We start from the raw sequence: 270,065 nt of genomic DNA, 5'->3' as shown, positions 1-270,065 counted from the left end.
TTTCAGGGATACATGGGCTTAGATCCCAAGATCCCTGTTCCTTCATGCTGCTAAGAATAAACTGGAGCAGGGCCAATTTTGGAGGTGTTACACAGGATGTTTCAGAGTTTGAGTGAGGTTGTTTGCTGGTAAAGAAATGACTGGCAAGAGGGAAGCTTTTTAAAGTGTAATATCAAGGTCCAGGGGTTGTGTGGCAAGGCTGGAAAACTGAGGGACCCCTAGATGACAAGAAGTAGTCGGGGTCTGGTTATACCTTAGGTTTACGCAGTTGGAAAAAGGTGAATCCCTCAGCGATAAAAAGAAGTGTGGGAGTACACTTCAGAGAGAAAAGGTTAAGGAAAATTCCAGGAGATTCAACAGGTATGTTAAGAGCAAAAGGGAGGCTAGGGAGAGAATAGGTCTCCTTGAGGATCCTCATGGCTGTGTATGTGTGAACTGCAAGAAATGGACGAGATTTGTTAATGAATATTTATCATCAGTTTTTACTGTGGAGAAAATGGTGAGTGTGAAATAAATGAGAATATGAACGTTGACATCTTGGACCACAGTTGAATTATTGAGGAGTATGTATTGGAGTCTTTGGGGTGCTTTAAAATGGATAAACCCCAGAGCCTGACCAAGTGTATCCTTGGACCTTGTGGAAAGATTCAAATGAAATTGTGGAGGATCTTGTGGAGATGTTTGCTTCAGCTGTAGCCACAAGAAGATTGGAGGCTGGCTAACGTTCGACTGCAAAGACATGGCAAGAGTTATAGACAGGTCAGCATGACATCAGTAGTCAGTAAGGTACTTGATAGGATACTGAGGGACAAGATGCATTTGGATAGTCAATATCTAATTACGGATAGTCAATGAAACCTTGTGCATGGGAAGTAGTGTCTGACAAATGTCTTAGAGTTTTTCAAGTTAACCAAGAGGATAGATGAGGATAGGGCAATGAATATTATCTACATGCTCTTTAGCACAGCCTCTGACAAGGTCCCACAAGGCAGGCTAGTCTGGAAGGTTCGATTTCCATTTTTCACCAGCTGGCTATTAGTCATTAGTTAGATTAATTGAGATAGAATTTGAGAGGTTATGTTCCAGTCATACGAGATATTAACGAGACATTACTTGGAGTATTGTGTTCAGTTTCAGTCATTCTGTTACTGAAAAAAATACATAATTAAATCAGAAAGAATGCAAAAAGTTTGATAAGAATGCTGCCAAGGCTCAAGAGCCAAAGACAGAGTGAGAGGTTGTGTAGGCTAGAATGTTATTCCTCGGAATATAGAAAATTGAGAGGTGACTTTATAGAGGTTTATAAAATCATGAGTGGCATGGATAAGGTGAATGGTCACGGTCATTTTCCCAGGGAAGAGGAACTAAAACCTGGAGGGCACATTTAAACATGGAAAACCTACAGCACAATACAGGCCCTTCAGCCCACAATGCCAAACATGTACTTACTTTAGAAATTAGTAGGGTTACCCATAGCCCTGTATTTTTCTAAGCTCCGTGTACCTATCCAACAGTCTCTTAAAAGACCCTATTATATCTGTTAACAACACCATTGCTGGCAGCCCATTCCATGCACTCACCACTCTCTGTGTAAAAAACTTACTCATGACATCTCCTCTGTACCTACTTCCAAGCACCTTAAAACTGTGCCCTCTTGTGTTAGCTGTTTCAGCCCTGGGATAAAGTCTCTGACTATCCACATGATCAATGCCTCTGATCATCTTATACACATGTTTAAGTTGAGGGGTGAAAGATATAAATGGGACCTGAGGGGCAACTTCTTCACATAGAGAATGAAGCATTTATGAAAAATGCTACCTGCTAAAATGATTAGGGCAGGTATAACTATAACATTTGGAAGGTATTTGGATAAGTAAATGGTTAGGAAAGTTTTAGAAAGACAAAGGCCAAATGCCATCTTTGAAGTACTGTTTACAGTTTTGACACCTTGTTTCAGAATGACATGGTTAAATTGGAATGAATGCTAGTTGCTGCTAGCTATGAGGAGAGCTTGGCCAGGAGAGGTCGTTATTCCTTGGAATGTCGGAGAACGAGGAGTGACTTTGTAGAAAGGTTTTCATTTATGTGAGGCAAAGGTGATGTGGATGATAACAATCTTTCCCCTAGGGTTGTGGTGTCTAAAACTAATGGAGTCTAACACTGGGGTGAGAGGGAAAAGATCTGAAAGGACCCAAGGAGCAACTTATTCACATTGGAAGGTGGAAGGTTTGTATATGGAATGAGCTGCCAGAGGAAGTGGTTTGAAGTTACAACAGCATCGTTTAAGAAGCACTAACATGGAGGGAAATGGGCTGAATGCAAGAAATTGGGGCCAGCCGGTTCGAGAATGTGATTGGCATGGACTAGATGGGCTGAAGGGCCTGAATCCATGCTGTATTGCAGTGTCTCCATTGCCAAACTCTTCTTGTGTCTCCTCCTATCTCTCATAAATCCTTTATTGACCAATGTATAATTTTCAAAAACTCTGTCTAATTTTTATTTCATTTAAACTTTAAATATAATTCCTTCTTCCTGTTGACTAAATGTTCCAGCAGCCTTGTTCCTTTAGCTACCATCCTTTCCCTCTCTCTCAGTGGGACAGACCTATCTAGAAGCCAATGCAAGTGTTCCCTAAATAACCTCTACATTTCTACTGCACATATTTCTGAGAATTCCTGCTCCCAAGTTTCTGCCTATTGCCACTTGACCTGCCATTGCCCAGTTAAATACATGGGTCTTAACCTGAGACAGAGACTGTTTATGCATCTCCATAGATGCTGCCTGACCTGCTGAGTTCCTTCAGCACTATATGTCTGCAGCTGTAGATTTCCAGCATCTGTAGAATCTCATGTATTTGCAAAAGCGAAATGAATTTTACCTGAGCAAAACGCCTATATTACCACTTTCCTCAAAGATGCTATGTGATATCTTGTAATAAACAGTTTTATGTATTTCATAGTCTTGATTATTCCACAGCCATTTATTTGATAGTGGCACTTAAATCTGAGAAGGTATATGTAGTTGCATAACAAAAAGTGCAGAGAATCTTAAGTGTTGTTTTCAGAGCAATGTCTTCAAAAGCACTAAGTGGTAATTGGTTTTAATTAGTTGTAATTTATGTATCACATGCTGTTTTGGAATCAGTTAGTTGAATGTGCATCTCAATTCTTTGCAGTTACGTGCAGTTGTATAACAAAACTGCACATTCTGTTAACTAAATGAGGATATTAGACCAGAGCAAAAGCATACATTTCCACTTTCCTCAAAAATGCTATGTGATAACTTGTTGTAAATAACTTTCTCTTGTGCATCCTATGGTCCTGATTACTATACAATATATTTGATCATGACACTTATGCCTGAGATGTTATATCCAGCTGTCAAACAAAAAATTGCACAGAATCTAAAGTAGTATTCCCAGAAGTAAAAAGCATAAATTTCCAATTTCTTCAAAAATACTAACTTGGTTTAAACAGTTTTATTTTCTGTATCAGGAGTCTGATGGCTGTAGGGTAATACATTTTCCTGAACTGAATGGTGTGGGACTTAAGAATCGTTGCCTCCTGCCCAATGGTAGTAGTTACGCTGGATGGGAAGGATCTTTGAAGATTGATGCTGCTTTCTTATGGCTGCACATTACGTAAATTTACTCAATGATGCAGAAACCTTTGTCTGTGATGAACATGGCTGTATCAAAAATTTCCTACAGATTTTTTTTCCATTCCTGGGCATTGCTGTTCCCATACCATGCCGTGATGCAATTAATTAGAATACTGAACACTGCATTTACAATGATACTAGGAGGTTGTGAACCTTGTAGAATTTCTCTACTTCTGCATAAATATGACCTAAAATGTGACTAGATCTTCATGTAAGTCCTAAAACTAGATAAAGAGATCCAAATTAAATAAATAACACAAAATATTATACTTGCTCATTTATTTATTGAGAAAAATTATCTAATATCACATATATTTGTTGGAAAATGTATGTGAATGTTCACTTTCAATAACTGGTGTGTTACCCCTGTATACAGCAATAAATTCAACCAAACGTTTCTGGTAACTGTTCATCAGTCCTGCACATTGGCTTCGAGGAATTTTAGGCTATTCCTCCTTACAAAACAGCTTCAACTCTGGGATGTTGGTGGGCTTCCTTACATAAAGTGTTTGCTTCAGATCCTTCCACCTCGCTAGAGGATTTAAGGTCTGGAGTTCTACTTGGCCATTCCAAAACATGAATTTTCTTCTTTTTAAACGGTTCTGTTGTTGATTTACTCTTGTCTTTCAGATCATTATCTTGTTCCATTATCCAATTTCTATTAAGCTACCCTGACATTGTCCTGTAAAATGCCTTGATACAATTTTGAATTCATGGTTCCCTCAATGACTGCAAGCTTTCCAGACCATGAGGCAGCAAAGTAGCCCCAGACCATGAGCCTTCCACCAAGCTTCACACTTGGGATGAGGTTTTGGTGTTGGTGTGTATTACCCTTTTTCCTCCAAAAATAGCATTGTGCATTTCTGCCAAAAAGTTCAACTTTTGTATCAATTGTATACAGAACATTGGCCAGAAGTATTGTAGAGTATCCAGTTGGTCTTTTACAAACTTGAGACATGCAGCAATGTTTTTTTTTTGAAGAGCAGTAGTTTCCTCTCTAGTGTCCTTCCACGAACACCATTCTTGTTCAGTGTTTCACTTACAGTGAACACATGAACAGAGACTTCAGCAAGTTTTAGAGATTTCTGCAGGTTTTTTTCTGTTATCCTTGGATTCTTTCTCAATTCCTTCAACATTGCATGTTATACTCTTGGTGTGATCTTTGCAGGATGCCCACTCCTAGGGAGTGCACCAATAATACTGAGTTTCCTCCATTTGTAGACAATTTCTCTTCCTGTGGACTGATGAACACTCAGGTCTTTAGAAATGCTTTTGTAGCCTTTTCCAGCTTCAAGCATTTCTACAATTCCTCTTCTAAGGTCCTGTGAAAATTGTTTTGATCGAGGAAGGGTGCACATAAACAGATCTTTCTTGAGAAGAGCGGGATCTGTCAGTAACCTGACTTTGTGTGTCTTTTTTTATAGGGCAGGGCACCTCTGGAACCCACACCTCCAATCTCATCTCATTGATTGGAACACCTGACTCCAAATAGCTTTTGCAGAAGGCATTACCCCAGTGGTCACAATTTTTTTCCAACAAATACATGTAATATTGAATCAGTTATTGCAATAAATAAATGAACGACTGTAGTGTTTTGTGTAATTTATTTAATTTGGTTCCCTTTATCTAGTTTTAGGACTTATGTGAAGATCTGAACGCATTTTAAGTAATATTTATGCAGAAATAGAGAAAATTCTACAGGATTCACAAACTTTCTAGCACTATTGACTAGAGGTTTGTCAAAGTTTTTGGTGATATGCCAAATCTAAGCAAACTTCTTTGTGCTTATGCACTGGTCCCAGGAAAAATCCACTGATATGTTTACATCTCTAAAGGGCTGATCAGACCCAAACAATTTGAATATCCAGGAGCTGTTGTACTAAGCATAGAAGCACAACTGAGAAACAGTCGACATTTCAGGCTGACACCCTTCATCAGGACTGGAGAGAAAAAGATGAGAAGTCAGAGTAAAACAACGGGCAGAGGGGTGGAAGAAATACAAGGTAGTATGTATATGGCATCAGTTAGTCTTGTGAGACCATGGATCTGTGCCTGGTAAGTTTTCTCCAGGGCGCAGGCCTGGGCAAGGTTGTATGGAAGAGCGGCTGTTGCCCATGCAGTAAGTCTTTCCTCTTCATGCCACTGATGTTGTCCAAGGGAAGGGCAAGGGCCGATACAGCTTGGCATCAGTGTCGTCACAGGAATTGCCAGAACGAGGTTGAAGACAACGTCGGACGGCCTTAGGGACTCCAGCACCAGAATTGTCCTCAGGGTTTACTCCCAAAGCCTTTCCCATGAGAGGGTATGGCCGCAAGGCAGCTGAGGTTTGAAATCAGAGTTTTCCCTCTCTGCAAGGTAGTAGATGATATGTGAAACCAGGAGAGCAGGAGGGCTGGGGTAAAGAGCTAGGAAGTAGATTGGTGAAAGAGATACAGGGCTGGAGAAGGGGGAATCTGAGAGTACGGAAGAAAGGGAAAGAGCAGGAGCACCAGAGGGAGGTGATGGGCAGGGAAGGAGATAACGTGAGAGAGGGAAATGGGAATGGTGAAGGAAGGTGGAGGGGAGCAATTACTGGAAGTTCAAGAAATCGATGTTCATGCCATCAGGTTGGAGAATACCCAGACAGAATACAAGGTGTTGCTCCTCCAACCTGAGTGTGGCCTCATCATGGCAGGAGTCTGAAATGTTGGAATGGGAATGGGAAATGAAATTGAAATGGTTGGCCACTGGGAGATCCCGCTTTTACTGATCCTCAGTGGATTGGAAGATTGCCTGTTTGCAGACCAGAGAACCTGCTGTCTTCTCCAACACTGGCAGCCACGGATTTCCCCAGACCGCGATCCCTGCTGCCGACCTCAACGGTTCTAACAATCTCAAGCTGATTTAGAACCTGGACTCCACGACCCCAGACATCTTCAAAGTGCGTCCAACTCCAGCCTGGTCCTTGACCGAGAGCACCTCCAGGCTGGGACTTTACACGCTGCCACTGGAATCCCTCCACCCTCCCCCCCTCCACCACCACCACTCTGCAATCCCGTGTCTCTCAGGTCCCACCGCCAGCTCTTGGGGCCTCGGAGACTCCACCTTCCTCTCAACCCAATCCTCTCATCCTTAGCTCTTCCACCCTCTGGTCCCAGCTCTTAGTCATGCTGGGTCTTCACCATCTCCCTGACCTTTCCCTCTGTGAGGCAGAACATTCTGTCCACAGTGAAGACCTCACTTTTGTCCCCCTGTGCCCACACCTCAGGGAGTTCCGCGCCCTTCATGATTCTGAGCTCTTCTTGCACTGCCTTTGTCTCTGTGCCTACTTCTTTAGCAAGGACTCTCCAACACACACCGCCTACCCCTTCTTCCATCTACAACCCTCTTCCTCTTCCTGGAAACCCCACTCTGATCTTCTGCCTGCTCTGGATCTTTTCATTGGTAACTCCTGATGAAACATTAACTGTCTCAACTCCACCATTCCTCTCTCCAGTTCCAACCTCATTCCTTCCAAACACTCTTCTCTCCATACTAATCCTAACCTTACCATCAAGCCTGCAGATAAGGGGACACTGTAGTACTGACCTCTACCTTGCTGAGGCCAGGTGACAGCTCTCAGACACCTCCTCTTACTTACCCCTCGAACAGGACCTCACTAAACAGCAGCAGGTGATTGTCTCCCTCACCATCACCAACCTTATTAGCTCAAAAGATCTCCCATCCTCTGCCACAAACCTCATAGTACCCTCACCCCACACCTCCCGTTTCTACCTCTTACCCAAGATGCACAAACTTTCCTGTCCACGAGAGTGTACCTGCATGTTCCTGCCCCACCAAACTTATTTTTGCATACCTCAACTCAGTTTTATCCCTCCTGGTTCAGTCCCTTCCTGCCCACATCTATGAAATTCACATGCTCTTGAGTTTTTCAAAGATATCAAGTTCCCTGGCCCTGATCATTTTATTTTCACTATGGATGTCCAACCCTATACACCTCCATCCTTCATCAGGAAGGCCTCAAAGCTCTCTGTTTCTTTCTGGACACCAGACCCAACTAGTTCCTCTCCACCACCACTCTCCTCTGTCTAGCAGTACTGGTTCTCACTCTCATTAATTTCTCCTTCAGCACCTTCCACTTCCTTCAGACAAGTACAGCCATGGGCACTCGCATAGGTCCATGTCAGTCTACTGCCGTGATGAGGCCACATTCAAGTTAGAGGGCAGAAACACCTCGTCATTCCCCATTCCCATTTTCCTCTCACATTATCTCCTCACCTGCCCAACACCTTCCCCTGGTGATCTTCCTCCTTCCGGTTCTTCCATGGCCTTCTGCCCTCTCCTATCAGATTCCCTCTTCTCCAGCCCTTCATTGACTTCTCGGCTCTCTACTTCCCCCCTCCCCCTTCCCACTTCCACCTACTACCTTGTACTTCTTCCACCCCTTCCCCGACCTTCTTACTCTGACCTCATCATTTTCTCCAGTCCTGATGAAGGTCTCTGCCCAATCCATTGAATGCTTACTCTTTTCCATACATGCTGCCTGTGCAGCTGAGTTCCTCCAGCATTTTGTGTGTGCTGCTAAGCCTAATTTATTATCATAAAATAGAAAGCACAGATAAACCACACAAAATACTACGTAGTCAGTCACAATGATGCCAGGGCTCACGGATCTTGGTCTTGGTCACCACTTGATTGTTGCTGTCGTCAGGGGTATTCTGAATTCCAGCTCACTTGTGAAACCACAAGTTGGGTCCCAGGCACCGATCATGATTTCTAGTTTGGGCAAAGTCCGATGAACCCAGGGAAGGTACCCCAAAAATACAAGTTCCACATGTGAAGCTCTTTGTTCTTTTCTCCTCATTTTACTCAGCCTGGTTTCTTTCATTCAAACCACAGTTGCTGATTAACACAGTGAGTAGTTGCTTTCCACTTGGTACTGTGTTTTCCAAGCTCATTCCTACTGGGAATGTCGGTGTCCTTGGCGAGCTGAGAAAGCTTTAGGTAGTAAATAAAGTTCTGGGATTTCACATACTTTTGACCTTTAATACTGATGCTTGGCTTCAAGCCATTTTCACCATTGTGTAAAAAGGGAAGAAAAACTCCAAAGAAGCGTCTATTATAACTATCAGTTCTATATCAAGATTGGGCTGACATTTAGATAGAACATAAAGCACTTGAAAGATAGATGTACCATGGAGAGCATTCTGACAGCCTGCATCACTGTCTAGCATGGTGGGAGGGAGGGGTCTACTGCACAGGATCGAAAGAAGCTACAGAGAGTTGTAAAATTAGTCAGCTCCATCTTGGGTACTAACCTCCGTAATATCCAAAACATCTTCAAGGAGTGGTGCCTCAGAAAGGCAATGTCCATTATTAAGCACCCCATCGCCCAGGACATGTCCTCTTCTCATTGTTATTGTCAGGAAGGAAATACAGAAGCCTGAAGGCACACACTCAGTAATTCAGGAACAACTTCTTCCCCTCTGCCACCTGATTGGACATTGAACCCATGAACATTAACTTGATTTTTAAAAATATGTATAATTTCTGTTCTTGCAATATTTTTAAATATTTTTAATCTAACATACATATGCATACACACACTTACCGTAACTGATTTACTTATTTTTTTCTTTTTATATTATCATGTATTGCATTGTACTGCTGCTGCTAAGTTAACAAATTGCACAACACATGCCGGTGATAGTAAACCTGATTGTGAGTTCTGTGAACAGCACAGTGCAGGCCCTTTGGTCCACAATACGGCACCAACCTTTTAACCATCTCTAGGTTCAGTCTAATGCTTCCCTTCCACACAGCCAATCATTTTTATCTTTCATCCATGAGCCTAATATTGTCTCAAAAGTCCTAATGAATCTCCTTCTAACATCAGCGTCAGCAATGTGTTCCACTCACCCACCACTCTCAATGTAAAAAAAACTACCTCTGACATTCCCTCTGTATTCTCCTCCAATTACCAGAGAATTATGCCATCTCATATTAGCCATTTCTGCCCTGGGAGAACTGTATCAAAGCCTCTTTCTCCACAGGAACACAAACTGCCTTCAAAGGGAGGCACAGGTCCTAATGACTACCCCTCTTCCTCCACAAACCTTGCCTGGCCCACTGTTTTCTTTGCTTCAAAAGGACCAACTCCCACGCTCTGTTTGGTTCTGTTCTATGTTCACACATCTTTCTTACCACGTGACCTAAACTGCAGCTGGTTGCACTGAGCTTCACCTCTCTTCTTCTGCAGATTCCCCCATCCCTGAAACATCTGATATCTCTTTCCCCTCCTCCTCCCAGAATTTGTCACCTGCTTGTTAAATACACCACAGCAGAATTATCACAGTGAGCTGCCTCATTCTGTTTTTTCTTTGCCTGCTGCACACCCTGTCAAACGGGACGGTGTGAAGTACAACTCACCCACGGCTGCAGATGTCCGTGACTTGGAGTTACAACCATGCATCAGTGCATTGCAGGATGCATTTCTCATTTTAAAAAAAAACCTTTGCAAGTAAAACAGGAGCGGTAGGCCCCTCAAGATTGTCCTGCCTTTCAATCTGATCACTGCTGATCTGCTGCTCTGTGCCAGTTCCATCACCTTCGATTCCCCAATTTCAAAAAAAATTTAACTCCTCTTTAAAAACCTCTAATGATCAGGCTTCACAATTCAGAGTGGATAAAAACTGAGCAATTCAAGCTAAAGGTTAGTGCATGAAAAATATGACACTTGAACTGATAGCATACTGTCCTGGTGAGGAAGTTTAACCATGTCACTGCCCAAACTGAACTTAAGACTTCATTTTCCTTGTCGTAGTTTCACCATTCCAACTGGGCAATTTTTTTTTAAGTGAACAGTATGGCCACCAAAACCCCTACCCCCCTCAGCCTAGAAGAAGCAAGAGGGGTGTTATCCATTCCCACAACCCCAGTCATTGTCGTCTGCTGTCATCAGCCAGAACAAGTGGATCAACTCGTCTCCACTGAAGGACTGACCGAGGGTGCAACTTTCCACAACCACTGAAGAAGGCACAGCACGTCGGCAGCAGCTCTGAATTGGTGCCAATCTCCAGCTTGGTTTTTTTTTTGAACGAAAGAGTCCAAGTACATTTATTATCGAAGTATGTAAACCAAATAAAATGGTTAAGATGGTGCTGGTGATCGTGTGCAACAGCTTTCTGGTGTCAAAAAGCTAAAAAGTCTGACTAAAAACATTAAAGTACCTTTTTGGAGGTAAATTGTGTTAAATTATCACCACAAACAGTGAAGGGGCGGAGATGGCAAGGTGAGTTCCAGGGATGGGCAGAGATGGTGTGTTGCAGAAACGATGCCTGTACAGCTGGGCCGGGAGCGAGGTTGGATCAGCCTGGGCAGAGGAGATTCAGTGCCTGCACAACTGGCCCATGTACGGGGTTGGAGCGCTCTGGGCACTGAGCAGATTTGAAGAGCTTGAGAGCAGCTTCAGGCTGGGTGGCAAAATCTGGGCCCAGAGCAAGTTGCTGGGTGGCGTGATCTAGGCCCGGAGCCTTTCGCAGCAGTGGTGCCCTGGTCCTAGTGCGCTGTTCAGACAATTTAAACACCAGCCCATATCAGAGGCAAGAGCCAATTTCGCTCACTCTGTGCGGCGTTCACCCTTCCCCAGGGCACTGAAGCCTTTTGCTGTTCTGTTGATCAGTCAATTTCAACCCTGACTCAGACAGACTGAAAAGACAGGGCGTCGGTCAGGGTGACAGCAGATTTCACTTGTTCCTCCCGCTGGCCCTCTCCAAGGCGCTGAGACTATGAAGACCACCTCAGCTGCTGTGCTCTGTGCCCACTAATATGATATAATGAGAAGCGAGGCTTTGGGCCTACTCCAAGGTTCAGATCTGAGGCCTCAGTTTTGGTTTGGAACGCTATTGTTCGCTTCAATTGTTTGCACGATTTGTGTGTTTTTTTCTTTCTCTGTACATCGGGTGTTGGTGTTTTGGTTTCATTTTTATTTTTCTTTAATTGGGTTCTTTCAGGCTGTTTGCTTTGTGGCTACTTGTGAGCAAGCAAATCTTTGACAGTACATGTACTTGGATCTTGAGAATACAACTCTTGAGATTTGTCCTCCAGCAGGCAGCCACTAAACAAAGAAACACTATGGAACCCGTTCAAGAAAACATCAAACACCTAGTGAATGAAAAAACAGTAAGTTACACAGAAAGGAAATTCATCAAACTCTCTTGGAGACAGCAAAGTACCAGATCGCTCAATCGGCCTGAAAACACACTATCAAAATGTAACTCGCAGGTTCCAATCGCACACAGCTTACTGGTAGAATCATATTTCCAACGTGTGCAGAGAGCTTACGAAATAAGAGTTGGATGTTATGCTGCAACTTCACAAAAGGATGATTAGACTGAACAGGGAGCATTGAGTGCAGGTCCAGAAGGAGGTGGCTGTACAGGGATATCCCAGGGTATTGCTTGGGGTGGAGGATTCCAATTATAGAGAAAAATTGGATAGATCATATTTATTCCCTCTGGGGCAATGGAGGCTGAATTGTGACCTGATAGAAGTAGATAGAGTTATAAGATGCATAGTCAAATATTTTTTCCAATGTTGGGCATTGCAAAAGAAAAAGATGGCATGGGTTTGATGTAAAGTTTTAAAAGAGATGTGAGGAGTAATATATTTAACACAGAATATTTTAGCACATTGAAATTTGCAGATGATGCAAAGCCAGCTGGGATAGGGTGATGGAACATTCCAGAATATGGACAACTAAGAGCAGAAAGGAGGCAGATAGTTTCTTTTAGGAAATGGTTATTTCATTGTTTTTACCAAGTGTGGTCAATCTCTGGCATTCTCGGCCCTCGGGGATTGTGGTGATGAAATCACGAGGTACGTGAAGAGAAGGTTAGACAATTTTTTCCCCCCAGAGTTTAGAGAACTGAGGACTATTGATCACATTGAGTGGGGGAGAACCTACTCTTGCTCCTACGTTCATTTGTTTAAATGGTGGGCAACATTTTTCTAAAACATTGAGTACATATTGTTAGGGGGTGAGGTCTTGGGATGCACAGCAGGAAATAAGAATACAGATACACCAAGCAATGAGGAAAGAAAATGTTATGTAAGTCTTAATAAGGAAACCAGATGAATAAACTCTTCTTGGGCTTCTAGCCAGGTACAGGTATTGATTTTAACTGATGTTTCAATGATAAACTCTGCCATCTTCATCACGCATGTCTATATATACCCGTCATCTGACCCTCCTGATTGGTTAGTCCTCAACCAATCAGGTTTCTGCTGTCACAGCTTATTTACATTCGAATGCCAGTTCTGAATTAGAGCAAGACCTTCAACTTTGTTAAAATTCCTTTCCTCTAGTTTTATGTCAATGGCTTGCTTCACCAGGCAGTCCCGAAAGCCATTGGAGGCCATTGCAAAATGTAGTGTTGTGTTGCTACCAAAGAAGAACTGGAATTTGATTATAAACAAGGTGGGACAGCAGAAACCTGATTGGTTGAGGACTAACCAATCAGGAGGGAGGGATGACAGTGGTATAAATGCCACCGTACTAGTCGTGCACAGGCATCATCCCTGATGAAGGTGGCAGAGCTAGTCACTGAAACGTCAGTTAAAATTGATACCTGTACCCAGCTGGAAACCTGAGAAGAGTTTGCTCATCATAAATGTTGGGAAAGCACTCAATCCCTTTCCAGGGAAATTGGATTTTACATAAGGATTCCCTTCTAGAGCTTTCATGAGAAAGCTATTATTCACACTGCAGGTGTCCACAGACGAGGAATGGTACATATGTACTGGAGTCAGTGCAGTGTCTGAGTCCCAGGGAAGAGGATAGTTTCGTGAAAATGTACATCTACGCTGACTAGAGTTTAGTAGAAATGGGACTTTATCTGAAAGGAGAAGATAGATAATTGAGTTGTCCACTTGGACTGAAACAAAAGAATCCCAATGCTGAATGTAAAATTTTTAGCAGATGCTCTGTGGGACCGTGCTATCGAGGATCAGACCTGCAAATAAAGGGATAGAGGGATATAGGGATTGTGCTCAAGATATTATGAGCATGGCTCATCAGAACAAGCCTGAGGGGCTACAATATCTGATCCTCATGTTACCTTCTGTCCTACGTACCCCAGACATTGCCAACTTTACCCCTCCCTCTGTCCACCAGGCCACTGCCCACCTCCCCCCTCCCTCCATCTGTCCACTAACCCACTGTCCAGTTCCTCTCCTCTTATCCAAGCACCTCCCCCACCCCTTGGCTCACCACCCAGCTGCCCACCTCCCCTCCTTCATTCATCAGCACACTGCCCAGCTCCTCCTCCCCAACTCCCTTCCACCCACAAGCCCTCTCCCCACCTGGTCCATCAGCCCATCACCCCCCTGTTCAATCACTACACAGCAACAGAAAACAATGCTGAAATGGAAATCCACAAAGATGCTGGACTCTGGTCAAATTTCAAAAAATAACCAAATGGTAAACACTTTATTACAGCACATCAGGTTGATCGTAAATGTGGAAACCAAAGAAAATAGGTTGCCTGAATATAAAAGCTTTGCAAGAAAATAAACTGACTGCACATTGCCCCTGACACTCATCTCCTGAGATTAGACACACACACATAATTGTGTAGGCTCTCTTCAAGAATGATGTGATTCAACAAAAGTGCATCATAATGGCCACTTGCATAGAAGTTATTTTACAAGATTTCATTTTTAGCCATGCTAGAAGCTGAACATCTTTACACCATGGACTCCACAGGTTCCCTCCCCGTGAGCAAGTGAGATCTTGTAGTAGAGACAAGCTCACAAGATAGATTGCAGGGATAATGAAAGTTCCTTAGGCACTCCTACAGAGATAGGGAACACTAATGAAGAGATACGACAGCGGCTTCTGATACTGTGTCACACTTGCTCAGTCACTTCCAAGCTCAACCAGTGGGTTGTTGATATCGAGGATATAACAACAGATTTGCTTCAAGTACATTCTTTTGAACAATAGACAAACTGAAAGCAAACTACCTGTTCACCTTATGGTTCAAACACTGCTGAAAATTCTCTCCATCATCTTGTGTCGCTCGGTTTTTAGTGTTTCAGTCAGTGAGCAACAAGCTGGGCGTTGAAAATATACAGCACTGAGCAGGGATGCCCAGCCAGTGGGCAGGAACATGCACAGGAGTCTGCAGTCTTCTGGGAGCAGCCCAGCAAAATGACATGGGCCTTCAAGCTGCCAAGCTCTCCTGCACACCTTCCACCGCAAGCAGCAATTGAACACTAAAAGAAAACTCTTACAATTCTGTCTGGAGAGGCCGAGGGCAGGGTCTGCAATGCCGGGGGGGGGGGCGGGCATCAGGTTTGCACCATCAACTCCAGGGTAGCAGAACTGGGCTGAAAGGGAGCAGACCTAGTATAGACAATGCCATGGCACGTCTTAACCAGGCAACGCTGGGAGTTACGCTCATCACAGCCGGGGATTCACTTGCTACTTGTACGTCCTTGTCAGCAATTCATTGATTCAATAGCAGCCAAAGCACAACATTGAGGAGTGACCACATCATGTGAATGGAGTTAGAGATGGGAGTAGAATTAGAACAAGTTATTGCAACGTAACCCAGGCCATCTTTATTTTATTCTCATATTTATTAAACTCTGTCCCTTTTTACCATGGAATCTAGCCACATAAGCAAGTCACGCTGTAATGACACTGTCTTAGTAGTGGTGGCCCTGTACCAGGACAATACAATGGATCAGTACACTCCATAATCAACATTGGCAGAAGAATGTACAAAGGACAAAGTTGACAAAGTGAAGAGTGAGCTGAGATTTTTAATTGCACATAGAATGTCATTTCCAGTCACCCCACTGGAACAGGATTAGATGCACCAGCATTAGGTTGGAACCACTCTTTCTTTGGGTCTAGTGCTCACCTCACTGCATACAAATCTCCTCGGAACTAAGTGATTTTTAAAAATAATCAGTCAGCCTTAATGCCCGAGTGACTGGGTGGGCTACAGCTTCCCTCTACTCCTTCTCCCAGCCGAGATGAGTGGTTGGCATGGGTCCAAGTGCTGATGTATTTTTACTGGAGTTAGAGGAGGTGCAGTCCTGTGTACGACCAAGAGTGGGAATATACATAGTCCACGTTGAGCCAGTGGCCATAAAGCTCAACGTGAATCGGCACAAGCCAGTCCCAATAGTGTTACAACCACCAAGAAATTTGTGTTCACCCTCACATTCCTCCAGCCTCTGCAATGAAACTAATTTGCTCATCTCCCTCCAAAGGATCCAAAATCACAGGTGCATTTTAAATACTTCCTTTAAAGTGTTGGTGGGGAGGAGGTGGGTTTGAATTTGGAGTGCTCCTCGCCCGAAACTTTGGTGAGCATTAATACAACACTGGTAAAGGATGATTAAAGAAAAAGAAAGACTTGGGAATAATAGACACTGGCAACCAACAAGGCTCCAACTCTCTCCGCCACTGACTCCCAGCTATAGCGGATTCACTTAGATTTCCTCGTTCTTAAGTTGGTGTGTCCTGCCCATTGCTACCCCCTCCCTCCCCAGACGTACCAACTTGGCGATCACTCCCACAAACCAAAAAAAAAACCAAATCACAATCGCTCCGTGCAGTCTATATTATACAGCTAATTTAAATTTTTAAAACAACCACGTGGCGACCCGCTCAGTCCTTGCGGAGGTTTTTCAGCCGTTTCTCCAGGTCAGCATCTGCGTCTTCCAAGACAGCCGGCTCTGCCTTTTTCCCGGCAGCGACACTGAGTGATGCTCCAGTGCTTGGCAGATCTAGAAGGCGAAAGGAACATCCTGGGGTTAGCTGCCTGGGGAATGGGCCAGGACAGAGACCTCTGACTGCTACAGCTGGAGATGACCTTTCCACTGTGATCTCCAGAGACCAGAACTCTTACCCATCACACCCGCACTGGATACAATCCCAACAGCAGAGAGTTGACGCAACATTTAACCTGATATGCTGCTCTCCAAGAGAAATCCACGCTGCGATAGGTAATGGCTTTCAGATGAGACAACTGTCTGCTACCTCAGGTGGACATGGAAGACCCTGGGGCTGCACTCAGAGGCATGGTCAGCAATTACTTCTCACAACCTATCTCACATTTACCTGTCTGATTCGCACACCTGGTTATTGTTTTAGTTATATTATCAGACAGAGCTTAACAAATGTTCACCAAAAGCAACCACAAGAACTTAGACCTGCTATGCACTATTCAATAAGATCAAAGCTTATCTGCTGTTGGCCACGATACGTGCTGCTCATTATGCTTGTGGTATTTAGGGCAGCAATGAAGGATGCAGTCCATTTGGAAGGATTCTTCATTGCTGTTTCCATAACAATTGTTTTTGGGCCAGTCTGGGTCATTCGCCCTGAACCGAACCCACAAACCTGGCAGTGGACCACTCTTAGTCTAGCTTCTACCCTTTGACCTGTTTGGCATGGGTGACCCAACCAAGAGCCAAATCACAAGGTCCTGACTCTAGCCAACATAGCTCTCCAGGTCATTGAGGCACATAAGTCTCCAAACCCCACGATAAGGTTGTGGTCCTCTTGGAGGGTTGCCCACAATATTTTCCTACTGAGTCCCATAACCCTACATTCCTTTGACATCACTGGATATAAAGTGCTCAGGCATATCCAGCAGTCTTGAAAGGGTTACGGTTCAGGTGAGGGTTTTAATGCAGGTGCTCCCCCACACCCAAGGTCTCACTAATACACTGGACCTTCCTGCCTGTCAGGTAGACTTCACTGAACTGTGTATGGCTGTAGGGTATTCAAAAAGCAGGGAAGCAGGCCGTTTCACCCAACTCCATGCCAAAAGGGTTGCCTAGTGAGCCATCCCATCCCGAGTTTGTCCTACAGCCCTCCATAAGGAGACGATAAATTTCAAGAGCTTCCGATAGAGAGAAGAAAACGGGTACAGTCTGCTCATTAGCTCGCCGGTTCAATGCGTCGGCTGGATGCTACAACATTATTCAGCTGGCTGAACCCACCTTTCGCCCCTGTGATACTTACTAGACAGCTCATCAGTCAGGGTCAGTCCAAGTTCATCCAGGACCTGAGACACGATAGCGTCACTGAAATACAAGACAGATACACATGTACTAGTTTATTCTTGGTGTTCACTGTGGAGGGAGCAGAGATGTGGAGCCTGATGCCGGGATTTCTCTCTCTGCGGATTTGAGTTGAGAAACAACACTCAGTCCCTGAAAGTATGATGGTCATGCCCTCCTGCAGCTTCACCCAACTCCCCAGACTACAGGCATGCAGGCTGTTTAATCCCATCTGCACACAGGAACAGGAGATTCCATTCAGATCTCCAGCTTGTTCCCTCATCCCACTCAAATCCCTACGAAATGCTGGAGGAACTCAGCAGAGTCTATGGAAAAGAGTACACAGTCGACATCTTGTGTGTGTTGCTTTAGATTTCCAGCATCTGCCTGTGACAATCAAACCCCTTTCCTTTTACATTCCTCAGTACTCAAGAGCCAGCAACCAAATCCACTAACAACAGCCACCCATTACCAACCTGCACACTGCACTGGAATCCATGGATCCCGCACCGGCCTCCACAACCCCCTCGACTTGAGATATGGAACTCCTCATGACCAGTCTCCAGCCTCAGATTTTGAGGGGGAGGGGGTAGGAAAGAGTACTATGTTTTCCTCCATCCAGCCTGTGTGAAATGTTTCCAGAAATTGCCCAGCCTAATGTTAATGATTTGCCTTTTTTCTAAACTCCTCTCAATTACAATTCCCACTATCCGAAAGTAGAGTGTTCCTATGAAACTTTTCATAAGCCGAAATGGCATAAGGCGAAGAAGCAATTAACATTAATTTATATGGGAAAAATTTTTGAGCATTCCCAGACCCACAAAATACCCTACCAAATCATACCAAATAACACATAAAACCTAAAATAACACTAACATATAGTAAAAGCAGGAATGATATGCTGCTAGCAGAACCAATAGTAACATCGGCAGCTTTCAAGATTCTTTCTCTCAGTGTGTAAATAGTATGAATGGTGGACGCAGGCAAGTTCAACGCACGCACAATGTCTTTATTTTGTTCACTACGATTGAAACGCTTAATTACATCCAGTTTTACACTAGCGTAACACCCTTACAAGCTCTCTTAGGCTTTTCTGATACCTTAGGACACATCTTGTTAATGGATGCACAAAATAAGTTGAGATAAAGCACCCTCGCTGCTCAGGGTGCACGCTGCCTCTAAAACGGCTCGCTGCAAAACAAACGCTGAACGCTATTTTCGCTTTTTGTAGCACCCTTACAAGCTCTCTTAGGCTTTCCTGATACCCTAGGACACATCTTGCTTTCGTAAAAGCGAACATTCCTCTTCAGATTTCTTTTGGTTAGCGAAAACAGGTACTAATGTAGGTCTTTCGTAAAAGCGAAGTGGCGTAAAGCGAAGTTTCGAAAAGTGGAGGATACTTGTACTGTAAACACAGTAAGCCCAAAGTACACAACCTACACAAGCTTAACATCTTTTGATCTTTCTGTATTATTGAATTGACTCTGTGTCCAAGTCAAGGACAATACGTCCCTCTGATGCAACCACAGCCAAGTGCAGACTTAACTGAATTTCCACTGTTTTGGTTGCTGGTGATCTGGAGTTTCCTGTTTAACGAATTGCTGATGTCCAGCGTCTCACCCTGTTCCAGGAGGCAGTAGCACACTCTGCCTGTTCCACTACTTTGTGCTTGGGGCCTCAAAATAAAAGCTTTGTATTGATAGGTGAATGTCTTTGATGATTAAGATTCATCCGTCACTGTCAGTAAAGTGGTGACAAACTTTTCATGGCCCGAAGCCACCGCAGATCAATGCATGGTGCAACAGAGAAAGCCCTGCAGCTTGGAAGGAACACAGCGATATGCTACACACACAGCTTTTCTGTGGGCATGGACATGCTTAAATCACCTTTCACTTCCCTGGGTATCAGCAACCCAGTCAGCTCTTGTTTTCTCCAGGCAGCTGATAACCCAACACTGACTCTCCAGGGAGACTGAATTTGAGTCACAGTTGAAGGATAGAGGCATATTTCTGCCTCTATCACAAACAATCCCCTGCGTTCATGGATCCAGTGCTATTGCAGAGCACCAGATATTAGCAGAGTGACCGAGCTCCGAGCTTGCCTGCTGAGTACACGTGCACACAATGCCTTCTGTCAGTACTTTGACGAAGAAAAAAAAACAATTTCCAAGTCTGCTAACCAAGAGACAAGTTTAGCAGAATCCTTTCAAAGAAGGATGGATGCATGGAGAGTGAATCTCTGTTGAACTGCAGGAACAGGCAGAGTGGTATACTGTCCTCTGGAGCAGGGTGAAGCACTGGACATCAGTAGTTCTTAAAAAAGGGAACCAAAGTAGTGAACCACCACCACTGCTGGGAGTTTGACACATCTCACAGCTCAAGTCCTGGCCAAGAGTGAAAGTAATCCAACAGCCAAAATCACCAACCAGAGGACCATGGCTGGCAGCTGTGTGGGAGCACAGTTCCCCAAGAAACACCACCCCAATTTGGAAATACATCCACATTCTATCATTGTAAATCCTCACTGCCATACCCAAAATTGCTGTGGGAACAGTTGCAGTGGTTCTAAAAGGTAGGCTTACAACTGATTTCTCTATACCAGCTGTGGCAACATTACATCCAGAGATGAATAATAAAGAATCCAAAATTATGAAGCGGATTGCGCCTGCTCCCTGGACTCAAAAGTTACAACCCATGAGATACTCTACACTTACCTCTCTTCTTCGTCATCTTCATCACCCATGGCATCATCAATGGCGTCATTCATCATTTCCTCTTTCATGTCCATGATCTCTGTCTGCTTCTCAAACTCCATCATGATCTTCTGAATCTGAGGCAACTTCAGCTGCAAGAAGGAAAGGTCAGGACTTTGAGTACAAGAAGACTCTCACCACCAGCTACGATTAATCTAAACCTTCAACAACGTTTCTCTGCAGCAACACGGAGTTCAGGTTTGGATGAACAGGTCATTGAAACTGGAAGAGTTTTGATGATGATCGATCATAAAGAAAAAATTAAGAAGATGCCCGAGGATCAAAGAGAAGCTGGTGCTTAACGTGGGTGGAATTTGACAGCACCCAGATGCCAGTTATGGTCACTGTTGTAGGAAAGACATGGTCAAAATGGAAAGAATACAGAGAAGATTTACGAGGTTGTTGCCAAGACACGAGGACCTGAGATATAGGGAGAGGTTGGCCTGGCTGGGTCTTTATTCCTTGGAACGTAGCAGAATGAACTTTATGGAAATGTTAGAGTGATAGATAAGTGGATGATAAGTCTATCACAGGGTAGGAGTGTCAAAAACTAGGAGGCATAGATTTAGCTTGCGAGGGGAAAGATTTTAAAGTGTTCTGAGAGGCAACTTTTTCCATGCAGAGGGTGGCGAGGATATGGAATGAGCGCAGGAAGTGGTTGGGTCAGGTACAATAGAGTCACTACAGCAGCAGCTACATGGAGGATGGGACCTGGAAGAATGCAGAAATTGGGACTAGCTAGATAGGTATCATGATTCGGCACGTAGCGCTCTCCCTCTTCCAAAATAACTCGTCTCCTGCTCCTCACAGCTGTTGATGATTTATATTTTTAGCATTTTTTGAGGCTGTCAGGGGCTCAATGAACAGCCGCCAGTTAACTCTGCACTGCTACACTGTGCTACTTGTATGACTGAGCAACCACGAAAGCCCTGCTCTCTGCATTCCTTTCCTCACGTTCTTCATCCACCCCTCACGACTCTTGTTGTCTTCAGTCACCAAACCCATTCTTCAACACACCAAAGAAAACCAGGAAATAGGAGCAGGACCTCCAAGCTGAGCCACCATTCCATATGACACCCCCCCCCCCACCCCCACCCCCATTGACCTACCCAGGTCTCGGTTCCTTCTCTCTGCCTGGTCCCCAATGTCCTCGATTACCTGGTCTTTCAGAAGCTTGGCTGCTTCCTCTTTCAACAGGCCCAGTGATCCAGCCTCCACAGCCCAGCAGGGTAGATATTTCCAGAGATTCATCACTCTCCAAGATAAAATTCCAACTGTTTAAAATAACTGCCCCCTAATTTTGTAACCATGACCCCTCATTTGAGACACTCCCAGTTACAGAGACATCTTTGCATAATCCTGCTGTGCCACTCCCCCCACCCAGGAGCTAATGCACTTCAATAAAATCCTCATTTTTTCTAAAATCAGAAGAATATAGATCTAATTTCCCAAGCCACCCATGATAGGACAACCCTCTCATCCCAGGAAATGCCTGGTGAATTATTCATGGAACATCCCCAATGCCAGTTAATGCCTTCTTCAATAAGGAACTGATTCAGCTGTTTTCCTCGTCTTTATTACAGTATTTCACCACACACCCAACACTCTTCACAAGCAAAACCTTACCTGTTGATTCATGGTAGCCATGGCCTTGGTGACTCCTTTCATGGCCTGGGCCATGGTGTTGTTCGATTTCAGAGTCTGGATCTTCAGTGACACGGCCTGGATGTTTGCCTTCATCATAATGAACTTCTTCACATAGCGACGCGTCCGCACCAAGTCTTTTGCCATTATTTTCACTGCATCCTAGGGTTTGGCAAAAGAATACCATTCATGGGTACTGTCAAGATATTCAGTCCAGAAACAAGCTGCCATTTCTTTCCCCACAACAAGATTTTTTTTTTAAAAAAATACTGTTGAATTTTAAAGCTGCAAAGTGGATAAAAGTAAGGAAAAACTTAGAGCACAAAACGAGCCCCACAAAATCCAGCTCCTTCCTCCACTTTATTCGAGTCACTACTCCACAGCTCCAGTGACCCGCCCTTCAATCCCATACCGTTTGTAAGCTTTCCTTGTGACTCTGGCTTCCCCCACATCCCAAAGATTTAATTAAGTGGTAGAATGTGGGGAACACAAAATGGCATTGGCATTAATGTAATTGGGAGCTTGAAAGTCAGCATAGATTTGGTAGGCTGAAAGGCCTTGGTATGAGACTCCAAATCAAATCCCTTCACTGCATCCTGGTTTTCCTCAGTTATTCATTAAATCCCCTCTTACATGTTCCTCAGTTACTCATTCAACCCTCTCTTACATGTTCCTCAGTTACTCATTCAACCGCCTCTTACATGTTCCTCAGTTACTCATTCAACCCCCTCTTACATGTTCCTCTGCTACTTGTTTCAATTCTTCCCCAGTTCCACTTTGTCCATTCAGCAGAGGACTTTCTCCTGACCTTTAAGTCAGATCTCATGGTAGCTACTACACTTAACAGTCCTGGCTGTAGACTCCTCCATAGAACCACACCTCCATCAGCCTGCTGGGAGACCTAGCAAGGGTTTTACCACATCGTTCTTCAGCTCTCCCTTTTCCAGCCCGCATGGTCCACTACGCGCTTAGTGCACGGACTGCACACCATCAGTACTGGATTCATAGCCACACAGAATGGAAACAGGCTCTTCAGACCAACTGCTTCATGCTGACCACATTTCCAATCCAACCTAGACCCATTTGGCCCACATCCCACTGAACTTTTCTTATCCGTGTACTTATCCAAGTGACTTTTAAATGTTGTTAATGTACCTGCCTCAAACTCATTCCCTCTATAGAATACCCTCCCAGGTTCCTCTTAATTGCTCCCCTCTCACACTAAACCCATGCCCTCACTAGTCTGGGCGAGAACCAAGAGTGACATGAGCAAAAGGGTTTTTGTTTTACACACTGAGTGGTTCTGCTCGGTAAGGGAAGTTGTGGCAGTCAAAACAGAGTGAGGTACTACTCCATCTTAGTGGTCTCCAACCTGATTTCATCAATATTGATTTCTTTATCATCTGGTAACAATTCCTCTCTGTTCCTCCTATCCTTCTGACCCCTTTACCCCTTCATTTTCCACTCCCGCATCTTCAAGAACCGCCCGTCACCTTCACCTTCCTCTCTCTGGTTGTCCACCTCCTTCCCTTTATTCCAAAATCTACTAGAGCCATGGATTCCTTCTTCAGCCCTTCGCTGACACCAGGGCAGCATGGAGACGTAGTGGTTAGCTTTACAGTACCAGTAACCCAGGTTCAAAACCTGCCACTGCCTGTAAGGAGTTCGTACGTTCTCCCCTGTGACTCCATGGGTTTCCTCTGGGGGCTCCGGTTTCCTCCCATAGTCCAAAGACATACCAGTTAGTGGAAATCAGTCATTGTAAGTTGACCTGTGATTAGGCTGGAATTAAAATCAGGGCATTGCTAGACAGTGTGGTTCAAACGGCTGGAAGGGCCTATTCTGTGCTGTACCTCCATAAATAAAACTATCACCTCCCAGATTCACACAACACTCACCAGCTCATGCCCATCCCCCTCCTCCTACCCCTTTCATTCTGGCTTCTGCCCTCTTCCTTTCCAGACCTCATGAAGGGTCTCAGCTACTGTCTGACCTGCTGAGACCCTCCAACTGTGTTGCTCTTGATAACAAAGGATGCAATGTGTGGAAGAGTGAGGGAGAATGGGACCAGATGGTCTCCGTCACGATGGGTGAAGCTGAAAGCACAAGGACAGTCCTGCTGAAGGGTCTCGGCCTGAAACGCGACTGTACTCTATTCCATTGATGCTGCCCGGTCTGTTGAGTTCCTCCAACATTTTGTGTGCGTCTCTTGTTTGCACACTGAATACATTTTCAAACTTCAGCAAATGTTTTTTCTCACACTTCTCTTCCGTGTCACCGACCCTTTCACTGCTCATACAGGCCTAACTATGAAGCCAAGATATCAGCTTCATCGTTATCCAATGGTTATGTTCCCAAAGACTGGAAGGTCGCCAGTGCCTTTGCTTTGTTTAAGGAGAGTAGCAAGGACAAGCCAGGAAGCCACAGGCTGGCCAGCCTGCCATCAGTGGTGGGAAAGTCACTGGGGGGAATTCTGAGGGGCAGGATCTACTAGCATATGGATAGGCGGAGGCTGATTAGGAGTCAGCATGGCTTTGTGCGTGCAGTAAGTCGTGCTTGATAAAAAAAAATTTAATTTTTGAAGAGATAACCGAAAGGGTAAGGTAATGTATGTCATCCATTTGAACTTCAGTAAGGCCTTCGAGTAAGTCCTGCGTGCTAGGTTGGTCGGGAGGGTTAGGTTCCACGGAATCCTGGGTAAGCTAGTTAGAGGGATTCACAACTGGCTCGGAGGTAGGAAGGTGGTGGCACTGAAGGCTGTTTCACAGAATGGAGGCCAGTGACTAGTGTAATGACATAGGGAACCCTTGTTACTCATTATTTCAATGATTTTGGATGTGAATGCTCAAGGTTAGATCAGTAAGCTTATGTATAATACCAAGCTAGGTATTGTTGATAGTGGAGGCTATAATAGATTACAGCAGGGTCTTGATTTGTTAGGGAAGAGACTGAGGAGCAGCAAATGGATTTCAATACAGGCAAGTGTGAGTTAGTGCAAGTTAGAAAGTCAAACCATTGTAGGACTTAGACGATGAATGGCTGAGTACTAGAAATGTGAGCAATAGAGTGTAATGGAATAGAGGGACCTGGAGCACAAGTGCACAGTTTGTTGAAAGTGGTATCACAGGTAGACGGTGGTGAAAAAGGCATTTAGCACACTGGTTTTCATCAGTCAGAGCACTGAGTACAGGAGCTGGACATTACGTTGCTGGTGACGTTGCACTTGGGGAGGATTGTTTTCCTTAGTTTGTTATCGGAAAGACATGGTTAAACTGGAAAGGGTGCAGGAAAGATCTACCAGAGCGTTGCCAGGACTAGCACATCAGAGTTATGGGAAAGGTTAGCTGGGCTGGGTCCTTATTCCTCGGAGCATAGGGGGACGAGGGGTGACCTTATAGAAATGTTTACAATCACGAGAGACATCGATGAATAGCAGAATTCTTACCCTAGGGCAGGAGAGTCCAAAACTGGAGAAGGGGGCATAAGTTAATGATGAGAGAGAAAAGATTTTATAGGGTCCTTTTTCACATAAAGAATGGTGAGTACATGGAATGAGCTGCCAGAGGAAGAGAGTGAGACAGGTAGAACAGTATCATTTATAAGCATCTTGGATAAGTACATAGAGGGGCAAGGGTTGGGTCAAATCCAAGAAAATGGGGCTAGCTGGTTGGACACTGGGGTCATTATAGACTCACTGGGCCAAAGGGCCTGTATCACAGAGAGACACACGTAATTCATGAAAACATAGTGGACTGAATTCAAAACTGGCTTGGCCATTTAAGTCAGAGTGTAGTGCAGGTGTGCAGGCTGCTATTCTCACTGAGGACCTGTGACCACTCGTGTTCCACAAGGATGAACACTAGGAGATTTTTTGTTTGTGAATGACCGGGATGAAAATGAAAATGGAGATCTGTGACCACTCGTGTTCCACAAGGATCAATGCGTAGAGTTTTTTGTTTGTGAACCACCAGCGTGAAAATGATTAGTAAGTTAGCAGCGACACAAAAATTGGCAGAGTTGTGGATAGCAGTCAAAGGATACAGCAGCATATAGACCAGTTGGAAATGGCAGATGAGGTGTATTCTGATGGAGGTCAAATGCTGTAAATGACAGGACCCTGAGGCATAGGTGCAAGCAGATGCTCAGTTTAATTCATCATCTTGGTTGGAGCAGACACCATGGGCTGAAAGGCTTGTCCTTGTGCTTTTGTGTTTCTCTTACAGAGACATAGCTATTGATTACAACATCTGACAATATTAATGGCACCGTGGTTTAGTTACTGCGCTGGTAATGCAGAGGCTTGAACTCAAGTACTGTTGGGCCAAGAATCGTGATTTAAACCTGTGCATTGATGAAGCATTGCTGATGTTTCTCAATCGCGATGACTTGAAAGGGCACTATTATTAGTAGAGATCCCCAACACTCTCTGGATCTTACAGGGGTTCCCAAACTGGGGCCCACGGACACCTCAGTTAGTGGTAGGGGTCTATGGCATAAAAAGGATGGCAAGGTATGCGTCTTGAGAGTGAGCGTTTGACGGCTCTGGGCCTGTATTCACTGGAATTCCAAAGGATGAGAGGTGACCTATTGAATGGTGAAAGGCCCTGATAGAGTGGACATGAAGAGGATGTTTCTTATGGTGGGGGAGTCCAAGACCAGAAGGCACGGCCTCAGAGTAGTGGGATGTCCTTTTAGAATGGAGTTGAGGAGGAATTTCTTTAGCCAGAGAGTAGTGAATCTGTGGATTTCTTTGTCAAAGGCAGATTTGGAGGCCAAGCCTTTACGTATATTTAAGACAGAGGTTGATAGATTATTGATTGGTCTGGACATGAAGGGATACAGGGAGAAAGCAGGAGACTGGGGCTGAGAGGAAAATTGGATCAGCCATGATGAAATGGCAGAGCAGATTTGATGGGCCAAATGGCCTAATTCTGCTCCTGTATCTTATCAGATGTGTTCTTGATAGGTGTAGTGGGCAAACAATTACACTAGCTCGATTTTGCCCATTGTGTCCTCCCTTTTACCTCCAGATTTCACCACTGGTCCACACACCAGGTGCAATTTACAGTGACCCTCTGGACTGTGAGAGGAAACCCGAGCACCTGGAGGAAACTGACACAATTACAGGCAAATTCCACACACCCAGGTCACCAGGATAGAGTGGCTCTCCTAGACGCAGCACTGCGCCTTCTGTCAGGAAGAGGAACACGAATCTTTTTATTCTGATCTCTGTTCTAAGTGATCCAGCCCGTCAGTTTACTCTCCTCCGGAAGAATTAGCCCCTGAAAAGGCTTTGCGCGCACATACCATCTGCCCCTGTTTGGCCATTTTCTTGATGTCCGCAATGATCTTCTTCTCCTGCTGCTCCAGCTTCGTTCGCTCGCGGTCCAGCTCCCTCATGGCCCGGTTCAGCGCCCGCTGGTTCTGCCGGAGCATCTCCTCCGGGGTCTTTCTTCTTCCGAATATGGCATTCATGGTGCTTCACTGAACTCTGGCAGAGGAAAGCAAAGAATATCAGGCTTGGCGTAGCTTACAACTCTAATCCCTCTTTTTCCACCAACAACAGATTTCCAAGCCTGGTTACAAGTTTTCAAAGATAGCTACAAGTCCAGAAGCCCCAAAGGCTACCACCAGCCTTCCACAGAGCCCTGGAGGACCCCTACCACAGACTTCATTAAAATAGCAGCTGCAATACTACAAATCTTAAAAGCATCCATGTTGTTGATAATTATCTACCTTCCTTCACTTTATTTTTATTCCAGGATTATGCTTTATTTTTCCAGATTTTGAGCAGAATGAAGATATTATTAATACTTTAAGCTATGACCAGTCCTAAAGCAGCTGTTTTCTTTATCTTTCCAGGTGCATTTATTCTCAGCAAGTTCAAAGTAAATTTATTATCAAATAAACATACGTCACCATATACAATCCCAAGAGTCATTTTCAAAGTAAATTCAAGAACCATATCAGAATCAATGAAAGATCAAATCACACCCAAGAGGACAGAGAAACACCAATGTACAAGACAACAAACTGTGCAAATAGAGTTATTAAAAAAAACTTAAATAAACAATAAATATCAAGAACGTCATTTAAAGAGCTCTTGACAGTGAGCCCATAGGTTGTGGAAACAGTTCAGTGAAGGGGTGAGTGCAGTTATCCACTCTGATTCAGGAGCCTGATGGTTCAGGGGTAAAAACGATTCCTGAACCTGGTAGCTCCTGTACCTCCTTCCTGGTGATAGCAGTGAGAAGAGAGCATGACCTGGATGGTGGGCGCCCTTGATGATGATGTGCTTTCCTGCGACAGTGTTTCATGTAGATATGCTCAAAGGTGAGAAGGGTTGTACCTGTGATGGACTGGGCCAGATCCACTGCTTTTTGTAGGTTTTTCTATTCAAAAAGGCGTTGGTGTTTCCATACCAGGCCGTGACGCAGCCTGTTGAAATACTCTTCCCCACACATCTAGAGAAGTTTGTCAAAGTTTTAGATGACATGCCGAATCTTCGCAAACTTCTAAAAAACGTAGAGGCGCTGTTGCGCTTTCTTTGTAACGGCACTTGCATGCTGGACTCCGGAGAGATCCTCTGAAATGTTAACACTGAGGAGCTGCTGACCCTCTCCACCGTTCATCCCCCACGAGAGGTTAAAAATATCGGTGAACACTCCAGCCAATTGATCAGCGCAAGTCTTTAGTACTCGGCCATGTACCCTGTCTGGGCCGGATGCTTTCCATGGGTTCAGCCTCCTGAAGGATACACTCAAGTCGGATCGGAGACTGAAAGCACTGGCCTGTGGCAGGTCCACGATGACCCCATTTAGAAGTTTCACTAAGCCCGTTTGGAACATCAGTAGTGTACAGTTCCAAGGGTCGAGTGAGCCCCAAAGAAGTCCCAAAGTGCTGGTAGGTCTTGCATGCTCCATTATAACTGGATTCAAATGAATTTTATTTATCACGTGCACTTCAAAAAATACGGTGAAATTTGTCTTAAGCCTGCAAGCATTGCCAGACATCCTGTCACCAACACACAGCTTGCTGGCAATGCTCCGCAGAACACAAGTAAGAAACCAACAGCAGCGAAACAAGCCCTATTCCTCCCACCAACACGCGTACACAGTCCCCCAGCCCCATCTCTGCACTCCAGTCTCCAGCAGGTTTTCACAACAGATCTGCAGACATTGACAGGATTTACTATCTACTTCTACAGTCTGAAGAAGTATTCTCCAGACGCCTGTTCACTCCTATCAGGCCCCATGATCATTTAACCCAACGTTTCACACTGAAGACAGCCCCTCTGACTGTGTAGCAGACAGTTATAACTGCAGTGTGACTACTGGCCAGATTCTGGTGCCCGAGTGTCTGCAGTGGAAATTGAACTGAAAACGTTCAGCAAACGGTGCAAATACTGCCCACCAAGTCTCCTAGAGTCGGGGCTCCCAGGCCAAGGGCTCAGGCCCAGCCCTGGACACCGTGAGGCTACCAAAGGAAATTCCCAGCAGATAAACACTCCCCCTCCCACCCCTACCCACTCGCTGTCTGGCCGGCACTTCCTCACTCCCACCACCTCTCCCTCGCCCCTTCACTTGTCCCCGTGCCCGCCATCCCGGGCCTTCTGCCAACCTCCGGGTTCGCTGCCTTCCGTTCCCCCCGACCCCTGTCTCCACTCCACTGAGCAGCCCCGGAAAGCCTCAGTGCCTGTGGCGCCAACCGCGGCCCTGTGATCCCCCACCTTTCACTGGGGAAGCGGAGACCCCCGTCCGACTCACAGAACCGTTTCCTGTTGTTGCCGGCGACGTCAGAATAACGTCATCCAACAATAACAAATCACTTTCGTCCCACGGACGGCGCACCCGTCTCGAGACTCGCCCGGTCGTGACGCCGGCTGCGTAATGACGTCACCAAATGGGAGGAGCGACAGCCTCGTGTCGAGCGTTCGATTCCCTGTGGCGGAGCAAGTCTGGTCCGACCGTCTGTCCTCAAACTTGGCCCGGTGATATAGGGAATCAGAGCCGGGGAAAAGGGCGAGACTCCAAACAAGTACACGGCATGGAGCTCGGGGGCACGTTGATGTCAAGGAGGAGGAGGAGGTGTTGGGTATGTGCGTCTCAATATCACCAAGACCAAGGAGATGGTGGTGGACTTTAGGAGATCTAGGCCTCATATGGAGCCAGTGATCATTAATGGAGAATGTGTGGAGCAGGTTAAAACCTACAAGTATCTGGGAGTACAGTTAGACGAGAAGCTAGACTGGACTGCCAACACAGATGCCTTGTGCAGGAAGGCACAGAGTCGACTGTACTTCCTTAGAAGGTTGGCGTCATTCAATGTCTGTAGTGAGATGCTGAAGATGTTCTATAGGTCAGTTGTGGAGAGCGCCCTCTTCTTTGTGGTGGCGTGTTGGAGAGGAAGCATTAAGAAGAGGGACGCCTCACGTCTTAATAAGCTGGTAAGGAAGGCGGGCTCTGTCGTGGGCAAAGCCACTGGAGAGTTTAACATCGGTAGCTGAGCGAAGGGCGCTGAGTAGGCTACGGTCAGTTATGGATAACTCTGAACATCCTCTACATAGCACCATCCAGAGACAGAGAAGCAGTTTCAGCGACAGGTTACTATCGATGCAATGCTCCTCAGACAGGTTGAAGAGGTCAATACTCCCCAATGCCATTAGGCTTTACAATTCTACCGCCAGGACTTAAGAACTTTTTTTAAAGCTATTATTAATGCTTTTTGAGATAGTGATTTAGATGCATATCATATTTTTTACTGAGTTAAGTATTGTATGTAATTAGTTTTGCTACAACAAGTGTATGGGACATTGGAAAAAAAGTTGAATTTCCCCATGGGGATGAATAAAGTATCTATCTATCTATCTATCTATCTACTGAGGGCGGATAAGTGCCAAGGGCGTGGTGGGTTCTATCGCAGGTTATGGAGAGAGGCAAGAGAAAAGATTGTTGGAGCCTTTACCCTACATATCTGCTCGAGATAAATACCAAGTTCCGGATGATTGGAGAGTAGCTAAAGGGCAATAGGGACGAACTGGGAAATTTAGACCACCACTGGATGGCGTTCCTGGCCGAATACTAAAGACCTGTGCTGTGCTGAGTGTTCACTGAGATCTTTGGCAGTCTATCCGAGGTACCCACTTGCTTCAAGCAGGCTTCAGTTATACCAGTGCTTAAGAAGAACGTGGTAACCTGCTTTAATGACTTTTGTCCAGTAGCAATTACATCCACGGTGATTCAAGATTCAAAAACTTTATTGTCTTTCCAACCATACATCAGCTCTGCAGGGCAGAATGAGGCAGTGTTTCCCAGGGGCAAGTGCAGTCACTGAAGTGTTTTGAGAGGTTGGTAATAAAACATATTAACTCCTAACTGAGAAGCAAATCGGATCCGCTCCAGTTTCCCTACCAGCACAACAGGTCCACAGCAGATGCCATTTCATCGGCTCTTCACTCAACATCTGGTCAGCAAAGATGCACACATCGGGATGCTCTTTATCGACTACAGCTCAGCTTTCTGCCATCCCTTGAAAACTAATCAATGCCTCCTTGTGCAGTTGGATCCTCAATTTTCTCATGTGCAGACCCGTGTCAGTTCAGATTGGCAACAACATCTCCTCCAGAATTTTCCTCAGCATGGGTGCACCACAAGGCAGTGTGCTTAGCCCCCTGGCTCTGCTCACTTTACACTTGAGACTGTGAGGCTAAGCAGAGCTCCAATGCCGTATTTATGTTTGCTGATGACATCACCGCTGCAGGCCAAATTAAAGGTGGTGACAAATCAGCATGTAGGAGACAGATTGAAAATCTGGCTGAACAGGGCCACAACAAAAACCTCTTACTCAATGTCAGCAAGTCCAAGGAGCTGATTATTGAGTTCGGGAGGAGGAAACCAGAAGTCCATGAGCCAATCCTCATCGGAGGATCAAAGGCGGAGAGGGTCAGCAACTTCAAATTCCTTGGGGTTATCATTCAGAGGACCTGACCTGGACCCAGTAATTACAAAGAAAGCACAGCAGTGCCACTACTTCCTTAGCAGTTTGTGAAGATTTGCCATGATATCTGGAACTCTGACAAACTTCTGTAGATGTGTGGTGGAGAGTATATCGACTGGCTGAAGCACCAATGTGCTTGAAAGGAAAATTGCACAAAAGTAGTAGATACAGCCCAGTCCCTCATGGGTAAAGTCCTCCCCCACCACTGAGCATACCTACACGGTGTGTTATTGCAGGAAAGCAGCACCTGTCATCAGGGACCCCTGCCTCCCATGTCATGCTGTCTTCTCACTGCAGCCATCAGGTAGAAGATACAAGAATCTCAGGACCCACACCACCAGGTTCAGGAACAGTTATTACCAGTCAATCAGCAGGTTCTTGAATGAGAGAGGATAACTTCAGATGTCCCCATCACAGAACTCTTCCCACAACCTATGGGCTCACTTTTAAAGACTCTTCATCTCATGTTGTTGCTATTTATTGCTTATTTACTGTATATAATATTAATTATTTTTATTTTTTTCTCAGCTCAAGCTGGTAAAACCTGAGCTATGGGCATAACCAAGCACACTGTCTTTGCAATTGCTAAGAACTTTCGGATTATTCTGGTGATGTTTAGTATTGAAGCTTTCTGGAGATTGACATAAATATTGCGTGTAGGTCTACTTGCTTAATGCTATTGTGTTAGTGACTTTGGGATGATACCAGTGTAGATATTCCTATTGGAATAATGTACACCCTGTTCATGTTCCATAGTCTTTCAATTTCCTCTTTAATTCAGCATATTTCTGGTGGTTCTCACTAATTTATTTCTGTCTGTTCTGGGTTTGGAATATTTTAAAGCAAGATTTTGGTGAATGATCTTTGCCACTTGATTGTGCCTATGAAAGTAATCAGATTGAGTTACTTCATTACTTCTACCTGTAATGCGTTGGACTGTTTCTGGTTTTTCTTGGCAGTTTTTCCACATTTATCACCTTGAATTTGTTGGTCTTTTATTATGTATTTTTAATAACTTTTTGTGTTAGCCACCTGGCCCTATATTGTTGCAAGTCTGTTTCTGGGAAGCGGTCTCCAACTCTGAGCTAGGCGTCCCCTGCTTCCTTACCCACATCTAGTCTGCTCAGATCGTGGGCATATCTTCCATGAAGGGCCATGCTCTTCCACTGGTTTTCTTCAATAGTGATAATGTTTACATTTTTCGGGGTCTTTACCATCCCCTCCGACCTTCAACTCTCTGAGGCAGAACGCTCTGTCCTCAGTAAGGGCCTCACCTTTGTCCCCTTTCACCCACACCCGCGTGCACCATGATGCTGAACTCTTCTTCCGGCTCCGTCTTCGAGCATACTTCTTCAGCAAGGACTCTCCTACCCCCACCGATGACCCTTCTCCCATCTTCAATCCTCCTCCTTTTCATGGACACCCTGCTCTGGTCTTCTGCCTGTTCTGGATCTCTTTATTGCTAACTGCTGATGGGACATCAACCATCTCGACTTCATCACACCTTGTTCCAATTCTATCCTCACTCCTTCAGAACGCTCTCCTCTCCATTCCCTCAGCACCAATCCCAACCTCACTATAAAACCCGCTGATAAGTGGGACACTGTTGTAGTCTTGTGTACTGACCTCTACCTGGCCAAGGCACAGCGACAACTCGCTGATACCTCCTCTTATTTACCCCTCGATCATGACCCCACTAAGGAGCACTAGGCTATTGTTGCCTTATCAGCTCTGGGGATCTCCCATCCACTGCCGCCAACCTCATAGTTCCCACACCCCGCACTTCCGGTTTCTATCTCCTACCCAAGATCCACAAACCTGCCTGTCCAGGTAGACCCATTGTCTCAGCTTGCTCCTGCCCCACTGATCTCATTTCTGCATAGCTCGACACTGTTTTATCTCCCCTTGTTCAATCCCTTTGCACTTATGTTCGTATGGGGTATGGTGTCAGGGAGCGGTAGTACCTCTGATGGGGAACACGTCATACTCTTCTGAGTAGTTCATCCGCATTGGTCCTCACCTGACACTCAGCTCTCACCAGTGGTTCCTCGTAGCTGTTTGCATGCAACAGCGGCCACACCCCAGGCAACGGCTTCGACTGGCCGGCAAAACCTGGTGAAGGTAGCCGATGGGCCTCAAACCCTCGGTGAGTTAGGGCTCATCTACCTACGCATGCGAAGACTGAATTCAGCGGACTACGCGGAGGAGACCGCCACTTGTCGGTCCAACGAGTAGAAAGGCGGAGCCAGCAAAGCGTTGTGGAGCGCAATCAGGGCTCGGTGAGACACGTAGGACACTGCTGGCCATCCACTGCATCCTGACTTATCTCCAGCCGTCTCGACTCCGTCTTGCAACTGGATACAGATAGGTCGGGACGAGAGAGTGAGACTGACGATTTGTGCAACTCTCCCTCACTTTAATCCAAGTCAAGCGCAAGTCACGACTCCAAACCCATTCCTCTAAAAATCTTCAAGTCCTGTGGCGATGGGCGAGTGGCGAAGCAGCAGGTGTGGATACACTGGAAGCTGTAGTCACAAACCTGCACACAGACGGCCCAGGACATTGGGTCGTTCTCCGCTGGAATGAGGCAGCAGTGGAGCTCGGCAGCCCCCTGGGTGTCTGAGCAGTCCTCTTTAGGAATTGCTCTGCTCACCTCCATGGAGGAAGGGGCTAGAAAAGGTGCCTCAAACATAGCCTGCTTCATCTTACCCTGGTCAGCACACCGCGGCTGGCGGGGATCCCACTCAGCGGTCGAACTACAAAGAAGACGAAAGTGAAGGTGCTCATCCTTAGCTCGTGGAACATGCGAACTCTGCTTGACATCACCAAGGCTGTCAGACCAGAAAGAAGAACAGCACTGGTTGCCAAAGATCTAGCCCGCTATAACGTGGACATTGCAGCACTCAGCAAAACACGCCTAGCAGACAAGGGCCAGCTTACAGAACGTGGGTACACCTTTTTCTGGAGCGGTTGCAGCAGCACTGAACGACAAGAGGCTGGCGTTGGATTTGCCATCCGATCCCACCTCGCTCGTAAACTTGCCAAGCTTCCAGAGGGCATCAACAATCGCCTGATGATGCTTCGGCTCCCACTTGGCAATAAGAGGAGTGCAACGCTTTTCAGCGCATATGCCCCAACAATGATGACCAACCCAGATGACATCAAAGATAAGTTCTATGAAGAACTTGACGCCCTCATAGCAGCAGTCCCACAGTCAGAGAAGCTTATTGTCCTCGGGGAATTTAACGCCAGAGTGGGGACAGATTACCAGACCTGGGAAGGGATTCTTGGAAGACATGGTATTGGCAAGTGTAACAGCAATGGCCTGCTGCTCCTCAAGACATGCGCTACACATGACCTTGTCATCACCAACACCCTATTCCGCCTCCCTACCCGTAACAAGACATCTTGGATGCATCCACGCTCTAGGCACTGGCATCTGATTGACTATGTCATCACCAGAAAGAGGGACTGGCAAGACGTGGGAGTGACAAAGGCCATGTGTGGTGCCGACTGCTGGACGGATCACCGACTCATAGTGTCCAGGTTTAAACTTTGCATCCTGCCTGTGAGAAGACCCCAAGGTCAGAAGACTGCAAAGAGGCTCAATGTCTCCAAGCTGAAGAGCAGCATAGTTGCAGAAGAATTTCGTGAAGACCTAGATAGCAGGCTGCTTGACACACCCCAGGATGACCACACCAGCATTGAAGAACAGTGGACGGCTTTCAGAGATGCAGTCTACTCTACCGCTCTCGAACACCTCGCACCAGCAATCCATAGACATCAAGACTGGTTCGATGAGAACGACGAGGAGATACAGGCACTGTTGTCAGAAAAACACCAACTGTTCAGAGCGCACCAGAACGATCCCGCATCACAAGCAAAGATAGATGCCTTCGCCAGTGCAAGACGGAAAGTGCAGAAGAAACTCGGTGAGATGCAGGATGTCTGGTTCAGCAATAAGGCCGATGAGATCCAGGGCTACGCAGACAGTCACGACACCAAGCGCTTCTACGACGCGATAGTAATTGATCAGCCATGATCTCAAAATGGCGGTGCAGGCTCGAAGGGCCGAATGGTCTTCTTTGTCTATTGTCTAAGGCTATGTATGGACCTCAGTCCTCTGGCTCCTCCCCCCTCCTCAGTGCAGATGGGACTCGGCTGCTGACAGAGAAAAAGCAGATTTTGGAGAGAGGGTCTGAACACTTCAACCAGGTCCTCAACTGCCCTGCTGAAATCAATGATGAGGCCATTGCTCGCCTACCTCAGGTGGAGATCAACCTGGATCTTGACAACCTCCCCACAGAAGAAGAAGTCAGAAAAGCCATCAGGCAACTTTCTTGTAGCAAAGCACCAGGATCAGATGCAATCCCTGCTGAAGTCTACAAAGCAGGAGGCCCATTCATGATGCAGAAGCTGACTGAGCTCTTCCAGTCTATGTGGAATGAAGGAAAGGTCCCGCAACAGTTGAAAGATGCCAGCATAGTCCACATCTACTAGAGGAAAGGCAACCGCCAGTCTTGTGACAATCACCGAGGCATCTCCCTCCTGTCCATAGCTGGGAAGATCTTGGCTCGCATCCTGCTAAATTGCCTTCTCCAACACCTTGAGCAAGGTCTCCTCCCAGAAAGCCAGTGTGGCTTCCATGCAGAGTGTGGAACTGTTGACATGATATTTGCTGCACGCCAACTCCAGGAAAAATGTTAAGAGCAGTACAGCGACCTCTTTATGACCTTCGTCGATCTGACCAAGGCATTTAATACGGTCAGCAGAGATGGCTTATGGAAGATAATGGAGAAGTTTGGCTGCACTAGCAGGTTCATCACGATTGTTCGGCAGTCCCACGATGGCATGATGGTGAAAGTTTTGAATGATGGTGACGAGTCAGAAGCCTTCCCAGTGATGAACGGTGTGAAGCAAGGATGCGTTCTCGCCCCTACACTCTTTAACATGGTCATTTCTGCTATGCTGAATGATGCCTTCTGCGATTGTCAGGATGGTATACTCATCAGATACAGGACTGGCGGTGGGCTATTCAACCTCTGGCGTCTACAGGCTGTTACAAAGCTAAAGGAGACCGTCGTCAGAGACCTCTTATTCGCTGATGATTGTGCCCTCAACACCAGCACAGAGCAGAAGATGCAGCGAGAAATGAACTGCTTCTCATGAGCCTGTGACAACTTTGGTCGTACAATCAGCACTAAAAAGACTGAAGTTATGTACCAGCCCGCACCTGGAAAGCCCTACCAGGAACCACACATCACAGTAAAGGAGCAGAAGCTACTGGCAGTCGACAGCTTTTCTTATCTGGGTAGTACTCTATCACGAGCGGTGAACATAGATGCAAAGATCAGCAACAGAATTGCCAAAGCCAGTGCCGCCTTTGGGAGACTCCGTGAGAATGTATGGGAGCGGAGAGGACTCAGCCTTACCACCAAGCTGAAGGTCTACCAAGCTGTGGTTCTCACCACCCTCCTCTAAGCCAGCGAGACCTGGACTGTCTGCAGCAGACACGCTAAACAGCTCAACCACTTCCATTTGAGCTGCCTCCGCAGACTTCTCCACGTACGATGGCAGGACAAAGTCCCAGATGCGGAGGTCCTGGAGCAGGCTAGCACCCACAGCGTCTACACCCTCCTACAGAAAGCCCAAGCCAAATGGGCTGGCCATGTCATCAGAATGTCTGACAGTCGACTACCAAAACAGCTGCTGTATGGAGAGCTGAGCCAGGGCAAGCGCTCAGTCGGAGGGCAGAAGAAACGTTTCAAAGACTGCCTCAAAGTGTCCCTCAAAGACCTCAACATCAATCCCAGTATCTGGGAATCGCTTGCTCTGGACCGCCCAACCTGGTGGAGCAGGACCACCAAAGGAGCGTATGCAGCAGAAATCAGACACGCCACAGAGGCTCAGAGGAAACGCGCCACGCACAAGGCTCGAACTAACTCCACTTCCACTGCAGCACCTACCCTCATGTGTCCCACATGTGGGCGAACTTTCAGGGCTCGGATTGACCTCACCAGTCACCTCCAGACCCACAGTCACAAACGCTCCACCTGACAGAAGTCGTGGTCGTCTTCGACTCCGAAGGACGAACAACAACAACATGTTCATGACACTTCTCACACTTTGAATTTTTTCAATGATTTTAAGTTCCCTGGCTCCCACTGCCTTATTTTCACCATGGATGTCCAGTCCCTATATACCTCCATCCCCCACCAGGAAGGTCACAGCTCTCCGCTTCTTTTTGGATTCCAGACCTAACCAGTTCCCCTCTACCACCACTCTCCTCCGTCCAGCAGAATTAGTCCCTACTCTTAATAATTTCACCTTTGGCTCCACCCACTTTCTCCACACCAAAGGTGTAGCCATGGGCACCCGTGTGGGTCTCAGCTATGCCTGCCTTTTTGTTTGCTTTGTGGAACAGTCCATGTTCCAAGCCTATACTGGTATTCACCCTCCACTTTTCCTTCGCTACACTGATGACTGCATTGGTGCTGCCTCCTGAATATATGCTGAGCTCGTTGACTTCATTAACTTTCCCTCCAACTTTCACCCTGTCCTCAAATTTACCAGGTCCATTTCTGACACCTCCCTCCCCTTTCTTGATCTTTCTGTCTCCATCTCTGGAGACGGCTTATCTACTGATATCTACTATAAGCCTACAGACTCTCACAACTACCTGGACTATTCCTCTTTCCACCCTGTCTCTTGTAAAAATGCCATCCCTTTCTCGCATTTCCTCCGTCTCCGCGGCATCTGCTCTCAGGATGAGGCTTTCATTCCAGGATGAAGGAGATGTCTTCCTTTTTTAAAGAAAAGGGGCTTCCCTTCCTCCACCATCAACTCTGCTCTCAAACACATTTCTCCCATTTCACGCACATCTGCTGTCACCCCATCCTCCCGACACCCCACTAGGGATAGGGCTCACCTACCACCCCACCAGCCTCCACCAGGGACATTAAGGAAATTAGATGCTAAGCTACGCTGCGGGCTTCCTTGTCTTGCATGCAGGGTGTGGCAATCTAATTATACTCTGGAAATGCTGAACTAAGGCTAGAGGAACTAGCTAATCGCACACATTGTTCTCGAGTGGCTGGCCTTTACTTCTGCCTTTAGGTGATTAAGTGGTCTTTGTCAAGTACTATTGAGACGTTAAAGGATCAATTTGTCCTGACGACATGCAGGAATTTAGATACTAATCACACACATTGTCCCTGAGTGGATGACCTTTGCTTCCGCTTTAGGTGCTTCAGTATTCCTTGTCTCGTACTATCACTGTTGCCAGGCATGTGACTGTGGGGGTAGCTAAAAATTGTATCTTGCATACGTGACTGACCGTGGTGTGAAACTCTATAAAAAGGGAGGACTTTTCCCTTGTTCAGAGAGCATTGCTTGACAAGGCTCCGTAAGCACTGCGAAGTTCGTTAAGCGATCCTCCAAAAGCTTGTACTTGCTTAAATAAAGAATCATGGCTATCCACGGAAGTTGGCGTATCGCATTTGTATCAGGTGTGTAGGAATCTCACAAAAATGAACCGACTTTGGCGACGAGGATGGGATTCCAACATATCCGGAGCTCCAAGGCGGACTGAATAAGTGATCGCCTGCGTGACGGTGACGTGAGACGGATGGGGCCACAAGGTAAGATTTACCTCGATCTCCCTCATTAACCTATCACTCAGTTGACCCCTCATCCCCTAGAACTCTGTAGTGACGGAATCCCTGGGATACCTTACGCATTTGTAGCCCGACCGATTCATCTCGGGGAGGTTCGAGTCTCCCTGGAGTTCGGAGATTACAGTCCTCCGATAGTGGGGTCTGAGTCCCCGAAAATAAGGCTAATTACAGTGTCTGTCTCAACCACCCTGCCTTAGAGCGGGTGTTAAGAGGGGAAATCCCCCACGCGAAGGGCAGGACCCTGAAGTGGGTGTGGAGAGCAAAGACATTGGGCTAGTACATAGAGAAAAGTTAATAAGTTGATGCTTCAAGAATGGGACAGACGTTGGATAAGCCGGGTGTCGGAACCCCTTTGTATCGGTTATGTCCAAAGATGAGGAACGGTTCAGACGCATGTCGGCATGCCTAACTAAAAAATTGGGAAATGAAATTTGGCCAATAGGGGGAACTTGGGACGTAGATAAATGTATAAAAGCAGAAGAGGCAATTTGGAAACGTAATGGAAAACTTTAATATCCACGTGGAGGAAGACTGCTGATGAAATAACAAATAAATCTAAGCAGGCCAGCTAGGAGAATAACACCTGTCGGAGAGGGATTAGTTCATGTGATCATAAAGGAAACCCTAAGACTTGGGAGGTGTTGAAGCGGCAGTGTGAGGATTACGATATGAATAGAGAAAAACAGGAAAGATTGAAAAGGGAGAGACAAAATAAGGAATTAGGGTTGAAATGTCAAGCCGAACTACCGTACGTGAATAAAATGCAGGTACCACCTGACATGTCTGGTCTGCCATTGCTGTTCCAAAATAATGATACCGATGATCAGGAGGAGGATTGACAAAATCCGCCTAGTGCCCCACCCGCCCAACCATATCAACCCAAATACCCTAATCCACCTGCCAGTGCCCCGCTACCTCAGCCTCAGTCCAAGGACCAACCATTACCCCCACCCTATTCTCTACCACCACAGTCTGATCCAGGTCCCACTACACCTACCCAGCCAGTTCCCCCTGGAAATGTTACCCACCCTGCTGACCCGAACCAGACTTCGGAAAGTTTCAACGATCTGGTCGCTCTAAGAACCCGATCAGAAACCCAGAGAAGGCAAGAGACTAATCCTTTTGAGACACATAGGGGAGCGAACAATTTATCCTATAATAGTAACACAGACAGTAGCAGTGAACATGACGAGCCCCAACATTACGACCCTGAAGACGAAGAATGGTCAAGGGAAGTTATAGAGGGACCGGTCAATTCTCGTAATCCTTACCGAATAGGGAGGAGAAAGGGTTCCCATAAACGCAGAGACAGTTCCCTAATCGGACAGTCCCTAACCCAAACCCTGGACAGGCAGGCCTGGCCACTATGCAGGAAATCCCAAGAGATGTGCTTAATTATATCCCAAGCCCCCAACCGAAAAAAAAAGCCCGGAAGATTTTATTGATTACATTATAGAGACGATCCAAATGTATCAGGCCACGTCTCCTGATCTTTTTAGTTTGTGCTGTATGGCATTAACCCCAAGCGAAGGATCTAGATGGAAGACCCATTTGGGAGGACATGACTGGGTGGCCTTTGCTGGTGCAGTTCCCCTGCCACAGAACCAAATCCAGGCTCTTCAAAGGAACCTGCAACAACCGGTGGGTATAACCAAAATATTAGAATGCCGCCCAAAGGTGGGAGAGGATGGTTCAGATTTCTGGGATCGCTTCTGTTCCACACACGCCACCTATGCAGGTGACACCGCTTATACTGCAGGGAACCCCTCACCTCAATTTAATGCCCTGCCGTTACAGTGTATTCCAGAGGGTATTGCCACCGCTATTAGGATCAACAATATGATTGGCCGGATAACACCCGCCCGCGAATGAGAAGGGCGCTCACTTATTACTGGAATAGCATTAAAGAATCTAAGCCAACTAAGGTCAGACATGAGATGGTACAGTGTCCTTCTCGTCAGTCCCGTAACAGGGGCCCCGATGCTACTGTTAGAAACCCTGATGCCCTCAGAGGCTAGTAAATAGAACCCCAGTATTTTGTCCCGGGGTGGGCCGATAGATATGGCCCTAATGCGCCTCTTTATGGACCACCCTACGTCCCTTCTCCCCCTTATCGCAATCATAACAACTTCCCGCCCCGTTCGGCAACACCAAGTTCAAAACAGGGCTGTTTTGTAGTGGCAGGGATCATTGGCAACGGAACTGCCCACAGACACAGCAGCAAAATAGACCGCAGGGCAGGAGACAACCTTCTTTCCACAAGCAGCCCTTTCTCGTTCTGACTATCCTCCCTTCCGAACTTCCCCATTTTGACTAAGGACCCTGAGGATGAGCCGATAGTATGCTTGACTGCTGAGGGCAAGGAAATCTCCTTTACCGGGGCCACAGCTTCAACACTTGAAATCTGTGTGCGCCAGCACGGATTTAGGCTCTCATCCGCCTCCGTGAACATTAGCAGTCTAACCGGGCAGGAGAGACAATACCCCCCACCCCGGCAGAACCACTAACTGTCCAATTTGGCCTTCAGATCTGTACTGTCCAATTCGCCCAAATCCCTGATTTAGAGGTTAATCTAGCAGGAAGAGATTCATTGTGTTCCCTTCGAGCCGAAATTCTTTGCCTTAACGAGGGCATCACTATCAGAAACAGTCACTAAGAGGCAATTTTGGATCTATTGCTCCCCCCAGTGGTGAGCTGTCGACTTGAGGCCGAAGGATTTTACTCCTCCCCTGCAGGTCCCTGATCCCCATGTAACCCTTTGTTATGATTCCACTGGAGCTTCCGCTGAGCTGTTAGCCTTTGCTCCTTTCCTAGGGTCGACTGTCACTGTTACCAATATAGGAATTATTAAGGGTAAGGAGATATCAGCCCTCCGAGTGGACGTTCCCGTTCAGATCTTGTTCAGGTCTGTGAACAAGGGATACAAAGTAAAGGCCCTGGGATTCTTAGCACACCGCCTAAAGCAGCAGTCAGACCCCAGTGTCACTGATATATCCCAACAACTGACCGATGGGAGTTTAACCTATTCTGAACCTTTCACCGTAACGGGCCCACTTTGTCACCATCAACCCCAACACGACCCCTCAGAAGAACCCTTTCCCGATCTCTGGTTGGTTTCTACGCATGAAGTAGAAGGCACCACTGTAGAGCCTATAAAGATTCAGATTATACCAGGGACAAAACTGTCTTCAATACCTCAGTAACCTCTAAGAACAGAAGCAATAGAGGGGATACCAATCTTGATAGAATCATTCCTCCAACATGGCATCCTAGTTCCCTGCCAATCACCCTACAACACCCTGCCACACCCCCATTCTACCTATCCCAAAACCAGGATGCCCGGAATGGAGATTAGTGCAGGATCTCGGGAAGATCAACAAAATAGTCCAGCCTTTACACCCGGTTGTGCTGAACCCTGCGATGATTCTTAGCAGCATCCCCGCCAACGCCTGTGTTTTCACCCTGGTTGACTTACAGCATGCTTTCTTTGCTATCCCTCTGGCAGAAGAATCCCAATATTTGTTTGCCTTTACCTTCAAGGGCCAGCAGTACACTTGGACATGCATCCCTCAGAGATTTGTCCATTCGCCCACTTTAATCTCCCAGGTATTGCACCAGCAGCTTAGGGAGCTTCGGCTCTACCATCGTCCAATATGTTGATGACTTGCTCCTAGCTAGCCCTTAGGAACCCGCTAACATTCTCCTGAATGCTCTCCACTCTTGGGGGTATGTCATGCACCCAGCACCAAGTCAAATTCCTGGGAATTTTGCTTAGTGCTTCGGATAGACAGTTGATCCCAGAACGTATGGCACCCATTTTGGCGACCCCTTTGCCCGCAAGCCCCAAGCAAATGCATGCATTCTTAGGCTTAGTTAACTACTGCCAACAGTGGCTCCCTAACGTAACATTACTCACCAAACAGTTTGGTTCAAGCAAGGGCCTTTTTGCCTCAAGCAAGGCCCCAAAGACCTTCACCCTATCAGATGAGCAACAGTCAGCCTTCACTGAATTACAAACAGCCCTTGCCAGTGCCCCAGCACTCGGAAGACCTTTGTATGACTGTCCTTTCCAGTTGTATGCCAGTATCCTAGAGGACTGCGCAACTGCTGTTTGGACCCAAGCCCATGGGGATCACAAGAGACCAGTAGCCTACTACTCAACTCGCCTTGGCCCTGTAGCCATGGGCCTCCCACCCTGGTCACAAATTCTCCCCACTATCTACTCCCTTGTAACTGCCGCTTCTGATATTACTCTCCAAAAACCCCTGACTGTCTATTACTCACACGCTATTGTAGCCCTCTTGACTTCCCATCAGACCCAACATCTTACACAGGCACGCCTGAGTCGTTATGAGGTAGCTCTCCTCAATAACCCCCTTCTGACCTTCTCCTACTGTTCAATTGTAAACTCGGCGACCTTCCTGAGTAGCCCACCAGAAGAGCTCCTGGTACCCACCCGTGACAGCCTTTTACGCAATCACTTCTTAACCTCTCCTCGACCATACATACATCCTGCAAGGTCGCTGCTCATGTTGATAGGGTAGTTAAGAAGGCCTATGAGATGCTGGGCTTCATTAACAGGGGGATTGAGTTCAAGAGTAGAGAGGTCATGCTGCAACTCTACAAATCTCTGGTGAGACCGCACTTAGAGTATTGTGTTCAATTCTGGTCACCTCATTATAGGAAGGATGTGGAAACCATGGCGAGGGTGCAGAGGAGATTTACCAGGATGTTGCCTGGTTTGGAGAACAAGTCATATGAAGCAAGGTTAGCAGAGCTGGGACTTTTCTCTTTGGAGCGTAGAAGAATGAGAGGGGACTTGATAGAGGTCTACAAGATTATGAGAGGCATAGATGGGGTGGATAGTCAGTACCTGTTTCCCAGGACACCAATAGCAAACACCAGAGGGCATATGTACAAAATTAAGGGAGGGAAGTTTAGGGGAGACATCAGGGGTAAGTTTTTTCCACAGAGGGTTGTGAATGCCTGGAATGACTTGCCAGGGATGGTGGTGGAGGCTAAAACATTAGGGGTATTTAAGAGCCCCTTGGACAGGCACATGGATGAAAGAAAAATGGAAGGTTATGGGGTGGTGTGGGTTTAGTACCTTTTTTTAAGGATTATATGGGTCGGCACAATATGGAGGGCTGAAGGGCCTTACTGTGCTGTAGTGTTCTATGGTTCTATGGTTCATGTCCTCTTGTTTGAATCTCCCCTACTCTCAATGGAAAAAGCCTATCCACGTCAACTCTATCTATCCCCCTCATAATTTTAAATACCTCTATCAAGTCCCCCCTCAAGACCTAACTTGTTCAACCTTTCTCTGTAACTTAGGTGCTGAAATCCAGGTAACATTCTAGAAAATGTCCTCTGTACTCTCTCTATTTTGTTGACATCTTTCCTATAATTCAGTGACCAGAACTGGACACAATACTCCAAATATGTCAGCAAAATAACGCTGGCCAAGGAGTGTGGTGTGCAACAGGGAAAACTCCCTTGCCAAGTGGTCCATTTGAATGTATTCAGCTTGATTTTATTGAATCACCGCTTGTACATTTCTGTAAGTATTGTCTTGTTATTATTGATGTATTTAGCAGATGGGTTGAAGCCTTTCCAACCACCAATAATAAAGCCTCAACTGTGGTAAAATTACCACTGACAGAGATCATACCGAGGTTTGGAGTGCCTCGACAGATTAGTTCAGACAATGGTCCCCACTTTGAAGGGAAAATTAACATAGAATTATGTGAAGCATTGCATATTCAGCAACAATTCCATTGTGCCTACCACCCCCAGGCAGCAGGAATTGTAGAAACAGCCGTTGGAACTCTTAAGACCAAATTAATGTCCGAGACCTCTCTCAATTGGCTAAAGGTCCTGCCCTTAGCTCAATATCACATGGGAGTCACCCCCCCCCCCCATTCAACCACGGGATTATCGGCCACAGAAGTAATTTATGGCCGACACAGACCCACTTGCCCAAGTAGACCTAAATATTATGGGAGAGGAAATGCAAAGATACTGTACTTTCAGCAGCTAACCTCGTCTTTAAAGTTTCTCCATTCACAGGTAAAGTACGCCTTCGGACCACCACCATAAGCGACGGATCAAGATTCAGACGACCAGAATGAACCCCCCAAATGGGAGACCTCGTGCTAATCAAGAGCTGGGATCGCCCCAAGCTCGGACCCAGGTGCAAGGGGCCATTTAGATACTCCTTCAGACGCCAACTGCAGTCAAAGTCCAAGGACAAAGTCGCCGGATCCATCTGAGTGACTGAAAATGATGGGCCCGCAAGTAACTTAATGACTATCATTGGACTTTCTGTTATTATGGCCACCTTCATGGTTTCAGGCCTTAAGGACAATTTGTTTTATAAAACTCATATACATTTGCATTGTAATCAAACTGTGTGTTACCTGCTTGCCCAGTCAGTAGAGGCTTATTTGTAGCCATCCCTGGGTGGACCCCTCTCGACCTATACACCACAGATACTTCAGATGCCCTTTGCGTGGGTCAGAGTGCGAAGTTCAGAAGCGGAACATCAGTAGAGCTGATAAACAATAGATCTCAGTCCCCTAACTGCACAGGAACCCAGGGAAGAAATGGTAGGATTAGCTCTGATCCCATGAGATATCCACTCTGTTTCTCAGGACGGGGATGGGGATGCACTTATACTTTGGTCCCCACGAATGCCTCTTGTGCCCAAAGACAATGTGCCCACAGACATTGCCAGCTGAGCAATGGAATATTCTCCTGTACCTGTGATGAGGAAAGGTGATTAAATGTTACTGCCGGAAGGCAGCTCAACTGTGGGCACTGCAATGGAACACGTGTCAGCTCTCACTCCCGGTCATACCCCTTTACCGACTACCAATTCAAGGGATCGGGGTCGGGAGATAATTCCAGCCTGGACAGAAACTAGAAATCTAAGCAGTTTGCGAGTTCCAATTTCAAAGCGGTCAAATGAAAGAGGGTTTGTGTTTCTTCACAACGGGATTTTCACTATGGCCACCCCAACTTTCCCCGTCCTATTCGCTGTACAGACAATAGGACCACTTACTGTCCCATGCCCACAAAAAGCATTTACCCGCTGCAGAATAGTTACCTGAGCCGTTAGTGAGGAATTTTGTGCAGATTGGAAGGACCCAGTAACTCCGGGATCTTCCACTGGCTACAGGTTCCTGAGGGCTCTGTCCCTTGGAGGATTGGCGGGGGTAGTAGCAGCGAAGAACCGGAATTAGCTCATTTGAAACGGTACAATGAGGGGACTAGAAGCAATTAATCGGGAATTGGCAGAGTTAAGGCTCTGCGCACAACAGCCCAGATATGCAGTAGATTATCAATTGGCCCAACGGGGGTGGGGGGGGCGGATTATGCACAATAGTAGGAGACAAATGCATCACCCATGTTACAGACGAATCATTACATAACCCACGATATCCAGTCTATTAAGAAACATTGATGATTTCAGGCAAGGTCTTAAGAAAGGAGATGACTGGCTAGGGTGGCTACCGGGAGGATCCTGGGGTTCCTATCTACTGCATGGGCTAGTTATTCTTGTTATAATCATTGTATGTTGTGTATTAATAACTTGCTTAAATACTGGCTATAAGATTCTCACGAGTAAGCTGGCAGCACCCTTCTCAGGCCCCTATTTAGTTGGTTATCATGGAATGATAAAAGGAGGGAATGAGACAGAGAAAAAGCAGATTTTGGAGAGAGGGTCTGAACACTTCAACCAGGTCCTCAACTGCCCTGCTGAAATCAATGATGAGGCCATTGCTCGCCTACCTCAGGTGGAGATCAACCTGGATCTTGACAACCTCCCCACAGAAGAAGAAGTCAGAAAAGCCATCAGGCAACTTTCTTGTAGCAAAGCACCAGGATCAGATGCAATCCCTGCTGAAGTCTACAAAGCAGGAGGCCCATTCATGATGCAGAAGCTGACTGAGCTCTTCCAGTCTATGTGGAATGAAGGAAAGGTCCCGCAACAGTTGAAAGATGCCAGCATAGTCCACATCTACTAGAGGAAAGGCAACCGCCAGTCTTGTGACAATCACCGAGGCATCTCCCTCCTGTCCATAGCTGGGAAGATCTTGGCTCGCATCCTGCTAAATTGCCTTCTCCAACACCTTGAGCAAGGTCTCCTCCCAGAAAGCCAGTGTGGCTTCCATGCAGAGTGTGGAACTGTTGACATGATATTTGCTGCACGCCAACTCCAGGAAAAATGTTAAGAGCAGTACAGCGACCTCTTTATGACCTTCGTCGATCTGACCAAGGCATTTAATACGGTCAGCAGAGATGGCTTATGGAAGATAATGGAGAAGTTTGGCTGCACTAGCAGGTTCATCACGATTGTTCGGCAGTCCCACGATGGCATGATGGTGAAAGTTTTGAATGATGGTGACGAGTCAGAAGCCTTCCCAGTGATGAACGGTGTGAAGCAAGGATGCGTTCTCGCCCCTACACTCTTTAACATGGTCATTTCTGCTATGCTGAATGATGCCTTCTGCGATTGTCAGGATGGTATACTCATCAGATACAGGACTGGCGGTGGGCTATTCAACCTCTGGCGTCTACAGGCTGTTACAAAGCTAAAGGAGACCGTCGTCAGAGACCTCTTATTCGCTGATGATTGTGCCCTCAACACCAGCACAGAGCAGAAGATGCAGCGAGAAATGAACTGCTTCTCATGAGCCTGTGACAACTTTGGTCGTACAATCAGCACTAAAAAGACTGAAGTTATGTACCAGCCCGCACCTGGAAAGCCCTACCAGGAACCACACATCACAGTAAAGGAGCAGAAGCTACTGGCAGTCGACAGCTTTTCTTATCTGGGTAGTACTCTATCACGAGCGGTGAACATAGATGCAAAGATCAGCAACAGAATTGCCAAAGCCAGTGCCGCCTTTGGGAGACTCCGTGAGAATGTATGGGAGCGGAGAGGACTCAGCCTTACCACCAAGCTGAAGGTCTACCAAGCTGTGGTTCTCACCACCCTCCTCTAAGCCAGCGAGACCTGGACTGTCTGCAGCAGACACGCTAAACAGCTCAACCACTTCCATTTGAGCTGCCTCCGCAGACTTCTCCACGTACGATGGCAGGACAAAGTCCCAGATGCGGAGGTCCTGGAGCAGGCTAGCACCCACAGCGTCTACACCCTCCTACAGAAAGCCCAAGCCAAATGGGCTGGCCATGTCATCAGAATGTCTGACAGTCGACTACCAAAACAGCTGCTGTATGGAGAGCTGAGCCAGGGCAAGCGCTCAGTCGGAGGGCAGAAGAAACGTTTCAAAGACTGCCTCAAAGTGTCCCTCAAAGACCTCAACATCAATCCCAGTATCTGGGAATCGCTTGCTCTGGACCGCCCAACCTGGTGGAGCAGGACCACCAAAGGAGCGTATGCAGCAGAAATCAGACACGCCACAGAGGCTCAGAGGAAACGCGCCACGCACAAGGCTCGAACTAACTCCACTTCCACTGCAGCACCTACCCTCATGTGTCCCACATGTGGGCGAACTTTCAGGGCTCGGATTGACCTCACCAGTCACCTCCAGACCCACAGTCACAAACGCTCCACCTGACAGAAGTCGTGGTCGTCTTCGACTCCGAAGGACGAACAACAACAACATGTTCATGACACTTCTCACACTTTGAATTTTTTCAATGATTTTAAGTTCCCTGGCTCCCACTGCCTTATTTTCACCATGGATGTCCAGTCCCTATATACCTCCATCCCCCACCAGGAAGGTCACAGCTCTCCGCTTCTTTTTGGATTCCAGACCTAACCAGTTCCCCTCTACCACCACTCTCCTCCGTCCAGCAGAATTAGTCCCTACTCTTAATAATTTCACCTTTGGCTCCACCCACTTTCTCCACACCAAAGGTGTAGCCATGGGCACCCGTGTGGGTCTCAGCTATGCCTGCCTTTTTGTTTGCTTTGTGGAACAGTCCATGTTCCAAGCCTATACTGGTATTCACCCTCCACTTTTCCTTCGCTACACTGATGACTGCATTGGTGCTGCCTCCTGAATATATGCTGAGCTCGTTGACTTCATTAACTTTCCCTCCAACTTTCACCCTGTCCTCAAATTTACCAGGTCCATTTCTGACACCTCCCTCCCCTTTCTTGATCTTTCTGTCTCCATCTCTGGAGACGGCTTATCTACTGATATCTACTATAAGCCTACAGACTCTCACAACTACCTGGACTATTCCTCTTTCCACCCTGTCTCTTGTAAAAATGCCATCCCTTTCTCGCATTTCCTCCGTCTCCGCGGCATCTGCTCTCAGGATGAGGCTTTCATTCCAGGATGAAGGAGATGTCTTCCTTTTTTAAAGAAAAGGGGCTTCCCTTCCTCCACCATCAACTCTGCTCTCAAACACATTTCTCCCATTTCACGCACATCTGCTGTCACCCCATCCTCCCGACACCCCACTAGGGATAGGGCTCACCTACCACCCCACCAGCCTCCACCAGGGACATTAAGGAAATTAGATGCTAAGCTACGCTGCGGGCTTCCTTGTCTTGCATGCAGGGTGTGGCAATCTAATTATACTCTGGAAATGCTGAACTAAGGCTAGAGGAACTAGCTAATCGCACACATTGTTCTCGAGTGGCTGGCCTTTACTTCTGCCTTTAGGTGATTAAGTGGTCTTTGTCAAGTACTATTGAGACGTTAAAGGATCAATTTGTCCTGACGACATGCAGGAATTTAGATACTAATCACACACATTGTCCCTGAGTGGATGACCTTTGCTTCCGCTTTAGGTGCTTCAGTATTCCTTGTCTCGTACTATCACTGTTGCCAGGCATGTGACTGTGGGGGTAGCTAAAAATTGTATCTTGCATACGTGACTGACCGTGGTGTGAAACTCTATAAAAAGGGAGGACTTTTCCCTTGTTCAGAGAGCATTGCTTGACAAGGCTCCGTAAGCACTGCGAAGTTCGTTAAGCGATCCTCCAAAAGCTTGTACTTGCTTAAATAAAGAATCATGGCTATCCACGGAAGTTGGCGTATCGCATTTGTATCAGGTGTGTAGGAATCTCACAAAAATGAACCGACTTTGGCGACGAGGATGGGATTCCAACATATCCGGAGCTCCAAGGCGGACTGAATAAGTGATCGCCTGCGTGACGGTGACGTGAGACGGATGGGGCCACAAGGTAAGATTTACCTCGATCTCCCTCATTAACCTATCACTCAGTTGACCCCTCATCCCCTAGAACTCTGTAGTGACGGAATCCCTGGGATACCTTACGCATTTGTAGCCCGACCGATTCATCTCGGGGAGGTTCGAGTCTCCCTGGAGTTCGGAGATTACAGTCCTCCGATAGTGGGGTCTGAGTCCCCGAAAATAAGGCTAATTACAGTGTCTGTCTCAACCACCCTGCCTTAGAGCGGGTGTTAAGAGGGGAAATCCCCCACGCGAAGGGCAGGACCCTGAAGTGGGTGTGGAGAGCAAAGACATTGGGCTAGTACATAGAGAAAAGTTAATAAGTTGATGCTTCAAGAATGGGACAGACGTTGGATAAGCCGGGTGTCGGAACCCCTTTGTATCGGTTATGTCCAAAGATGAGGAACGGTTCAGACGCATGTCGGCATGCCTAACTAAAAAATTGGGAAATGAAATTTGGCCAATAGGGGGAACTTGGGACGTAGATAAATGTATAAAAGCAGAAGAGGCAATTTGGAAACGTAATGGAAAACTTTAATATCCACGTGGAGGAAGACTGCTGATGAAATAACAAATAAATCTAAGCAGGCCAGCTAGGAGAATAACACCTGTCGGAGAGGGATTAGTTCATGTGATCATAAAGGAAACCCTAAGACTTGGGAGGTGTTGAAGCGGCAGTGTGAGGATTACGATATGAATAGAGAAAAACAGGAAAGATTGAAAAGGGAGAGACAAAATAAGGAATTAGGGTTGAAATGTCAAGCCGAACTACCGTACGTGAATAAAATGCAGGTACCACCTGACATGTCTGGTCTGCCATTGCTGTTCCAAAATAATGATACCGATGATCAGGAGGAGGATTGACAAAATCCGCCTAGTGCCCCACCCGCCCAACCATATCAACCCAAATACCCTAATCCACCTGCCAGTGCCCCGCTACCTCAGCCTCAGTCCAAGGACCAACCATTACCCCCACCCTATTCTCTACCACCACAGTCTGATCCAGGTCCCACTACACCTACCCAGCCAGTTCCCCCTGGAAATGTTACCCACCCTGCTGACCCGAACCAGACTTCGGAAAGTTTCAACGATCTGGTCGCTCTAAGAACCCGATCAAAAACCCAGAGAAGGCAAGAGACTAATCCTTTTGAGACACATAGGGGAGCGAACAATTTATCCTATAATAGTAACACAGACAGTAGCAGTGAACATGACGAGCCCCAACATTACGACCCTGAAGACGAAGAATGGTCAAGGGAAGTTATAGAGGGACCGGTCAATTCTCGTAATCCTTACCGAATAGGGAGGAGAAAGGGTTCCCATAAACGCAGAGACAGTTCCCTAATCGGACAGTCCCTAACCCAAACCCTGGACAGGCAGGCCTGGCCACTATGCAGGAAATCCCAAGAGATGTGCTTAATTATATCCCAAGCCCCCAACCGAAAAAAAAAGCCCGGAAGATTTTATTGATTACATTATAGAGACGATCCAAATGTATCAGGCCACGTCTCCTGATCTTTTTAGTTTGTGCTGTATGGCATTAACCCCAAGCGAAGGATCTAGATGGAAGACCCATTTGGGAGGACATGACTGGGTGGCCTTTGCTGGTGCAGTTCCCCTGCCACAGAACCAAATCCAGGCTCTTCAAAGGAACCTGCAACAACCGGTGGGTATAACCAAAATATTAGAATGCCGCCCAAAGGTGGGAGAGGATGGTTCAGATTTCTGGGATCGCTTCTGTTCCACACACGCCACCTATGCAGGTGACACCGCTTATACTGCAGGGAACCCCTCACCTCAATTTAATGCCCTGCCGTTACAGTGTATTCCAGAGGGTATTGCCACCGCTATTAGGATCAACAATATGATTGGCCGGATAACACCCGCCCGCGAATGAGAAGGGCGCTCACTTATTACTGGAATAGCATTAAAGAATCTAAGCCAACTAAGGTCAGACATGAGATGGTACAGTGTCCTTCTCGTCAGTCCCGTAACAGGGGCCCCGATGCTACTGTTAGAAACCCTGATGCCCTCAGAGGCTAGTAAATAGAACCCCAGTATTTTGTCCCGGGGTGGGCCGATAGATATGGCCCTAATGCGCCTCTTTATGGACCACCCTACGTCCCTTCTCCCCCTTATCGCAATCATAACAACTTCCCGCCCCGTTCGGCAACACCAAGTTCAAAACAGGGCTGTTTTGTAGTGGCAGGGATCATTGGCAACGGAACTGCCCACAGACACAGCAGCAAAATAGACCGCAGGGCAGGAGACAACCTTCTTTCCACAAGCAGCCCTTTCTCGTTCTGACTATCCTCCCTTCCGAACTTCCCCATTTTGACTAAGGACCCTGAGGATGAGCCGATAGTATGCTTGACTGCTGAGGGCAAGGAAATCTCCTTTACCGGGGCCACAGCTTCAACACTTGAAATCTGTGTGCGCCAGCACGGATTTAGGCTCTCATCCGCCTCCGTGAACATTAGCAGTCTAACCGGGCAGGAGAGACAATACCCCCCACCCCGGCAGAACCACTAACTGTCCAATTTGGCCTTCAGATCTGTACTGTCCAATTCGCCCAAATCCCTGATTTAGAGGTTAATCTAGCAGGAAGAGATTCATTGTGTTCCCTTCGAGCCGAAATTCTTTGCCTTAACGAGGGCATCACTATCAGAAACAGTCACTAAGAGGCAATTTTGGATCTATTGCTCCCCCCAGTGGTGAGCTGTCGACTTGAGGCCGAAGGATTTTACTCCTCCCCTGCAGGTCCCTGATCCCCATGTAACCCTTTGTTATGATTCCACTGGAGCTTCCGCTGAGCTGTTAGCCTTTGCTCCTTTCCTAGGGTCGACTGTCACTGTTACCAATATAGGAATTATTAAGGGTAAGGAGATATCAGCCCTCCGAGTGGACGTTCCCGTTCAGATCTTGTTCAGGTCTGTGAACAAGGGATACAAAGTAAAGGCCCTGGGATTCTTAGCACACCGCCTAAAGCAGCAGTCAGACCCCAGTGTCACTGATATATCCCAACAACTGACCGATGGGAGTTTAACCTATTCTGAACCTTTCACCGTAACGGGCCCACTTTGTCACCATCAACCCCAACACGACCCCTCAGAAGAACCCTTTCCCGATCTCTGGTTGGTTTCTACGCATGAAGTAGAAGGCACCACTGTAGAGCCTATAAAGATTCAGATTATACCAGGGACAAAACTGTCTTCAATACCTCAGTAACCTCTAAGAACAGAAGCAATAGAGGGGATACCAATCTTGATAGAATCATTCCTCCAACATGGCATCCTAGTTCCCTGCCAATCACCCTACAACACCCTGCCACACCCCCATTCTACCTATCCCAAAACCAGGATGCCCGGAATGGAGATTAGTGCAGGATCTCGGGAAGATCAACAAAATAGTCCAGCCTTTACACCCGGTTGTGCTGAACCCTGCGATGATTCTTAGCAGCATCCCCGCCAACGCCTGTGTTTTCACCCTGGTTGACTTACAGCATGCTTTCTTTGCTATCCCTCTGGCAGAAGAATCCCAATATTTGTTTGCCTTTACCTTCAAGGGCCAGCAGTACACTTGGACATGCATCCCTCAGAGATTTGTCCATTCGCCCACTTTAATCTCCCAGGTATTGCACCAGCAGCTTAGGGAGCTTCGGCTCTACCATCGTCCAATATGTTGATGACTTGCTCCTAGCTAGCCCTTAGGAACCCGCTAACATTCTCCTGAATGCTCTCCACTCTTGGGGGTATGTCATGCACCCAGCACCGTCAAATTCCTGGGAATTTTGCTTAGTGCTTCGGATAGACAGTTGATCCCAGAACGTATGGCACCCATTTTGGCGACCCCTTTGCCCGCAAGCCCCAAGCAAATGCATGCATTCTTAGGCTTAGTTAACTACTGCCAACAGTGGCTCCCTAACGTAACATTACTCACCAAACAGTTTGGTTCAAGCAAGGGCCTTTTTGCCTCAAGCAAGGCCCCAAAGACCTTCACCCTATCAGATGAGCAACAGTCAGCCTTCACTGAATTACAAACAGCCCTTGCCAGTGCCCCAGCACTCGGAAGACCTTTGTATGACTGTCCTTTCCAGTTGTATGCCAGTATCCTAGAGGACTGCGCAACTGCTGTTTGGACCCAAGCCCATGGGGATCACAAGAGACCAGTAGCCTACTACTCAACTCGCCTTGGCCCTGTAGCCATGGGCCTCCCACCCTGGTCACAAATTCTCCCCACTATCTACTCCCTTGTAACTGCCGCTTCTGATATTACTCTCCAAAAACCCCTGACTGTCTATTACTCACACGCTATTGTAGCCCTCTTGACTTCCCATCAGACCCAACATCTTACACAGGCACGCCTGAGTCGTTATGAGGTAGCTCTCCTCAATAACCCCCTTCTGACCTTCTCCTACTGTTCAATTGTAAACTCGGCGACCTTCCTGAGTAGCCCACCAGAAGAGCTCCTGGTACCCACCCGTGACAGCCTTTTACGCAATCACTTCTTAACCTCTCCTCGACCATACATACATCCTGCAAGGTCGCTGCTCATGTTGATAGGGTAGTTAAGAAGGCCTATGAGATGCTGGGCTTCATTAACAGGGGGATTGAGTTCAAGAGTAGAGAGGTCATGCTGCAACTCTACAAATCTCTGGTGAGACCGCACTTAGAGTATTGTGTTCAATTCTGGTCACCTCATTATAGGAAGGATGTGGAAACCATGGCGAGGGTGCAGAGGAGATTTACCAGGATGTTGCCTGGTTTGGAGAACAAGTCATATGAAGCAAGGTTAGCAGAGCTGGGACTTTTCTCTTTGGAGCGTAGAAGAATGAGAGGGGACTTGATAGAGGTCTACAAGATTATGAGAGGCATAGATGGGGTGGATAGTCAGTACCTGTTTCCCAGGACACCAATAGCAAACACCAGAGGGCATATGTACAAAATTAAGGGAGGGAAGTTTAGGGGAGACATCAGGGGTAAGTTTTTTCCACAGAGGGTTGTGAATGCCTGGAATGACTTGCCAGGGATGGTGGTGGAGGCTAAAACATTAGGGGTATTTAAGAGCCCCTTGGACAGGCACATGGATGAAAGAAAAATGGAAGGTTATGGGGTGGTGTGGGTTTAGTACCTTTTTTTAAGGATTATATGGGTCGGCACAATATGGAGGGCTGAAGGGCCTTACTGTGCTGTAGTGTTCTATGGTTCTATGGTTCATGTCCTCTTGTTTGAATCTCCCCTACTCTCAATGGAAAAAGCCTATCCACGTCAACTCTATCTATCCCCCTCATAATTTTAAATACCTCTATCAAGTCCCCCCTCAAGACCTAACTTGTTCAACCTTTCTCTGTAACTTAGGTGCTGAAATCCAGGTAACATTCTAGAAAATGTCCTCTGTACTCTCTCTATTTTGTTGACATCTTTCCTATAATTCAGTGACCAGAACTGGACACAATACTCCAAATATGTCAGCAAAATAACGCTGGCCAAGGAGTGTGGTGTGCAACAGGGAAAACTCCCTTGCCAAGTGGTCCATTTGAATGTATTCAGCTTGATTTTATTGAATCACCGCTTGTACATTTCTGTAAGTATTGTCTTGTTATTATTGATGTATTTAGCAGATGGGTTGAAGCCTTTCCAACCACCAATAATAAAGCCTCAACTGTGGTAAAATTACCACTGACAGAGATCATACCGAGGTTTGGAGTGCCTCGACAGATTAGTTCAGACAATGGTCCCCACTTTGAAGGGAAAATTAACATAGAATTATGTGAAGCATTGCATATTCAGCAACAATTCCATTGTGCCTACCACCCCCAGGCAGCAGGAATTGTAGAAACAGCCGTTGGAACTCTTAAGACCAAATTAATGTCCGAGACCTCTCTCAATTGGCTAAAGGTCCTGCCCTTAGCTCAATATCACATGGGAGTCACCCCCCCCCCCCCATTCAACCACGGGATTATCGGCCACAGAAGTAATTTATGGCCGACACAGACCCACTTGCCCAAGTAGACCTAAATATTATGGGAGAGGAAATGCAAAGATACTGTACTTTCAGCAGCTAACCTCGTCTTTAAAGTTTCTCCATTCACAGGTAAAGTACGCCTTCGGACCACCACCATAAGCGACGGATCAAGATTCAGACGACCAGAATGAACCCCCCAAATGGGAGACCTCGTGCTAATCAAGAGCTGGGATCGCCCCAAGCTCGGACCCAGGTGCAAGGGGCCATTTAGATACTCCTTCAGACGCCAACTGCAGTCAAAGTCCAAGGACAAAGTCGCCGGATCCATCTGAGTGACTGAAAATGATGGGCCCGCAAGTAACTTAATGACTATCATTGGACTTTCTGTTATTATGGCCACCTTCATGGTTTCAGGCCTTAAGGACAATTTGTTTTATAAAACTCATATACATTTGCATTGTAATCAAACTGTGTGTTACCTGCTTGCCCAGTCAGTAGAGGCTTATTTGTAGCCATCCCTGGGTGGACCCCTCTCGACCTATACACCACAGATACTTCAGATGCCCTTTGCGTGGGTCAGAGTGCGAAGTTCAGAAGCGGAACATCAGTAGAGCTGATAAACAATAGATCTCAGTCCCCTAACTGCACAGGAACCCAGGGAAGAAATGGTAGGATTAGCTCTGATCCCATGAGATATCCACTCTGTTTCTCAGGACGGGGATGGGGATGCACTTATACTTTGGTCCCCACGAATGCCTCTTGTGCCCAAAGACAATGTGCCCACAGACATTGCCAGCTGAGCAATGGAATATTCTCCTGTAACTGTGATGAGGAAAGGTGATTAAATGTTACTGCCGGAAGGCAGCTCAACTGTGGGCACTGCAATGGAACACGTGTCAGCTCTCACTCCCGGTCATACCCCTTTACCGACTACCAATTCAAGGGATCGGGGTCGGGAGATAATTCCAGCCTGGACAGAAACTAGAAATCTAAGCAGTTTGCGAGTTCCAATTTCAAAGCGGTCAAATGAAAGAGGGTTTGTGTTTCTTCACAACGGGATTTTCACTATGGCCACCCCAACTTTCCCCGTCCTATTCGCTGTACAGACAATAGGACCACTTACTGTCCCATGCCCACAAAAAGCATTTACCCGCTGCAGAATAGTTACCTGAGCCGTTAGTGAGGAATTTTGTGCAGATTGGAAGGACCCAGTAACTCCGGGATCTTCCACTGGCTACAGGTTCCTGAGGGCTCTGTCCCTTGGAGGATTGGCGGGGGTAGTAGCAGCGAAGAACCGGAATTAGCTCATTTGAAACGGTACAATGAGGGGACTAGAAGCAATTAATCGGGAATTGGCAGAGTTAAGGCTCTGCGCACAACAGCCCAGATATGCAGTAGATTATCAATTGGCCCAACGGGGGTGGGGGGGGCGGATTATGCACAATAGTAGGAGACAAATGCATCACCCATGTTACAGACGAATCATTACATAACCCACGATATCCAGTCTATTAAGAAACATTGATGATTTCAGGCATGGTCTTAAGAAAGGAGATGACTGGCTAGGGTGGCTACCGGGAGGATCCTGGGGTTCCTATCTACTGCATGGGCTAGTTATTCTTGTTATAATCATTGTATGTTGTGTATTAATAACTTGCTTAAATACTGGCTATAAGATTCTCACGAGTAAGCTGGCAGCACCCTTCTCAGGCCCCTATTTAGTTGGTTATCATGGAATGATAAAAGGAGGGAATGAGATGTTGAGAGACTAATTTGTCCTGCTGACAGGCAGGAAATTAGATGCTAAATTGCGCCGCGGGCTTTCTGGCTTCCTTGTCTTGCATGCAGGGTGTGGCAATCCCCCTGGAAATGCTGAACTAAGGCTAGAGGAACTAGCTAATCGCACACATTGTTCTCGAGTGGCTGGCCTTCTGCCTTTAGGTGATTAAGTGGTCTTTGTCAAGTACTATTGAATTGTTAAAGCCTAATTTGTGCTGTGACTTGCAGGAAATTAGATGCCTTTAGGTGATTAAGTGGTCTTTGTCAAGTACTATTGAGACGTTAAAGGATTAATTTGTGCTGACGACATACTAGAATTTAGATACTAATCGCACACATTGTCCTTGGGTGGATGACCTTTGCTTCTGCTTTAGGTGCTTAAGTGTTCCTTGTCTCGTACTAACATTGTTGCCAGGCATGTGACTGTGGGGGTAGCTAAAAATTGTATCTTGCATACGTGACTGACCGTGGTGTGAAACCATATAAAAAGGGAGGTCTTTTCCCTTGTTCGGAGCGCATTGCTTGACAGGGCTCCGTAAGCACTGCGAAGTTTGTTAAGTGATCCTCCAAAAGCTTGTACGTGCTTAAATAAAGAATCGTGGCTACCCACGGAAGTTGGTTATTGCATTTGTATCAAGTGTGTAAGGATCTCAAGAAAATGAACCGATACAGGCAGATAACAAGGTGCAAGGCGGTAGTGAGATAGACAGAGGTGAACAGTCCATCTAACCATGAACAGAATTCCTCCTATCTCAATACAAAATCCATCATAAGGACCCCCATCAACCAGGATATGTCCACTGCTCATTGCTACCATCAAGGAAGTGGTACTAGAGCCTGAAGACCAACACTCAACATTCTGGGAATGGTTACTTTCCCTCTGCCATCAGATTTCTGAATGGACAATGAACCCATCTACACTACCCCACTGACCTGTTTTTGGACTCTTTTTGCACTACTTATTGTAATTTGTAGTTTTTATTATTTATTGCAATGCCCTGCTGCTGCAAAACAACAGATTTCGTAACACGTCAGTAATATTAAACCTGATTCGTTTTATTTTTTCACAACGAAGCCTTGCATCAGGACTGTGGGGGGGGGGGGGGAAGATGGTCAGCATAGAGATAACATTTACCAGACGTCTTGGGTTTAAGGTGAGGAGAAATTTTAAAGATTTGCAAAGCTTTTTTGTTTTGTTTGTTTTCAGCAGGTTCCTGGGTTGCAGTAGGTGAGTGGAACACTGTGCCAGAGGAGATGGTGCAAGCAGATCCAATAGCAACACTGAAGAGGCACAAGAACAGGCAGGGATTGGACAGACATACGCCATGTGCAGGCAGATAAGGCTATTTTAAATAGTCATGGTCAACAATAACGTCAAGGGCCAAGATGCTCTGCATAAATTAGCAGATCTTCCACTATGCACAAGAGGTTCTGCAGATACTGGAGTTCCAAAGCAACACACATAAAATGCAGGAGGAACTCAGCTGGTCAACCAGCATAATGGAAATGGAAAAAACCTTCTTCAGCACTGGAAAGAAAGGGAGAAGATACCAGAATAAGAAGGTGGGGGAAGGGGGAGTAGTTGGAAAGTGATAGGTGAAGCCAGGTGGTGGAAAAGGCAAAGTGCTGAAGATGAAAGGAGAGGAGAGTGGAACATAGGTTAAAGAGAGGGGGAGGTGATAGGCAACTGAGTAGGGAATAGAAGAAGGGAGCAGGGTATTTATTTTACCCAATGGAGAAATCAATTTTCATGTCATCAGGTTGCAGGATAACCAGACAGAATACATGGTGTTGCTCCTTTGCACTAAGGATTGCCCCATTGTGGCACAAGAGGAGGACATGGACCAACACGTCAGGATGCGAATAGCAATCATAATGGAAATGTTCAGCTACTAGGAAATTCCACTTTTAGCAGATGGAGTAGAGGTGTTCAACAAAGTGGTTGGCGGTTTGAGTCTCACCCACATGGAGAGGCTGCATCAGGAGCACGGGATTAAATAGACAACCCCGGTAGATTTGGAGTTTCCTCACCTTGAAGGACTATTTGGGGCCCTGAATGCAGGTGAGGGAGGAGGGGAATGGGCAGGTGTAGCACTTTAGCCACGTACAGGATACATGCCAGGAGGAAGATTAGTGTGGAGGATAGTGGAAGATCAGATTTTCCACCATCTGATCTTTGGTCAACCAGGCATTGGAAATAATCCAGCTGCTGAAATCTGAAGCAAAAAAAATATCATTAGTATGAATATTGAATTTTCCACATTCAGATAACCCACACTCATTTCTCTCAGCTCTGCCCTCACCTAATTTCATTCCTATCCCCTACTTGGCTCCATCTACTAATCACACTCACCTACTAGTTCTCCTACTCCCTTTTCTCCCTTGCACAAAACCCTGAAGTTCCACCCCAGTCTTGGTTTTACTTTCAGTCTCCCTCCTACCACGATAATAGTTGAACAAACTAGTTATTACATTTATTCATAGCATTGAAACAGGCCCATCTAGCCTATGCTGAAGTGTTATTCTGCCTATTCCCATCATCCCTCATGTGGACCATAACCCTCCATATCCCTCTAATCCATGTACTTACCTTAAATGTTGCAATGAAACCCACATCCACCACTTCTGCTGACAGCTCATACCACTCTCATCATCCTGAGTGAAGGAGTACCCTTAAATATTTCACCTTTCTTCCTTATCCTGTGACTCTACTTCTAGTTCCACCCAATCTCAGCTGAAAAAACATGTTTGCATTTACCCTATCTATATCCCTCATAATTTTGTATAACTCTATTAAATCTCCTCTCATTCTCTTACGCTCCAGGGAATAAAGTCATAAACTATTCAACCTTTTCCTATAATTCAGATCCTCAAGTCCCAGCAACATCCTTGTAAAATTTTTCTGTATTCTTTCTCTGTACTCTCCTGTAGGTAGGAGATATGATTATATAGATTATGTAGTTAGGAGGTACCAGAACTGCATTTGTTGTCTCACCTTTTTAAACTTCTCCCCACCCCTTCCAATTGTGCATGCCTCGCATCTTTAAAAGTGCTGTGGTCTTGTCTCTCTGCTCCATTAAAAAATGCTCAATTTTTCACACCATCTGGCTTCTATGTGACTCTAGACCCAAATTAACATAGCTGAGTCTTAACTGCACTCTGAAATGTGCCAACATTCACATTAAAGCACAGGGTTCAAATAACAATCACACTAGAATACTCTGCCCACTATCAGCCCCAAAACCAGAATCCAGCAGAATAAAAATCAATCAGCAATTTCTCCTCACACACAAGCATGCACTGTTCTCTTGTTGGGAGAATTATCCTACAAACTAATCAAACAGCCTGACCTTGTAGCCAACATCCCAGGTTCCTCATCGTAGTTTATAGACACAAGGAACATGACAGTAACCTGGAATTTTACTGGGACTTATTAATCTTTTAAATTAACTCATTAACTGAATTAAAATTACTCTCTCCCTGCGAGATCCCAGAAGTGATACAGTACTTTCTAATTTAGTTAATTAATATTAATAAAATTAATCTAACAATAATAGAACAAAAAAATCTTCGAACCATTTTAAATCTAAGAGAACTCAGCAAAGCTGTGTGGCAATATTTTCATTAATCACTTCTGTATTTCCCCAGACCCTATCATTTCCTTGCCCTAATAATGAGGACCATAATTGTATGCTGTAATAGCTGTGACTAGATCTTCTACAGCTCACGACTGAATTTGGAGATGCTCCAAACCTCAGTAATATTTCATATGCCTTCCTATCCAATTCTCAGTGGATGTGTGCAGTAAGATAACTCTGTTCCCCTACACTGACCAATATCTTAACTTTTACTGAGTTCCTTTGTCTTGTTTCTCCAGCAAGACACCCTCCCCAAAAAATCTACACTTTCTGCTACCTATCTGAGCATCCAGGGGGGCGGATAGGAGATTTTGTGGGGAAGATCGGGAGTCTCGGATGGTATGTTGCTTCCCTGGTGCCGGGGTCCGAGACATCTCAGATCGGGTGCAGGTCACTCTCGAGAGGGAGGGCAAGAATCCAGATGTTGTGGTCCATGTAGGGACCAATGACGTGGGTAGGATGAGTGAGGGGGTCCTGCGTAGGGAGTTAGGTGCGAAGCTGAAGAGCAGGACCTCCAGGGTAACAATCTTAGGATTACTACCTGTGCCACGTGCGAGTGAGACAAAGAACAGAAGGATTATAAAGATTAATACGTGGCTGAGAGGATGGTGCAGGAGGGAGGGCTTCAGGTTTGTAGATAATTGGGCTTTGTTCCAGGGAAGGTGGGATCTGTTCCGAAGGGACGGTTTACACCTGAACTGGAGTGGTACTAACATTCTTGCAGGGAAGTTTGCTAGTGCTCCTTGGGGGGGGTTTAAACTAAATTTGCAGGGGGCGGGGATCCAGAATGTGAGGGAGGATAGCGAGAGGAAAAATAAAGGACAGGTGGGGACTACACGGTTCCGGAATATTAAGTGTGTAGTAGATGAAGGTGGGGCGGAACAAGTGATAAGTAGGACTCATGTACAGGGGGATGGTCTGACGGAACATGGAGTTAAATGTGTTGAAAGAATAAGTAAATTTAGGAAGGACAACAAAATTCTAGGGGCGTATAGCCCAATGGGAGTTCGGGGAGCTGGGCTAAGCACAATAGGCAGCGATTCAAAGAGAGAGAGGAGAAATGGGTTAAAAATTTAATATCTGAATGCACGAAGTGTCAGAAATAAGGCGGATGAGCTTGAAGCCCAGGTGCAAATGGGTAACTATGATGTTGTTGGGATAACGGAGACATGGCTGCAGGAAGATCAGACCTGGGAAATGAATGTACAAGGGTATACGTGCTATCGTAGGGACAGAAATGTGGGCAGAGGGGGTGGGGTGGCCCTGTTGGTGAGGAATGAGATTCAGTCCTTTGCAAGGGGGTACATAGGGTCAGGAGAAGTAGAGTCTGTGTGGATAGAACTGAGGAACAGTAAGGGCAAAAGGACCCAAATAGGTGTTGTCTACAGGCCACCAAACAGTAGCATGGATATTGGGTGCAAGTTGAATAGGGAGTTAACATTGGCATGTGGCAAAGGTAATGTCGCAGTAGTTATGGGGGATTTCAACATGCAAGTGAACTGGGAGAATCAGGTTGGTGCTGGACCACAGGATAGGGAGTTTGTAGAGTGCCTACGGGATGCATTCTTGGAACAGCTTGTACGAGAGCCGACCAGGGACAAGACTATTCTGGATTTAGTGTTATGTAATGAACAGGATTTGATAAGCGATCTCACAATAGAGGAGCCATTAGGAGGTAGTGATCACAATATGATAAGCTTTTATCTGCAATTTGAAAAGGATAAGGGCAGCTCGGAGGTGTCAGTGTTGCAGCTGAACAGGGGAAACTATGGAGCCATGAGGGAGGAGCTGGCCAAAGTTGACTGGATGGATAGCCTAGCAGAAAAGACAGTGGAACAGCAATGGCATGTATTCTTGGGAATAATGCACAAGGTGCAAAATCAGTTCCCCCAGAGAAGGAAGGATTCCAAGGGGGGAAAGGGGCCACAGTGGTTGACAAAGGAAGTCAGAGATTGCATAGCATTAAAAAAAAAGGAAGTATGATAGAGCTAAGGTGAGTGGGAGGACAGATGATTGGGAAGTTTTTAAGGAACAACAGAACTTAACTAAAAAGACAATACGGGGAGAAAAAATGAGGTACGAACACAAGCTAGCCAGGAATATAAAGGAAGATAGCAAAAGCGTTTTTAGGTATGTGAAGAGAAAGAAGATAGTTAAGAACAATGTTGGGCCCTTGAAGAATGAATTGGGTGAAATTATTATGGGAAACAGAGAAATGGCAGAAGAACTTAATGAGTACTTTAGATCTGTTTTCACTAAGGAAGACACAGGCAATCTCCCAGACGTATGGATGGGCCAAGGACATAGGGTAACAGAGGAAATGAAACAGATTGACATTCAGAAGGAAATGGTGATGAGAAAACTGATGGGACTGAAGGCTGACAAATCGCTAGGTCCAGATGGTCTGCACCCTAGGGTACTAAAGGAGGTGGCCCTGGAAATTGCGGATGCATTGGTAATCATTTTCCAATGTTCCTTAGATTCAGGATCAGTTCCTGAGGATTGGAGAATGGCTAATGTTATCCCACTTTTTAAAAAAGGGAGGGAGAAAACAGAGAACTATCGAACTGTCAGCCTGACATTGGTGGTGGGAAAGATGCTAGAGTCCATTATTAAGGATGAAATAGTGGCATATTTAGATAGCAGTGATAGGATTGGGCCGAGCCAGCATGGATTTACCAAGGGTAAATCATGCTTGACTAATCTGTTGGAGTTTTTCGAGGATGTAACCAGGAAGTTAGATGGGGGAGATCCAGTGGATGTAGTGTACCTCGATTTTCAGAAGGCATTTGATAAGGTCCCACATAGAAGACTGGTGGGTAAAATCAAAGCTCAGGGCATCGGGGGGGAAGGCATTGACATGGATAGAAAACTGGTTGGCAGACAGAAAGCAAAGGGTAGCGGTGAATGGGTGTTTCTCGGAATGGCAGATGGTGACTAGTGGGGTGCCACAGGGCTCGGTATTGGGACCACAGCTGTTTACCATTTACGTTAACGATTTGGATGAAGGCATAAAAAATAACATCAGCAAATTTGCTGATGATACTAAGCTGGGTGGCAGTGTGACATGTGATGAGGATGTTAGGAGAATTCAGGGTGACTTGGATAGGTTGGGTGAGTGGGCAGATACTTGGCAGATGACGTTTAATGTAAATAAGTGTGAGGTTATCCACTTTGGGAGTAAGAACAGGAAGGCAGATTATTATCTGAATGGTGTAGAGTTGGGTAAGGGAGAAATACAAAGAGATCTTGGAGTCCTTGTTTATCAGTCACTGAAGGTGAATGAGCAAGTGCAGCAGGCAGTGAAGAAGGCTAATGGAATGTTGGCCTTTATTACAAAGAGAATTGAGTACAAGAGCAAGGAAATCCTCTTGCATTTGTACAGAGCCCTGGTGAGACCACACCTGGAGTATTGTGTACAGTTTTGGTCTCCAGGGTTAAGGAAGGACATCCTGGCTGTAGAGGAAGTGCAGCGTAGATTCACGAGGTTAATCCCTGGGATGTCTGGACTGTCTTATGCAGAGAGGTTAGAGAGACTGGGCTTGCACACGCTGGAATTAAGGAGATTGAGAGGGGATCTGATTGAAACATATAAGATTATTGAGGGATTGGACAAGATAGAGGCAGGAAGTATGTTCCAGATGCTGGGAGAGTCCAGTACCAGAGGGCATGGTTTGAGAATAAGGGGTAGGTCATTTAGGGACAGAGTTAAGGAAAAACTTCTTCTCCCAGAGAGTTGTGGGGGTCTGGAATGCACTGCCTTGGAAGGTAGTGGAGGCCAATTCTCTGGATGCTTTCAAGAAGGAGCTAGATAGGTATCTTATGGATAGGGGAATCAAGGGATATGGGGACAAGGCAGGAACCGGGTATTGATAGGAATTGATCAGCCATGATCTCAAAATGGCGGTGCAGGCTCGAAGGGCCGAACGGTCCACTTCTGCACCTATTGTCTATTGAAACCTTAATCACAAAAAGAACTTCAGACCATTTCTCAGTTACACTAATTTCCACCCATGTATCACAGCAATTCTGACATCTAATCTAATGAAACTTCCAGCTACCTGGGTTCTACTCTGTATTTCCAACATCTCCCAGCCCCCCTCCCCCAACCATTAAACCACTGTATCACTCATCTTTAAGCCGTTCTACTTTGGCCAAGCTTCTGGCTATCTGTTCCAACATCTCCATACAAGTATTAACATCAAATATTAGCTGTTGAAACACTTCCAAGTTATTTTTCCATTTCTTGCAAGTTAGGACTCAGACTGTAGAGGTTATAAAAAAGGTTTCTGCAGATGAGGGCGAACTTGTACCTTAAATAAAGACAACATTTTAAATACAGCTAACCTTTATCTGAGAGATGTGGATCAAAGCAGCACTTTCATTAACAAGTACTCCTTTTGTAAATCTATTGTGTTAGCAATTTAAAAATCCTCAAAAATTGCAACAGTGAACCTGGAATAGTCAACTGCATTTTTTTTAATTGAAATACAGTACATTCTCCTCAAGCATGAACATAGTGTGCCAATGTGCAGGTGGTATGAATAAAAACACAAGTTAAAGAGGTACAATCTTACCAAAGAATCATACATCTGTACTTTTTGTTTTGGAGAATCTGTGATTTTTTTTCTCATATTACGTGAAAATAAACCAGACTCCCTATGTAGCATCATTACAACAGAATATCCTCTCTCTCCCTCAGTATAAACATATAACCCCATGCATTACACATGATAGAGTGGATCACAGGCCTGAACTTCTTATGAAAACCAAGATTCCTTCAGGAGGAGAGAAACAATGTGGTGGATTCCTTTGGTGCTGATCAATGGGCATTTTACATTGTTCTAGATCCCTGCTGTTCCGGTTGAGTGATACACATCAAACGCCCAACAGAATTAAATCAGTAACCACAGAATAGCAAGAGCGGTCACATGCACAGCAATATGCATCAACATCTTCCTTGAGATTTGTCAGTAACACTCAAAACACGGGACAGGCAGGGGCTCTGCTGAGTATATGGAAGAATTCCTGCAACAGCACACTGAAAAATAGTACAGGGCCCAAATACACAGAAAGCCCAGGAGGAAGATTTGGCAGCAAATAGATCTCCAGGCTAAAGGCAAAAAGAACTCAAGGCTATTCTGATGTGACATGGATTCCAGATTCAGGCAGCACCCAGAATTGTAATGGGAGTCAGAAATTTCTGGTTAAAGTCACACTATGGACATGGAGCAATTCAAGCAGAGGAAGACATTGTGCAAAGAGTAAAGTTGTTTTAATCTGTCTCCCTGCTTCACATCACTCATACAGTTCATGTGGTAAGTGCTGTTCAGAAGATCCAGGGTAAAACTGGTGTTGCAACACTCTGCCATTCCTTCAATGGCTTTTGCTCTTCTTGCTACAGCACAGTTCCCAAATTTACTGATTGAACGTCGCCTTTCAACCTGGTGGGCGAGTGACACCACCTCCGTGTCCTTTGGGAAGCCTGACTGATTTCTCTCCTCCTCCACTTGCATCCCTAACTCCTCCAAACAGAAACCGGGGCTTTCAATCCAGCTTTCTTCCCAACTGCTTTCACGGCATGAGCCCCCCCGAGCTAAACGGGATGTCCCTGGTCCAGTTATGGCACAATGCCAGACAAAAGTGGGAGATAAATGTGGGGGGGGGGGGGGTAGGGGGGGAGAGACACACACAAGTTAGTTGATTAGGCTGTTGGAGTTCAATTGATAGGCAGAATAATAGGCAGGAGCAATTACATTTAATGGGATAATTCGATGTAACTGAGTTTTTTTATTACTTTCAAGATAAGACTGCGGTCGGTAAAAATTAAACATCACAGACTAGGTAAGAATCTTTTAAATTAAAACCGAACCATGAGCTAGTTTAAAACAGATCAGATGCAAACACCAACATCAGAATAACTCAGTGATATGAAAGCAGGTGCATTCACGACCAGCATGACTAAAATATCCAGCTACATCAGCACTCGTTATTGATGAGCAGCCCCTGCTCTGCATCATGCTGCACAGACATGCACCCTATGGAGAGAGTTGGCTCAACGCTGGTTATATTTACAGAAGAACGTAATGGCTTCAGCACTGCATGAGCTGTAATGGCAAGAGAACACACTGGACCAAGCTAAGCAAGGCTCTCACGTTGGCTGGGAAGATTGGGAGCCCGTAGCCTGTGGTCACTTATACGGAGAGGAATCTATACCTTTAGCAACAATGTACTACACGGTCAAAGAAATAACCTACTGCACAAATAAAAATGGGAGGGAACGTTTCATTTTAAAAAATAACTATACAACTTAATGAACAGGCAAACATTCAAAACAGGCGGGACACAGCATTAGAGTAAATGTCTCTTTCGCTCCGGATCCATCTGGCACCTTCCTCCTCTGCTGGAGCGAGGCAATGGCATCCTGCATATGCTTTCACCTACACAAAAGTCAGCAGAGGCAACAGAACAGTGGGGGCATGGGTGGGGAGCAGTGGCTGAGAGGGTCAATGGGCCAAAAGTTTTCTAGAGCCATTTAAGAAATTTTTATTAACAAAGACGCCAGCACTCCTCGTGAAATACATTTACAATTAGTTTAATTGTGGGGGGGGGTGGGGGTAGGGAGGAGGCAGTGGTCGGGGGCCAAAATCTAGTTCAAACTTCCTGGCATGCTCTAGAGCTATGACAACAATCAAGCAGTCCTCTTTTTTTTAAAATAAAAATTCCAATTCCATTTCTTCCTGTGACATTATGCTGAGGGGTGCTGAGAAATGCCTCCTCATCCACTCTATGCCCTCCTGGTTTCGGTCGAGTTTATTTTAATGTTTGTTTATATGTTTAAGTATGTCAGATTCTCTCTCTCTCTCTCTGTGGCTTCAGTTTGTGCGCTCTGGGCCCTATTTAAGGCATCGCTCGAAGTAAGTGGAACCAATGTAGCCGCCCCGCATGGATCGCTGCACATTCTGTTCAAAGAGGCGTCTGTTGTTCTGAAGAACCTCTGCTGCTTCCTTATTCAGGGGGTCCTCAGGGTTAGGTTCCTGAGAGCAAGAGATAGAGAGAGGGGAAGGGAAGAAATGAGATTTAAATATTACAACAGCTTTGCCCATAGAAATTCCAAGGTCATTAAAACTCCCGCCCAGTCTGATAGGAAACTAAACAACATCATAGATGAAATAAACACAGGAGATGCTGGAAACACTAGCCAAGTCACGTTAAAGAGTTATAGAGAATGGAAACAGACACTTCAGCCCAACTCACTCAAGCTAAATCAGGTGCCTTCTTCAGCTCGTCCTATACACCTGGGCTATGCTCCTTTTTTTTGTTCTTTTATTTCCTGAGAACCTCAATTATCTGTGACATTAAAAATCTCCATCTCTGCCCCATATCCTTACTACTTTTTGGGTAAAAACGCAATCTCAGATTTCAAATGCTCACTTCGGCAGCACATATAACTAAAACTGGAAGGATATAGAGAAAATTAGCACGGCCCCCGTACAAGGATGACAGATAAATCTGCAAAGTATTCCATATTTTTGTTAGGATGACAGATGGCATGTTGGCTTAAGTTAGCCAGAGGACGGAATTCAAAAACCGCTAGGTAATGCTACAATTCCATAAAATTATGGATAGACCACACTTGGAATATTGTGTTCAATTTCTATCACCTCATTATAGGAAGGATGTGGAGGCTTTAGAGAAGAATCTGAGGAGATTTACCACATGCTGCCTGGACCGGAGGGCATGTTTTGTGAGGACACGTTGAGCAAGATGGGGCTTTTCCCTTTGGAGTGAAGGAGGATGAAAGGTGACTTGATGGAAGTGTACTAGATAGTAAGCAGCATCGATAGATAGATATTTCCAAGATGAGCTGGTTAGTGGCTTGGAAGGGGCACCTGCAGCCTGTAGAATTCTGTCACCAAGCTACCCTCATCTTCATTGGGGATATATGCCGAATTGTGAGGTGCTACTGGAGCAGCCACTGTGTGCTAGTGGTAGAGGGAATGAATGTTTGTTGACATTAAATGCCATCAAGTTCTGGTGACCCTAAGGATAGTTGCCCTAAAGGAGTTTTGATACTCACAAAGGTGGCTCATTACAGATAACGTTGCGCTCATAGCTGTTTTTATTATGCCATCCATCTGATTGGCGGCCTTCCTCTCTTCCGTTGTCCTTCCACCTTGCCGAGCGTGATATCCTTTCCCAGAGAGCTGTTTCTTCGCATGATGTGCCCAAAGAGTGATAGGTGGAGACTTGTCATTTAATTTTGGTTTGATCTAGTTGAGGACAGATTTGTTTCTTCTGTAAGAGGTCCACGAGATGCATAGTATTTTTCTCCAGCACCATAGTTCAAAGACATCGATTCACTTCCTATCGTCCTTCTTTACCATCCAACGTTCACATCCATATGATGTTGTTGAGAACACCATCGCCTGCCAAGTTGAATCTTTGTACATAGAGACAGATTCCTGTTTCCAAGGATCTTCTCTAAATCCTCCATGACTGCTTTGCTAAGGACGCTTCTTCACTGGATTTCTTGACTGCGTACTGCTTCGGAGTTAACGACTGATCCAAGTAAATTGAAACTGTCAACCACTTCAATATCCTCTCCATCGAGATTGAAATCGGTTGTGCTGCCAGTAGTCAAAATCTTAGCCTTCTTCAGATTAAGGTGTAGACCCATCTTGAGCCTATGTTGATGTTGCTTGGCAGTTGCTTCAGGTCTTCTTTGTTTTCAGCCAGTATTGTTGTGTCATCAGCATAACAAAGGTTATTGATGATTCTGCCACCAATTCTCACCCCCGAGTCTCCGCGTATACTGCTTCTCTGGAGATTTGTTCGGTGTAGAAATTAAATGGGCAGGGGGAGCGAATACAGCTTTGACGTACCCCTTAACGGATGCTGAACCACTCTGTTTCTCCTTGTTCTGTTTGAACTGTTGCTTCTTGATTGATATAAAGATTGCACATGAGGATGATCAAAAGTTCCGGTACAGCCACGTCTTAATGTGATCCACAGTTAAGACATGATCGACGCAGTCGAAGGCCTTGCTGTTGTCAATAAAGCACATATAGATGTCCATCTAGTGTTCTTTTGTCTACTTGAGAATCCATCTCACATCTGCAATGATGTCTCTTGTTCACCTTCCTTTCCTGCAACCTGCTTGCACTTCAGGAAGCTCCCGCTCTAAATAGGTTTCAGGTCTTTTCTGAATGATCTTTAGTAAAATGTTGCTGATGTGCAGAATGGAGGCAGTTGTACAATCATTTCCACACTCTGCTGGATCACCTTTCTTCAACATTAGTAAAAACACTGATTTCCTCCATTCACTTGGCCATGACATTGCCTTCCAGATCAGCTGACAGAGCATCGTCAGTATTGAAACAGCCGCAGCTCTTTGTTGTGGTATTCCAATTGGAATTCCATCAACGCCCAGTACTTTGTTCTTTGGTGGGGCTTTTAATGCCACTTTAATTTCATCCTTCATCACCATTGGCTCCTGATTGTAAGATCTAGGATGATACTCCCGATCCAGTTGATCTTTCTGACATAATGACTCTCAGTAATCTTTCCATCGCTGTTTGATCTTCTCAGATTCATTGAGTATAGCATCCTGGGCATCCTTCAGCATTCCCATGAGAGGCTGGAATTTTCTCTTCAGATCTCGTAGCTTTAAGAAGACTGTCCTTTTTTTATTTTCCATTTCTGCTTCTTAACAGATTATTATTGTAGTTTTGTCTCGCCTAGCGGAACACTGGAAAGCTCAATTGAGAACTGCGACTGCTACCCTTTCCCTGTACCCTTCTCTTCTTTCCTGTGCAATTTTCAGAGTTTTTTCACTCATCCATTTTGGTCTCTTCTGCATTTGCCCCTTATACAGAGTCTTTTCACACTCTTCGTGTACAGCATTCTTGATACTTTCCCACAATCCCTCCGATGTCCTATCGGTTGTGTTTGGAGCAGCAAAATGATGAATGTTTAGGGTGTCAATAATGTGGGCAGATATGGCCTAGATGAGGTTGAGCTTCCCAAGTTTTGCTGAGCTATACTCATCCAGGTAATCATACAGTACTTCCAATATCCCTACCAGATGAGGGAAAGGCTGGGGGAAACTAGGCAAATAACTATAGCCAAAGTAAATCATCCTGAAGTGTCTCACAATAACCAGACATGTCTGCTGGGCTACAACTGACACATTGGCTATTTCAGTTCTGGATGCAGTTGATATATTTTGCAGTAACTAGTGAATCTGAAACAGACCCATATGCAGAAACTCCTAGCTAGTTACTAGCAGGAGTTTTACATCAGAACAACTTGAGAGCTCAGGAAGCTCCATCTACCACTGGGAGACCTCAGTCGCTAGTGGGATTGTGTCACGTGAGCAGTTACGATTGACAAAACGTGGAAAATTTAATACACATTTTGCAGAGAAAGGAAGGAAGAAAAAGCTGTAACCAAATTATGTTCACCAGCGCTGGCCTGATGACCAGGCTCAACCCGAAATATGGGAGAGAAATTTGGGTCAGGCCAGGCTTGATAGGAGATTGGAAGTGCTGTGGCTTGGGCAAGTCAGTCTTCTGCTGAACATTTCAGCCAACATTTTTCCCTAGAATTCTCCAGACAAGAGGGTTCATACCACTGGTCAGATATGGAAAGTCTTTGGCCGTGGGCTAGCTTAATTAGCCTTGGTTAATTTAGCTCCAGTGTCACTATACAGAACTGAAGTTACCCATCCAATCTATGAAAACCCAACACCACTCCATTGGCATTCAATGGTGTTGTTCAATCCCAGAGGTAGTTTGGTGTTGTTCAGCAATGGCGGATAGGTCCCAAATCAGACCACGAAGGACATGCTCTGCTCTGTACATGCAATGAATGGGAACAGAAAGATCATATAAACAGGAGGAGGGCTTTCAGCTCTGGTCTGTTCTGTCCAGCCACTCCACTCCCCGAGATCACAGCCAGCTTGTGAACTAATTCTATATACCTTGGCTAACAAACATCTCTTCAGTACACATTTGAAAACTCAAATGTACTGACATCCAGTGCCATTCTAAGACTGCTACAACTCTCCAGCAATTTTGAGATAATTGAGGCTACACAACAATCTAGTTTGCTGCTGATGTAGAATATTCTTTCAAATAATACTTAAAAGTTACTTCCCCATTCTTAGAAGAGTATAAACACGAGAGAATCTGCAGTTTCAAGCTCCTGGCTGTCAACATCTCTGAAGATCTCTCCTTGATGCAATTACAAAGAAGGCACACCAACAGCTAACTCAGAGTCTGAGGAGATTTTGTACGTCAACAAAGACATTTGCCAAATTTTTATAGATGGACTGCAGGGAGCATTCTAACTGGTTGCATCATCGTTTTGAAGAAGCAAGAAAAAGCTGCAGAGGGTTGTTTAGCCCCATCGTGGGCACAACCCTCCCCACCATCAAGGACCTACAGTAGGTGATGCCTCAAGTAAGCAGCATCCATTCTCCATGACCATCAAGGACATGCCCTTTTCTCATTACTAATCAGGAGCTTGAAGACACAGACTCAAATTTTTAGTAGCTTCTTCCACTCCACCATCAGATACCTAAATGGTCCTTGAACCCTTCAGCACTACTGATGAAGGGAAAGGTAAACTTAGGTAGAGGGACAGGTAGATGGGGGAATGAATTAAGGGGAATGATTAGCTTATGATCAATTGTCTTATAGGTACTTTATGTTATTGAGCAGTCAGAAAGCTTTACCCGGCATCAGGTGACGCACTAAGCATTGTTCTTGAAAAGTGCTAAGCATAACTAAATATGGGTATAGAATGACTGAAGGGGCATCTCATGGCTTAACTAAATATGGGACAGAACGTTCGAGAGAAGGGGGAAGTGTCAGGGGGAGGTGCCAATATGAGGAAGTTGTAGCTATGCTAGTCTTGGCAGAAATAATTATAACTAACCAATAATGACTTTACATCTAATTGTATCTTAGCATGTGATCGAAACTATTCTAAAACTGTATTAACTCGCGTAATTATAATATTTCCTGTAACGATCAATGTAATAAATTGTGTGGAATTGTGTTCGGGGGAGGGCAGTGTCCGGACTGGCTCTTTGGGAGATCAAATAAAAAGTGAAGTTTGACGAAGTATCGCTTGTTTTATGGTCTTATTGAATTCGTGATACCTTGCGTTATTGCATCAGGTCGATCCGCCTTTGACGCTACCTCACTATTTTGCTCACTTTTTGAACCACAAAATATATTTTTATGTTTCTTATAGTAACTTATAGTATATTTCATGTATTGAACTCTACTGCTCCTGCAGAACAAGTTTCTCAATAATGTGTCTGTGACAGTAATCCCAATTTTAATATGCTGGATAGGGACAGAGGCCTGAATAAGGTTGGAGAATAAGGGAAAAAGTACAAAAGCTGGCAGGTGATAGGTGAAGAAGGTGGGTGGGTGGGGATGTAGAAGCCGGGAAGAGATATGTGAATGAGAAAAGGACTGAAGAAGAAATCTGATAGGAGAGGGCAGCAGACCATGGGAGAAAGGGAAGGAGGAGGGGAAACTGAGAGGAGAAGTGGTAAGAGGCGATCCTGAACGGGGAATGGAAAAAGAGGAACGGGTGGGAGAAATTACTGGAAACTGGAGAAATCAATGTTCATGCCATCAGGTTGGAGGCTACCCAGATGAAATATAAGGTGTTGCTCCTCCTTTCCGAGTGTGACCTCATCATGGCTGTAGACATGCTGGAATGGGAATGGGAGGGAAAACTGAAATGGGTGGCCACTGGGAGATCCTGCCTTTCTTGGTGGACGGGAGCCTGGGATACAATAAATGACCTTGACATTTCACTGCAAGTAAAAAGATCGCCTCACCCAGAAGGGTACTGCATGGTTATGAGAAAGGTGTAGTACTTTCCATGCTTGCAGAAGTATATGCCAGGAGGGAGGTCACTGGGGAGGGATGACTGAACAAAGGAGTCACAGACAGTGAAAGAAAGTGGAGAGAGGGGGGAGGAAAGATGTGCTTAGTGGTAGGAGCCCATTGTAGAGGGTGGAAGTTAGGGCGAACGATCTGACAGTTACAGAGCCTGGTGGCGTGGGAGGCAATCACAAGAGAAATCTAAGGTTGACAATGTTGTTAAGAAGGTGTATGGTGTGTTGGCATTCATCAGCCGTGGGATTGGGTTCAAGAGCCCTGGGGTAATGTTACAGCTATAAAAGACCTTGGTCAGACCCCACTTGGAGTGCTATGCTCAGTTCTGATCACCTCACTACATGAAGGATGTGGATATTATAGAGGGAGCGCAGAGGAGATTTACAAGGATGTTGCCTGGATTGGACGGCGTACCTTATGAGAATACGTTGAGTGTACTTGGCCTTTTCTCCTTGGAGCAACTGAGGATGAGAGGTAACCTGATCGAGGTGTATAAGATGATGAAGGGCATAGTTTTACGGTGCTTGGAAACAGGTACTGAGGGGATGCCGGGGGTAAGTTTTACACAGAAAGTAGCGGATGTGTGGACTGCACTGCCGGCAGCGGTGATGGAAGCAGATAAAATAGGGCCCTTTAAGAGCTTCTTAGGTACATGGAGCTTAGAAAAATTGAGGGCTCTGCGCTAGGGAAATTCTAGGCAGTCTCTAGAGTAGGTAACATGGTCAGCACAGCACTGTGGGCTGAAGGGCCTATAAATGTGCTGTAAATTTCTATGTTCTAACCATGACACGATGGCAGGAGGATGGGGTGAGGGCACATGTGTGGGAAATGGAGGGGTTATGAGTGAGTGCAGCATCGATGGTGGTCCTTTGTCCACTTACCAAAAACAGGTACTGCAGCCCATAAATTATAGAGTTTATCGTTAATACGGGTTTCCAGTCCTCTCTGTGCAAGAAAACATGAGAATTAAAGAGTCAGGTAGTGTTTACACAATCACACAGCAAGTAACCTGTCTCAGTCAGAAACAAACAGAGTAATTCTGTTATACAGCACCAATTACTGAATAAATTACAACTCTCAGTGACATGAAACATTTGCTGCTCAAATGGAAGCAGTGCTACAGTAATAACTCTTACCTTGCCAAGTTTCAACTTACTTCAGGTGAACACTGCAAACTAGATACACCAGAAATTCTGCAGGTGCTGGAATTGTGGAGCCACACACACACACGATTATTGAAGGAACTCAGCAAGTCGGACAGCACCCACGGAGGGGAAATCAACAGCCACATTTCAGGGATCTGATGAAGGGTTTCCAGCCTGAAACATTAACTGATCATTCCCCTCCATAGATGCTGCTTGACCTGCAGAGTTCCTCCAGCATTTTGGGTGAACAAACTGATCTTGTACCATTGTGGATTTTGCTATTTAATTCCTCCTGCCCTCTACTCTACTACAGGTTTCCTCTTTCCTGCTACTTTCCTTTGTCCTTAATGCAAATACTAATCAACTGTGAAATCTCCAACTATTTACTTTGCTGAAAAAAGATCATAATGAAACCAAGCCATTTGGCTAACTATGGCCATCCTGATCTGTGGGCATCCTTCATATTAATCCAGTGAGCCCTTTAGCTTCTAAAACAAGGCAACTAAAATGTTCACCAGGACACTTCTTACATGTTATCAGTGACTCAGATACAACCATTGTGTGCCAGGTACTTAACAATCTCTAAGTGAAGGTGGTCCCCCTCATATCCTGAATTCTCCCCACCCCACCACCCTAAACCTATGTTTTTGATGTGGACTTACCCAATAACTGCAGCTCCCAATATAATTCCCTAATTTTTTCCTGATACTGTTGCAATTTGCTTTTCCCTAATTGAACACTTACCCCAGGGGTCCAGTATCCTTATCCATAACTACCTGAAGAGAGTAATGATCACTCTTCTTTTCAAAATGCTCTCCCTCATCTCCAATCACTTGGCCAGGCTCACTTCCCAACACAAGGTCTAGTCTATCTCCTTCCCTTATTGGATTGCCTACATACTGTTTCAAGAAACTCCTCCTGGATGCATCCGAATCCTGTCCTAGTTAAGCCTTGGATACTACAGAAGCCCTAGTCAATATTGGGGAAATAAGTCACTACAACAACTCAGGGGGAAACTTCCCTGGAGTTTCTCCTATCCATACCCCTCAATATCATGTACATCAATCATGTACCTTCCTAGCCTCCTCAACTCAAAGGAAAACAGACCCATCCTCGATTTCTCCTCAAAACTGAAACGCTCCATCCCTGTCAGTAACTTGGTGAATCTCCTGTGAAATCTCTCAGAGTGCCATCATATCTTTCCCCCAGTGCCGTGAGTAGAGCCGCACATAGTATTCAAGCTAATGTCCGTGCAATGTTTTTTCACACTGCAATGTAATCTCACTATCCTTGTGTTCAATGCACTGACTAATAAAGGCCAGTATCCCAGGTTATCTACCTATGTTCCTACCTTCAAGGTTATTTGGACTTGTACACCTAGACCCTCTGTTCCTGGGACCATACCGTGTCCTAGCTTCATTAGTAATCCCAAAATCAACATTAGTAAGCCCTCACATTAATTAGGATTAAACTCCATCTGCCATTTCTTGGCCTATTTCACCAGGACATCCATATCACTGTTTCCAATCCCTGCCAAGTATTTGCAGCATTTTTCTTGATTGGACAGGCAGCGAATTCTGAAGCGTTGATCTAGAGACAGATACAAATCCCACTGTGGCAGCTGAAGAATCAAAATTACAGCAATTAAATAAATCTGCAGTTTAGGAAAATAGAGGTGTCAGTAACAGTGAGCATGAAACCACTCAATTGCTGTAAAACTTCAATGTCCCTGTAAATAAAATCTCAGAGTTTCTAGACCCATCAGTGGGGTTGGCTCTTGACCGTCTCCCTGAGCTAAAGGGCAATTCGGGACTTGACACAAACATTATGGCCTGAAGGGCCTGTGCTGTACTGCTCTGTTCTAAATTCGTAGTTGAGATTTCCAGCATGTTGAGTTGTCTTTCATAGACGATGACTTCTAAAATGCAAATCTTAAACGCCAATATCAGGGCTGGTATTTGTGGATCTAAATGTCCTGAGAAAAATTCAGAATTGCATTTAAGGTTTTAATCAAAGAAATTCAAGTTTAATTGCCATTCAACCATACATGAATACAGCCAAATGAAACAGTGTTCCTCTGGGACCAAGGTGCAAGACACAGAAGCAGAAGCCACATATAAAATAGCAGTAAGCATACAGTCACACTGAAAAATTTATTGCCCAAGTATCAAGTCCTATAGACTGACGGAGTAGGATGTTGTTGAAAAGAACAAGCCCGCAGCAGTCCATTCATCATGCATAAGTGCAGCTGCAGACGAATACAATCCAGCTTGTCTTTCACCAAACAAACACTGGGGGGCAGCACTCAACCCAGCATGGACCCCAGGTCTGCTGTCTCCTACACTGCCTCCAGTGCTTCTCCCACGGGCAGCTGCCACAGGACACCCAGCAGCACGAGGGCCTGATTCACACACATCCAAGGCTATGTTGCTCTTTTCAATGAGCCAGACTTGTGGTGTTCTACATTACCAGTGCCCTGCAGGATCTTGCAATTACAAGAAAAACATCTAGGACAATCACTTGCTCTGCACACCGACTGGGCATATGAACTGTAGACGCCTTCCTGTAGCAGGCGGCAAGTCGAGTTCCTCCGCTATCGAGTGACTCGCTGGTGGGGTAGAACTGCAGTACTTGATTCAGATTCAGTTTATTGTCATTTAGAAACCACAAATGCAATGCAGTTAAAAAATGAGAAAACGTTCCTCCAGAATGATATCAACAAAGCATATGACAAAACAGACTACACCAGAAAATCCACATAACATTTGGCAATCCTCAATCTAGAGTCCGGAGAGGCTGCTGCATATTAATATTGCGCTACTATCTTAGCGCATTCCCCGGAAAGGAGCGCCAAATCCACCAGACAAAACAAGACCAAAAACTAAAGCTACAAGACCTGCACAAAACCACATAGTTACAACATATAGTTACAACAGTGCAAACAATACCATATTTTGATTTAAAAAAAACAGACCATGGGCACGGTAAAAATAGTCCGAAGATGTTAAAAGACTATAAGTTCGAAAGAAACCACCACACAGTTTCCACAAGTCCTCAGGGTCCCGATAGACTCGTCATCTCACGCCGGCGGCAGAAGGGAATACCCCCGCTATGGACTTCCACGGCACCGTCCAACTCAGCCTTGCAGACGCAGCACACAATGAAAGCTCCGTCGAACCCAGCCTCACACACAGCACACACTGAAAGCAACCTGACCGCAGCGGACTCCAAGTCCGTCGAACCTCCAAGCCTCCGACCATCCCCTCCGGCACAGCTTCTCCGAGCACCATCCTCTGCCGAGCGTATTAAGACGGCCCCGCCAACGGCCACCGGCAACGTGACCCCGAGGACTGGGGGCCTGTCTTCTCAGCAGAGACCTGGACCTCACAGCAGCAACGAAGAGGGCCTTCCCGGAGATTTCCAGATGTTCCTCCGTGCTCCCACGTCCGTTTTTCATCAGATTAGGATTGCGCACTGCACCCTCGCTTAACAAATAACATATCAGCTCCGGAGTGGCCGCTGCAAGCTGCGTCGCACCGTCATCTTGAAGATCTTGAAGATGCCAGCAGTGTCTTGTGATTGTAAAAAAAAGATGTAAAGGATGAACAATCGCACCTTTGGTTGGACCCAAAGTGGCCGCTGTGTCCGAGTGCACTGTCATCTTACCAGAGATTAAAACTGAGTAGTGTTTGCATGTTGCAGCATTTCATGGCAGGCTGTCAGCTAGAGCTGCCCAAGCGAAGCAGCCTGCAAACAGACACAATGATATTGATGGAGCTGGTTCATAAGAGGACTGACATCTTAGTAGGTACAAGTAACTCATGCAGAAAATAAATCCAGACAGTACAGAGAAAATTAAGATAGTTTTCCAACAAACTCTCATGTATAGACAGTTTAGTAGCAAATGCTACTTGCACAGTGCCCTTTCCCCAGTGTTCACCAGGTTGCCTTGGCCCAGTAAGGCAACACCATCAATAGAAGCAAACCTGGAATCAACAATCCCTTGTTGAAAAAACAGAAGTGTCACAGACACTACTACACAGACTGTAGAAAAATGACAGCCCTCCAGATCCCAGCAAAGGCATGTGACTGACCTACAGCTGATCCCAGCAAAATAGGGGACAGAGACAATGTACATGCCAGTCTTTAGCCAGAGCTACCCTGCTAATTGTGCTCATTTGCTCTTGCCTGTCACTCTGTAAACCCTTCAAAGCAATTCCCTTTTAAAGACAGCTATTGATCCTGCTCATACCACCAGCTCGAGCAGAGTTCCGGACAGCAACAGTACCCTGCATAAAGGATAAAGCTCTGGTTCTTTAGCCAATCACTTTAAATTTGCAGCAACACACAAAAAGCTGGAGGGACTCTGTCAGGCAGCATCTTTGGAGGACAATGGACAGTATATGTGATGGGCTGAACACTAGAAGAGAGGGGAGATAACCAGTACAAGAAGTAAGGGAGCGATGCAAGAGCTGGCGGGTGATTTAAATCTGTATCTGGCAGTGAATATTGTTTCTCACTTGTTCTATTAATTGTCTCAGGGTTTTAAAGAACTCTTCAAATTGATAATTTCTTGACTCATATTTCCTCCTGAAATCGATGGCCACCACATGGCCCTTGAGCACATTAGGTCCCAGTGCAAACCCAGCAGTCCAATTCCTCCACATTCCCCACACATGACCATTAACCCCCCCGACTCTAACGTCACGCACCTGTACTCAAGGTTAATCACTCCAGCAACTGGCAAGTCCCTGGATGTTGGAGGAATCTACCGCATCCAGGGAAAACCCACATATTCACAGGGAGAATGAGCACAGTCAGCACCAGAAGCTGGGACTAAGCCTGGTCACTGTGGCTGTGAAGCTACTTTATTAGATGAGCCTCCATTCTCACTTGTAATGTTCGGATTTGCCTTTTAATTTCCAATCACAGCTCCAATTGTTTGGACTTGAGCCTTTGCTTCTGTCACTACACCAGCCCCAGTTTGTAGTTTACAAAGTTCTGCATACGTTTGGACAGAACTTATTGTTGCTATCCTTCATTTAAAAATGTATCACCTATCTTATATTTGTTCCAAAATGCTTCACCTAACACTTCATGCTTTTTTCCCCTCAACAGACACATGCTAATAGGAGTTTCTTGTCATTAAAACTCTCCTTTAAAATTGAACCCTTTCTACCCCATGAATTGTGACTCAACAACTAATGTTATTGACAGTGGTGGCGTGGAATGTTGCAAGTCCAATTCATTGGCTTATTGGTGAACAGTGGAGGAGCTGCGTGGCCTTGGCCATAGCAAGGACAAGGCCTCAAGCCATGATGTCACCTGTTTGCACCAGTCCGAAGTGGAGGCATCGAAGTTTGGTGCTCCACCGCAGTCCTGAGGCAGTGTGTCATGGCATCTATGCTGGAGATGGTTCTGCCCCCAGTGTTCTCTTAGTAGTAACTGTATTGTGTTTGACTGCAGACTGCTGCAACATTCATGGACTCAGGGACTGGAACTATATATAATTTTTGTATGACTGTATTTTACTACTATCTTATACATGCCTTGTGCTGTGTATTGCAGTTGGTACTGTGTTTTGCATCTTGACCCCGGTATAACGCTGCTTTTGTTTGGCTCTATATTCATGGGTATTCACAGATGATTGAGTGACAATTAGACTTGAACTTGAGATTTTATACCACTGGTATTAAACTGTAGAGGGATGAAACACAAACAGAGTGAAGCCCATGCCAACCCAGAGGAAAACTATGCAGTCACATAGAGAACGTACACCCTTCACACAGGCAGGGCAGGGTTGAACCCAAGTGCCTGGCATTGTGAGGCATCAGTTCTATTAGCACCACCCTCTGATCTAGGATGGAAGGTCAGCCTCTGGTCCTGACTTAGATCAGGGTACTGCTCAGCCAGTCACAGCTGAAACTCAGCCTACAGCACGGCAACCTGCAGCCAAAGGATACAACAGTTATAAATCACTAGAAGCTAAAACAAAACAATGAAACTATCAATGAAGTCTGATCTCAGCCTACCTGAGGATGTTTAGACAAACGTTGCCTTCTAGATCGATATTTGGATGATACACCATGGTTTCACATTTCACTTTCGGAGGATCATGAGGATACCCTTGTCCAACCTGGAAAACAAACAGTTATGCATATACAACAGTCTTCAAACTGTATGCAAGACCATGACAATGGAAGGAGATTATTAGCTGACATTTAAAAGCCAGGAAAGCTCAGTTTTAAGCACACTTTGGGAAAAGTGGTATCCTCAAATTCAGCTGAGAGCAAAGGACCAGCAAAAGCTAACTGCATAAAGATTTTGAACACTGGCCTCAATTATAGCCAGCATTATCAATGCCACTTGCAGACTCTGTTACAGAGCTGAAGTCTTGTAGGTATGTGCTCTCATATTATACCCACTGTGACTTCCTCATGTTACAAATACATTACATTCTACTGTCCTTCAAAGAGACAGCCTCCTCGGTGCAATCTCAGTTTAAAATATTTACAGATCTGACAGAATGGCGGGAAAATGCCTTCAATGCAATATTTACAGTACTACAATTATTCCCTCTTCCTTTTCAATTTGCATCCAACAATGTCAGCTAATATTCCAGGTGTTTGAGTTCCCTCCCTAACAACGGAGAGAAGGTACAGGAGCCGGAAGACCTACACTCAGATCTTAGGAACAGATTTTTCCCCTCTGCCACCAAATTTCTGAACGGTCCATAAACCAAGAATGCTACTCGCTATTCCTCTTTCGCACACTTTAATTAATTATTTTTATATTAATAGTCTTTTTTTCCTGCTTTGCATTGCTGTCACAAAACAATTAATTTCATAATAAACCTGATGCCGAAACTCCCTGCCTTATAGAATCATATCGTCACTCAGCACAGAAAGCCCAACTCAGCCATGCTGACTGTGATGCTTACGTTAATGTCATTTGTGAGCATTTGGCCCAAATTCTGCAATGTGTTTCCTATTTAAGCCAATCAAACACCTTTTAAATGTTGTAACTATATCTACTCCACACCTCCTCTGCAGTCTGTTACAGACATTCACCACCCTCTGTGTAAAGAAAAAACTTACCCCTCAGATCTTAAAGACTCTCACCTTAAACTTATATCCTCTAGTTCTAGACCCCTGTGCCTGGCAAAAGTTCTGTCCTATCAATGCCATTCATAACTTTATAAAATTCTACAAGTTCACCTCTCAGTCTCCTACATTTCAGTGAGAATACCCAGACTGTCCAAAACCGTATGCAAAACTTCAAGTGCACTCCAACAATATTTGTTTCTTCAACATCTCTCTCACTTTAAAGTTAGTTGTTTAAACCCTTTTTTATAACCTATTAAAAATCTGTTAGCTGCAGCTTAAATTTTGACCTAAACTTGGTTTACTTCTGATCAATCTCAGAAACGACTTCAAAGATTTTTATACATGGGCCCAGTGTCTTTGGCAGGAGTGGGGGGGGGGGGGGGGGGAAATTATCACAGAGTTAATGGTTCTTGTTGCTATTGAGTTATCCTTGTTAATCGGGTTTATATCGTGTTTGTTCTCACAATGCCCTACATTCACTGCTTGTCCCCAGTCAATACCAAGACATGGAAAGAGGCCATTCAACCCATGAACCTTGGGCCAACCAATGACTGCTCATTTATATTAATCCCATTTTATGCTTCCCCCAGACTTAAAACCACACACCCCCATCCGATCCCTTAACTCACATACAGTGCAAGAAAAAGTTTGTGAATCCTTTGCAATTACCTGGTTGTCTGCATTACTCACTCATAAAATGTGGTTTTATCTGCAACTAAGTCACAATAGTAAACAAACACAATCTGCCTAAACTAATAACACACAAACAATTGTACTTCATCTCATCAATACAGTGTACCAGTTAAGTACTCACAGTTTAGGTTGAAAAAAGTATGTGAACCTCTGGGGTAATGCCTTCTACAAAAGCTATTTAGAGTCCAATCCAATGAATGGACATAAAAAAAAAACCCATGGGTAACAGCAAAAGAGCTGCAGAAATCTCTAGAACGTGCTAAAGTCTCTGTCAATGAGTCCACTATAAGAAAAACACTGAACAAGAATGGGGTTCATGGAAGGACACCATGAAGGAAACCACTGCTCTCACAAAAAACACTGCTGCACGTCTCAAGGTTGCAACAGACCACCTGGATGTTCCAGTGGACAGAGGAGACAAAAGTTGAACTTTTTGGCAGAGATGCACACCGCTGTGTTTGGAGGGAAAAGGGCACTGCACCCTAACACCAAAACCTCATCCCAACTCTGAAGCATGGTGGAAGGGGTATCATGGTTTGGGACTGCTTTGCTGCCTCAGGGCCTGGACAGCTTGCAGGTATTAAGAAAATGTGTGTTTTGGAACGGCCAAGTTAGAGTCCAGACCTTAACCCAAATTGAGATGCTGTGGCATGACTTGAAGGCGGCAGTTCTAGCAAGGTATCCCAGAAATATTGAACTGAAACAGTCTTGTATGGTCTAAAATTCCTCCTCACTATTGTGCAAGTCTGATCAGCAGCTACAGGAAACAGGTGGTGGTGGTTATTGCTGCTAAAAGAAGTTCTATCAGTTATTAAATACAAGGGTTCATATACTTTTTCCAGCCTAAACTGTGAATGATTAAACAATAAAACATGAAAAGTTTGGGTGTTATTAATTTAGGCAGATTGTGTTTGTCTATTATTGTGACATCAACGAAGATCAGACTACGTTTTATGAGTAATTTATACAGAAGACAAGGTAATTGCAAAGTGGTCACAAACATTTTCTTGCAACTGTACACACTATAAGCAATTTCCAGCAGCTAATTAAAATACCAACTCATACACCTTTGGGATGAGATATGAAATTGGAGTACTGAGGAAATCCACATGGTCACGGAAGAACGTGGAAACTCTACACAATATCTGAGGGCAGGACTGATTGCGGGTCATTGGTAGAGACTCTACAGGCTGCATCACAATACTACCAGTTATATTTAAATTAAAATTAATCACAGCCCATGTGCCTATGATGTTGCTATACATCAAGCTAAAGACCAATCTATATTGAAAAATTCTGGCAGTAAAGAGTGAGGAACTCCCAAGATATCACGTAGTGATAGGGGTACACAAAATTATGAGTGGCAGATAGCGAGAAACCGTTCCCCAGAATGGTGATGGCAAAAACCAGAAGGGCATAAATTTAAGATGAGGATTAAGAGGGTTAGTGCTCGAGAGCAAAAAAAATTTCCTCCCTCACCAGGTAGCAAAACTTCCCAAACCTGCAAGATCAAGAATTACAAGTAGGATTAAAAACCTTGCAAGTTATCAAGTTCAACTTTATTGCCATGGGTATACATACCAAGAGTATAAATATCACGAAAATTAGCTTTTTACAGCAGCAAAGTAGATTACAAGCATGACAAACATAAATTGCATACACTTAAATTAACAAATTTTACATAACTTACACAACACAGCAAAGAGACAGAAAAACAGTGTGGCTGACAGTAAAGACCAAAGTTTCAGCTTCAGAAAGCTATCAACAATGGTTAGGTGAAGAGGATTTACCATAAATGGCAGGATACTGAAGGACATATATCAGGGGTTCCCACCCTTCATTATGCCGTGGACCCCTACCATTAATCAAGGGGTCTGTGGACCTCAGGTTGGGAACCACTGGTGTAGATGGAAGCAAACGTTCACAGATCACAAAGGCAGCCAGACACGTAGGCTTGTCTTGCCTTTATTACCAGGACATAATTTAGGGACAGAATCTACAAATGCACTAGTGTGCTACATCAGAGCAACACATATAGATCTTGCTATTACATTACAAGAAATTTTTCAACATCAAGAGTCAAACTTAAAGATTGCTTAACGTTATTTCCCGTACACAAGTGTAATGGAGAATTAAATAATTGTTCATCTGGATCTGATGCAGCACAAAAAAATGCACAATAAGAACATAATAATAAAAACACAATAAATATAAATAAATCATATCGCTTATATACATAGATTGATGGTACATCCATAAAGTGATGCAATGCCCATGAGTGTCCGTACATAAAGTTATGAACAGGAAATGATAAAATGGTGGTGGGGGTGAGGAGGGGTGGATTAATGGGTGGAGGTGCTGATCAGCCTTACTGCTTGGGGAAAGTAAGTATTTGAGTCTGGGGTCCTGACATGGATAGCCTGACGGAAGTGGGACAAACAGACCATGAGCATGGTGGGTGGGATCCTTCATGATGTTACTAGCCCTTTTCTGTATATACAGTGGCATGCAAAAGTTTGGGCACCCCTGGACAAAATTTCTGTTACTGTGAATAGCTAAGTGGGTAAAAGATGACCTGATTTCCAAAAGGCATAAAGTTAAAGATGACACATTTCTTTAATATTTTACGCAAGATTACTTTTTTTTTTAAATTTCCATCTTTTACAGTTTCAAAATAAAAAAGGAAAAGGGCCTGAAGCAAAAGTTTGGGCACCTGCATGGTCAGAACTTAGTAACACCCCCTTTGGCAAGTATCACAGCTTGTAAATGCTTTCTGTATCCAGCTAAGAGTCTTTCAATTCTTGTTTGGGGGATTTTTGCCCATTCTTCTTTTCTTTCTTTTTAAATCTTTTTATTAATTTTAAGAAAAACATAAGTGAAATATGAATACAAAACATTTGAGAGTACATAATTAATAGTTTAAATAGACAGTCAGATATGTAATAATCAATATATAAAGCCTCCCAAACTCATAGTATTAATGTAAAAGAATCAAAAAAGAGAAAAAAAAACAAAAAAACAAAAGAAAACTTAAAAAAAACTAACCAACATGGGCAATTGCATAATGTTAAATATATACAGTAGTGCCGATAACTCCGAACCTCCATCCAAATAATTAAGGATAATAACAGTAAGATTTAGGATCAGACCATTTAACTCATATGAAAATGCTGAATAAATGGTCTCCAAGTTTCCTCAAATTTAACTGAAGAATCAAAAACCACACTTCTAATTTTTTCTAAACTCAGACAAGAAATAGTTTGAGAAAACCACTGAAATACAGTTGGAGGGTTAATTTCTTTCCAATTCAGTAAAATAGATCTTCTAGCCATTAATGTAACAAATGCAATCATTCGTTGAGATGAAGTGGATAAACGATTATTATCTATCATTGGTAAACCAAAAATTGCAGTAAAAGGATGCGGTTGGAAATTGATATTTAAAACTCTTGAAATAATATTAAAAATATCTTTCCAATAATTTTGTAAACAAGGACAAGACCAAAACATATGAGTCAATGAAGCAACATCAGAATGACATCTGTCACAGGTTGAATTAACATGAGAATAAAATCGAGCAAGTTTATCTTTAGACATGTGAGCTCTATGTACAACCTTAGATTGAATTAGGGCATGTTTAGCACAAATAGAGGACGAATTTACCAATGATAAAAATTTTTCCCATTGCTCAGTAGATATAGGACAATGCAATTCTTCTTGCCATTCCTTCTTAATTTTTTCTGATACATCTGGCTGTACACTCATAATCATATTATAAATGATAGCTACTAAACCCTTTTGACAAGGATTGAGGGCTAAAATTCTTTCTGTAATGTCCAATGGACATTCTTTCGAAAAAGACTTTAATTCATTATACAGAAAATTTCTGAGTTGCAAATATCTAAAAAAATGGGTTATAGGTAAATTATATTTATTAGATAGCTGTTCAAAGGACATAATGTTATCATCCAAAAACAGATCACGAAAACATGTTATACCTTTTGTTTTCCATAATAGAAAAGCTTGATCTATAGATGAAGGCCAAAAGAAGTAGTTAGATATTATAGGACAAGACAGCATAAACTTATTCAAGCCAAAAAATTTACGAAATTGAAACCAAATTCGTAATGTATACTTGACTATGGGATTAGTTATCTGTTTATTCATTTTAAATAACGAAAAAGGAAGTGAAGATCCTAAGATTGAGATCAATGAAAAATCTTGCACAGATTTACATTCCAAATTTACCCATTGTGGGCAAGCAGCTGTAGTCGATTCTTGTGTCCAGAATATTAAATACCGTATATTAACTGCCCAATAGTAAAATCTTAAGTTTGGTAGAGCCAAGCCGCCCTCCTTCTTAGGCTTCTGTAAATATTTTTTGCCTAGTCCAGGATTTTTGTTCTGCCACAAATAAGAAGATATTTTAGAGTCAACCATATCAAAAAAAAGATTTAGGATTAAAAATTGGTAATGCTTGAAATAAATATAAAAATTTAGGTAGTAGCATCATCTTAATGGCATTAACTCTGCCTACCAAAGATAATGGAGACCACCTATTAGCAAGTTGCTTAATTTGATCGATTAAAGGTAGAAAATTAATTTTAAATAAACCTTTATGTTTTTTAGTAATTTTAATACCTAAATAAGTAAAATAATCTGTAACAATTCTATATGGTACATGATTATAAATTGGAACTTGCATATTTAATGGAAATAGTTCACTCTTATTAAAATTCAATTTATAACCAGAAAAGTTACTAAATTGAGCGAGCAAAGAAGAAATAGCAGGAATAGATCTTTCAGGGTCAGATATATATAATAACAAGTCATCCGCATATAATGATACCTTATACGTCGTCTCCCCACGGGAAATACCGAAAATATTGGGTGATTCACGAATAGCTATAGCCAAGGGTTCTAAAGCAATGTCAAATAATAAAGGACTTAAAGGACAACCTTGCCTTGTACCACGAAATAGCTGAAAAAAAGGGGATCTTTGATTATTGGTAAAAACCGAAGCTAGGGGTTTATGGTATATTAATTTAATCTATGATATAAATTTTGAACTAAAATTAAAATGTTGCATTGTATTAAATAAATATGGCCATTCGACTCTATCAAATGCTTTTTCGGCATCTAAAGAAATGACACATTCTGGTATTTTAGATGAAGAGGTATAAATAATATTAATTAATTTTCTAATGTTAAAAGATGAATAGCGATTTTTAATAAATCCAGTCTGATCTTCAGAAATAATTCGAGGTAATATATTTTCTAATCTAATAGCCAAAATCTTACTAAAAATCTTAAAATCCGTATTCAACAAGGATATAGGCCGATAGGATGCGCATTCAGTAGGGTCTTTATCTTTTTTAAGAATTAAAGAAATAGAAGCTTCATAAAAAGATTGTGGTAGTTTACCTATACTTAATGCATCTTTAAAAATTTTACAAAGCCAAGGAGAAAGTATGGAAGAAAAAGATTTTAAAAATTCTGTAGAAAAACCATCTGGACCAGAAGCTTTACCCGAATTCATTGAAAAAATAGCCTTTTCTATTTCAGACTCCGTAATAGGTGTATCCAAAAATACACTATCCTCAACAGTTACTTTTGGAATATTCAATTTCCTTAAAAATTCATTTATTATAGAAGAGTCCTTAGTACATTCTGATTGATATAAGGAATTATTAAAATCTTGAAAGGCTTTATTTATCTCTTTGTGATCGATCGTCAAAGTACCATCTTGTTTACGAATCCTGGTAATCTGCCGTTTATCCGAAACAATTTTCAATTGATTAGCTAGTAATTTACCAGACTTATCTCCATATATATAGAATTGGGCTTTTGATTTAATTAACTGACTTTCAATCGAGGAGGATAATAGTAAGCTATGCTCCATTTGAAGTTCCACTCTTTCTTTATAAAGTTCTTTGCTAGGGGTCATTGAATAAATCTTGTCAATTGCTTTGATTTTATCAACTAGTATTAATATTTTAGAATTAGTTCGTTTCCTAACTCCAGCAGAATATGAAATAATCTGTCCACGAATATATGCCTTAAAAGTATCCCACAAAGTTCCACTAGAGATCTCTGCTGTAAAATTTGTTGAGAAAAACAAATCAATTTGCTGTTTAATAAAGTTGACAAAGTCAGGATCCTGCAATAAAACAGGATTAAACCTCCAACCTTTAGTATTAATATATGAATCAGTCATCTTAATAGATAACTTCAAAGGTGCATGATCAGATATGGTAATAGAGACATATTTACAATCCATAACATCTGTAAGTAAATGGTGATCAATGAAAAAGTAATCAATTCTTGAGTAATTATGGTAAACATGGGAAAAGTATGAAAACTCTTTGTCGTTAGGGTGTAAAAAACGCCAAATTTCACAAATAGCTGAATCAATCATAAAAGAGTTAATGAGAGAAGCCGATTTATTCGGAAGAGTTTGGGTGGGCTTGGATCTATCCATCAAAGGGTTTAAACAACAGTTAAAATCCCCACCCATTATCAATTTATATTGATTCAAATTAGGAAAGGATGTAAATAAACATTTAAAAAATTCAGGACAATCAGTATTTGGAGCATAAACATTAACTAAAACAACTTTTTGATTAAAAAGTAGACCAGTAATAAGCAAAAATCTACCTTGCGGATCTGAAATTGTTTCATGATGTACAAAAGAAGTTGACGAATCTATAAAAATGGAAACACCTCTCACTTTGGCTTGCGAATTTGAGTGATACTGTTGGCCCTTCCAAAACCTAAACAACCGTTGACTATCCACCTTCCTTACATGAGTCTCTTGTACAAAAATAACATTAGCATTCATTCTATGGAATACTTTGAATGTTTTTTTCCGTTTGATCGGATGATTTAAACCATTAGTATTCCAAGAAACAAAGTTAATAGTCCTATCCATATTGACAATATTTATTACAATTAACACATAAGTTTGAAAAAAAAGTGAACTCATGAACCCGGAAGAAGGAAGTATGTTCAAGGAGAAACCGGAAGTCACGGCACTGCGACCATTTTTGTAGCTTCATATAAGCCCAAGAAATAAAACTAAGCAGAAAGCAAGCAAAAAGAAAAGAAAAAAGAAAAATCCCCCTCCCTCCACCCTCAAAACCCCAGGAAAAAAGCCAAAAAGAGGCAAGCAAGCAATCTAATACTAAAATTACCCCCGTGTCTCAAGATGGCAACTCAGACGCAACAAAGTTAAAAAAAAATACAAACAACCCACATTATAAGAGAGGGTTGGTATAACAAAAGTTAAAACATAAAATTAGTATTATAAATGTATATAAACAAAAGGGTTAAAAAAGAATTAAAACGATAAAACCCATAAATGACTAATACTGGATTGGTATTTTAAATGAAAGTTTAAAACTTTCAAACACATCAAAACAGATATGACGTTCCAAGCACTAAAGTCTGCCGGGAAGAAGAAACGACATTTTTTTTTAATCTTAATATTTAAATGTTAAGAGTATAAAAAAGCTTATATCAGCTTAAAAAGAAAAGCAAAAAGGAGAAAAAAAAACCCTAATAAGTTATTTTCAATGCTAATAGATTAATAATATGGAAAAATAATAAAGTCAAAATGAACCGAGCAAAAAGAGCTTTAACCATATATAAGAAATACATGTAAGCCATACCCAAAAAAAACCCAAACATCATTCTGTAACAGATCCAAATCTATAGGCTAAATTACATTAGTCAGCCCGATAAAATGTCATTGTTTCAAGAAACTTTGAGCATCCACTGGAGATTTAAACAGCCGAAAAGTTCCGTCATCAAGAGTGACTCTCAAGTGTGCTGGAAATAACAGCGCTTGCTTGCAGCCTTTCTGGTGAAATTTCGACATAACCGATCTAAAAGCCATTCCCGCCCTTAAGACTTCAGGGCTATAATCTTCCAGAATGCGAAATTTAAACTCTTGATAGCTGATCATACCTTTTTTTCGAGCCGCCCAAATCAAACGTTCTTTGGTATGAGGGTAATGGATCCGAAGAATTACATGTCGTGGTTTCAAACTTGAATCCGACCGAAAACGGGAGACACGGTGTGCCCGATCGATTACCGGGGGAAGAGTCCAGTACCTCTGGACCCAAGACATCCATTAGAAATTTAGAGAAGAAAACGGTAAGATCACCGCTCTCAAATTTTTCTGGAATCCCAATTAATTGAAGATTTTGTCTTCGAGAGCGATTTTCCAAATCAGTAATTTTAACTTTATAACGATCCATCTGTTGAGAAGTCGAAGTTTGCTCTTCTTGTATTTTTTCAATTATACGATCTTTCTTGCGAGCGGCTTCTTCAAGAGCCAAAATACTTGCTTGTTGTTTTTGTGATTCCAGTGAGTGTCTGGAGCTTTTCTTCAACTAGTTTCAAACGCTCATCAAACCGAAAAAACTTTACGGTTATTTTTCTCTCCAGTTCTTCAAATTTGTCTTCTATAAGCTTCACAATTGATTCTAAAGTTATCGGTTCTTTCGTCTGTTTCGATTCTTTTGCTCTAGACATTTCAGCAAGTTGAGAATAATTCAAATAGTTAAAAAGAAAAATTCTGTATGTTTAGACCCCTTTAGAATAAGTATAAAAAGATCCTTTAAGGGGTGTTTGTAGGTTAAAAAGATGTAAAAGGTTTGGAGCAAAGCCTAGAAGCGGTTTACTCCATGAGCGCCATCTTGAGACCGACCTTGCCCATTCTTCCTTGCAAAAGGCTTCTAGTTCTGTGAGATTCTTGGGCTGTCTTGCATGCATTGCTCTTTTGAGGTCTATCCACAGATTTTCGATGATGTTTAGGTTGGGGGACTGTGAAGGCTATGGGAAAACCTTCAGCTTGCAACTCTTGAGGTAGTATATTGTGGATTTTGAGGTGTCTTTAGGATCATTATCCTGTTGTAAAAGCCATCCTCTTTTCATCTTCAGCTTTTTTTTTTAAACAGACAGTGTGATGTTTGCTTCCAGAATTTGCCGGTATTTAATTGAATTCATTCTTCCCTCTACCAGTGAAATGTTCCCCGTGCCACTGGCTGCAACACAAGCCCAAAGCATGATCGATCCACCCCCGTGCTTAACAGTTGGAGAGGTGTTCTTTTCATGTAATTCTGCACCCTGTTTTTTCTAAACATACCTTTGCTCGTTGCGGCCATAAAGTTCTATTTTAACTTCATCAGTCCATGGGACTTGCTTTCGAAATGCATCAGACTTGTTTAGATATTCCTTTAGAAACTTCTGACGTTGAATTTTGTGGTGAGGACGCAGGAAAGGTTTTCTTCTGATGACTTTTCCATAAAGGTCATATTTGTGCAGGTGTCACTGCACTGTAGAACAGTGCACCACCACTCCAGAGTCTGCTAGATCTTCTTGAGGGTCTTTTGCAGTCAAACGGGTGTTTTGATTTGCCTTTCTAGCAATCCTACAAGCAGTTCTCTCGGTAAGTTTCCTTGGTCTTCCAGACGTCAACTTGACCTCCACCATTCCTGTTAACTGTCATTTCTTAATTACATTAGAAACTGAGGAAACGGCTACCTGAAAACGCTTTGCTATCTTCTCCTTCTCCTGCTTTGAGGGCATCATTTATTTTAATTTTCAGAGTGCTAGGCAGCGGCTTAGAGGAGCCCATGGCTGCTGATTGTTGGGACAAGGTTTGAAGAGCCAGGGTATTTATAAAGCTTTGAAACGTGCATCACCTGGCCTTTCCCAATGATGACTGTGAACAAGCCATTGACCTAACAAACTAATTAAGGTCTAAGACCGTGGTAAAAGTTATCTGAGAGCTCAAATATCTTGGGGTGCCCAAACTTTTGCATGGTGCTCTTATAATTTTTCTCACTCTAAAATTGTACAAAACAAAAATAATACACTAATCTTGCTTAAAATGTTGAAAAGAATGTTTCATCTTTAACTTTATGACTTCTGGAGATCAGTTCATCTTCTACTCACTTAACTATTCACAGTAACAGAAATTTTGACCGGGGTGCCCAAACTTTTGCATGCCACTGTACATAGAAACATAGAAAACCTACAGCACAATACAGGCCCTTCGGCCCACAAAGCTGTGCCAAACATGTCCTTACCTTAGAACTACCTAGGCTTACCCATAGCCCTCTACTTTTCTAAGTTCCATGTATCCATCCAGGAGTCTCTTAAAAGACCCTATCATTTCTGCCTCCACCACTGCCACCGGCAGGCTATTCCACACACTCACCACTCTCCGTGTAAAAAAACTTACCCCTGACATCTCCTCGGTACCTACTTCCAAGCACCTTAAAACTGTGCCCTCGTGTTAGCCATGTCAGCCCTGGGAAAAAGCCTCTGACTATCCACATGTTCAATGCCTCTCATTATCTTGTGCACCTCTATCAGGTCACCTTTCATCCTCCGTCGCTCCAAGGAGAAAAGGCCGAGTTCACTCAACCTATTCTCAAAAGGCATGCTCCCCAATCCAGGCAACATCCTTGTACATCTCCTCTGCACCCTTTCTATGGTTTCCACAACCTTCCTGTAGTGAGGCGACCAGAACTGAGCATAGTACTCTAAGTGGGGTCTGATCAGAGTCCTATACAGTTGCAACATTACCTCTCGGCTCTTAAATTCAATTCCATGATTGATGAAGGTCAATGCACCATATGCCTTCTTAACCAGAGAGTCAACCTGCGTAGCAGCTCTGAGTGTCTTATGGACTCGGACCCCAAGATCCTTCTGATCCTCCACACTGCCAAGTGTCTTGCCATCAATGCTATATTCTGCCATCATATTTGACCTACCAAAATGAACCACCTCACATTATCTGGATTGAACTCCATCTGCCATTTCTCAGCCCAGTTTTGCATCCTATCAAGGTCCTACTGTAACCTCTGACAGATGCTCCACACTATCCACAACACCTCCAACCTTTGTGTCATCAACAGATTTTACTAACCCATCCCTCCAATTCCTCATCCAGATCACTTATAAAAATCACAAAGAGTAGGGGGTCCCAGAACAGATCCCTGAGGCACACCACTGGTCACCGGCTTCCATACAGAATATGACCCATCTACAACCATGCTTTGCCTTCTGTGGGCAAGCCAGTTCTGGATCCACTAAGCAATGTCCCCTTAGATCCCATGCCTCCTTATTTTCTCAATAAGCCTTGCATGAAGTACCTTATCAAATGCCTTGCTGAAATCCATATACACTACATCTACTACTCTACCTTCATCAATGTGTTTAGTCACATCCTCAAATAATTCAATCAAGCTTGTAAGGCATGACCTGCCTTTGACAAACTATGCTGACTATTCCTAATCATATTATGCCTCTCCAAATGTTCATAAATCCTGCTTCTCAGGATCTTCTCCATCAACTTACCAACCACTGAAGAAAGACCCACTGGTCTATAATTTCTTGGGCTATCCCTCCTCCCTTTCTAGATTAAGGGAACAACATCCGCAATCCTCCAGAACCTCTCCCATCCTCATTGATGATGTAAAGATTATTGCCAGAGGCTCAGAAATCTCCTCCCTCACTTCCCACAGTAGACTGGGATACATCCCATCCAGTCCCAGTTACTTATCCAACTTGAGGCTTTCCAAAAGCTCCAGCACATCCTCTTCCTTAATATCTACATGCTCAAGCTTTTCAGACCGCTGCAAGTCATCCTTACAATCGCCAAGATCCTTTTGCATAGTGAATACTGAAGCAAAGTATTCATTAAGTACCTCTGCCATCTCCTCTGGTTCCATGCACACTTTTCCACTGTCACACGATTGGTCCTATTCTCTCACGTCTTATTCTTTTGCTCTTCACATACATGTAGAATGCCTTGGGGTTTTCCTTAATCCTGTACACAATGGACCCTTGTGGCTCTCCTAATTTCATTCTTAAGCACCTTCCTGCTAGGCTTATAATCTTCTAGATCTTTATCATTACCTAGTTTTTTTGAACCTTTCGTAAGCTCTTGTTTTCTCCTTGACTAGATTTACAACAGTCTTTGTACACCAGCGTCCTTGATGGTGGGTAGGTTGGTGCTGGTGATGTGTTAGGTTTTTTGATTACCCACTGTAGAGCCTTCCTGTCTGCCACAGTGCGCTGTCCATGCAGTGATGCAGCCTGTTAGGATGCTCTCTGCTGCACATATGTAGAATGATGCAAGAATAGATGTGTGCATAATCCAGCTCTCTTCAGTCTCCCCAGAAAGTAGAGGTGTGGATAAGCTTTCCCGATTGTGTAAAATGTGTACAAATTGCTTGCAATTTGCACTGCTGTGCCGCCGGTGTGGGTGTGGTGCAAATTCTCTAAGTTGAGAACCATCTCCTTTGGCATATTGACATTAAAGAGGAGGTTATTTGTCTGGAACCAGGACTCAATCTCTTCCACCTCCTCTCTGTAGGCCGTCTCATCATTGCTGGTGATGAGCCCCACCACTGTCATGTGATTGGCGAACTTGACAATATGATTGCTCAGGAGTTTGACCATGCAGTCCTGTGTGAACGGAGTGCACAGTAATGGGCTCAGCACACAACCCGGGGGGTGGGGGGCACCTGCATTGAGGATAATGGGAAGGGAGGAGCAGTTTACATCCTGATTATCTGATGACTGTTGGCTAGGAAGTCCACCACCCTGATGCACAATGGTGTATTTAGACCGAAGAATAGGAGTCTGATCGTGGAATAATAGTGTTGAGTGCCGAACTAAAATCCAGAAATGGAATTCTGACATAGGTGTCCTTGTTTTTTTTAAAAAAAGGTTTGTTAGTGCCAGGTGCATGAGAAATGCTATGGTATCTGTGGTAGAGCAGCTCTATTGGTGAGCATATTGATGAATGTCCAAAATGGCAGGAATAGAGCTTTTGATATGTGGCATTACCAGTCATTCAAAGCACTTCACGAATGATGTCAATGCCATTGAGCAGTAATCGTTTTGTTCTGGAAGTGTAGAGTTCTTTGGTACAGGGATGATGGTGGTGGTGACGGTGATGATGATGGTAACATCACCCCAATTGAAAGAAGATTTGGAAGGAGAATTCTTTTTGAGGGGTGATTGGCTCAACTAGAATTGTTACTCTTAGAATAAATGAGAAGTGATTTAATTGAAATGTGAAAAATTATGAAAGTAGAGAGAATGAGCATAGATTGAAAGATACTGATGATGATCAGAGGAGAATGTTCATCAAAGAAGTGCCAAGGATCTGGAATTCACTGCTTAAAAAGGTGGAAACCCGCATAGAACGTACCTTGATAATTAGTCTATATAGCTAAGGAGTAGGATTACATTGAATGGCTGGTTTGGCTGATATGAATATAATGGGCAAAAGGGCCATTTTCACTGTAAAAGGGAGGGACGTTGCACATGAAACCAAGGGTCAGGAACAAATAACACTGTGCAGAAATATTTCATTCATGAGGCTTACCGGATCAGTTGTTAGTGATCAGGCAAAGACTCAGTTCTACTGTTTCCTATGGGTCAAGGTACGAACCCTGCATCAGCATTCAGGATAGGGAAACCAGACCCGACACACAGCAGTGGCTGGCAGCCACTACAATTTCAATGCTAGCTGTTGTAGACAATGAAACTATTCCAAAATGTCATTAATTATTTAGATCCGGACTCACTTACCTTAAAACTAAACACAAATTTGCCTCCTTTATAGAAGCCCTAAAAGCAAAGAGAGAAAAGCATTTAAACCAGAAATTACTAACATAATTTATAAGAATCACACCTTATAATTAAACCAGATTAAAAATTATAATAAATGATTTGCATAGACGGTCAATGAAGTGAACATCTTAGCATTCACTCTTGCAGGGCACAATCTTCCCAATATCCCATCAACCTACCCCCTCCCCTCTCCAGGAATGCAGAATCCAAAACATCTTTCACACCCCACTTATCACAGGGATAAAATTTCTTAAACACTGGCTCTCCAGGGAAGAACTGATTTACCAGGATATCTCACTGTACGAAGCAGATTTCTCTTTGGCTTGTGGTATTCAAAATTACAAGCTGCATTTTGCGGGAATGTGGCGACCCACTTCCTAGCGCACTCGAACCGGCTCACAAATAGCCAGCGCACCGGCATAAAGGCCAGTCCCAAAAGGGCGCCAGGTCTGCTTCACCAACAAAGGGAAAAGCCCGTGCGGGACTGTGAATACGTGCCCCCTACAGCATCCGCGCGCGGGACAGGACTGTGAATACGTGCCCCCTACAGCATCCGCGCCTGGGGAGGGCGGGATCAGGGAGGCTTTAAAGCGAGGCTGCGAAGTTCGAATAAAATCTTTTTTAACTGCAGTTTACTGACTCCGTGTCGTTATTTCAGCGCTGCGTGTAGCACACCGCTACAGGAATACCATTTCTGGCTTAAATTTTTTTAAATTATTTTATTTATTCATAAACTGAGAAGGGAAATACACAACTTTGTGGTGAATCTGGGTCCAATACAACCCTACCTACAGATAATGAAACATCCCTCCCACCTGAAGCTCTTTTGCCTATATAAATAACCTCACTCCTCAACCTAAGCAACCCTGTGGCTGTTAGAATGGTTTATTGGGAACCGTATCTATTAGCAAAATCTTCACTGAAGCTACAGTTGCAAGAAAAAGTTTGTGAACCCTCTGTAATTAACTGGTAATCTGCATTAATTACTCATAAAATGTGGTCTGACCTTTATCTCTAAGTCACATAATCTGCCTGAACTAGTAACACACAAACAATTCTACTTTTTCTCATTAATACTGAGTACACCATTTAAATAATCACAGTTTGGGTTAAAAAAAAGTATGTGATCCTCGGGGGTAATGCCTTCTGCAAAAGCTACTTGGAGTCAGGCGTTCCAATCAATGAGATGAAATTGAAGGTATGGGTTGCCTTATTTTAAAAAAAGATGAACAAACTAAGTTTATTGACAGAGCCTGCTCTCCTTAAGATAGATCTGCTTATTTGCACCATGCCTTAACCAAAGCATCTTTTAGAGGTCCTTAGAAGAAGAATTGTAGAGAATTATGAAGCTAGAAAAGACTACAAAAGCATTTCTAAAGATCTGAGTGTTCATCAGTCCACAGGGAGGGAAATTGTCTACAGATGGAGGAAACTCAGTATTGTTACTACTCTCCCTAGGAGTGGGCGTCCTGAAAAGGTCACACCAAGAGCACAACGTGCAATGCTGAAGGAGGTGATAAAGAACCCAAGATAACAGCAAAAGACATGCAGAAATCTAGAAGGTGCTAAAGTCTCTGTTCACGTGTCCACTCTAAGAAAAACACTGAACAGGAATGGTGATTCCTGAGGAAGGGTTTCGGCCCGAAACGTTGTCACTACCTCCTCCCAGAGATGCTGTCTGGCCTGCTGAGTTCTGCCAGCATTTTGTGTTTTTATTTCCAGCATCTGCAGATTCACTCGTGTTGCACAGGAATGGTGTTCATGGAAGGACACCACAGAGAAAACCATTGCTCTCCAAAACAAAACATTGCTGGATGTCTCAAGTTTCCAAAAGACCACCTGGACTTCTACAACACTTCTGGGATAATGTTCTGTGAACAGATGAGACAAGAGTTGAACTTTTTGGCAGAGATACACACCACTATGTTTGGAGGGAAAACATCAAAACCTCATCCCAACTGTGATGCATGGTGGAAGGGGTATCATGGTTTGGGACTGCTTTGCTGCCTCAGGGCCTGGACAGCTTGCAATCGTTGAAGGAACAATTAATTCAAAATTGTATCAAGACATTTTATAGGAGACTGTCAAGGTAGCAGTTGGTCAACAGTAGCATTATAGAAGTTGGATAATGCAACAAGACAGATGATCCAAAACACAACAGTAATTCAACAACAGAATAGTTTAAAAAGAAGGAAGTGTGTGTTTTGGAATGGCCAAGTCAGAGTCCAGACCTTAGCCCAACTGAGATGCTGTGGTATGACCTGAAGAGGGCTGTTCATGCAATATATCCCAGAAATACTGATGAACTGAAACAAGTTTGGAAGGAGGAATGGTCTAAAATTCCTCCTTGCCATTGTACATGTCTGATCAGCAGCTACAGAAAACATTTGGTGGAGGCTATTGCTGCTAGAGGAGGTTCTAGCAGTTATTAAGTACAAGAGTTCACATACTTTTTCCAGCCTGGACTGTGAATGGTTAAACAATAAAGACATAATAAGTCTAATTGTTTGTGTTTATTATTGTGACAGATTATCAGATCACATTTTCTCAGTAATTAATGCAGAAAACCAGATTCACAAACTTTTTCTTGCAACTGTACTTGTGGAACCAAACTACACCTACAACAAATGCTTCCTGCAGGGCCAATGGGACAAGAGTGATGAGCTGTGGGGGAGGATTCTCCCTTACTTCGCCACAATCCATACAACTTTAGCTCTGCACTGTTCTTTAACTGCCACCAGCAAGCATCTGAAAAACTGAACTTTGGGCCTGTTGTGCTGGGGCCAACTTTCCAGTTAAAGAAGGCACCATCACATTGCAGAAACAACTGAGTGCTTCAAATCCACAAGTTTTAATATTAAAAGTTCAACCACTTCCCAGAGACTTCACCAGTGCTGCATTACACATGGTCTGAAAATGAATGCACCTCACCCAGATTATCAGTGCTGCTGTGTACTTTCTTCATTGCAGAATAACTCTCCAGCTACACTCCTCCTGGAATGTTATAATGAAGCAGACTCTGGTCCAAGAACACTGGCCTTCATGCATGGATATTTTTAAGTGCTGGTATTGTTTTCAGATAACACCCTTCAGACAGATAAAACTTTCATCCTGGCCTGAATGATTTTGTAACAAGTGGAGATAACGTAAATGCCTGTGTAGCTACTGCAGCAGCATTACCTCATGTCAAAAGGACCAAGTGATGTGGTGGCTGAAAACTATTTGCTTACTCATTCATAGGGTTTGAATCTCACTGGCAAGGCCGGGATTTGTTAATCCTTAATCACCCTTGAAAAACCGGTGGCGAGCTGCCTTCTCAAAAGCAGTCTAGCTGAAGTGCAGATATAGTGGGGCTTCATAGTGCTTTAGGTACATCAACAACATGGGAACAGCAATGACCTTTAAAGACACGATTACTGCGACCTGGAGGGGAACCTGCAAATGGTGGTGTTCCCATCACCCGCTGGTCTTATTTTCTTCATTGTACACAGATTCACAAGTGTTGCCAAGTCCCAAAGGAAGCAGTGACAAGTTACTGTGAATCTTGTAGACACACTGCTGCCACAGCACGCCAGCTGTCAACAGAGTGCCAATCAAGTTGACTTTACTGCCCAGAATGGCACATGACGCAGCAAGCATGACAGATTAAATTAATGCTTCCTTCCTCTCACCACCCCTGCTTCAGACGCACAAGCCACCATCCCATCAAATCTGCCTGTAATGTTCCGACGACAGGCCAAAAACAAGTTCTCATCACTCACCTCATCCGGACAGATAATAAGTTTGAAGTTGAGGAGGTCGTCAGGATCTGGGAAAACTATCTCACAGGTTTTAGGTAAATTCAATTCATTTATATCTAAGGAAACAAAAAGAAAAAAAGCAGTAAGAACCTTAATATCAACAGTGAGGACAACAGGAGCAGACAGGCAGTGAAGCTGTGAATTAGATGTGGGAAATGTAATATCAAAACAGAGCTTTTAAGTCCAACTTAACATCCCAATTTTTGGCCTGTGGCCTTGTAGTTACAGAATATCTAGGTAATTTTTAAGAAATATCACTGCTGTGAAAAAAATTACAAGAAAGGTAACAGTAACCCTTTAGAACTTATATGTCAAACTCAAGGCCCGCGGGCCAAATCCAGCCCGCAGTGGAATTATCTTTGGCCCGCGAGATAATATCTTATTACTATTAAAGCTGGCCCCAGTAATCGAAGCGCCTATGGCGTATGATATGGCTAATGCTGAGTTTATTCAGGTACCAGGTTTTCAGGGTTTTTAGTGTTTATTCGGCAGTCTTCTTCATAAGAAACGGCATTTGTAAAGTGAAACACTTTGTAGTTATAGCAGAGACTGAGACACATGAGAGCAAGCTGCAAAAACGGAGACAACGAAAGCTGCGTTCGCACGCGTCCGACTGATCCAGCCCCCATGAAGCTGCATTTTGCTCAATCCGGCCTGTGACCTAAAATGAGTTTGACACCCCTGCTTTAGAAGGAACTGCCATTAAAGGGTCTTGACCTGAAACATCAACTGTCCATTTCCCTCTACTGATGATGCTTGAGCCACTGAGCTTTTCCAACCAATGTTTGTTTTGCTCCAGACTCTAGCTTCTGCAGTCTCGCATCTGCACTGTCACTGCAGTTAGCATACACAGGGGTCAGTGGTAAAGAGCCTCGTTTTCTGCAACCACAGTTAGCATACAACTCCCATATGTCAAAGTTTAGGAATTAAACAAAGCTACCCCAGGACCAGTGAAAGCATCAGTAAGGGTAGAGCCTGGATTTTAAACACACGTCGTAGCCTTTTCAGAATATCATCAGTCAATGACTGACTACAGGAATTGAGAATTTTGTTGCAGTTAACCAAACCGTTGGTGAGCCACACGGAGTACCGTAGATTCCGGACTACAAAGCGCACCTGATTAAAAGCCGCTGGCTCTAATTTTAGAAATAAAATCTATTTTATAAATGTACAGGCCGCACCGGATTTTAGGCCGCACCGAATTTTCGGCGCACTGGATTTCCGGCGCACTGGATTTTCGGCGCACTGGATTTCCGGCGCACCGGATTTTCGGCGCACCGGATTTTCGGCCGCTTGTAATATGAGATATTTACACAGAAAGATATTACACGTGTTGGGCTTCAAATTCTGCCCTGTGTTCGTTTTGGAAGAGAGACAACCAACACCGGATTACAGTGCAGCGTGGCTTTATTGCAGAACGCGTTTTGCCTTCCCCTTACATTCTGCTCTTATTTATACTCCTTTTTCCCCCAAACCAAACCCTCGCTACACATATTTGGTAAGGCTAAACTTTGTTATACCTACCGGTATTTGGTAACATCGGACACATGTGTCCTTATTGGCCCGATACCATTCACACACGAGTTTTACTGTTTTTTTGTTTACTGAATCGCTAGCAGTTTCGGTGCAGCGGAATCCTCAGTTTCGCTCCCTCCCTCCCTTGTACTGCTGTCTAATATCACGTGAGCCATTCCTGACCTGAAGCGGCAGTCCCAAATTAAATCTCCACCGTCTCACCATCGATTCATGTATGCCAAGATTACGCGCAGCAGCTCGATTTCCTTGTTCAACCGCCAGATTGATTGCCTTTAACTTAAAAGCTGCATCATACGCTTTTCTTCGAGTGTTTTCCATGTTGATGAGGGTGAGTACAAATGGCTGATTTACAATAATTTGTGAAGTGCGCTTGATTTATCGTACAATTTCATTGGACCTCTGTGAACTACTCATCAATTTTATTGGTCTACTGTTACGAGGCAAAATGTTTTGGCGGCATGGGAAAAAACCTTATATTAGCCGCACCTTATTATAAGCCGCTATGTTCAATGCTGTTCAAAGCATGGGAAAAAAGTAGCGGCTTATAATCCGACATCTACGGTACTTTGTACAGTTTGGTCACTCTGTTATAGGAAATATGTTATGAAATTAGAAAAGATGCAGACAGGCACGTTAGCAACATTTGAAAAATATCTAGCTGAGTACATGGATAGGAGAGGTTTGGAGGGCTGCAGGCCAAAAGCAGAAAGATGGGAGTAGCTCACTGGACAGCATAATCCGCATGGACAACTTGGGTCGAAGGGATGACTCCAATAGCCAAAAGTACTTTACAGGTAGATAAAGGCCTCTGAAATATAGTCATAGAGGAATCACAGTAGTCAATTACTTTCTTATAAGTTTCCGAAGATTTGGCACGTCATTTAAAACTTTGACAAATTTCTATAGACGTGTGGTACAGAGTATATTGACTGGTTATATCATCAATGCCCTTGACCAGAAAAAGCCTGTAAAAAGTAGTGGATACTGCACAGTCCATTACTGGCAAAGCCTCCCTACCGTTCAGCACATCTACACGGACAGCAACATCCACCATCAAGGACCCCACCATCCAGGCCATGTTCTCTTCTTGCTGCTGCCATCAGGAAGGTACAGGAGCCTCAGAATCCATACCATCAGGTTCAGGGACAGCTATTACACCTCAACCTTCAGGCTCTTGAACTAGAAGGGATAACTTCACTCACCCTATCACTGAACTTCCCACAACCCATGGATTCACTTTCAAGGACTCTTCATCTCATGTTCTCGATATTTATTACTTATTTATTATAATTTCCTTTTGTATTTGCACATTTTGTTGCCTTTTGCATATTGATTGCCCATCCTGTTGGGGATGGTCTTTCACTGATATTTTTTCTTGAACTTACTGTGAATGCCTACAAGAATCTCACGACTGTATATAGTGACATATACCGTAGATTCCGGACTACAGAGCGCACCTGATTAAAAGCCGCTGGCTCTAATTTTAGAAATAAAATCAATTTTTTAATTGTACAGGCCGCACCGGATTTTCGGCCGCAGGTGTCCCACGTTGTAATATGAGATATTTACACAGAAAGATATTACACGTGAGGATTTTTTAACTTTTAATTAAATCCATATGGTAACAAACAAATATATATTGCAAATGCTTTTTTTCGAACCGTGCCTGTAATACGGCTACTTTTAAATATACATACGTATCGGTAACACAAATTACGTTGCATATACTTTTTTACTGAACAGCACGAACAACATTCCAATATCTCCTAGCGACTGGTAAAAATATATATACTGCAACCTACCAGGAAAAGTTATTGATCGCCTTTAACTTAAAAGCAGCATTTTCGCTCGGGTCTGATGTGCTCGGGTCTGATGAGCTCGCGTAACGCGATCGGGTCTAATCGGGTCTGATGTGCTCGGGTCTGATGAGCTCGCGTAACGCGATCGGGTCTGATGTGCTCGGGTCTGATGAGCTCGCGTAACGCGATCGGGTCTGATGTGCTCGGGTCTGATGAGCTCGCGTAACGCGATCGGGTCTAATCGGGTCTGATGAGCTCGCGTAACGCGATCGGGTCTAATCGGGTCTGATGTGCTCGGGTCTGATGAGCTCGGGTCTGATGAGCTCGCGTAATGCCCCCACCTTCCCGTTTCCCACAAGACGTGGCGAAACCGGGTGTGACGTCATAGCATCCCGGGATGTAGTACAGAAAACAAATATAGTTAAAACACTTCTAACTTTAACTAACAAATGAATTACTAAGCGAAAATATTATAAACTAAGTAACTGCCATAAAGGCAGCACAATGCTTTTCTTCGAGTGTTTTCCATGTTGATGAGGGTGAGTACAAATGACTGATTTACAATAATTTAATTGTGAAAGTGCGCTTGATTTATCGTACAATTTCAATGGACCTCTGTGAACTACTCATCAATTTTATTGGTCTACTGTTACGAGGCAAAATGTTTACGAGGCAGCATGAAAAAAAACCATGTATTAGCCGCTCTGGATTAAAGGCCGCAGAGTTCAAAGCTGTTCAAAATGTGGGAAAAAAGTAGCGGCTTATAATCCGGAATCTACGGTATGTACTTTAAAAATAAATTTACACTCGTGGTCACCAACCTTTTTAAGCCCAAGATCCCCTACCTCGGCCTTAGTAAAAGGCAAGATCAACCCCAGATCAATTAATTGCACGCATGCGCACCGGGGCAGAAAAGACTGGAAGTAAAACCCTGCAACCTGGAAGTAGAAATAATGTATAAACACCAGGGGTACCCACCCTTATTTTGCAACGCGGACTGGTTTAATATTGACAATATTCTTGAGGACCAGCCGGGAGGGGGAGGGGTAAACACGACGGGAATACAGCGATACTCGAAGCAGGTTCCTTATGTCCAGCCTAGTCTGCAATTTAATTTTCGCAGATCTCGGCACTTAGCTTCTGTCCAACACTGCTCACATTTTTTCTGCTGAAAAAACTCAACGGGTTTGTCTTTAAGTGCTGGGTGCTTGGACTCAGGGTACCGAAGCAGTTTTGAGTGCTTCATTGCTTCGTTGGGACAGCCTCTGGGCCCGAACTCCAGCTTCCCACCCACCTGCCGCCTTGGCCAGGTGCAGTTGGTCGTGGGTCGGGTGAGAGGACAAGGGCCAGACGTCCACATACCGGGGCCGCAGCGGTCGCAGTCCGGAGAGAGCGAATGACTGAGCAAGGAGTGCAACAGGGTGCCCGTCAGCGTCCCTTGTAGGATCTATTGGCCGACAAAAGTTTGTTTCAGTAGATCGCAGCAAGGTAGCTGCTCTGATACTTACAAAACGCTGAGCCCGAATTAGGTCGTCTGCGAATATTTTAGCACCGGATTCCCCACGAACATTCGTGGGGAATGTGTTAAACAGGTTTAGAGGCAGTGCTCCAGGCCAGTAGCGACGGCACTTCCCGCCGGACGCGCGAGGCCAACCGGTGATCCCTGGCGCTAGGGTATCACTGCGTTTAGGCAGCTGATGACCTCGCGTGGGTTCAAGTTCAACAGTGAGCATGACAGGGAATGAGGAAAGGTGTAGCTGACTCCTATCGTTTCCTCGTGGACCGGTGCTCAGGGACCACTGAAGTACACTGTAGTGCGTGGGAGTTACACGCATGCGCACTGGGCAGAAAGAACGGAACTAAAACAGAAACAATCTCTCAACAGTATTTGAGTATTTAATTTTTCTTCTTTTTTCGGGATGTACTGGGAAAGTCTCAAAAATCGACCAGTCAATTGCGATCAATGAGTTGGCGACCACTAGTTTACGCCAAACTTGTTCACAGGAAGATCCAACAGAGAGCAAGATGGTAATTAATAGCAATGCAGATTATGATACGTACTGGTTAGGACACTGGGGAACACTCCACAGCTCTTCAAAAATACCAGATCATTTCCTGAGGAAGGAGATGAGGCCAGGTTTTAACATTTCACTCTAAAGATACGTGGAACTCAGGCTGGATCAAAGCAAATCAAATGGAGGAGTATAAAGAGAGTATTCGACAGATCCGAACTGAGACAGAGGAAGCAACATCCAAGCAAAGTCTTTCAGCTCTCAGTGAAGTCAGGGTGTCTTTGGGAAAGCAAATACCAGCATGGGAGGACCTATCAAAGGATCATACAGCAGAGTAACAGGCCTTTCAGCCCACTGTGTCCAAGCTGATTATAACATACTCATCTAAGGTAATCCATTTACTAGCATGTTAAAAATTACCACTTTAGACTCCTTTTGTGGGCTGACAACACTCCTAGATTTCTGTCTTGAGGTAAGAAGGTGAAAAGAATGGTGTAACTATGAAAGGATGGTATGACAGAGGAGGCTGACATACTGATGGAGACTCTTTTGATGTCAGGTTACTGGCCCAGGGACAGACCCACGAACAGTCAGTTCCCTCTCCAAAGAGTCATCTATTTTGACTGACTGAAGAAAGTGTTGCACGTGGTAAGAAAGCATATTAGCTGCTTTCCTTCACTAGAGTTCATTGATAGAACTCAGGAGTAGAGAATCCGACTGGCATTGTATACTACACCAGTCAATTAAGGACAGATAGGGACTAAAGTGTATCCCTGACAATTAAAACACAAGGAGCCCAAGTTCAACCTGTCCGTTATAGGCCAAGTTACTTATCTGTCTTCACTGACAGGTGATTTCTGAGAGGAAGTATTAGTTTAAAATTTTAATAGTTGTAGATTTGGTTCTCATTCAACTGTTATTGTTTTATACTTTGGGGTACATTTGTACAATTCTTTTTCAAGAAAGCAAAAAATGTAAAATCATTCAATAAAAACAGAAAATACCGGGAAACTCAGCAAAGAGAAAAACTTAACATTTCAGATCTGCGACCCTTCATCAAAACTGATGTATGCTCCTGGACCTGAAATATTAGCTCTGTTCCTCTCGCCAAAGATACCGACTGTTTTCAGCATTTTCTGCTTTTATTTCATATTTCCAGCCACTGTAGATTTCTTGTTCTGGCGTTTCATCCTGACATTTTCCTCTGGCTTACTCAATAACATTCATCTTCTGCTGATCATCTTGTCTGCTAGAACCATACTGTCAACAGATATGTTCTCTTGTCCAGACTCAGTAATAGACTTAACTGGGTTAACGAGGAACACTCAAATCAGGTACTTTCAGACATTTAGAGAGAGTACAGAAGAGATTTACTAGAATGTTACCTGGGTTTCAGCACCTAAGTTACAGAGAAAGGTTGGACAAGTTAGGTCTTTATTCTTTGGAGCGTAGAAGGTTGAGGGGGGACATGATAGAGGTATTTAAAATTATGAGGGCGATAGATAGAGTTGACGTGGATAGGCTTTTTCCATTGAGAGTAGGGGTGATACAAACAAGAGGACATGAGTTGAGAGTTAAGGGGCAAAAGTTTAGGGGTAACACAAGGGGGAACTTCTTTACTCAGAGAGTGGTAGCTGTGTGGAATGAGCTTCCAGTAGAAGTGGTAGAGGCAGGTTCGATTTTGTCATTTAAAAAAAAAACTGGATAGGTATATGGACAGGAAAGGAATGGAGGGTTATGGGCTGAGTGCAGGTAGGTAGGACTAGGTGAGAGTAAGCGTTCGGCATGGACGAGAAGGGCCCGAGATGGCCTGTTTCCGTGCTGTAATTGTTATATGGTTATTTAATGGCTGGGCTGCTAAGCCTAGTGTATTAGCTCTATGATTTTCCCAGAGCCACCCCTTTTTGTTTAGGGTAGTTTACCGCCTGTGTGTGTGAGATAGAAACCACCCCTTTTTACTGTTGGGTAGTTTCTTACCCGTATTTGTGATGTCTGAGGATTAGCTGGTCTAGATTTACCCAGTTTATCCTGTTATTGCACAACTACATCTTTAATCAGAATCAGACTTTAATCGCCAAGTACCTATGCACATACAAGGAATTTACTTCCGGCAGATGTTGTCTCTCTGCTCATTAACAATAATAATGATAAATATAAATGAAAATATAGATTATACATACAGGTAGTGCAATCCAAGTAATAGTTAGCCGACAGTTAGCCGGCAGTTAACTGTTCAGCAAAGTGACCGCAGTAGGGAAAAAACTTCTCCAGTGCCTGTTAGTCTTAGTCTGGAGGGATCTGAAACGCCTACCAGACGGAAGCAGATCAAACAGTCCGTGCGCAGGATGGGAGGAGTCCTTTATGATGTTCCCCGCCCTCTTCTTCAACCTGGAAGAGTACAGGTCCACAATAGAGGGCAGGGAGGCTCCAATAATGCGCTCGGCAGTCCTCACTGTGCGCTGTAGTCTGGTTCTATCCTGCTTGGTGGCGGCTCCAAACCACACAATGATGGAGGTGCACAGGACAGACTCAATGACTGCAGTGTAGAACTGCAGCAGCAATTCCTGAGGCAGACCGTATTTCCTCAAGAGCCGCAGGAAATACATCTGCTGCTGGGCCTTCTTCAGGATGGAGCTGATGTTCTGCTCCCACTTCAGATCCTGAGAGATGGTAGTTCACAGGAACCTGAAGTTCACCACGGTGGACACAGGGCTGCTGAGGACTGTGAGGGGAGACATAGCGGGGGGATGTCTCCTGAAATCCACTATCATCTCCTTTGTCTTGAGCGTGTTCAGCTCCAGATTGTTCCGACTGCACTAGAGCGCCAGTTGGTCCACCTGCTGTCAATATGCAGACTCATCACTATTCTGGATGAGTCCGATGACGGCAGTGTCGTCTGCAAACTTCAAAAGCACATAGGGGTTGGAGGAGGTGCAGTCATTGGTGTAGAGGGAGAACAGCAGTGGAGAGAGGACACACCCCTGGGGGGCGCCGGTGTTGGTGATTCGAATATCCGAGGTGACCTGTCCCATCCTTACCTGCTGACTTCTGTTGGTCAGGAAGCTGTAAATCCAATCACAGAGGACAGGTGGCACAGTAAGGTGAGACAATTTGGAGCAGAGGGTATGAGGGACGATGGTGTTAAACGCTGAACTGAAATCCACAAACAGCATCCGAGCATAGGTCCCAGGACGATCCAGATTTTGCAGGATATAGTGCAGTCCCAGGTTGACTGCATCGTCTACTGACCTATTTGCCCGGTAGGCAAACTGCAGGGGATCCAGCAGGCTGCTGGTGAGGGTCTTCAGGTGGTTCAACACCAAGCGTTCAAAGGATTTCATGACTACAGATGTCAGTGCGACAGGTCTGTAGTCATTCAGTCCTGTGATGGTGGATTTCTTGGGGACCAGGATGATGGTAGAGCGCTTGAAGCAAGTCGGAACCTCACTCAGCTCCAGAGATCTGTTAAAGAGCTGAGTGAAGATGGGAGCCAGCTGATCAGCACAGGCTCGTAGACAGGAGGGGGAGACCCCAACTGGGCCTGGAGATTTTCGGGTCTTAAGTCACTGGAACAGTCAACATACTTCTCCTTCGCTGATTCTAAGCTGTGATCCAAGGGGGCTGGGCAGAGATGGTGGGGAGGTGATTGCAGTGATTGGGGGATGAGTGCCAGTGAGTGATGGTCGAGGGAAGGCAGGAAGAGAGACCGAAGAGGGGGGAGGGACAGGTGTAAGATGGACCCTCTCAAATCTACAGTAAAAGGTATTAAGGTTGTCAGCCAAAGCTTTGTTAACCTCAACAGGGGGGGCAGGGCGTCTCCTATAGCCAGTGACCTCCTGCAGGCCTCTCCACACCGACAATGAGTCGTTAGCTGAGAAATTATTCCTCAACTTTTCAGAGTAGAACCGCTTGGCCACTCTGATTTCTCTGGTCAGTGCATTTCTGGCCTGCCTGTACAGGGCCCTATTCCCACTCCTGTGGGCGTCCTCCTTAGCTTGGCGAAGATGTCTGAGTTTGGGGGTAAACCATGGCTTATTGTTGGCGAAGGTCCAGAAAGTTTTTGTGGGTACACATGCATCCTCACAAAAACTGATGTAGGATGTCACAGTATCTGTCAGTTCATGTATATTGGTGGCTGCAGCTTCAAAGACACCCCAGTCAGTGGTGTCAAAACAGTCCTGAAGTTGCTGTTTCGCCTCACTGGTCCATTTCTTCATTGTCCTCACCACAGGCTTAGCAGATTTAAGTCTCTGCCTATAGGCTGGGATGAGTTAGATCAGACAGTGGTCAGAGGGAATAGAACAGTAAGCATTATTTAGGATAGTATAACAGTGGTCCAGAGTGTTACTGTCCCTGGTGGGGCAGTTAACATGTTGTCTGTATTTCAGGAGTTCGTAATTCAGTTTAGCTCTGTTGAAATCTCCTAGGATGATCAACAGTGAATCTGTGTGTTCCCGTTCTAAACGCATAATATGATCAGCCAGCCGCCGAACGGCCTCGCTCACGTTGGCCTGAGGTGGAACATAAACACCGACAAGGATAAATGAGGAAAACTCTCGTGGAGAATAGAAAGGCTTACAGTTCAGAACAAGAAACTCCAGGTTCGGGTCGCAGTGTCTGTGAAGAACCTCAACACATCGCAAACAACATACAAATCAGAGTGAACAGAAATAATAAAATTAACACAGGGACAGAGTGTTTAAACTTGACCATCTCACTAGCTCCTTTAGCCAGAGGTGATAGTGCCGGAGTGTAGTCGGCCCATGAAAGGAGGACTACATGCAGGTCGGGTCTCTTCACGGCAAGATTGCATATGACGTGAAAGAGATAGAGATATTTACAGGGGTATTTCCAGCATGGGAGAATTTATAGCTATGAGGACAAATGAGCTAGGTTTAGTATTGCTTACTATGGGGCAGTGACTTAACTGAGCTGAATAAAAAAATGCTTATTTTCATCAGCTTTGCGGTTAGGTGATCGGAGGCATGAAATGACGGTAATTGGTAGAAAATAGGCAGTGGATTCGAAATGCAAAAGTTTCTTCCCCCCACCCCCCCCCCCCAACATAGTGATGGAGGCAGAACTCTCATTTAAAATGTAGTTGGACTGAGCAACTGAAGAGCCATAGCCTGCAGGTGATAAGACAGAACTGGGAAGCTGAATTAGGCTGGAAAGGTGATCTTGTCTGGCATGGAGACATACGCCCAACAATCTATTATCAAATTGCACAAGGTGGGAACAGGCCATTCAGCCCAACGTACCCAAGCTAACCATTGAGCATTCTTCCACCAACTGCATTGCCAGAACTTGATCCACATGCTCTATGACTAAGTAGCTCAAGTTAAATGAGTGAAGCAGTTCACTTGAAGGAGCCCCCACCCACTTCAGATCTCTAATTCTCTTTCTACTTACCCAAACCCTTTTGTCATGGGCCCAATGCTGCTCCTATATCTTTTGGTCATCATCCAAACCCTAAACATCCATTCATAGGGTAACGTAATGTGAGAAATCTCCACAGACAGTACCAAGCTTTACCATGTCGTGGCATTGCTAAATACTTCCACTGCAGCCAGAGTGGCGAGTCTACTGGAAGACCCGCCTGCACTCTGAAAATTCACCCATTTCAGACTGAGCATGCTAAACAAGCTCTGCTTGTCTGACCTCGGCGATGCTAAGCCCTTGGAGCTTATGGACCACATGCTGTCTCTCCTGGAAAATCACCATCCTTGTTTTATTGTTAAAGAACTCTTCATGTAACAATTGCCTGATTCAGTTCGCATAGCCCTTGCTAATACACCCATAAAGGACTATAGGGAGCTTGCTAAAATGGCCGTTTGCAAGGTAGAGGAGCATCATTCCTCCTCCTATCCGTCTCAATAATATCCTGTCAGCAGACTCATGCCCGTGGCTCCGAACCAGACAATACTGGGTCTATGTTTTTACCACAAATGCTTTGGCACGAATGCCAAGAAGTGCCAACCACCATGCAGTTTCAACAGTGCCAGCACATCAGCATCTGTGGTCAGTGGGTACGGTGGGTTCTGGTTGCCAGGGCTGCCTGTTGTTCATTATAGACACCCTTTCAAGGCAATGCTTCCTGTGTGACACAGACACTCAAGTGGGCTGCTAGCAGCACCCATTGATTACAAGGCAGAGAGTGACAGACCCTTGCTGGAGGCCACCAGCGGCAGCAGGATCCAGACTTACGAGACACAACACGTGATGCTCTGCCTCAGTGGATGATGCTACACATGGGACTTTGTCTTGGCTAAGATGTTAGATTTTCTACATGCCAAAGGATTGTTAGCAGATATTAAAAATGTACTAACAATCCTTTGGCACACAGGAAATCTAAGAACTGTCAGCCTATGGACACAAAGGATTTTGGGTTATTATCCTGCACCCCCCCAGTAAGAGCCCCATGACTGTCTAACACATGCAAATTAACTTGCCCGCTGCGTGAATTCCTAAACCTCACCAAGCCCACATTTTCCACCAAAGTCACAGAGCATGGGGACGAGCACCACATTTCCACAACTGGCTCACCCATGCACATAGACTGGACTTACAAATACTGGCCAGCACAAAGGCAGAGTTTGCTATCATGGAAATGTTTTGCATTATACACAGGATGGTCTCTCAGCTTGATGGTGGTTGTCATCCATGCAGCAATTATCCCTACCTTAACAAGGCCACAAATCTCTGATCGTTAGCTGGTCCTACATATTCAAGACTTTTTAGTACGTTTAGCTGGAAAGATGATTTTTCTAAAATGGACTTAGGCTACATCCACGCTAGACCGGATAAATCCGTAACTGAAGCTTTTTCTCTTCATTTTGACCCTCCGTCCGCACTGAAATGGTGTTTTCCTCCCCTGAAAACTGAGCCTTCTGAAAACGCCCTCCAGAGTGTGTAAATTTGTAAACACCGATTGGGCAGAGTGGTGTGGATGGGGTAACCGGAGATTTCTAAAAACACTGTCATGACGTGCCGGAACAGATGGTGGCGGCAGCGCGGCACTTCATTGTTTTCTTGAACGCAACCCCCACACAACCTAACAATTTCAGAACAGATGGCAACAAGACTGAAGCCAGAAGAATTAGAAATGTACTCACCAAATACTTTGACCCATAACTTACTGAATAAATAAGTAAACTCACTTTGCCCTGTTTTCTGTCCTTGCTTGTATGAAGGTGGTTTACCTACTTATGCAAGTACTTCTCTGACAATAGATGTGTAACAGACTAATGTAACATTGTATGGAAATACAAGATAACACTGATGCAGACATGTTTTATACACTTAACAAGGTGCTTTATTAATGCTACAGAGTTAGTCAGTTTTTTAATGTTCGTCAGCCAGGTCATACTGTCCGTGAACTCTGCTGGTTGCCTCCATACGTTCCAGTATTTGGGGTTTTTTTTAGCTTTAAGTCCTCTTGTACAAGAGCCAACAGCTGTCCATTGTTTGGCAATTTCCTTTTAAGTTTTTCTAGTCTGTAACTGCACAAACGCACACTTCACAGCGAGATTCAACACCAAAACATGTCGCTTGTTTTCTGTAGATGTGTCCTGCGTATGCTCAGAAGATTCGGCCAAATACCTGTTTTAATGTGGACGGAGGTAATTTCAAAAATGCTTGGTGTGGGTGTCAATCGTTTTGACGCGAAACCAGCTTTTTCAATATTATCCGGTCTAGTGTGGACGTAGCCTAAGTTAGAGGATACCATCAGGTGCCTGTGTGTACTGAGAACATTCCCAAAACTGCTGTAATAACCCCGTTTGGCCTATTTGAGTTTCTGTGCATATTGTTTGGGCTGAAAAATGCATTGCAGCTTTCTAGCAACTAATGGGTTCTGTGTTAAAATCCTTAGATTTTCCATTTGTTTATCTAGATGACATACTTGTTGCCAGTGCATCTAAAGCTGAATACTTATCAGATCTCCACACACTTTCAAGCACTTAACTCTGCTAATGCCAGTTTGGGTTGTCTACTATTGACTTTCTCTGCCACCGCATCTCCACAAGGCGATACCCCTGCCTTCAAAAGATGCCAATATTATGGACTTTCCATTTGTCCACATTACCAAATCACTGCAAGTGCTTTTCGGTATGGTGGATTTCTATCACTGTTTCTCTCTGTGAACTGCTGAAATTATTCCCCCTTTGTATAGTGCCTTTACAGCAATGCCCCTAATCATATGCCTAAGTGGTCAGCGGACAAAACCAGAGCATCTGACAACACCAAATGTGGGCGGGGTTAACCCCCAACCCAGCACAGATTGCAACACACCCACAGAGTCCTCTGCTCCCTCACACACTGCCTCTGGTCTCTATTCCCCTGGCGGAAACAGGTGACTCCATGGCATGAAGTCCCAGTCCTTGCACAACCAAAGCAACACATCTCCCCCACTGTCAGTCCTGCCAGTGAACTAGTGAAGCAGACTGGAGCACTCCACGCTACTGATGACCAACAGAGTCTCACAATCACAATAAAAACTTCCAAGACAATCACTCACACCATGGCGGCACAAAGGTACACAAGTCCAGCTCCAGCGCTGTCAAGCAACTCGCTGGTGGGATAGTCCTGTAATACTTGATGTTCCTGCATCCGGCAGTGAATTGCGATTGATTAAAAAGGATGAACAATTACAAACACGAGGAAATCTGCAGATGCTGGAAATATAAGCAACACACACAAAATGCTGGTAGAACTGACGAAGGGTCTCGGCCCGAAACGTCGACAGTGCTTCTCCCTATAGATGCTGCCTGGCCTGCTGTGTTCCACCAGCATTTTGTATGTGTTGCATGAACGATTACACCTTTGATTGGACCCAGAGTAGCCATTATGTCCGAGCGCACCACCATCCTACTAGAAGCAGCTTTGAAGTATCAAATATTGATATTTTCCTGTTCTTTCCAATAATCAATATACAATGTTATGTTCTCTGAGCATTTAGCATGAAGACTTCTCGTGCTGAAAATTCCTATGGTTCATTTAATTCTAAGCATCAGCGTAACAACCCTAATACTTCAAAGGTTAACTTATTCTGGAAATGTGCATATCATCAAGATCAAAAATTTTCTCCTTTCAAAACAATGGGGCACTCTAGACCGTGACACCAAACTCCACTCCACGTGCCTTACAACACAAAGATGTGAAGAAACCAGCCTATCATTTCCCCACTAACTGTTCAGCCAAAATTCTTTTCCAATCTTTATTTATTCATGGTGATGGTCTCTCACTTCTAAAAGTCTCCCATTGATCAGATGTCTCTTCACTTGGCATCAGCTCCTCACAGTCAACTTTTTAAAGTTCTTATCTGATCTCAAGGAAATTAGCCTTCCCTCAATTTAGGAATCGAACTTGAGGATCAGTCCTAGTTTGTTTTCCGTGACCATTCTGAAACTAATAGAATTATAGTAATTGATCCTAAAGTGCTCCCTGATGGACACATCAACCAGCTTAATTTCCTACGAGATCAAGTGTGGCCCCAACTCCAGTAGGGGCATCTTCATACTGCTTCAGAAATCTTTTCTAGACAATTAAATTCTGTCCCATCAACTTTGTCAAAAGCATTGCTGTCCCAGAACACAACACTGCCAGTACGGACATTCTCTTCCCAAGGTTTATGTATAGCCAAAAGATCAGAATCCCATGTGCCAGTCCAATCTGGAAATTTCACAGTTCTTAAAGCTAATACTTCAAAAAGGGTAAGGCGAAGGAGCACAAACCAATTCTCACAGAGGGATCAGAAGTAGAGAGAGTGAACAATTTGAAGTTCCTGAGTGTCAAGATCTCTGAGGATCTAACCCTGGTCCCAACATAGTAATGCAGCTATAAAGAAGGCAAGACGGTAACTATACTTCATTAGTAGGAGTTTGAAGATTTGGTTAGCACTTACCCAAAACACACAAAAATTTCTATAGATGTACCATGGAGAGCATACTGACATGCTGCATCACTGTCTGGTATTGGGGGGGGGGGGGGGGGGGGCTACTGCACAGGATCGAAAGCTAAAAAGTTGTAAAATTAGTCAGTTCCATCTTGGATACTAGCCTCTGTAGTATCCAAGGCAGTTTCAAGAAGCAGTGTCTCAGGAAGGCGATATCCATTATTAAGGACTCTCAGCACCCAGGCCATGCCCTCTTCTCATTGTTACCATCAGGTAGGGGAGTACAGATGCCAGAAATCACACGCTCAGTGATTCAGGGACAGCTTCTTCCCCTTTGCCATATCATTCTTAATTGGACATTGCACCCATGAACTCTTTTTTTAAAAAATATACATTAAAAGTATTGAAAATCAGAAGTAATCTAATATATATTTATTGTAATTGATTTACTTATTTATTTTTCTTTCTATTATCACATATTGCACTGAACTTCTGTTGTTAAAGTTAACAAATTTCACGACACATGCCGGTGATAATAAACCTGATTCTGATTCTAATACCTGCATGGTGGCATTTGAACTCGAGTCCCTGATGCTAATATAGAAGTGTAACCACTATGCTGCCATATCCCATCCTTCCCAGACCTTCTACAGACCGACACCACAATCATTATTTTCCCAGTTGTTTTCTCATTTCTCTGTGCGCTCGTCACTTTGTCTCTGGAGCCTGAGCATTGTTCTGAGCTCTGCATTCCTCTAATTCTGACTCAGATTTTGGAAAACATGCAACCTAGAACAGAAAATTTAGGAAATAACCTGCAGTTGCTGGAATTCTGAATAAATACAGAAAAAGTCTGACCAAGACATTAACTGTTTCTGCTTCCACAGATGCTTCCTGACCTGCTGAGTGTTTCCAGCACTTATTGGTCTCATTTCAGAATGTCTAACCAGCAACTAAGAATCTGGTATATGATGTCTCTGTCAGGCACTAAAACACTGTAACATTTACCTGAGATGGGATTGGCTTCATCACAGAGTTTAACCAAACCATGGCTGCTTGTTATGTGCATCTATGGAGGAAGCAGAAGGCCATCAGAAATTCTGGCCAAGCAGCACAATGATCCTGACTGGAATTCTGCACACTGCCAGAACATTGCACGTCAGTGTACACACTGAAAAGCACCACCCAGAAGTGCTTTCTTCCTTTGCTTCTCATTATGTGTTCACCAGCTCAAAATACTGGCAGGAAAATTCTAGCTGTAATTAGAGACGCGAACCCTGGGTGAAATCATCACCCCACATTACATTTCACTGAGGGAAACAGGTGGGAAACTCAGCAAAATGTTATTCTGGGCATTACTGGATCAGCACGGCCACTTACCGGACCAGTGAAAGATCTGCAGCTGTGGGATAATGTACGGACGTTTGCAGAGGTGGTCAGCAGAAAGCATGTACGGATCAGAGGCAGATGGGCCTGCAACATGCGCGTAGGAAACAGCACGGGACCTCCTTAGAAATAAATGTTTGGAAAAGGATCATTTAGAGGGGAGCAATAGAAAGACAGGAATGGAAATGAATGGACTGATTGTTCAGAAACTCTGAAATATATTCTCACTCATTTACAAGTGATCAGAGAATTTAAAACCACCTGCCCAAGGCATTGGTGACATACCAAGCTCCAGTCCAAATGCAATCTGATCTGACTAAACAATGGAAGTCTTACCTTCCCCTCACCGAGTACAGGGCAACTTTATACTAAAACACCTGCCGCAACACTTATTGGATGAGTCCTTAGATCAGTGGATGCAATTCTCAGGATAACTGCCTCAACTTATAAGGATCGATCTCAACTTTTGGCTTTGGAGACACAAGCGCTGCTCTGAAATGTCAACAGTTCCTTTCCTCCCACAGAAGCTGCTCAACCCACTGAGCTTCTCTAGCTAAATGCTTGCTGCTCAACTCTCGGTCAACATGTCACGTGTGATAAAACACAGGTACAGCGTTCGGTCAACCTGTCAGATGTGATAACACACAGGTACAGTGTTCAGTTAAACTGTCACGTGATAATGCACGTGCTGGTGCTCAGTTCACCTGTCAAGCATGATAACACACAGGTATGGTGCTGGCTTCCTGCTGATGAGATTTCACCATTTCTACACCAATGGCATTACAGTTACTTAAGGGGACCAATAAGAGAGCTGTGAGGAGCCATGCGTCACACTATGGACTTCAATTCAACTCTCATAACTTTGGAATTAAAAGTTTGATCTTGGTAAAAGTAACCATAAAACTATCAAATGCTACATGGTCTCAGGTAAAGATCAGAATCAGGTTTATTGTCACTGACGTAAATTGTGAAAAAATGTTACTTTGTGGCAGCAGTACAGACGTAACAGATTACTACATGTCAAGGCAAAAATAAATAAATAGTGCAAAAGAGGTAGAGTTGATAGACCGTTCAGAGTCTGAAGGCAGAAGCAGATAGAACTATGTAGAAGAGTACAGCAACTGTAAGGCTAACACTTCCTCTTTCCCCAGATGCTGCCCAGCCTGTGAGCATCCCAGCATTTCTATTATGAACAAGAGAAAATCTGCAGATGCTGGAAATTAGAGCAATACACACAAAATGCTGGAGGAACTCAGTAGGAGTGGCAGCATCTATGGAAAAGAGTACAGTCGATGTTTTGGGCCGAGTCCCTTCAGCAGGACTGGAGAAAAAAAGGTGAGGTATCAGAATCCTCTATTATGGGATGGGACTTGGCCGAGGTTTGTGATGCTGCAGTAAAGATCACACTGAAGTTATTGGGAGCTTACAGTCCCATGTTCGCTATTACCTTGACTACAGCCCTGTATCATTTTGAACCATGCTGGAAGAACATGATAGATGTCACAAGTCAATTAATTCCCTAATATTTCTTAGGGAACGAAAGCTGTCATCCTTAACTCATCTAACCCAATTCCCCCTGCAGGGTTCATGTTTTATAGGCTGCTCTAAAGATGTCATCATGGGCACTCATGTGGGTCCCAGCTCCGTGGAACAGTCCATGTTCCAAGCCGACACCATTAATGCCCCCCCCCCCCACCTACAACCATTTCTCTGTTACACTGACCATGGCGTTGATGATGCTTCCTGCACCCATTCTGAGCTCATCAATTTCATGACCATGCCTCCAGCTTTTCCACCCTGCCCTTACTGAGAAATATATACCTGAAATGTAATCAATATGTACTACTATTCACTATACTATGTAATCACTCCTATGTACTGAATATTACTCTGTATTCTTTTACTAGATACATTTTACTCTGTATTGTTTTACTAGATACCTTGTATTCTCTTAGCTACATGCCAGGGCAGTTACAGAACATCTGTTTATCCTTAGCAGCACTAATTAGCTGAAATGTACCCCATATATTATATAATAGACTGGTTTATGCAGAGATAACAGTGGCAGACAGGATGCTATGAACAGGAAATGGAATGTGAGGGAGATTAAGGGAGGCTGACTGAGAAACAACCGTGGCCAGGAATGAGGCCCAAGATGTGAACTGGAAAGAAATACTGGTGGCGCACCGAGAGCTAGGCAAGAGCGATTGATTAGTTAATGTATAGATGATATGCAACTAAAGAATGATTGGGTATGCTGATAAAACCGAAATGTAATCAAGATAAGAAATTACTATAAAGAATGCTGTACACCGGAGCTCGGGTGGGCTTTCGGTGACAAGTTCATTGATTGCCTCAGCCTTTGTTTGCAAATAAAGGTTTAAACTTCTCGAAGGATTGTCTGCGTCTCCTGGTCATTTCAAGTAACCACGACAAAATTGGTGTTCTGAACAGGATCAGAAAGAGACCCGTAAAAAGGATTCGGCGAGTTGAGGCCGCTTCCCGGTCCCTTGGGAGCCCTCACAGAGCTAACAGAATTACGGGTGCACCCAGAAAAAAGGTAAGCGCTTTTTGCGACAATTTGGACTAAAATTCTGTTGGTTTTGGGGGTCTCAGGGACTCAGAGGTGTGTAGCAACTGCCGAAGGGTCTCTCCGATCCAAAGAATCTGGCAGAATTGGGGGATGACAGGAAGCTCAGAGGATTGATCGAGAACACTACAGTGAGGGCAAGTACAAATAAGGTAATAAAAAGTTGAGTAGAGAAAAATTCCACGTGGTGTTGTTGTTGGATACCGCTTCGTACGAAACTAAGTGCTGAATGGGCAGGGACAGTGAGGAGAAAGTTCTGTGGATACCGCCCTAGGTTGGGGACTGCTCGGGCAGAACAAAATAGAAGGTAAGAAGAGTTTGATAAATTGCTTGAACACTGGTAGAATAGACTGTAGGGCTAGGCGTAGAGATAGGATAAGGGAAGTATTTGAGCTGTGAGACTTTTTTAAAAAAAAAATAATAATACCCAAGAGAAGAAGAAAATAACATGGTGGAAGAAAAAGGAACAGCAGTAGACATACTGTGCAAGAAATTTCCGGTAAGTAGAGTCGAGATCCCTGCAATTTCAGAGAAATGGGAAAAAAAGAACCAAAAACCTACGCACGAAATGGCCAAAAGAAGGAACATTCGATTAAAGTTTGTGTGAAGAGATGGAAGCACTAATTAAAAATCATAAACCAAACGATAAGTCCAAGAAAAGGGAGGAAAGAAGAGAGCAGGAGATGGAAGTATTGAAATTTTTTAGGATGGAGGGAGAGAGATTGAGAAAGACAGGCAGGATATTGATAATAGACGACAAAGACGCAAGGAAACAGGGAAAAACAGTCGGATGAGGGAGAGGAAAAACCTAACAGAAACCTGGCTTCAGCTCCATACCCGGATTTAAAAGTAGTAAAAAGACCCCCTCCCTATTATGAACAGGGAACACTTCAGCAGTGCCCCATGATATCGGGAACAGTAAGCCTTTGGGGGAAGTAGAGGTCTGGGATCCTGAGGAGGAAAGAAGGAAATATGAGAGGGTGAGAGAGGTGCTGAGGAACGAGATAGAGGAAGAAAGGATAAGGATGGAACAGGAAAGAAGGGAGATGGAAAGAGAAGTTGAAAGGCTACAGCAGCTAAGAGAGAAGAGGGATTATGGCTATACTGTAGAGACGGACCGACTAGAAGGGAACGGGAATCATCTAGAAGGCAAGAACAGAGTGAGTTGAGAGGAAGTTGGAGGAAGGTAGGAGACGAGAGTTTGGAAGAAGCTCAAGAGAGAACCGAGAGGCAGATATTGGAGATGGAAGAGAGGCTAGAGGAGAGAAGGAGCAAGGGAGAAGGTATACCCCAGGGAGGTATGAGTGGCAGCCAGTAGAAATAGGGCCAGCAATAGATGAAGAATCAGGTGAGGAAGGAAGCTTGATTACATGGAATGGGGAGAAGGAAATGCTGCCACTGCTAGTAAAAGGATCGGGACAAGTACAGTATATACCTTGGGGATCCCAGGACCTGGAAGGGCTGAAAAATACTCTGCCTAGTCTGCACGAGGGGGCAGTAAAGTGTATTAGGGCCTTTGAGGAGGAAACAACAGGACGATTGTTGGCTATGGGAGATTTGAAGGCACTGCTGATAAGATTGATGGGAACTTCCAAGCTAAAAGAGCTGATGGAACTGGCTGGCTTACAGAACGTGGACAACCCAAAGACTAACGGAGTCAGTTTTGATCCAGTGAGGCAGGGGGTATGGCAGGCCCTCAGGAAGCTTTATCCACCCAGAGTGCACCCCAAAGCTTTAAAGGGGGAACCACTGGGAGACACTGAAAACCCAGCAGCCTATGTAGAAAACCAGTTGAAAAGGTGGAGACTGGAGACTGAGCAAAAGGTGGAAAATAGCTTGTTTCGACAGAGCATTCTGGATGCAACGCCTCTGCAAGTCAAATCTAAATTGGAGGAAGTGGCTGGGCTGTCGTCGCTGACCCCACAAGCATTCAGCGATCACGTAGTCCACGCGGTGGAGAAATATCGGAGAGACAAACGAAAGTTGGCTGAGCAGCAAGAAGAGGTGCAACGAAACCTATTGCAAATGCAGATCGAAGAATTGAAAAAGAAGGAAAAAGAGAAAAGCAAAAAGATGCTGCCAGCCACCACCAGTGTGAGTACAGCCATTAAAGTGAATGAAGCACCGCTAGATGGAGGAACCGGTCATTCTGTCAGTCAAGAGCCAGAAAACCCCATACCAATAATGAATGTCTTCGGAGGAACATTTCCACAGATGCCCTATCAGGGACAGAGTAGATTTAAGCAACAGCCCAGACAGGACTGGAAGTCCCAAGGAGGGGGGCAGAGGAGTTATGGGCAGAGAGGATTGGTGAGGAGACAAGGGGAAAGAGAGATAGAAAGATTATGCTGGGGATGCAGCCAGCCTGGACACATGAGGAGAGACTGCCCATTTAAACCATGGCCGTCTCATATCAGCAGGAACCGATGGCAAGGGAGCCACAGTTTGGCCACATGCCGGCTTCCGGGGGTCCGAGTGGACCTGTAAACCCCTATGCAAGGTATTAGGGGTGCCCCGAGAACTCAAGTGGGAAGGGACATTACCCAATGATAACGAGGGAGGCAGAGGAGGAACCTATGGTTCAGGTTATGTTAGAAGGGCAACTGACACCAATGATGATAGATACTGGAGCCACGTACACTTGTGCACAGCTACAGTATGCCCTTCACCTTCCCATGTCAGGAAAGTTTATTAAGACGGTAGGGTTCTCGGGGAAAACACAGTTGACACAGTGCACGGCTCCAGTGCATTTGAGAATGGGAAATAAAGGAATTGCTTTACCAGTACTAGTATCTAAAGGAACTCCGATTAATTTGTTAGGCAGAGATGCTTTATTGAAACTGGAATTAAAATTAGAATGTACTAGGAACGGGCTGAGCGTGGAAAGAACAGATGCTCAGCTAGTAGTTAGGGAGGCTAAGAGAGCCGATGTTTTTTGGATAGGGGACATAGAAGATCAGATCTGGGATACCTAGGAAAAGTGGAAACCGGGTGTGCAGGCCATATTACCTGAGGCTGTAGCGCCCAAATCTGAGTTACATTGTATTGTAATTTTTGATGAGACTCAGATTAAGGAGGTAGAGGAGAGATGGAACCTGAGGACAGATATCCGACACCTGAAAGGAGAAGCTATGGTAATTGGGAAGCAGGGGGCAGCCCTGCAAGTCAGGTGGAATACCTTTTTGGAGAAATGGTACAGGATACCGGAAGATGTACCCAACATAACCCTGCTGGTAAATGAGGGATACCAGTCTAAAGACCTAGGACCCCTAGTAAAGCAGGTAAGCACCGTAACGGTTTGGAGAAAAGTTATGCCTGAGGTATGGATATCTGGAGACAACAACTACGTTAAGATAGGGGTAAACACAGATGTGACAGGAACTATGAAGGAGGTCGAAGTAACTCCTCAGCCACACATGCCATTGTTGGGGAAGGTAGAGGGCCAACAGAAAGATAAAAGGTTGGACAAGTTGCCATCTATTCTGTGGTTGCAACATGACATGGACGTGGGGAAAATAAAAACAGCCAGTCCAGTAGAGGTAAGGTTAAAGAAAGGAGCAGTTCCACCTAGGAGACCACAATATCCCTTAAGACCGGAAGCAGAAGAAGGTATAGCACCGACAATACAAGGACTGTTAGAGGCAGGAGTACTTAAGAGGGTAAACAGCCCCTACAAAACTCCGCTGTTGCCTTTCCCAAAAGCTGACAAGTCTAAGTGGAGACTGGTGCATGACTTACGAGCAGTGAATGAGGTAGTGGAGGATTTGGCAGCAGTGGTCCCAAATCCACACACGCTGCTGACTAATATCCCGCCAGAAGCGAGCTACTTTTCAGTGATTGATTTGTGTTCGGCTTTCTTCAGCATTCCCTTAGCCGAACAGTGTCAGTATTTGTTTGCATTTACATACAAAAGCAACCAGTACACCTACACTAGAATGCCACAAGGATTTAGCATTCACCACATGTTTTTAAACCAAGTATTGAAAGCAGATTTGGATGGCATTTCGCTGGAAAGTACACTGATACAGTATGTGGATGATTTGTTGATTTGCTCTGAAAGTGAGGAGCAGTGTGAACAGGATACTATGACTCTTTTAGAGAAACTGGCGTATGGAGGACATAAAGTGTCTAAGAAAAAGCTGTAATTTTGCAAGCAGCAGGTGGAATACTTAGGGAGGATGGTATCTAGATGTGTGAAGGCAGTAGCACCGAGTCAGATTGAGGCGACAACGAAGGCTCCAAAGCCCCAGACAGTATGGCAGATGATGACGTTTCTGGGAATGACAGGATATAGCTCAGACGGGATTGGAGAATATGCTGAGATTGTAGCACCACTGAGGAAGATAATGAAGGAAGCAGGCCATACCAACTTGAGAACTAGCCTGCAGTGGAATGAGGAGGCGGAGATAGCCTTCAACACTATTAAACAGGAATTGCAGTCAGCCCCGGCATTAACTTTGCCCAACTATGAAAAGACTTTCCATCTGTATGTATCTAATCGACAGGAAGGCTATGCCGCAGCAGTGTTGACACAAGAGATAGGTACAGGGAAAGCGAAGCAGCCAATAGCATACTACAGTGCAAAACTGGACGAGGTGGCCCAGGGGTATCCACCTTGTTATCAGGAATCGGCAGCACTGTACTATGCGTATGAGAAGGCATCATCTGTAACTATGGGTGATTCTATACACGCACCACAAGGTAGCAGAATTGCTGGATAGAGGGAAATTTGTGCTAACACCAGCCAGGATAGCAGCGTACCAGATGCTGCTGACACTTCCAGATGTAACCATACAAAGATGTACCACCAACAACATAGCCGATTATGTCCCTTTGAGCTGCGAAGGAGAACCCCATGATTGTGCAGGGAAAACAATGACATTTGCCAAACTGAGAGCAGATTTACGGTCAGAGCCACTAGAGGATTCAGATAAAAAGGTTTTGTTTGTAGATGGTTCTTGCTATAGGGATTATGATGGGAATCATGCAGGTTTCTCAGTAGTACAGCAGGATCAGTCAAGCTTCAAGACCATCAGAGTGGAAGCTTGTCCACAACCGTGCTCCGCTCAACTAGCAGAACTCAAGGCTTTGACAGCAGCATGTGAGATGATGGAAGGTGAGAAAGTAGACATTTACACTGATTCGGCATATGCCCATGTGGTACGTCATCTGTTTGGGGCAGTGTGGAAACAGAGAGGTTTTAGGAAAAGTAATGGAGACAGCATTGACAGCAAATTTCAGACTTAATAAAGGCACTTATGAAACCCCAAGCACTGGCTATAGTGAAATGCCAAGCACATAAGAAAGGGAATGATGTGATAACCAAAGGAAATCAAGCTGCAGACAAAGCAGCCAGGAAAGCTGTACATCGGCTGTTATTGCACCCCAGGTAAGCCTAGAGCCGGAACCCATGATAGAGAACCTGGTTGAAATGCAAGGTAGGGCAACGTTGGCAGAACAGACGATGTGGAGGCGAAGGGGGGTCAAGCAGAACCCAGAAGGCCTGTGGAGCACGGAGGATGGTTTGTGGGTAGCACCTACTCCTTTGTTGACCATCTTAATCTCAGAAGCACATGGAGTGGACCATTGTGCAAGGGGGTAAGTAGTAAGGAGAATAAAAAAGGATGGGTTTTGGTCACCTTACTTACAGGCTTCAGTAGACTATGTTTTAGCACAATGCGAGGTTTGCGCACAGAACAATGTTTGAAAGGGGATTACAACCCCAATAGGCCACATACCCGTGCCCGAAGGACTATTTCGACATCTGGTGATTGACTATGTAGACATGATAAAGACGGTAAGAGGGAAAAGATACATTCTGGTTGTAATTGACAGGTTCAGCAGGTGGGTAGAAGCGGTGTCCTCGAAGGATCAAGGAGCAGGAACAGTGGTAAAGTTCCTGACAAACGAAGTGATCCCAAGATTTGGAATACCTACGGAGATTAGCTCGGACAACGATTCAGCCTTCATCCAAAAGGTGGTCAAGTTGGTATTAAAGGTACTAAAAATAAAGCAAAGATTTGGATGTGTGTACCACCCACAGTCACAGGGCATGGTGGAAAGAATTAATAGCACCCTGAAAGCCAAACTGAACAAAATTTGTGCAGAGACTAGACTTAACTGGGTTGATGCATTACCGTTAGCATTAATGAGTTACCGCATGCAGACTAATCGAGTAACATGCCTAACACCACATGAGATGCTAACTGGAAGACCCATGCCAGTGCCTCAATGGAGAGAACCATATAAGGGACCCAGTTTAGAGCAATTGGAACTTGAGCTAAGACAATACATGCGGCAACTAACTATGATACATAAGTCTATCTATACACAGGAAAAACATAAAGAGCCAGAGACCGTCCAAGGGGAAGGACCAATCTGACCAATCCCAATAAGAGAAGTAACACACACACCGTTTTGCCACGACAAGAGAACACATGGTACCAAAGGGCAATGTATACAGCAAGCACGATGGGAAGACAGAATTGCTACCTGTGCTCAAGGGCAACCCCTGCGCAGCATGTAGTTCCCATGCCTTATAATTCTTCCACTTGTGCGCAGTGGCGAAGGGAGCACCGGGAGCGATGCGAGCTACGATGTCCTGGTCCAGTCAGGGCTAGGGCTTGTTACATGAGAATTTATGTTAACATGGATCCCTGTTATCGAAACTGTCTGAACAATGCACCAATGTGCCCATATTGGTGTATGTTATATCAGGCGTCCTCACAGTTTGACCAAGACAAGCTTGCCTATCACTGTAATTATAGCAGACCCTGAGCTATAAATAAAAGCCAAACACCTACGAAGGAACAACTTATAATGCAGGACCATCTGAGTTATGAATGCTTCATGCAGGTGGGCACTCGCCCGGTTGGCCACTTCCAAGGCAACTGCACTCAGACGTGGGATGTAACCCCAGGTAAAAAAAACACGTAACGGGTACCCCTCCTCCTGAGGGTGCATTGGACACTCAGACTATCCCATTAGCAGACACCTGGTGGCTGTGTGGACAGGAGAGAGGTCTGAGATCTACGCTCCCCCTTGATTGGGCGGGAACATGCACGCGTGTCATGCTGCTTCAGGAAGTTATACAGTCCAACGTTGACATCCCTGAGCAGCGGACACTGCTAAGGCAGAAGAGAAAATATGAACCTGACCCGACAATCCGGAATTGACTGTATAGGACAGCCGAGAGGTATACCTAACGAATTCAAGGCACGGAATGAGATTGCTGCAGGCTGGGAAGCACTCATACCTGTGACAGGGGTAAGCAAAAATGTTGAATGGATAAATTATATATACTACAATCAACAGAGGTTCATCAACTACACCGATGATGCGCTGGAGGCTTTAGGGCAACAGCTGGATGCAACTAGCAGGATGGCATGGCAAAACAGACAAAAGGGGGTGTGTGTGTGATGTTTGGAGAACAATGCTGCACTTTCATACCGAACAATACCAGCCCAGAAGGGTCTTTCACCAGAGCAATGAATAAACTAAAGAATTTGCGGAAGGAGGTCAAACAGAATGCAGGATTTGGACATCAGTGGTTTGACTGGTTAGAAAGCAGACTAGGGGGATGGGGTGTGTGGCTGACCAAAATGGCGATAGCTGCAGGTGTTGTGTTGATAAGCTGTGCGATTATTCTGTGTTGTTTTCTTCTTTGATAGTGTGTGCGGCAGCAAAACGATTCCCGATGCTCCTGGAAATTGTTGAATCTGACCCCAGACAAGGAGAAAAACCAATGATGTACTGCTACAGTCTGCGCGACGCATCAAGTGGACTGGAGGGTGCTAATGATGTGGACACTGGTCTGTAAAGGCGTCTGAGTCTTTTTTTTCCCTGTCTCAGCTACGGAGGGACAGGTTTTTGGTTCAGCAGTCTAGGGTAACAGAGAGAGATCATTTTGAGTTCCGAGTACGGAAATTGTAGTTGACCCAAATTTGGGATTAAATACTGGACTTTACTTTGGCTTTTGTGCACGGACTCTTCCTGTGTTCTCTTTCTGTGTGAGACCCTCTGGGTCTCAAAGGGGGGATTATATTGAGAAATATATACCTGAAATGTAATCAATATGTACTAGCTATTTACTATACTACGTAATCACTCCTAGGTACTGAATATTACTCTGTATTCTTTTACTAGATACATTTTACTCTGTATTGTTTTACTAGATACCTTGTATTCTCTTAGCTACATGCCAGGGCAGTTACAGAACATCTGTTTATCCTCAGCAGCACTAATTAGCTGAAATGTACCCCATATATTATATAATAGACTGGCTTATGCAGAGATAACAGTGGCAGACAGGATGCTATGAACAGGAAATGGAATGTGAGGGAGGTTAAGGAGGCTGACTGAGAAACAACCGTGGCCAGGAATGAGGCCCAAGATGTGAACTGGAAAGAAATACTGGTGGCGCACCGAGAGCTAGGCAAGAGCGATTGATTAGTTAATGTATAGATGATATGCAACTAAAGAATGATTGGGTATGCTGATAAAAACGAAATGTAATCAAGATAAGAAATTACTATAAAGAATGCTGTACACCGGAGCTGGGCGGGCTTTCGGTGACAAGTTCATTGATTGCCTCAGCCTTTGTTTGCAAATAAAGGTTTAAACTTCTCGAAGGATCGTCTGCGTCTCCTGGTCATTTCAAGTAACCACGACACCCTCAAATTCACTTGGTCCATCTCCAACACCCCTCTCCCCTTTCTCAAGGAAGATTATCCACTGATGCCACAGCTACAGTTGCAAGAAAAAGTTTGTGAACCCTTTGCAACTACCTGGTTTTCTGCATTAATTACTAATGAAATGTGGTCTGATCTTCAGCCGTCACAATAATACAATAACAATAACACAATCTGCCTAAACTATTAACACAAAAGCAATATTGAGTACACCATTTAAACAATCACAGTCCAGGTTCAAAAAAGTATGTGAACCTCTGGGGTAAGTTCTACTACAAAAGCTATCTGGAGTCAGAGGTTCCAATCAATGAGATGAGATTGGAGGTGTGGGTTGTAGAGGTGAGCTGCCCTATAAAAAAGACACACAAAGGTCAGAGACACAGCCTGCTCTTCTCAAGAAAGATCTGTTTATGTGCACCATGCCTTGATCACCACCAACTTTCAGAGGACCTTAGAAGAAGAATTGTACAGAAGCATTGAGGCTGCAAAAGCATTTCTAAAGACCTGAATGTCTTTAGACATTCAGTCCATAGGAAGAGAAACTTCTACAGATGGAGGAAACTCTGTACTCTTGCCACTTACCCCAGGAGTGGGTGTCCTGCAAAGATCACACCAAGAGCACAATGTGCAACGCTGAAGGAGGTGAAGAAAAAGAACCCAAGGGTAACAGACCTGCAGAAATCTCTAGAACTTGCTTAAGTCTCTGTTCATGTGTCCACTACTTCAAAAAACTGAACAAGAATGGTGTTCATGGAAGGACACCACAAAGGAAACCACTGCTCTCCAAAAGAAAAATCACTGCACATTTGCAAAAGACCACCTGGATGTTCCACAATGCTTCTGGGACAAGCTGTGTGGACAGATGACACAGAAGTTGAACTTCTTGGCAGAAGTTTGGAGGGAAAAGACTAGAACCTCATCCCAACTGTGAAGCATGGTGGAAGGAGCAATGTGATTTACTGCCTCAGGGCCTGGACAACTTGGAATTGTTGAGGAAACAACGAATTCAAAATTGTATCAATTCACTTTACAGGATAATATCCGGGTTGCGGTCCATCACCAAGCATAACAGAAGTTGGATGATGCAGTAAGAAAATGATCTGAAACACAAGAGTAAATCAACAAAAGAATGGTTTAAAGAAGAAAATGTGTATTTTGGAATGACTAAGTCAGACTCCAGACCTAAGCCCAATTGAGATGCTGTGGCATGACCTGAAGAGGGCTGTTCATGCAAGGTATCTCAGAAATACTGATGAACTGAAACATTTTTATTTGGAGAAATGGTTGAAAATTCCTCCTCGCCATTGTGCAAGTCTGATCAGCAACAACAAAAAACATTGGTGGAGGGTACTGCTATTAAAGGAGGTTCGACTAGTTATTAAAAACAAGGGTTCACATACTTTCTCCAGCCTAGACTGTGAATGATTAAACAATGTGTTCAATAAAGACAATTGTTTGTGTGTTATTATTAGGCAGATTGAGCTTATCTATTATTGTGAATAAGATGAAGAACAGACCACATTTTGTGAGTATTTTATACAGAAAACCAAGTAATTGCAAAGAATTCACAAACTTTTTCTTCAACTGTACCTTGACTTGACAGAGGTGTACAAGATGATGAGCAGGCATAACTTTAAAGTGATTGGAGAGAAGTATTGGGGGGGGAGGAGTCAGGGTTAAGTTCTTTTACACAGAGAGTGGTGGATGCACAGAACATCCTGCCAGAGGTGATGATCGATGCAGATATGTTAGGAACATTTAAGAAACTCTTAGGCAATCCATGTAAGAAAATGGAAGGAAATGTAGGAGGGAAGAGTTAGAGTAATCTTAGAGTAGTTTAAAAAGTTGACATAAGAGGGATAGGGTTCCCCTTGCCCTAGCCTCCGCATCCAACACATAATTCTCTGCAATTTCCACCATCTCCAACAGGATCCCACCTCACGTATCTTCCCCCCACTTTCCGCAGGGATTGTTCTCAATGTGACTTGCTTGTCTACATGACTCGCCCACTGATCAACCTCCTGGCACTTATTCCTGCAAATATGCTAATTGCTATGCGTCCCTCACCACCTCTCCTGTTTCCCCTTACCCCCTTCCCCCCTCACCAATCACCTGCCAACTCGTGTTTCTCATCCTCTCCCTACCCTTTTATTCCCGCTTCTGTCCTCCTCCTTTCAGCTCTGATTGTTCATTTCCCTCTTTAGGTGCTGCCCGACCTGCTGAGTAACATTTTTCTGTGCTTTGATGTCTTCTCGGCATACCACTCCATCACGACCAATGACTCACATTTCCTGTCTCCCTTCCTCCCAATGGCTATCGTGCATTCTGTATACTAGTCTTAATAAACTTCGGACACTTGCTAATGGACAAATACTGGTTGTCAGCAAAATCCACTTCACAAGAACATCTTTCTCCATATACTGTGCAAAACTGACATAGAATGGACCAAAATGCCTGAGCCTTCAAATGGGTATTACAAAACTATAAATTCCTCAGTTTTACCTTGTAATCCAATTTACTGCATGCCCAACGATGCCAACCATTCATCCAGGCCTGTGAAATATTAGATACTCGGCAGTGAATTTATAATATATTTAGATTATTGATTCTAGGACAAGATACTGCTCTGCATAGTTACTTCACGTGACGTGAAGTTGGCCACTTGAGATGAATTAAATACACAAATCAAGTATACACATTGCTCACGTACCACGGCAGCTTAATAGAGAAATATGAACCTCATAGTCACGGACATTCACATAACCGACCCAACAATCCACAGACAATGACCTGGAAATGCTGGATATTATATGCTCAGGAGGTCTCACCACCATCCTTAGAGCCACTGTTTAAAGGTGCAAAAGGCAGGAGTGCTAGCAGCTGGCAAGGTTAGGAGAGGGTTCAAATAAAAGGACTCTGAAATCAGCTGGGAAGATGTACATGCACACACAGATATCAACCAAGGAGAGAATCACACACATAAAGCTTATCAAGTGAGCTCACATACGTTTGGATGGATGACAAACACAGATTGGCAAGACAGATCCAAACAACCGACCAGCTGATAGAAACAACATAAGAACAATGGATATTTGGGCAGTGAGAGATTTACTAATCACAATGGAGTATTAAAGCAGTCAATATCACATAAGGAAACATTAACTAGACCCCCCCCTCCTATGCATATATCTAAATTATTTACATCAAACTATTATGCTATTCAACGAATTAATGAGTGGGCAGTGGGGCCAGATGGTGAGGGGGTGGTGCTGGGAGACGCAAGGGGAGTGTGAAGTAGCAGAAGGCTCTGGTGGGGAGGTAAGGCTGAGTGAAGCAGCACTTGTGTGAAGGGGCTACAGGAAGCGAGTGGGTAGGTGTGGAAAGATCTCAGGAAACGTAGACGATATACTGGGGAAGGGGGGGTTGGGGAATGAGAGTGGAGGGTTGTTGGGCAGAGGGAACATTGTAGAGGTGGTGTTTGGGGAAGTGGGAATGCAGCAGGTTGGGGTGAGGTGAGAGCTTGGGTGAGGAGGGGGTTGGGGCGGGTGTGGGTAGGTTGGGGAAGGAGTGGGTGGGGTGAGGGAAGAGGTTGGGGGGTCAATCCACTCCCTCTGTTCCCACCCTTAGGGAGGCTGTATGTGAGCTGCGGTTGAGGGTGAGGAGGGTGTTAACTGACAGTTTCGGACCCTGTTCGTGGTCGTTCCCGGGACCCTCGACTCCTCCCCGAGCTCCCTCCGCCCCACCAGCCGTAACTCGAGGCCGAGGCTGCCGGCGCGGCCTACCCAGGCTTCACCTTTACCTTTCTGGATGCGGAGCTGCGCGGCTGACGCCTTCTTGGTGCCGCTCTTGGTGGCTCCGGCGGCGTCTTCTTCTTTCTTCTGCTGCTTGAGCGAGAAGAGCTTGATCATGATGCGGGGCAGCGGGGCCGGGAACCGGGAACCGAGAGTCGGAGCCGCCGCTCGGGCCGGACACATGCGCAGAGCAGCATGGGAGCGGGGTCAGGGGTTAGGCCGGCGGAGGGGCGGAGCATCGGCTGGGTGTCTGTCTGCATCAAAATCTGCCCCAGTTCGAGCCCTATTATCAATTGATTAGGACAAGATTACATTGCTACTCCATTCGGTCCAAAGGCAGCATAAAAACACACTAAATTGTTCATAGAAACGCCTGATTTACTTAGAATGACATCTCTAAGTTACAACTGAATTAAAAACAAGCAACTCTAAATGAGGCATTGTTCAGTTGCGCGACAGACCCGGGGAGAAACAGTTTTTCGGTCCGAACGTCCGTGCAGAGACGCTCCTGTCGGATGGCAGGAGATTGAACAGGTGATCACTGGGGTGGGGTGAGTCCATCACGATTTTGCAAGCCCGCCGTAGACATCGAGAATTTTTCCATATCGGGTAGTTGTGCTTGTGGTGAACTACATATACCTGTCTAGACACGCCCCCTGCTGACTGCTCCTGTGGCTCCTCCCACAAGCCCCGGTATAAAGGCGATTGAGGTCTGAGCCCTGTCCTCATTCTCCAGGATGTAGCATGGTGGTCAACTACTTCTTATTCTTTCTTCTAGTCAATAAAAGCCGATATCTCGACGTCACGTCTGAGAGAGTTATTGATGGTGCATCAGTGTTCCAGTGACGTTCTGTGCAGTCCGATCACTCGAAGTGCTCTTTGGTCGATTTTGTTGCAGATAGTGTACTATACCATCACGCAGAGGGTCGTTGCACTCTCATTTATACATCGATAAAGGTTTACCAGAAGCCTGGGGATGGGGGCGCAGATTTGCTTTCTTTAAACTAACATAGCAGAGGCACTATTGTGCCTTCCCTACTTTCAAGGTGTTGGTGGTCCAAAAGAACTCCTCTGTGATGTTCACTTTCGAGAACTTAAAACTGGAGACCCTTTTCACTGCTTCACCATTTATGCGTAGTGGAGCTTGTTCAAACTTCTTGATTTCCACACATTTATAATCATTTCTTTGGTTTTTTTTAAAATGTGAAAGGTTATGATTATTGCACTATTCAATTTCCGCACCTGCTGTTCCATTGTTAGTTGTGATTAATCCAATCACTGGTGTCGTCTGCAAATTTGATGATGGGGTTGGTGGCATAGGCAGGGGTATAGTTACCGGTATAAAGGAGTGGGCCCTCTGGGTCAGGGAGGCTGATGTGTACTTAACTGTCTGGGTGCAATTCTTCCTGCTGGAGGCTGGGAGCTCCCTCAGCAGTGTCAGGGAGGCAGTTAGGATATGATAGCACAGGGGTCTCAAAGCCGCACAAGTTGTAGGAGACAGTCGGCTCAAGGCAGGCGTGACACCTAGGTGTGGCCCTCGAAGTATCTTGGATAAATATTAAGGAAGTCGAAAATTCAGGAAGTTGTTCAGAGCATGAGGATTCACTTGGACGGTGAAAGAGATTGAATATAGGAGACGCAGAGAGTGAGAAACCGTAAGAATATAGTCTAGAGTGGTACAGCACAGAAACAGGCCCTCAGTCCACCATGTCCATCTACACTAATCCCATTTGCTTACACCCTCCTTTGCCATGCCCATTCAAGCGCTCGTCTAAACCTCTTATAAACCTCGTGATTGTATCTGATCCCAATATCGCATGTTCTCGCTATGAAGCATTTTGTGTGAGAAAACTTTCCTTCAAGACGCCTTCCTCCCACCTTAAATCTGTGCACTCTTCTACTTGATGCCTTTACAATGGCACAAAGGATTCCAACTATCCTGCCTGTACCACTTACAAATTTGTGGACTATTGAGTCACTCCCCCGCTTACTTCACCCCAGGGATAGCAAACTCAAGCTATCTCATCTCTCCTTTTAAATAAGGTCCTTCAATCCAGGCAACACCCTGGTGAATCTCTTCTGCACTCTCTCCAACACTATCACATCCTTCCTATAGTGTGATGACCAGCCCTGAACACAATTATCTAAATCCAGACAAACCAGAGTTTTGTAAAGTTCTGTCCCATTTTTATATTCCAAGCCAAAATGACACTGTCTCCTTTACCACCCCATCTTTCAGTACATGGGGAGATGGCCTAATTAGGGAGAGCCAGCTTGGTTTTGTGTGGGGCAAATCCAGTCTTACGAACCTGATTTGAGTTTTTTAACAAGGATGATCGATGAAAGTAGAGCTGTGGATGTTGTCTAGATGGATTTTAGTAAGGAGTTTGTTAAGGTCCTTCAGGAGACGCTCAACCAGAAGATTAAGATGCAGAAGAAACATGACTCAGAAACGACTTGCCCATGAAGGACAAAGGGTAGTGATTGGAGGGACTTATTCTAGCTGGAGGTCTGTCATTAGTGGATACACAGGGATCTGTTCTGGGACTCTGCTGTTAGTGATGTATATAAATGACCTGGATGAAAATATAGAGAGGTGGGTTAGTAAGTTTGCAGATGATACTAAGATTGGTGGTGCCATGGATAGCGTAGAAGACTGGCAAAGAATACAATGGGATATAGATCAGTTGCAGCTGTGGGCAGAGAAATGGCAAACGGAGTTTAACCCAGCCAAATGTGAAGTGTTGCACCTTGGTTGGTAAAATGCAAAGAGGCAGTACACTTAAGTGTTGATGAGCAAAGGGATCTTTGTGTCCATGTTCATTGCTCCCTGAAAATGGCTGAACAGGTTGAAAGGAAGGTTAAGCAGGCATATCTTTATGTTTGCCTTTATTAGTCAAGGCGTTGAGTTCAAAAGTCAGGAAGTTATGTTGCAGCTTTATAAAACTCTAGTCTGGCGTATAGTTCTAGTTGTCCCATTACAGAAATGATGTCAAGGCTTTGGAAAGGGTGCAGAAGAGGTTTAGCAGGATGTGACCTGGTTAGAGAGCACGTGCTATAATGAGAGGTTAGAAAAACTTGGGTTGTTTTCTCTGGAGTGGTGGAGGCTGAGGGGAGATCTGATAGAGGTGTATAAGATTATGAGAAGCATAGACAGAGCAGACAGACAGCATCTTTCTCTTAGGTTTGAAATATCTAATACCAGTGGGTATGCTTTAAGGTGAAAGGGGGTAATTATGGACTTTTAGGAGACGATTAAAAAATGGGCAAATGCATGTGAGGAAAATGGAAGACTATGGACATTTCTGTAGGCTGAAGAGATTAAGTTTAGTTGGCCATTTGATTCCTAATTTAATTGATTTAGCACAACATTGTGGGCCAAGTTCTGTGCTGTACTATCTGTTCAGTCTGTGTTGTTACTTTCAGGAAACTGTAATCTTGACTTTCTTCCAGTTTAGGTGCAACTTTCCTCCTTCTATGTGTTCCACTTGCCCCTGAAATAAACTTAATGATTCAAGTGTATAAAATTCTCCCTTTTAGCCACATATACATCTGTCCTATCTTGCTATTTTTATCCCAACTAGCACAGAATATGAAAGATGCACTTGTGCTGAGAGATCCAATCAAATCCAGTTCAAGTCCTTTGGTGTAAACCTCACCAATGGCTTGACCTGGTCCAACCACATTGGTGCCCCAACTAAGGGGTAGGTGTTTCCTACTACCTCAGAGGTCTAATGAATTCATCATGAGCATTGATCTCCCGAATTTTTATCAATGGAATTTTTAATCAGGTAGAAGAAACTAACAACCGAAGGCATGTACTACCAGAATCAGAATCAGGTATAATATCACTGGCAAACGTCTTGAAATTATGTTAACTTAATACATGATAATACAGGAAAAAATAAGCAAATGTAAATGTACAGTATATTAGTTAAATTAAGAATAGTGCAAAAACAGAAATAATAAAAGTGAGGTAGTGTTCATGGGTTCAATGTCCATTTAGGAATTGGCTGACAGAGGGTAAGAAGCTCTCCCTGAATTGCTGAGTGTCTGTCTTCAGGCTTCTTTACCTCCTTCCTACTGGTAACAATGAGAAGAAGGCATGTCCTGGGTGATGGGGGTCATTAATAATGGACACCGCCTTTCTAGGACACTGATCCTTTAAGATGTCTTGGATACTACGGAGGCTAGTACCCCAGATGAAGCTAATTTGACAATTTTCTGTAGCTTCTTTCGGCCCTGTGCAGTAGCCCTCCGCCCATACCAGACACTGATGCAGCCTGAATGAGTGCTCTCCACAGTGTCTCCAAGTGCATAACCACAGCTTCTATTCTGTTCATATAAGACTTCTGAAGGGATCTCTTGTACGATACAGACTCTTGACCTTACTATGAACAGTACCTCCTTGTGAAGTTGTACCTTACTGTCTACCTGCACCATAATTACTTTGTAACACTAAATTCTGCTTTTCCTGATGTTGTGAAATGGTGTATGGACAGCATGCAAAACATGATTTTCCACTGTAACTTGGTACATATGATTGGGTGTCCTTCCAATAAACTTGGCACCAGTTACAGCCCAAAGTACCATGTACATTCTTAGAATATGAGATAAACAATTGGACAGTAGAATATTCACTGGGCCAGGAAGGCCTGTTACCGTGTTGTATCTCCAAATAAGTACATTCAGAATATGGTAGGCACACTCAGGATGTGAGAGAAAAACAAGGGAGACACGTTTGAAACTGTTCAAAAGGAATTTGGTAAATAAGAGATGTTAAATTCAGGGCTATATACAAGGCCCCTTCAAGGAAGTGAAAGGCAACTGGATGCATCTCCTCTCCCTATTTACCAAATCCCTCCCAAAATCTTCAAGTTTATATTTTAGTTTTGGGAAGCAAACCTAAAGTTTGAGTTGCAGTCCAATGCGAGTTGTGCAATTCAGACACCAAAACTATATACACCAGTTATTCAGACACCAAAACTATATACACCAGTTATTCAGACACCAAAACTATATACACCAGTTATTCAGACACCAAAACTATATACACCAGTTATTCAGACACCAAAACTATATACACCAGTTATAAATGCTTCCAAAGAGTCAGTATTAGAATCTCTGCTTTACAGTGCCTTCAGCCCCCAACATTTTGTTTACATAAATGAGCATTACAACCCAGAGTTCTAATCAACTTAACTAAGAATTTTTATTTGTGAATCACTCTTTTTTACAGTTGAACCCCCAAAACAGGGAAAATGATAAAGCATGAAAAACTAAAAATTCTAAACCTGAAATGTCATCCACTTTTGCTCACTACTTAGCAGTTGAACCACCTCTCACCGCTATTACAGTCAGTATTCCTTCTGGATAAGTCACTATTAGCTTTGCACAATGTAACAGAGCAGAATTTGCCCGTTCCTCCTCGCAAAATTGCTCAAGCTGTGCCAGGTTAGCTGGGGAGCAGCAGTGGACAACCTTGAGGTCTTACCAGAGGTGTCCAGTCAGCTTAAGGTCAGGACTCCGATTGGGCCACTCAAGGACATCCATTTTCTTCATTTGAAGTCACTCCATGGTTCTTCCTCCCTAGTTTAAGCTTTCTGGCAGATGCTAGCAGATTTTTATCCAGGATCTCTCTGTATTTAGCAGCATTCATCTTCCCATCAATCCAGACCAGATTTCTAGTCCCTGCCGCTGCAAACCATCCCCATAGCATGATGCTACTTCCACCATACCTTACAATAGGGTTGGTATTACCTGACTGATGTGCAGTATTAGATTTACACCACAAGTGTTGAGGCCAAACAGTTCCACTTTAGTCTCATCCAACCATCGACTTTCTTCCATATCTTTACAGTACTTTATAAGTAAACCTTAGCAAAGCCTTTCCGGGCAAGGATTTCCTTTTTTTTAAAGCCACGGCTTCTTCCTTGCCCCTCTTTCATAAATTCCCTTTTTGTTAAGGCTTTAAGAGATTGTGGAGCCATGAACTCATCTCCAGTTGCGGCCACTGATTTCTGCAGGTCACTCAGAATGAGTTTGCATCACAGCAGCCTCTCTTAGAAGTGCCATTCTTCTCTGATGACTATGTTTAGAGGGCAGCCTAATCAAGGCAGTGTGGTTGTGGTTTCATATCCCCCCCACACCCCCCCCCCCCTTTTCACTATGGACTGCACTGAGCTCCAAGATACGTTCAGTACCTTTGAGATGGTCTGGTACCCTTCCCCAGATTTGTGATCCTCTATTATCAATTCTCTGACTTGTCTTAAATGCTCTTGTCTTCACTTGCTCTTCAGTCTGTTGAAAATCAACTGTACTGTTGGATCTTATAAAGAGAGACGGTATTTATTTATTGAGGTGTAACGTGGAATAGGGCTTTCTAGCCAGGCTGACCAGCAACTCTCGATTAATCACAGGACCATTTACAATGATAAGTTAAGCCTTCAGACTGTGGGAGGAAACCGGAGCACCTGGAGGAAAATCCTCAGTCACGAGGAGATTGTGAAAACTCGTTACAGACAGCAGCAGGAAATGTACCCAGGTCACTGGTACTGTAAAGTGTTGTGGTAACCTCTACGCTATTATGCTGCTCCATTCTTAACGAATTTATTGAAATCAGGTGAACCTCAAATTTTCTACACCAACAGGGTAACACATTGCTCTTAAAGAAGGTTAGTAATTACAAAGGGGATAAATACTTGGTTAGCCTCACAATTTTTGTTTTTAATTTTTAGTAAATTCACAAGATTTGGATTTTTTTTGTAGATTAGCTCCAAAAAAAAACTACTTCAATACATTTTAAATTTAGAAAATGAGAAGCAAAATGTGAAAATAGTTGTGGGAACTGAATACTTTTTCAAGGCATTGCACTTTGTGTATCTGTAATGATGTTAATGTCCAGGACACACTTTAAAATCTGTGAGGGTACAAAACTTGAGAGAGAGGAATGTTGAGGATAGTAAAAGAACAGGTTGGGGGAATGAGCTGCCATGCAGCTGGTGAAATTTAATACAGGAAAATGCTGCATTTCATTTTTGGATCACCAAGGAGGCACTGCAGGAACACTGGTGGAATATCAGTGTCCTATGTTTGATCATGACTTCTGGCACTGTCTGTGCGATTTGCATATTCTCCCTCTGATTGTGTGTGTTTCCTCCCACATCCCACCAATATGTGGATGGCAGATTAATGGAGCACTGTAATAGCCTCTGGTGTGAAGGTGGGGGCTAGATTCTTGGGCAATTGATGGGAATGTGGGGAGAATAAAATCCGATTAGTGTGGATTAATGCAAATAGTTTCTTGTGGAATGGGGACAAAGATTGAGAGAGGAGATGGAGTATTTAAAATAATGAAATGTCTAGACAAAATAGGAAAAAATTAATTATTCCCATTACAAGGTCAAAATTCCATGAGATAGAATGAAGGTAATCTGAAAAAGCACAAACAGTGACATGAGGAAAAACATTATTGAATATTTGGTGATTAGCATCGCTTTAATATTTCTTACTCATTTTTCAGTGTGTGGGCAATTATAGCACACCTTTCTGACCCTTTACAGGCAAGGATGGCAGATTCCCTCTGCAAACAACATGTTTTTAATGACAATCCATTGTTTTTTTTGTGTGAAAGAATGTTGTACCAGAATGTTGATCTGAATCTGAATTTTATAGCTGCCATTCTGGAATTTGATCACAGGTTTCAGGATTGGAAAGTGTAGTCACAGTACTGCAGTTATTTTTATGTATTGCGCTGTACTGCTGCCACAAAAAAATAAATCATGACATATCTAATCTAAGCCTGATTCTGATATGGGTCTCTATTGTGGACAGAGAGTGGAAAGGGGGCAGGATAAAGAGAATCGTGGTTAGGAAAAGGGAGAGGGAGAGGGGAGGATGTGGGAAGAACCTGAGAGACATCAACAAACCAGTTGTTTGGGAACAAATGTCCTTGTCTAGTGCCTGAAGGCTGGGTGTGTCTGCATCCACACCAACCCCTGCACCTGGCACTCCCCCTCTGCCATCCCTCCTGCGGTGTTCTGCCCTCGCCATTCCCAACATTCTTTGCTCCCACAAGATTTACAAACTTGCTCTCCACAGCACGGTGACAAACACAGTTCTGTGCAGAAGTCTTAGGCACCCGAGCTATATGTTTACTTCAGGCTTTTGCACAGTACTGTATATTCCCACATTCCCATCGTCTCTGCCCAGATTCCACCCTTTACAGACACACTGAAGGGTGATTTACAGCAGCCAATTAACTTACTGGCCAGCACTTCTTTAGAATGTGGGAAGAAGTTTCATCGAATAAGAATTTGATCCAAATTAATCAAGATGAAAAGCTAGTGAAAAGATCAAATCATTATTGCAAAATCCCATAGGGGTGCAGACAGCATCCACAATAAATACCTGTTGTCAGGCCAAAGGAGTATTCTATTAATGGTCATGTTAAAATTAAGGTGAAACTTACAAAACAAAATGAATAAAATGCAAGATTAGCTTCAAATTTGTCCAGATCCTCAAGATTTCCCAAACTGCTTCGCTGGCTATGTAACTGCTGTTATATCATAAGCAGAAAGAAAAATGTAGGTACAGTAAGCAAAACAAAAAGGTACCCTCTGATAAGGACATAGAGGAAGAAAACATTCAAGAGGTTTTTAATCTGTTTTCCTACATTGCCTATTTCCCCCTCCTGTAGTTCATCAGCTTAGACTCTCAATGTCTAATGCATCCGTTCGGGACCATGAGGTTGCGTTGAAGTCAAACTCCACTGCTGCGCTTTAAAATCTTAACTTGTAACTTTCCATATAAAGTGCTTTTGGTAAAACCTGGTGAATTGTTAAAGGGTTGATAAATATGGCCAATGGCTTTTGGGACCAACCATCTGGTGCAGGAAGCCATCAAAATGAAACTAGAAGAAAGGAATTTTAACAAAGACGAAGGTCTCACTCCAAGAAAGAACTGGAATTTGATTGTAAATATGGTGGGAGAGCAGAAAACTGATCGGATGAGGACTAACCAATCAGGAGGGAGGGACAATGAGGGTATAAATACCACTGGATTAGACATACCCAGGCATCATCCCTGAAGAAGATGGCAGAGTTTGTCATCAAGATGAATCCTGATGAAGGGTCTCGACCTGAAACGTTAACTGCTCCTTTCAACGGATGCTGCCCGACCTGCTGAGTTCATCCAGCTTGTTTGTATGTCTTGATTTGACCATAGCATCTGCAGTGTACTTTGTGTTTGTCATCAAAATGTTGTTTGTAATCGATACCTGTACCCGGCTGGAAGCCCGAGAAGGGTTTATTCATCATACACACCAGGAATGTATTCGATCCTTTTTCATGCCACACACACAAAATGCTGGTGGAACAGGCCAGGCAGCATCTACAAGGAGAAGCACTGTCGACATTTCGGGCCGAGACCCTTCTGTTGTATTTTCCCCAAACATGCAAGGTTTCCATGAGACTACTAGATGAAATTACTGCAACCTCAGAATTGTTTGGTCTTTTGTCTAAATACTAATAAAAACAGGTATTCCATAAATATTACACTTGATTTTTATACCATGTTTTAACAGACATCCTATCTGCCTGCAGAGTAAATTTTAAAATCTGATGTCACTTAGGTACATTTTCCCCTTTGTTCGGACTTACATTCCCCTCTCAATCCACTTACCTGATCCTAATCAGATTGCAGCCCGAATAATGATGACTTCCAGGCGAGAATTCCTTCCTAAATGTAAATTAACATATTGGATAAAAATCTACCTGATACAGGTGTCCACCCCCTTTGCAAAAGTGGGGCGTTCCTATGAAACTTTTCTTAAGCCGAAATGGTGTAAAGCTAAGAACCATTAATTTATATGGGAAAAATTTTCGTAAAAGCGAAAATCCTCTTTGTAATGCGAAAACAGGTTACTAATGTAGGTCTTTTGTAAAAGCGAAGTGGCGTAAAGCAAACATTTGTAAAGCAGGGGACACCTGTACATAATTTTATATTAATGTCACGTAGGATGCCGTTTGAGGAAAGGTTTGCTATTCCAACGCAAGCATGAGGTTGGGCTGAGAACTACTTCTCTCCTCAAGTGAGTGATCTGATAGGCAGTACAACAATCTCATATCATTCTTATTACAAAAGAACCTGTAGAGTGTTAATGTTCTCCTCAGGCTAGGTAGGTAGCTAGCCAGATGGTTCTGTTGTTCCAGGATCAGTCCAATCTCCCGTGCCAGCCCTCAATGTTCGGGATTCCTGGGAGTACCCAACTTCTGCGTGGCACAAAAAAAACAGGCAGGCTATTGTGAAATCATGCTCCACAACGCAGAGCACAAACAGCAGCTAGAATTCGAGAGATTAACAGAGGACTTCCAGACCATGGTACACATGACTGGTTTACTTCAGCAACCCAGTATTGGTAAACGGTTTGCTTTTATTACTTAGTGATTATGGATTATTCCTCAGAGAAAATGAGTTTATTTACTCTTTGTTTTACTATGATCCAGTAAGAATTTCAACATGAAATACAGACAATATATATTACACATTATGGAATTCTTTAATACATACAGTTTACACATTAAAAAACAACTCCAGCGCTGGCCTCTGCAGTTACGCCCAGGATCAAAATAACCCTGTGCTAGTTGTCCAGCTGGATTTAAACTCAGTATTGGAGGTTTTCAAAGCTGGGAAGTCCTTTACATGGCCTTTCCCGAGTCCAGGTTTGTACACGAGTCTTTTCAGCAGCACAGAACAAAGACTGCTGAGGCGTCTCCTCATTCCAACAAGGTTGCTCTGAGGGCCAGCTCTCAAGTCTGCTGTCAACCATCCTTTCAAAGTTGCCAGAACAAGCTTCCCACTCCAGAGGTTAGTCGTTCTCGAGCCGCCGTCTCTTAGCCTGCACGGGGCTACTGTCAGCCTCGTCTGAAGGACAAGTGGGGTCCCTCTGGTCACAGTGTTTGCTGCCCGCCTCCACTGCCTGTTGATCTACTGGGGTGCTGGAGAAGGCTTTGCCGCTGAAGACATCTGCTAATTTTTCTTCAAAGAATGACTCGAGTGTCAGCACAGACTCAGCCACCTCCTTTTCCTTGAAAAGAATCCAGATTTTCATCGTTAGATTATATTTTTTTTAAATGAGCACAAACTATAATAAATGATTCTGCATTTGACATAAGTAGGCACTGCTAATTGCATTCATTCAATACCTACTAAATATCTGAGACACTTCACATGGCACCAGACAAAACATAATCTGATGACAGGAGGAGGCTTGCAAGAGCTGATCCAGAGGCTGCTCATGTTATACATGTTATGCATTTTGAGAGCAGAGGTTAAGGAAGGAGCTGCAGCAGCTTGAAGGCTGGCAGTTTGTACCAATGTCAGTGTGGAGGGACAATGCCAGTTCCTTTTGTACAAGCACGAGTAGCTGAGGGGGTTAATTTTTGAGCCAATAAAGACAATGAGAATGTGCTCACTGCCTTTTGATTCATTGGCAGGCAGTCACAGAAAGTGTGTAGGTAAATGGGCAGTATGACAATCAGAAATAGATAGAGGACATTGCACTCTTTCCTAGACTACACGGGAAGGGTTGGTGACTGCTGCACACACAAGAGTGAGTAAAAAACAAGCAGTGACAGGAATTAGCTGCAGAACAGAGAGTAATGAAGGTAACTTTCTATTCACCAAACTCCCATCTACAACAAATATCACAGACACCACGGGTGTCTCTGTGTGAGGGTTAGTGTGTTTTTGTAAAGTACTCAATCCTAGCAGGACATCACCTTCCTTTCTCACAATATAGATCCTCACAGGGGTAGGGCTCACAAAACACAGGGTCAGTGATGTCAACAATGACTGACCACAAGACTATATAAGACATAGGAGCTGTAACAGACCATTTAGCCCATCAAGTCTGCTCCACCATTCAATCATGGCTGATCCTTCTCTCCCCTCCTCAGCCCCACTCCCTGTAATCTTTGATGCCATGTCCAATCAAGAACCTATCAATCTCTGCCTTAAATACACTCACACCTGGCCTCCACAGCTGCCTGTGGTAACAAATTCCACAAATTCACCACCTTCTGGCTAAAGATATTTCCCTGCATCTCTGTTTTAAATAGACGCCCCTCTATCCTGAGGTTGTGCCCACTTGTCCTAGACTCCCCCACCACGGGAAACAACCTTTCCACATCTATTCTGTCTAGGTCTTTCACTATTCGAAAGGTTTCAATGAGATCCTCCCCCAACTCCATCCTTCAATTTTATCCAATTGGCTCCGGTTAGGTATGAAAATGCCATTCACTGTTTGTAAGTGCATGACATTGAAATAAGTAAAATTTCTGTTTGTCCTCATTTCGATGGTGTGAAGGATTACCTCCCAACAACAGGTTTAATGAATAAAATGAAAGATGTTTGAATGGGGCCATGTGGTGACCTTGGTTGATAAAACATCTACAGAGATGAAAGGGATACAAGGTGTGGAAAGATTTGAAAATGACAATGAAAATTTTGAACTCAAGATGCTGTTTGACTAGGAGTCAATGCACTGTTAGAGTAAAGCTCAGAAAGATCACAGGCTTCTCTGAGTTGTTAATGTCTTTGGCCATTACAAATGGTCTCTGTCCTCTGCACTACAGTGGCTTTGGAATCAGTAAACATAATCCCACATGAAAGCACTGATACAGTAGGAAAAAGATGTAGATCTTAACCATAATGATAAACAGCTGAGACACATAGATTGGCACAAAAGATTTGAAGATACACTTGGACTAAGATGTTAACTGTGATCTGCCCCCGGTCTTCAGGAGTTTCGGCCCGTTTATTTTCAAGGCTCTCTCATCCTAGTGAGTATGGGAGGTGTTCCTGACCTGCCTAAAGTTATGAAAAAAAGCAACAAATTAAAGTAATAATACATCTTAAACACCGGTACCAAGTTCCTTCAATTCAGATTGCTTAAGAGCAAAAATGTTCCCCTGATCACCAACGTTACTTTGAATTACACGATGACTTTCCAGAGATGTTAAAGGGCTTATCAGAAGCTGCTTAAGACAAGAAAGTGATGTGAGAGGCAGAGGATTTCACAGACAGCAGTGATCTCATTTTGACTTGGCAGCAAATTCCGCACACAGAATAGGAAAGAATCATCAAACTCCCTGCTTACCTGACTCAATTTACTGAATGCTTTAAACATCAGTCGGGCCTCAAGCACAAACTCATCAGGTGAGGAGTAATGGGGCGAGCTTGCCCTGTCGAGTTTTGCTCTAATGGAAGACAAATCTAACTGCTGACTTTTCAACTGCAAAAGAACAAAATTAGTCTTTAGTTCAAAGCAGCAGAGGGTTTTGCAATGACCTTGCAAAGTGGGAAGAGATGAAAACAATGGGAGAACTTGGTTGATGTTCTGTATTCATAATGGAAAAACGTGACATAAAGCAGTAGTGCACACACAGAAATATTAACAGGTTGCTTTCATGCAAGACTTTTCACAACTTCAATATCTCAGAGCTCTCTAAAGCCACGACATATTTATTAAAAAAAATTGTGATTTAGCAATTCATGCACAGAAACAGGGGAGCTAAATAATGATACAAGTATCAGGCAGACCAGTGGGAGAACTTACTTATCCTTTCCAGTATGATGGCATGGAACTTTCTATGGCTGTTAAAAGTTGCAGTTGAACATCTCAATATATTACCAGCACCTCTGATAAAGAGGGCCATTCCAACAATGTGTGCTCAAGTCTCAGGAATGCTCAGAGACGAGAGAGACAAAGAAATAAAATACATATTTCTGGAAAAACAACAGAATCTATGAAGAGCTCATCTTCAAATACTCACCTGGGAGGAGCCACTAGGGTTATGGAGAGCCTGGCTCATCTTATGAGATAGAAGGAACAGCAGTAAGCGTTCACATTTCTGTAAAATCACATCACAATGAGAGAAAAATATTATCACTTTATACTATGTCATGTCTATAAACAGTAATCAAAACACAGTGTGAACCCTATCACAGGGACTGCTTTGGATGGTTTATAACCCTCCCTTGCTCAATTCCCACACTTTGAAAGGTGCTGTCTCGTAGATACTGGGTCAAAGAGACCACAATGTGAGTTAATCATGGCCAATGAATGCTGAGGGGTTCATTAGTAACTTAAAGCAAACTTTCATTCTTCACACAGCTGCTATCCAAAGGTAAGCAAATACAAATAAGTAGTAACTTTAGCTGCTGACACACTTGAGGCCGCTGTCGGCCATCTGACAGAGAGACAGTGTTCTGTACCCGTTGGTCATGTGCCAGTGAGACACAGTGTTCAGTACCTGTCAGCAAGGACCAGCCAGCAGTTTAACAGCAGCAAGCATCTCAGCCAGTGTTTTTCACTAGGGTTACCCAGAACCACTGTCAGCTCTGCGGAATATTGATGATCTTCCCTTTTCTCTGCCAAGGTCTTTATTTGTTCATTTACAAATTTGTTCATTTGTCACCAGCTAAGCCAGCATTTATTACCCATCCCTAGTTAGAAGTAAGCCAGCTCAGTACATCCTGGTCTAAGTAAACTTGTAACATTAGGAGAAAAATCTGCAGGTGCTGAAAATTCAAACAACACACACAAAATGCTCGAGGAACTCAGCAGGCTAGACAGCATCTATGGAAAAGAGTAAACAGTTGGCGTTTTGGGCCGAGATCCTTCATCAGAATTGGAGAAAAAAGATGAGGTCAGAGTAAGAATGGATGTGGTGGGGGGGGGAGGAAGAGGAGGAAGAAATACAAAGTGGTAGGTGATACGTGAAACTGGAGGGGTGGGTGGTGAAGTAAAGAGCTAGGAAGTTGATTTGGTGAAAAAGATACAGGGTTGGAGAAGGGGGGATCTGACAGGAGAGGACAGAAGGCCACGGAAGACAGGGAAGGGGAAGGAGCCCCAGAGGAAGGTGACGGGCAGCTAGGGAGATAAAGTGAGAGGAGGAAACGGGAATGGTGAGGGAGAGAGGTGTAGAGCCATGACTGGAAGTTGTAGCATTGTCCAAATTAATGATCTTAAAGATTGAAAAGATTAGTTTTATGTCACAAGTATATAGAAACATTGAAATATACAGTTTGTGTCAATACCCAAAGTCCAAAGATGTGTTGGGAGCAGCCTGCAAGTATTGCCGTGCACACAACTTACTAACCCTAACATCTTTGGAATTCGGGAGGAAACCCATGCGGGCACACAGAGAACGTACAGATCACTTACAGACAGCGGCAGGAATCAAACTCATTGAATCAAAATCAAAAGCATTGTGATATCTGTTATGGTACTGTGCCATCCTTTACCAATAATCCTTCAAATTTTGATTGCCTTGAATATCCACTGCTAGTTTTAATACAAACCTTCTGATCGAGAGCAGCAAGGCCTTCCTTCACCTCATTTCTGCTGTCTGCCAATGTTGTTGAGCTTTCACTCTCAACCTCAGATGTTGCCAAGTCCACACATAAGGAACATGTCCATTCAACACTGAAGAAAAATAAATAAATCACACCTCAATAATGAATTCTTCCTGAGCAGTTTAACCACCATATTGCTGTATGAAATTTAATGATATTATGCCCACTGTTCTGGTGTCTGTTACACAAAGCACACCGAAGCATCTGGCAATAAGATTCCATTGAGCTTACAGTGGAATTGGACTGTCCCATCCATGTCCAATATAAGCATCCTGCCACGTTCCCTCATATCAACAACACCTGCTCCTTCTCTCATCTCTTTACCCAATTGCCTCCCGGATGCATTCATACATTTCATCTCAACCAGTGAGTTCCACATTCTAACCAATGCCTGGATAAAGATGATTTTCCTGCTCAATCTTTCCTGATAGTTTCAATTTCTAATCATCCTCGCAAATAAGCTTTCCCTTTCCCCAATGTTTCTGGATACTGTACAAAATGGAACCAGAACAGTGACAATGTTCAGAATTATGCTCCTGCCTTTAACCGTGTGCCTTCGAACACTAATCTGTGCTTAGAGCAAATAGTTTTTAAATAGCATCAGTTGTGTGCGCTCCTATTCAAAAAGCAGTTGTTTTCTCACTGATAAGTGGTGAGAAATAAGTAGTACGGCAATTCAGACTGTTTTGCTCACTGTGGTTTCAACCATTGAGGCTTGGAGTTGCCAGAAATGGCTGGAAATGAAAAACAAAACTAATTCACTACTTCAGTGAGTCAGAATCGGAATTAGGTTTAATATCACTGGCATGTCATAAAATTTGTTGTTCTGCAGCAGCAATACATCATAATAAAAACTATAAATTACAGTAAGTATATGTAAAATTAGTGCAAAAAGAGGGGGAAAATACTGAGGTAATGTTCATGGTTTCAATGTCCATTTAGAAATCCAATGGTGGAAGGGAAGAAGCTGTTCCTGAGATGTTCCTATACCTCCTCCTTGATGATAGCAATGACAAGAGGGCACATCCTGGATGATGGAGTCCTTAATGATGGATGCTGCCTTTTTGAGGTATCTCCTTTTGAAGATGTCCTAGATGCTGATAGGCTAGAGTTCATGGAGTTTCTTTTTAAACTTTCATCAGTTTTTTCCAATCCTGTGCAGTGGTCCCTCTGTATCAGACGGTGATTCAACCAGGTAGAATGGCATCCATGGCACATCTGTAGAAATTTGCGAGTGTCTTTGGTGACGTACCGATTCTCTTCAAACTCCTAAAATAAAACCACTGTGATGCCTTCTCTGTATGTTGGACCCAGGATAGATCCTCAAAGATGCTGACTCCCAGGAACTTGAAATTGCTTACTCTTTCCACTTCTGGTCCCTCAATGAGGACTGGAGTGTGTTTCCTCGACTTCCCCTTCCTGAAGTCCACAATCAATTCCTTGATCTTACCTACATTCAGTGCAAGGTTGTTGCTGTGACACCACTCAACCAGCTGATCTATCTTGCTCCTGTACACCTTCTTGACACCATCTGAAATTCTGCCAACAACTATTAATTTATAGATGGCATTTTACTGTACAATCACGGGTACAAAGCAGAGCAGTGGGCTAAGCATGCATCCTTGAGGTGCACCAGTCTTGATTCTCAGTGAGGAAGAGATATTTCTAATCCGTAGTGTGTGGTCTCCCAGTGAGAAAGTGAAGGATCCAGTTGCAGCAAGAGGTATAGAGGCCCAGGTCATGAAGTTTGTTGATTAGAACTGAGGATATGATTGTGTTGAATGCTAAGCTGTAACCAATAAACAGCAGTCTAACTATTAGTAATGTCCAGGTGATCCAAGTGGAGAGCCAATGAGATTACATCTGCTGGAGATCTATTAGTTGCAGTAGGTCCAGGTCCTTGCTTAGGCAGGAGTTGATTCTAGCAATGACCAACCTTCTCAAAACATTTCATCACAGTAGCCGTGAGTGCCACTAGAGTCATTGAGGCAGTTCAGTCTGCTCTTCTTGGGCACTGGTATGACAGTGTACTTTTGATGAATTCCACTGTTCATAACTATTAGGATCCAATACAGAGTTTTATAGTACCGTAGTGGCATTGGTAGTGTTCTAATTTGTTCTGTACTGTATTAATTGCATAATCAGCTACTTCACTAGTTGGGGCAGCCGCTCAATTGGGCCAAAATGTACTGGTTCTTACGTGTTCCAATTAACTGGAATCCACTATATATATGTAGACACTAGGCACACGAGCGTCTGTACACGAGGAGGCTGACAGGAAATGAAAAGTAGTGGTGGTTGCAGGTGTGAAGGGGTGGGTTAGTTGATGGAGGTTATCAATCAGCCTTACTGCTCACTGCTGTTTCATCGATAAATTTCACAAGTAAACATGATTTCCTTATCATATAGGAGGCCATTCTGGACCATCAAACCGCTGCCAGTTCAAAGAGTAATCCTATTACCCCATGACTTTCTCAGTCATCTATTCACCATCAATTCCTCCAGATGCTCCCATTCATCCAAGCACGAGGAGAAAGTTACAGTGACCTATTAACCTGCCGATGTCTTTATGATATGAGGGGAAATTGGAGCACCTGGCAAAATCCAGAGTCATGGATTCTTCAAAACTCTTAAACTCTTCAAAGACTGCACGGGAGGTCAGCATTGAACACAAGTCACAGGAGCAGTGATACAACACCTCTAGTAGCTGCACCGTTGTGATTTCTAATGAGTTTTTAGAATAATCCAGTGGTTTAGTAGTTTGATGGTTACCATTAATGATTTGAACCTTTTTAAAATTTTCACACTTTAATTAGTTCAAATTAAATTCCCAACTGTTGCAGTGGAATTTGAACTCGTCAGTGGTCTGGAATTGATTGCTGCTTCAGTAAACCAAACAATGTATCCTCAATGAAGAAGAAACACGCAGCTTGGCCTCAATGCTACCTTAACAAGCTAGGAACATCAGCTCACTGTAACTAACTACCTTGACACATTCCGTCTTGGACTTACCTGGGCACACTGAGCAAAGCCGGGACATGACAGCCAATGTGAAACACTTTCAGGCAACGGCTACAACACGGCAACTCGCCTCCTTTCCCACAAACAACGCAGACCACCTCATCCGCCTCCTCGCCCTTCTCACTGGCGCTGCACAGTGGCGAAGCCTTGAGGTCCGCTATACTCCCGGGTGACTTTTCACTGGGGGAGGGCGTGGGGCTCAGAGTGTGGTGGGTACGCTTGCTTGCTACCTCAGTTCTCTCATTAAAGACAAATTCAATTTCGGTCACCGATGCCGGAGAGACGGAGTTCGGTGGCGTCAAGGTGCTCGCCAGTGTTGGTGCCTGCAGGTTAGAGACAGAGTTACCACTTTGTGATGAGCAAGTCCAGGACCTCACAGGTAAAGAAGATTTTTATCAGGCAAGAGTACAGCACTACACAGCCATGATTATATTCATTTGTAGAATCAGCAGAAGAGGGAGCTGGAAGTCTTACAGCAGATCCTTACTTCCAGACCGTCAGATATTGGAGGGCATAAATTTTAGACAAGAGGAGAAATTTTAAAGAAGAGTTTATGCAGCTGATGTTTTTTTTTGCACAGACACAGGTGGCTCCTGGAATGCACAGCTGGGGCAGGTGGTGGTAGCAATGTTTACAAGGCAGTTAAAAAGGTACATGAACATGGAGGAGGGATATTGTCTGGTGGGAACAGGGTGAACTGGTATCACAGTCAGTACAGACATTGTGGACCAGAGGCCATATTCCTGTGCTTTATTGTTCTATTTCAGATGGCCTTATACTCTACCTGTTTTCCATCACGTGATACAGTCTTACTCGGCACTACAGACAGAAGTACACAGCCATGACCTTTTCACCCACACAGCACCTCATGGGTTGCACCACGGATCTGGTACAGGCCCTCAGGAAGGAACCCTTCATCCACACACCATCACAGGGGTAGCACAGATGGAGGTGAATACTTACTGAGCATTCAGATGCCACCATGACCCAAGCAGCCCTGTCTTCAACTCCACAAACTAGTTCTACCATTCCAAGCCTTACCCTGAGAGAACTGCAACTGTTCATTTGTGTTTAGCACTACAAAACATTTCATGGATGCAAATTAAGCCAACATAAAGTGGGAAAAAAATATACAAGTGAGATAAAAAGTGTATGTCATGCTTGGCTTTAAGAGTCGAGGAAATGAGTTCAAGGGTCTGGAAGTTATCTGGTGCATTGCATCCAGCTGTAGTTGCCACATTGTAGGAAGGATGAGAGGGCGCAGAAGAGGTTTACTCAATTAGAGGGCAAGAACTACAAGCAGAGGCTGGACAAACTTTGGTTGTTTTCTCTGCGCAGAGGTATCCAATAGAAGTTTATACAATTATGAGGTATCTTCTTTCCAGGGTTATGATGTCTAATGCTAGAACATATGCATTTTAGGTGAGAGCGGTAAGTTCAAAGGAGATGTGTAGAGCAAGATTCTTTTTTAAACACAAAATGGTGGCTGCAAATACGATAGAGATGTTTAAGAAGCTCTTCGACAGGAACATAAATTTTCAGGGAATTCTGGAATATAAACATACTGTAGACTGAAGGGCAAACACAAGGAAATCTGCAGATGCTGGAAATTCAAACAACACACACAAAATGCTAGTGGAACACAGCAGGCCAGGCAACATCTATGGGGAGAAGCACTGTCGACGTTTCAGGCCGAGACCTATAGATGCTGCCTGGCCTGCTGTGTCCCACCAGCATTTTGTATGTAGACAGAAGGGATTAGTTTATTTAGGCATTTAGTTACAACTTTAATTAATTCCACACAACACATTGTTCCTGTGCTGTACTAATTGCCCAAACATTTATAGATAAGCTGATGGGGACAGTATGAAAGGAATGGAACATCTTGGTTTAAAATCCAAGGAGATAAAATCCAAGTCCATAAATACCGTGAAGGTTGGATTTATAGGCAAGCCATTTCCTTCGATGATGATCAGGTTGAATTCATCCTGTCCACTGCCTGGCAACAGTTTGAAGGTTGGCAGCTCAGTGTCAGTAGACAAGTCGATTTGCAATCGTTCTAACCGCACATAAGGGACCTTCCTGTTCAATTTAGGTTTAACTTTCGAGTCCGAACTAAGATCAGAAAAAGCACAGTGTCATCTAGTATCAATAGTTCAAATCCATATGGGAAAAAAAAAATCACACAGACACTACAAATCTGAAATAAGAAAATGCTTGAAATACTTAGTAGGCTGAGTAACATATGGAAAAAGAGAATAAGATTTATGTTCTAACAAAGGTTTGCAACTTGATACATTAACTCTTTTATCCCTAGCATGAGTGCGCCCAGCATCTTCTACCTGAGGAACTGAGACCAATACACAAGGCCGCTGCTGCAATGTTTATTCTCCGAGTGATGTTAACAAATTGCTGATCTTTCGCCTCTGGAAATACAGAGGGTTAAATACAGGAAATACAGGTGGGGGATTATATGGGAGGCAGGGTTTGAAGGTCGGCACAACATTGTGGGCCCAAGGGCCTGTAATGTGCTGTACTATTCTACGTTCTATGTTAACATGACTGCCTTTTACTCTGTAGTTTGCTTGTGTGCTGTCCTTGGCATCTCAGTGATGGCAACATGCAGTCCTGCACCATTGACCATGTACTTGAACTTCTGATCATGAGGACTTGTCCCTTCACATTGGTTAGTTGTAGGGACAAGTAAACATTCCCATTTTGAGTATGTGCCTACGCAGGAGGCAAAAGGGGTTTGGGCATGGAATATGAAGTGAAGTACAAGGAATAGTGTATCTGGTCTCAGGGAGTGAATACCAAACAAGGAATTTCACGCTATGAATCCTTGCTCCAGGCTGTCATTTCCTTACACCACAGATAGAAGCCTTTCAGCTCACTAGATCTATGCCAGGTCTAAAAACATAATGCCATCAATTGCAAACACCCCGTATTTCCTAGTAACCCATTCTCCCACACATGCCCATTAATATCCACTCACTCTCCCACCAACTACTTATACTTGGGAAATTTACAGTGGAAATTTAATCTAACAACCAGCATATCTTTGGGATGTGGAAGAAAATCCTTGCAAAGGATTGTTTATGCCTCTATCTGCCAAGGGATCATCTTGTAAAAATATAAACTAAGGAGGCTTACCTGTCACTAGCGTGCTTTATGGTACACTGCAAAGGCATGCATCTGGACTCTGAGGTAAATACAGACATAAATATATAAATAATATGCAAGGTATTTTATTTGTCAATACTACAAAGGCTGTAGCAAGTTTAAACCAAGTCTATATTAAATACATGTTCACTTTTTAAAAAGAATTTCAGACGCATTTACAAAAGCAGAAGCGTTTACGGGAACACGGGAACTAGTCATACAATGTAATTAAATGTGAACTTTATACCCAGAGCACTAGAATACACCAATTCTACAGCTTCTGCAAAAATCAGATTCAGTTCAGTGTCAGTTTATTGTCATATAGAAACCACAAATGCAATGCAGTTAAAAAATGAGACAACGTTCTCCAGAATGCTATCACAAAAGCACACGACAAAACAGACTACACCAGAAAATCCACATAACGTTTGGTAATCCCCAAATCCAGAGTCCAGTGAGGCTGCTGCGTATTAATATCGCGCTACCATCTTAGCGCGTTCCCCGGAAAGGAGCTCCAAATCCACCAGACAAAACAAGACTACCCAGACACACCAAGTCAAGAGACCACCCAACAAACCAAAAACTAAAGCTACAAGACCTACACAAAACCACATAGTTACATGTAGTTATAGTTAACATATATAAACGTGTAGTTACATCAGTGCAGATAATGCCATAATTGATTTTAAAAAAAAGACCATGGGCACAGTAAAAATAGTCCAAAGATGTTAAAAGACTATAAGTTCAAAAGAAACCACAGTACAGTTTCCAGAAGTCCTCAGGGTCCCGATAGACTTGCCAACCTACGCAGGTGGCAGAAGGGAATATCCCCGCTATGGGCTTCCACAGCACCAGACTCAGCCTCGCAGACGCAGCACACAATGAAAGCTCCGTCAGACCCAACCTTCGCAGACGCAGCACACAGTGAAAGCGCCCTGACCGCAGCGGACTCCCGAGTCTGTCAAACCTCTGAGTCTCTGAACATCCCTCTGGCACAGCTTCTCCAAGCACCATCCTCTGCCGAGCGCACTACGACGCCCCTGCCAACGGCCATCAGCAACGCAACCCCGTGGACTGAGGGCCTGTTCTTCTCAGCAGAGACCCGGACCACACAACAGCAGCAGCAATGAAGAAGGCCTTCCTGGAGATTTCCAGATGTTCCTCCGTGCTCCCACGTGTTTTTCATCAGATTAGGATTGTGCACGGCACCCCGCTTAACAGATAACAGATATCAGCTCCGGAGTGGCTGCTGCAAACTGCGTTGCGCCGCCATCTTGATCATGTGATTAAATCACAGTTGGAAGTAATATTTTTAATACTGGACACCACACTAATGGATGAATGAACAGACCAGACAAAAATTCAGTACAGATCTATTAGAATGACACTTTAACTTCAAGAGTAAATTAGATGATACACAAATACTGTGGAATGCAGAAATTTAAAAGTGTTGTGATTGAGGTTTTCAAGATATTACATGGTGAAGTAGATAAAGAGAAACCATTTTCAATCACTGTGGAGTCTAGGACTTCATTACAAATTGGGACCAGCTCGACGTTGGGGACGATAAACATTTCCATTTCCCACAGGGTTTGTGCTGACCACCAAGCATCTATTTTATATTAATCTTATCCTCTTGACAAATATGAAATTAATTCCTGTTAATAGGAGGCATGAGGGGCACGAGGAAAAGGAGTGTATGTGAAGCTGGATCATGGATTACATCTTAATGATTAGCTACTCTTATACTATATCAGAAACATGCAGAATGAAGAACCTACCGAAGATTTTAGTGATTTCCTGCACTCCTCTCTAAAAGACACCAGCTTAAATTGTGATAATTCGAACATTCAAACAGGACGTCTCCCTAAATTCTTGATATCCTGGTTTCCAGGTGTCAGGTGTCAGGTTTGAGGCATATTTGTCTGGATCTCATCAGCTTATGATAAAGTATGTAAAAGGGTTAACACATTAGTTAAACAATAGCAGCCTGTTCTTTCTGACAGAAACCGCTGATGATCAATACATGTGCTAGGCCATGCTCAGCCATATTCCTTCTCATAGTTAGTGTTCCAAGGTCTTTGTTTCTTTGTGCGCTCAAGCGCAGAGAGAGGACCACTGCAGCCTGTTTGTGTACGATGGCATTATACCTATTCTGCAATTTGTCTCTCAATACTGTCATGCAATAAATAAGTCTGACTGCAGCTTGGTGGGGTGGGGGTAGGGGAGGTGGGGGGGGGGGGGGGTGTGTGTGTGTGTGTGTGTGTGTGTGTGTGTGTGTGTGTGTGTGTGTGTGTGTATATATATATATAACTATATATATATATATATATATGTTATCTGAACAACTATATCCATTCCGGAAGGGGAATTGTAAAGGGTGGATCGGCTTTGAGCGACTAACTGAGTAAGCCCTGGGTGCTTTGAATAAAGAGTTTGTACTTGTATGGTCTCTAAGTGACTTTATCTGGATTTGACTTCCACAATGAGATAATGTGTTCATATCAGTGTGGTGTGTAGGTATTATCCTGGAGTCACCTAGTTCAACCACATTGTACAAAACAGTTGATGACATGAATGAAGTCGCCATGAGTAGATGATAGGAAGTTTAGAGTGGATGAGTGGGTGACAGAATACAGAGAGTTGAAGTAGATGATAGGAACTTTAGAGTGGATAAGAGAATGACGGAATGGAGAGTCAAGAGACAGTAGAGTGAGCCTTGAGATAAAAATAATGAAGCAGAAAAAGGAGGAGAGGAAAAAAATTGAATTCAAAGGCTGAAATAAAGATATGGAGGGCAAAAATCCTTTGTTTAATAATTTGACAAATTTAGGGGAAATATGAAGTTAAAATTAAAGATACAGAGGCTGACAAATCAGAAGATAGTGCCCCCATTGCTGCCAGCATCAACAAGAGTAACACAGATTGAATGAGCGACTGATTTCACCTGGGAAATTAGACGTCAAGAAATTACCTTAAGGATTAGCAAAACCAATTTGCCCTTTACCTTTGCTGAAGAAGAAATGTTCAGTAAAGCACATTCAGAATGAAGACAAAACTAAAGACTTTCAACAGCAACATGCTCATCCCGCTCATCCTTTTGCTACAAGCTTACAAACTTGAATAGCTCACAAACCAGAGCATTCCCAAAACCAATCTCTCTATGAATTTTCTACTCAAGACGAGAACTTTCTGTGGAGAACAAATGGAAAACCAAACCAACGCACTGGAAAGGACAATAAATGGTCTGGACATATGCAAATATACTCAGAAGCTGACTAAGTATCCAAAACTACAAAGTACGTTCCTGATGCACCATCAATAACTCACTCTGAGACGTAAGAAGCGAGATATCGGCTTTTATTGACTGGAAGAATGAACAACACTACATCCTAGAGAATGAGGCCGGGCTCAGGCTTCAATCGCCTTTATACAGGGGTCTGTGGGAGGAGCCACAGGAGCAGTCCAGACAGGTATATGTAGTTCACCACAGATCCCAAGGAGACACAGCGGAGAACAGTAGAGACAGAGGTAAAGGTAGCAGACCCAGGCAGGGAACACAGTCATCTGATTTATGGCAGACTATTGGTTGAAGTAGCCTTGCATACCACTTGAGGAAGCAAGACAAGGAAATAACAAATGATCAGATGTAAGGATAGGACATGGGATGTCTTTGCACTACTTATAGCTGGTGATGGTGCCACTAAGAATGTCTTCGCTGATTGTGAAGCACCTTGGAACCTTGCTAAAGTTGTGAGAGGTTTCACTGTAAGCAGAAGACTTCCATGCACTACAAAAACAGAGTTTCCTGATCGCTTATGGAATGGATTTCTCATCATGGAAATTTTATTCAGACGAAAGCATTCATGTTGACACCAATTACCTGAAGCTTCCTGCAATTCTTTGATATTGTTTCTCTGCTCCTCCTGCTCAGTGGTGGTACTGACATTTGACAGCTGTTAATAAGATAGAAAATAAAGCAGTTATTTACTGAAATCTGAAAAGCACATAGTCATGACATCTCTGCAAATAATTGAAAGATAGGATTGGGAGGTTCGAAGTGGGTATGGTTTCATGGTATGTGCAAGGGAATGTAAACAAATAAAATGTTCATCTGAAAAAAGGTCAAGGTACTAAAATTGGCCGGGTTTGAAAGCACAGGAGCAATACTCCAATAGGACATTTTCAAATTACATGCAGCAGCCACAATCATTTTCCCTTCCCCATCCCCACCCATCTAACCTGGGAGCTCCCACAGCAGTCATTATGTCAGTCAACACCAACAGTCAAGTAGGACTAGCCCATGTTCTCTGCTCTCCCAATAATCCCAAGGGAGCAAAACAACTTCTACCTTCCTCCCTGCACCCCTCTGCATAAGTAGAAGCTTTCCCATACCACCTCAGGTGGGAGAAATCCCCCACCCCTCCACCTCCATTTTATGGGATGCAAGACCCCTCCCCACTGCCTTGGCCCACGAAGCTGGACCTTTCCTAACTAAGGGTATGGAACCATTCTTGCTTCACCCCAGGAAATAACAAAAGAAGGGGGAAATTCTCTGTAATCTATTCTCAAAGCACAGGGACCACTCTTTGCCCCATCCCAAGGTGCATGGATTCTACTGCCTCCTTTCAGGGACTGGAACAGGTGCCATTTCAGGGTTGTTATGCTTCCTAGCCGTCTAAAGGTAAACAAAAGAGAAAGAGTGGCTTTGAAGAAGTGTGTGACTTTTTAGGACAATGATATGATTGTGGTATAATGAAGAAGCAGAGTTAGGAGGTATGTAGATGTTAATGTCCAATATTGATTTTTTGATTCCCAAAAATAAAAATGGGAGAAAAGGTAGTTAAACTGAAGATGAAATAGGGGATGACTTGCCCTACAACGGGAACAGGACATGAATCTAGCATTGCTCATTTTTTGCTAACCTTGAAGGACACACCCCTCCTCGGTTCTGAAAATGCAGGAGGAACATGACATGTAGAATGCCCTTTAACAAATCCTTCCGCTCCCGAATCAGACCAGGCCAATGCTCCATCGGAGGTCAGAATCAGTGAGTATAGTAAGCTATCATCTCTACCAACCTGCTGTGGCATTAGAGAGGGGCCCGGATAGGCATACTGTAACACAAGACAGCATTTGGTAATGAGATAACAGCAAAAGGAAAAATCATTTCAGAATAGGGATTGAGTTACATAAAGGTTACAGAAGAAAAGAAGCTCACGTCACTCCCTATGCTCAACAAAAGTACTTCAACAGCTACAACAGGAATGCCCACATCACAATCTGAACTATTCCTTCTAGTTGGCCTCCAGTCATCACTACTGCTTTGTGCCTCATCGGAATCCCAACTCACCACCACCCCCTGGCTTTGCCTAACCGTTCCCATAGGAGCCTATATTGCCCACAACACAACCCCAACATTGAGATACTTCATATTTTCACAGAATGTGGGTTTTATTGGCAAGACCATATTGGTTAGCTATCCTTCTGCATCAAGTTCCCATCTGCATCGCTTTGGTTAACTGCACTGATGTGTCCAGAGTTTAAAAATGTGAGAACAGCAGATATCTTTTCCTGCCAGACACTACTGAATCAGATTGGTTTTTACAATATTCATAATCTCCAAGAGTTCAGTCACAGCAGATACTACCTTTTGAAATAAAGAAGCAATTAAAATTAAATTTACCAGCTGCTATGAAAGGACCTGAGCTCTTGTCTGTGGATTGTGCTTGCAGATCTGCATCACTTTGTTAATGCAACAGATTACCTAATCCTCTTTCACCCACGGCCACAAGACTAACCACGATATTTACAGTTTCATTCCCACGCTACAAGATTGGGACTGAAGCTTTCTGAACCACTTCCTTCAAAATCAAATCATATACTGAAGCTAATGCTAGAACACAGTATCCAATTTGTTATATGGGAGCACGGCAAAATGAAAGTTATTTTCACCCTGTGCAGTCCCAACTGGGAATGAAACATTATATTTGTTATTTGACAGCAGAAAAAAAAAGAATGCCATGCAGTTGAGATGATGCCCAAGCCAAGAATACAGCTGTTGATTAACTGCACTTTTTGTGAATTTTGAAGACAAGGTGAAGATTAATAGTAATGCCCCAGATTATCTTCTGTCTTTTTTCTTCCTTATTTAATATAGTCCTAACAAGCTTTATGTACAATTCAGTTTACAGGAAAGATTGTTTCAGCTCTAAGGAGCCTTTGATGATGGAGAATATTTGCAGAGACTCAGGAAGGTTACATAGAATATTAACCAGGCTTCAGCAGAGTTGCTGGGGAGTTCCATTCTGGTGCAGTTCTGTAAGGAGTCTCTAGATCCTCCCTGTGAAATGCTTGAGTTTTTTTTCCCTGGGTGCTCCAGTTCCCTCCCACAGTCCAAAGATACCAGGTAGGTTAATTGGACATTGTAAATTGTCCTGTGATTAGGTTAGGGTTAATCGGGTTTGTTGGGAGGTTGCTGGGGCGCGTGGCTCAAAGGGCCAGAAAGGCCAACTCGGCACAGTATTGCTAAATAATAATTTTTTAATTATCAGAGGAACTCACTTTAGTCATCGCTAATTTAGTATGGACAGGCTTTGCAGTATTGCAAAGCAGGAAGCTGAGGGATCACAACTTTCTGACTAAACAAGTACAAGCTGACAAGTTGAGTGAAGTGGTGTTACATCCTTTTATGAAAGTATTTAAGTTTAATGTTGCACGTTGAAGTTCTGCTTCATAAGTAGTTTATGGCACTTTAGATGCTGTTACATGCCAACCTACAAAGACAATGGAATGAATCACGGCTGCAGCTTTCAGTTCTGTACACAATTGCAGCTTGCTAACAACAATCTCTGTTGCATTAAAGTCCTAGGGAGACCAGAGGTGGGAAACCCTGCAATGGTCAGCCATGGTGAAACAAGCCAGTCGCGCCGCACTTGCACACAACTCTTGTTTTTTTTTTGGTTTTGGAACCCTATCAATCAGTAATTACCTGTTTCTGTGCAAAATCGTGGGCATTGGCCGGGCCATCTCTGTGGGGCAGAATGACACGGGGATACGAGGTTGCCTGCTGCACCAACATCTTGAGTTGGTCAACCGGGCTGTTGCCAAGGCGATTGCTTGACGTTGGAGAACGATGGCAATTTGCACCAACCTGAGTCTGGAGGATAAAAAATGGAGATAAATGTTTTAATGAGGTGGCGCACAAGCTTGCTGAAGCTGTGTGGTACTAACATGGTTTGGGGAATGGGATTGGAAGAGGATGGATGCCTGGGAACAAGGTTTCCCTCTTCCATCACAACTGGGTTTCTTTCTGGATCATCTATTTTGTCAATGAAATAACTGTGGTTCTTCTGTGACAGTCCTTACTGTTTGAAAGAAAGGCAGGTGATTCCTACAGAGTTTAGATTAACATCTTTTTGTAGAAAATAAAGAACCAGAGCAGGGTATGTAACCAGCTGTAGCATAAACACAACGTTGCCCCTTTCTGGAGTAGTTATTCATAGTTGGACAGACATTCCAGGATTGAAAGCAGGGAGACCTTAGTAGGTAAAGGCAATATCATTGGACAGTGGAGCAGAGCTAATGCTCCAAGTTGAAGACCCTTCATCAGTACTGGAAAAATGAGGAAATAAGTGTGTTTCAGTTTATAGAGGAAAGGGTAGAAAGAACAAAGGGAACATCTGTGAAAGGGTGGAGAGCGAGGTTTAAGTGACAATTGTTTTTAGTACTTTCTAGTTAATCAAAACAGTTTTGTCTGGAGGAATGTAACTAGAGGAAGATGCATTTCACATTACAAGCCTTTCCTCTTTGTATCAAAACTGGTCATTTCTGTTATCCATTCGCAACATCAATTACTCTCGCTTCACAGATGTCATCTCATCCGTTGAGTAAATACATCATTTAATTCCAAGATTTCTGCTAATTGCTGCATTCTATGTGTCACAGCTCCTTCAGCTGTTATTTTACCCTCTCCAAATGTCTTCATTCATTTCTCTATGTATACTCCTCCAGACAGATCAGCTGTGATTAGCCAGATGATTGCAGTAAAAGCAATAGTTACCCTCATAACTTCGGTCTCCTGGTCACATCCAAGTACTCGAATAAGAAAGGTTTAGCGAGATATATGCAGTCAGAAGGGGCTGGCGCAGAAGAGTATCTTGGTTAACATGGATGAATTGGGCCAAAGCGCCTATTTGCTATACTGCTGTATATCTCTGCTTTACCTGGTGACCAAAATAATAGTTGAAAAAGGATCCAATTCCAAATCTGGAGCAACAGACCTAGAGTACATGATTAAGTAGGAGTGTGGAAGGGTAGAATGTGGTGGGTGGCTGTATTTCCTGGTCAAGACTATTGAGTTCTTAACTGTTGTAAGTTAACAGTCAAGCTAAGCACAGCAAGGCAAAGTGTCTCAAGAAAACCAACCAAGATTTTTGCTCATGCATCAGCATTTGGCAATCTATGGGCAAATGTGCATGGGAACCTCAAAGTCTGTGCAAGATCAGATGCATTGGTACCTCAATCAGGACTGAAAAGCTACATGTCAACTTTATAAATCTATATGGCCATGAAAATCAACAGAGTGACAGAGTCATGGGCTCTCTATTACCTTCCAAGGCAATACAGATTCATAAATCCACGCTGTGGATTGGGTCATGGAGGGGTTACGGTTGTATCTGATCTGCATTCCTGAAGGAAAACAGGGAAAGTATCACATGTCAATTGGCAGATGAACAGCTTAATGCTCAGCTTTACACACAGAGTATCATAATGTGCAGGTGGTGTTCTGTTGAGCACAGCTTTCAGTAAGCACTAGCAAAGAGATGCAATCTTATTTTCTCTCCTTCCAAAGATAATGATTCCCATTTGATTAGATACTCCATAAGGATCGTAGGAAACTCCTAGAGAATCGTAGAATACAGAAATATGTCCGTCAGCCCTCTAGTCTGTGCCCAGCTATTAATCTGCCTAGTCCCATCAACCTGCACCCAGACCATAGAGCACCTTGCATCTATCCAAATTTCTCTTAAATATTGAAATCAAACCCAAATCCACCACTTCTGGCAGCTCATTCCACACTCTCACCATCCTCTGGTTTCCCTTCATGTTCCCCTTAAACATTCCACCCTTAACCCACGACCTCTTGCTCTAATCTCAACCAATCTCAGTGGAAAAACCCTGCTTTCATTTACCCTATCTATACCCTTCAATTTTATATACTTCATTCTCCTATGCTCTTGGGAATAAAGTCCTGACCTATTCAACCTTTCCCGATAGCTTAAGTCCTGGCAACATCCTTGTAAATTTTCCCTGCCCTCTTTCAATCTTATTTCCATCTTTCCTGCAGGTGGGTGACTGGAACTGGACACAATATTTCAAATTAGGTCTCACCAACATCTTAAACAACTTCAACATAACATCCCAACTCTTGTATTCAACAGCTTGATTTATGCCAAAAAATCTCATAACGACTCTATCTACCTGTAATGCCACTTTCAAGGAATTACAGATCAGTATTCCCAGATCCCTCTGTTCTACCGCACTTCTTAGTGTCTCACCACTCACTAAGTCCTATCCTGGTTGGTCCTTCCAAAGGGTAACACTGGACACTTGTCTACATTAAATTCCACCTGTCATTTCTGTTTATTTTTTTCCCACTCTCGCTTCACGCTTCTTTAATACTCTAAGGAATGGGTGTCCTGATTGGATGTACTCACAAAAAGAATGTTCTTTGAAAAGACGTCTCTATAAAGTACCTAAAAGAGCAGTCAGAAACTTCCATTTTCATACTTCTCTATTACAATATGGAGGCTATAGAGTGCAACATGTCTATCTGAGTCAGCATGTCTCAAGCAAAAAGACAAAATTAAAGCCTTGAAAGCTCAAGACTTGCAGACGCAGTAGCATGATGAGTACACAGTTTGAACAGCTCACACGTCTCCTCACAGCAGTAGAAAGCTACTAATATACTTGATCAAAATTCAGATAATAGCCCCAAAGCTGCCACACTCTGCACATTTACAATTCAAGTTGTCCAGCTTCAACTGCTAAAAACACCAGCTAGAGCTTCTCAGTGATAATGAGTGACCAGATTTCAATAACAGCTTCTAGCCTTGCAATCCTTCCGTTTCCATTTCTGATTCTGGTCTCTTTATCTGAATCAGCGCCAGAGATCCTTTCTGGGGCTTTGGCACTATGTTAGCAAATTCTCCACACAGAAGTCTCTGTCGCTTTAAACTTCTGGTTTAAACTTTGACAATGCCTTTAGTCATCTGTCCTAATAGCACACCCAGTGGCTTGACGTCAAGCTGTGCATTTGGTAATATATTAGACTATTTTAAATGTTAAAGGTCGTAGTAGAAACAAACTGTTGCTACTATGGCAGTGCTACCTCAGGGGCTAAACATGATTAAAAAACATTATATTTATAAAACATTTGGCATGCTGGTGGTTCAATCAGCATAATGTCTAACCATAGCTTCAATTGATAGAAAACTACTAACTTTACACAATTAACAAGAAAAAAATAATCAAACAATGAGTAAGAACTTGGAATGTAACATTTTGGTAAATTGGAGAGGAAACAACTTGGCTATTCAAAGTCTGCTCTGAGATCTGCAATGTTCTTTCAAACTTAAATCGACAAAGCAAGCTGTCAAATCCCAAGTTGCTGGCTGGCTTTCTGCTTCCTATCAATAATGGTAATAGAGGGAGCTTTGAGAGTTACAGTAAAAATCACAATGCTAAAATATATTGCTCAAAAGCAATTTGCTGTTAGAAACAGGCTCCCAAATACTGCATAAAGACAATGCAAATAAATTAAATTATGCAACATACTTACACTCTGACTGGTAGCAGAATTGTTAGAGTGCACTTGCTGGGGTGTGGCAGTTGTTAGCAACTGCCTGCTGGTAGAAGTATTTGATCTGAGTGCTTGCTGCACAGGAGGAGACGGTCGACTTACAGGAACATTCGATAGCCCAGTGGACGTAGATAGGTGGTGCGAAGGTGGGGACTGAACACTACCAGCTGCACTAGGCCCAAAGGACAGCTGCTGCCGCTGTGTTGGGGAAGGCAGTTTGCTAATGGCAGTAGGCTGATGGACGGACATTTGCTGGTACAGTGTCTGGCCCCCAATGATCGATTGCTTGACAGCTCCCTGAGTATGTCCCTGAGGCTGGCGAATCTACAAAACAGAAAACAAACTCTGGCAATGAAAAAAGCGTATATAGAAGACAAAAATATTATTCAAAATAAGCACTCCATCATCCATGCTTGCCAGTTTTTAGAATAGTCTGTGGGATGATGGATGAGGGATATATTTTAGAGGAGTGCTGTAAAGGTCTTTTTTTCTTATAAAAGAGGTTAAAGAGGTTCTCAGAGGAGTTCAAATCATTATAAGTTCAAATAGAATAGTTTCCAGTAGTAGATAGTCCAGTAATCAGAGAGTAGAGGTGAAGTAGTGATGTAAAGTTATTTTATACAGATGGTCAAACTGGAATGCACTACTTGAATTAAGAAGAATTGACTAAACATTTGAAAATAAAAATCTGAGACAATGAGTAGATGCAGGACTTAGATTAATTGGAACTGGTATTAATTTATTATTGTTACATGTGAAATGCTCACCTTGCTTACTGTTCAGACAGATCTTTTCATTACATAAATGCATTGAGGTAGAACAAGGCAAAACAATAACAGGCAGAATAAAGGGTAAGAGCCACAGAGAAGGTGCAGTGCAGAAGAACAATAAGGAGCAAGATAATAATAAGACAAGTTTGACACATCAGCTCTCAAGCTATCATACTAAGGATCTACTTAGCCTTATAACAGCAGGTTAGAAGCTGTCCATAAGCCTGGTAGCGTGTGCTTTCAGGCTTTTGTATCTTCACCTCAAGGGAAGAAGAGAGAATAACCAGGGTCTTATAGATTATGCTGGCTGCTTTACTGATGCAGCGAGAAGTATAGTCAGAATCCAAAGAGTAGGCTGCTTTCCGTACAGTGCTGAGTTATATCCACAACTCTGCAATTTTTTGTGGTCACGTGCAGAGCTTTTGCCGCACCATGCCGTTATCCAGGGAGATAGGATGTTTTCTGTGGTGCATTGGTAAAAGTTGGTTAGGGTCGAAGAGGACATGCCAAATAATTGTAACTGAAGTGTTGCTTCCTATCCTTACTGATTGCTTCATGAGAAAGTAGAGGCTTTGTTGAGTTTTCTTGACCGCAGTGTCTCTGTAGTTGAACCCAGACAGGCTATTGTTGATGCTGTTATGTGTGAAGCCAAGCAGAGCTGCAGAATGGATGCTGCTAATAAGAGAGAATTAAAAGAGAGCCATCCAAAATGCTGAGAGAAAGATAACGAGAGAGAGAGAGGGAGAGGGAGAGGGAGAGGGAGAGGGAGAGGGAGAGGGAGAGGGAGAGGGAGAGGGAGAGGGAGAGGGAGAGGGAGAGGGAGAGGGAGAGGGAGAGGGAGAGGGAGAGGGAGAGGGAGAGGGAGAGAGAGAGAGAGAGAGAGAGAGAGAGAAGGGAGAGCCATTCAAAATGCTAATAAGAGAGAGATAACGAGAGAGAGACACATAATTCAGTATTTTGGCGTCTGCACTGATACTGCCACGGACATTTGCTTTGAACCTGAACTACTCATTAACACTCATGCTGAGACAGCAGGAAGTGGTGAAGTTTGATGGACAGGTGATACCCCATCCGGGGGGGGGGGGGGGGGGGGGGGGGGAGAGAAGAGAGATAAAATAGCGGGTTTGCTAAGACACAGGCGCAGACACGCCACGAGACCCTGGAGAGAGCATTGTGCCCCCACAAATTGGTGGGAGTTTGAAGGACCGATTCGCAGGAATCGGCCAGAGGTTCACAGGGTGTAAAGGTACAACCATTGGGGACCTGTTGTGTGTCCACCCTTGGCTGGGTGACGGGTTCACCCCGGAAGAACGGTTGCATCTGGAATGGAAGGGTGACAGTCGGTAACCACAACGGGACAAGAAGACAACGGAAGGTTTGCCTGAAATTTCAGCTGTACCTCTCACTCTCTCTCCAATGGTACCACAACAGCTACCTCGAACTACGCTAAACTGAACTGAACTCTGCTTCACTTGGACACTGATCATTAACCTCTAGACTTCGATAGAGCTTGGCTGATTCCTATATTTCTGTGTATATGTGTATATTATCATTGCTACCCTGTTACATTTATATCCTTGCATTTAGTGTACTGTATTACTTAATTTACTAATAAACTCTATTAGTTTTTAATAATTACAGACTCCAACGAGTGTTCCATTTCTGCTGGTTTGACAACCCAGTTACGGGGTACGTAACAATGCTCACTCTTCAGAACTTGAAGGTCTCAGCCTGGACCATCAATGTAGACGGGAGGATGAGTGCCACCCTGTTTCTAAAGTCAATGACCGAGTCAAGGGAAGGTTGTTGTCATGACAGTATGTTACTAAGCTCTTTACCTCCTTCCTGTACTCTGACTTACTGTTATTTGAAATGCGATCATTACGGTGGTGTCATCTACAAAAATGTAGACGGAAGTAGAGCAGAATCCGGGCACACAATCATGAGTGTTGAAGGAGTGGAGTAGGGACTGAGGATGTTACCTTGTAGTGCAATATGTTTAGAGTAATTGGAGTTGAGGTGTCGCTGCCTATCTTTACTGATTGCAGTCTGGTGGTCAGGAAGACAAGGATCCAGTTGCAGCGGGAGGCATTGACTCCCAAGATCTGGAATTTGGCGATGAACTTGCTTGGAATGTTAATGTTGAAAGCCGAGCTGTATCTTTACTGTCCAGGTGCTCCAGAGACGGGTGTAGGGGCAGGGAAACTGTAGTGTGACGAGGTTGTCCAGAAGGCTGGAACTGATGCATGCCGTGACCAACCTCTTGAAACTCTTTGTGCTGGTAGATGTCACAGCTGCTGGGCGATAATCACTTAAACATGTTATCTTCTTTTTCTTAGGTAGCAGAATGATACTGGTCCTTCAAGTGATTACCAAGGAACTAGCACAGGACGTATCCCAAAATAAAAGAGCAAGGATTTTATCTGGTCAATAACAAAGTTAAATGAGTGAATTCAGTAAATTTCCTGCTAAGTTATTTAAAGTCAGCTTATAACATTTAAAGAGCAAATGGATCATTTATCTCTTTAAACCTGCTCTGCCACTTAATTAGATTATGGCTGATTTTTGACCCATGGAATATTGCTTACTTCCTTTGGCTAATAAAACTAAATAGCTCAGTTCTGGGGTGTTAACCTCTCTGAGGACATTACCAAGCCCTAGCATATATATGCAACCATAACGGCATACGCTTTTTCTACTTTCTTAGAAGTTTAAAGAGATTTGGCATGTCATTAAAGACTCAAATAAAACTCTACAGAACTACAGTGAAAAGAATCTAAGTGGTTGCATCAGAGCCTGGTAGGGAAACTCCAATGCACAGGAACATAAATTGCTACAGCATGTGGTGGACTCACCGACAGTTCAGGATGCAGTTCTGCCCACGTCCTCTTCACAATGCTGTGTTCAAGCTGGAAGTACGGGAGCCTGAAGACTCACACCTCAAGGTTCAATGACAGCCCTTCCCCATTACCATCAGCTTCTTGACCAACCTGAAAACCCTAACACTACCTCATACTGCATTCCTTACAACATATACTAATGCCGTTATGTTTATTTTGCTGTGAACATGAATGGAGGTATATGGACCATGTGCAGGAAGGTAGGATTAGTTTCATTTGGCATTGCTCCTGGTACAGACTTTATGGGAGTTTGCACGTTCTCCCTTGAGTTTTCCCCGGGTGCTCTGGTTTCCTCCCACATTCCAAAGACACACAGATCAGGGTTAGTAAAAGGACATGCTACGTTGCTGCCAGAAACATGCTGACACTTGCAGACTGCCCTCAGCATACCTTGGACAGTGCTCTGGTCGCTGATACAAACTACATTTGTTTTGATGTTTCGATGCACGTGTGACAAATAAAGCTAACCTTTGTCTTGATCAAAAGGGGGAATGGGAGAGGAAAGATTAAAATGATAGACTTACTTGTACTCCATTCATCTGTGGCAGTAATAGCACCTGATTCATGAGCTGCTGCTGCTGCTGTTGCTGCATCTGCACAATGTTCCCTTGTTGAACCACCTGCACCTGCATCTGCTGAAGGTACCTGCCATTAGTACTTGGCATTGTGGTTTTTGGCTTCACAAGCTGCACCGCTTGCTGCATCCGTGAGTGTCCGCTCACTGGTGACCAGTGGGGAGCCGAGTGAGGCTGGCGAATCAGGACCTGCTGTGTGGTCTGCTGTGGAGGGAGCTGGCGTGGGGGTGGGAGCTGCGTCTGCTGGTAACTGGGTGGCGGAAGGCGATGGGAAGACTGCATAGGTGCGTGGCTTTGCCAAGAGTTTCCTTGTGTTGCAATCATTCGATTGTTAGGCTGGTGTTGGGAAACAGGCTGGAGCTGAGGGATGGGGTGTTGCTGGGAGACAGGTTGAGGACAATGGCTGGACATTGACGGATGCTGAACTGGAACATGCGTTGACAACGTTGGGGGGACTTCAATCACAACATTGCCTGTTGGGAAAGAAACCGTTTGAAAAAATGCACTCAACTTTTTAAGACAGCATTAGCTTAGGAGGAGAAATTCACAGCCTGGGATCCAGACTGTTGAAAATACAATCATCAACAGGGGAGTGACATAACTGTATTAAAAAAAAATGCAGAAGAGACCAAAATTGGAAGAGGCTTGTTGGACTGGAGGAAGCTACATAGATTAAGATGGAGAAGACCATGGAGGAACAGAAATGAGAGGTTTAAAAACTCAAGAGTCTGTTGGACAATGAAACATACATAGATCGATGAATACGGGGACAATGAAAGAAGAGGACTTAGAGAGTTGGAGTACAGGCAGTCCAGTGTTATACAAGTACAAGCTATGAAAGGCTAGTCGAACAGGTAAAATGTGAAGCTAACAAATTACAGCATTAATTTGGGAAGCACGTCTTCTGTTGCAATCAGGGTTTGAAGTACTCACCAAAATTAGCTGCATTCTTAGTCCAGAAAGCAGAGTCCCAGAGAAAAGTGATAATGTCATTCTTCAACTCCTCTGTATTAACCTTGGATTGCAACCCTCTTTGTAACTGATAGAAGATCTGTAAAAGCAAAGGTAGTTTAAGCAAGAAGCCTTGTGCAGTGAACTCACAGAGCACAAAAGATTCATCCTTTTATCTGCAGTTCCTGGCTGATTTAACAGGTAAATAATGTGCAAACAAAAGAGCCCACAACATTGCAAGGAGAGTCAGTGGACTTACGGGTGTCAGGTCTCACACTTTGCATTCAATAACGTGATAGGATTTTAAGGAATTTAAATATTATTTTATTTCAGTGTTTGACCTTCCTACAAACTGACTTTGCATCACCTGAAAGTCAACCTAAAAGCTGAGATCAGATTCTGAATTAACTATTTGTACTGAATTCTTTAGATGCATACGGAGGGTTCCTGAAACTAAATCCTAATCATAATGAACACAGGACAGTTTCTTCATCCCTTAAATAACACAATCCAAACAGGGAGGCATCTCAATCCTCCATAGTCTGCCTGCATATTGACATTATCTGATTCTGGGTCAGTCTTGCCTAGTGTGCCTACGAACATTTTATGTTGATAAGTCAAGAGTTGAAATATATAAAGCAGAATTCTTTCAATACCAGTTTTTTGCAGAGCAGCAGGGCTGTGCTGTTATCAGTGCTGACGGCCCAAGAAGCAAACTTTAAGACATGGTCCATTTGCCGGTACAGCTTGGACATAGACAGGTGCTGCTGCTCCAACTTCAGCTGCTGCTCCTCGGCCAATCTCTGCAGGAATCAAAGCAGAAGATATACTGGGCATCTCAGAGAAATCACCTAGCTGCCTGTCACTTGACAAGATGGGCGTGAGATCTGATGCTTGTTACTGCTCTCCCAGGAAAGGAAACCAGTAATATGAACATACATCAACTGCACAGAGCAGGGAATCAATAACACAATTAGCAACATAAATTAATAACGGGAGGATGGTGAAACACAAGCACAATGAAATTCACAGCACTTAGCTCAATGTAAAAGCTAGGTTTTCAATAAACACAGTCACTCACACTTTAAGATAGGAGAAATAAGACAAAAACTAATCCAACTGAAGTTTAAATAAAATGCAGAAATTGAACATGGTGCATTTTGACCCCTTTCTATGCTTTCACTCCCACTATCAATGGCACTTCACTCAATTTTTGACTATTCAGCGAGGCATTGCCTGTTGGCAGGCACTTCCACTGGGGCAGTATATTCTGACATGCAGTTGTTGGGTGTACTAACTTCACCACATGACTGCTTTTCAGTGAGACAAACTGAGAATTGAAACAACAGAAGAGTTTTATACTCCCACAAATGGACACCAAATGTCGAACTTCCTATGCTGCTATGACATCAGCAAGGGTTTAACTCCCTTGGCCCACTATTATAACAGGCCATACTCCTCCAGCTCAGTAATTGGAAAAGCTTTCAAGCATTAGTGACTCAGTTTTAAAGCCAAATCCACTATTTAAAAAAAAATCTAACTGCTCAAGTTGCAAAGGTACTCTAGGATACCACAATGTAGTGTGGTCACATAATGGGCAAACTATGCAGGACTATCAATATTTCCTTTCAGTAAAGGAACTGGTGAAGGTGTGGCAGTTTGGTACAGCACAGAAAAAAGCCTGTTGGACTACCATATTTATGGCACGTCATTTCCCAAGAGGTGGTCAAACATTGTACATTCTCCAGTTGGGCCATCTATATAATGTTTGTTTCTACATCCTTTTCTTAAGCGTGTGGGTTTCCTCTGGATGCCCCAGTTTCCTCCCACAGTCCAAAGATGTTAGTAGGCTGACTGGTCATTGTAAATTGTTCTAGGATTAAGCTAGAGTTAAATAGGTGGGTTGTTGGGCCAGAATGCTTTAGAAAACGTTCCTGGACACTCTTAACAAATTCTGTCCCATCCTATCACTTGGCAATACGTCTGTCCTGTTCAACATTAGAATCAAAATCAGAATCAGACTTTAGGGAAGTTGAAATCAACTATTATTACACAATTATTTCCACACCTATCTGTGATTTTCCTACATGTATGCTCCTCTAATTCCTGCTGTTCCACCCACATCACTACACAGCACAATTCCCAGGATGTGACATTCTTCCTAATCAATAGTACAACTCCCCTCCTCGCTAGCTCCACCTCAATCAAGCTGGAAGACTGAGCTGTCATTCCTTCCCATCCCTCACATACTAACTGCAATATCATAATCTCATATGATGATCCATACTCATCTGTCTTACATGTGAGGCTTCTTGCTTTAAAGTTAATGCAGTTTAGCATATCAGATCATCTGCACTCCCTGTCCAACATAAGAGGGCTGGCATGCTTTAACCTCTTTGCTACACCTTCTCAGAATCAGATTTATTATCAGGCTCCTCTACCTCCTCCCTGATGGTAGTGATGACAAGAGGGCATATCCCAATGGAGAGGGACCCTAATGATAGCTTCCACATTCTTGGGATGCTGCCTTCTGAAGATGTCCTTGACTGTGGGGCAGGATATGCCCATGATGGAGCAGGCAGAGTCTACAACACTCAGCAACCTCTTCAATCCTGTGCTTTGAAGCCTCCATATCAGACAGTGAGGCAACCAATCAGAATGCTCTCCATGGTTATGCCTGCAGAAATTTGTTAGAGCCTTTGGTGACTTACCAAACCAATTCTCCTGAAACTCCCAATGAAGAATGGCCCCTGGTGTGCCATCTTTGTGATTGCATCAATGTGTTGGGGCCAAGATGGATCCTCTTGAGATGCTAAACCCTAGGAACTTAAAGCTGCTCACCCTTTTGATTGCTGACTCTTGATGAGGACTGTTGTGTGTTCTCCTGCCTTCCCCTTCCTGAAGTCCACAATCAATTCCTTGGTCTTGCTGACATTGAATGCAAAGTTGTTCTTGCGACACCACTTAATCAGAGCTGATCTATCTCACCATGCCTCCTTGTCACCATCTGAGATTCTGCCAACAACATCGGCAAATTTATAGATGGGTTTGAGCTGTGTTTATCTACGTAGTCACAAGTGTAAAGAGAGTAGAGTAGTGAGTTAAGCACGCATCCTTGAGGTGCAGACTTATTGACTGTCAGCAAGGAGGAGATGTCATTTCTGATTAACACCGACTGTGGTCTCCTGATGAGTAAGTCAAGGGTCCAGCTGCAGAGGGAGGTACAGATGCCCAGGTTTTGAAGATTGTTAATTAGTACTGAAGGGATGATGGTGTTGAACACTGAGCTGCAATCAATAAACAACAACCTGATGTATTCATTATTGTTATCCAGGTGTTCCAAAGTTACGTGGTGAACCAGTGGGATTGTGTCCGCTATAGACCTATTGTAACAGTAGGTAACCTGCAACAGATCTAGCAGTTAATTCTAGGTATGACCAACTTCACAAAGCACTTCATCACAGTACATGTGAGTGTTACTAGACATGTCGTTGAAGCAGTTCACCCGGCTCTTCTTGGGCGCTGAAATGACGGATGCCTTGATACAGCATTAGTTTGGGTTCTACCTCACCTCCCAGACTACTTTAAACTCTCGAGTCGCACGAGCAAACCTCCACAGAAGGATAATGGTCCCCCTCCAGTTTAGGTAAAACATGCCCCTTTTAAACAGGTTGCCTCTGTCTCGGAAGAAATCCCAATGGTACAAGCAACTGATGTGTCCCACCTGTTCTTCAGCCACTCAGTCATTAACCTTATCCTCCTACTTGTATGTTCGTTTTAGTATGTGGTGTGGCACCTGACATTTCATACGCACCATCACTTATACTGAACTTTTAATTGCAGAATTTAAGTTACAGTGCAAAAATAGCTCACAGCAAATGTGGAAATGCTCCACGATTCTTTCAAAGCAGACAACTGGATTTCTCATCCAAAACTGTTTCTATACTAACACCACGGCACAAACATCAGCAAGTCAGATAAGTGTGATTACCTCCACCCTCTGGATGAGGGTCTTGCCACGTTTATTTAGTTCTCTCATTATCTGAAGGATAGCCATCTTGATCTCCACCTGGACTTTCTTCTGCATGTCCTGAACATCTCTTAATCTGATGGATGAAATCAGGATATTGATCCAATTGTAATCAGAAAAGTCCTGCAACAAAACCCAATACCCCTCTGTTGGATGTTTCCGTTGTATGTAAGAAACTGACCTATTGTGCACAATAGAAGGGCTGGGAAGGAAAGAGCCAGCTAATGCTAATATACTACCTTCGAGGTACTTAAGAGTTGTAAATATATACAATCACAAGGAAGTTTCTTTATTTTAAAAACTCTCCTTGAATACTCTTCAAAATCAACACAGACTAGTTTCATCATCAGCATTACATGCCATGTTGTATGACACAGGTGATCATGGTCTTTGAAAATTACTGTTCTTGGCAAAGTCTTTAATAGAAGTGGTTTGCTATTGTCTTCTTCTGGGAAGTGTCCTTACAAAACAAGTGACCCCAGCCATTAGCAATTCATAGACTTCCTGCCTGGTGTCAGTGGTCACATAACCAGCACTTGTAATGCACACCAGCTGCTCGTATGACCATTCACCACCTGCTCCCATGGCTTCACATGACCCCGATGGGGGAGGGGGCAAAGCAGGCGTTACACCTTGCCCCAGGGTGGCCTAAAGGCTAGCAGAGGGAAAGAGCGTTTTATACCTCCTTTGATAGACATGTATTACTACCCCACCACCTGATTACCTCCCTGAAAAAAGTATCACCTTTGAACTGACTTTAAAACCCCACAGTATTAAAATGCAAGATGAAGTTTCTTTTTTCTCTGCTCACCCAATACTGCAGACCTTGTTTAACTAAAGTAGTGGGTTACTTTAAAATTCAACAAGTTAACTGAGAAATCAGAAAATATTCAGTCAGAGTAATACAACATGGAAGCAGGCCCATCGAGTTCATGTTGACCACTAACCATCCATTTACACTAACCCTACATTAATCGAATTTTTAAAAAATTCTCCCCTGAATTTCATTGACTGCCCTCCGATTCTACAACTCACAGAAGGGCAATTTACAGGTGCCAATCACACATCTTTGGGATGAGGGTAAATCAGAGCGCCTGGAGGTAATCCATGCAGTCACTGGAAGAATGGGGGAACTCCACGAGATGTCAGGATTAAACCCAGATTCCTAGTACGATGAGGCAGCAGCTCTACAAGCTGTGCCATTGTGTCACCAATTGGTCTCACCATTTATCTCAACCTGCAGATACGATTTAAGAGAGCGAGTGCTAACAGGTTATTCAGGTAACTTTATATTAAGAGCAACACATTACATCCTCATCTGTTATCTGCACTTTTTGACAGAGACACTATAAATCCATCACTAATCTGCAGCTCTGTTATACATTAGATTGAACCTAGCGTAACTCCCAGCTGAGATGAGTTATTAGCAAACGGTAATTGGCTGCGTAAGCCCTTTTGTATGTTGTTTTATTTTACTCTTGGCTAAGGAAGTTAAGAGCTAAGCTTTTATCAACTCATGGTATAACATCTGATGGGACTTATAACCAGGACCGGCAGCTTCTTCAATGGACTTATTCGACTTGAGTAAAAACAATGGTGAACTGCCAGACAAAGCCAGAGAACGCACCTAGTACGGACTTGTTTAGTGGTCACTTGCAGCTGAGTTTTCTTCTCTGTCAACTTTTTCACCAGGTTTTCCAGCGTCATCTTCTGGTTCTTAATAGCTTCCTCGAGAAACTGGTATCTGTAATGCAATATATGCTTCAATGCAGATGTGATTTTTCTTTAATCTAAGCATGTGCAGCAATATACAGTGTAGTTGTTCTGTGAAGGACAAATCTGTTGAAATGAGGTTTTCGACCCTCACATTCAACCTGCTCAGAAAGATCTATCAATGACTGCCATTTGAAATTGATGAAGAACATCACTGTAAAATGTGTTGTTTAATATCACTGACAGACGTCATTAAATTTGTTGTTTTGCAGGGGTACATTGCAATGCATAATAATAAAGACTACCAAATTGCAAGAAATAAGAAAATCAAAGAAGTAGTGCAAAAAGAGCAAAAAACAGAAATAGCGACATAATGTACATGGAGGTCATTGGCCATTCAGAAATGGTAGAGGAGAAAAAACTGTTCCTAAAACATTGGGTGTTTGTCTACAGTCTCCTGTACTTCCTATTTGATGGAAGCAAAGAGAAGAGAGTACACCCAGGCTGACGGGGTTCCTTGATGACAGATGCTGCCTTTTTGAGGCATCGCCTTGATGCTGAGACGGCAAGTGCCCACGATGAAGCTGGTGAGTCTACAGCTTCCAATGCTGTGCAGTGGTCACTCCATACCAGATTGTGATGCAACCAGTTGGAATGCTCTTCATAGTACATCTGTAGAAATTGGCAAGAATTATGGTGACATACCAAGACTCCTCAAACTCCGAATGAAATGCAACTATTGTTGCACCTTCTCTGTAATTGCAATAATATGTTGGGCACAGGACAGATCTTCAGAGACATTGACACTCAGGAACTGTAAAGTGCTCACCCTTCCCAGTTGATGAGGTTCCGTCGACACACCCTTTTCCAGAAGTTCAAAATCAATTCGTTGGTCTGACCGATGTTGAGAGCAAGGCTCTTGTTGTGACACCACTCAACCAGCTGTCTGTCTCACTCCTGTACCCCTCTTGCTGTTGTTTCAATACAGCAAAACATCTCAGGGTTTTCAGAGCAGTGTTTAATTATACCCAGAAACAATGACATGGTAATCCAAGCTCTGTACAGAATTATGTGTATTAGGGGTCAAATTGGGTGTACGATTCATTAAAGGAAGATCTTTAATGGAACAAACATCCTGAACCATAATACTTAAAAGTTCAAACTGTGTGTTTAGCCTAATGGTGTATATGGCCAAGAAACCAGATAAAACTAGTCAAACAGAGTGCTGAGGCTTAGCAATTCACTTGCTGGTGACCCGGGAGGAAGTTCATTCAATGTCAAGATCAGACTAGGTAGGTGGAAGAAGCAAGCACTGACGGAAATTTATCATAAACAGAAGAGATTCTGCAGATGCTGGAAATCTTGAGGAACATGGAGAAAGTCAGCATGTCAGGTGGAATCAATGGAAAGTAAAGAACAGTCAGTGTTTTGGACTGAGAACGTCCATCAGGATTGGAAAGGGAAGGGTGAGAAATCAGAATTAGACGGGAAAGCTGATTGGTGATAGGTTTGGACAGGTGAGGGGGAGGTGGGTGGATGGGGTAAGGGGAATAAAAGGGAATGATGGGGGAAGCTGGGAGGTAGAAGCTGGAAAGGGGTAAAGGACAAATATGATAGGAGAGGTCAGTGGATCATGGGAGAGAGGAAAGGAGGACTTGCACAGAGTGAGGTGATGTTCAGGTGAGGAGGAGGAAAGGGATGAGAGGGGAGACAGAATGGAGAATGGAGAGGGGGTTAATTACCGGAAGATAAAGAAACCCTTCTGGTAAGATGGCAGCATGGTCAATTGTGGCGGCTTCTATGGGGTATGATTGTCTATTTTAAATGCATTTTAAACAATCACAAGACCCTGCTGAACAATAGAAACTTAAAAGTACTGCAGGTCTACCCCATCAGCGAGTTGCTTGTTGGCAGAGAAACTGAAGGAGTGGACTGTGCTGCTGCCTGCATCAGAGAGGCATTAGAGGAGTTTGCAAAGGCAGTGAGCAGTAGAAGTATCCACTAAGTTTCTTCTTCCTCTACGTTTTTTAATCCCTGCTCTGTAGGGTACAGTTAGTGCAGTGAGAATGGCTCTAGGAGCTGAGTTTTGTTCTGTGCATGAGATGTGGGAATTCTGAAAGACTTCCAGACTCCAGGATCTGCACCAGGTGCACCGAGATGCAGCTCCTCAGAGATCACGTTAAGGAACTGAAGCTACAGTGAGGTAGCCATCCCTAGGTTGCAGGAGCTAGGTAACTGGGTGACTGCCAGGAGAAGGAAGGGAAATGAGGAGCAGGTGCAGAGTGCCTCTGTGGACGTTCGCCTCAATAATAAGTATACCACTTTGGTGGGGGGGGGGGGGTGATGACCTACTGGGGGGCTCTGCAGCAACTGGATCTCTGCCACTGTGGCTCAGAGGAGAAGAGAGGTGAAGAGGACTGCAGTGGCGATAAGAGATTCCATAGTCAGGGGAACAGAGACAAGGTTCTGTGGTTGCGAAAGTGACACCTGGATGCTGTGTTGCTTCCCAGGTGCAGTCTAGTTGGCTGCCAGTGACTAGTGATGTTCTACAGGGGTCGGTGTTGCAACCGTGTTTTTTTTTTACATTTTATGTCAATGACTTGGATGACGGAATTGATGGCATTGGCCAAGCTTAAGGACAATATAAAAGATAGGTAGTGGGGCAGGTAATGCTGAAGACTCACAAAGGACTTAAGACAGAGTAGGAGAATGGGTTAAAAAATGGCAGATATAGTGCAGCAAAGTGTATGGTTATGCACTTTGGTAGAAGGAATAAAAAGCATAGACTAAATAGAGAGAAAATACAAAAATCTGAGGTGCAAAGGGATTAACATGTCAGAAGCAGAGCAGTCCCCATTCTGTTCCCGGAGAAAGTTAAGTAATTAAGTGTTATTTACATTCAATGAAGCAAAATACTCTGATTTGTGAAGGCTGGTTGAAAATCAGCTTAACAATGAAATAGTGATGAGTCAGAATAAATGGCGGTAAACTTCTGTTCAGGGTGTAATAGCTGAAACAGATTCAGACCCCTGCAGTGAATAGCATGTTTCAGTGATATGAAACAAGACAATATTGTAGCACTGTCTTGCTGATGAGATAAACTATGTAATTAGACAATACATAGAAACCTATACACGCTTGTTCAGCTGGAAGAAATAACCGGGCATGTATCGTGTATATTAAGAATAACTCTCAAGTGTGCAACCATCAGGATTTAAGACTGTTTAATGTCAATTCCTATATACAATGAAATAATTGTACTCTGGATCCAGTGCAGCACAAACCCCCCCCCACAAAAGATAGAGAATACAATAATAATTTTAAAAAACACAATAAAAATAAATACGGAGTATAGCTTATTTCCATAGATTGATTGTATATCCACAAGGTGAGACTAGGCTGTACGCAAGGTGACTGACGGAAAATAATAAAGTAATTTTGGAGTTAGTGGGTGAAGGTGTTGATCAGTCTTACTGCTTGGGGAAAGTAACTGTTTTAGAGTCTGGTAGTCCTGGCGTGGCTCCTTACTGATGGGAGTAGGACTAACAGTGCATAGTTGGATAGGATCTTTCATGATACTACTGGCTATTTTCCAACACCTTTCTGCTTATATTCTTGGTGTCAGTGATGCACACTGGGCAATACTACTATCCATTGTACAGCCTTCCTGTCTGACACAATGCAGTTACCACACAAAGCAACAATGCAGCTTGTGAGGATGCTTTCTACTGCGTACCTGCAGAATGACGTATGTACAAAGTCCATGACACACCAGCTTCCTCAGAAAGTAGAGGCATTGGTGAGCTTCAGGACTGACAGCAGAAGACAAATACAGGCAAAAGCAAAACAAATGTTTGCTAATTACAGTAGGTTTTACCTATGATCTTTGTGGGTGAGAAGTTGGCAGTCTCGGCAGGTTAGTGTGTCGCATGTCTCACAAAACAGTTTCAGAGTCTCCTGTCGGTGAATGGAGCAGAAGATCGGTCGCTCACAGTTTGTCCTCCCATCAACTGGATGAATGAAAGCAAACACAATAAGAACATGGAAAAAAATATCAATCTCATATTATCGAAAATGCAGAACTTATTCAAATCAACAGTGCCATTAAGTTAACTTTTTCCAGAGTGTTGAAATTTCATCTGAATTTTCCACGCTTAACAAGATCTCAAAAATAAAATTGCTAGGTATCATTTGCCTTTTTAATTATTTGATACATCTGTGCCTGTCTTTCTTTCTCATGTGGAGGACAACTCATATCCCTCTGTACTACATCAGCGGAGTTTACATTCTCTAGAAATGTAGCCTCAGTGGAGTTTAGGAGACTGAGAGGTGATGTCATCAATGCATGCATGATTCTGAGAAGCATGGATAAGCGAGATTTTGAGATTTCCTTGCTCTGGTGGGAAAGTCTTGAACTAAGGGCATAGCCTCAGGATAAGTGGTCAACCACTGAGAGCATTTATTGTGCCCCCAGTATCTCTTTCAATTCTGCAACTTTTCAGAAATCAAAGATGTAGCCATGGACAGTCACATGAGCCTTAGCTACACCTGCCTTTATGTTGTCTTTGTGGTTTATCATGTGCTCCAAACCTACCCAGGGACCACTCAAGTCTTTTTTGTTATCAGTGCTGCTTCCTTCACCTGTCAGGAACTGCTCATTTTTATCTTTGCTATTACCATTCTAGATGTCCTCATTCACTTGGACCATTTCTGATGATCAGCTCTCTTTTCTGGATCTGTCTTCATTGAATAAGATAAACTATTCACTAATATCTACTATAAACGGAGTTACCTCGATTACACCTCCTACTGCCCGGTCTTCTGCAAGAATACCATCTCTTTCTCTGTTTCATCTCTGCCACATCTGTTCTCAAGACAAGATTTTCCATTCCTTTTTCAGAAAATGGCTTCTCCTCTACCATAGTTGATGGAGCTCTCACTAGCAGTTCCTCCATTCCCAGACCTGCTCTTACCTTGCCCCCAGCAGTAAAAAAGCCTTTACTGTTTCTGCCCAAGCCTCCATCCCACTCCCTGTAGAGATCACCCTCTCAGTAACTCCCCAGTCTGCTTATTCTTCCCTGCCCACTGGCAATCTCCTCTGCAATCATGAGGTGCCACACTTAACCCTACACCAACTCTCTCACTATCAAGGACCTAAACAGTCCTTCCAGGTGAGTCACACACACCCCCAACCCTAATCTATCGCATTTGCTGCCTCGACACAGTGGGGCGAAGCGTTAGCAAGGCAACTTTTTTTTTAGTAGACCTGCAACTCTGTGCACACTGGCCATCTTGAGCTCCTTGTTGCACTTCACTTCAACTCCCCATTGCCACATTGACCTGTCTGACATTAACTGCACTCTTTGCCACGGTGAGGCCAAACTCAAACTGGAAGAACCAGCTTGTGGGTGAGAAGTTGGCAGTCTCAGCAGGTTAGTGTGCCGCAAGTCTCACAAAACAGTTTCAGAGTCTCCTGTCGGTGAATGGAGCAGAAGATCAGTCGCTCACAGTTAGTGTGAAAGGTGAAATATTTAAGTGGAATCTGAGGGAGGGAACTTCTTCACTCAGAGGGTGCTGCGAGTGTGGAACCAGCTGCCTGAGGAAGTAATGGATAGGTACATGGATGAGAGAAGTATGGAGGGCTCTTATGCGAATGCAAGTAGATGAGACTAAGCAGAAAACCAGGCCAGAATGGGTCATTTCTATGCTGTAGTACTCTATGATTCTCACTCTCGGTTTATAAGTGCGAAGGCACTTTATCATATCAAAGGCTGGCTTATTTTGGTCATACGGACTGGCTAGAAAACACACAAATAAAAGTATTCAAAGATTCTACCTGTAAGCCCTGGATTCTTCTTGCTCATAGTGTGATCCTTTGTGAATTTTACCCTCTGGTGAGCCTCTACACAGGCATCACAGAGCCACTCCGCACACTCCACACAGAAGCTGGAGGACACAGCATTGTCTTCACAGCTGGTACATACCTGCAACAAAAATAATCATTACTTGGGTCAACATCCTTTAATTCGCCACTTCTTCCTCCTCCACACCACGAATACACTTGCTACTCAAACAAATTTTAGCTATGTTCCAGAATTTGGAAGACTCAATATCTTAAAGCTTGCTCACAATATAAACTGCTCATATGGAAGCTGGAATCGTCTTGTAGGTAGGACTGAACATCAAATAGGAGCAGGTTCTAGAACTCTGAAGTAACAAAACCCAAAAAAATGTGGGTACACTTAGCAGGTCAGGCAGTAACACAGTAAGAAAAACAAAGTTAATGATCCAGGTCTGAGACCCTTTGTTGGGACGGATTCCTTCCATTTTTCCTCAAAGCAAGGCTTGCTGTACCTGATCACAAAATGGATAGAAAGAGACTTGGTTTAGAGATACACATGTTGAACAGTTCTGATGAAGATCTTGGACCTAAAGTATTAACTGCTTTTTTCCGCCCCACCGGTCTGCTGAGTGTTTCTTGTGTTCCATGTTTTTATCATAGGTATGTATGCATCTATCTTATCTATTTATTCATTTATTTAATCTATCTATCTATCTATTTATTTATTTATTTAAAAATGCAATGTTTGGATGCTGTTGAGCATCTTAGTCTCACAAGCAAGATCGGTACCAATAATACATATTGAAGTCTGTATGGTGCAGCTGCACTTATTAGAAATCTGCAATTCCTCGTACACAGTTGGAGTAGTGCAGAGTATGGGCAATGGATTTGCCAGTTTCAGGTCGCTTTGTTTCCTGTGCTCCCGTCTCCTTTCGATCCACCTCCAGTCTCTATCATTCTTCCCTTTCTATATCCCACCCCAGCACTTCTCCCTCCTATTTGAACTGTGCTGAGGAAGGGCCTTGGACTGAAACACCAATTGTTTATTCTTCTCCATAGATGCTGCCTGACCTGCCGAGTTCCTCCAGCATTTAGTGTGTTGCTGCTCTGGATTTCCAGCATCAGCAGAATTAAGTGTGTTTATTAATCTGTCTGGATGGGAAATGAAGGAAAGAAGAAACAAGACAATCCTAAATGACACCTAAATATAGTAACATCAAAATTACAGTTAGCAACCTGAAACAGGAACCTCGGCTAGATTTCTCGAACCTAACCTAAGAATGCTGAAACCACTTTTCTTGCCTTAACCACAGGGCTATTCAGATTAATTCAAATAACCTTTGGCAAAGTGCAACCTCTCACACTTCTTCATATCAAACCGCATCTGCCCACACTTCCTCCTTTGACAACTTTCCTATCTGTGACCTTGCTACTTTTTGTGAGTCCACTTGCAAATCATTTATATGCATGCATACATATACCTCCCACACTAGAGGTTCCAGCACAGATGTAATGAAACTACCACCTCTACTTTCCTCTGTCTTCTATGGCCAAGCCAATTTTAAATCCAATCTAACTAGTATCCACGGATCCCATGTGAAAAATTGAGAGTACAGTATTAGTATGTTCCTGTTAGAATAAAATGCAAGGTTAACAGGTTTAGGGAACCATGGTTTTAGGGATATTGAGGCTTTGGTTAAGATAAAAGAGGTACATAGCAGGTATGGGCAGCAAGGAATAAATTGGGTGCTCTAGGAGTAAAAGAAATGTAAAAGAACATTTAAGAGGGAAATCAATAGGGCTAAAAGAACACAAGGTTCAAGTTGAACCTTTTGCATAGGAGACAGACAGAGTCTACAGAACTGCAGCAAAACCATAGTGAGAGCATGGAATTTATCCAGATTACGCAGGGCTTGGTAAGGTGCCCCTTCAGGTCTTGTGCTTGTGGAGGATAGCTAACGTTGTTCAAGAATGACTGCCTGAATAAACTGGGAAATTATAGGCTGGTGAGTCTGATGTCAGCAGTGGGTAAACTACAATAAAGGCATTCTATGAACATACAAGCACTTGGATAGACAGGGCCTGATTAGGGATAGGTTTGCGCGTAGCAGGTCGTGTATACCTAAACTTATAGACTTGAGAGGAGGTTATCAGGGAAGTTGATAAAGGAAAGACTGGATATTGTCTAAATGGACTTTAGCAAGGTGGTTGCCTCTTCTAACCCCTTCACTTCTGAGCTGCGGAGCCAGATTTAGTGACAAAGGCGTGCTCGCTGCGGTATCCATCTCACCCATAGCCTCCAAAGAAGTATACTGAGGGGTGTATACTCAGCTAGATTTTCAATCTCCCTCCTATATGTTGAATCCAGTTCGGAATCCAAATGGCCAACTCACCATGTATCCACTGGATCTTAATCTTCTGAACAAGTCTCCCATGAAGGACCTCGTCAAATACCTTACTAAAATCCATGTAGACAACATCCACAGTTCTACCTTCATCCATTACCCTTTTATATCATCAAAAAACTTGCCCAAACTTGACGCACACAAAGCCATCTTAGCTCTCACAATTAGGCCAAGATTTTTTTAAATGCTGGTAATGAGTTATGTCAGAAACGTTAGCATATCATTTTTACTACGTAAAATAGATATCCACATGATATACTTTGAAAATAAAAACGCATGGCTTACGATACCCCAATGAAAGGATTGGGAGTCTTGAGAAAGTCAATTGATAAATTAGAACAAGAGCTACAAGGGAGAATGGTAAGAAAGTTTGCAAGCAGGAACAATAATGGACCTAATGTGGTTTGTTTGCAAATCATGAACTTTCCTATTAATTGATGAAAGAGATAAGCATTATATAGAAATAGGGAAAGTAACAATCTTGGCATAATTAATCAAATTAGATTCAAGTACAATATGCAAATTCCTCAAGGCTTTAAACTCATGTCACCCGCATACACAAACTAAACACAGATAAAGAAATTGAGTAGTAATCACTGGATCTAGAGCCTCAGGAAATGAGAGTTAAAGGTAATTTTGTATCTGCAGTACATTATTGATACCTTATACCAAGCAGAAACAATTTCAAACAGTACAAAAGTGACACCGGAACATATTTAGCATATTAGCTCAGAAGTACTCAAAATTCTCAAGACCATTTTCCGGGATGTCAACTAAAGCGTGAAGCCATACTGATTCAGTGGGCTTAGGATGATGACTCAGCGCTAGATTAAAAATAAGAATTTGAATAAATAGTGACAGAAAACTTAATATCTTAAAAACAATAATGAATAATGTAATTTTTAACGTAATGCTTAGACACAATAAAACTATAAAAGCTTTCTGAGAAACAAAAAAAAACAGACCTCCAGTAGAAACATTTAACATTTCTATTATTAAAGAGTCAGATATGAATCTGATTGGTTAATAGCACTGAGCTTTCTAAAGGAAAGCGAGTTTATAAATAACTGAAATTTTTTTATGCCACAATGCTTTTAAATCATTCAGGCTTTGAGAATGCCTAGAAAAAAATATAAAGAGCAACAAATCTTCAAGACGTAATGACAGTGATATTTTGGATGACTTACTTTAGCAGCAGTAACAGATAATGTAGAATCTGTACTGATGTAATGGGCTCAGTTCTGTCACCCGTTATGATTTTTCATATATTACATTTCATGTATGATTTACATTCTCAAATGCCAATATGTACAAAAAGTATATTTATTATCAAAGTGCACATGTCACCATATACAACCCCTGAGATTCGTTTTCTAGCAGACATACTCAATAAATCCAAGAACCATAATAGAATCAATGAAAGATTGCACCCAACAGGACGGACAAACAATGTGTAAAAGGCAACAAAGTGTGAAAGTACAAAAGAGAAATAATAAATTAGGATTTAAGTTAATGAGGATACTCTCCGTCTGATCACCTGTCACTGTCAGAACAAGTGCAATGGTCGGTCAGATGTGGAATAAAGCTTTATAGACAATAGACAATAGGTGCAGAAGTAGACCATTCGGCCCTTCGAGCCTGCACCGCCATTTTGAGATCATGGCTGATCAATTCCTATCAATACCTGGTTCCTGCCTTGTCCCCATATCCCTTGATTCCCCTATCCATAAGATACCTATCTAGCTCCTTCTTGAAAGCATCCAGAGAATTGGCCTCCACTACCTTCTGAGGCAGTGCATTCCAGACCCCCACAACTCTCTGGGAGAAGAAGTTTTTCCTTAACTCTGTCCTAAATGACCTACCCCTTATTCTCAAACCATGCCCTCTGGTACTGGACTCTCCCAGCATCTGGAACATATTTCCTGCCTCTATCTTGTCTAATCCCTTAATAATCTTATATGTTTCAATCAGATCCCCTCTCAATCTCCTTAATTCCAGCGTGTACAAGCCCAGTCTCTCTAACCTCTCTGCGTAAGACAGTCCAGACATCCCAGGAATTAACCTCGTGAATCTACGCTGCACTTCCTCTACAGCCAGGATGTCCTTCCTTAACCCTGGAGACCAAAACTGTACACAATACTCCAGGTGTGGTCTCACCAGGGCTCTGTACAAATGCAAGAGGATTTCCTTGCTCTTGTACTCTTGTAATAAAGGCCAACATTCCATTAGCCTTCTTCACTGCCTGTTGCACTTGCTCATTCACCTTCAGTGACTGATGAACAAGGACTCCGAGATCTCTTTGTATTACTCCCTTACCCAACTCTATACCGTTCAGATAATAATCTGCCTTCCTGTTCTTACTCCCAAAGTGGATAACCTCACTTAATCACATTAAACGCCATCTGCCAAGTATCTGCCCACTCACCCAGCCTATCCAAGTCACCCTGAATTCTCCTAACATCCTCATCACGTATTTAAGCTTTGTTTTAAATAAAGACTAATTTCAGGTATGAATTATCTTGGGTGGGTTGTGAGATAAAGACACAGGATTAAAAGAGCTTGTAATCACTGTGTACGTGAGCATAAAACATAGGAGCAGAATTAGGCTATCTGGCCCATCAAGTCTGCTCTGCCATTCAATCACGGCTGATCCTTTTTTATTCTCCTTAACCCCAGTTCCCAGCCTTCTCCCTGAAACCTTTGATGCCATGTCCAATCAAGAACTTTTTAAATCTCTGCCTTAAATACACCCAATGACCTGGCCTCCACAGCTGCATGTAGCAACAAGTTCCACAAATTCACCACACTTTGGCGAAAGAAATTTCTCCACATCTGTTTTGAAAAGGCGCCTCTCTATCCCAAGGATGTACCCTCTAGTCCTAGACTCTACCACCATGGGAAACATCCTTTCCACATTTCTCTGTCTAGGCCTTTCAACATCCGAAAAGTTTCAATGAGATCCCCCCTCATCCTTCTGAATTCCAGCACGTACAGACCCAGAACCATCAAACGTTCCTCATATGATAACCCTTTCATTCCTGGAATCATCCTTGTGAACCTCGTCTGGACCCTCTCTAATGCCAGTACATCTTTTCTAAGATGAGGGGCCCAAAACTGTTCACAATACTCAAGGTGAGGCCTGACCAGTGCCTTATAAAGCATTAACATCACATTTTTGCTCTTGCATTATAGACCTCTTCAAATGAATGCTAACATGGCATTTGCCTTCCTCACCACCGACTCAACCTGCAAATTGACCTTTAGGGTGTTCTGCACAAGGACTCCCAAGGCCCTCTGCATCTCAGATTCCTGGACTTTCTCCTCATTTAGAAAATAGTCCACACAGTTATTTCTACTACCAAAGTGCATGACCATGCATTTTCTAATATTGCATTTCATTTGCCACTTTCTTGCCATTTTCCTAATCTGTCCAAATCCTTCTGCATCCTACCTGTTTCCTCAACACTACCTGCTTGTCCACCAATCTTCATATCATTTGCAAACTTGGCAACAAAGCCATCTATTCCATCATCTAAATCATTTATATACAGCATAAAAAGAAGTAGTCCCAATAACAACCCCTGCAGAACACCACTAGTCACAGGCAACCAACCAGAAAAGGATCCTTTTATTCCCACTCACTGCCTCCTACCACTCAGCCAAACCTCTAACCACATTAGTAACTTTCCTGAAATACCATAAGCTCTTGACTTGGTAGGCAGCCTCATGTATGGCACCTTGTCAAAGGCCTTCTGAAAGTCCCAATATACAGCATCCACTACAACCCCTTTATCTATCCTATTTGTAGTCTCCTCATAGAACTCTAACAGGTTCATCAGGCAGGATTTTCCCTGAAGGAAACCATGCTGACTTTGTCCTATCTTGTCCTGTGTCACCAAGTACTCCATCACCTCATCCTTAACAACTGACTCTAACATCTTCCCAATCACTGAGGTCAGGCTAACTGGTCTATAATTTCCTTTTATGCTGCCTTCCTCCTTTTAAAAGAGTGGAGTGACATTTGCAAATTTCCAGATGTCTGGCACCATGCATTTCTAATGCCACCACAATCTCCAATGCTACCTCTTTCAGAACCCTAGGATGCAGTTCATCTGGTCCCAGTGAGTTATGTACCTTTAGGTCTTTCAGCTTTTTGAGCACCTTCTTGATAAAGTTTTAAGGGAATTGGGGAGTCTCAGGCTACATCCTGACCTTGCTTGTATGAAGGTGGTTTACCTAATTATGCAAGTACTTCTCTGACAATAGATGTGTAACATTGTATGGAAATACAAGATAATCCTGATGCATACATGTTTTACACATTTAACAAGGTGCTTTATTAATGCAACAGAGTTAGTCAGTTTTTCAATGTTCATCGTCAGCCAGGTCATACTGTCCGTGAACTCCCTGTCGGTTGCCTCCATACGCTCCAGTATTTGTTTTTTAAGGAGGACTTTTAAGTCCACCTGCACGAGAGCCAACAGCTGCCCGTCATTTAAGTTTCTCTAGTCTGTAACTGAACAAACACGCACCATCTTTCACGGCGAGATTCAACACCAAACATGGCGCTTGTTTTCGGTAGATGAGTCCTGCGCATGCGTAGTAGGAGGAGATTCACTGAAATGTCCGTTTCACCGTGGACAGAGATATTTTTTAAAAATGCATAGTATGGACGCCTATCGTTTTTCCGCGAAACTGGCGTTTTCAAAATTATCTGGTCTAGTATGGATGTAGCCTCAGATTCCTGTAAATAATGGTTAAGGTTGAGACTGTGTATTCTGGTTTGAGAATAGCTGCAGTTTGAGAAGTTGTTGTCTCCTGACTTTTCACACCTTTTGATTTTGTGTTTAAATTTCAACTTTGGGTTAAGTACCAACAATGTCTGTAACTACAGTATGTTTGAATAATGTCTCACAACTATTTCTTTGAGTGAAAATAAGGATTATAAACTTACAATACCTACAAGAAGATGTCCCCTAACTTTTCACACCTTTTGTTTTTAACAAAAGGTGGAGATAAGGCAGGACATTCTTTACATTCCTTTCTTAATTTTGGGTGAAGCCTCTTATCCAAGGCTACGTCCACACTACACCGGATAAATCCGTAACCGAAGCTTTTCAGAAATGCTTTCCAGGGTGGGTATTTTTGAAAATGCTGCTCAGGCAGATCAGTGTGGACGGGGTAACCGGAGACTTCTGAAAACGCTATCAGAAGGCAGCGCGCTATTTCATTGTTTTCTTGAACGCAACCTAACAATTTCAGAACAGACGGCAACGAGACTGAAGCCTGAAGAGTTAGAAATGTACTCACCAAATATTTTGACCCATAACTTACTGAATAAATAAGTATACTGTACTCACTTTGCCCTGTTTTCTGTCCTTGCTCGTATGAAGGTGGTTTACCTACTTATGCAAGTACTTCTCTGACAATAGATGTGTAACGGACTAATGTAACGTTGTATGGAAATACAAGATTACACTGATGCAGACATGTTTTATACCTTTAACAAGGTGCTTTATTAATGCTACAGAGTTAGTCAGTTTTTCAATGTTTGTCGTCAGCCGGGTCAATCTGTCCGTGAAACTTCCCTGTCGGTTGCCTCCATACGCTCCAGTATTTGTTTTTTTTTAACTTTTAAGTTCTCCTGCGCAAAAGCCAACAGCTGTCCGTCGTTTTAAGTTTTTCTAGTCTGTAACTACACAAACGCGCACTGTTATGGCAAGATTCGACACCAAATATGTCGCTTGTTTTCGGTATATGTGTCCTGCGCATGCCCAGTAGGAAGAGATTCGCCGAAATCTCTGTTTCAATGTGGATGGAGATATTTTCAAAAACACATAATGTGGACGCCTATCGTTTTTACGCGAAACCGGCGTTTTCAAAATTATCCGGTCCAGTGTGGATGTAGCCTAAATTATTAAGTTCTGTTTTATTTGACTAGCCGGAATGACTATGGATCTGACTGTTCTTTTAAAGGATCAATTTGTCCTGCTGACTCCTTGTCTCACTTGCAGGATGTAACAATCTATACTCTGTTTTCTGATTACCTCGGCCTGATGTTCTTCAACTATTCTTCAAGAATCAACTATGATACTTGTTTCATTACATTGGGTTGATCACCATTGACATTCTCTCCTGTAATAGTAACTGCACCCACTTCTCTTCCTTCACACAGGTCAGGGATACTGCTAGGGTCCTCCACAGTTAACACTGCTGCAAAATACTCATTTAACTTATCAGCCATCTCCTTGTCCCCCTTTATTATTTCTCCTGCCTCATTTTCTTGTGGCCCACTCTCATTTCTCCTTTATTTTTAACATACTTGAAAAACCTTTTACTATCAACCCTGATATTATTTGCTAGCTTGCTTTCATATTTCATCTTCACCTTTCTAATGTTTTAAGTTGCTCTCTGTAGGCTTTTAAAAGCTTCCCAATCCTCTACCTTCTCACTAATTTTTGCTTTGTTGTATGCCCTTTCTTTTGTTTTTACAATGGCTTCGACTTCCCTTGTCAGCCATGGTTGTACTATTTACCATTTGAATATTTCTACATTTTTGAAATAAAAGTGTCCTGCACCTTCCTCATTGTTCCCACACACACCTGCCGGCAGCTCCTTCCAAATTACTTTGGCCAACTCTTCTCTCATACCATTGTAATTTACCTTACTCCACTAATCAGCCTTTACTCTCTCTCTGTCAAATTTCAAGTTGAACTCGAATCATATTGTGATCACTAGTTCCTGAAGGTACTTTTACCTCAAGCTCCCCAATCCAGTATAGCTGATCCCCTAGTAGGCTCAACTACAAACTGCTCTAAAAACCTATCTCTAAGGCATTCAACAAACTCACTCTTTTGATATCTGTTACCAACATGACTTTTCCCAATCAAACTGCATGATAAAATCTCCCATAACCACCAGAACAATGCCTTTTCTATCTCCTGTTGTAACCTGTGGTCCACCTCGCAGCCACTGTTGGGATGCTTGTATATAACTGCCACCATTGTCCTTTTACCCTTGCAGTTTCTTAAGTCTACCCGCAAAGATTCAATATCTTCTGATCCTATGTCACATCTTTATTTCTTTTTCAATATCTTTATTAATTTCTTACATAAAACAACTCAGGGTACAGTAAGATATATAATATATATCGATTACAATATATTGAAATCATAGATGAAGTGTAATTATCCCATATCCATATAGATTAAATTTAAACATGAAATTTAAAATAAATAAGTTTATTATACAAAAAATCTAAACCCACTACCAGAGGGGAAAAAAACAGCTGTTTGGTTAAATAAAAAGAAAGGGAAAAAAATTCTTAACATATAGTACAAACCCCATTTCCAGAAAAGTTGGGATATTTTCCAAAATACAATAAAAACAAAAATCTGTGATATGTTAACTCACGTGAACCCTTATTTAACTGACAAAAGTACAAAGAAAAGATTTTCAATAGTTTTACTGACCAACTTAATTGTATTTTGTAAATATACACAAATTTAGAATTTGATGGCTACAACACACTCAACAAAAGTTGGGACAGAGGCATGTTTACCATTGTGTTGCATCACCTTTCCTTTTAATAACACTTTTTAATCGTTTTGGAACTGAGGATACTAATTGTAGTAGATTTGCAATTGGAAATTTTGTCCATTCTTGCTTTAAATAAGACTTCAGCTGCTCAACAGTCCGTGGTCTCCGTTGTCTGATTCTCCTCTTCATGATGCACCATACATTTTCAATAGGAGATAGATCTGGACTGGCAGCAGGCCAGTCAAGCACACGCACTCTGTGTCTACAAAGCCACGCTGTTGTAGCCTGTGGTCTGGCATTGTCCTGCTGAAATAAGCATGGACATCCCGGGAAGAGACGTCACCTTGATGGCAACATATGTCTCTCTAAAATCCTAATATACGCCTCAGAGTCAATGGTACCTTCACATACATGCAACTCACCCATGCTGTGGGCACTGATGCACCCCCATACCATCACAGATGCTGGCTTTTGCACCTTTTGCTGATAACAATCAGGATGGTCGTTTTCATCGTTGGCACAGAGAACTCGATGCCTGTTTTTTCCGAAAACTAGCTGAAATGTGGGCTCATCTGACCACAGCACATGGTTCCACAGTCTTTCGGTCCATCTGAGATGAGCTCGGGCCCAGAGAACTCACCGGCGTTTCTGCATAGAATTGATGTATGGCTTCCTCCTTGCGTAATACAGTTTCAAGTTCCATTTCTGGATGCAGCAACAGACTGTGTTCAGTGACAATGGTTTTCTGAAGTACTTCCGAGTCCAGGTGGCTATAATTGTCACAGCAGCATGACGGCTTCTTAGGCAGTGCCGCCTGAGGGCTTGAAGATCATGCACATTCAACAGTGGTTTCCGACCTTGCCGTTTACGCACTGAGATGTCTCTGAATTCTCTGAATCTTTTCACATTATGTGCTGTAGATGTTGAAAGACCTAAATTCTCTGCAACCTTGAGTTGGGAAATGTTCCTTTTGAACTGAGTAACAAATCTCTCACGAATTTTGGCACAAAGGGGTGAGCCACGACCCATCCTTGCTTGCCAAGACTGAGCCTTTGATGAACACTACTTTTATACCCAGTCATGTTACCTCACCTGCTACTAATTAGCCTGCTTAATGTGGAGTCTTCCAAACCAGTGTTACTTGAATATTCTGTGCACTTTTCAATCTTATTTTAACTCTGTCCCAACTTTTGTTGAGTGTGTTGCAGCCATCAAATTCTAAATTTGTGTATATTTACAAAATACAATTAAGTTGGCCAGGAAAACTATTGAAAATCTTTTCTTTGTACTTTTGTCAGTTAAATAAGGGTTCACATGAATTAACATAGCACAGATTTTTGTTTTTATTGCATTTTGGAAAATATCCCAACTTTTCTGGAAATGGGGTTTGTAAAACATATTACTAGCCAACATATCTGTGCTTGATAGCAAATCAAAGATTTTGAAGGTAATTCAAAAAAGGTCCCCACAATGTTAAAAAATCTTGTCTAGATTCAGAAATTGAACAGCGAATCTTCTCTAAATTTAAACATGACATAACATCATGTAACCAATGAGTATGAGTAGGCAGAGTGGCATCCTTCCACTTAAGCAACAATGCCCTCCTGGCTATAAGAGAAATAAAGGCCAAAATATGCAAATCATGTGTCTCGAAAATAATATAATTTCCTCCAACAATACCAAATAAGGGAGTCAAAGGATTAGGTTTAAAATTTAATTTAAAAAGCAGTGAAAAAGTTTGAAATACTTCCTCCCAATATTTTTCAAGACTCAGACAAGTCCAAAACATATGGATTAGTGAAGCCTCTCCGTTATTCTCCATCTATCACAAGAGGGAGATATATCCAAATAAAAACCAGACAGCTTATCTTTAGACATACGAGCTCTATGAACCACTTTAAATTGTAGAAGAGAATGATGGGCACATAACGACAAGGTATTAATCAACTTGAAAATATCATTCCAAGTGTCCTCAGAAATTGAAATCTGTAAATCTTGTTCCCAAAGCTTTTTAATTTTATCTAAAGGAATATTTCTCATTCCCAACAACATATCAGGAATATTAGATATAGATGCATTATAGAAGGGTTTCAAATTAAAAATTATATCAAGTAAATTTTTATCTGAACTTTTAAGGAAATGTATGTACTTGAGAACGCAAAAAGTCTCTAATCTGTAAATATCAAAAAAAAAGTGCGTTCTCGGTAGACTACACTTAACTGACAGTTGTTCAAATTAAGAGAGACTATCGCCAACAAACAATTCATGAAAACATTTATTATCCAATCTATTCCACTCTTTAAAAGCTACATCAGACATAGAAGGTTTAAAAAAATCATTAGAAAAAAATGGGACTGGAAAGAGAAAAACTCAATAAACCAAAATATTTTCTAAATTCTACCCAAATACTCAGCGTGTTTAACTACAAAATTATCAGTTAAATTACCTAAAGAAATTGAGGATCTGAGAAGAGAAATGATAGAAAATTTATTAACAGAGTTAGCTTCTAAAGAAAGCCAGACCAGACAGTCCTCTTGATTAATATAATATTGTGGCGACCCACTTCCCAGCGCACTCGAACCGGCTCACAAAGCGGCGCGCGCCGGCATTGAGACCAGTCCCAAAAAGGACGCCAAGTCTGCTTCACCAGCAAGGGGAAAAGCCAGCGTGCGGGACAGGACTGTGAATATGCATTCCCACCCGGGGAGGGCGGGATCAGGAAGGCTTTAAAGCGAGGCCACGAAGTTTGAATAAACCTCTTTTGCTACTGCAGCTCACCGACGACGTGTCGTTATTTCGGCGCTGCGTGTAGCACACTGCTACAATATAACCAAATCGTAAGATTCCGTATATTGACTGCCCAGTAATAAAAGCTAAAATTGGGTAAGGCTAAACCTCTATTCTTTTTAGCTTTTTGAAGATTAACTTTATTTAATCGAGAAATTTTATTATTCCATATATAAGAAAATATAATAGAATCCAAAGAATCAAAGAAGGATTTAGGAATAAAAACAGGTATGGCCCAAAATAAATATAAAAATTTAAGCAAAATATTCATTTTATTAGAATTGATTTGGCCAATCAATGATAAAGAGAGGGGTGACCAACTTAATAATACCTTAACATAATTCAGAAGTGTACAAAAATTGTCTTTAAAAAGGAATTTATAATTCCTAGTGATTGTTACGCCCAAATAAGTAAAATGATTTCTTACAATTTTAAAAGGAAGGTTAGCATTAACCCAGTACCAAATTATTCAAAGGAAAAAGTTCACTCTTATGAAAGTTAAGTTTATATCCTGAAAACTGACTGAAGCTACAGAGTAAAGGTGGTAAAGAAGACTCCACATTAGAAATGCAGAGCAAAAGATCATCAGCATAATGCGAAACTTTGTGGGTAATACTCTCCTTAAAATACCAGTGATATCATTAGATTCCTGGAAAGCAATAGCTAAGGGTTCTAAAACCAAATCAAAAAGTAAAGGACTCAAAGGGCAACCTCCTCTAGTTCCACGATGAAGTTTAAATTGTTTAGAGTACTGAGAGTTACTAAGAACCTGAGTGGAGGGAGATAAATAAAGTAATTTAATCCACTGAATAAAATCAGGCCCAAAGTTAAATTTTTCTAAAGTTTTAAATAGATAATTCCATTCAACCTGATCAAAGGGTTTCTCAGCATCTGAGGATATCACACATTCCAAAAATGACAAATATTAAAGTGGGAGTATCGATTTTTGATAAATCCAGTCTGATCATCAGAGATAATAGATGGCAAAATACTTTCAATCCTACAAGTCAAAAGTTTAGATAAAATTTTAATATCAACATTAAGTAAGGAAATAGGTCTATAAGAAGAGCATTCAATCGAGTCATTTTTTTAAGAATAAGCGACATAGAGGCTTCATAAAAAGATTGTGATAACTTACCTAATTTAAAAAGAATCAGAAAGGATATAAACGAGGTATAAGCAAAGAGGAATAAGTTTTATAAAACTCTCCAGAAAATCCATCAGGATCCGGAGCCTTCCCCGAGTGCAAAGAGTAAACATAAGAAATAGGTTGATCCAACAATTTTCAAATATCATCAGAAAGTGTAGGAATGTTTAATCAATCTAAAAAGTTATTCATTAGAGTATTATCTTTAGGAGGATCAGAACTATAAAGTTTAGAGTAAAATTCTCTAAAAGCATTGTTTATTTTTGTAAATGATCAGATGTTTTATCACTATTAGCTTTACAAACTTCTTTAATTTGACATTTAACTATAAAGGCCTTTAATTGGTTAGCTAATAGTTTACCCGTTTTTTCTCCATGAACATAAAACTGACTTTTATCTTTTAAAAGTTGCATTACAATTGGATAAGTTAAAAGCAGATTGTATTTAGTTTTAATTTCAACACATTTTTTTATATATAAAACAGCATCAGGAGCCAAAGCATATTTTTGGTCTAATTGTTTCAACTGATTGGCTAATTCAACCTCTAATATAAGCCTTAAAAGCATCCCATAAAGTAAGAATAATTTGTCTCTCCAAAAAATTTTTTTAAATCTTTATCTGATAACAAAGTTGGATTAAAACACCAGAATCGGTTTATTTGGGAGACACCCAGAAGATTTAAAGATAAAAACACAGGAGCATGATCTGAAACAGCAATTTCTTTATATTCACAGGATCGAACCAATGGAATCAATTGGCTATCAACCGAAAAAAAAAATCAACCCTGGAATTCAAATGATGAACATGAGAAAAAAAATGAGTACTCTTTATCTGTTGGATGCAAAAAAATGCTAAACATCAACAATATCACATTTTATTAGAAAAGATTGGATAAAGGAGGCAGATCAACTACAAGTCAATCACTTAGAAGAACGATCTAAAACAGGATCTAAACAGCAGTTGAAGTCTCCTCCTAAAACCAAAGAATATAAACTTAAGTCTGGTAAAAGCGAAAAATAAAGTTCAAAAAAGCCTGGATCATCTATATTTGGGGTATACAAATTAGCAAAAACCATTAATGTATTATCTATTTCCCTGACACAATAACAAAAGACCATTCGTATCAGACACTACATTATGTTGAATGATAGAAACTGAATTGTCTATAAGGATCGAAACTCCTCTTGCCTTAGCCTGAAAGGAGGAAGGGAACGATACACCTTTCCAACGGCTGAAAAGACGTAAATTATCACATTTACGAACATGTGTTTCTTGTAAAAAAAAATTGAGACATTCAATTTCTTAATATAATTAAATATCTTATTACGTTTCACAGGATGGTTTAATCTTTTCACATTAAAACTAAGTAAATTAATTGCACGATCCATTTTAAATATTACTTAAAAGAGGTTAGAATAAAAACCGCAGGAGTATATATTAAATCCAAACAATGAGCTTTAAGATAGAGTAAACAAGCAACAAATGAAGCTAACAGAAGCAAACAGCTGATAGAGAAAAAGAAAACCACCCCCACCCCCCGCCCAAAGAGAGAAAGTCAACCAAAGGACAGTCGACAACCAAAGCTATCATTTCCTTGCCAAAACAAACTACTGGCTGAGCTCCAAAAAAATCTGTCAAGGCTAAACTGCATTCCAAAAGACATAACAAAAAAGAGCAAAATTAAACATAATAAAAAAACCTCATAGAAAATTATAGTATAAAAAATAGAAAGAAATATGAAAGTTCAAAACATATTAACTTAGAAAGTATTAACTCAAAGAAAACTTACTAACATTAAATCATAAATTTTCTAAACAAGGGAATAAAAGTACCAAAAAAATTAGATACGATGGGATACCAAAAGTTAAAAAAAGACAATTGTTCATAAAAGAAAGTAATGAACAGTTAACTGCTGATTCCAAAAAAAAGGATCCATCAAGCAAACGCAACATAAACTTGTGTACACACAAAATGCTGGTAGAACACAGTAGGCCAGGCAGCATCTATAGGGAGAAGCGCTGTCGACGTTTCGGGCAGAGACCCTTCGTCAGGAGTAACCGAAAGGAAAGATAGTAAAAGATTTGAAAGTAGTGGGAGGAGGGGGAAATGCGAAAGGATGAAGCTAAGAGCTGGAAAGGTGATTGGCCAAAGTGTTACAGAGCTGGAGAAGGGAAAGGTTCATGGGACGGGAGGCCTCAGGAGAAAGGAAGGAGGGGGGGAGCACCAGAGGGAGATGGAGAACAGGCAAACAACTAAATATGTCAGGGATGGGGTAAGAAGTGGAGGAGGGGCATTAACAGAAGTTAGAGAAGTCAATGTTCATGCCATCAGGTTGGAGGCTACCCAGTCAGTATATAAGGTGTTGTTCCTCCAACTTGAGTTTGGATTCATTTTGACAATAGAGGAGGCCATGGATAGACATATCAGAATGGGAATGGGACGTGGAATTAAAATGTGTGGCCACTGGGAGATCCTGCTTTTTCTGGTGGACCGAGCGTAGGTGTTCAGCGTAACAGTCTCCCAGTCTGCGTTGGGACTCACCAATATATAAAAGGCCACACCGGGAGCACCGGACGCAGTATACCACACCAGCCAACTCACAGGTGAAGTGTCGCCTCACCTGGAAGGACTGTCTGGGGCCCTGAATGGTGGTGAAGGAGGAAGTGTAAGGGCAGGTGTAGCACTTGTTCCATTTACAAGTGCCAGGAGGGAGATCGGTGGGAAGGGATGGGGGGGGAACGAGTGGACAAGGGAGTCACGTAGGGAGCGATCCCTGCGAAAAGCAGAAAGAGGGGGGGAGGGAAAAATGTGTTTGGTAGTGGGATCCTGTTGGAGGTGGCGAAAGTTACAGAGAATTATGTGTTGGACCTGGAGGCTGGTGGGGTGGTAGGCAAGGACAAGGGGAACCCTATCCCGAGTGGGGTGGCGGGTGGATGGGGTGAGGGCAGATGTGCGGGAAATGGGAGAGATGCATTTGAGAGCAGAGTTGATGGTGGACGAAGGGAAGCCCCTTTGTTTAAAAAAGGAAGACATCTCCTTCGTCCTGGAATGAAAAGCCTCATCCTGAGAGCAGATGCGGCGGAGACGGAGGAATTGTGAGAAGGGGATAGCCTTTTTGCAAGAGACCAGGTAGCTACAAGAGTCTGTAGGCTTATAGTAGATATCAGTAGATAAGCCGTCTCCAGAGATGGAGACAGAAAGATCAAGAAAGGGGAGGGAGGTGTCGGAAATGGACCAGGTAAATTTGAGGGCAGGGTGAAAGTTGGAGGCAAAGTTAATGAAGTCGACAAGCTCAGCACATGTGCAAGAGGCAGCGCCAATGCAATGTCGATGCAGTGAAGGAAAAGAGGGGGATGGATACCGGTATAGCCTTGGAACATGACTGTTCCACAAAGCCAACAAAAAGGCAAGCATAACTGGGTGGGGAAGTGGGAGGAGCCAAAGGAGAAATTACTGAGAGTAAGAACTAATGTGTAAAGAGTTATTGTGCAGCTAAACTTCTGAAATTTATTCGTCACTCAAGAAATCCTGCACCTCGAGTCGACCGGAACCATCTCTGATAGCCACTTTTCAAAATGATTCTAAGACAAGCGGGGTAATGAAGACAGGGTTTAAAACCATTATTATACAGCTCCAACATGACTTAACTTGAAGCATTCATTCAACACCTTGGATGAAAAATCTTCCACAATTCTGAACTACTGATCTTCATAATCAAACATACATTTCCGACGAGATTCATGAATTAAAAGTTCCTTTGTTTGAAAATCCTGTAGGCAAATTATCACTGAACAGGGCCTTTGTCCTCCTGGAGGAGGTCTTGGTACTGGCGATCTGAGAGCTGAGTCTATTTTAGGTGGAGATTTTAAAATATTCAGAAATAATTTAGCCAAAAGGTTTGCAAAAAATTACAAAGGCTGATTGCCTTCCAATGACTCTTTAAAACTCAGAATACAATCATTTCTTCTGTTTTTAATCTCCAAGTCGATAACCTTCTGTTAATGTTTCATTAACCTTTAACTGTTTATCACAGATCTGTTCCAGGTAGTCAATCTTCACGTCCAACATTGTCAAAATGTCTTCATTCTCTTTTATCCATTTAGAATCCAATTTTACATCCATTTGTTTAAATTCAGCACTGAGTTGCTGGAACTCCTCTAAAAGTTCATTTTTGTGCTTCCTAAGTGTCTCCATAATAGCTTCCAAAGTTATAGGAGGGTCCTCTTCTTTTGTAGTAGCTTTAGCACGACTCATGATAAAGCAATATTGCATTTAAAAGTAAGTTTTCAAAACAAGTTGGAAGCAGTAAATTAAAAATAGTAGGAGCACCTATAAAAGCACTGCTACTCCATCAACAGCCAGTAGTCAGAGATGTCACATCTTTCTACTGATTTGATGCCATTCTTTACCAGTAGAGCCACACCACCCCCTCTGATGCCTTCCTATCCCTCCGATATAACATGTAATCTTGGATATTCAGCTCCCAACTACAGCCATCCTTCAGCCACGATTCAGTGATGGCCACAACATCATACCTGGCAATCTGTAATATTGCAACATGATCACCCACCTTATTTCTTGTACTACGTGCACTTAGATACAACACCTTGAGTACCGTATCTGCTATCCTTTCTGATTCTGTATCCCTAACGATTTGATACTCAGCCTGCTGGCTGCAACTAAGTCCCATCACCTACCTGCCCTTCTTGATAGTATGATTGGATGCTATCTTTACTTTTTTACCATCTGTCCTATCCTGAGTCTCTTCACTCCAGTTTCCCACCCCCTGCCAAATTAGTTTAAACCCTCCCAACAGCTCTAACAAATCTGTCCACAAGAATATTGGTCCTCCTTGGGTTCAGGTGCAACCCACCACTTTTGAACAGGTTAAAACTTCCCCTTGAAGAAATCCCAAAGAACCAAGAACCTGAAGCCCTGCTCCAGCTTCTCAGCCACACATTTATCTGCTAAATCATCCTGTTTCTAACCTCACTGGTGCGTGGCAAAGGCAGCAATCCAGAAATGACTACCCTGGAGGTCCTGCTTCTCAGCTTTCTACCTAGCTCTTAAATTCTCTTTTCAGGACCTCATTGCTTTTCCTTCCTATGTCATTGGTACCAATATGTACCAAGATATCTGGTTGCTCACCCTCCTTCCCCAAAATGTTATGGACGCGATCTGAGACATCCCTGACCCTGGCACCTAGGAGGCAACATACCATCCAGTGTCCCGTTCACGTCCACAGAATCTTCTGTCTGTTCCCCTCACTACCGCTCCCTTCTTCCCTTGTTCCCTTCTGCACCACAAACCCATGGTCAGTGCCTGGTTAAAGGTCCATGATTGGTTCAGTTTCAGTCTCAGTCTGCAACACCCACAGCAACTACCATTCTAAGCGGAAGCTAGAGTCACAGAATGACTGAAGTTGTGTGCATAAAAACCTAGGTAAAAGCAAACCAACAAAATAAATACTACCTGGCTAACCTTCTTGTTTGAGCTAGTGTCCACTTCACCAGTGTCCCTTAGGAAGTAGTTTTCAATAATATCCTTTATGTAACATTGTTGTCGGCACACAGGGCAGGAAATAAGCCCTAGAAAAGAGAAACAAATTTAGTGTTACACTACTTTAAAAAGTTTCAATTTTAATTATCATTCAACCATACATCAATATAACCAAATGAAACAGCGGTCCTCTGGGTTCATGGTGTAAAACTATTTATCAACAGCACAGCAGCACACTACACATAGTAGAAATAGCATTCATGGTTATGATTTCAGAAAACAGTCACAAAAAAATGAAAAAAAATCTATAGCCCAAGTTGCCCTGGTCCAGCTTATTCTTCCACTGAGCGAGCACTGCAGGGCAGCACCAGTGGGAGGGGCCAGTCCCCGAGCAGCCCTGCATCCGAGCACTTGTCTTCGTACCATTCTGTACCATAATTTATCTTTCATGAAGTAACATATACAAAATTAAAGGTGTAACAGAAACATGACATTTTAAGGCTCTGCAACCATGCCACAAAACAATCCAAAGATATCAACGTCTTTTAAGAGTTTGATTAAATGTCAGATTGTTAAAAAAAAATTAATTTCACATTCTCCCAACTCATGGATCAAGCCAGAGGCCCTAACATCAGCCTGTCATGAAGAGGAAGTTCCCATCAAAATCACAAGAATAACAGCTTGTGATTAAACTTCCTTCCACCGAACATAAACCTATTGCTGGTAAATAGATGCCAAAACTCGGTTAACTTCACTTTGTGATAGCGTACTCTGGTCAACCCTCCTTACATCAAAATCTGGTACATGGGGTATAAAGCTGTTCTTGACTGCAGTTCAGCATTCAACATCGTAATTCCTTCCAGGCTTGACAAGAAGCTCAGGGAGCTCGGCCTTCACCCTGCCTTGTGTAGATGGATCGTGGACTTCTTGTCAGATCACCAGGTGGTAAGAGTGGGCTCCCTCACTTCTGCCCCTCTGACCCTCCACATTAAGAGAAGTCATCATCCCGACATACTGGTGTCAAGAAAACAACTTCACTCAAATGTCACAAAAACAAAGGAGCTGGTTGTGGACTACAGGAGGAATGGAGACAGGCTAATCCCTATTGACATCAATGGATCTGGGGTTGAACGGGTGTACAGGTTTAAGTTCCTCAGCATACACATTGCCGAAAATCTCATGTGGTCCATAGATATCGGCTGTGTGGTGAAAAAAGGAGAACAGCACCCCTTTCACCTCAGACAGTTGAAGTTTTGTAAGGGTCCCCAAATCCTAAGAACTTTCAACAGGGGCACATTTGAGAGTATCCTGACTGGCTGCATCACTGCCTGGTATGGGAGCTGTACTTCCCTCAATCGCAGGACTCTGCAGAGAGTGGTGCAGACAGCCCAGTGTATCTGTAGATGTGAACTTCCCACTATTCAGTACGTTTACAAAGACAGATATGTAAAAAGGGTCTGAAGAATCTTTGGAGACCCAAGGTCACCCAACCACAAACCACATCCAGGAAACGGTACCACAGCATAAAAGCCAGGATCAACAGGCTCCGGGATAGCTTCTTCCACCAGGCCAGACTGATTAATTCATGCTGATAAAATTGTATTTCTATATTATATTGGCTGTCTTGTTGAACATTCTATTTATTACAAATTACTATAAATTGCACATTTAGATGGAGACATAACGTAAAGATTTTTACTCATGTATATGAAGGATATAAGTAATATAAAGTCAATTCAATTCAAATTGTAGGAGCTGACCTGATGTAGCACTCAGGATCTCTCAGCACCTCTGCAAGATAATCAGTATAGTGAATACCCTGGAGATGAGAGCTCTTAGCGTTGGTCAATAAACAGCTGAAGTACCCAAATTAAATAATTTATTTTCAATACTATGGATTAGGTACCAAGCCAAATGCAGGAGAGCAGCATTATAGTCTTTGGTAAGTAAAACTCAGAAATTTCAGTAAATCTACACTCTTGCTCCAATACCTATTGTCCACCATAGGGTGACTGTTTCATTCCCCACTGAACACCATTTGTGACTTCAACAAAAAGAGCAAATCTTACAGATGTTCTTACAAATGTGCAATTCTTCCAAAAAAACATTTTCCATTTATAAAAGTATCCTCAATCCGCTGAAATGAACCTGACCCACTTCTAATGTCACTTTATAAGCTGCTTCAAGTTGAAGTGGTTCTGTTACATGCAGGAGTACACAAGGCTCTGAGAAGCTGTTATTTTGATATTCCTGGGCCCTCAGAGGCTCCATCTTCCTCTCACCCCAACCCTTCCCTCTCCACTGACACTACCAGCCTCCCTCCCCCCTCTGATCCCATCTCTCATCCGTGCCGGGTCTTTACCATTCCCTCCAACCTTCAACTCTCTGAGGCACAGCGCTCAGTCCTCAGTAAGGGCCTTACCTTTGTCCCCCTTCGCCCACACCTCAGCGAGTTCAGCGTACGCCATGACGCTGAACTCTTCTTCCGCCGGCTCCATCTCTGAGCTTACTTCTTTGGCAAGGACTCTCCTACCCCACCGATGACCCTTTCTCCCGTCTTTAACCCTCCTCCTCTTCATGGACACCCCGCTCTGGTCTTCTGCCTGCTCTGGATCACTTTATTGCTAATTGCCGATGGGACATCAACCATTTCGACTTCACCACACCCTGTTCCAATTCCAACCTCACTCCAGTCCTGATGAAGGGTCTCGGCCCGCAACGTCGACAGTGTTTCTCCTATAGATGCTGCCTGGCCTGCTGTGTTCCACCAGCATTTTGTGTGTGTTGCTTGATTTTGGAAGACAAGTTCTTTACTACAAACAGTAATGAAAATGAGAACATCCCTTATGTCTGAATGGAACAGTCATTTAAATGCTGTGAAGTTACTACAGTCAGGCAAGAAGAAATCTGAATATTATATATAATCCAGCAGTTCTGCAGCTGAGGTATTTGCCTTCCTTAGCACTGACTCAACCTGCAAACTAACCTTTAGGGCAGAGGTTTCCAACTGGGATCCATGGACCCCTTGATTATTGGTATTGGTCCATGGCATAAAAAATGTTGAGAAGACCTGCTTTACAGAATCCTATATGAGGACTCCTAAGTCCCTTTGCATCATGGGTTTTTGAATTTTCTTCCCATTTAGAAAAATACACCTTTATTCCTTGTATCAAAATGCATGAACATACACTTCCCTACATGATATTCCATCTGCCACTTCTTCAACTATTCTTAAAATCTGTCCAAGACCTTCTACAGACTCCCTACTTCCTCAACCCTACTTGCCCTCTACCTTGCAAACCGGCCACAAATCTATCAATTTCGTCATCCAAATCATTGATATATAATGTGAAGTGATCCCCGCTGAACACCATTTGTCATCAGCAGCCAACCAGAAAAGGCCTCTGCTTTTCCCACTCTTTGTCTCCTGCCAGTCAGCCGGCTCTTTATCCATGCTAGTATCTTTCGTCTAATACCACTGGCTCTTATCTTGTTAAGCACCTTGTCAAAGGCCTTCTGAAAATCCAAGTAAACAACTTCTACTGACTCTCCTTTGTCTATCCTGTTATTTCCTCAAAAGAATTCCAACAGATTTGTCAGGTACGATTTCAAATTAAGGAAACCACGCTGACTTTGGACTACTTTATCCAAGTACATTGAAACATCAGCCTTAGTAATAGACTCCAACATCTTCAGAAACACCGAAGTCAGGCGAATTGGCCTGAAAATTTCCTTTCTTCTGCCTCCCTCCTTTCTTAAAGAGTGGAGTGACACTTGCAATTTTCCAGTCCTCCAGAACCATTCCAGAATTTAGTAATTCTTGAATGATCATTATGAATGCTTCCACATTTTCTTTTTAAAACACATTTTTATTAGCACAAAACCCTGCTGGACATTAAAAGCTTAAAATACTGCGGGCAACACCATCAACAAGTTGCTCATTGGCAGAAAAACTGAAAGAGTTGGACTTGGTATGGATCACACTGCTCCCTACGTCAGAGAGACATTGGAGTGAGTGCAAGAAGGTGGTGTGCAGTCTAATAGCGAGCGATTGTCTTCGTCACTTTTCTTGCAATTGCAAGGCCCTGTTGCACACTGCTAATGTGGAATGCTTCAAATCTGATTCACTGGTTTACTGGTGAGTGGCAGGGGCAGATGGCAGGAAAGCTATATGGCCTTGATCATAGCAAGGACCGGCCCTCAACCCGTGACGTTACCTGTTTATGGCTATATGTAACTAACTCTCCAGCGTTATTTTCCAATAGTCCAATATTCACTCTCCCCTTCCTTTTCCTCTATATTTTTGAAAAAACCTTTGGTATCTTTCATATTTTAGTAGCTTACCTTCATGTTTCATCTTTTCTCTCCTAATAGATGTTTTTAAGTTGCCTTTTGTTGGTTTTTAAATGCTTCCTAATCATCTAACTTCCCACTAATTTTTGCTCTGTTATCTGCCCTCTCTTTTGCTTTTATCCCATCTTTGACTTCCTTTGTCAGCCATGATTGCCTCATTCTCCCTTCAGAATACTTTCACATCTTTGGGATATATCTATCCTATGTCTTCCGAACTGCTCCCAGAAACTCCAGCCATTGCAGTTCTACCATCATCCCCACCAGAATCCCCTTCTATTCAATTCTGGGCAGCTCCTCCCTCATGCCTCTGTAATTCACTTTACTCCACTGTAATACTGATACATCTGACTTCATCTTCTCTCTGTCAAACTGCAGGGTGAATTCTATCATATTATGATCACTGCTTCCTAAGGGTTCCTTTACCTTAAGTTGACAAAATTTCCAATTGCAAATCTACTACAATTAGTATCCTCAGTTCCAAAATGATTAAAAAGTGTTATTAAAAGGAAAGGTGATGTAACACAATGGTAAATATGCCTTTGTCCCAACTTTTGTTGAGTGTGTTGCAGCCATCAAATTCTAAATTTGTGTATATTTACAAAATACAATTAAGTTGGTCAGTAAAACTATTGAAAATCTTTTCTTTGTACTTTTGTCAGTTAAATAAAGGTTCATGTGAATTAACATATCACAGATTTTTGTTTTTATTGCATTTTGGAAAATATCCCAACTTTTCTGGAAATGGGGTTTGTAGTTATGGTGAACCCAAGCAATCTCTTGCTCCACGGGCAAGTCCCAAAAAGCCCAGCTCACTTTTTAAAACTGGCACACAAAGCCCACAAGGAACTGTCTCCAACTCACTCAGTGATCTCCCATTCTGAAAAGGAGAGTCTAGGATCCAAAGGTACAACCTCAAACATCTGTTTAAAACTGAAAATCAGGAAGAATTCTTTCAGCTAGAGAGGTGAATTTGTAGAATTCACTATCAGAGTCACAGAGCACTACAGCACAAGAACAGGCCCTTCAGCCCACGACCAGATACCTAGTCCCATCGACACGCATCCATAACCCTCTCTTCCATGTATTTATCCAAACTTTTAAATGTTGAAATAGGGTGCCTTTGTACAGTGATATCAGAAATCTGCAGATGGTGGATGGGCTGCCATAAGAAAACAGATTTGGGAGGGTTGTGAGGGTGACAGAGGTTAGAAGGGTGGGGTCATTAAAGCCAAGTTATTGGGTGTATTTAAGGCAGAAATCGATAGGTTCTGAATTGGTTGTTACAGGGAGAAGGTCTAGAATTAATTATGGCAGGAACCCAAACACTAGGCCTCAATCTCCGGTCTCATTAATTCTTCCTGCCAGCGCAGAACTTCAACTCCGGAACCTGCCAGACCTCGCTTGAGCTGGAGGGAAGGGCGAGGGACCCAGTCCGAGGTCAGAAATCCAATATCATCTGCATCGCTGGTCTTTGAATGCCGAATGAAGAGTAAGGCACTGGTCTGACCTCTAATTCCTCACATCCCCCTAATTCCCCTTAACACATGATGCCTTTGTCTTTGGTTGGAAGAGACTGGGCTGGGAGAGGTTGTTGGAGCAGTGTTATACGGAGTACATGCTATAATCATGGTGGAGAGATTGAATGTTTACGACAGATGATATGGTCCCAATCCAGCAGGATGCTTTGACCTTGATGGTGCTGAGCTGCTTGAGACCTGTTCGCACTGCACTCATCCAGTTAAGTGGAGATTATTTCAACAGGTTCTGACATGCTTTGTAGATCATGAAGTTTCTCCCCAAAGAGTAAACCGTTTCTAACCTGTTTCTGCAGATAGCATCGACAATTAGCAAAAGTACTTTGTGGCTCAAGCAGATGCTGCTTGGCTGAATTCCTCCAGCAGATTGCTGCTCTGTCTTTCAGCATCTACAGTCTACTGTCTCGGGTCCTGTGTGTGGTTAGTCCAGTTGAGTTTCTGCTCATTGGCAATCCCCAGGATATTGATGCTCGTGGACACAGATACTCAGTTCTAAAGATAGGTGGTTAGACTCTCTCTTAATGGAGATGGTTACTGCCTTGCACTTCTGTGGCTTGAACGTAACATTGCTGCATGAAGGCACTGCACTTCATTTATTGAAGAGTTACAAATGAAATAGAAACTTGTAATAATCAGCAAACGTCGTCACATCAGACCTTAAGGAAGATTAGAAGGCAGCTGAAGATAGCTGAGCCCACAACATTTCTCCTAAGTAACTCCTGCAATAAAAAAAAATTCCCCACCCCTCCCTTCTATTCCCCACTCTAACCTCTTACCTTTTCTCACCTGCCTATCACCTCCCCCAGTGACCATCTATCTTCTCTTTCTCCAATGGTCCACTCTCCTCCATCAAATTCCATCCTCTCCAGCCCTTTACTTTTCCTACCCACCTGGCTTCACCTATCACTTTCTAGCTATCCCCCTTCCCCTGCCCCCACCGTTTTATTCTGGTGTCTTTCCCCTTCCTTTCCAGTCATGAAGAAGGGTCTCGGCCCAAAACATCGACTATTTATTCATCTCCATAGATGCTGCCTGACCTGCTGAGTTCCTCCATCATTCTGATGTGTGCATTGCTTTGGATTTCCAGCATCGGCAGATTTTCTCATGTTTATGATTTCCTGAGTGATGTCTGTGCCTGGTCATCAAAAACCAGGATAATCTATCTTTGCACAACTTACAAATCCAATTATTGGAACTTCTTCCTTTGAACCCCATTGATTTCAGTTTTCCTCTGATAGCATAACCAATTAGAATAATCAGACACTGGTAATTAAGCATAATAGCTTCTATCAATTTTCTTATGATTGAGACAAGGCTGAATGGGTGGTAACACCATAACCACATTTTCCCACACCGTACCTGAACAGTTACAAGAAGCACAACTAGTTCTGAGCCTTCAGTATGACAGCTAGGCTATTTGATCCCACAGCAGTTTCTGCAGCTGAAGTACTCATCATTTCTCGATAACACATAGAATTAACCGACCGGCGGTTGCTACTTGCGATGGTGGGCACCTCACGATGAAGCCAAGTATTAAAGTATAAAGATCAATAAGTCTTTGCCAGGAGACAGGATCATCCTGACAAGAAAGAAATAAGTATTAAAATACTTAAGTACTCAAAACAGAAGTTCAAACAAAACGCAATGCAATGTTTTCCTCCCTTTGGGAAGTTCGGATGAACAGATGCAGCTTTGCAATTGCTACTGATTACAAAATCCGTTCCTAGAGTATGGACTATTATGAAGTAGTAACTTGATTCGTTATTTGAAGTAACGAGTGAGAGAGTGACATCTTGTAGGGTGGGAGCCATTTAAAAGCCACAAGTCTCATTGGTCGTGAGTCATGGTTTGAATAGCAAGTGAGAGTGGCAGAGAGCAACTAAAAAGCCATAAGGAGGGAAATGATGATGAAATATGAAGGTAAGCTAGGTAATAATGTCAAACAATATACCAGAGGTTTCTTCCCCGGATATATAAAAAATAAAAGAGTCGAAAGCAGATATTGGACTGCTGGAAAATGATGCCAGGTAAGTAGTAATGGGGAGACAATGAAATTCCTAACTAAATGAAGAAGTGTTTAACACCCATCTTCATTGTGGAAGATACTAGCAGTATGGCAGATGCTCAAGTATCAGGAGGCAGAAGCAAGCGTTGTTGCTATTACTAAACAGTAGGTGCTTGGGAAGCTGACAAGTCCCTGGATCAGATGGACTAGACCCTAGGGTTCTGAAAGAGGTAGCTAAAGAAACTGCAGAAGCATTAATGATCTTTCAAAAAAATCACTAGGTTCTGGAAGACTGAGTCTCAAGATGGCGCTCATGGAGTAAACCGCACTTAGGCTTTGCTCCAAAACTTTTACGTTTTTTAGCCTACAAACACCCCTTAAACTTATTCTAAAGGGGTTTAAATATACTGAATTCTTCTTTTTAAACTATTTGAATTATTCTCAACTTGCTGAAATGTCTAAAGTAAAAGAACCGAAACAGACGAAAGAATTGGTAACTTTAGAAGCAGTTGCGAAGATTGTGGAAGCTAAATTTGAAGAGATGCAGGAAAAATTATTCCAAAGGCTTTCGAAGTATGACGATCGTTTGAAATCACTCGAAGAAAAGTTTCTGGAACTTTCACTGGAATCACAAAAACAACAGGCAAGCATTTTGGCTCTTGAAGAAGCCGCTCGTAAGAAAGATCGTATGATTGAAAAGATACAAGAAGAGCAAACCTCGACTTCTCAACAGATGGATCGTTATAAAGTTAAAATTACGGATTTGGAAAATCGCTCTCGAAGGCAAAATCTCCGGTTAATTGGGATCCCGGAAGGATTTGAAAGCGGTGATCTTACCGTTTTCTTCTCTAAATTTCTAGTGGATGTCCTGGGCAAAGAGGTCCTGGATCCCCCCCCAATAATCGATCGAGCACATCGGGTAACAAGATTTTATGCAAGTTCAAGTTCGAAGCCGCGGCACATAATTTTGAGGATACACTACCCTCATATCAAAGATCGCTTGATCCGTGTGGCTCGTAAAAAAGGTATGATAAATCCATCAAAATTTCAAGTTTCGTATCTTGGAAGACTATAGCCCAGAAGTATTACGGGCTAGGCTGGCTTTCAGATCGGTTATGTCGAATTTCCACCAGAAAGGCTACAAGCAAGCGCTGTTATTCCCAGCACATCTGAGAGTCGCCCTGGATGATGGAACTGTTCGGCTGTTTAAATCGCCTGCGGATGCTCAAGGTTTCCTGGATCAATGACATTCTATTGGGCTGATCAGTGTAATTTAGCCTATAGATTTGGATCTATTATGGATTGATATATGGGTCCTTTTTTTTATATGGCTTGCATATACTTTTTATATACGATTAAAGCTTTCTTTTTTTTCCTGCTGGGTTTATGCTGATTTTATAGTTTTTCATATTATTAATCTATTTGCGTTGAAAATGACCGATTAGGGTCTCTCTTTTGTTTTTCTTTTTTTTTAAATAAAAAACGATATATGCTTTCTTTTATACTTTTAACATCTGAATATTAAGACTGAGGGAAAAAAATGGCGTTTCTTCTTCCCGACTGACTCCAGTGTTTGGAGCGTCATAACTGTTTTGATGTATTTGAAAGTTTGAAACTTTTATTTATTGTTTTAATTCTTTTCTTTTAACTTTTTTGTTTATATACATTTATAACACTAATTTTATATCTTAACTTTTGTAGTATTAACCCTTTTTATAATGTGGGTTGTGTGTATTTTCTTAACTCTATTACGTTCGAGTTGCCGTCTTGAGACATGGGGGTAGTTTTAGTATTAGCTCGCTCGCTTGCCTTTTTTGGCTTTTTTCTTGGGGTTTCAAGGGTGGTGGGAGGGGGATTTTTCTTTCTTTTTTTGTTTTTTGCTTGCTTTTCGCTTAGTTTTATTTTTTGGGCGCATATGAAACTACAAAAATGGCTGCAGTGCTATGACTTCCGGTTTCCTTTTGAACTTACTTCCTTCTTCCGGGTTCATGAGTTCACTTTTCTTTCGAACTTATGTATTAACTATAATATATACTGTCATGATGGTTAAGACTATTAATTTCGTTTCTTGGAATACTAATGGTTTAAATCATCCGATCAAACGGAAAAAAGTATTCAATGTATTCCATAGAATGAATGCTAATGTTATCTTTATACAAGAGACTCATGTAAGGAAGATGGATAGTCAGCGCTTGTTTAGGTTCTGGAAGGGCCAACAGTACCACTCAAATGTGCAAGCCAAAGTGAGAGGTGTGTCTATTTTCATAGACTCATCTACTGCTTTTATACATCATGAAACAATTTCAGATCCGCACGGTAGATTTTTGCTTATTACTGGTTTACTTTGTAATCAAAAAGTTCTTCTAGTTAATGTTTATGCTCCAAATACTGATTGTCCTGAATTTTTTAAATGTTTATTTACATCCTTTCCCAATCTGAATCAATATAGATTGATAATGGGCGGGGATTTTAATTGTTGTTTAAACCCTGTGATGGATAGGTCCAAGCCCATTCAAATTTTGCCGAATAAATCGGCTTTTCTTATTAATTCCTTTATGGTTGATTCAGCTATTTGTGAAATTTGGCGTTTTTTACACCCTAATGACAAAGAGTTTTCATACTTTTCCCATGTCTATCATAGTTATTCAAGAATTGATTACTTTTTCATTGATCAGCATTTACTTACAGATGTCATGGATTGTAAATATGACTCAATTACCATATCTGATCATGCACCTTTGAAGTTATCTATTAAGGTGACGGATTCATATATTAGTACGAAAAGTTGGAGGCTTAATCCTGTTCTTTTGCAGGACTCTGACTTTATTAACTTTATTAAACAGCAAATTGATTTGTTTTTCTCAATAAATTCTACAGCAGAGATCTCTAGTGGAATTTTATGGGATACTTTTAAGGCATATATTCGTGGACAGATTATTTCATATTCTGCTGGAGTTAGGAAACGAACTAATTCCAAAATATTAACATTAGTTGATAAAATTAAGGCAATTGATAAGATCTACTCATCAACTCCTAGTAAAGAACTTTATAAAGAAAGAGTGGAACTCCAAATGGAACATAGTTTACTATTAACCTCCTCGATTGAAAGTCAGTTAATTAAATCGAAAGCTCAATTTTATACATATGGAGATAAGTCAGGTAAACTACTAGCTAATCAATTGAAAATTGCTTCAGATAAGCGACAAATTACTAGGATTCGTAAACAAGATGGTACTTTGACGATTGACCATAAAGAGATAAATAAAGCCTTTCAAGATTTTTATAATTCCTTATATCAATCAGAATGTACTAAGGACTCTTCTATTATGAATGAATTTTTAGGGAAATTGAATATTCCAAAAGTAACTGTTGAAGATAACGTATTTTTGGATACACCTATTACCGAGTCTGAAATAGAAAAGGCTATTTTTTCAATGAACTCGGGTAAAGCTTCAGGTCCAGATGGTTTTTCCGTAGAATTTTTTAAATCCTTTTCTTCTATACTTTCTCCTTGGCTTTGTAAAATTTTTAAAGATGCATTAAGTATAGGTAAACTACCACAATCTTTTTATGAAGCTTCTATTTCTTTAATTCTTAAAAAAGATAAAGACCCGACTGAATGTGCATCCTATCGACCTATATCTTTGCTGAATACGGATTTTAAGATTTTTAGTAAAATTTTAGCTATTAGATTAGAAAATATATTACCTCGGATTATTTCTGAGGATCAGACCGGATTTATTAAAAATCGCTATTCATCTTTTAACATTAGAAAATTAATTAATATTGCTTATACCTCTACATCTAAAATCCCTGAATGTATTATCTCTTTGGATGCCGAAAAAGCATTTGATAGAGTCGAATGGTCATATTTATTCAATACATTGCAACATTTTAATTTTGGATCAAAATTTATATCATGGATTAAGTTAATATATCATAAACCTTTAGCTTCGGTTTTTACCAATAATCAAAAATCCCCTTTCTTTCAATTATTTCGCGGTACAAGACAAGGTTGTCCTTTGAGCCCTTTATTATTTGATATTGCTTTAGAACCCTTGGCTATAGCTATTCGTGAATCACCCAATATTTTAGGCATTACCCGTGGAGAGACGATGTATAAGGTATCATTATATGCGGACGATTTATTATTATATATATCTGATCCTGAAAAATCTATTCCTGCTATTTCTTCTTTACTTGCTCAATTTAGTAATTTTTCTGGTTATAAATTGAATTTTAATAAGAGTGAACTTTTTCCATTAAATATGTATATTCCAATTTATAATCATGTACCATATAGAATCGTTACAGATTATTTTACCTATTTAGGTATTAAAATTACTAAAAAAACATAAAGATTTGTTTAAAACTAATTTTTTACCCTTAATAGATCAAATTAAGCAACTTGCTAATAGATGGTCCCCACTATCTTTGTCTTTGGTAGGCAGAGTTAATGCCATTAAGATGATGATATTACCTAAATTTCTATATTTATTTCAAGCATTACCAATTTTTATCCCTAAATCTTTTTTTGATATGGTTGACTCTAAAATATCTTCCTATTTGTGGCAGAACAAAAATCCTAGATTAGGTAAAAAATATTTACAGAAGCCAAAGAAGGAGGGCGGCTTGGCTTTACCAAACCTAAGATTTTACTATTGGGCAGTTAATATACGGTATTTGATATTTTGGACACAAGAATTGACTACAGTAGCTGGCCCACAATGGGTAAATTTGGAATGTAAATCTGTGCAAGATTTCTCATTGATCTCAATCTTAGGATCTTCACTTCCTTTTTCGTTACTCAAAATTAATAAACAGATAACTAATCCCATAGTTAAGTATACATTACGAATCTGGTTTCAATTTCGTAAATCTTTTGGCTTGAATAAGTTTATACTGTCAAGTCCTATAATATCTAATTACTTCTTTCGGCCATCATCTATAGATCAAGCTTTTTTCCTATGGAAAACAAAAGGTATAACATGTTTTCGTGACCTGTATTTGGATGATAACATTATGTCCTTTGAACAGTTATCTAACAAATACAATTTATCTAAAACCCATTTTTTTAGATACTTACAAATTAGAAATTTTCTATATAATGAATTAAAGTCTTTTTCGAAAGAATGTCCATTGGACATTACAGAGAGAATTTTAACTCTTAATCCTTATCAAAAGGGTTTAGTAGCTATCATTTACAATATGATTATGAAGATACAGCCGGATATATCAGAAAAAATTAAGAAGGAATGGCAGGAAGAATTGCATTGCCCTATATCTACTGAGCAATGGGAAAAAATTTTATTATTGGTAAACTCATCCTCTATTTGTGCTAAACATGCTCTAATACAATTCAAGGTTGTACACAGAGCCCACATGTCTAAAAATAAACTTGCTCGATTTTATTCTTATGTTAATCCAACCTGTGATAGATGTCATTCTGATATTGCTACATTGACCCATATGTTTTGGTCTTGTCCTTGTTTACAAAGCTATTGGAAGGATATTTTTAATATCATTTCAAGAGTTTTAAATATTAATCTTCAACCTCATCCTTTTACTGCAATTTTTGGTCTACCTATGATAGATAATATGTGTCTATCTGCTTCTTCTCAGCGAATGATTGCATTTGTTACACTATTGGCTAGAAGATCTATTTTATTGAACTGGAAAGAAATTAATCCTCCAACTGTATTTCAGTGGCTCTCTCAAACCATTTCCTGTTTGAGTTTAGAAAAAATTAGAAGTGTGGTCTTTAACTCCTCAGTTAAATTTGAGGAAACTTGGAGACCATTTATTCAACATTTTCATGCGAATTAAATGGTCTGATCCTGAACCTTATTGTTACCATCCTGAATTGTATAAATTGGAGGTTCGGAGTCATTGGCACTACTGTATGTATTTAACATTATACAATTGCCCATGTTAGTTTTTTTTTATATATTGTTTTTTTTTCTTCTTCTTTTTGGGGTTTTTTTTGTGCTTTTCGTTTTAAATCCTTCATATTAATATTATAAGTTTGGGAGACTTTTTACATTGATAATATATAATTGATTATTAATGAATCTATTGTGTACTCTCAAATGTTTTTGTACTTATATTTTACTTATGTTATTTTCTTAAAATCAATAAAAAGATTTGAAAAGAAAGGTTCTGGAAGACTGTAAAATTGCGAATGGCACTCCACTCTTTAAGATGGGAGGGAGGGAGGGAAGGAGGGAGAAAGAAATTTAGAAGAAAGCAGAGGAATTTAATTGAAACATATAAAGGTCTAGAGTGGAAGTGAAAGAATTTTTTTAAGCCAGAGGGTGGTGAATCTATGGAATTTGTTGCTACAGGTGGCTATGAAAGCCAGGTCATTGAGTGTCTTAAAGGCAGAAGTTGATAGATTCCTGACTAGTCAGGGCATGAAAGGTTACAGGGAGAAGGGAGGAAAATGGGATTGAGGGGGAAAATGGATCAGCCACACTGAAATGGCGAAACAGACTCAATGGATCTAATTCTGCAGGGCAGGAGACATTTGAGAACTGCAAATCCCCTCGGAAGTCACTGTTTGAGTCAATAAAAAGAGTTAGCAGAAAAACAATTTGGGGAAAGGGGTTAGAGTGGTTCAACAGGCTTGAACAGCACAAGCACAAGCTCGAAGAGAATTTTCAGTAAGCCTTTTTTCCCTGCTGTGTACATAGCTAGTGTGCTGAGAACAGGTCTAGAGTTAGAGGCATGTTCCTTCTGTGAGATACAGGAACTTTGAGAGATTTCCAGAATCCTTAATAACTACATCTGTACACACTGCACTGAGCTGCAGCTCCTCAGAGACCATGTCAAGGAATCGGAACTGCAGCTTGATGATATTCAGCTCAGATAGGAGAATAAGAGTGAAGGTTCAGGAGCTTGAAGATTTGTACGGCTAGATTTGGGAACAGCTCCTTTCCAACTGTGATAAGACTGCTGAACGGATCCTGACCTGGATCTGGGCCATACCTTCCAAATATCCGGACCTGAGTTGCACTACCTTACTTTCCCTTTTCTATTTTTTAATCATGATTTATAATTTAAATTTTTATTATATTTAATTCAATTTGTACTTCAGGGAGCGCGAAGTGCGAGTCAAATATCGCTGTGATGATTGTACACTCTAGTATCAATTGTTTGGTGACAGGAGCTACAAGAAGGTAGCCACTCCTAAATTGCAAGAGGTAGGTACCTAGGTGACCATCAGGAGGAGGAAAGGATAGGTAGTGCAGAGTACTCCTGTGGCTGTTCCCTTCAATGATAAGTATGGCTGTATTGGGGGGGAAGGGTGGTGGGAACAACTTAACAGGGTGAAGCCATAGCAATCAGGTCTGTGGCTCAGAAAGGTAAGGAAGCAGAAATGATAGTGGATATGTTGGTTAAGGAGGCAGAAAGGAGGTTCTCTGGATAAGAACAAGATTCCCAGATGGTTTGTTGCCTCCTTGATACCAGGGTCAGGGTCAGGATGAGTTCACAGCATTTTTAAGTGGGAAGGTAAGTAATCGGAGGTCACGATCCACATTGGTAGGATGGATGATGAGTTTCTGCAAAGTGAGTTCAGGGAGTTAGGTGCTAAATTAAAGGAAAGGACCTCCAGGGTTGTTATCTCAGGATTGCTATCGATCCCATGTGCTAGTATTGGAGTATAAAAGTTGAAATTGTTTGCTGTGTAACCAAAACTATGCAGTCAGCTTTGAAACTTGCTATTTGCTATGCATGTATCCAAAAGGAAATCTTAAGAATGTAGAAGACAATGGTGTGTTACTAAGAGGAAGCTAAGAGATGTAGATTATGTAATCTGAGTTTGCTATTTGCTATGCATGTACCCAATTTAGTAGGACAATGAAATCTTAAGAATGTAGAAGACAATGGTGTGTTAATGAGAGGTAGCTAAGAGATGTAGATTAGAACATGATTAAGTCAATGGGTAGAAACAATAGTAGCGGATGTACTTGTGATATGCAACTATAGACCAATTGAATATGCTAATGCAACTAAACCAGGAGATTGCTATAAAAAATGCTATGTCCAAGGATCGGTGGGCAATCAGCGACTAGCTCAATGACTGTCTCAGCTTTGATTTGCAAATTAAAGTTTAACACTTCTTGAAGAATCTTCTGCGTCTCCTGGTCGTTTGTGGGGCACGAGAAACCACGACACTAGTGAGGCCAGAAATAGAAAGATCATACCTTTTAACACATGGCTAAGGAGTTGGGAACAAGAGGGAAAATTCATGGATCATTGGGCCTCTTTCAGGAAAGGGGAGCAAACTGCACAGAAGGGATGGTTTGCACCTGGAGGAGGATTAATATATCCTTAGAGGGGCAGTGGAAGAATGTTTAAACTAGAATTGCAGGGGGATGGGAGCAAGAGTGCCAGAACAGACAGTGGAGTGGTTATGGAGAAAGATGTCATTAAGGTCAGAAATCCAAAGGTTGAGCACGGAGAACTAATGTTCAGAGCTGCATCTATTTCAAAACACAAGTATTGTATGAAAGGTGGATGAGTTTAGAGCATTGATCAGTGTAAGATTCAAAATTAAGATGTGCGTTTCTGACAGGTCCGGGTTAAAGTCAAAGGACAAATGTGATTTAATTATGTCTGGGTTAAAGTCTGTAAACAAGTGTGATCTAATTATGAATGCAGAAGCCTTGACAAAATTAACTGTTTGTGGAATCATTGAAGTCCTGAGATATGGACTATTGTTTTACAGAAACGTGTAAAAAAACAACTCCAAATATGGAATGGGAAAACACTGTGTACCTCCCGAGTCAGGGAGGGGAGGGGTAAGGAAGAAGGATAAAACCTGCTGCCCTGTAAGGTTCAGGGTTCCCTTCTCTGAAGGGGCCCAGCTCTGCGGAACTGTTAATAAACTTTGTTTCCTTGAATTTGTCTTGAAGCCATTATTTGGGAGCGTGACTCGTTTCTGACAACTTGGGGCGCTCGTCCGGGATCCACACTCCAGCCGTGAGGGGGGCAAGGAAGGACATCGGAGAAGGTGCACCCTGCCGAGTTCGGCAATCCCTGATTCCTTGCTCGTCGCCCCGCGTGGCTTGAGCGAGTGATATCCGGCGGACTCAAGGAAACAAAGAGGGGTTGTCGAGGCAGTTGAGACAGTGAGCGATCGAGTAATTTCTGTGCACAGGACCCAGGTAAGAAATTGAATTCCTGTAGAGACGTAGTACACAAGAATCGTGGAACTGCGGGGTTCCTGCAGGTGATTTCTCCTGTAGAGACGTAGTACACGAGAATTGTGGAACTGCGGGGTTCCTGCAGGTGATTTCTCCTGTAGAGACGTAGTACACGAGAATCGTGGAACTGCGGGGTGCCTGCAGGTGAATTCCTGGGCGATCGCGGTAATACAGGTTCCGGAATTGGACAGGAGTGACCGAGCTAGGTAGGTCACATTCAAATTAAATTCCTGCAGAGACCTAGTGCACGAGAATTGTGGAATTACGGGGTGCCTGCGGGTGGATTGGAACCGAGCAAGTCCTCGAGATGGGGAATAAGGGGTCTAAGAGAGAAAAGGGTAAAGGAAATCCAGGCGCCAATGATGAAAAATACCCCGGGGTACTCCCTGATAGTCCGTTGGGACGGATGTTAGAAAATTGGGATTATGGGAGGCGAAAAGGGAAGTCAAAGAAAAAATGATACAGTACTGTGAATTCTGGTCCCACCAGCCGATCCAAGGGTCGGCTGTGTGATGGCCTAAGTTCGGGTCTAGCGAGGATTGGGTACAACAAGCCCTTAATCTGTACGTGAATTCAAAACCTAACGTTAAACCCGAAGAAAGTGATTATGCCCTATGCTGGTTACCAACGACAAATAGTTATAAATTGAAAACGATAAATGAAGGGGGACAGAAAAAGAATACATGGGAGGTGCTCGACCACCCTGCCGCCCCATATGTGCCCCCTACCGCTCCGCAAATCGAAGACCCTGAGACGGAGGTTGGCCAACAGCTGATTCGTGTTGAATTTGTATCGAAAGCATGGCCAGAAAAAAAAAAACTGGAAAAACTAGAAGATTGGAATACTAAACCCTTAAGTGAACTACTTAGGGAGGCACAGAAAGTGTTTGTAAGAAGGGATGAAGAGAAGCAGAAGACGGCAAGGATAATGGTCCAGACAGTGCGACAAGTAACCGCAGATAGTAGAGAGAGAGACGGGGACCATGGTTGGATCGAGGTAGTAGCCCGGAGCAAGGAGGAGGGCTAAGGAAGGCTTTAAGATGTTTTCACTGCAACAAAGAAGGACACTTCAGGCGCGAGTGTCCCAGATACCGACGGGAAGTGCGCTCGTACGCTATGATGGAAGATGAAGACTAGGGAGGTCGGGGGTTCCACCCCTTGGGGATGAATTATCGGCAAGAACCCCTGGTAAATTTAAAAGTAGGTCCCCAAGGGTCAGATACAACCTTTATGGTAGATTCGGGTGCTGAAAGATCTAGCGTAATCCAGATACCACCCGGCGCCCGAACCGGAACAAAGGTAATAGGAGTTTCCGGTATTGGAGGCAAAATAATACAAGTACCTGTTATAGAAAACGTGAAAATTGAATATGAGGATAGGGTAACGGGACAGGATCTACTTTTGTTACCCTCTGCGAGATTCAACCTGCTCGGGCGGGATCTGCAAGTCAGGCTAGGCATCGGGACTGTGCCCAGGAACGGGAAGATAATGGTACAGCTGTTTGCCCTCAGGGAAGAAGATGATAGGAAAATAAGCCCGGAGGTATGGTACCAGGAAAGGAACCGGGGGGGTTTGAACGTCCCCCCTTGCAAATCTCACTATTACCTAACAGTTCGCCAGTACGGAGAAAACAGTACCCTATTTCAATGGAAGGAAGAAAAGGGCTGCAGCCGGTGATTGAAGGACTGATCGCTGACGGACTACTGGAGGAATGTATGTCACCGTATAATACCCCAATACTCCCGGTGCGAAAGCCAGATGGGACTTATCTGATGGTACAAGACCTGCGGGCCCTAAATGCAGTAGTCCAAACCCGATACCCGGTAGTGCCCAACCCTTACACACTGATGAGTAAGATCTCCCCTGACCATGAATGGTTCAGTGTAATAGATCTAAAAGATGCCTTCTGGAGTTGCCCGCTAGAAGAGAGCAGTCGTGACATGTTTGCGTTCGAATGGGAAAATCCTACGACGGGGCGGAAAAGACAACTCCGGTGGACGGTCCTGCCACAGGGGTTCACCGAATCACCTAACCTATTTGGGCAGGTCTTGGAGCAAGTACTAGCAGAATTCCAATGTGCTCCAGAGAGCCAACTGCTACAGTATGTGGACGATCTATTACTATCCGGGCCAACACAGGAAGGGGTGCAGGAAGACACCATCAGACTACTGAACTTCCTGGGGAAGCAGGGGCTACGGGTCTCAAAGAAAAAGTTACAATTTGTAGAAAAGGAAGTAAGGTATCTGGGACACCGGGTCAGTAAAGGACAGCGATGCATTACCCCAGAAAGGATAGCTGGAATAACGGGAATGTCACTACCACGTACCAAGAAGGAGATACGCACCAGTTAATTTGCGATGCACTTGATATCGAATGGAAGTACCATACCCCGTGGCATCCCCAGAGTTCGGGAAGAGTAGAACGAATGAACAGCACCCTAAAGGCACAACTGACCAAGTTGATGTTAGAAACCAAACTACCATGGACTAAGTGTCTCCCTATTGCCCTTTTAAGAATACGAACAGCGCCCCGCAAGGACATAGGAATATCCCCATATGAGATGTTGTTCGGACTCCCGTATTGGAATAAGGTGGAAGGGTACCCCACGCTACAAGGGGGTGATATCTTTGTAAGGGACTATTTACTGGCACTGTCCCGTTCCTTTGCAGAACTGCGGAAAAAGGGTCTCTTGGCCCAGACTCCGCTGCTCGATTTTGCTTTACATCAGATCGTGCCTGGAGATTGGGTTCTGGTAAGGACCTGGAAGCCGGAGAAGTTACAGCCACAGTGGGAAGGCCCTTTCCAGGTCCTGCTAACAACAGAGGCGGCTGTACGGACAAAAGAAAAAGGGTGGACACACGCATCCAGGGTAAAAGGACCGGTGAAGCCCGAAAGCCGCACTGAGTGGACCTGTGTTCCCGGTGAAGAACCGATGGTGGTGAGGCTAAAAAGGCAGCAAAAATGAACTCTATGTGGACTGTAACATTATTGACTGTAATATATTTGATTCTATATGTCGGGGAAATTGAAGGGAAATGTGACAAGTGCAGAACCGTGGTACGAGTGGGGCAGAGGGTGTTCCCAGGATCGTTTGTATCCCACTCACATGTGAATGATCGATGCTATGATCTAAGCAAGAGAGAAACATGTTGGGAGAATAGTAAACCTTATTACCAAGTCTATAATAAAGGATACATGAGACAGGGGGGGACCATGAGAAGTCTCAGCTGTCCCAGGAAAGACCGGAGTTCTTCCTCCTGCATCAGGAGGGTGACCGGAAGCTGGGAATTAAGCTGTTTGATTCATTAAGGAGAGAAACACGGGAGATAAAGGTGGGCGAGTGGGGTGATGAGTGGCCACCGGCTCGCATCATTGAATACTATGGGCCAGCGACCTGGGCCCAGGATGGGTCGTGGGGGTATCGCACTCCTGTCTACATGTTAAACCGAATTATTAGACTGCAGGCGGTGGTGGAAGTGATAGCCAATCAAACGGCACTGGCATTGGAGCTGTTGGCAAAACAGCAGAGTCAGATGCGAACAGCAATATACCAGAACAGGCTGGCTGTGGATTACCTATTGGCCTCTGAAGGTGGGGTATGTGGGAAGTTCAATCTTACAAACTGTTGCCTTAAGATAGACAACAGTGGAAAGGCCGTGTTAAAAATATCCGACAAAATTCGGAAACTGGCCCACGTGCCAGTACAAACCTGGAGATCCCTGGGGAACATGAGTTGGCTAGACGGGCTACTGGGAGGTAGTTGATGGCGCACCGCTCTCCTAGTAGCAGGCGGGGGTCTAATGATTCTCTTACTTTTGCCATGTTTGATTCCTTGTATACGAACACTGATCAGGCGCAGTATATTCCAGCTCCAGGCAGTAGCGATACCCCATCATGGGACAAACGAGCTAAAACTTATGCTATTAAAGAAGAAAGTGGGCCCCCTGGGAGTGAGAGAAATGCTAGCTGAAACGCACATCTTAAAAAGAAAAAGGGTGGTATTGTAAGATTCAAAATTAAGATGTGCGTTTCTGACAGATCCGGGTTAAAGTCAAAGGACAAATGTGATTTAATTATGTCTGGGTTAAAGTCTGTAAACAAGTGTGAACTAATTATGAATGCAGAAGCCTTGACAAAATTAACTGTTTGTGGAATCATTGAAGTCCTGAGATATGGACTATTGTTTTACAGAAACGTGTAAAAAAACAACTCCAAATATGGAATGGGAAAACACTGTGTACCTCCCGAGTCAGGGAGGGGAGGGGTAAGGAAGAAGGATAAAACCTGCTGCCCTGTAAGGTTCAGGGTTCCCTTCTCTGAAGGGGTCCAGCTCTGCAGAACTGTTAATAAACTTTGCTTCCTTGAATTTGTCTTGAAGCCATTATTTGGGAGCGTGACTCGTTTCTGACAATCAGCAAGTGCAATTCTGACATTGTTTGTAGGAAGGCAGAACTGGCAGCTCAATACTCTGGGGTTCCGTTGTTTTCGATATGATAGAATGGAGCAACTGAATGCGAAAGGGTGGGGGAGGGGGGGAAAGAAGAGAATAACATGGCAGTGCGCAACCAGGACGAACTGAAGAGATCATCCAGTCAGACTTTATGGGTAGAATTGAGGAATAAGCATGACCATGTTAACAGGATTATATTATAAACCACCCAACAGTCTGCAAGATTTAGAGGAGCAAATTTGTAGAGAGACTGCAGACTGCTGCAAGAAACATAAGGTTGTGAAAGTAGGTAATTTTAAATTTCCATCTATTAACTGGGTCTCCCATATTGTAAAAGGGCTGGATAGGAAAGTTTGTCAAATCTGTTCACGAAAACTTCCTTAATCATTACACAGAAGTTCCAGTTAGAGTGCAATCTTAGCTCCTATTACGGAATGAGACAAGGCTGGTGACAGAAGTTTGTGTTGTACCAGATTTTGTAAAACATTGGATGAACGTCTGGAAAGTGACCACTTAACTCTTACTAATCTTGTTGCAAGTTGGGTCTGTTAGTGAGCAGTACCTGTGCAGAGAAAGCAGTGTTAATGTCTATAAAATGCTTGCCAATAGTGGCTGGATTCTTTCTTAGTCTCAGGTGCAGTTAAATGCAAACGTCTGTCAGGTAGTTTGATAGTAGCTTAGAACACAGAAATTAACTGCATATTACAGGCCCTCTGGCCCACCATGTATCCTATTCTATAATCTGTTTGGATTATCCTACCGCATAGCCCTCTATTTTCTAAAATCCATGTACTTATTCAGATTCAGTTTATTGTCATTTATAAACCACAAATACAATGCAGTTATAAAAATGAGACAACATTCTCCGGAATGATATCACGAAAAAGCACAAAACAGACCACACAAGAAAAACCACATAACGTTTGGTAATCCCCAATCCAGAGTCCGGAGAGGCTGCTGCGTATCGATACCGCGCTACCGTCTTAGCACGTTCCCCGGAAAGGAACTACAAACCCATCAGACAAACTTAAAGCTACAAGACCTACACAAAACCACAGTTACATATAGTTATAGTTAACATATAGTTTCAACAGTGCAGACAATACCATAATTGATAAAAGACTAACTGACAAAGACCACATAATTATAACACATAGTTTCAACAGTGCAAAGCAATACCGTAATCTGACAAAGAGCAGTCCATGGCACGGTTTAAAAGTAAGTTTCAAAGTCCCGACAGCCGGTAGAAGGAAGAAAAACTCTTCCTGCCATGAACCTCCAGCGCCGCAATTTGCTGATACAGCACTTTGGGAGCTCCGACCACAGCCAACTCCGAGTCCATCCAAAATCTTCGAGCCTCCGACACCGAGCACCATCTCTGCCGAGTGCTTCGACCCCGGCACCGGCCACCAAGCAACAGGCAAAGCCGAGGATTCGGGGCCTTCCTCCCGGAGATTTCTCCGATCGCATAGTAGCAGCGGCAGCGAAACAGGCATTTCAAAAGTCCCACCAGATGTTCCTCCGTACTTTACACGTCTGTCTCCATCAAATCAGGATTGTACACAGCCCCTACTTACAGATAACAGGCATTCATTCCTGGAGTGGCTGCTGCGCGCTGTGTCGCGCCGCCATCTTGTACTAACAGTCTCTTAAACTTATCTAGCAGGCTCTTAAAATACCCTATTGTAACCACCTCCACCACCGTCACCAGCAGTGCATTCCACACACCCACCACTCTGTGTGGGAAACATCCCCTCTGTATCTACTTCTAAGCCCCTTAAAACTATGCCCCCTCATGTTAGCCATTTCAGCCCTGGGAAAAAAGCCTCTGGCTAGTCACATAATCAATGACTCTCATCATCTTGTATGCCTCTATCAGGTCATCTCTCATCCTCCGTTGCTCAAAGGAGAAAAGGCCAAGTTCACTCAATCTATATTCATAAGGCATGCTCTCCAATCCAGGCAACATCCTTGTAAATCTCCTCTGCACTATCTCTTATAGTATCCACATCCTTCTTGTCGTTAGGTGACCAGAACTGAGCATAGCACTCCAAGTTGGGTCTGACCAAGGTCTTATACAGCTGTAACATTACCTCACAGCTCCTCAGCTCAATTTCATGGTTGATGAAGGCCAACACACCATACTCCTTCTTAACAATACCGTCAACTGGCGCAGCAGCTTTGAGTGTCCTATGGACACGGATCCTAAGATCTCTCTGATCCTCCACACTGCCAAGGGTCTTACCATTAATACTAAATTTTGTCTTCAAATTTGACCTATCAAAATGAACCACTTCACACTTATCTGGGTTGAAGTCCATCTACCACTTCTCTGCTCAATTCTGCATCCTATTGATGTCCCGCTGTAACCTCTGACAACCCTCCAGATTGTGACAGAAACAGAGAACCTACAGCACAATAGAGGAGGCCCTTTGGCCCACAAAGTTGTTCCGAACATGTCCTTACCTTAGAAATTACCTAGGGTTACCTATAGCCCTCTATTTTTATGAGCTCTATGTATCTGTCCAAAAGTCTCTTAAAAGACCTTATCATATCACCTCCACCACTGTCGCCAGCAGTCCATTCCACGTACTCACCACTCTGTGTAAAAAAAATTTACCCCAACATCTCCTCTGTACCTACTTCTAAGCACCTTAAAACTGTGACCTCTTGTGATAGCCATTTCAGCCCTGGGAAAAAGCCTCTGGCTATCCACATGATCAATGCCTCTCATCATCTTATACAGGTGTCCCCCATTTTTCGAACGTTCGCTTTACATCAATTCGCTGTTACGAAAGACCTACATTAGTTACCTGTTTTCACTAACAGAAGGTGTTTTCACTGTTACGAAAAAAAGCAGCACGCAAAAAAGGCAGCGCGCGCCGGGCAGACTAGCTCCTCCCTCGGAACTGCATTCTAGACGGCATTGCTTAAACACCTGCCTGTGAGCACCTGTGCTTTATGTCGATTTATTTTGTGCATCCGTTAGCAAGATGAGTTCTAAGGTATCGGAAAAGCCTAAAAGAGCGCGTAAGGGTGTTACACAGTGTAAAACTAGACATAATTAAGAGTTTCGATCATGGTGAACGAAGTAAGGATATAGCGAGTTTGGCTAAGGGTTTGTGGAAGTTGACGAAGATGATGTTGAAGAGGTTTTGGCATTCCATGACCGAGAACTGACTGATAAAGTGGAAAGACGTCCAGGAACTGAACATGAAGCAATTGTGTGAGATTTTCGCTGCGATTGACAACGCTGCAATGATTGCAGAAAAATATGACTTCAATTTTGAAAGGGTACATAGGTTTAGGGCAGGTTTGCAGGATGGTTTGAGTGCTTACAAAGAACTGTATGATAGAAAAATGCACGAGGCTAAGCAGTCATTTTACAAGCCTTCCACATCAGCCACAGCAGACGACAAAACTCAACCTTCGACAATGAGGCAGGCAGACATAGAAGAAGGTGACCTGCCTGCCCTGATGGAAACAGACAACGATGAGATGACACCCGTGTCCCACCACCCCAACCTCTGACGACTCAGCCTAACACACCATCATCAGTGTGCTGTCTTCCCGATTCCAGTAACTGAAACTACACTGGGCGTACATTATTTCTACTTTATATAGGCTGTGTATTTTTATGTGTTATTCGCTAGCTTCATAGCTTAAAGGTTACTGGAAAAAAGTATTTCTGCTGGGAGCACATGCACCGTGTGTTTTTGCCACAAGTGCTGCTGAGAGCGCTTGCGTGAAATTTTCGCTGCCGTGGACAGTGCTGCAATAATTGTAGAAAAGTATTCCATTATATAGGCTGTGTATTTATCAGATCTTTCCTGCTTTTACTATATGTTACTGTTATTTTAGGTTTTATGTGTTATTTGGCATAATTTGGTAGGTTATGCTTTGGGTCTGCGAACGCTCACAAATTTTTCCCATATAAAAAAAATGGTAATTGCTTCTTCACTTTACGACATTCCAGCTTACGAACAGTTTCATAGGTAATACCTTTGAATAGCGGGGGAAACCTGTACACCTCTCTCAGGTCACCTCTTATCCTCTGTCACTCCAAGGCAAAAAGGCTGAGTTCACTCAACCCATTGTCATAAGGCATGCTCCCCAATCCAGGCAACATCCTTGTAAATCTCCTCTGCAGCCTTTCTACAATTTCCACACCCTTCCTATAGTAAGGTGACCAGAACTGAGCACAGTACTTCAGGTGGGGTCTGACCAGGGTCCCATATAGCTGCAACATTATCTCTCGGCTCCTAAACTCAATCCCACGATTGATAAAGCCCAATGCACTGTAAGCCTTCTTAACCACAGAGTCAACCTGCGCAGCAGCTTTGAGTGTCCTATGGACTCGGATCCCAAGATCCCTCTGAATCCTCCACACTGCCAGGAGTCTTACCATTAATACTATATTGTGTCATCATATTTGACCTACCAAAATGAACTTATCTGGGTTGAACTCCATCTGCCACTTCTCAGCCCAGTTTTGCATCCTATCAATGTCCCACTGTAACCTCTGACAGCCCTCCCTACTTTAAAAAAAACCTCCAACTTTTGTGTCATCAGCAAATTTGCTAATAAGTGAAACTACACCGCACGTAAAATATTTCTACTTTATATAGGCTGTATATTTATCATATCATTCCTGTTTTTACTATATGTTTGTTATTTTAGGTTTTGTTTGTTATTTGGTATGATTTGGTAGGTTATTTTTTGGGTCTGGGAACACTCAGAAAATTTTCCCATATAAATTAATGGTAATTGCTTCTTCACTTTATGACATTTCAGCTTACAAATAGTTTCATGGGAACGCTCTACCTTCGGTTAGCTGGGGAAACCTCTATAGGGGAGAAGTGTGAAAGATATCTGAATGATTTAATAGAATCAGAATCAGGTTTATTATCACTGGCATATGTTGTCAAATTTCCTGTCTTCGCAGCAACAGTACAATGCAATACATAGTAGAGAAAAAACATGAATTAAAGTATATATACAGTTGCAAGAAAATGTTCTTGAACCCTTTGCAATTTCCTAGTTTTCTGGAAAAGGCAACAAAAACATTTTTAAACATCTGGGTGTTCATCAATCGTCCACAGTAAGAGAAAATGTCTACAAATGGAGGAAATTCAGAAATGTTGCCACTCTCCCTAGGAGTGGGTGTCCTGCAAAGATCACACCAAGAGCACAACATAGCAAAAAAGAGCCCAAGGGTAACAACAGAAGACCTGCAGAAATCTCTAGAACTTGCTAAAGTCTCTGTTCATGAGTTCACTATAAGAAAAACACTGAATAATAATGGTATTCATGGAAGAACACCACAGAGGAAACCACTGCTCTCCAAAAACAAAAAGACACATTGCTGCACCTCTCAAGGTTACAAAAGACCACCTGGATGTTCCACAACGCTTCTGAGACAACATTCTATGAGACAGATGAGACAAAAGTTGAACTTCTTGGCAGAAATGCACACCACTATATTTGGAGGAAAAATGGCACTGCACACCAACACCAAAACCTCATCCCAACAGTAAGCATGGCAGAAGGAGCATCATTGCTTGGAGGGCTGCTTTGTTGCCTCAGGGGCTGGACAGATTGCAAATGTTGAAGGAACAATAAATTCAAAATTGTATCAAGATGTTTTAAAGGAGAAAGACAATGATCCAAAATACAAGAGTAAATCAACAACAGAATAGTTTAAAAAGAGCATTAGTGTTTTGGAATGGTCAAGTCAGAGCCCAGACCTTAACCCAATTGAGATGCTGTAGCATGACCTGAAGAGAGCAGTTCATGTAAGGTATCACAGAAATATTTGTATGGAGGAGCGGTCTAAAATTCCTCCTTGCTGTTGTGCAAGTTTTATCAGCAGCAACAGGAAATGTTTGGCGGAGGTTATTGCTGCTAAGGGAGGTTCGACCAGTTATTAAATACAAGGGTTCACATAATCATTCACAGTCTAGGCAGGAAAAAGTATTAAACAATGTGTATAATAAAGACAAATGTTTGTGTGTTACTTGTTTAGGTAGATTGTGTCTATTATTGTGACTTAGAAGATCAGACCACATTTTATGAGTAATTAATGCAGAAATCCAGGTAAGTGCAAAGGGTTCACAAACGTATTCTTGCAACTGTATATTAAAGTTACGTTTACCTCTTCTAAAGTCCACAATCAGTTCTTTGGTCTTACTAACATTCAGTGCAAGGCTGTTGCTGCAACACCACACAACAAGCTGATATCTCTCACTCCTGTATACCCTTTTCATCAGCATCTGAAATTCTGCTAACAATAGTTCTGTCATCAGCAAATTTATAGATGGCATTTGAGCTGTGCCTAGCTACACAGTCATGGGTGTGGAGAGAGGAGAGCAGTTTCTAAGCACACATCCTTGAAGTGTACTGGTATTTGTATTAGATTGCTTTAATACTAAAACAACTCGCATTTATAGAGACAAGCTGAATGCCAACACTGTTTAAGAAAAGTTATCTTCAATTCATTTTATCCTGTTCCTTCCTCCCAATCTCGCTCAAACATAATACTGCAAACTTGTTTCTCCTCACTTTTCCAGTTCTGATAAATGGTTGCCTACAAGAAACGCTGACTATTTTACCTTTCACAGGTGCTGACAAACCGGCTGAGTGTTTCTGGCACTTTTGGTTTTATTTCACACTTCCAGCATCTGCAGTTGTTTATTTTCAGCTTAATCGTGATGTTGCTATGTATTACAATACAGAAGACACAAAAGTACAAGTGAAATTGCTACGCAAGGTAGTTCTCAGTTGAGAATGACCTCTTCTTTTTCACCATTCCTCACCCAACATCCACCATATTCTTTACTGAATCTCTCCCAAATCCTTCCTTTTCCCTTTGAGCAGCAACCATGGTTCTGCTTAGAACAAAGTAAAGATTTATTGCCAGACTCAGCAGTGTGAAATAATGATGACAGTTTACTTAATTCAACTGGAAACCAAAATGAATGACTTTCGGACTTTACAGTCTGTTGTTTTGAATACTAACAGGCTATTACACAAAACAGATACTTACATTGCTCAAGACTTTCATCAAAAACTCATTAATGTGCAGTAACACTCCTCACAGCCAGTTCTCGCTTTCAGGACAAGTTCCCATGACAAACTGATAGCAACTCTTGTTGGAGCTGAGCACATTAAAGCAGTGACAACAACCAGCAATTGTGGCATGTCTGTGGCAGCCTGGTATCTTTAGGCATTCAATAACTTACTATTCAGCTGGTTGAATGGTGTCGCAAAAACTTTTCACTCAACATCAGTAATACCAAGGAACTGATTTGCAAACTTCAGGAAGGGGAAGTCAAGGATCAGCAACGGAAAGGGTGAGCAGTTTCAAGTTCCTGGATGTCAACATCTTTGAAGATCTATCCCGGATCCAACATATTGATGTAATTACAAAGGAGGCCTGGCAGCATCTATATTTCATTAGGAGTCTGAGGAGACTTACTGTAATTTGTAGTATTTTTTATTATGGCAGATTGCACTGTACTGCTGCCGCAAGAGAAATTTCACAACATATGCTAGTGGTATCAAACTTGATTGTGAAATGCTTTGATCCTGACAACAAGATGTATGGTAATCTAAGTACAATCACACAGCAATTGAATTCAGGTGGAAAGAAAACAGAAATTGAAACTTCGTTCCACAGGAAAAAACGTGTCATACCATTCTGAGACTAAGCACAACTGGCATCAGGACAGATGAGGAAAAAGCACTTTTATTTCATTCTCAGTCTTTATTTATGGGAGACAGCAGCTTAAAATACCAATTCAATATCAAGAATTCAAACTTGAAGTTGTAACCTAAACAGCCTTATTCTACAAAGCTCAAGAATTAAAACTTACACAAGGACTTAAGCCTTGGTGTCCCCAATTTGGAGTGCCTATGAAAAGTATTCGCCCTCCTTGGAAGTTTCCTTATTTTATTGTTTTTACAACATTGAATTGCAGTGGATTTAATTTGGGTTTTTTTAAAGACTGATCAACAAAAAAAGACTTTTTTGTGTCAAAGTGAAAACAGATCTCTACAAAGAGATCTAAATTAATTACAAGTATAAAACACAAAATAATTGATTGCATAAGTATTCACTCCCTTTAATATGACAACAAATCATCACTGGAGCAGCCAAGTGGTTTTATAAGTCACATAATTAGTTAAATGGCGATCTGTTTTTGGAGACCTGTGTGTAGTCAAGGTGTTTCAACTGATTGTAGTATCTGTATCTGGAAAGGTCCTACTGCTGGTGAATCAGTATCCTGGCAAAAACTACACAATGAAGACAAGCAACTCCATGAAAAGATCATTGAAAAGCACAAGTCAGGAGATGGATACAAAAGAATATCCCTTGGAGTACAGACAAGTCAATCATCAAGACACGGAAAGAATATGGCATAGCTGAAGCCGTCCTCAAAAACTGAGTGACCATGCAAGGGGATTAGTGAGGGAGGCCATCAAGACCTATGTCAACTCTGGAAGAGTTACAAGCTTCAGTGGCTGAGGTGGGAGAGACTGCGCGTAATGTTGCCCAGGTGCTTCACCAGTCACAGCTTCTGCTTGGCACTGCGCAAGCACTGCCGGACAGCTGTTATAGCGTGCAGTGGCTGTGAACGGTGTGAGTTAAATTGTCAAGTGACTAGATCCCTTAAATTGATTTGATTGAGTCTATCTTTAAAAATATTAATGTCAGAAATACTGTGCAGGTCTGGCGGCAGAAGATTCCACTCTCTTGTTGATCTTGGGTACTTGTTTTCAACTCTTTGATCTTGTTGAACTTCTTTAAAAATGGAGATTAACCGTAGTTTAGTATGTCAGTTTTCAAGTGGTTCCCAATGAAGATTACAGAGCATGTTGGTGACACTGGATTTCCTGCTGTAATCATTTAGCACAAAGCGAGCAGCACGGCGTTGGATTTATTTGATGGACTTCTTATTGTTAGCTTGATGGGAATCCCATATGGCCATGCGATACTCAAGCTTTGGACGGACGAGTGCCTTGTATGCCGTGACCTTGAGGATTTACTACATGAGTGGAGGTTTCTTCGCAGGATACCCAGCATTTTGTTTGCGTTGGCTGTAATCTGATTGATGTGGCATGCCCAGTTAAGATCCTTGCTAATTTCAACACCAAGATATGGGTGGTGGGTGACTGGTTCAAGAATCTTTCCTTTCATGTTATATGTCGTGTTGATTGGTTTAACTTTGTGACTGACATGCATAGCATAACATTTAGATGAATTAAAGGACAATTTGCCATTGAGACTCCCATTGACATAGTGAATCAATATCGTTTTGCAGCAGCTGAGCATCTTGGTCATTTTTTATCTCACAGTAGATTACGCAGTCATCTGCAGAGTCTGACCTTGGACCAGATTATATTTGGTAAGTCGTTGATGTAAATGAGAAAAAGTAAGGATACCAACACAATACCAATACCTGGGGCACTCCAGATGATAGTGGAGATTCAGGGGACTTTGCCCCCTCGAGAAGCACATGTTGCTGTCTGTTAAGGAACATGTTTAATCAATGTAGAAGGCTGTTGTTAATGCCCACATGTTCAAGTTCACGTAGCAATCTCTGGTGGGGGACGGTGTCAAATGCCTTGCTGAAGTCGAGTATGATCAAGTCTGCTTGGCTTCTGTTGCCAAGAATCTTTGCTAAGTCATTGATCAGCCCTGTAAGTTGCATGTCACAAGATCTCCTTTATAGGAGAATGGCAAAGAGAAAGCTATTGTTGAAAAAAATTCACATGAAGTCTCGGCTAGAGATGGCCAGAAGGCATGTAAGAGACTCTGAAGTCAGCTGCAAGAAGGTTCTATGGTCTGGAGAAACCAAAACTGAGCTTTTTGGCCATTAAACTAAACACTATATTTGGCATAAACTATAATTTGGCACATTATCAAAAACACACCATCCGTACCATAAAGCATGGTGGTGGTTGCATCATGCTGCCGGATGCTTCACTGCAGCGGGTCCTAGAAGGCTCGAGAAGGTACAGGGTAAAATGAATGCAGCAAAATACAGAGAATTCCTAGAGGAAAACCTGATGCAGTCTCTAAGACGAATGTGACTTGGGAGAAGACTTGTTTCCAGCAAGACAATCATATAGCCAAAACTATACAAGAATGGCTTAAAAATAAGCAAGTTAATCCTGGAGTGGCCTCAATCCAATTGAGAATTTGAGACTGATCTTGAAAAGGTCTGTTTACTCATGATCCGCATGCAATCTGACAAGTTTGAGCAGTTCTGCAAAGAACAAGGGAAAGAGAGAGAGGGGGGGAGAGAGAGAGAGAGAGAGAACGAACGGTGCCAGCTGAGACATGAGCTGGGAAGTCACCATGGTAACAGCTCAGAGCGGTTGAGCTAACAGACAGCTGGAATTATGAATGGATTATAAAAAGTTGAGGCTTTTGGTCTGTTAATGGCAGAGGAGACACGACACAGGAGAAGTGTGGAAGCTACCCGAGAAACCACTGGTGGAGTTTAAGACCATCACGAGGGTGAAGGCCACGGACCGTTAACTTCGACCCGTGATTACCAGTGCGGGTAAGAGCTTGCCCGTGGGGGTCTGCTGGTGGTGAACCCTGTCGTGGTTTCTCGTGCCCCACAAACGACCAGGAGACGCAGAAGATTCTTCAAGAAGTATTAAACTTTAATTTGCAAATCAAAGCTGAGACAGTCATTGAGCTAGTCGCTGATTGCCCACCGATCCTTGTACATAGCACTTTTTATAGCAATCTCCTGGTTTAGTTGCATTAGCATATCCAATTGGTCTATAGTTGCGTATCACAAGTACATCCGCCACTATTGTTTCTACCCATTGACTTAATCATGTTTTAATCTACATCTCTTAGCTGCCTCTCATTAACACACCATTGTCTTCTACATTCTTAAGATTTCATTCTCCTACTAAGTTGGATGCATGCATAGCAAATAGCAAGTTCAAAGCTGACTACATAGTTTTGGTTACACAGCAAACAATGCAACTGTTATACTCCAATAACCCGTGCCGTGGGTTAGTAGACCGTTCCCTAGAAGGGGCTCTGTCCATCTGTGTCTGTGTGGGGTTCACACAAAGTGACTCTAAAGACTTCAGAAGCAAGAATAACTAAAGCTGCCAACGTAAACATCAACTCAATTAACTCTCTCTCTCGCTCCATCAATTCAACTCGATGCAACACAAAGTGAACTGAACTGCTTAAACTTACCTGACACCGTAAGACTGATATCTACCTCCGGGACTATTATCTTTGTATCCATACACACATTTACGGAGATATATACAAACCCCATTTCCAGAAAAGTTGGGATATTTTCCAAAATGCAATAAAAACAAAAATCTATGATATGTTAATTCACGTGAACCTTTATTTAACTGACAAAAGTACAAAGAAAAGATTTTCAATAGTTTTACTGACCAACTTAATTGTATTTTGTAAATATACACAAATTTAGAATTTGATGGCTGCAACACACTCAACAAAAGTTGGGACAGAGGCATGTTTACCATTGTGTTACATCACCTTTCCTTTTAATAACACTTTTTAATCGTTTTGGAACTGAGGATACTAATTGTAGTAGATTTGCAATTGGAAATTTTGTCCATTCTTGTAAGACTTCAGCTGCTCAACAGTCCGTGGTCTCCGTTGTCTGATTCTCCTCTTCATGATGCACCATACATTTTCAATAGGAGATAGATCTGGACTGGCAGCAGGCCAGTCAAGCACACGCACTCTGTGTCTACAAAGCCACGCTGTTGTAGCCTGTGGTCTGGCATTGTCCTGCTGAAATAAGCATGGACGTCCCAGGAAGAGATGTTGCCTTGATGGCAACATATGTCTCTCTAAAATCCTAATATATGCCTGAGTCAATGGTACCTTCACATACAGGCAACTCACCCATGCCGTGCGCACTGATGCATCCCCATACCATCACAGATGCTGGCTTTCGCACCTTTTGCTGATAACAATCAGGATAGTCGTTTTCATCTTTGGCATGGAGAACTCGACGCCCGTTACTTCCGAAAACTAGCTGAAATGTGGACTCATCTGACCACAGCACATGGTTCCACAGTCTTTCAGTCCATCTGAGATGAGCTCGGGCCCAGAGAACTTGCCAGTGTTTCTGCATAGAGTTGATGTATGGCTTCCTCCTTGCGTAATAGTTACAAGTTGCATTTCTGGATGCAGCGACGGACTGTGTTAAGTGACAATGGTTTTCCGAAGTACTCCCGAGCCCAGGTGGCTATAATTGTCACAGTAGCATGACGGTTTCCTAGGCAGTGCCACCTGAGGGCTCAAAGATCACACGCCTTCAACAGTGGTTTCCGACCTTGCTGTTTACGCACTGGGATGTCTCTGAATTCTCTGAATCTTTTCACAATATTATGTACTGTAGGTGTTGAAAGACCTAAATTCTCTGCAATCTTGTGTTGGGAAATGTTCCGTTTGAACTGACTAACAATTCTCTCACGAAATTTGGCACAAAGGGGTGAGCCACGACCCAATCTTGCTTGCCAAGACTGAGCCTTTGATGGACGCTACTTTTATACCCAGTCATGATACCAATTTTACTTGAATATTCTGTGCACTTTTCAATCTTATTTTAACTCTGTCCCAACTTTTGTTGAGTGTGTTGCAGCCATCAAATTCTAAATTTGTGTATATTTACAAAATACAATTACCGTAGATTCCGTACTACAGAGCACACCTGATTAAAAGCCGCAGGTGTCCCACGTTGTAATATGAGATATTTACACAGAAAGATATTACACGTGAGGATTTTTTAACTTTTAATTAAATCTGTATGGTAACATAAACAAATACATATTGCAAATGCTTTTTTTCGAACCGTGCCTGTAACACGGCTACTTTTAAATATACATACGTATCGGTAACACACAAATTACGTTGCGTATACTTTTTTACTGAACAGTGCACGAACAATATTCCAATATCTCCTAACGACTGGTAAAAAAATATATATACTGCAGCCTACCAGGAAAAGTTATTGATCGCCTTTAACTTAAAAGCAGCGTTCTCGCGCGGGTCTAATGCCGCTCGCCCCCACCTTTCCGTTTATCGCAAACCGGTATTTTCCCACAAGACGCGGCGAAACCGGATGTGACGTCATAGCATCCCGGGATGTAGTACAGAAAACAAATATAGTTAAAACACTTCTAACTTTAACTAGAAAATACTTACAAATGAATTCATCTTACTACAGATACTGCTGGATCCACTGAAAGTGCCTACTGTCTTCTGTTATCTTTCTATTTCAGGTTTTTTTGTTGGATTGTACCCGCTCTCCCAACAGATAATTACCTAGGATGGTATGCACCAATATTCACTTACTGGCCTAAATGTGTGAAAACGGTCAATGCAGATGCTCAAATTATGTTAAAATAGGTACTTTGAAATGGCTGAAGGGAATCTCTGGGTACTTCTAGAATAAACATACTGTACAAGGCATCAAAAAAAGAATCTTTCAGGGCCCCTGTGTTTAGCTTCTCCTAGAAATTCCATCTCACTATCAAATGGAGAGGATTGTGCTTCACTCACAACAGAACTGCTTGCCAATATACTCTTACCTAGACACACATGATTACAGTAACTATTTGGAAAGGTGAATGATTAATTGTTGTTCAAATGAGCAGACAGAAAATCTGGTAAACATGTTCTTATATTACATGTACTATGTTCCAGCCAGCCCAACAGTTGCACGATGATTACGCCATTACTTGAAACCAATTTGGTTATTATATTCTGGTTGAGTGTGAACTGGTTGTTTTGCTAGAGTTCTCATTAGACACTTAAATGAAATTTTTCTACTCTTTTGTGTTTCACTCATATCAGGACACCCAGAAAGCTCACACAAAAAAATGGACCTTATTTTGGAAATAACTTCGGCACTTCTGCAACAAGTTAAATGCACTTGAAACAATTAAAACTTTCAGGAAAATATTTTCTCAGTTATGGCCAGCATTTCAGGTTTTATGCTAAAACCGCAATGAATCCACTCTCCAACTGAGTGGGTGGAGGCTGAGGGGAAGGTTGATTGGGTAGCCTGCTCCTTCTGTCACTTTCACAAAAGTTTCCGTACACCATTCTAAATGTTTATTCCCCAACTTGAGCAGCCATACATCAGATTCTAAGGAGCATTTTAGCTTAATTGCATGCAGCCTGATCTCTTCCCTTGACAATATCTCCACTTCAGGCATGCAAATGATGTGATGCAATGCTAATGTAACCAACTGAGTAACAGGAGGGAATTCAAGATTGTGTACTGGAAATGACATTAAGCAAGTTTAAAGGAAAAAAGTAATTGTTCCTTCACATCTGATGCAGCAGAAAAACACAAGGAACATAATGACTTAAAAGAAAACTAATACATACATTAGGCATCTTATATACAGTACATACATTGATTGTATGTCCAATTAAGTGACGCTAAACACAAGAGTATCGATACACAAGGTGACTGACAAGAAATGATAAAGTAGTGGCGGTGGAGAGTGTGGAGGGGTGGGTTAGTGGGTGGAAGTGTTGATCAGTCTTACTGCTTGGGAAAAGCAAGTTTTTGAGTCTGGTGGGACTTTTCATTATGTTACTGGCCCTCTTCTGGCACCTGGGCCGGTGACATGTTGATCCGTTTTGACTAGCCTTTCTGTGTGTCATAGTACAGTTTCTGTACCACGCAGTGATGCAGCATGTTAAAATGTTCTCTACAGTGCATCTGTAGATGGACACGAGTATGAAACATTGCAATATATGGTAGCTTGGGCTTATAATTTGGTTATAGACGTGCCTAGTCCAGCTCTCTTCAGCATCCTCAAAAAGTATACCTGATTGTATAGGATGTGTTCTGGGACCGTGGGAGGACGTGCAAGATGTGCCCTCCCAGGAGTTTGAAACTCCTATGCCGCCAATGTAAAGAAGGTTGTGAGTGGTGAGGGTACTTCTTAAGTTAATAACCATCTTCTTTTTCTTGATGAAATTGAAGAGGTTATTTGTCTCATGCCAGGTCTTGAGCTCTTCCACCTCTTCTCTGTAGGTCATCTCATTGTTGATGAGCCCCATTACTGTTGTGCCATCAGTGAACTTGACAATGTGATTACTCGAGTGTTAATGGCCGTGCAGTCCGTGGTGAGCAGAGTATGCAGCAATGGGCTCAGCACACAGCCCTGGGGGGACGCCTGTGTCAAGAGTGTTGGGGAGGGAGGAGCAGTTGTACATTCTGACCATCTGAGGTCTGTAGGAATTCCAACAACCAACTCCACAGTGGTGCATTTAGACCGAAGAGTTGGAGTTTGTTTGCCAAGGTCTATGAGACAATAACGTTGAATGTCGAACTGAAATACAGAAACAGAATTCTGATACAAGTGTCCTTTTCTAGGTGTGTCAGGGTCAGGTACATGACAGATGCTATGGCATCTAATGGTAAGATTATTGGTGAGTGTCCAGTGTGGCAGGATTGGAGTTTTTTTTAAATATATATGCACTTTTAAAAAAAATGTTGGCTTGCTCAACCTTCCAGTGAATTTGAAGAATTTTACCTTGTGGCTTTTCAACCACTGCTATATTAACCAAAGATGACTTCCCAGCCGCCCCCTTCATTTTGGTAAATCAGACTACCAGACTATACTCTTACTCTCTGCATACAAAAAGAAGCTGAAACCTAAGGATGCAGATGAGCTTCTACATGATTGCTTTGAGCTGGTACACTGATTTGTGTTCAAAGACTCAGCTGCCAGCCTAGGTGAGTATGTCACTGCCAACATGGACTTTAATAGCAAGTTTGTTGAGGACTCTGTCTACCAAAGAGGACAATCCGGATATTCCCAAACTGGTAATCGTGGATGAACAGGAAGTTCCACTCCCAACTGAAGTCCAGATCTGCAGGATTGAAGAAATCCTGACCTTTACAAGAGACTGAGATATATCCTCCATAAATCAATCTGAAATCAAGAGACAGTACCAGTCCAAAATCAAGTTCCAGGTGTCTTACCATGTTATAACAGGCTATAAAACTGAGCCAGGCGGCACTGCCAACTTTCCTTCCCGCTGAGCTTAACACATTCTTTGCGCATCTCGGAACAGAAGGGAAATGTGTGCTCACCCACCCCAACAATACACCCGAACGCACACTCACCACTGTGGATGCAAGGTCAGTCTCTAAAGAGTACGCACGCGGTAAGTGTCCTTCGCTGTGTCCTTAGATTCTGTGCAAATCAGCTGGTGGGGGTATTTGCATACATTTCTAACCTCTCCCTGTGAGGTGTTCAATTTGTGTTCCCACCTTCTTTAAGACCACTATCAAACTTGTACCTCAGAAAAAAGGTAACGTGCCTTAACAACCACCAACCAGTGCCACTTGCTTTCCACCCTAATGAAGTGCTTCGAGAGGCTGGTCATGGCATGCATAAATTCCAGGCTAGTAGACAACCTCGATGCATTGCAATTCACCCAATGTCAAAACAGATGTACAGCAGATGTCATCTTCCTGGTCCTAACCTCATCTCTGGAGTTCTGTGTTGTTTTTTATTACGTAGTTCAGTCTAGTTTTTTTGTACTGTGTCATGTAACACCATGGTCCTGAAAAACGTTCTCATTTTTACCATGCACTGTACCAGCAGTTATGGTCGAAATGACAATAAAAGTGACTTGACTTGACATGAACAGTAAACGTTTCACCTCCACCTTCAGTACTAGAATTCCAAGCAAATTCATCGAACACGAGACCTGGGAGACAACATTTCCCTCTGCAAATGAATCTTCAACTTCCTAACCAACAATGCAGTCAGTAAGGATAGGCAGCAACATCTCCACTAAAATTATTCTAAACACTGGTGCTCCACAAGGTCTTGTCCTCAGCTCTCTCATCTACCCCCTGTACACACAACTGTGGCTAGATTCTGCTCTAAGTTTGCAGATCATCTCAAATAACGATGAGTCAGAATACAGGAAGGAGATAGATTGTTTGCTGTCATGGCAACAACCTTTCCCTCAATGTCAACTAAAACAAAAGAGCTAGTCATTGACTTTGGGGGTGGAGGGGGGGTAAGAGTTACACATGCTCCTGTCTGCAACAGGATTGTTAGTTGAAGGGGAGAGGGATGATGAATTATAGGGATTAGGTTCTGGGATGGAGGGAGTGAAAGGTCAGGCCAAAGTCCAGATCAGAATACTCATGTCTGAAGGCTGCCATCCCCGTGGACAGTGACCGAGGTTAGCAGGTTTCACCAATGGGGGCTGGTGACTCCCCAGGCCAGTGAGTCCCCAGTTTGAAAGTCCATGCAGGCAGGAAGATCAAGGGCCAGTGACACCCCCAGGTCCACGAGTCCCACAGTTGGAGGTCTACCCAATTCTAGATAGGTATCTTATGGATAGGGGAATCAAGGGATATGGGGACAAGGCAGGAACTGGGTATTGATAGGAATTGATCAGCCATGATCTCAAAATGGTGGTGCAGGTTCGAAGGGCCGAATGGTCTACTTCTGCACCTATTGTCTATCATAGATGAGTCCTGGGGCCAATAACAAAGATCAGAGCCCAAAGATCGAAGACCAAAGTCAGCGAGTCTGGAACTCAAGGCCTGAAGGCAACCTGTCCTGAGGTTGGAGGACTGCCTGTGTGTGTGAGGGAGGAAAGGGACTTGTTTTGCTGTTTTGATTTTGTTGCTGTTGTTGGCAAATGCAATGTAGTATTAATTTCGAGCCAGCTAGAATGTAAAAACAGGGATGTAATGTTGAGGCATTAGTCAGACTGCATTTATGAGCATTTCTGGACTCATCTCAGAAAAGATGTGTTGGCATTGGAGAAGATCCAAAGGAAGTTTACATGAATGATCCTGAGAATAAAAGGTTAATGTATCATTAGGGTTAGTCTTTAACGGCTTTGGGCCTGAAATTCACTAGAGTTTAGAAGAATGAGGGGGATCTAATTGAAACCGACCTAATATTCAAACGCCCAGCCAGAGTGGATGTGGAGAGGATGTTTCCAATAATGACAGAGTCTAGGAAGTTAGTGTAGAAATAGCAGGGGCTCTGACAGAAATATTTCAAATGTCATTAGAAACAGGGATGGTGCCGGAGGATTGGTGTATTGCTCATGTTGTTCCATTGTTTAAAAAGGGTTCTAAGAGTAAACCTAGCAATTATAGGCCTGTCAGTTTGATGTCAGTGGTGGGTAAATTAATGGAAAGTATTCTTAGAGATGGTATATATAATTATTTGGATAGACAGGGTCTGATTAGGAACAGTCAACATGGATTTGTGCGTGGAAGGTCATGTTTGACAAATCTTATTGAATCTTTTGAAGAGGTTACTAGGAAAGTTGACAAGGGTAAAGCAGTGGATGTTGTCTATCTGGACTTCAGTAAAGCCTTTGACAAGGTTCCATACGGAAGGTTAGTTAGGAAGGTTCAATCGTTAGGTGTTAATATTGAAGTAGTAAAATGGATTCAACAGTGGCTGGATGGGAGATGCCAGAGAGTTGTGGTGGATAACTGTTTGTCAGGTTGGAGGCCGGTGACTAGTGGTGTGCCTCCGGGATCTGTACTGGGTCCAATGCTGTTTGTCATATACATTAATGATCTGGATGATGGGGTGGTAAATTGGATTAGTAAGTATGCAGATGATACTAAGGTAGGTAGCGTTGTGGATAATGAAGTAGGTTTTCAAAGTTTGCAGAGAGATTTAGGCCAGTTAGAAGAGTGGGCTGAAAGATGGCAGATTGAGTTTAATGCTGATAAGTGTGAGGTGCTACATTTTGGTAGGACTAATCCAAATAGGACATACATGGTAAATGGTAGGGCATTGAAGAATGCAGAAGAACAGAGTGATCTAGGAATAATGGTGCGTAGTTCCCTGAAGGTGGAACCTCATGTGGATAAAGTGGTGAAGAAAGCTTTTGGTATGCTGGCCTTCATAAATCTAAGCATTGTGTATTGGAGTTGGGATGTAAGTGGTAGAGGCAGGTTCAATATTGTCATTTAAAATAAAACTGGATAGGTATATGGACAGGAAAGGAATGGAGGGTTATGGGCTGAGTGCAGGTCGGTGGGACTAGGTGAGAGTAAGCGTTCAACTAGAAGGGCCAAGATGGCCTGTTTCCATGCTGTAATTGTTATATGGTTATAGGACCAGAGGGGATCGCCACAGAATACAAGGACAAAGATAAACAGAAATTTCTTTCACCAAAAAGTGGTGAATCTGTGGAATTCATTGCCACTGTGGAGGCCAAATCATCGGATATTTTTGGTTGCTGGGTTCTTGATTAATAAGGGCAAAGGTTAATGGGAGATGGCAGGAAAACAGATTGAGAGAGAATATAAATTAGCCATGATTGAATATCAGAACAACTGAATGGCCTAAATCTGTCCGTGTCACATGGTCAAAATAAAAAAAAGGAAAAGTGGTCTTACTGTGGTTAAGATTAGTTATGATAATAGTAGATGAAGAAAAGTGCTAGCAAAAAGGAATAAACCTGGGAAAATTTCAACAAAAGAATGGATCAGGAAAGGAATAATAACAGAAAATCAGAGTACCCTTTTAAGAAACTAAAGTATAACCTTCCAAAGATAGGGAAGGGGGGGGGGGGGGGGGAATTTGATAGCAAAAGTTAACAGTACCAAGCACATAGTGGCAGGAGAAATTATTCTGGGGAATAAGGAAGTGAGAGAGAAATTAAACAAATACCTTCTTGTCCATTTTCATGGAACAGACAGACACTAGTAGAGAACTACAAGACAGAAGTGTTTTAGGATGTAAAAAAAAAAGTAGCTTCAGTAAAATAATAATACTGGAGAAAATAATGCTACTGAAAGCTCGTGCATTGTTACCACCAGGAAAGAAGTACAGAAGCCTGAAGGCACACATTCAGCAATTCAGGAACAGTTACTTCCCCTCTGCCACACAATTCCTAAATGGACATTGAACCCATAAATGCTATTCATTATTTCTGCTTTTGCAATACTACTTTTAATTTAACTATACATACACACACACTTACTGTAATCCATTTACTTATTTTCTACACTTACCATGTATTGCATTGCAGTGCTGCCACTAAGTTAAATTTCACAACATGTCAGTGATATTAAACTGATTCTAATAATGATGTCCTGTAGCTATAGAAATTGTAATTGTTATCACCCGAAATTTCAGATTCTGGGACGTTTCCATTTATATTAATGGTAAATATAAAACTATTAATTAACCAAGGGAGAGGGAAAACAAGAAATTACAGATCAGTTAGCCCATGTGAGAGGCAGGAAAAATGCCCAACATGCATTAATGGAGTGGAATTCTTGTTTGACAAATCTTAATTTTTTCTGAGGTTTCAATAGTGGAAATTGAGAACCTGAGTATACAAAGTCATATGCCATATTAAAGAAAATTACAGCATATAGGTTTGGGGTCAATTAGAAAGGTAAATAATTAACATTAGAAAATTTACAGTCAATGGCAGGACCTTAGCAATGTTGACCGACATTGGGGTCCAAACCATAGCTATATGAAGGTGGCTACATGGATTGAAGAGTGGTAAAGATGTTTGCCTTTATTAGTCAAGGCATTGAGTTCAATAGTCAGGATGTTACATTGCAGCTTTATAAAACTCTGGTTTGGGCATATCTGCAATAATTCATTCACTTCTGGTTGCCCTGTTAAGGCATTTTAGCACCTATAACAAATATTTTCAGCCACCAATCTTAAAATCTGAATATATATTGTAGATTAAATTTAAAATGCAGCTCTGAACAATGCCCTGAATCACAGACCAGCCAATGGTGGTTAAAATTCAATTAGATGTCTGTGAGTGCTTTTTTAGCTGGGGGGAGGGGGTATTGTCTTGCTGCTGCTTACGTGCGGGGGGGGGGGACTTTGGGGTTCTCATGTTTAACTGTTATTCATTCTTTGGGGCACCTCTGTCTTCATGGATGTTTTGTGAAGAAAAAGCATTTCAGGATGTATATTGCATACATTTCTCTGACATTTAATTGGACCTTTGAACCTTTAAAGAGACTACTTCATGTCTACCAGTACTTCTCTCCGGTGACTTTGCAATAACATCTGGGGGCTTGTCCAGGATGCCTTTGCAACCCATTGTCTGGCCAGTGATCTCAGCAGTCTAAGTAAGTGAGTATTTTTAAAATTAACACTCACACTTGGACCTGTTTGGGTCAGCGGCTATGGGATCATTAGGTATCACAAACACGGCGGAGAACTGACTGGTAGATGTAAAAGTTGTGAGTGTGTGCATTACGTACATTTATGTTAGAGACTAAACTTTGTGTATTTTGGTGAGATGGGGCCACCAGTTGCAAAGGGTGGTTACTGAAGGTTCGGGATGCCAGTGGAGGCATGTGGTGGCTCCAAGAATGGTATTTTTAGCATACATGCTTTGCAATTGTGTGTCCCTTAGTGTAACAGATGCAAAGGAATATACCAGGCATCATGAGTTTAGACGCACACAAGCGGCAGACTGCGAAGGACATACGCTGAAGTTTTAAGTGTGTGCACTTTAAATGGTGCTGTAGTGTGGGAATTATTGTGCAGATATTTCAGGGAGAGGTTTTACCCAGATATGTCTGTCAGGATGTCACCTATTGAGGTCAAGTAACGACAGGTCAAGACTTCTCATGACTTGAACAAGCTCTTGACCTTGATTTAAGAACTTTTTTTAAAGCTATTATTAATGCTTTTTGAGTTAGTGATTTAGATGCATATCATATTTTTACTGAGTTAAGTATTGTATGTAATTAGTTTTTGCTACAACAAGTGTATGGGACATTGGGAAAAAAGGTTGAATTTCCCCATGGGGATGAATAAAGTATCTATCTATCTATCTATCTATCTCTATCTATTACAAGCATCCACCAGTCCTTCACCCCCAGAGGGAGAGTTGAGCATTTTGTCAGAGCTGCCCTCACTTAAGGTCACCTGCAGGAATGCAGAATTCCAGCGCAAGGTCAAAGAACAGGTTGAAATTCACCAGATGCATAAAGAGAAGTACCCAAGGAACTTATTAATAACTCATTTCCTTCTACCTTAGACCATGAACTTATCAATCACCCCGATGAGTTATTAACTTCAAACTTTCTGCATAATTACTCGAAGAGTTGAACTGCATTAACGAGAATTGTATAACTCATCTCCTTCTACCTTAGGCCACAAACTTATCAATCACCCCTGCTGTGGACGCTTTCTGGAGGTCCAAGATCCGTATGCTCCACGACCGCTGGACTAAGTGTATAAATGTAGAAGGGGACTATGTTGAAAAATAAATGGGCTAGGTTTTCTGAAATTGACTCAGTCTACCTTGGGCTACAAACTTATCAATCACCCCTTGTATCTGCCTTGCACCCATATCCCTCTAAGCCATGTACCTATCTAAGTGATGGGCAATATCACTAATATTAAATGATATTGTTGAAATTGCCCCAACCATTTCCTCTGGCAGCTCATTCAAAATACACACCATCCTCTGCATGATATATTTGTCCCTCAGATCCCTCTTAAATACCTCTCTCCTCAGCCAAAATCTCTGTCCTCTAACCTGGGGAATTACCACCCACCTGATCGAAATCTCTCATAATTTTGGGGTGGCGTGGTAGCATAGTGATTAGCACAACGCTTTACAGTACAGGCGACATGGGCTCAAATCCCGCCCAGAGAATGAAGACAGAGCCTGGCTAACCTCTCCATATAACTCAAGCCCTCCAGTTCTGGCAACATCCTCATAAATCTTTCCAGCAGAAAAATAATTTGCTGCCCAGCACCAGAAGTTTGAAATGTCACTGTTCATTCTATTTCCTCCTACATAATATGTCAGGAGAATTCTGCTCATTTCTGGTTACACCTGTTTAGTACTTCTCTATAATCTGTTGTTTGAAGTTGAATGTTTAAATCTGATCAATAAAATGCAGCAACTTTGTATGCATTATCACTCTTGCTCAATTCCCTAAATACTGGATATGTTTTCTCTCTCACTGCAGTAAATACTGATTACACAGTGTAATCCTACCACTATCTAGCATTATTTCCTGTTTCATAAGTACTACAGTAGTGAAGCAGTTCTTTGGATTTACAATACTCTGTTCAAAAAAATGCTGATTCACAGAATGCTTGAATCATGATCCACGACTGTTATAAAAATAACACTCTAGCTCATTCCATTCCTCCACCCTCTCCCCAGATCTGTACAAATGTTTTCCTTTTACTCACCTAGCTCATTAACAAATGTTTCAAATGCATCTTCCTCTTTTCCCCTTTGCACCACTTTTAACAGATGTTGAAGTGTATAGCACAGTACAGGCCATCTGGCCCACAACGTTGGCCACCTATTTAACCTACTCCAAGATCAATCTGATGCTTCCCTCCCACATAACCCTCCATTTCTCTTTCATTCATGTGACTATGAGTGTCTCTAATGCATGTCTTTACCGCCATTGCTGGAAGCACATTTCATACAACCACCAATCTCCACGTAAAAGAACACACCTTTGATATCCGCCCTATACTTGCTTCCAATCACCTTAAAATTATGCCCTTTCACATTCGCCATTTCCATTTTGAAAAAAGGTCCTGGCTGTCCACTCTATCAATGTTACATATCATCTTATACACCTCTATCAAGTCATCTCTCATTCTCCTTCGGTCCAAAAGACAAAAGCTCTAGCTCACTCAATTTTCCTCATAAAACATGCTCTCTAATCTAGGCAGCCCCTTGGGAAATCTCCTTTGCACCCTCTCTGAAGCTTTCACATCATTCCCATAATGCAGCAACTAGGACTGAACACCGTATTTAATTCTAAAGTCCTCAATCTTGACAGCAAGCAAATTACATCAACTGCTCTCTAAAGATCCTTATACAGTGGATTCCAGTTAACTGGGACACATTAGGACCAGTGCATTTAGGCACAAAAGTAAGTGGCTGATTTAAATCTAATTCAGAACGAGTTAGAAGACTATCAATACTATTATCAGCTACAAATTCGGTCCTAATTGTTATCAACGGAGGAATTCATCCAGTGTATCTGTATGCTGCTGTGTTGTTTTGATTGACTGCAAATGAACAAATTCAGTGCAGACACCTCATGCAGATAATGGACTGCCTTTATACAATATTCTCAACGACTGTATCCATGTTTTCACTGTAACATTCAAAATGCTGTCAATACCTTCAAACCCTTTGTAGGTTCCTAACTTGTTGAAACAGTGAAATCATTTCTGACATCTCCAAGTCTGAATGCCTGAAACTGCTGTAAGCAAGACAGTTCTAAATTGTCCTACTGCTTATTTCTCGCCAACCAGTGACAAATATCAGTTCAATCTAACCACGATGCAGTGTCTAATGACCACACAAGTGCATTAGAAACTGTTTGGCAAAAGTGTCCTGCCATAATTAAGCAGTATCCTATCCCAAATAAGCAACTGACTGTCCCGATTAACCAATGGGCCAATGAACCTGAATCCACTGTATGGATCATTTCCAGCAGTCCCTCCAATTCTCTATTTCACTATCAAAAACCTCATCACCACTGAGACACAATTTGTCATTCACTAATTACTGCTGACTTTCTCTAAGATTGCAGAATTCCTGAGATACTATTAATGAGAATGAATTGCATTTATTTTTATACTTCTCTAAAAAGCCCTTCACTTTGAACAGTCACTGAATGTTTCCATAGACTTGTATTAGGTACTATAGTATGAAGTCTATGCTCATTACTAAATGACCACAATGGCAACAAACGTTTCTCACCAATTATTTCTTAAACATCTGCTTATTTATCTAATAAACATTTAAATGTGGGTTTTTGTTTTAAACAAACACAGCCTGGCCTTAATCTCTGCAACTACCACAATGATGACCAATCTAAATACACTTCCCTAACTTATGCATGGACAATCTTCTCTGAGGATCATCACCTTGTCATGGTAGAGAGGCTTGTGAGTTCCTGAGTTCCAAGAATGATGCTGCCTGCAGCTTAACTCCTGGTAGGGTCACCCATGACAGTAAATTCAAGAGAGGTCCTAAACAAAGAGCAATCCAACCAAGATTTCAACAGTGCAGCTGGCGAAAGAAGATATCACATCATAGCGACAGTGAAAGTAGAGGAAGGCCGCAGCAGTGTAGGGTCCCTAGTCATTTTGGATGCCATGCCACTGGACCCTGACATTGATTTGTCAAGGATGGTGTGATGGGTGCCCTTGCATCAGCCTCCCACCTTAAACAAAGTCATGCACAGATGTTCACCATTCATGGAATGACCCCTTTGGGAGAACATCATATTCGACTTGAGTGACAGCAATACTACTACACCTGACAATGCTAGAAAAAATGCTTACTCAGTCAAGCTGGACCTCTAGTGCAATCATCCAACTGGTCCCATTTAGACCTTGATCTTTAAGGGAAAATATTTTATGAAAAAATTCCTTTTGACAGTTACTACGATATTGAAAGCACTGAAAACCTCCAATGATAACTTCCCAACCTTCCTGCCTTCTGAGATCAACCTCAACTTCCTTAATTTTTCTCCATGTAAACTTTTTTTAAAACCACAGATCTCTTCTGCATCCACTTCAAGATCTTGATTTCCCTCTTGAAGTGAACTGAACATCCCAATTACTAGCTAACCAATATTATCTAAAATCTTATAAAAAGCTTTCCCAACTTGTATGTTCAAGCCACCTATCATTGCAAGATAGTTTGTGAACCTTTTACAATTACCGTAGATTCCGGACTACAGAGCGCACCTGATTAATAGCCGCTGGCTCTAATTTTAGAAATAAAATCATTTTTTTAATTATACAGGCCGCATCGGATTTTAGGCCGCACCGAATTTCCGGCGGAACGGATTTTCGGCGCACTGGATTTCCGGCGCACTGGATTTCCGGCGGACCGGATTTTCGGCGCACCGGATTTTCGGCCGCTTGTAATATGAGATATTTACACAGAAAGATATTACACGTGTTGGGCTTCAAATTCTGCCCTGTGTTCGTTTTGGAAGAGAGACAACCAACACCGGATTACAGTGCAGCGTGGCTTTATTGCAGAACGCGTTTTGCCTTCCCCTTACATTCTGCTCTTATTTATACTCCTTTTTCCCCCAAACCAAACCCTCGCTACACATATTTGGTAAGGCTAAACTTTGTTATACCTACCGGTATTTGGTAACATCGGACACTTGTGTCCTTATTGGCCCGATACCATTCACACACGAGTTTTACTGTTTTTTTGTTTACTGAATCGCTAGCAGTTTCGGTGCAGCGGAATCCTCAGTTTCGCTCCCTCCCTCCCTTGTACTGCTGTCTAATATCACGTGAGCCATTCCTGACCTGAAGCGGCAGTCCCAAATTAAATCTCCACCGTCTCACCATCGATTCATGTATGCCAAGATTACGCGCAGCAGCTCGATTTCCTTGTTCAACCGCCAGATTGATTGCCTTTAACTTAAAAGCTGCATCATACGCTTTTCTTCGAGTGTTTTCCATGTTGATGAGGGTGAGTACAAATGGCTGATTTACAATAATTTGTGAAGTGCGCTTGATTTATCGTACAATTTCATTGGACCTCTGTGAACTACTCATCAATTTTATTGGTCTACTGTTACGAGGCAAAATGTTTTGGCGGCATGGGAAAAAACTTTCTATTAGCCGCACCTTATTATAAGCCGCTATGTTCAATGCTGTTCAAAGCATGGGAAAAAAGTAGCGGCTTATAATCCGACATCTACGGTAGTTGTTTTTCTGCATTAATTACTCAGAAAACATGGTCTTCATCAGACCTTAAGATATAGGAGCAGAATTAGGCCATTTGGTCCATCGAGTCTGCTCCGCCATTTCATCACTGATCCAATTTTCCTTTCGGCCCCAATCTCCTGCCTTCTCCCTATATCTCTTCATGCCCTGACCAATCAACAATCTATCAACCTCTGCCTTAAATATACATAAATACTTGGCTGCCAGTGGCAAAGAATTCCACAGATTAACCACTCTCTGGCTAAAGAAATCTCTCCTCATCACCGTTTTAAAAGGACATCCCTCTATTCTGAGGCCAGGTCCTCTGGTCTTTAAGACACTGACATCACAGGAAACATTCTCTCCACACCCACTCTATCAAGGCCTTTTATCATTCAATAAGTTTCGATAAGGTCACCCCTCTTTCTTCTGAACTCTAGTGAATACAGGACCAGAGCCAACAAACGCTCTTCACACGACAAGCCATTCTTTCTGGAATCATTTTTGTGAACCTCTCCAAATTCAGCACATCCTTTCTAAAATAGGCCTACAACTGCTCACAATACTCCAAGTGAGGTCTCATCAATGTTTTATAAAGTCTAAAAATTACATCCGTGCTTTTATATTCTAGCCCTCTTAAAATAAATGTTAACATTGCATTTGCCTTCTGTACCAGACTCAATATGCAAGTTAACCTTTTGGGAATTCTGCACAAGGACTCCCAAATCAGTTTGCGTCTGTATTTTGTTTTTTTTCCCTCCATTTAGAAAAAAGTCCATCCTTTCACTTCTTCTACCAAAGTGTATGACTGCACACTTCTTGACAAAGTATTCCATCTGCCATTTCTTTGCCCATTCTCCTAATCTGTCCGACCTTCTGTAGCCTCTCTAGTTCCTCAAAACTACCTGCCCTTCCACCATTCTTCATATCATCTGCAAACTTCGTAACAGAGCCATCAATTCCATCAACCAAATCATTAACATGTAATGTAAAAAGAATCAGTCCCCAACACAGACCCTGTGGAACACCACGAGTCTCCAGCAGCCAACCAGAAAAGGCTCCCTTTATTCCCACCAATAAGCCACTGCTTTATCCATTCTAGGATCTTTCCCGTAATACACGTAACTTGTTAAGCAGCCTCACACGCGACACCTTGTCAAAGGCCTTCTAAAAGTACAAATACAACTCTCCTTTGTCTATCCTGCTTGCTATTTCTTCAAAAAGTTCCAATAGATTTGTCAGCAAGATTTTCCCTTGAGGAAACCATGCTGACTATAGTCTATTTTATCATGTGCCTCCAAGTACCCCGAGACCTCATCCTTAATAATCGACTCCAACTCCTCCCAACAACTGAGGTCAGACTAACTGACCTATAGTTTCCTTTCTTCTACTCCTCTCCGTTCTTGAAGAGCGGAGTGACACTTGCAACTTTCCAGTATTGAGGAACCATTCCACAATCTAGTGATTCTAGGAAGTTCATTACAAATGCCTCCACAATCTCTTCAGCCACCTCTTTCAGAACCCTGGGGTATAAATCATCTGGTCCACGTGACTTATCTACCTTCAGACCTTTAAATTTCCCAAGAACCTTTAATGGTAACCACACACTTCATGACCTTCCACAACGAAGACTAATACAAAATACTTCATTCACCGTTTCACTGCCCCAATTACTACCTCTCCAGCATTGTTTTGCAGTGATCTGATATACACACTCAGCTCTCCTTTGCACTTTATGTATTTGAAGAAACTTTTAGTAACTTCTTTAACATTACTGGCTAGCTTACATTTGTATCCCATCTTTACCTTCTTGATGATTTTTTTAGTTGCTTTCTGTTGGTTTTTAAAAGCTTTCCAATCTTCTAACTTCCCACTATTTTTGGTCTATTATATTGTCGCTCTTTGGCTTTTATATTGGCTTTGACTTCACTTGTTCGCCATGGCTGTGTCATCTTTCCTTCAGAATACTTATTCTTCTTTGGGATGTATATATCCAGAAATTCCAGACATTGCTGCTCTGCCGTCATCCCTGCTGGTGTTCTTTTCCAACCAATTCTGGCCAACTTCTCTCTCATGCCTCTGTAATTCCCTTTTCTCCACTGTAATACTGATACATCTGAGTTTAGTTTCTCCTTCTCAAACTTCAGGGAGAATTTGATCATATTATGATCACTTTCCCCTCGGGGTTCTTTTACCTTAAGCTCTCTAATCAATTCTGGTTTATTGCACAACACTCAATTCAGAATAGCTGATCCCCTAGTGGGTCCAGCACCAACCTGATTTTCCCATATATACCTGCATATTGAAATCCCCCATGACTATTATAACATTGCCCTTTTGGCATGCACTTTCTCTCTCCTGTTGTAATTTGTAAACCACATTCTTATTGCTGCTTGGGGATCTGTGTACAACTCCCAAGGTCTTTTTACCCTTGCAGTTCCTTAGCTCCATCCACAATGATTCAACACCTTCCAATTCTATGACACCACTTTCTAATGATTTGATTTCATTTTTTTTTAAACCAACAAAGCCACACCACCTCCTCTGCCTTCCTGCCAGTCCGTTCGATACAATGTGTATCATTGGACATTATAGCTAGGAACTTAACCTTTTCATCAGTACTGAGTACACCATTTAAACAATCATAGTCTAGGTTCTAAAAAGTATGTGAACCTCTGGGGTAATTCCTTCTACAAAAGTTACTTGGGAGTCAGATGTTCTAATCATTGAATACTGAAGGAATTGAAAAAGAACCAAAGGGTAATAGCAAAATAACTGCAGAAATTTCTAGAACTTAGAAGTCTCTGTTCATGTGTCCACTCAAAGAAAAACACTAAACAAGAATGGTGTTCATGGATGGACACCACGGAGGAAACCACTGATCTCCAAAAGAAAACATTGCGTCTCAGGTCTGCAAAGGACCAGCTAGATGTCCCACACTTCTGGGACAATGTTCTGTGGACAAATGAAACAAAAGTTAAACTTTTTGGCAGAAATGCACACTGCTAACTTTGAAAGAAATAGGGCACTGCACACCAACATCAAAACCTTGTCCCAACTGTGAAGCATGGCAGAGGGAGTATTGTAGTTTGGGGCTGCTTTGCTGCCTCACGACCTGAAGAGGGCTGTGCACGCAGGGTATCCCAGAAATATTGATAAACTGAAACAATTTTCTTTGGAGGAATGGTCTAAAATTCCTCCTTGCCATCGTGCAAGTCTGATCAACAGCTACAGGAAACGTTTAGTGGAGGTTACTGCTGCTAAAGGAGGTTTTACCAGTTATTAAATATGAGGGTTCACATAATTTTTCCCAGCCTGGACTGTGAATGATTAAACAACGTGTTCAATAAAAACATGAAAAGTATAATTGTTTATGTGTTATTAGTTTAGGCAGATTGTGTTTGTGTATTGTGACTTAGATGAAGATCAAACCACATTTTATGTGCAATTAATTCTGAAAACCAGGTAACTGCCAAGGTAGCACAAACTTTTTCTTGCAACTGTACATACACCCTATCCTCATTATATGCGGGGGACTGTTCCTTGCCGTCGATGCATAATGTGAAACGCATAATGTGAATAATTATTTAAATGGAGAAAACAGGGATGCGTTCCAGAGGGCATCCTAAATATGTTTTATCTGTAATTTATTCACATTTTCATACCAATACGACACAAAAGCAGTACCACAAGGAAACATTCGTATTATATTTCATCAATTTAAGGTAATATTCAATGTAATAAATCATAGAAAGTTAACATACTAGGGTGTACAGTACTCACCAACAGTGGCAGGTGTGTTCGCTCAGAGAGATGAGTGATTGTTGTGGTGTCGGGCAGCTTTACATGGACAAGGTGGATGGTTGTGGCTGTTAGGATCATATCGAGCACAGCAAGGGGTGAAGGAAGACTCACAGAACTCTTTAGAACTGCCAGCAGCAGGAGATGTCACTGGTTTGAAGAAAGTGGTGAGGGTTGTTGCTTGGCAACATTTTGTTTTTTCAGCATAAATTTGCTTGCAGGGAAGAAGGGTTGATGGCAGGGAACGACTGAAATGCTGACTCCGTTCTAAACTTGGGTCCACGTCCATTGCCATTTGTGTCAAGTGTTCTGACTTCCACCATTCTCTCACCCTTGGTAAACTCCCGGGATTTTCAAAATCGGCTGTTGCTTGCAGCATCTGAGAGACAGTTTGCCATAAAAAAATACGTGTTGAATGTGGATCACACCTTGGTCGAGTGGTTGAATCAGCGACGTTGTGTTAAGCAGCAGGAACGCACTGTTAGGATGTATGCTGTCCAAATGTTTAGGATGGGCTGGTGCATTGTCAAGCAACAGAAGAACATTAAAGGCAAGATTCTGTTCCCGGCAGTAGCATCCCAGAGCTGTGTTACCTTCACCTGATGTCGCGCTGTTTATAATTTCCAATGTTTTTTCAAGTGTTAAATCGGTTCTCTGCCGCTCGGCTGATGGCCCAGGACATGACATCGGACACTTAGGAGGCATAGTTAAATATTTCAAGCACAAAATCACTGCACCATAGGTAAAACCAACAAAAGTTTAAGAGCGCAACATTGCACATCCACACCTTGCCAAAACCAATGCGAGACTGGCGGGAGTGAGATTGTGAGGCACGCGCACGTGACTTGTACTGGTGGGAAAACAGTGCTCCTCACATATCTGTGAGTTTTGGATGCATATAAGGAGACGTTGCCAGAAATAGGTTCCTCGCATAACTGTGAGTCCGCATTGTCAGAAGACGTATATAACGAGGACAGGGTGTACATCAAAGCCTCCCATCTCTTTTAGCCCCTAGTCATAGAACACTACAGCACAAAAACAGGCCTTCAGCCCATCTAGTCCATGCCGAACTATTAATCTGCCCAGGTCCACTGACCTGCACACGGACCATAGCTCCCCATACCTCTCTTAAATGTTGAAACTGAACCCACATCCACCACTTTCAGTGGCAGCTTGTTTCACAACCTCACCATCTTCTGAGTGAAGAATTCCACCTCATGTTCCCATTAAACATTTTGCCTCTAACTCTTAGACCATGCCATTCTAGTCTCACCCAACATCAGTAGAAAAAGACTGCTTGCATTCACAACTATATTCCTCACAAGTTTGTATACTTCTATCAAATCCCCCCTCAAGATCTAGGGCAAGTCAGTCGGATAATGCATTATGGATAGATATCTAGGCAATGGAACACCAAACAGAATAGAAGATATCAGGGTAGTGGGAACTTTACATTAAAAAGGGATATCAAGACAATAAGGCACTGTCCAGTATAGAGGGATATCTGGGCAATTGGACACCCTCCATTACAGTGAGATGTTATGACATAGGACACTATTCACTACTTGGAGCTAGAGGGAAATGGGGTGCGTTCTATTCCAGAGAGATGTAAGTGCAAAGGTACACCCATCAGTATAGAGATAGTGTCCCAGCAGGGATGCAAGGGCAGCAGTACAATCTGCAGTATAGAGAGATAACAGAGCAATGGAAGACCCGCCAGTATAGTGAGATATCTGAGCAATGGGACAGTACAGAGATATAGCAGGGCAATGGGAAATGCACCAATACAGACACACATCAGGGCAAAGTACACTCTTCATTAAGGAGATATCAGAGCAATGGGACACTCTCTAGTATAATACGATATCAGGAGTCAGTGGATTTTCCACCAGTATTGAGACATATCATGGCAATAGGACACATTCCACTATAAAGAGATAACAGGGAAATTGAACATGTGCCATTCCAGAGAGAGATCAATACAAAGAGGCCCTTGCCATTATAGGGATATTGCTCCACCAGAATTACAAGGGCAGTGGGGCAACCTCCAGTAGAAAGAGATATCATGGCAATGGAATACCCACCAGCACAGAGATATGTCAGGGCTGTGGGACAACCCCCAGCATGGAGAACTAACAGTGCAATGGGACACTCACCTATATAGGCAGATAATAGGGCAATGGGACACTTTCCAGTCAAGAAGGATATCATGGCAATGTGCATTCTCCAGTACAAAGAGATAACAGAGCAACATAACACTCTCCAGAATTCCGGGATATCATGTCAATGGCCACATTCAATTATAGTGGCCATACGGTGATACTGTCCAGTAGAGAGGGATATTAGGGTAATTGAAGATTCTCCACTATAAGAGAAATCAGCAAACTGGGATATGTATAGAAGTACAAGGGCAATGAGACACGAACCAAAGAGAGAGAGATCAGGACAATAGGATAATGGGATGCTATTATAGAGAGATATCAGGGAAAAGGGACACCCCACAGCATAGAGCGACAACAGGACACCCACCTGTACAAAGCCATATCAGGGTAATGAAAGACTCTCCAATGTAAAGAGATACAAGGGCAGTGGAATACTCATCAGTATAGACACAGAGCAGGTCACCTACCAGGAAAGAGAGACATCAGGAAAATTGAACTCTCCCATTATAGCGAGACTTCATGGCAATAGGATAGTCTCTAGTACAGAGACATCAGGACCATTTGACATCCAGCAGTATGATGAGGTATCAGCACAACGGGACACCAACTAGTAGAGAGGGATATCAGGGCAATGGGATACCAGTCAGTATAGAACAGGGTTTCTCAACCGGGATTCCGTGAGAGATTGTGATTTTTTTTTTTTAAAACATTCCGTTTTGAACTTCACGCAATGCTCTCTCTTGATGACCCTACCTACCTGTGATGCCATTTTTAAGGAATTATGGATCTGTTTTCTTAGACTCCTCCGTTCTACCGCAATCTTCAGTGTCCTATTGCTCACCATGTAAGACCTATCCTGGTTTGCCCTCCAAAACTGCAACACCTCATACTTGTCTGCTTTAAATTCCATCTGCCATTTTTCCAGCTAGCCCAAATACTGCTGTAAGCTTTGATAGCCTTCCTCGTTGTCCACTGCACCCTAATCTTGATGTAATCCACAAATTTCCTGATCCAGTTTACCACATTACCATCCAGACTGTTGATATGGATGACAAAAAGCAATGGACCCAAAACAAAGCCCTGTGGCACACCACTAATCACAAGCCACCAAGTCAGGAGAATCAACTATTCACTATTGACTTTTCCCATGAAGAAAATGAATATTCCAATTTCCAACCTCATCCTGAATGCCAAGTGACGAACCTTCTTGACCAACCTTCCATGATGGACCTTGCTAAATTCCACACAGATAACATCCACTATCTTGTCATCATCAACTTTCCTTAGAATTTCCTCAAAAAACTCAACAACAGTTAGACAACCTACCAATCCTAGCCACAATGATTATTCCTAATCAAACCCTGTATATCCACCAGTCCCTTAGAATTCCTTCCAATAATTTTCCCACTACTGATGTCAGGCTCACCATCCTACAATTTCCCAGCTTACTCATAGAACCTTTCTTAAACCATGGAACATTAACTATCTTCCAATCCTCCGGCACCTCACATGCAGCTACGGATATTTTTTTTAATATATCAGCTAAGGCCCCTGCAATTTCTGCACTAGCCTCCCACATGGTCCAGGGGAACATCTTGTCAAAACCTGGGGATTTATCCACCCTAATTTGCCTCAAGACAGCAAACATCACCTGCTCTATAATCTATAAATAGTCCATAATTTCACTGCTATTTTGCCTGACTTCTCTAGACTCTGTGTCCATCTCCCAAGTAAATACAGATGCAAAAACTCCATTTAAAATCTCCCCCAACTCTTTTGGCTCCATGCACCGATGACCATTTTGAATCTTTTTAAACATTGTAAAATTTGTATGCATGTACCACACACATATATGCATGTATGTAATTAGAGATGCAACGCAGATCAGACCTTTTATTTCTCCCACTTCTGCGACCTTTCTTCTAAAAATTGTCACCTTGTTCTTGCCTGCTTTCTCTTTGAATGCTGCTTCAAGTAATTTTTTCATTGCACCTGTGCATATGTCAACAAACTTTACTTTCATTCTGACTTCGTATGAAATTAATGGTCATGCATCTGTTCATTTTAACATTCCCTCTATTTCTACCAAGGTCTACTAACCTTATCATTTCGGCCACATTTTCATGCATCACAGGAGACCATTTACCCTGTCTGTGTGTTTATACTCTTCTTCAAATTGGTTCCAGTATACATATCTGGTTCCAGATCAGAAATATCTGAAAATCAGTTCGGTTAACTAAGCCTTTATGAGGGGTTAACTAGATCTTAGATACTTTATGGTATTAACAGGAAAGCAAATAGTACAAATAGAAGTTCAAAAGGACCCACAAATAAGTTGTTTTAAGAAAGCAAAGCTATTAACTGGAAATTATTTACTTTAAATTGACCTGAGCTGTTTCTTACTTTAATGCAGCTGTTATTAAAACAAGATAGTGCCAAGAAGCATCTATTTAAAAAGTATTTGCTGAATTAGCAAAACTTTGTACTATGTTGAGTCTTGATGCAATGGAGGCATTTCAATGTACATGTGATAAATAAAGCTGATCTTTAATTTATTGAGATTACACATAAACATTGCAACACTCAGCACAAATCAACCAATATCCCCAGGTGTCCTGCAAATGGAGGAGCATCTCACCATCAGGTCTGAACTGAATATTTCTCATCAGTCAGGACTAATGGATAAAAGAGATAGTAAGAGATTTGAAAGTAGAAAAGGGAGGGGGAGACCCGAAATGATAGGAGAAGACAGGAGGGGAAGGGAGGAAGCTAAGAGCTGGGAAGTTGATTAGGAAAGTGTATACAAGGCTGGAGAAGAGGGGAGTATCATAGGACAAAAGGCCTTGGAAGAAAGAAAGTGGTAGGGGAGCACCAGAGGAAGATGGAAAACAGACAAGGAGTTATTGTGAAAAGGTAAGAGAGAGAATTAAATAAAAAATAGGGATGGGATAAGAAGGGGAGGAGGGGCATTAACGGAAGTTAGAGAAACCAATGTTCATGTCATCAGGTTGGAGACTACCCAGATGGAATATAAAGTGCTGTTCCTCCAACCTGAGTGTGGCTTCATCTCGACAGTAGAGGAACCCATGGATTGAAAAATCGGCATGGGAATGGGACATGGAATTAAAATGTGCGGCCACTGGGAGATCCTGCTTCCTCTAGCGGACAGAACGCAGGTGTTCAGCGAAATGGTCTCCCAGTCTGCGTCGGGTCTCACCAATATATAGAAGGCCATTTGCCAATCAACTTCCCAACTCGTAGCTTTATCCCTCCCCCTCCTGTCTTCGCCTATCATTTCAGGTCTCCCCCTCCCCCTTTCAAGTCTCTTACTACCTCTTTTTTCCATTAGCCCTGATGAAGGGTCTCAACCCGAAACGTTGACTGTACTTCTTCCTGTAGATGCTGCCTGGCCTACTGTGTTCCACCAGCATTTTGTGTGTTGCCTGAATTCCCAGCATCTACAAATTTCCTCATGTTTACTTATTCTTCATCAGTGTTTACAACCCAGAGATAGCTGATGTTGTACCTGTATTTAAAGGTTGAAAAATAACAGGAAACTGCAGGCCACTGAACCTAGGATCAGTGGTAAATTCCAGGAGATTTGAGGGAACAGGAGTTACTGGCACTGCAGCAGATAGTGAGGTCAGCTGAGAATATCATCCGGGTCTCTCTTCCCACCATCACAGACATTTTACACCACACACTGCATCTGCAAAGCAAACAGCATTATGAAGGACCCCATGCACCCCTCATAAAAACTCTTCTCCCTCCTGCCATCCGGGAAAAGGCACCAAAGCATTTGGGCTCTCACGACCAGACTATGTAATAGTTTCTTTCTCCAAGCTATCAGACTCCTCAATACCTACAGTCTGGACTGACACCAACTTACTGCCCTCTACAATGCCTATTGTCTCGTTTATTATTTATTGTAATGCCTGCACTGTTTTGTTCACTTTATGCAGTCCTGGGTAGGTCTGTAGTCTAGTGCAGTTTTTTTTTGGTGTTCAGTGTAGTTTTTGTATTGTTTCATGTAGCACCATGGTCCTGAAAAACTTTGTCTCGTTTTTACTGTGTACTGTACCAGCAGTTATGGTTGAAATGACATTAAAAAGTGACTTGACTTGTAAGAACAAGGACTGATACAAGTTAGTCAACATGACTTCCTGAGAAATCAGTTTTCAGATGAAATAATGAAAAGGAGTGCAAGGGCAGTACAGTGACATTGTCTACAGGGACTTTAGCAAGAACTCTGACATGGCTCCATGCATTAGTTCAGAAGATTACATCACAGGATCCAGGTTGAGCTAGCAAAGTGGATTTAAAAAACTGGCTACATGAAATGAGTCAGAACTTGGTAGTAGAGGGTTACTTATCAAATTGAAAACTTGTGACCAGTGGTGTCCCGTAGGGACTGGGATCCACTATTGCTTGTCACCAGCACTAATGATCTGGATGAGAATGTAAGTGACATTATTAGTAGGCTTGCAAATACACAATTAGTGCTGGTGCAGTAGATAGACAAGAGGGTATTCTACGATTACAACAAGAACTACGTCATCTGGGGAAGTGCCAAGGAACAGCAGATGGATTTTAATTCAGACATGTGTAAGATATTGTAATCGGTAAGTTAAGCACAGCAGGACTTATACAATAAATGGCAGGGCCCTGAAAAGTGTTGTAGAATGGAGATACCTAGGGATTCAGGTGAATAATTTCCTCAAAGTGGAGACAGAGACAGGGTGTATTCAGTCAGGGTATTGAGAAGACAGCTGGGACATCATGTTACATCTGTAAAAGTTTTTGGTAAGATCACACTTGGAGTAATGTGTACAGTTCACATATACTGTCTATCTATCTATGCCTCTCATAATCTTATTTATCTCCCCGCAGCCTCTGCCACTCCAGTGAAGACCACTCAAGTTTGTCCAACCTGCTATAATGAGAATGCATAAGAACTGTACAAGACAGTAAGCAACAGTTAGACGTTTTGCTGTATTAAGCATTAAAACAGGCAAGAAATCCTACTTCAACCGACAACCTTTAATGCTTTGAGATGTACTTTCTGAGAAACTAAAACTGCTTTCACCATCCTCAGTAAATATCCTACAGAATACTGCTTTGTGTAGTTCCTAACTTCTCTGCCGGCCAGAAATCGCTCCTGTTTTCCCTGAGAAGTCTGCTGTGATAAGCAATAAGAACCCTGTCTTGTATTTACAGAGGTACCTTAACATGATATCTTTTATCCACATATCTCTTGCATGTTCCACTGAATGGAATTACCTCAGTTCTCTAAATCTCCACAAGTTATACTGGTGCCAATGCACTTTCACGTCATGTATCCACAGATCTCTCAGAAATAGCTGGTGTTAGCAATCACTCACTTACTGAAAGCTCTGTACAATCAATATCACTCATGCAAGCAGAGTACAACGAAGCATGAAAATGTGATGAGGACAATGAAAAATGTAAGCATCCAAAGAAATTTCCTCTAAAAGTTGAAGCATGATGAAAAGTTTGTATTAAAATTACTTGCATTTTTGCAGTGCAAGAGCCACTGTGGACGACGCAGCTCCTAGTGCCTTTAAAGCCAGGCGCCAGAAGCTTGCATTGTTCCTGCATGCCTGTTCTTCCCTCCCTCCCCCCAGCCACCTACTATTCAATCCATTGAATGTGACTGAGCAAGGGTAGCTTTCAAATGAATGATGCCGTCAGTAAATTTGCAATCCTGCAAGCTCTCAGTGTGGCCTGGCTGGCAACATTTGGAGGCAAAATAGTACAGTCAAGACCTACTCTAAGACATTTAGGTTGTACACAACGGAGGAAAAGTATTGCCATCTTTAAGAGAAAGGCAGTCATCCCTCTCAGGTGGATGCAAGGCATCTCATCACCATTTTGAAAAGCAACCATCACTTATCCCTGATTCAGGTCATCTACCCAACATCACTTAGTTCTTTGAGAGAGGTTGATCTGTATAAATTGGCTGCCTACATCACACAACATAACAACATTGACAAGATTTCATAAGTACTGTGTGAGGCTGGAAAGCACTTTTCAACAGGAAAGAGAATTAAAACACAGAAATCATTCTTTCGATTCTCCGCCGACAAGTAGCTTTCCAAAAACTGTCTAATAATACATATTCATCCAGTCCTTCCAAACTATTGCACTCCATCCCTAGCAGTTTACACTTGGATGGCAAAAAACAATTGCTCTATCCAACAAGTTGAACAGAATCCTGGATTTCCAGGCCCAACATGATAGCGGCACCAGAAGAACTGTTGCAGATAGAGGCAGCAGCTCACCACCACCTGCGGGATGCTCAACAACTGCTGGCTTCGCCAAAATGCCCAGATCCCCAGAAAATGAATAAAGAAATAGGATATATCCAGCATACCACCGGGAAATACTTTACTTATTTCATATGGGATTAACGCAAACAAGAATGAACAGCAAGTTTTCAGAACAAATCAGCAATCTGTAAGAACATAGAACACAAGTGCAAAATTAGGCCATTCGGTACATCAAGTCTGTTCCGAATCTGCCAAAATAGTGATGATGTTACTGAATGGCAGTTACCCTGCACTTGAATTAGAAACAGAATTAGATCATTCCCGTGCAGTTTATTGCAACTAAATCTGACAACACATTTGGGAAGTAATTGCGTTACTGTTCATGATGAAACAAGACCCTCTACAATTCATTCAGTGACCAAACAAAAAATTCCCCTACAGAACCCAACATGTGAACATATAACCAAAGCATCCAGCGCAGCCTGAAAGCGGCAACTTTATTCTTACTTCCTAGTCTGAACGCTGCTTCTTGAACCCTAATCCTAAAAATTCCCTCTTTTTCCACAGATATTCAATTTTAGACTTACCCCATTTTCTAATCATCACTCCTCCTCAACATGTCGTCCACCCAATACAAACTTGCAGTATTCCACGAAATTAAAGCAAGGCTGCTGGCGCATATTTCCCCTTCCACCCATGCAGGTAACATGGGATACTGGGCTCGATTTCAGACCACCCATCTACATTCTTCTACTACAGAAATTTGCTGAACATCCCGCTCTCAAACTTCAGAACCTCCTCACAGTGAACTCTAGCAAACTTTCCACTCCATCATTGTACGAATGCCACACCATCGGACCAGACTGACCATTTATTCTCTCGTCAACTCATTCCAACGTGCGTATTATTCTAACTACCACCACAAAAATCCAGTCGCACATACCTATTCCCAACATTCCTCCATCAGTACTGCCTCACAGATCCATGGCATTCCCTCTTATCCTTCCCACACTATTTGCGGCATCCCTCAAACTCGCTAGCTGTCCCACGCCCCTGTCTTCTCTTTCTCATTCCCCAATCGCTCTCCCCCAAATGTCTCTCCCTATCAACAAGCCCACATCACAACCCCTGCTCCCTTTACGCACCCGACTCTCCGGCAATACCCTCCTCACTCATACACGGCCACTCAAATTCCATCAACCCAGTCCTCATCCGGCCAGATGTACCATTCTCCTTCAGCAATTTGCGCCCCCCTCCAAATCACGTCGTCCACTGCCCCGATCTGATCGCACTCTCCCCGGGTCCCTGCTCTCCTCTCTCCAGCCCAGGCCTTACCTTCCGCCTGCGGGCTAGAGCCCACATTGACCGCGCCATGCAGGCATCCCTTGCACACCGAGTGCAGGCAGGGGAGCAGGCGGGGCTGGCGCTCCCGCAGCCAGCCTTTGCACACGCCGCAGCGCTCCAGCAGGCTCGGGCTCGGCTCTACCAGCCTCACTGCGTCAGGATCGGCATCGGGGCCCGGCGGCGGCGGCCCGTCCGCCCCCCTCCCGGGGCTCGACTCCCCGCTGCCCCCGCACGCCAGCAGGTCAGCAGGCGCGGCTACAGCGTCCATGGCGCGGCTCCCCCGCTGCTCAGTCCCCGCGCTCCGGCCCTCGGCCGCTCAGCAGCGCTCCGCTCCATTGTACTCGACAGCCATCACCTCCGCTCAGCAGCGCAGCCCACTCTCGCGAGAGCTCGGCAACTCCGAGAGGCGGGGCCTCTATTACCTCACTCGTGACATCTTACATAGAGACTACGTCAGGTTCCCATTCGCGACGTCTTGATGAAGGGTCTCAAAGTTCAAAGTAAGTTATCAAAGTACATATACAACCCTGAGATTCATTTTCTGTGGGCATACTCAATAAATCTATTGAATAATACCCAAAATAGAATCAATAAAAAACCCGCAAAACTACGACGTTTAACCAGAATGAAAATACAAAACGAAGAAACAATAATAATAAATAAGTAAGCATTAAGTATCGAGAATATGATCAAGAGTCTTTGAAAGTGAGTCCTTTGGTTGAGAGAACGTTTCAATGAGGTTATTGGGTAATGTAATTCACAGCCACCGACATTGGGTTGAGGTTTGTCTTTAAGAGGGGGGGATCTAACGTGATGACGCAATTACGTACAGGACTTTTATCGCGCTTTGTGTTTAGTTTTTTGACGTTCAATAGCGGATTTCCCTAAAGATGAAACGTCAACGTCGTTTTATTTGTGAAAACCTACATTATCCCCTTTGCTTAAAGAGCCTGATGTTTGAGGGGTTGTAACTGTTCTTGCACCTGGCGGTGTGAGTCCTGAGGTTCTTGTACCTGCGAGAAGAGAGCATGTCCTGTGTGGTGGGGGGGGTCCCTGATGATGGATGCTGCTTTCCCAATTGTTGGGAGGGTTTGGTCGGTGAAGGACTGGGTCGAATGTACTATTTTTTGTAGGTTTTTTTCGTTCCGTACCAGCCAATCAATATATTCTCCACTACACATCCATAGAAGTTTGTCAACGTTTTAGATGTCGTGCCAAAGCTCCGTAAACTCCAAAGGAAGTAGGGCCGTTGTTGTGCTTTCTTTGTAATTGCACTTACGTGCCAGGCCTAGGACAAGTCCTCCGAAATAATAACACCTAAGAATTTAAAGTTGCTGATCCTCTCCACCTCTGATCCTTCATGGACTGGCTCATGGACCTCCAGTTTCCTTCTCCTGAGTTCTATCATCAGCTCCTTGGTCTTGCTGACAATTGAGTAAGAGGTTGTTGCTATGACGCCACTCAGCCAGATTTTCAATCTCCCTCCTGTATGCTAATTTATCACCACTTTTGAATCGGCCTAAACAGTGGTGTCATCAGCAGACTTGTTTATGGCATTGGAGCTATGCTTAGCCACGCAGTCATAAGCATTAAGCAAGTAGAGCAGGGGGCTAAGCACACAGCCTTGTGCAGCACCTGCGCTGATGGGGTTCTTGTTGACTGAGGTCTGCAAGTGAGGAAATCCAGGATCCAATTGAACAAGCAAGTATTGAGGCCAAGGTCTTGAAGCTTATTGAATAGTCTTCAGGGGATAAGGTTATTGAATTCTGAGCTGTAGTCGATAAAGAGCATCCTGATGTATGCATCTTTGCTGACCAGATGTTCCAGAGTTGAGTAAAGAGCTGTGCTGTGGACCTGTTGCTCCAGGAGGCAAATTGAAGCAGATCTAAGTCGCTTCTCAGGCAGGAGTTGGTCTGTTTCATCACCAAGCTCTCAAAACACTTCATCACCCTGGATGTAAATGCTACTGGGTGATAGCCATTGAGGTGTCAGCCTGAAGCTTCACTTCCAGTGATGAGTTCCTCCAGCACTTTGTGCTTGGCACAAGTCCTGTCAGAAGCTGGAGGGAGAGCTTTGCATTTATGTAGAGCATTTCACATTCTTTCAGTGTGTTGCGGGATCCTTCACCATGTATGGGAAATTTGCCAGCATATTGATGGAAGTGATCCAGGAAAAACATCCAATAAATCCTCAGATGGTAGGGCGCTGGAGAGTGTTGTGGAACAGAGGGACCTTGGAGTTCAGGTTCATGGTTCTTGAAAGTGGCATCACAGACAGACAACATGGTGAAGAAGGCTGTTAGCACGCTGGCCTTCTTCATTCAGGGTTGGCTTATTGAGTAAGACTTTGGAAATAACACTCCAGGAGCCATCATGTTCATAGCTGGGCTTAGGTTTGGTGTTTCAGGTGTAAACCAGCAGCTGCCGCAATACAACACTGTGGTGAAACAACAAACCACAAGTCAACAGAGAAAGTGACTTCAGTCACTGTCATCTGCTTCAGGAGGGAGCAGGAAAGACACTAATTGGGTACCATGGTAGTGTATGGATTAGTGCAATGCTGTTACATCTTGGGGCATCAGAGTTTAATTCCAGTGTCATCTGTCAGGAATTCTCCCAGTAGAATGTCAGCTGCCTTAATGACTATCGCCCGGTAGCACTCATATCTATAGTGATGAAATGCTTTGAGAGATTATTGGTCATGACTAGACTGAACTCCTGCCTCAGCCCGGACCTGGACCCATTGCAATTTGCCTATCACCACAATAAGTCAATGGCAGATACAATCTAAATGGCTCTTAGACTGCTAGACAATACAAACACCTATGTCAGGCTGCTGCTCATCGACTATAGCTCAGCATTCAACACCATCATTCCCACAATCCTGAATGAGAAGTTACAGAACCTGGGCCTCTGTACCTCCCTCTGCAATTGGATCCTCCACTTCCTAACCGGAAGACCACAATTAGTGCAAATTGGTGATAATATCTCCTCCTCGCTGATGATCAACACTGGTGCACCTCAGGGGTGTGTGCTTAGCCCACTGCTCTACTCTCTCTATACCCATGACTGTGTGGCTAGGCATAGCTCAAATACCATCTATAAATTTGCTGATGATACAACCATTGTTGGTAGGATCTCAGGTGGTGACGAGAGGGCGTACAGGAATGAGATTTGCTAACTAATGGAGTGGTGCCGCAGCAACAACCTGGCAATCAATGTCAGTAAGATGAACAGAATGTACCCTGACCTTGAACTGGCATGCAGTAGCTACCACTTGTGCATAAAGGAGTGACTATGCTGTTTTTTTCCTTTTTGAAGCTATCACCAGCTCTTGTGTGGTACTCATCTTCCCTTGCTGCGAGTAAAATAATTGATCCACTCTAAGTTAATTGTTGTTTGTTTTAAGATGTAGCAAAAAGATGGGCAACAGAGAGCAGCCTCTGTTGAAAGCAATATCTTTGATGTCCAGCAATCCCTCAGTGTGACATTATTTTCACAGTTTACAGAGTCGGGCTTGAATCCATTTCTGTTTGATATTTGTGGACAATCCATTGGGTCAAGTACTAAACCTACAGTTTTTGAGTGTATTTGTTGACTTGCCAAATCTCTTCATACTCCTAATGAAGTACAGTGACTGGCTTGCCTTCTCTATAACTGCATTGATGTGTTGGGACCAGGTTAGGTCCTCAGAGATCTTCACACCCAGGAACTTGAAACTGCTCACTCTCTCCACTTCTAATCCTTCTATGAGGATTGGTATGTGTTTCTTCATCTTGCCCTTCCTAAAGTCCACAATCAGCTCTTTTATTCTGTTCACTTGTTTAATCAGAGTCCTTTGCGTTCTTCTAATAACATATCTGCTTGTCTTTCTGCAGTTTGTCATGTACTGAAGGTCCATTGGCATAATGTTGCAAAAACTCTGTTAGCTAAGCACTCTGGTACAATACAGGTTCCATTTTGTTACTACAAGAAAAGTACATTTCCACATCTCTTTGTGAATGCGGGGAATCCCACTGCATTAACTTGAAGAGTGGAGCACAATAACTGTTCACCTTGCCAATCTTAATTTTTCATAGTTAGTCAATATTGCATCACTATTTATTGGAATCTAGTGCAGTTTGTCACATTTTCAATAGATTCACAGAGTTATACAACATTGGAAAAAAAGGACCTTTGGCTTTACTTGTTCATTCTAACCATGTTGTCTACCCAAGTAAGTCCAATACACTCTTCTTAGACTTCCAGCCAGGTACAGGTATTGATGTTAACCTATGTTTCAATGACAGACTCTGCCATCTTCATCAGGGATGATGCCTGAGCCAGTCTAGCCCGGTCGAATTTATACCTCCCTCGTCTTATCCTCCTGATTGGTTAGTCCTCATCCAGTCAGGTTTCCGTTGTCCCATCTTGGATGAGGACTAACCAATCAGGAGGGATTCACAACGGGGGTATAAATACCACCAGAATATACGTGCCCAAATATCATCCCTGATGAAGGTGGTAGAGCTTGTCACCGAAACATCAGTTAAAGTCGATATCTCTAACCAGCTGAAAGGCCGAGAAGAATATATTCATCATACATGCCAGGAAAACACTAGATCTAAGCTAATTCAATTTGGCCCATATTTCTCTAAACCTGTCCTATCCACGTATTTGTCCAAATGTCTTTTAAAAGCTGGAATAAGAAGAGAGATGACATCATCAATCAGAACACGGCAGCTGGAATTTCTGGGACCAGCTGAAAGAGAAGCTCGAACATCTTGCAGTGATGGGAAAAGGTGATGGAAGAAAACGTTGTGGTCAGCAGTGCATGACATCCATGAGTTACATCAAGAATGGACACGCAAAAGTTTTGAAGAGCTTTTCTGAACTTAGGGAAATCCCTGGAGGAAATGTAAGCAACATCTGTGGAGAAGAATGAACAATCAACGTTTTGGATCAAGATCCTATATCAATATTCTAAATTAATTTATTGTCAAAGTACATATAAACAACCTTGAGATTCATTTTCTTGTGGGCATACTCAATAGATCAATAGACTAATAACGATAACAGAATCAATGAAAGACTGTTCAACTGGGGCATTCAACCAGATTGCAGAATACAGCAAACTATGCAAATACAAAAGAAGAAATAATAATAAATAAGCAATAAATATTGAGAGCATGAGATGAAGAGCCCTTGAAAGTGAGTCCATTGGTTTTGGGAACAGTTCAATGATGGGGCAAGTGAAGTTATCTCCTTTGGTTCATGAGCCTGATGGATGAGGGGTAATGACTGTTCCTCAACTTGGGGTGTGAGTCCTAAGGCTCCTGTACCTCTTTCAAGTGGGTTCTGAAGGTTCAAGGGGGGCATAGCCAGTGTAAAGATATGAGGAAAGGTTAGTACCAGAGTTAGCAAGCGATAGGTGAATCCAGGTGAGGAGGGGTGTGAAAATCGTGATAAGGAATAGTTAAGATAATGTATGGGAGAGGATATTTTACAGGTGGCATACAGAGAGCACAGACAAGAAAGGCCTTTGAAGAGCATATCTCCCCTTTGCATAGCAGGGGCCCAGAGCCATTTGGCATACCAAGACAAGGTAACAATGCAAGCTACGGATTCTAGGGTGTCCATTACAAATGGTCAGTTACTTTACAAATTCTGGGGCTTTAACATGTAGATTATGTTGTCTGTTAATACTTGTGTGATTGGTGATTGATTATGCAAATAAGGAATTGGAACGTCCTTGATTGGTCAATATCTGTATGTAATTAGTCCATTTCTGTGTAAAACTGATACCACTTTGTTCAAACTTTAGAACAGTTTGGTGACAGGAGTCAGGTTGCTCTTGGGAATAAACTGTGCTTGAGGAACTAGTGCAAGTCTTCAGAGTCCAGTTAATTGATGATGACAGAGTTGACAGGCAGTTGAGCGAAGGGGGAGAAAAGTGGCTGGAGGTGGTAGGTGGAGGCAACAAAGGTCTGTAGATGATGGAAACTGATTGGAAAGGCAGGTGGAGCATGGAATCAAGTGAGGGAGATGAGGAGAAAAGATGGGAGGAGGGTAGGAACCCATCAGAACTGCATGTTAATCTGTTACCGACCAATACTAAATATGTGCAGTCCGGTGGCCTGTAAGGTCAGCAAAAACTACAG

The 270,065-nt window shown here is 43.0% G+C and overlaps 3 protein-coding genes and 1 non-coding gene across 10 annotated transcripts; 1 reads left to right on the top strand and 3 right to left on the bottom strand.

Moving 5' to 3' along the window:
* Window positions 1-14,094: 14,094 nt before the first annotated feature.
* On the bottom strand, window positions 14,095-29,992 carry chmp2a (charged multivesicular body protein 2A). Of its 2 annotated transcripts, none has more exons than XM_073034002.1 (6): window positions 29,850-29,992; window positions 27,428-27,611; window positions 22,103-22,282; window positions 20,438-20,568; window positions 17,687-17,748; window positions 14,095-16,443 (listed from the first exon to the last, which is right to left on the bottom strand). In XM_073034002.1, exons 2-6 carry the CDS (start codon window positions 27,593-27,595, stop codon window positions 16,325-16,327), a joined length of 660 nt encoding a protein of 219 aa, XP_072890103.1. In that variant the 5' UTR covers window positions 27,596-27,611; window positions 29,850-29,992; the 3' UTR covers window positions 14,095-16,324. The 2 variants fall into 2 exon arrangements, with proteins under 2 accessions (XP_072890103.1, XP_072890105.1); XM_073034004.1 differs by having other exon boundaries at window positions 29,741-29,867.
* A 36,823-nt stretch (window positions 29,993-66,815) lies between these two features.
* Window positions 66,816-133,610, bottom strand: ube2m (ubiquitin conjugating enzyme E2 M). 2 transcript variants are annotated; one of them, XM_073034051.1, is made up of 7 exons: window positions 133,393-133,509; window positions 117,936-117,996; window positions 101,647-101,741; window positions 97,844-97,882; window positions 82,458-82,561; window positions 76,162-76,225; window positions 66,816-69,391 (listed from the first exon to the last, which is right to left on the bottom strand). In XM_073034051.1, exons 2-7 carry the CDS (start codon window positions 117,994-117,996, stop codon window positions 69,251-69,253), a joined length of 504 nt encoding a protein of 167 aa, XP_072890152.1. In that variant the 5' UTR covers window positions 133,393-133,509; the 3' UTR covers window positions 66,816-69,250. The 2 variants fall into 2 exon arrangements, with proteins under 2 accessions (XP_072890152.1, XP_072890151.1); XM_073034050.1 differs by lacking the exon at window positions 117,936-117,996 and having other exon boundaries at window positions 133,393-133,610.
* On the top strand, window positions 69,781-69,888 carry LOC140719520 (U6 spliceosomal RNA). The gene has a single exon (XR_012096936.1). It is a non-coding gene; the product is annotated as a U6 spliceosomal RNA (small nuclear RNA).
* Window positions 133,611-143,919: 10,309 nt separating the features above from the next.
* On the bottom strand, window positions 143,920-264,313 carry LOC140719356 (transcription intermediary factor 1-beta-like). 5 transcript variants are annotated; one of them, XM_073033938.1, is made up of 20 exons: window positions 263,918-264,312; window positions 201,983-202,098; window positions 182,627-182,774; window positions 180,668-180,800; window positions 176,705-176,821; window positions 175,039-175,153; window positions 171,704-171,850; window positions 171,030-171,147; window positions 170,046-170,569; window positions 165,831-166,175; window positions 161,979-162,146; window positions 159,913-160,104; window positions 158,871-158,943; window positions 154,979-155,027; window positions 153,754-153,940; window positions 151,817-152,148; window positions 148,751-148,874; window positions 147,220-147,297; window positions 146,544-146,678; window positions 143,920-144,470 (listed from the first exon to the last, which is right to left on the bottom strand). In XM_073033938.1, the coding sequence occupies exons 1-20, from the start codon at window positions 264,192-264,194 to the stop codon at window positions 144,252-144,254; spliced, it is 3,597 nt and encodes a 1,198-aa protein (XP_072890039.1). In that variant the 5' UTR covers window positions 264,195-264,312; the 3' UTR covers window positions 143,920-144,251. The 5 variants fall into 5 exon arrangements, with proteins under 5 accessions (XP_072890039.1, XP_072890040.1, XP_072890042.1 ...); XM_073033939.1 differs by having other exon boundaries at window positions 201,992-202,098; XM_073033941.1 differs by lacking the exon at window positions 159,913-160,104 and having other exon boundaries at window positions 263,918-264,313.
* Window positions 264,314-270,065: the final 5,752 nt, after the last annotated feature.

The sequence above is a fragment of the Hemitrygon akajei genome, chromosome 31 (assembly GCF_048418815.1).
Source record: "Hemitrygon akajei chromosome 31, sHemAka1.3, whole genome shotgun sequence".
Taxonomy (NCBI): domain Eukaryota; kingdom Metazoa; phylum Chordata; class Chondrichthyes; order Myliobatiformes; family Dasyatidae; genus Hemitrygon; species Hemitrygon akajei.
The sequence above is the reverse complement of the archived record's forward strand: the minus strand, read 5'-3'. Positions and strand labels throughout refer to the sequence as shown.

Coding starts and splice junctions, on each gene's coding strand:
- ube2m (XM_073034050.1), bottom strand. CDS start 133,567: ATGTGTCCGGCCCGAGCGGCGGCTCCGACTCTCGGTTCCCGGTTCCCG. Junction 97,883..101,646: donor TTATTATCTGTCCGGATGAG/GTGAGTGATGAG, acceptor CTTTGCTTTTAG/GGCTTCTATAAAGGAGGCAA. Junction 82,562..97,843: donor AATTTGTGTTTAGTTTTAAG/GTAAGTGAGTCC, acceptor TTTGTTTTCCAG/GTTGGACAAGGGTATCCTCA.
- chmp2a (XM_073034002.1), bottom strand. CDS start 27,595: ATGAATGCCATATTCGGAAGAAGAAAGACCCCGGAGGAGATGCTCCGG. Junction 20,569..22,102: donor TGGCTACCATGAATCAACAG/GTAAGGTTTTGC, acceptor TCCTTCTTGCAG/CTGAAGTTGCCTCAGATTCA. Junction 16,444..17,686: donor CCTGACTGATGAGCTGTCTA/GTAAGTATCACA, acceptor TTCGCCTTCTAG/ATCTGCCAAGCACTGGAGCA.
- LOC140719356 (XM_073033938.1), bottom strand. CDS start 264,194: ATGGACGCTGTAGCCGCGCCTGCTGACCTGCTGGCGTGCGGGGGCAGC. Junction 175,154..176,704: donor ACTAAACAAGTCCGTACTAG/GTGCGTTCTCTG, acceptor TTCATCCATCAG/ATTAAGAGATGTTCAGGACA. Junction 153,941..154,978: donor ATAAAGCACGCTAGTGACAG/GTAAGCCTCCTT, acceptor TTCTGATCTTAG/TTCGGACTCGAAAGTTAAAC.